The 288,358-nt window shown below is 39.0% G+C and overlaps 1 protein-coding gene and 1 long non-coding RNA gene across 9 annotated transcripts; both read left to right on the forward strand.

Annotated features, from left to right (window-relative positions):
* Nucleotides 1-7,560: 7,560 nt before the first annotated feature.
* On the forward strand, nt 7,561-206,578 carry NTRK2 (neurotrophic receptor tyrosine kinase 2). 8 transcript variants are annotated; one of them, XM_063181050.1, is made up of 18 exons: nt 7,561-7,810; nt 26,645-26,719; nt 26,938-27,009; nt 32,940-33,008; nt 35,986-36,140; nt 49,944-50,080; nt 53,046-53,178; nt 54,701-55,000; nt 59,864-59,896; nt 64,088-64,188; nt 65,456-65,555; nt 87,457-87,528; nt 122,759-122,947; nt 154,582-154,712; nt 160,238-160,410; nt 163,839-164,073; nt 200,353-200,511; nt 201,230-206,578. In XM_063181050.1, the coding sequence occupies exons 1-18, from the start codon at nt 7,602-7,604 to the stop codon at nt 201,413-201,415; spliced, it is 2,529 nt and encodes an 842-aa protein (XP_063037120.1). In that variant the 5' UTR covers nt 7,561-7,601; the 3' UTR covers nt 201,416-206,578. The 8 variants fall into 8 exon arrangements, with proteins under 8 accessions (XP_063037120.1, XP_063037121.1, XP_063037123.1 ...); XM_063181051.1 differs by lacking the exon at nt 87,457-87,528 and having other exon boundaries at nt 7,562-7,810; XM_063181053.1 differs by lacking the exons at nt 154,582-154,712; nt 160,238-160,410; nt 163,839-164,073; nt 200,353-200,511; nt 201,230-206,578 and adding an exon at nt 140,169-144,721 and having other exon boundaries at nt 7,562-7,810.
* Nucleotides 206,579-212,809: 6,231 nt separating this feature from the next.
* On the forward strand, nt 212,810-236,503 carry LOC134432192 (uncharacterized). Its single transcript, XR_010031253.1, has 5 exons — nt 212,810-212,881; nt 223,481-223,634; nt 229,124-229,326; nt 230,401-230,523; nt 233,264-236,503. It is a non-coding gene; the product is annotated as an uncharacterized LOC134432192 (long non-coding RNA).
* Nucleotides 236,504-288,358: the final 51,855 nt, after the last annotated feature.

Genomic DNA, 288,358 nt, shown 5'->3' on the forward strand with positions numbered 1-288,358 from the left:
AGCTGGACCCTGCCTTACCTAGACATTTGACTAAGGTACCAAACCCACAGAGACTGATTTAAGATAATACTTTCAAAACCCAAATATTTCCAGACTTTAAACTTTTCTTGCATTTCTTGTTACCAGAATGATGACTATCAGCTCTTTCTTTGACTCAGAGGCACAGGACAATATTGCTGAACTTAGAAAACTAACACCAAATGGTGCTTCTTAGCTGGACATGACCATGTGAAAAAACAGTGTTATCTAAATCTTGTGAGAAGGATTTATAACTGATGATGGTACATCTTAAAATGTCTCCTGCTCTGTATGGTTGCTGTTGGAAACTGAGTGGAAGTACCATAGAAACCTGCAGAACATTATGTAAGAGAGTCCCTCATGCCCTGTGAGCAATTCTAGGTGTTGTGGAGAGGAGAAGACTCTGTAGGAAAGTACAAAAAGATCAGAAAATCTTGGTGGCCGCTAAAGGCTGTGGAAACCACAGAAAATAATCAGCAAGGGCGTGGCTTCATGAGTAGTTGAGGCAGGGAGAGGATGTAGGGAGACAGAAGGCTGAAAAAAGTGTTAAAAGGGCTCTGCACAGCCTCCATGCTAGAGTATACCCTGAAAACAATCTTGAATCTTGAGGAAAGCCTCCAGAAGATAGCAGAGTGACTCTGCAGCAAACTTGTCAATATGTTCTTTTGAGTCAGGCCAGAGAGCGGCTGTCAGCATAAAGATATTATTCCATAAACAGTGGACAAGATGGACATTTTTTGGGAGCAGAATAATTTATTGTACTGCAAAGAAATTACCAGGTCTTTTGTAAAATTTCTCCTGTTTTTGTCTTACTCGCTCTTAAAAATAGTTAATGTAATGTAAATTATTCTATTGTATAAAAGCTGCACAAGCTATGTAAAATGTAACTAGGCACAGGAAGAGTCAAACAGGAAACAGAAACTGTTAACAAGTATTACATTTACGTAGTATTATCTCTAGTACCAATATTCTTAAAAAAGGGAGAGAAAAATTAAGCATTGTCCTGTACACGTGATTTTCAGTTAGATGAAGATTGGATTTACCAAGACATTCACAGTATATTATTCATAAGTGGAATAATTACCTCCATTTACAGCTGCTATACCAACCATCAGGATCTGTCAGTCCTAAACCAATCAGCTGGAAGCAATTGATTTCTGACCTCCTAAGTCTCTCCTGGTTTGACTGCTTATCACTGCTCATGGCTGTTATCTGTGCCATTGTGACAAGAGGCAAGCTCAGACCTCATCAGTAGTTTTGGAACACAATTACTGTGTCCTCTGTATGCTATCAACAATGAACACAACTGTACAAGCAGTATTTCCCCTTGGAGAAACAGGCTTTATAATGAGATTTGCTCTCTGTTAGAATGAAACACTAACTAGCACAACCATGATAAGCATATCTGCATCAAAACCCTAATGATATCTATCTTGAGCAATAAATTACTGAGCTTTCTTTCTTCAGGTCCCTGTATTTCCTACGGCCTAGAAGGACAAGGAGTCAAAAGTCATAACTACAAGCAATGCACAATGTTATATAGTCTGTGTGAATGTAAATGATAAGAGCAGCTGTAACTCAGTAACTTGTGCTAAATTAAGCCAGCTTGCAATGTTCCAGTAACTAAATTTTCAGATGACTGATGATTTTGGATGTTTTAAATTAGCGTCCTAGAGACTGGTTTTTGGGAGTCTTTCTTTGTCTTTTTTTTCCTTTATCTTATTTTACATTGACTACTCTAAAGGAAGATTCAGAATATCATTGGCTGAACATGGCCAAAAAATCCTTACAGTTTGGACACCTTTTAAATGGGGAGAAAACTGACAACTGGCTGTCAGATTTTTATTATGTTGCCATTTGCCACTTGTGTAATCCTTGTAACTGGAAAGAAGCATGATTTGTACAACAAAATACATATGTGCAAACAGACCTGTAGAGAGTCAGCTGAGTTATCTGAGGAAGAAATTACTTCTATGAACGGAGGAAATCCATGCAATTGATACAAACGTAACCTGAACAAACACTGTTTGGAAATAACCCAGCAAAATAGAACATTGGTGCTGATCAGTTGCTTTGGTCTGTTGCTGAAGTCTTACAGATAGGCACACCATTTATGTTTGGTACTAGGTATCCAATGTGGTGAGTGGATAGCTGCAGAATCAACAAGCTGCACTGTTTGTCTGGCTACACAGAGACTCACAAGAGTGATAGATGAGACAGGCTGATGCTGAGGTAGGAGCCCACAATGACAATGTGCAGGGAAGGGAGGGGCAGGGATACAGGACAAGGCAGGCGTGAGGAGAAGGAGAAGCCAAATTGGCCATGTGGTGGAGGAAGATGCCTTTCCAAGTCTGTTTCAGTTCTACCACCTTCAGGATGATGTTTGCATTCACACATTACCAGAAAGGTACTGGTGGAATCCTGTCAGACAGAAAAAAAGAATGTTGACTTGTACTTCAGCAGAAAAAGGACATCCATTTCTCCTTACAAGAAATACTTTTACCACCCCCTCAAAAATACTCCTTTTTTTTTTTTTTTTTTTTTTTTTTTTTTAATAAAGGAGAAGGCTCCTTCCATCCAGTCTTTGATGTGATTTCTTATTGATGGAAAGAAAGTAATGCTAGTCTCATAGCAAATGAGACCAAGCACGACCAGAACACTATGATTAATACCTTGAGCCATCAAACAGGTTATGGGATGAGAGGCTGGATAAATGTCTTATCTGTGTCAGGTCCTGGGGGAGGCCACAGCTTCAACACCCTGTGGAGATTTGAAAAGTGGCTGTTCATGGTATGAACAGTGTCTCTAGGAGAGTGATTGTCCTTTTGAGAAGATCTCAGGTAGACATCTCAGGCAATATCAAACTGGACCCAACCAATTAAATCTTCAGATCCTCAATGGATTCCTTGTTTAATAGAAACATGGTAGTTAATAAGCTTTTCCTTCCCTTTTCCTCTTTTTTCTCTCCTTCCCAAAATAAAGAGATGTGCTGATTTTCTTGAGCACAAGGTGGCAGGATTCAGCTTCACTTTAAAGCCAATGAAGGCTGAGCAGTGCTTCAAAATGATAAGGTAAACACACTATTAGGAATGCAAAATGGGCCAGGATGAAGTAGTTAGATAAATCTGCAAATAGGTGGAACACTGGAAAGTTTAAAATGTAGGCTAAAACACTTGGAGAGTGCCTCATGTTTGGAGGAAATTCAGAAAAGTGTTATGTGGAAGCTAAATTTTGTCATTTAGGGAAAAGATGTGGGATTTAAAATAAGAGAAGCAGGTACACCTCAGTGTAGTTGTCAGCACAAAAGATGTTGTCAACTGGAGTTCACAGGCTTGCTCTGAGTCATGGTACAGACGTCTGTCTCAGACCACAGTTCTAGCTTGAACACAAGAACACCTTCCAGTGAAAAGTTTCATGGGAATTGGGGTATTTCGCTGGAAAACAAAATGTTTCTGAAAAGATCACGAGGTCCCATGAACTCTCCAACCTCTCCCTCTTGTAAGAGCTATAAATTCTCAAATTGTAAGTAAAGTTTAAGCAGTTTATTTCTGCACAGTTTTGGTAAGACTGGTCTTTGAGTACACATTCCTTTGGATGGGATAGGATACCATAACACACACACACACACAAATTATGTGGCCTTTACCTGTTCCCAGACTCTGTGGTAATAATAATTCCTTATTCCTCCACCTAAATAACAGTACTTTCACAAGGAGTCTTTGAGTTTTCAGCTCCTAACTCTTTTCCAGAAATACATGTTTAAATCTTTACAGATAGTTACTATAATTTCTATGCTGTGACATATTCTTTATGTATGGTGTACAAGTTAAAGTTTCAAAACTTTTGAACTAATCAAACACTCAACTTTAGAACAGCGATTTCAAGCAAACAGTGAGTTTTCCAGTATCTTCAGGTTTTCCTTGTAGTATATTCAGATGAATGTTCTCCCATAACTTGATCTATGTCAGTAAAATAAAAATGGGCAAAGAAACATGTATTGCAAAGGAACAGAATTTCTGGGAAGTCATTGATTTGTTTTCACCTGCCTAAGGCAAATCTCTTTACCAGCTCCAAAGAGGTTTACCTCACCTGCTCTGAGAAGGCTCTATTACTCAAGATTGAGTGTTCTCTGAAGTGATCTATTTGCTGTGCTTAACTGTCCTTTTCAAAAGTTTTCATGATGTCAAACATGAATCTGCCTTGTTGTAAATCAAGTGTATTAATCCTTGTCCTATCCTAGAGTCAAAAAATATTACCTGTCCTTGTTATATATTTCAGGGGTGTTATTGAACTTCTTGTCAGTTCTTTCATGAACTGAAGAAAGTGAGTTCTTTCAATCTTGACTCAATTCATATTTTTGAGTCCTCTGATCACACTCTATAGCTTTGTAATATTTTAAAGTATTTGCTATAATTTTACCACCTTCAGGATGATGTTTGTTCTTGCAGCATTACCACAAAGCTGCTTGTCTTTATTGGTTTAGTTGGTTCTCCCTTAAATACTGATTCATATTGTGGCTCTTCCTTAAGTACTGATTAATAGGAAGTATTTGAGTATTTTAAGTTCTTTTGTACTTTCTTGAATCTGTGAGAAAAATATGCATAGTTAACATAGAAATGAAACTTGTCTATGTAGAGATGAAGTCATGATTTACCACCAAATTTCTTTGTACAGCTACCCTTTAGTAATTTTAGAATTTAAAGACTCACAGCAGGTGAGTCTTTAGAAAGGGCTGCTGTGCCTGTAGAAAGGGCTGCTGCTTCCCCCACTAAGGCAGCAATGTATTTCTTGATGGAGCATTCCATAGCTTTCATTTTGACAAGTTTGGTGGCCAGAAAATATTACACTTTCAGTTTGTTTCTTCCCACATTCTTCTCCGAGTCAATTTTGGTAAAATACTAATTATAGGGAGAAAATAGATTTTTAACAGTATTTGGCAATTTTACCATCATATTTTCAAGCCTGGTAATTTTGGCATTGTCATATAGAAATCTCTGCATCTCAAACCTTTTAAGACAAGATTCCTGTACAGTTCAGCAACATTCCTATGAGAAATATTTTGAATTGCAGCAAACATAAACTGATGTTTACCACAACAGGTGATATAACCCTTTTCCAAGTGTTGCCTCAAGCTTTATTTAACACTGGTCTGCAGCCTTACGAATATATGATCTGGCCTACAGAACTTTACTCTTTCAACACTATTGAATTATCTAATTAGCCAATTTGATCCAACTGCATGGTTTTATCTAAAACTTTTTTGACAACTCCTCAATTTCACTGATTCCTGTGAAAGAATAATGTTCAGTAGATGCTAATTAGTATATATGCTGATTCAGTATATATGATTAGACTGATGTGAGCTTGTCGCCATAGAATCACTAGGATGGTTAAAATGGGTATTTATTGCCCTAAAGAGGTGATGTCTTTGTGTTCCTCCCGGAGAGAGAGGGGGAATAAAACACATTTTCCAAAGCTGTAAGGAGACTTGGCTGGAGAACAGTAATGTGGGTGTTGCAGCAACTTACCGGTTTTAAAATTTTACTTCTATCTTGCATTAAGGCTCTTTCTCAAGGTCTTTTCTAATTTGAATCATATTGCAGTTTATGCTATTAATTTTTCTTTCTCTTTCCTCCAAATTCTTTAAAAATCACCATTTTTTCCTCTAGAAAATTGCTGCATGACATTTTAATTTTACTTGTTACCCTTCCATAAATATTTTATTCAGAGAAACACTTTATTTCAAAGTGCTGAACTTCACAGAGAGGCAGTATATTCGGATTATCTATACAACAATTTTACTTAAACTTCAAAACTTTGGTTTAAAAGTATCATGACTGACAATACTTTTGATTATGTCTTTTTGTACAGTCTGCATTTGTTGCTTTATGGGGAGGTGTATTACTTCAGTATAGTGTGTTTCAGCTAGGTATATGGCTATAACTTTCTTAGTAGGATGTTCTTTGAAAGCAAAACCAACTCATGCCTTGCCTGCAAATCCACCTGGTAAGATGTGGATTTTCCTGTTAGCTGGAGAAAATGCAAATGGAACGGAGTGTGTTTCCAATTAGTGTCATGTCAAATTGATTCCCAAGCACCTTCTAACACTGTATTAACTGTTTGTTCTGTACCTTTGTAGTAGGAATTCTGTAACTTTTTTTCTTGAATTCGCCCTGATTTAGTGACTTCAAAATACTCAGCCTGGATAACTAGGTAAGAAAAGGACCACCAACATCTCTATACTTAATGGTGAAGTGGCAAGTGAAGAACCCGTCGTCACAGATGACATGTGCCAGGACAGAAGCACAGAATCTCAGAAAGGGCAAGGGAAGAGCATCTCAGATCAGCTGCTCTTGGCACCTGCGAATACGTGACTTATGTCATTCAGACTTGCCTCAGCCTCGATGCACGGAAGCGAGAACTACTTGTGGCGGCGCGTCGTGTCCGTCCCGCCGGCGCTGGGGCTCGGTGGGGCGGGCCGCGGTGCACGGCGGCGGCGGGACGCGCGGTGGCGCCTGCGGAGCGCTCAGCGCGGGGCACTGCGGCGGGATCCGGTGCGCCGGCCGCGCTGCGGAAACCCGCAACCGGGGGTGGGGGCAGAGAAACGAAAAGCAGCCCCGACCGCGGAGCTGTCAAGAGGAAAACAAGGCGTTTTAGGGTCGCTCCCGGAGTTCTCGCACATCCCCGTTTATCACCCGATGGCGAGCTCCCGCCCTGGCGGGCATGCCAGGTGCCTCTCGGCACGGTGCCTCCGTCCGCCCGGCAGGACACACAGTCCGCACAGGCGGCGCCGCGCTGCCCATCCCGCGGGGTGCTTGTACGCCTGTATGAGAGTGTGTGTGTGTGTGTGTGTGTACATGTACGTGCGAGGCTGAAAGCTCAAGTGCAGGCTGCCTATTGGTATCTGCTCTTCGGCACCCTCCCTTTCCCCCGCTCCCCCCTCCTCCTTCTCTTGTCTTTTTTTTTCATTTTTATTTCAGGCTCATTTTGTGGAGTTTCTGCCCCTCTCTGCGTCAGCCCCACGTCACTTCGCCGGCAGCTCCCCGTCTTGGGCTGGAGCAGGAGCCGGAGCTGCTTTATTATCAGCTGGAGGGAGGGAGGAGGAGACGGTGCATAAAGGGGCGAGCGCGGAGCTCTGAGCCCCGCCGCCGCCGCTCGCTGCGCCTCCCTCGCCGCCCGCTCGCCGTCCCTCCGGCGGGCAGCGGCCGCCCGAGCCCCCGCAGAAAGGAGCGCAGCCTCCGCCACCTGCCCCCGCCGCCCCGCGCGTTTTGCAGCATCATCGGCAGCAGCCGCGGGGGCAGGCGCTGCCGCTGTCCGCCCGCGGGGCTAGGGGCAGGTGCCGCGCCGCCGGAGGCCCCGCTCGCCCCTGTGGCCGCGGCGCCCGGCTCGGGCCCCCCCCGCCCCGCGCAGCGCCCGGGGCGCTCCGAGCCGCGGGGCGCCGGTGGCTGCGGCGCGCCCATGTGAGCCCCGGCCCGGGTGCCCGCCCGCGGCGCGGAAGGCTGCGCACCCTCCGGCCGTGCGCCCCGGCTGCGGCGGCGGCGGCGGGAGCAGGCGGAGGCCGTCGGGGCAGTGCTGGGGTGAGCATGGTGTCCTGGCGGCGGAGGCCGGGGCCCGGCCTGGCGCGGCTGTGGGGCTTGTGCTGCCTGGTGCTGGGCTGCTGGCCGAGCGCGCTGGGCTGCCCCGCGTCCTGCGGGTGCAGCTCCTGGCGGATCTGGTGCACGGGATCGTCGCCGGGCATCGCCTCTTTCCCCGTGCCGCAGAGGAGCGCCGAGGGCGACAATGTTACCGAGATGTGAGTGCGGCCCGGGGCCGGGCGCGGGGGCGACGGGCCGGAGCAGGCGGGGGAAGCTGCGGGCGGGGGCGGCGGGCACTGACCCACGCCAGAGGCTTTTGCTCCGCGGGCAGATGCGGCGCTGGAAGCCTGAAAGCCCCGTGTGATTTTATTTGGACGCGGCTTGCCGGAGCTGCCGCTGCCAGCCCGTTTAGGTGATGAATCCCAATCGATGCGGGTCGCGGGTCGCGGGGCGGGGGTCGGCGCCGGCTGCGGCGGGACCGCGGGGCCGCCGGAGAGCGGGACGGGGCCGGGGCTTCGCCTCCGACCACTGCCCCAGCTGCTGCCGCGGGGTGCGCACCGCTCAGCCCGCGCCTCTGCGGCGGCAGCAGGTACGAAACGGAGGGTTTTTTCTATTTCTTTCTTTTTTTTTTTTTTTTCTTTTTTTTTCTTTTTTAACTTTCGTTCCCTCAGCTTATCGGTGCGAACCGAGAGTATTGGTGCGTGGCTTGCCCTTCGCCCCAGATTTCTCCTGTTTTATATTTTTAAAAATGAAAAAAAAAAGAAAAAAAAAAGAAAAAAAAAAGTGAAGGAAGAGATGCGCCAGAAAGTGACAGCAAACTGTTTTTCATAGCCTAACCATAGGAATGCAAACCTGCTCTGACCTTCTCAGTGGAGGTGGCTGGAAGGAAAAAATACAAAACCTGCAGAGGAATGAACATAGTGCTGCTTGTCAGCAATTGGGAGGGAATTAGAGAGCACTAATTAAGCGTGAAGAAAAAGTTTTTTTTCCTCTCCTTCCCGTGTGGTGCTTCCATCCTCGTTTGCCTCGAAGACAGTATTTGATGAGGGAGTTCTGCAGCTTTTTGTGTTAAATCCGGCATAGTTTCACAGTTCAGAGCACCATGGCATTCATGTCCATTGTCTAAGAAAACCTCTTGCAGAGCAAAAAATTTTGGATACTGGATGTGTAGATTATAGATCTCGGTAAAAACCTTCTCAAGCTGTTTTGTTTGTATTTCCCTACCCCTGTTTATGAATTGTTTTTTGTGCCTTTTAATGTAAAAGGTACCAGTATATTTGCCCCAACTCTATACAGATTTCTCACTATTTGTATTCTCCATCCTTCTTCTGTTTTTCAGTGTCTTTTAAAAGAAATAAAAAAGTACTGTGAAATACGGTGTGAGTTTAGATTAAATTCTAGCCTTTGGGCTACATTCCTGCAGTTCGTTTAAGTCAATTTGCTGCATTTCCCTGCATTTGCTCAGGGAAAAGCTGGAGGCATTAATTTCTACTACTCACGTATGGCCTACCTTTGGGAGATTTTTTAGGACCTGTGACAAAGAAATGGTCTTTCTGAGTTATAACTGTTATTGATTCAGATGCTTACGTAGATTGCTTAAATAGAAAAAAAAATTACTTTGAGCTATGCATCTGTGATCATTTTTATAGGCTTTGGTAGCCTTTTTATCCAGTGCATTCTGTTTAGAAGTAACAGAGCAATTTTCGTCTCAAATTTAATCTCTGGTTTGAAAGGCCAGAACAGAAGACACATACTGTAAATATGTTTTCTTCCATGATGAGCTTAAAACATGTCTAGTCATTTTACATTAATACTTTTGGCTTTAATTTTTCTGGATTTTTTTTTTAAGCATCATTTTATTCACAGTTCTTTTTTCGTTTTTACTGTATCATTCTGTGACATTGCACATTGTTTTGTTTGGTGATCTAAAAATAATTTTGAGTCATGGATTTCTCAGGAGATGCTGTTGCATGTATTTAAGATGGTATTTTCATGTGTGTTTTAACATAAAATGCAGGGACCCTTTAATTAGTTTATAGACAAATTAAAAATTGAACTGCAGTAGCTGTCATATTATTTCATTGTGTGAGCTCACTAAACAATAAATACATACAGAAGCAGTTCTAATACAGTAGGTACAGATTGTCAAACTGTTTAAAACACCATAGATCTTGCTTAATTCTAGCTAAAAACAGGTCTAAGAGACTGGAGTGTTGCATTTCACTTAGCTTCAGTGTAGATTCAGGCCTGGTTCTTCTTTTATGTGCTCTGCAGATACATTCCATTGGTCTCTAGTGGAATTACTCCTGGCATAAATAACATGTAAAAAATATAAGACAATTAATTTGAAGAACTTATTTGCTTGTATTTAATGAGTATCTATTGAAATAACTCCTGCACTTGTTGGTTACGTGCTGGTCTTGACAGGAGTGCATCCTGCAGTGCTAGGCAAAGCACCCACAGGCACCCAGGCCACGGGTCCTGAGCGCAGTTCGTTAGCCCAGCCACAGGCACTGGAGCGCTGGGATGGCTGCATGGTCAGGCTGTGTATGTGAAACCCATGGTGGTGCAGAGGATTGGCTGTGGGCCAGGTGGATGGCACTGAGCAGGCAGGATGTGAGTGGGCAGCCAGGGTTTTCCACTTGGCTTTAAGAAATGGAAAAAGATGGAATGGTGCAGCAGGAATAACAGAGATGAGGTACCATGTATCTGGCAGCCTCCACCACTTAACACTCAGGTGCTTCACTGTTTTGGTCCACAAGTGGATCATACTTTAGAGTTTATAAGCAGTCTCATCCCAGTCCAGCTATTTCTTGATTCCTGCTCAGATCCAGCATCCAAATCTATGGAGAGGTACCTCTGCATCAGCCCTATGAAGGCCAGCTGCTGAAACTTGGTGTGGGAGGGCATAAGAGTATTTATGCCTGGTGCTTTCTTAGTCATCTCTCTCACTCTTTCCCTTCCTGGCTGTTTTTGTATAGTGTTCTACTACAGAAAATGAGACAGATTTTAGATATGCCTGGCTGGTTAAGATGATGGTGTGGACTGGTCTTTATCTGGAAAACAAGTATTGGTGCTTATCATAACAGACTGTACTTGTAATAATTGTTTGGTCACTTTGATATTATTAGAGACAAATTGAACTCCAGAGTGAGGCTCTGCGTTAGGATAAATGGTATCAGTCATTGATACATTAAAAACCAAGGACCAAGAGTGACAAAAGCAAAATCACTTTATCAGTTTTGTAAAATCCATGCATTGTAGACACAATGGCAAATAAGTAGGCCTTGTCGAGATCACTTGTGCAAAAATATTACTAGGATAGTAAGGGAGAAATTTTTAGAGTGGTCAGGACTTCTTTTAAAAGGACTAGTATAATATTTTCTCATTAAGGAAAATGTATTGCTGTTGTATCTCAGTGTACATGACTCTTCAAATGGGTTTGATTTAAAAGCGACATCTTGCAGTACAAGTATATTCCTGGCCTAGCTTCACAGTTCTGCTATCAAGTCATTAATAGGTTTACTTATGATTATTCAGGTGAATGAGGTTTGAAATTAATTGGTGTTTTTCAGGAAGAACTGCTTGCCAACAAAATAGTAGGTGACTTTTAAGCTCTTGCCTATTAAAAGAGAGGTGATTGTGTATTGCGTACATTTCAAAACCACAAAATAAATTTCTAATGCAGTTATATAAAGCACTCTAGAATTGTTAATAAGTAAGACAGGATAAGTAATTTATAGAGTAAATTATTTAACAAGTCATGTGAGCTTGTGCTAAAAAAAAAGCATGTTTAAATTCATTGAAGCTCAGAGCTGTTGGTATTTTTAGTCTTTTTTATTCTCGATTTTGAGACTGTTGTAGATTTAATGTCATATAAAACTGTCTGCAAGGCTCCTCAGCCTCTAGCCCCTTCCTCCTCAAAGCAACTTCTGGCTGTGCATCATTGCATGACTTGGCTGGATTGAGAAGTTATTTCTGGTGACTTGGAATTGTATAATAAAACATGAGACACCAGGCTACAAATTATTAAAGGCGTTTTGGACAGTGGTGATGTAATAGCTTCATTTAGGAATTTGTCCTTTTTTAAAAAAAAAAAATCTTCCTTTAAAAATCTGGGTAATTGGTTAAGGTGAATTAAAAGTAAGCACTGTGAAAATCAGTTTTGTAATTTTTAGGCTCTAAAAATACTTTGGGATCACAAAGCACTGAATTTTGTTCTTTTTTTTTTGCTCCCAGGGAACCTTTTGTATGTCTTGTTCTAGACATTGCCCTTCTGGTTTCTGAGGACTGATGGGGCTCCTGAGGGTTTCCACTGAAGCTGTCTCAATCAGGCAGAGACAAAACAGCTCATGAGGCTGGAATAGAGCGTCATCCTTCAGAAGGCAGTCAGTGTTGGGCAGGGTGGCAGGAACACTGTCTCTCCCTCAATATCTTTGGTCACTCAAGAGTTCAGAAAAAGGTTTGGGATGTGTATACTGAAATAAAAGATTTGGTCTTGAACATGTTCTTTTCAAGAAACTTCCATTTTTTTCCATACTAATGGCAAAATATGGCTTGGCAGTGCAGCCTGTGATATCTTTAGGATGGCATTTTCCAGATTTCTCAGGTTCTATTTTTTCTCCATTATTTTTATGCTGACAAGTGTAACAGAGAAAGTAGCTTAGCAATATTCTGGATCTCTAATCACTGTAGAGCAAAAAAATTTTACGTAACTGAACATGGACCTGATTTCTCCATTTTGGTTTTCATTTTTAAATAAAGAAGGATCCCTTATCTCCCCTTTTTTTTTTTCGGATTGCAATTCTTTCTCCCATGTTTGTCATCTCTCTCTACACAAACGTCTAAGAGTATGGCCTTTAAGGTGGTCATCCAGATATCCTTGCCTAAGCAGGAGAAAGGTAGCAGGTAATGGAGCAAAGAATTCTAAAACTGCTTCAGTATGTTGTTGATATCAGATGTATATTTAGCTTGTTACCTCTGAAAAAATGCTCTTTAAAAACTGCCCTTTAAAAAGCAAAGCAGATTGTATAAATTGACTAATTTGCATGCATTTTGAATGGAGAGATAAATCCATAGAGGTCTGAAATCTTCTACTGCTTGGGTTGTGAATATGCTTTTTTACAGGATGCTGTTATGTTTGTGAAGATCTCTTCATCCAGATGTATGTAGTACATCATTGCTGTTAAATTATATATGATCATATATAATTGGGATGCACCTTAATTCCTGGTTGATTGTGGATCTATATTTCAGAAACTGCAAAAGGCAAAACAAACTACTGCCTGCCTGAAATGCACATATGGAGTTTCTGTGTTTTTGCATAGCTACTAATAGCTATTAATCGTAGTATTACAGTATCTCAGGATCACTGAATAGGTCAGTTTGAAAGGGAGCACTGGTGGGATCATCTGGTCCAACTTCCCTGCTCAAGAAGGGCCTACAAGAGCACGTGGCACAGGGCTGTATCCAGATGGTTCTTGAATAGCTCCAATGAGGGAGGCTCCACAACCTCTCCTGGCAATCTGTTCCAATGCCTGGTCACCTGCACAGTAAAGAAGTTCTTCCTCATATTGGGATGAAACTTGCTGTGCATCAGTTTCTGCTCACTACCTTTGTCCTATTGCTCAGCATCACCAAGGAGAGCCTGGTTCTGTCCTGTTGACATTGTTCTTTCAGATACTTCCATCCATTGACAAGATCACCTCTGAGTGATCTCTTCTCAAGGAAGAACAGGCCCAACTTCTTCCACCTTTCCATGTATGGGAGATGCTCCAGGCTCTTAATCATCTTCATAGCCCTCAGCTGCTCTCTCCCAGGAAGTCCACTCTTGTCCTGAGGAGCCCAGAACTGGACACAGATGTGCCTCACCAGGGCTGAGTAGAGGGGCAGGATCACCCCCCTCACCCTGCTGGCACTGCTCTTCCCAATGCACCCCAGGACACCATTGCCCTTCCTGGCCACCAGGACACACTGCTGGCTCACGGACAGCTTGCTGTCCACCAGGAACCCCAGGCCCTTCTCCTCAGAGCTGCTTCCCAGCAGATCAGCTCCCAGCCTGTGCTGGTGCCTGGGGTTATTCCTCCCAAGGTGCAGGACCCTGCTTTTGCTTTGGTTGAATTTCAGACAGTTCTTCTCTGCACCACCCTGTCAAGGCTGCACTCTGGGGTATTGGCCACTGCTCCCAGCTTTGTGCTGTTAGTGACCTGCTGAGGAGGCCTCTGTCTCTTTCTCCAAATCACTGCTGAACAAATTAAACAATGCTGGGCCCAGTGTCCCCCCAGTGGGGGACACCACGTGTGAGGAGCCTCCAACTAGACCTTGTGCCACTGATTGCAGGTGTTTGGGATCTGCCATTCAGCCAGTTCTCAATCCAGCTCACTATCCACTCATTTAGTTCATGCTTCCTAGACTTGCCTATGAGGATATCATGTAAGACAGGATCTAAAGCCTTGTTGGAGTTGAGGTAGACAATAGCCCTCATCCATCCAGGTAGTTGTACCATTATGGAAGGCAATCAGGTTGGTCAAGCATGATTCCCCTTTGCTGAATCCATGGTGACTAATTCTGATCACCCTCTTGGCATCCATATGGATAAAGATGGCCTCCAGAATGAGGCACTTTCCAAGGATCAAGGTGGAGCTGGCTGGCCAGTTGTTCTCTGGGTCCTCCTTCTTGCCCATTTTGAAGACTGGCATGACTTTATTTTCTTCCAGTCCTCAGACACCTCTCTTGATCACCATGACTGTTCCAAGACAACTGCAAGCAGCCCCGCTAGTGTGTCTGCCAGCTCCTCCTCAGCTCCTTGTGAATGCATCCCTCGAGGACAGCATCTTTTTATTTGTTCCAAGTGTCCTGTTGCTGCTTTCACTTCCTGTGTATCTCCTGCTTGTGCTTTGCTTTTGACAGGAGTTTTTTGCTCATCCATGCAGGTGTCTTGCCCTCTTTGCTCCATTTCTTACTCATCAGGATGTACTAGTCTTGAACCTGGAGAAGGTGATGCTTGAATATTTATTGATAAGCTCTCTTGGACCCCTGTTCTCTGCTGGGCCTGTTCCCATGGGATTCTTCCAAGAAGATCCTTGAAGAAGCTAAAGTTATCTCTCCTGAAATCCAAGATTTCAATCTCACTTGTGGCCCTGCTTCCTCCTTGCAAGGTGCTGAACTCTATAATCATGTCATGATCACATTGCACAATTGTGGTGGACTTACTGGAAAGGAACCACACCATGGAAATTCAGCATTTATTTTTGTTATTACTTTCTTCTAAGAATATTACCTGCATTGGTAAGAGGCTACAGCTGAAATGTAAATATTTTTAATACCAATTCAGCTATATATGTTTCTGTGTTGTGTTTTCATTGTTAGGATAAATTCTTGGAGCTCAGGTTTCAGGTCAATATTCTTTTTTTCCTAGACAAGGCTGAAGTAATGAGATTTTTTTTTTCTTCAGAAATAAGATAAAATGGAAGGAAGCAGGCCAAAGGTGTCCAAGGTATTTTCAGAGGCACTTTGAGAGATTGTAATCTTTGAGTGGTGTAACTTGAACTTTACTTTGCTAAAGCAAACTAGTCCTGATCTTGCAAGGTAGTTAGATGCTTTTTATTTCAGGGGGAAGCTGAGGCTGGGATTCTGGCCTATGTGAAGTCAGTGACAAAAATGAATGGAGTTAGTGTTTCACCAGCATAGTTTAGAGTATGTACGAGAAGGATGAAAGGAACCTTGATTCAGGCATTTTCCTGCCTTTTTAAGGTTTGGAAGAGATGGCGGTTGTTGCTCGATTACTTGATGTGTTTTTGACTTGCGGGTTTTTTTGCCTTTCGTGTGTTTTTGTTCTGTATGAATATAAAATATGTTGAGGTAAGTGGAAGCTATGGTTGAGTATTTCAGGTAGCAGTCTTTTCCAACATTTTAGATAATTTTGCTTTGGAATGAAGCTCCTCATGCAAAAAAAAAGTTACAGCTCCTGCTATGTACTCGTCGAGGATATATGGTTCATTGTATAGCTGTCTGATGTATAAATAAAAGGAAGGCAAATAATTAATCAAACTCAATCTATTGCTGAAACAGACAACAGTGAAAAGGTAACACTTCTGAGCTTCTTATGAAAGGATCTGCCCACAGAGCTGTAGTTGAGGCTGGGAAAGTTACCTGTTTTTCCTGTTGGTTTGACAGGTGAACCAAAAGAAATCTTCCCATTTTAGATGTAAATGAAATTAGTTTTACCGTTCTAATTTCCTAACCATGCCTGTAAAACTAAGTAAGGCTGTGTTCAGCAGGTATCTTGTGGAGCATGGCTACCCCACATTGTGCAGCAAGATTCATGTGAAGAGTGCATAGGGTGTGACTTCCCATTCTTTTGCAATGACCGCCTGGTTTTCTGAATGCCAGACAGCATGGCAAGCATATGCGGATAAATCATGTGCACGTCCTGGGCATGTCAGACTTACTGGGCATGGACTGGAAGACCTTCCCACAGCATGTGCTCTGGGTGTCATGTGCTGGACCTACTAATCATGTCTGGGACTGTCTCAGGCCTCAGCATTTAAAATCTGGCAACTCCCTACTAGCTCTGTAGCTAAGGCACTTAACTCAACTGGCTACTGTCCACAATGGAAGTAGGCTACTCTCCAACTCTTCCAGGAAGTGATTCAGGAGGCTAAATTAGATTTGCACTGCAAATTACCCCATGCAATTATCCCCTTCCATCCCCACTGACTATTAAGAAAACATTGGGGACTTAGCTCACTGGGGTGGGGGACAAAAGCAAGACCTTCCTTTTAGCAAGCAGGGTCATAGTGTGGGGCAAACTGATTTTGTGGTCCTAGGTGTACCATTTCAGCATGCATGTGAAGAACTGCTCTGCTAGAAGCAGAGCATAGGTCTGAACCAAGGTCTTGCATGTGAGCATCTTAACTGCTGTTCCTGTATGGCGTACAGATGTGGGAATGCCTTGGTTCTTCCTGTCTGAGTTGCCTTCTTTGGCATAGAACATTCAAATGTGCTTTTGGGTCAGAGAGCTGGACTGTCTGTTTAGCTAAGAAGCTGTGATGTATTTGTGTAGTGAGACAGTTGAGTCCTGCTCCTGCTTCACTGAGTGTTAAATTACAGCCAAAATGAGAACAGCACAAACAGGTAAGGCGGAGATTGCCCTCTTTCAGATGGCTTGTAAATATGGTATCTTCTGAGAGGCTGGAATCATGTTTCCTTAGGGAATCAAAGAAATTGAATCTGGTGCCCCAGATGCTGCTGGAGCATTATTTACAGCATTTCCTCCAAATTTGTGGTCTTCAACTTCATAGAAACATGTATTTTTTTTTCCCCCTCACTCACTAGGTGGGTGAATGGTCTACTGCCTATTCATCGCTTATTCTCCCCTCCAGTCTTGCCTCTTCTAATTTTTAGAAACAGATTTTGGAACACATTATGCATACAGTGATCTTCACCTGGTAGATGTATATACTTTACCCTCCATCTGGGAGCAGTTTTATTGACTCTGTGGGTCTAACTATGTAATGTGCATAAGCATATGTTTTAAGAGTTTTAAGTTTAGGATGGTAGTTAGTAAGCATCTTTCTAAGACTCTATTGTGCACATATAATAGAGTCTCAGAATATGCTGAGTTGGAAGGGATCCTCAAGGATCACTGAGTCCAGCTCCTGGCCCTGAGAGAGCACCATCCCCAAGAGTCACACCATGTGTTGAGAGCATTGTCCAAATGCTTCTTGAACTCTGTCAGAATGGTGCTGTGACCATTTCACTGGGGAGCAGTTCCAGTGCCCAACCACGCTCTGGGTGAAAAATCCTTTCTTAATATCCAACCTAACCCTCGCCTGACACAGCTTCAGGCCGTTCCCTCAGGCCCTGTCACTGGTCACCACAGAGGAAAGATCAGTGTCTGCCCCTCCTCTTCCCCCCATGAGGAAATTGTACCTGCAGTGAGGTCTGTCCTTAGTTTCCAGGCTGAACACACCAAGTGGCCTCAGCTGCTACTCATATGGCTTCCCTTCAAGACCCTTCACCATCCTTGTTGCTGTCCTCTGGATGGTCTCCAATAGTTTAATATCGTTCTTATCATGGGCCCAAAACTGCAGACAATATTGAAGGTGTGCAGGCCAGTGCAGAGTAGAGCAGAGCAATCCCCTCCCTTGACTGTCTGGTGATGGTTTTGCCATTATTACAGATATAACAAAATTACAAAATTACAAACATTTTGAATTGACACAAATCCATGCAGCATCAAGCCACCTAAGTAGAAAATACAAATGCTGGATACTACTTCTGCTATAGACATCTGCAAGTGTCTGGATCGTTTGTGTGCTATGACTATCTTGTCTGGGGCTTAGGGGATATGAAGGTAGCACAGGTGCAGAAATAGACACTGCTTGGCCTTAGAGGTTGGTGTGGGTGGAAGAAAGACTCCCAGCATTTCTCCCAACTCTTCGTAACATTCCTGTCTGCATTGGCACAGGGCAGTTGTGCCTTCTGTTGCATGGTTTGGTTACATGCAGAGTTTTTGCCTGCTTTAGAGCTCTTCTGCATGTTCTCATGAGTTCTAATGAACACTTTAACTTATAGCAGTGTTGCCCTTCACACTGAGTGTCTAAAATTAAAGTTTTAGGAGGCGAGCATCCCAGCAGTTGGAGTAATCATCATAACACCAGTCTATCAATTATTTGCAGGTGAACACTTCACTATCACCACCTATGTCTTGGGCCAGGGGCACTGCTGCAGAGGATGTGTAGGGTGGAGGAATGCTGAAAGGTGTGTCTGGTACTGGAGTGCAGTCATGGGAATCGTAAGCAGAAACAGGCTGGAGGATGAGAGAAGTACTACTCCACTCATAAGCAGTGGCAGGGACAAAAGCTGTAAAAGTAAATGAAGAATGCTGTGAAAGTAGTGGTGGTGAGGAGAAGGCAGCTTTTCATAGGTAGTAAAGAAGGTTGGAGACTAACTAAAGATGTCATCTTGTGAAAGAGGTACATGCAGGGTAAGTGTTTCATTTGAAGGCACAATGGTAGAGAAGCTGATCAAAGGTTTGAAACTCTAATGTGTAATACGTACTAAGTCATACATAATATGTAATATATAACTAAAATAAATGCTTACAAAATAGCGTATTTTCCTTACTTCAAAAGTATAGCAACAAATACAGCCATGAGCAGGCTTTATGAGTACAAGCTGATTGCAGTCTAGAAGGAGCATTGCATATGTCACCTAGCAGAACAAACAGAAATACAAAGAGAAAACTCAAAGACACAGGATGGTTGTCTGGGAGTATCACTGTGACAGAGAATTTGCTCAAAATCAAACTGGCCTGGTACAGGAATGTGTAAAGGAAACAGTAGCAGCAATGTGGCAGTCAGCACAAGTATTAGAAATATTCTGGATTCTGACAATTGCGCAGAAAGTGTAATAAACACATCATTATGCTAATATATGCAATGCAAATAAGAAACTACTTCTATTAAATGAAGAACAGGATTCAAGTGGAATAATGCTAATAGAAGAAGCTATGAATTCAAAATCTTGGCCAGCTACAATGAAAAGTGGACTATACTATAATGTAAATAAATGTGATAAAGTGAAATAAGAAACTGTGAAAAGCGCATAAATGTGAAGTTGTGAAGAATGCATCTGAAAGGTACATCTGAAGAATGCATCAACAAATGATGTTGAAACGTTCTCTGAAAAATGCAAAGGCTAAATTTAAGTCGTAGGATTGGTGTCATCATACAGAAAGTGGCAACCCATTCTGATGCTAGACGGGGTGACGTAAACGTGAAAAGGACAACCCAAAACCCTTTTGCAATGTTTCAGTGACATAATGTGAAGTTCTATTCATGTATGTTTTTCATTAAAAGACAAGAATGTCTTGGAGAAGACACAGATCTGTGATTAGGGCTGCAGAAGATGTTTCACAGGTCTTGGAAGGGAGTCTAGGAAACCAATTGTGAACCATGGCAGCAGATGGCATCATATGCAGAATGGAAAAAGATCTACTTGTTGGGTTCTCTATGTAATAATTGCACAGAAAAGGGGTAGAGGTTATGACCATATGAAGGCTCTCAGGACTTAAACGAAAACAGAAGAAAGAAACTCTTTGTTGGCTAATGGAAAGGCGACTATGTTTTGAGATGTCAGGAGTCAAATTGTTCAGTAAATGTAATGAATGAACAGGATATAGATGGATTTTCCTGCGTAGAGGGCTTTAAATTTTGCATCTTCACTCCAATCTTTGGAAGTACTGCCTTTTGATCTGTATCTGGCATGAAATGCACTGCATGCAGTTAATGAGACATTAAATGGGGTAGCAGGTGCAGATATATGTCTTGGTGATCCAATGATCCAGAGCAGATTGATTAGAGTATTTGATATTCTAATAGCCAGTAATTTTAAACTGAATAAAACCAAATATTATTGTCAAACAGTGGGAATTGTATATGTGGGAGAAGACTGACTTCAGAGGAGATTTCAGAAGGAATGTCTTATGTTGACTGAAAGAGTCAAAGAATACTGAATATGTCAGAACCCAGAGACAGGAAAAGACCATTGTGGGGGATACTGATATATGTCAGAAGGGCTATCTAATTCCAAAGGATGTGCAGCTACCTAAGACATCTTTTCCAGAAAGTCACTGTCTGAGTACAGGCACCTGAAAGGAAGAGAATTCCAAGGTTTTGACAGCAACCAAGCAGCTTTAATGTTTTTATTCACTGAGGGACTTAGAAAGATGCATATAAGGGATGGCTGTTTGAAATCTTACTGTGCTCTTGTGCAATGGATGTTTTTCCATTCTCATTTGCATCAAGGCCAGTGACAGCCATAGAGATTATGTATGCAAGTGCTGAAAAGAGAGTATTTGCATTACTACTATTATTTTTGAAGACTAGGTGGTTCTGCAGGAGAAAGAACTGTCACTTATTTATTCGTTCCTTTGAGATGTTCTTTCATCCTTGCAAGGAAATAATATCATCATCAACAACAACAATAATAAAGCTTAGTCTTATGGCTGCTTTCTGTTGAGAAATAATGGAAAGCCGCCTTCACTACTCTCCTTTTGTATGTTAATTTACTGTGTGATTTTTAGCATATATTTTATAAAGGGTTTGTGTGGCAGTTTAAGCCTCATCCTAGCAATCTGCATAGATTATTTCATACACAGGGGATAAAAATGTGTTTTGAAGCTAAGTATAAGTCAGAGATTAAGATATGTCTTTCAGAATAATAGGTCATTGTTTGGCCTTCTGACATTAAAAAGGAATATCAACATTTCCAAAATACCTTTGCTAAGGAAAAACGTGTCTGTAGCTGTCACGTATTCCTGGAAAAACATCAAAAATTCATGTCTTGATGCAATATCAACTGTACAGACTTGGGGATCTCAAAGGGGAGGACAGGTCTCTAAATGGAGAAAATACTTAAATAAGCTCTGCGTGCATTTGGGGGAAAGTAATTCTGAAGATGGAGCTCATCAAGAGCATAAATCTTAAATCTAGAAAGCTGCATGAAATGTCTTGAGAGTTTGCTTGATTTGGTAGTCTGCTCTCTGAAGAGAATCCAGGCATGGACTTCCCATTTTCTGGGCAGCTGTATTTATAAGCAACAGCACAGATCTGCTCCTGGAGTGCCAAAACAAGATTGGTATCTCCACTGAATTCCTGTTTTCTTCTGCTTTAAACTGGTGGGTTGGCACTAATTGTTCAAGATGATGGCTTTGAAGAATCAATTTGCAGTGGCAGCTATGTGCTGCTAATTGGATAATAGTATACTGTTGTGGCACAGAATGTCGGGGCCCTGTTGCCTCCTGGCAGTTGACACAGCCACACATCAAGAACAGGGAATTCTTGAAATTAACTGATCTCTGACATTGCCTGTGAGATGTTGAGTTCCAGATTGTCCCGAACAATGCATTACCTGAGTTTGGGATGCGTGTAGTGCAGGAGTTGCTGAAAAAATGGGCATGCCTGTGTCTCTGAGGAAAGATCCCAGAGCTAATTATGTTGTCTCCAGAGCTGCTGTACTGGCACGTGGAGAGCTATTTCCTGAACTCTTCTGTGACTTGTGGTTAAATACTCTAAATGTGAGGAAAAAGCCCTTAGGGAACCTATGATAGTGGCAACCAGTTTTTCACTCTTTGTGAAACGCAGGGTGATTCACGGTTTAAAAACAAACAAACAAAAAAAAACCCAAAAAACCACTGCAGCATTTGTCAGGAGACACTGGGCAGCCAAAGGAGAAGTCAAGCACTGGTAAAATTTCTGAGTGTTGGGTAGGTCCACCGTGGATGGTCGTGACACACTGCATCTTTCCTGAGTTATGGCATGCTCCTCTAGCAGTAGAGTTTCTGTTTCCTGAAGTCATCCTCACTAAATCTCATACTTATGTTACCAGATGAAGGAAGCAAAATAGAATAAAATAGTTGGAGTAAGCTTGTGTATTGGTAGAATATTTGCTGTATTTGGGTGTCTGTATCACACTCATTGCTTGTTAGGCATTTCCTTCCTAGAGGAAGCTTGGTCCTATGCAGGAGGATTTCTTGATTGAGCAGAGATTATAGCATTGATGCCTACACCTGTCTGAAACTTGACATTCTTGATATGCAACTTGTGTAGCTCTGGGCTTCATTTTCCAACTGTGAGTCCGTGCCACTTCAGCATTATTTTAAACTTGGTTTCAGAGGGGCTACAAATGTAACCCAGTTCAATATGCCAGGTTTCATTAAGTATTGTATCAAGTTTACAAATTTTACATGATCTTAATGCATAATAATGAATCAGTCTGCATTTTTTGAAAATACCTCTAAGTTTTAGCTCACCTTTTAAAGAACTTGGTATCACATTTGAGTTTGTAAGAAGATATGGCACCAGGGAAGATTGCAATGTTTAATTCTCAATATTAACATACAGCTCTCACAGTAGTCTAGACTAGGGACATACGTGACCTGTCATTAAATAGTAATTATTCTACTGACAGTTCAATGTCTGAAGTGTGCTGCCTTTGTCCTCTAAAGACTTAGTGAAAAAACAACTTGGAATAAAAAGTTTTTCAAGAGCTCAGAGTTCAGTTCATTTCACCAATGAGTGTTTATTAATTTTAAATTCTTTTTTTTGTACAACCTAGAGCTAGACATATAATTGATTTATTTTTTGGAGTGTTAAGAAAATAAATTTCCCATAAAGGAAGTTTTTTGGCAACAAAAATACTTCTGGAGCTGCACTACAGTTATTTGCTTGCATCCATGTTGTTAAGACTAGCATGTGCTAGTTTTTTTCCAACATGTCCTTAAAGCTCCAGATGGAGTAGTATACCTTAACATACATTAAGGAGGAGGAAATAGAGTAAGTAAGTTAAGAAGGCATATTTCTGCTGGCCTTTTATATTCAGGTTTTTAAATTACTAAGGAACATTAAATAACCTAGATGGCTTTAAAGAGATCAGAACCCACTTTTTCTTCATGCTTTTGCAGTTCAGAAGTTGCTTCACTGATGTTAAACATAATCTGTATCCTTTCATTTTTATAATGAGCATAAGTGAAGACTACCCTCCCAAAGGAGATCTTGGAGGAGCTGACTTATAGATAAGGATTTAAAACTATTGTTTCCAAAATGTGACGGTGGTGAAGTGTGTGTGACATTGTTCAGTAGCTGCTGAAGTGTGGCAAGATGAACATGTTGTTGTAGGCTGCAACGTGCAACCTAGGTGTGTGATTCTGAATCCCTTTTTTAGAATTATTCAGTAGTTTACAATGGAGAGATTAAATTAAGGGTCCGAAGACAATTATTGTTTACTGACTATTCATTGAAGGAGATGCAGAATGCTATAGTATAATCAAGCAAATAGCTTTGCAGGCAGCTAAGGGCTTGATTTCGAGGTGGCAGCCAGTATTTGTGAACTGATATGTGTGGTCTGTCTGGTGCTATCCAGCCAGGTTCTGGCAGTGCAACTGTGCTGTGGTGCGCAGTGGGAGCTTCCAAGCTCTTCACGTGACTTCAGCCAGCTGTGAGTCAGTATGTTTTTCTTCTGTGCTACAGTAAAAATGTTCCGTTAAAGAATAGGGTTGATATTCTTAAGGGCAGGCAGGCAAATTACATTTCTCAGTGTCGCCCACTGCAAGTCAAAGCTTTTAGAGTATTAATGTTTGATGATAAGTAACATTAAGGTAAAGTAGTTGTGAAGAAGGTAAAAATAGGCTTCAGTTAGGGAGAGGTTTTATTTCAGATCTCCCTCTAAATTAAACAGAAGAGCAACTTCCCCTTATAGGGTACAGCTACATCATTCTACTCTTTTCTTTCTCACTGCTATGACATGGCTGCAAAGGCTTAACTTGAAACAGACTTGTTAAGCGAGTAAGAGGATGTGACCTGCTTATGGTAAATTATGTTTCTCCACTCTTTCTTCAAGGATTTCCAAGTGCGTGAACTTCGCTTTACTGTTGTGTTCTGAGAGTGCATTTAGTGTACTGAGTGCATAAAATGTATTGCAGAGCAGTTACTGAATTAGTTGCTTAGACAAAAATTCTTCTGGGTCCCAACCAGTATGGTTGTGGAAAAGCAATGGTTTCTTTTGGTTCTTTCAGCTCAAACCAGCTCCAAGAAAAGAATGCCCTGCTCTTCCCCACCTAGGGCTTCTTCTAAGGCATGCAATAAGAGAAGGAAAGAAGATACCACAAATTTATACTACTGTTTCCCAAATATAATTTGTTTGGACTCTTCCCTGATGCACCAGTACAAATCTCTTTATGTAGATTGTGTGCTCATACTAAGATTTTTGTCTGATGTAAATTGTGAAGCTTCATTGGCTTCAGCAGAGCTGAACTATTTTATACTGAGGCTTAACACAGAATGTAATACACTAACAAATTTTTATTAGTGTATTACAGTTTTAGTTAGTTATCTTACAGTTTTGTGCAACACTGTAAGATATGTCAAGTTCTGGAGTTACTTGTAGTGAGTGGTTCTGGTTAAATATTTATGTGATTAAAATTGCAGTCTAGCATTTGGACTGGTGATATGTGTGTTTAAGTGATGGGTCTGCATTTTGGCATTGTTTGTTAGGTTTTGTGTTTTGTTTTTTTTGCTTTTATTTTTTTGGGGGGGTTTTTTACTTGTTGGTTTTGTTGTTTTTTGGGGTTTTTTGACGGCCTAATTCTTAGCTAGTGCAACTGGTTATTCTGTTTCTTTTCTTTAAATCTGAGTCTCTTCACACTTTGTGTTTCACTATCCATTTTCCTCAATTCCTGCTTTTATGTGATTTCCCTATCTCTGTTTGGCCTTGACTGGATTACTGTTGTTTGATAACTGAGGACAGGATGAGGTAGATACCTTTGAAACCACTTGCATAACTTTATTTTAGCATTTATGAGGTCCAAGTGGCAGAGAAGATTAATGATATTTAACTCAAAAATGAGTTCTTCAGGGCATCTTTAAAGGAAGTATGTTCATTGACTTGCAGGACTCTTAGATGAAGGAATTAGTAGATATTTATATACTATTTCATCACTATTACTTGGCAAAATATGTGAACTTACCAACCCACAAAAAAACCCCAACCAAACAAAATAGATTCATGTATATTGAGATATAAAATTACTCTGTCTTAAAAATTCAGGAAAGGAAACATGAAAAACATGTTCTTATCTTCTAATGGATACACTTTGTTAATCTTATTCTGAAAAGTCTTGCAGAAGAGTCAATGTCATATGATGCTGTAGTAATGTGTTCCATCTAGCATCATGCATTCTTTTTATTGCCCTTCTTTTTCCCAAGGGACAATGGATGCCATCAGGGGAAACTTTTTACTTTTCATGGTACATGGTGAGAGCATAGCCCAAGTCAGCACGGCAGCTTTGGAGGAGAGCCCAACCCAACTTATGGGATTCTCAGGCTTCTGTTGGGATTTAGAAACACAATGAATTTCTCTTAACAAGGCAATCCATGCACCAGCTCAGGTGCATGAATTGCCTTTGGAAGAGCAATTTACCTTCTTACTAATTCACTGGAATTCCCTTTAAATAAATTCTAAAAAATGCTTTGAATGAAGAAAAGTTTTCTTCTAACAAAGGAAGACTAATTCATTTTAGGAGAACCTGCATCGTTGGTTAGTTTGTGATGCATGTGACAGCACATGTATTCTCTCTTTAAGTTTTTCTGGGACTGGGCTAATATTTTGAAATGTGTAGACTCTTTAGCAAGGCATGCCTTAAGTCAGGCATACTTTTCTGCCCATAATGTCAGAAAAATTGCAGTTTCCACTGATTTATTCTTCCTGGATTGTGTGATTTCTACTGTGAAACTTTTTCTTCCTGTAGAAGAAGTAATGATACATTTGCTGTGAGCATTTTAATTTCCAGTCTGTGGGGTGTCACTGGCTATTCATAGATCTCACACAGTCATCATACAAAGGACTGGCTTGCATGCCCACATCCTTTTAGGCAGATATAAAGGATATGTGAGTGGACTCAATACTTTATTCTGATACAGCAGTTTCTTGTTTCTTAATTTCTGCTTGTGTGTATAAGTATAACATGAAGTACAACCTTTCCTTTCTCAATTTTCCTGTTGCCACACCTCATAAAAAGAACTGAAATTACTTTGTGTCAGGGAAAAAATAAGTGTAAAGAACTCATTAAGTTAACAACATGAGGGAAAAGACTAGGGAAGTACAATTGTCTTTCATAAGTGGGGATAACTCCAGTACTACCTTTAAACTTGCCCTGTTTGTTGTTGTTAAATCCATGAGGTAAGGACATGTGTCTTGGAGAATGGTGACATTGCAGTGCAGCTTTATTTGGCCCTCAGGTTGACTTGCTTTCTTCATTTCCCCTGTGTAACAATGAGCTGCTCCCTTGTCCCACAAAGTACCATTTAAACGACAAGGAAGATTTTAAGGAGCACTTTTGCTTTGCAGCGGGTCTAATTAGGACTTAGAACTAATTACAGTAGGTCAGCAATCATAACTGACTTCCATACATCAGTACATGATTTCTGAATAGTCAGAAAGTCAAGGAAGGATTCACTTATATACTTCTTTCTGTTTTGCTTTTTCAACAGTTACATCGCAAACCAGCCAAATTTAGAAAGTATCAATGACAATGAGGTTGGATTTTATGTTGGACTTAAAAATCTGTGAGTATGAGATACATTTTATACAACTATTTCTTCTGTATTTCTTTTATAGAAACATGTATGTCTAACTTTGTGCGTTACTGAGGAAAGCTGTAAATCTTGCAGCTCAGCCTTGTACAGATTTAATCCAAACTCTTATTTTAATATTTTAATATTTTCATTACACTTTTCATCATATTTTAAATTAAACATTTTAATAGTTTTATTTATTTTCCTAGGACTGTGGTGGATTCAGGCCTAAGATTCGTGTCCCGTCATGCATTTGTGAAAAATGTGAACCTACAATACATGTGAGTAAGAATAGTGTCTGCATTCTAAGTCATTACCACCCAACTCATGTTAATTTTTTTATTGTTAATTTATTTCTATCTCTTACCGCTTGCTTAATTTAAAAACATTTCAACAAGACAGACTTAGAATGGTCTTCTATTGTTAATTGCCCTTAAATAAGACATATGTAGTAAGGAAGAAGCAGATCATGAAAACATAATGTTTTTATGGAAAAGACCATCCACTTCATTATTCCATCTCTAGATGTGTACTGTGTCTTTTGTGATAAGTAATGTAGCCCAAAGACTGTGTCTCTTGAGGGTATGATGTCCACACTGTGCATCACACTCAGTGACATAGTTTTGACTAGCTCCAGTCTGATTTGATGAGCTGAACATATTTTAGCAGCTGCAGTGCAGGAGATGCATGCGTGGAGCACATCTAATATTTTAATGCTTGTATGTGCCCAGAGAGACTGTGATAGAACTGGGAACTGAAGTCCTAGGTGTGATTCACTTAGAAAACTCACTCAAGATCAGAACTAATGCACCCAGAGCAGAATGTAGGAATGATGTTTCTTTCACACCCAAATGTGATTTGTAGTTCATGACCTACAGGATGCAGAATTTGTACCTGTATAGCTTTTTGACTGTGTTTTCCTAGATTTGTTATGCTTTAGATTTAGCGCAGGATGAACTGATCAAAGTTCTCTTTCTACAACTTTTGTGCCTGCTGTTTGCGACAGACATAGAGTAGCTCACTTTTCTACTTACATGGGAAACTGGATCTAGTCCAGTAAAACACTGAGATCATGTGAGCGACTCAGTTTCTCACAAGTACCTTGTTTTAGCTAGATATTCCAAGTGCCTGCTTTAGTCCATACATCTTCAATAGGTGAACACTAACCTGTATTGACATTTAACCAAATGCTTTGCTCTTATCCTAGTGAGATTGGGAAGTCATAGTGCCAAACCTTGGCCTTGTAAGATACTTCCTTGAAAAGGAAAGAACTGTGGAAAAGAACACAGGGTTTTGTTTGATTGCTTTGCTCATGAGATGGAATCACTTTCTGACCGGTGTTTTCTAAACAACAGCAATTAATTTGTGTAAGGAAGTGGACGTGAATGTCCGTTTCTGTCTAGACAGTAATTGCTATCCTTAATAGGGAACAGTCACCAGAGGAGTGTGAACCAGGCCTTGTGAGCCTGTGAAATTTATATCACTTCATATAATCATTAATAAAGAGCTTTTACTGTAATCACTTGGTAATATAAAGGAAGTATGTTCCAGAGTAAATTCAAGTGTTTGCCCGTGTAACAGTTGCTCAGTGAATTATGACTGTAAACTATGAAACTCCATAAAGCCAAGTGGATGTGCACTGGCTGTGGAAATATGCAATAAGAACATGCTGTCTGAGGGGCATATTTGCAGAGGAAGATTTAGTGACTCTGCTGGAGAAGAAGTGGGATTCTCTCTCTGTGCAATGAGGCAGAACAAAGCAAATTCAAGTCTGGGATGAAAGGAATATTGTGTTACATTTTTACATCTTTTCCCCATTGCATTAGCCACTCTGAGGGAATCTATTGGAATACTGTATATAGATTAGGACACCGAATCTACTCATCTTGAAAGATGCTACAGAGAAGAGCAGTGGAGCCAGAAGAAGCTTGTAAAGCAAGTAATATAAGGAGGCTCAGAGTCTGGGTATGTTCAGTGCAATAAAGAGAAAATTGAAAAGGAACATACATCATTGCAACAGGGCAAAAAATAACGGTCTGAAAATCAAAGAGGTTGATTTAGATTAGATATAAAGAAGAAGTTTTTTGCAGTAAGGGTGATGAAATGCTGACACAGGTTGCCCAGAGACATGCTGGATGCCTCAATCCTGGAAGCATTCAGGGTTACATTGGATGGGGCTCTGAGCAAGCTGGTGTAGTTGAAGATGTTGGAGAATTGGAACTAGATCACAGTTAAAGGTCCCTGAAACTATTCTATGATTCTATGCTTCTATGCTTCTATGCTTGTCTTATCTTTAAAAGAAGAGCAGTTATGATGAGGAAAGGAATCAGTTCTCTCCATGAACATGAGTACAGTGTGAGAAATAATGAATTTAGTTTGGAGAAAGATCAACAGAATTTTGGAAGACCTTTCCAGCTGTCTGGGCAGGTAGACTACACAGAAAGTGTGATAACTGGTATCCTCTTGAGAGGCTTTTTTCCCTGTTGCCTTAGGGAAATGAGTTTCATGCAGTCACAGAGAGCATCTGTCTCCAGTGTTTGCTTTTAACCAAAACTTATGCAGGTAAACAAGTTTTCAGAAAACTGACTGTTGAGTAGAACAGAGACACCCTCTCAAAGTCACCACTTGAGGGAAAAGTATCACTGTACATATGTGAGCTGCTAGACTTTACAGAATCCAGTTGGATAAGATGCCTTTAAAGTGTTTCAGCCATAAGAGAAGCTTCATTTGAGCATGCAGTCAAACTGGGAATATGTGTCTGTTGGTAAGCAGACTTTGGTAGAACTGTAACTCATGAAGCTCCTTGTTAGAAACAAATTAGACTGACTTGACATCTGTTCGGTTGATATAGATGAGTTCTTGATGCAGAATAGTTACATTATGAACCAAGAGATTATCCAGTCTGTACTGTGTTTTCTTTTGGTGGGGATTTAGTAATGTGGGCAGACACAGGATAAACCCAGATAAGACAGAAAATATTAAGTGGCACCAGCTGCTCTAGATGCACAGGACAAAGCAATAAGTACAGAGGTATTTTTTACCGAGGCTGATCTGTTATCCCTGCAAAATGCCTTTGTTTGTTTTCTTTGGCAAGTCATTATGCACTAAAATGTTTCTGAAAGCCCCAGTGAATCATGGCTTGTTGTCATCAGCAATAAAAATCCTGTTGACTGCCTATGAAGGTAGTATAGCTTCTGTTGTGGTTGGGACAGTGAAAACTATTAAGCACTAAAGGAATTTCCTTTTGCAAGGGTAATGTACACTACAGGTCTTTGAGAAGTCTTAGATTTTATTTGGAAACAATTTTTTTACTATCCCATAAAGAAAACAAAAGACATTTTTCTGAAGATTGAGGTAACTTTATAAGCATTATTTTTGCTGTGATACTGTTACAGCTTTCTTTTTTGTTCTATGAAAAGTCTGTTGATGTAGTTAAGGAGCTATATTATATAAAAATAGTATTTATTTATGAATCATACAAGAGTACCAGTTTAAAAGATACTTATTAACATGCATTTTCTCAAGCCCTTTTTTGTGATTTCCTTATTTTCTTGGGAAAGCTTATGTAGTCCAGGTATCTTTCTAAAATTTTCTATCATAAGAAGAATTGAGTAATAACATAAACAACAGGAAAATAAATGTCATAATAGATGCTATTAAATTGTAATTAGTAGCCTTGCTCATCTAAATTTTAGTGTTTTCACTGCCTGTTAGCCAACAGTCTCATTTTAGTAGTGCTGTAGTTTATAAGCTTATTTGCTGCAAACTGTAATGGACCTGTGTTATACACATGCATGGTATATTGTCAGTGCCTTTAAATGTGAAAACATTTCACAGCAAGTGCCTATTTATAAAAACTTTTAAAAATAGTCATTGTTATGTGCTAGTCTGTGTCTAAGTGCATCACCGAAGCATAGATTGCAAATGTAGTGTATGTGTACAGCTCCAGGTATCAAAATGCATTTGTATCTCTAATGCCTTACTTTAGGTAAGGCAGCCAAAGGAAACCATTTGAGATCAACCTTGCAGCAGATTTCCCCTTGCTTGCGCAGAGGGCTGGTTCCAGCCATAGGCAGAGCAGGGTGTTGCCTGTGGAGGGAGACTGAGTGTAGCAAAATGGCCATTTCTTCACCTCTTTCTCCCAGTTCTCCTTAGGTCTGTTCCCTCCTTTCTTGCCTCCCTTTTTCAGAAGCACTATCAGTGACAGAACTCTGCTCATGGTGCTAGCTCTGTAAATCTTTATGTGGTTTCTCAGTCTGGTTTTGTTCTACTCATATTGCCACTGGTTTGCTTTTAGCTGAATTAGGGCTAGCAAGTTTAAAGTGAGCTTGATATTTTCATGTAAAATACAGTCATACTTTTGACTGAATCTGAGTCCTCTCCTTAGGTTCATCTTTGGGGCTAAACTACTCCGGCTCTCTACTCTTGACATTTTTTTCCTATAATAAAAAAAAACCTTTAGAACTTCAGATGAATTTTCTTTGGGCTGCTTGCTGTGGTCTTTTTGTGTACAGTTGAATTGGGAAATTAATTCATATTCTCTTTCTATGGAAGTGGAAGTGGGATCATTAACTACTTCAAAATAACCCTGACAGTGATTTTTTTCACTTAACATGAATTAAAAAGATGACAGTAGGCATCTCTGTAGTCAATAATAAGGGATCACCTTATGAAAAATATATATATAAAATTAAATTTACTGTTGAAGTATTGCTTAAGGTGATACATCTGCAGGTAAAACTCTCTGTATATCTGGTTGTCTTTTGGGAAAAGTAGGATTTATTTGATCTGCAGGTAAGAGAGGCATGCCTTGTCTGGCAATACCACAGGGGCCTCCATACATGCCACTGCTCAGTGTGGGAACAGGAGTGATCTTCCTGTGTGGTGAGTGAAGAGTTTTCCATGGACAGATGGGGTTTGATGTGGCTCCATGTTGGAGGCAAAAGCCCAAGTCTGTATGAGGATCCTGCTTCTTTTATTCAAACTCCCAACACAAAGCATGTGCATACTAGGAAAAAAATGGATAGTGACAGTTTTTGCTTAAACATAACTTCTGTTCTATATGCAAACTGCTCCTTAATGTCAATTTATCTGGTCAGGGTCCATGAGTTTAGCTGACTAATGAAATAGTAGCTCTTGTGTTTTGCTCTCACATGTAAGGACCAGTCAGTTTGTAAACTTCAGGCTCTTCTTTGCCAGAAAAAATCAGTGATGAAATATAATCTCTTTGATTCTGCTCTAAACATTTTTAGAATATCCAGCTTGTAATTTCTGTGAAAATTATCTTGTACTCAAAGATCACATCTGAAAGTTTGGAAGTAAACACTGTGTTCTTTAATCAGATTAAAAAAAAAAATAGATATTTAAACCCGGAGTTTAGATGCAATACAACAGTAAGTGTGGAGCCCCTATGGCACCTTTATAATACCACATAAAACTCATGGTATTTTGGTTCATAACACTGATCTGTGCTTTACTGCTGGCAGTTAAACAGTTTACTGCTCTCACTATCTTCAATTCATAGACTGATAAGACTGTACAAAACAAGCATTATTTTGCTTTGGGGTGGAGAAAGCAGTTTTGTAAGCTGTGAGGGGAGGAGTATTTCTGGTTCCAATCAACATTTCTTTGCTCTGCATATTGGGAGAAGACCTTTCACTTAATTACCACTGGAAACCGTAAATGCTTAATTGACATAAAAAAGCCCAATACAGGCATTTTACAGTTTTCCTTTTGATCTTCCATGTGGGTGCATATTGCACATGCAATTTGAAAAGAACAACTAAAAAGCTCTGATGTGGATGTGTGCTAGCATGTGAGGAGGGCTTATATGAGTACAGAGTTCGGTGCAGCATCAAAGAAAGGGATACACCCATTTCACATGAATAAATTGAGCATATAATTAACACCTGGACTTTACAAAATACTTTTGAAACACAGTTAAATCTGCTGCTTTTTTGAAATTGACAAAGTGCTAAAAGTGAAAATATTGATCCCTGTTGAGTTTGATTTTGTAGGTACTTGACATTACATGCTGACAGTACTCCAGCCCTTGAAACCATCAAGACTGAGCACCACCCTTTTACAATTGAAGTCGAAGGGCTTTTAGAGCTGGTTCTAGTTCTTTATTGCTTTTTCAAGAGAGACAAACTGTATTTTTAATGTAAGAAGAAGCAATCCTAATTAATGCAATCTTTCTCTTTTGCCATAGCAATTTATCCAGAAACAAGCTCTCGAGTTTGTCCAAGAAGCCTTTTCGCCATCTGGGTTTGTCTGATCTGTAAGTTGTCATTTCTTAAAATATAAGTTTATTTTTGGCTGGAAAGGAAGAATAACACTTCAAAGTTTGTTCTCTTGAAGGTAGAGGAATTAGAAGTGCAGTTCTGGTCCAAAGAAAGCATCAATTCTGAACACTTAAATGCAGAGAAATTTTCATTCCAGGGCTTCAAGAAGGTTAGGTATATATTTTAAAGTAAAGTAGAGGTCAAAATAGCCTCTTCCTTCAGCTTTAAGATATGTTATTGTGAGATTACTTCACACAAAACTGCTGGTGTTTATTTAAGTATTTGAACTAGTGAAAATACAGTCTTTTGCACATATTCATATAAGACTGTTTCTCATATTCTTATAGTGGTGTGGCTGGCTATTTAAGAGTATTTTTATTTTCTCAAATTCTTGAGTTGCATTTTATGTGCTTTATGTAATTGTTTAGCAATGAAAACACTAGTAAACATTTCTTTATTGATTTTTTTCAATACTAACATTTTTATTCTCTGTTACATCTGCCATATTTTCTTATTGATGCATGATCCAAAATTTTGGTAATCCTGTGCATTCTCTGCTAATATGCAGAGAGCCTGCAGGAGTTCTGGAGATCTGGTGGCTGCAGAGGAGAGGGAGGTTGCTCTCCCGGATCTCAGATAGAGTCAGAATTTGTCCAAATTGACAATCCAAATATGAACTACCTGCCATGCAATCCTAGTACTCTTCAGCTGAACTTCAGCATGTGAATCTGAAGTGCCAAATCTCAGTGGCACAAAAAGAAGTTATGCCCCTTAGGTATATTTTGTTGATAATTAAGTTGGTATAATTATTTTCTTTATGGCCCTGGGAACACTGCTCACTGGAATATTTTTTAATAACTTGAGTTGAGCTCTCCAATGAGGAGACCAGCTAGTTGCAAAGCCCTCCCATTGCTCCATGTCCTTTGTTGTTCTGTTGCTTCTGCATGAAGAAGCAGGGCAAATGTAGTGGGAGTGAACAAGATATGGGGAAAATGGATAGTGTGAAGGTTAAAGAGAGTACTATTTGAGGTACGGAGACAATGCATGACGATGTACAAGTTGAGGAAAAGAGGGGATACAAAATTGAGGTAGAGTGTTGTGGACTTGGGAGAAGGAGTGTAGGACTAGACAAACTGAAGTTATGCAAACAAATGTTACGATAAAGTGAGATAAACAGATGGGGGGGAAATGAGGGAAAGGAAGTGGAGGGATAAAAGCAGAGCCAGAAAGGAGAACAAGCAGTGGTAAAATCAGTATAGTTGAACAATTCTGTTAATAAGATCAGAAACAGAAGAGCAGGAAGTGTGTTGGTAGGTAAATCTGAGATATGAATGTTGCCATAAATAGCTTCTGAAGAACTTACCCTCAATCTGACAAACAACTATGTTTGTCCTGTCAGTACCTTTGCATATCAAAATGTAAAGGGATGAGAAGTTTAGAATAAAGTGAAGTGAAGTATAGTCACCAGATATTACAGAGAAGGAGATGCCACTTTGGAAGGTTTCTTCTAGAACAAATGAACTGTAGCCATAAAATTAGAGCAAACAAGATAAAGACTCAGAATTTGCTTTCTGTAGGTCAGAATTTTTCTTTCACACAAGTGTCTGTAGAGGGGCATTATGCATCCAGCATCCTGCCAATGATGTGCCTAACTCCTTAGATGGGGTTAGCACAAAATAAAACACTAGAAGAAGACTGCTCAGCCATTGGTCAAGAGAAATTTCTCTTTTCAGGATAGGATGAAACAGAAGGTAGAAAATGTCCCTGTTTTGAAAATGCATGAGATAGGTTTTAATCCAAGGAGTTATCATGTTCATACTATATCTTGTGCAAACAATTTGTGTTCATGCTGCATGTTCAAGTCCAGAGGATGACTTCTGTGACTACAGATTGGTCCTTCAGACACTTTTGAGGATCCCTGCAGTTGTTTCTTCTCAAAGGACTTGAGATGGCTTTTGGGGGAACTGCTCTAATAAGACCTTTTTTTTCATGATTTGCACACTTCCTGTCTTCAGGAGGCATTTGTGAGCATAGATTCTGCAAGAAACTTGAGTTTCTGTGCATCAAAATTACCTCTGAAACTTTGTTAAGAATGACTGTTCTCCTGACAATGAAATGCCTCAAACAGACACTTGCTCACTCACTTTATTGGATCTCATGTATGCCAGTAGAAGGAAAAATAGTACTGGTCACTCTTTATGTAGATATGTTTGTGTTCATATTTAATATGCATGTAATTGCATTACACTGTTTTATAGTTTTATTAAATTTTAAAACTGCAGTTTGTTACCTCTGCTAACCTGTAGTTTAAATTCCAGGCAGGGTACTGTATCAATTTCTATTTCAGGACCATTTTTTCATTTAGTATTTCTTCATGACATTGCCTATGCTTTTACTGTGAGGTTTTTCTAGAGTGTTGTAGCAGATGAATTTTAAAGATTAGGCGAAGTGCTTTTTTGTGATTAAAGTTGGAAGAGTGTGTGTATAATCCAAGACTGTTTGACTTTATAAAGAATTTACCACTCCACAGCAGTAAACCATTTCTGAGGTAACTGAGTGGTGGCTCAGGTGTAGAAGAGATGAATTCTAATCACTTCCTGATTTATTAAATAAAATGGATGTTCTTGAGCGGCTGTTCTCCATGGGCTCTTGACTTACACTGATGAATTTGAAATAGTAGCCAAATCCCTTGTGTGGTCTCTCCTTCCTATGATATTCTGGGCCCTCAGTGGGTGCAGCCCTTAATTCCCTGCAGGGAAACTGTTACCAGCTTGGCAGCTTTCTCTGTACTGAGCTTACCAAGGGTGCATGTGTTATGCCACTTAAAGGGTTCATCCTGCCTTCCTTAACCTAAATAACTAACTTGCGTTTTCACCCAGCTGAATGCTTGGAGCCCCCCCGCCCCTCAATTTTTTTTTCCCTATATGCGTGGCACATTTAACCTTCTAAAAAAATTGGTGTTTTTTCCTGTAGGATATTGGTGGATAATCCATTCAAATGTTCCTGTGAAATCATGTGGATCAAGAAATTTCAAGAGACCAAGTTTTACACAGAAACTCAGGACTTATATTGCATAGATGATAACAACAAGAAGACAGCCTTGCTGGATATGAAGGTCCCGAACTGCGGTAATATTCTTTTAACATAAAACTACTGCTAAGTTATTGTGAGCCAGGCAAAAACGAACATGTTTTTCTACAAAGTACTTCTCAGGATGTCAACAGTGCTCTAAAGGAAAGGCTGACAGTCTGTCAGTGTTTTTTTGTTCCACATGGAATGGTTCTTGGAACTTCATAGAATTACAGGATCACAGAATATCCTGAGTTGGAAGGGACCCATCAGGATCATGGAGTCCAGCTCCTGGCCCTGCATGGGACACTCCAAGAGTAACACCACGTACCAAGAGCATTGTCCAAATGCTTTTTAAGTCAGACAGGGTTGGTGCTGGGACCAGTTCCATGGGGAGCCTGTTCCAATGCCCAGCCACACTCCTGATATCCCCTAAATTCCCCCGACTCATCTTCATACAATTTCCTCGAGTCCTGCAATGGTTACAAGTGTGAAGAGATTGGTGCCTGCCCCTCCTCTTCCCCTTAAAGGAAGTTGAAGACACCAGTGAGGTCTTCCATCAGTCTCTTCCTGGTTAAGTGACCTCAGCCACACCCCATATGGCTTGTCTCAAGGCCCTTCACCAGTTCATGTAAACCTGTTTATTTTTCTCTTGATCCTTTAAGAATGTACCATTATTCAAGGGCAGGGAAATAGAATACTGATTATAGATATCAAACAAGTATTATATAGAATGAATGTGCCTCTGTTGAACTAAATATTAGTGTTTCCAAACTCAATAGACATTCACAGCTCAATTTTACCTACTTGTTTTTTTTCAGGTATCTATAGTTAATGAAGTTTCTATTTTCCTTAAAAATACTAGTATTAGGGCCACAGAAGAAAATTCAGAACTACATGCCACTTGAGACAAATTAGCAAGAGCTCTGTTCTCCATGCTAGTGAAACAAATTTAAAGGTTGTACAAAAGACTTATATCAAACTTAGGTCTGTGGCATATTGCAACATATTGTTTTCAGATACACGGATCTAGAAGAATTTGAAAAATTATATAACAATAATGGCGATCTCCTTCCCTTTTTCATATACAGTTTTGCTGCTTGTGTATGGTCCTGGGACAGCTGGGGAAAGGTTTCACTCACTAGCTGCAGATTTCTCCTCCTCTGTACATGAGGGGGAGAAATGGGGTCTTTTTATCATGATGTCACATCTTCTGGACTCTAGAAGCAGAGTGGGAAACTGGGGTCCCCAGCAGCAGGCAGGTAGGAAGGAAAGAGGGCAAGAAGATCTTAATGGAGGGCTGATTTGGATAGGAAAAGCTATAAGTGAATGTGACCTGTAGGAGAAATTGCACTTTTTCTCCTTCCATCATTGTCCATTGAGCATCATTTTCTCCACTGCCTGTGTGGAGGGTGTGACATCCTCTGGTAGCAGCTGGCCAAAGAACAGCCATGGTGGGGATCACTGCAGGCTCAGCAAGTGCAGCATTTACTGTCAATAATGTATTTTGTGGCCTCATATTGATCTTGTGCCCAGCTTCTTTCTGGGGCCAGGCATGGTGGCAGAAATGATGTTAGTGTCTCATGCAGTCAAATAACCTCCACATGTTCCGGGAGTCTTGTGAGCTGTAGAGTTGGTCTTGTGTGCTCCAGGATCTTATTTGCCTGAAATGAGAGATATAATACCTAGCTGAGCTAAATGGACCCAACCTTCTGCTCCAGCTGGATGGACTAGAAGGTAGAATAATGTGCTGAGTGTAGAGAGGTCAGCTGTTGGACTGAGATCAATTACTGCAAGAAAGAAATTTCCAGCACATTTTGTAACATTTTTAGCTGGTGCATCTAGAAGCTACCAGGTTGCTAGGGTTTTCCTTTGAACACTTTTGGTGTTAAATACCCAGAATTAAACCTGTGAGAGATTAGTTCTTTCCCCTGATCTCTTAACCATCTGCAGCCAAAACAGGCTTGTCCCTGGGCCCTGGATGCTCTTTAGGTGCATATATGTGCACAGATGCATGCATCCTGTGGGCATATCTTGACTTGTCATGACAAGGAAAGGTGGTACTTCCAAATAGAAGAGGAAAAGGAGGAGGAAAAGTGAGTATATACCACATTTAGGTTGGAATTTGCAATATGTGTAATTTGCATATGGAAAGCATGTATTGTATTGAAGATCTGAGTGGATGCCAGCAACATGCCTACAAATAATTTATGTTAGTTTACAGGGTCCAAATATCACCAAATTTTACATCACTTTTCCTCTCCCTTTATTTCTTTTGTTTTAGCAGCTGTTTCCTCTTAATTTATCTTTTCAAAATTAACCAATGTAGGACACAGATTTTTAATAAAGATGACAGCACATCCTTTTCGTAGACATAGAGTAGAGAATGCCTGGTGAAGAGTAATGACCCCCATATTTGTGGGCCGTATTCTGGAAGATATCTGAAAAATTGAATGCATGGCTCTTGGTTTGAATATCTTCACAGGTATTTTTCTGTATTTTAAATGACAAGACTTAGTTTCAAAATAAAACCATGGGTGAAGCTGGTATATTTCATTTTCAGAATCTTTTGGGAGGCTAATATGTAGAACTGAAACAGAAGAGAAATTAAATTTTTGACATATTGATTTTTTTTCCTGTGAACTCTGGGATGTTTTTTAGCTCCCTTTGATGTAAAGAGAAATATTTGGGTGTGAAGGCTTCTGCATTTTTTTAGTGAAACATTTTCTCTGCTTTTCTAATTTTCTCTGCTAATGAAATGATTCCCTCATCTTCTTGGTGAATTTGTTTTCTCTTTTTTTTTTTTTTAATTTGTAAACTAAGCAAAAGTGCCGTCTTCTTTGTGTTACTAAGGTGTTACTTCATAGTCTTATAGTAGGAGGCCTATGTGATCACACTATGTGATAAATGTTTTGATAATAGGTTGTCTTTCTGCTGTGTGCTGTAAATAAATCTTTTGCTGGGAAGTAGGTTGAGCCCACAGTGGTTTATTGATCATAGGACTTTGGTTTGTAGGTAATTGATGAGAAAATTAGGAAATTTCTGTGGTCCTTTGCTAACTGTTTGTACGGTGGGAGTGTTCAATAATGTGCTCATTAAAGATTGCCATTTAGATGTCATCGACTTCGTGATTTAATTTCTTGAGGTTTAAAGTCAAGTATGCTCACTCTCCAGAAGATCCTCTCCGACTGCAATATTAAAAGTGTCAATCAATAATTATTTTTCCAACTGCATTTGAAATGTATGTAGATATGATGAAAATAGTCAAATTCTTCTAGGTTTTAGGATCATGTGTAATTACTGTGTCAAAGATTTTCAAGTTGCATCTACCACAGTAGCAGAGACTTTTGTGTATAGAGATGGTCATGTTCAGTTTTGCCATTTCCAGAGCATTTGCCAGTTATCTGTACAGCGTGAACAGCACCACCACCTGGGACATCTCCTTTTGTTTCCATCTGGTAAATCGCTCTAGTAAATCAATGAAGAGAACTAAATGAGTAAACACTTTTATTCTTATTAATGCTTCTAAGCTCTCTTTGTTATTACCACCAGTGTCTTAAGTCCTTGGAAGTGGGGCATGTTCTGTGCCTTGGGTAAGGTTACTTAAAAGACTGTCAGTCTGCAGATCACCTGGAGCTTGCTGAATGCCAGGGAGGCAGGAGCACGTCCTTGGGACTGATTGTTGATATGTTGCTTGCCCCTCTGGCAGACACTTACTGAGCCATTACCATTGATTTCAGTGATACAGAAAGAAGTCTTTTTATCTTCTGGTGTTTTGGGAAAAGGCGTGGCTTCTACAGCTGTCTCTGCAGTCCTGTACAGAATTTGTATTGCTTTGCATCTCAGCATGATTAATGGCATTTTGCCTTATCTGGCCAATTTAGTTTTGTATATGGAGACGTCATGCTGAATCTGTCTTTCAGTTTTGCTTACTGTGCCAGCCTTGGATGCTTTTTTTATCATACATTGTTTCTTTAGGTGCCTTCTTTCTTATCACTGGTCACATATGCTAGCTGCAATCTACTGAACAATGTTGCAGATTAGTTCCCTGTGTTAATATGCTTTACATGTCAATAAGGTATATTCAGAATGGCTGGCTGTTTACATCTGCAGCCTGTCAGCGGAACTGTTGTCTTGTCTAAGACCTATGTGATTTAATGAATGTTCACATTCTTTACCTGTCTTTTCTCCTGCACACAAACTACCATGGTGTTGCTCTTAGTGCATACTAGGATACTTGTGTATGTATGACTGAAAAAATTTTAGAAGTTTTTATAATGCAGAATTTCAAGCTAAAATAACTGCTTACTCATTTCTTACTTGTTGGGGAAACCCATGATTTTAACAGGCAATTGCTCAGATGACTGAAAATGGACTGGAACTGGGTCTAGCTTCATTTAAGCCTGTTTCTGGTGATTTTGTTTTTTGTGCTAGAGGTAAATAAGTTCATGGCAAAATGAGACTGGAGGCAGGTGGTCATAAATCCAAGGAAGGAATAAAGGCAAACTGAAAGATTGACACATTTATTTCTTCAAATTTACAGAAAAGATTTGTACTACTACTGAGCCAATAAAATAAGCATTAGATGTTAAGCAATTGCAGTACAATGCAGTCTAAAACCACAAGCAAAGGCATAATCCAGTGGGTGTTGACATTCTTTTCCACTATCAGCTAGATTTCACTGATAAGCATATTAGAAGGAAAATATTACAGGCAGAATTGAGTTTTAAAAAATACTTAAATGTTCCCAGTGTTTATGTTTCAGAATATTCATGGATTCTCTAGCCTGTGTTGTTTATTTTGGCACAAGAACTAGATGTGGTGCATGATGTGTAAAGGCAAACTCTTCTAATTTTCTCTGTAAGAGTTTTAATTCATACCTGTGATCGTGGGCTATGTGAAAAACTTCATTTTTTTGAGAGACTTTGACAGTAATGGAATTTCACTGTTGGTCTCAAGTTGAGTTAAAACTTTCCAAACTTAATTAGAAGAATTTTCTAGCTTGTAATTGGAAATAACCAAAATTTTATAGAATTTGAAAGACAACAGGAATCCCAAAGATACATATATAACTTTCCTCTGAACATGCACCATTTACCTATTTGTGAATCAAACATCAACTTTCATACAGATGTCTATACATTACAATCTATGTAAATCAGAGATTGTGAATGATGATAGCTGAGCTACATGTGGTATATATGAATGTCTCATGTTTAAAAAAGCCAATTTTTGTTTGATAATACTGATTCAAGTTCTGCTTTAGTCAACAAAGGAGATTTGTAATCAAAAGTAGATTAGAAATAGAAAGAAGTAAAGCATTAACCAAGAGAAAGAATCTCTGAACTCATGATATTGTGCAGATTTACAGAGGTACTCTCTGTGCCTGACTTGACACATCTGTGTAAGAGTGGAGTGCTGACCTGCTAAGGAGAATCACTCTCTTTGATTCTTTGGTGGTCATAGTCTTACTTTGCTCTGTCTAGGTGAAGACTGATGACTAGGTAACTCCACCTGAAATCTAAAGAAAGTACTGTTTTCTTTAAAAGGGGAATCCTTTTTTCAAGGCATCCCTTCAATAATATACTTGGCATATGGTATACTTGATACCAAAAGTGAAACCCATCGTTTTACTTTTTTTATGTTGTTCTCTGAAAATGTTCCTGTTTCAGGATCACAACAACAGTTGCAACATTAGGCAGGTCAGCATTATTTTGAGTATTTTCTGGACGCACATGAAATTTTGCAGATAACAATACTGAAACTGCATTACATACTCTTGGTGAATTAGATGCCATTTGTTAGAGGTTTGCTTAAGCTGGTTTGGGCCTCATTAACTTACACTTCAAAGGCTGTTTAACTCTCAGTTCATCTGTTAAGCTTGTGGCTGACATATTCAGCCCAATGACCTGTTTTTGGTTTTCCTTTGAAAGCTGTTGTGGCTCATCTGTAGCTTAAATGCCATGTTAGAACAATTATACCAGGTGTAATTTAATTTCCTTAGCCATTCATGAAGGCAGAATACCTTCATGATACTACTAGCAAGAGAACTGTTGGTAAGGTTGATAGCTTCTGTAAAAACACTTCTCTCAAAATTCTTGCAGACAACGTGCTTATATTATTACTGGCCACCAGGTAATAATATGCAAGATCCTATTTTATTCAGCACCTTCCTATTAGAATTCAGAGTACACCTAAGGGTCTTAAAAGAAAAGTTCTGGGAATAAGTTAAGGAGCTGATGTAAATCTTGGACATGTAAGCCCTTCATCTGATTTGAAATATCAGCAGCATCCTTTGGAGCTTCTGTAGAGGTTGACTGCAGATGAGAACTTGGTGTCCAAATGAATTTGTATGGGTGCACATCTCTTGCTGGTTTTTGGCTGCACTGTATTCATGATGGTTTTGAAGCCCTGGATGGTGATGGTGTCACAGTTCTGTGGAGACAGTGCTTGTTGCTGTGGTCGTGACGAGGAGATAGCAAGTGTTGTAGTCTTTGCTGTGGCATGTGCTGGCTCTATGTAAAGAAGTTTGCTTCTAGTGAAAGCTTTAGTTACATATGGAGTGATGGAGTGTTTAAAGGCAAAGTAAGAGTGCATTTGATCTGGGAAAGCAATGCTTTAAATTAGACTCATCATCTTCTAGTATAGACTGTACTTGTTTAATTGTTTTCTGTAAAGGTTCCTGATTGAGAATGGCATTCCGGCATGCCATGAGAGGAGGGAGATTTCATTTAGTATTTTAAAATATTTGGGAGGGTCAATGAGCTGCCATAACTTTCATTCTGCCTCCCTGCAGAAATACATTCTGCCCAACCTATGCAAAGTACCGTTGGTACATTTGGTCATTGTGGAAAATACCCATCAATATTTACTCTGCCACATGGCAAGCATATGTCTATTCAGTGGTGATTCAGTGCTTTATTCAGTGTCTGTGTATTCTCTTGAAGATTTGAAGTAATTTTTATTCAGGTTTTTTAAATTTACATTCAAACACTGTGGGCAGAGTATGGAAATCTGGGGAAATGGGTCATAATCCCAGATTCATTTTCATCTTTTCTTCTTATACCTCTAAGATTAACACCTTTACTTTCCATTTTAACCTGTTGGAAATGTAAAGTTTTGTTGTTGGCAAAATCTTAGTGGAGTGATTGTAATGCATGGTGGTTAATATCATGAAATGAAGACTGGAGAGGAAAGGGATCTTAGATCTTCAGAAAAAAAACGGAGATGGAAATCTTTGGGATCTGGAAGATAAATGAAAGACTAAATTTCATTTTAAATGTTCTTTATTTCTGCTAATTCTGTATATTATTTGCCTAACATATTTTTTTTCATCTTCATTGAATTTATTTGTGCTTGTCATCTTGTTACAACTTCCCTGAGATTTCTGCAATTTTCTGTGTACTGAGGATTTTGATTCTGTGATTGTGATACAACAGGAAATGGAGCAATTCCAAAACAGGAACCACAACAATTGTTTGTGGTTCTTTCATTCATGCTTTGCTGGTAAATTTTTGGGGTATAGTTTTTTAGTCTTTGAAGATGCAGCTAGGCTGGAAATCTGGCTCAGGGCTTATTGGCTACAGGCTTTTGTTAAGTGAAACCCAAGAGGTGAATCACATATCCAACAGTTCTTATCTTTATAGCTAGAATTACTAGAATGTTTCTCCTATTTGTGTTTGTTTGTTTGTTTGTTTGTTTGTTTTTTTGTTTTGTTTTTTTAAACCCATGAAAGCACATAGGAAAAGACCTCTGGAATTAGTAAACATTACTGCCTTTTCAAACAAGGCACAATTTCAATAGAATGATACAAGGAACATGGAATCATTGTATCCTGCTTTCCATAACAGCCAGCTTTGAGCAAGTAAGACCTTTGAAATTTGCAGATTCACGTGACACTGGGGATGATTGCATTGTCAACCATCCTGTTTTCGGGCTCCAGACAAGTAGTGGCTGTTACCAGGTTGTACTGTAGTGAGGTAATTATTTGCATGCTTTGTCCCTAGAGTGAAAAACCCAAACCAGGAGAAACAAAAATCCTGGACTTTATTGGAATCTTATGTGAGGAAAGTAGACTGATTTTAATCACTGGGTCCTAAGAATTGCAGTGGATGTTTTAGAAATTAGTGGTTCTGGTAGGCTGCCTTGCAAGGTTCAGTTTGATAGATGGTTGCTGCCTCAGTATTATTTTAATAATTCTGTGTCTGATATATTTACTAAAAAGATGGGTTAAGGATTTCAGGTGAGGATTAAAATTACCTGGTTAAAAATCAGATGCAGAAAAAATTGTCATTTTTTCACGGTATCTTCCTGTTCTTGTTACACATCAAATTGACCTTCAAAAACATGCCAAGCAAACAGGAGATGATATGGGCCGCATTGAAAACTATTTAGTGATTCAATAGCAATATTGAATTTGCAGTATTATCTCAGGTACTAATTTTTTCATCATGTAATTTCTTAGGTGTTAGTGAGGCTAATTGAGCATATTGAGATAATCTTTAAAGGTTTTTTAGCAACTGGAAAAAATCCTAGAACTGAGCAAGTGAAAGTTGAAGCAGAAAAAGTGCCTGGTATTAATTTTGTAAAAATTTTTATTATTTTTTATTTTTATTGCAGATAGTGAAACAGTATCGTTGGTTCAAGGATGGATTTGCTTCTTCCGGCTTAAGACCACCTTCTTTTAAATGTTCCTTTAGCATACTGGCTAAGGTTCTTGGTGCTAAGAGTTGAGTTACAGACTAGAGTTTTTATTTCTCTATTAGATCATATCCTTCCTTTGACATATAGTGACAGTCTGGTTCTAGGAAGGCCAGTCTAAGTTTTCTGTAGAAAGTAATAAGTAGCAGCATGAAGACTTGGAAAGCCCTGTAGGAATACAGGCACATTCATTTTCTTAATTTCCATTGACAGTTGTGTAGCCAAATGTAGTAGTAACCTTTGAAAATGGCATCCAAAGTGTTGGTTTTGTGGTTGCTGAAGTCCCTGCTGTGCACAGGGAAGATGTGACTCATTCCCTAGTGATGCTTGACAGTTTCACTGTCTGATGGCTTTAGGCCATCCTTTTGCACTAATGATGGTCTGTGAAGGTAAATGCCCTCCCTCCCCAAACCCTACTTCAAGGAGTGTTTGTTTCTCCTAAAGCATGAGATGGTATTTGGAGAGACTCAGCTGACATAAATGAGCTCCTCCTGCTTGTCTCTAGTTCTGTCTAGTTGTGCTGGAGTGAGGGAAGTAACTGCTTATTCTAATCCAGAGCTGCCTATTCCTGAGAATAAAGTTTAATCATGCTGAATATGAGAAAATACATTCCGTATGTGGTGAAAGCACATAGCTATTATGCACTAGTGCATAATGGAAACACATGGATTTTAGTGTATGATTTCATCTCTCAAACTGTGTTACTCTCTACATTACAGTTTAAAGCTCTCAGTAGCGGGTTCTGTCCTCCCATTTTTGTAGAGACTGAAAAGATTTGAATAGATTATTAAAAAGAAAGAGGTCTTGAAAAACAAAATAAAAGAAAGTGGTCTTAAAATGATCATTCAGAAAGTCTCTTTACCCTGTTCCACCAGAACAGGAAAGTACTCAATAAATTTCAATGTCTGAGAGAAATTCCAGAACTTGTAAAAGGAAGAGGCTCTTGTATGTAACCTGTATACAACACATTTTTGCAGAAGGTTAAGGCCAAGGATTTAGCAAACTTCAATTACATAGCAAAAATCAATCAGATATAAGAAAGATTATTGCTGATATCCAGAGTTATAATAATTAGTTCTATCAAAGTTTGGAACAGAGACTGTGGTTTGAGTTTTGAGGCATGGATTAATCTGTCTGACAGATACCAAGACGAAACTTGTGGAAGGATGATGTCATGTCTACCTTGTAGAGGCCCTTATGCTACAGTCTAATCTTACTATGCTGGCAGTATACAAAAATATTTGATTGTGCTATCTGCTAACTTTGTATCAACTGCTGTTTACAAAGTCCTTTAAAATGTACATCCCTGTCAACAAAAGTGGTAACTATCTAAACCACTGTATTTAACCAAATTAGCTCAGGAATAAAGGCAGGGTGGTTGGTGTCAGGGTCCGTCTTAGTGGACAGATGACGTGATGGTTCGTAGGAGTGATCTCAGAGTGCAAAAACCAACACGGTACAAGGGAGTTTGCAGTGATAATCAAATCAAATGCAGTTTTATTGAAATAATCACAGCAAAAATGCAATAGAGGGATTAAGAGAAAGAAAAAGAGAGAAAAAGAGAAAGAGTGAGAGAGAGAGAGAGAGAGAGAGAGAATGAGAGGGGATATAGCTACCAACGCAGAGACAAAGTCCTTTGGTCCAGTCCAGCCGAGCATCCGCCTGCTACGCTGGGGAGATCTTAAAGGCTCTAGCTAACTCAGAGGGTTTTATTACTGAAAATTGTGAGGGGGGGGAAACAGATACAATAGGGAATAGATGTAACAGGTAGTCCATGTTCTCAGCAGTAAATGAGCTTGATAGATGTAACAGGTAGTCTATGTTTTCAGCAGTAAATGAGAGCCATTGTTTTCTTGGTTCAGTGGTCACAATCTGCAGGCAAACATCTCGCTTTGGTCAGCTTGCCTCCCCCACACCTCCCCCGGGCTGGGGGTTTCAGTCCCAGTCCTTGGAAGGAGCAGAGGGGCCTTTCAGGAGTTTCATGTCTCAGTCCTTGGTGGAGAAGCTTCTTACATCTCAGTCTGTCTGTCACGGTGGTTGTAAAACAGGTGAGGATCTTCTGTGGGAGACCACCTGAGACTCAGGAGACGTCCTGCCAGGCCGAGAGCTGGGACAGCTTCCAGAGCTGCTGTTGTTGCAAACGGGGCATGGTGCCCCTTCTTAGCATACAGCAAACACACTTGTGAAAACAATAGCTCAGCACTGAGCTTTCAAGTCTCAGGGCCGTGGTGTGTGACTTTTCTCCTTCAGAGCCAGATATAGACGGGGGGGGTCTTCTCTTCAGTGGTCTCCCAAGGACGATCGTGAGGCAGATGAGGGAAAATTCTGACAGACTCTCACAGTTGGCTATTTATGTAGTTCTATAGGAGTTAAAGTGTTACTGGCCAATATGGATGGTCTCACACTACACTGGGCATACAAACTGAGCATTTCTGTATGTTAAGGTCCATTGTGTTCTTTTAGCATGCAGTTATTTTTCAGTACAGATTTTGCTGCTTAATGTCATTGCTTTGCTGGTAAAGGCAATGTATCACATGTCTAGATGAGGCCTTATGTGACTGTCTTGCTTTTCCCAAATAGAGCCACATCTCAACTAGGTGGATTCTACTGTGGAGCAGTCTTGGTGCCACTGGAAAGCAAAGCAAAATCAGCCTGCAGTTAAAGCACACTATCTCAATATATCCAACCAGAAAAAATGAATCCTGAGACAATTCTTGGGTTTTCCACCCATCTTGTGACTGGGAAGAAGAGTAAAAGAAAACACACACAATAATATGATTTCTAATCTATTCTAATTCCATTCCATTCCATTCCATTCCATTCCATTCCATTCCATTCCATTCCATTCCATTCCATTCCATTCCATTCCATTCCATTCCATTTGTACCTTTTTAGATGCAGGGGCCTTGCAATTGGTTTTTAGAACTTCATGAACATACACCATAAAAGCACTATTATCTTATAGCCTTCTAGCAGGATGCAGCATGTTGTAGTTGTTTCCATTAGAGATATAACACCAACACGACATGTGCAGACTTCTGCAAATAAAAATAACTAGATCTAGTTCTCGGTGGGAACCAGAGCCAGTACCAGAGGAATTAAACTTCAGTTGCTTATACTATGAATAAACACATTGCAGGAAGAAGTTGTCTCAAAACTTAACAGCTATTTAAAGGAGAGCTCTAAGGGACAAAAGTTATTTTTATTTTTGCTTGCATGAGAGGTTTCACATGAAGTGATGTGTTAGTAGGAGCTGTGCCAGTTTGCACAATGTAATTCTAATCTATCATGTAGACCTCCTCCCAAGTGGTGGGGTTAAGAAGAGTGGGGATCTTTATTCTCCTTGCATGTTCAGGTCTGGCAAGAGTAATTGGAATAGTATTTAGAGGTGTTGTGGAAGTGTAACTTTATAAAGCAAATTATCTCATTACTTCTCCCCTTGTTCTCTAACTAGCATAATTAATATCCAAATGTTCCCTAAGATTAGTTTTGTTTCCTGCTCAGCTAGTTGACAGACACTGGTGAGATCTGAATTCACAGCAGGCTAGAGCAGATGGCTACTTTCGCTAACAGATTACTGCATCAAGGCATACAAACTCCCCAGCTCTGTCTCAATAAACTTCAACACATGATTTATAAAGTGAACATAATAGAAGAAATCCATGATGCCTATAATGGGAATCATATTACCACACTGCTTAAAACACTGAGCAGTTATCGTGTACTTGTGCTGATCTTCAAATCTTATTAGGCAGGAAAGCATTGTCTGGAAAATTATTCATCTTCTTTTCTGTATTGCTTCCACTCAGTTATATTTTATTGAACTAATTTAAGGGAGGTTTCCAATACATCTAACTTCTGTGGAACCTCCAGCAATCATATGCATATGTTCACAGTGATTTGATGGTTATTTATTTGTTTTGGACGTTTTTCATAAAGAAAAATTTCTCTGCTAAACTTCTATACCACCAAGTCCATGCTGAAACTGCTGTAATCTCAACTAAAAAACACAACCAGAGAGAGCTGCTGTTTCAGAAAAAGAAAAGTAATTGCAAAATAATGCATAAATGTCCTGCACAGCAGATTATTGAGATGATAAATTGCAAGTAAAATTTGCCTGGAACAGTTGATGTGAAATGCCTCATATAGGAGACCAAGACTCTTTGCAGAGTGTAGCAGCTTCAAATGATGACCCGGTATCTTTTAAGAACGATGTTATTTCTAGAGTGATGCATAATTATTTGTTACATAAATAAATACAAAATGTGAATCCCTCTGTGCCTGAAATCTACTGATATTGCTAGTATTATTTTGGAGAGGGCAATTGTGTATTTCTTTATGGTTTTGTAAACATTCCGCAAAAATTTACACTCTGGGAAGTTCCCATTGCTTTGGATGCCTTAAAACAAAGCACAGAGTGATTTATAACTCTGTAAGATGGAGGGGGAGTTCCAATTCTTGTAACACCGGGTCTTGTTTCTCTTAAGTGTATCTCACTGCTTTTCTGCTTTCCTGAGGACAATAGAAAAATCAGTTGATGTGCCTTGAGTAAAGCCCTGTGCAAATGTTAACCCTCTCTTCTGTCCTTTCCCTTCTCTAGTTCAATCCATTAAGTACTCTGTTCTCCTCTCTTTGAGCTTAAGTTCTAGGTTTTGCCCTGCTGTCTCTGAGCTATGTCTCTGTATGAGAGGAGGGCTTCAGTCTCTTGCGGGATACTGGGAGCTAATTGGATTTTCGTGTTAGTGTTGTGAAGAACAGTGGAAATACCACAACATCAGTGAAACCCAGAGGTTGCTTTGTAGATGTTATAAAGCAACAGATACAATATCCAGTTTTAAAGAGTAAAGGAAGAGGGTTTTTTTCATTTTGAAGTTAAGATAATTTCTGTTTGTGCACCTGACATATATTCCTGTATAATTAACTAGTTAATGTATTTCCATATGCAGTAATGTTTTCTTAGGATGTGAAGTAGAGGAAGTGCAGAAAATACATAGCAGCAAAAGATTATAGTTTTTTATTTCCAAAGATGCTCTTTGTACTGTCTGACTAAGTAGTACCGACTACAATGAATATTTGAGGTATTGTTTGCTTAGATTTGCATGGTGTCTATTCTGTCAAATACAAATACATGTTGGGTTTTTGTGCCGTTGTTTCTATCACAGACTTGCCCTCAGCAAACTTAAGCAATTACAACATCACCGTGGTGGAAGGAAAGAGCATCACGCTGTACTGTGATACTACTGGCGGGCCACCCCCAAATGTGTCCTGGGTGGTAACTAATCTTGTTTCCAACCATGAGGTAAGGTTTATATTCAAACATGTGACAATTCAGCAGACACCTGCTGAAGGATGGAATGAAGTTTCATGTCCAGCTCTAGTTAACTTTCTATTAAAAGTTCAAATAGAAAGTTAATGTTGGGATGACATTTATTTTCCAGTTACTTTCAATCAAGGGTGGCTATGGCAGGGCTTTTAGGGAATGCAGACATTTGTTTCTCAAGATTCTCATTTGCACTCTGGTTTTTTGGATGTTCACTTGTAAATGAGAGTAATGTAAAATTTTGGAAGTAATGTGAATTGGAATACTGAAATGCAAGCATTTTTTTATTATGATTGATACCTGCCTACAGTGACTAAATCCAATCTATACTGATTGTGAAAAAAACTTTGGATCTGTAATTATATTGTATTTTAATTTCATAATTTAGTGTGTTGGAATTTGGTTGTAAATATTTTGTGGCTTGTTTAATTTTTCTTTAACACACTTAGCAGCATCAGAAAGCCTTGAAATTGAAGAATGTACTTAAAATATGGTCAGGTTGGTTTTGTTTTGGTTTTGTTTTTTTTAATGATATATGAATATCTTTCCTCATTAAAACCATCTAGGTGGGGAAATTTTATTTACTAGGCTCTTTATATTTTTATTTTTTGTTTCTGTAGACTGTGTGCTGCTTAAGTCCTTTCTGATGGAAATATTGAAAAAGGAGGAGCATATAAGCAGCTGCAGACTTCATAAACTGCTATTATTTCACAATAGGAAAAACTTATGTTTATTATAATTTTATGGCATTTGCTTTCCTATAGTCATGATGGTGCACACTGTGTTAAGCTTCTTGGTCTGTACAAGGTGTGGGAAGTCTACTTTCAAAACTCTTCCTGCAGTGAGGAGGAGACAGGACCTCTTGAGTTTCATAGTTTTAATATTTTCTTACCAAAGTTCATTATATCAGGCTTATACAGAATTTAAGTAGTCTGTCTTTCATTCCAGCTTTCATAAGTAAGAGTTCTGCAAAGCTCTGGTTGTATTTTTCAATTTTCTCTGATCTGTAAAACTCCCCAAAGGCATCAAGGCATCTGTCGTCATTGAGAACAAGAAATTAAAACACTGTGGGGAACCTCTGCCAAGTTCCACTCGTTTTCAAAATTTTTTAAAAGTTTTAATTTTAGGAGCCAAAAGAAATGTGGGACTCTGTTCAAAAAGTGAGATCACCTAATTTTTTTAACTCTCCTATCTTTGAAGTGCCATGGTCAGTTTGCTTCAAGTTTTCCATGAGTATTCTGGCATAACTTGATCATGCTGTTGTAGAGGGGCTTATAATACAGGCTGACTACAAACTTAGCCATGGAGCACAGCAGTCTTTTCAGTAGCAGAAGAGCATGAGCCTTTTAGACCTTATTGTGATTCTCAACTATCCTTTTCTGTAAGTGTTGCTTTTTGTTTCTTTTCTTTCACTCCTGTATCTCAGTTTCTGCCTTCGTGTTCTTCATCTTGTATGCTTCTTTTAACTGTTTCCTCTCATCTCTTTTAAAAGAGGGACGTTAGCTCTTTTAAGAGTTAAAACTAGGTTTTAGTTCTGCAAATCTAATGTTTGTGTTCTGAGTTTCTGTGTTGATGGATATTTTGACTGATGTTGTTTAGATTTTTCTTTCTGTAGGCTTCAGCCCTGAACCTGTGTTTCAGCCTCTCTGCTGTCAGTCCAGCTTTGAGCACTGTTCAGCTCTGAGAATTGCAAACTAGGAAAATGTGTGAAGGGGTGTTTGCTTTTCCACCTGCCTCCCCTACTGCCACACTGAGGCTGAAGGGACATTGAACTTGTGTGGAGTTAGGCTATCATCTCAAGCTTCAAAATTCTGTTTGCACAGGACTGTATGCAGGAGCGTTCCCACATATTCCTGTTGACTGCCACCTAAAGTTGCTGTGGTTTTACGATTATAGTGAGTTACTTGTTTGTGCTGTCTGTAGCACTGGCAGCGTACAATACAAAAAGTACCTCAAAAGTAGTTTTAAAAATGATCATAACTGGGGTTTTTTTGGGGGGTGTTTTGGTTCCTTTCCAGTTTAACAAAGTAGCTTAGCTCTTTATGAAAAATTCAAATATAGAAATAATAATTATTTGGTGATCGTATGAAGGGCCTGATTTATTAACATCAGACAAACAACTAGCTTTACTAGTGCTTTTTGTGTGAGGGGGTAATTCAGTCATATTCTTTTAGCCAGTGTGACATAGCTGCAAAGTCAGTATGTTTTTTAAGATTGTAGATAGACACTCAGATTTCTAAAGATCATAAGAATCAAGATTTTTAAGAACCATCATTCTTACCTTAATTAGCTTGTTCTTAAACACATAAAAACGCCACTTAGGCAATAGTTTAGGTAGTAGAAGATACACAGTTTCTTGTCGAAGGTTTCTTGAGAAAAGGAAGCTTTTGAAAGAAATTTGCTTAAGAAGAAGATAGAAAACATGTCAAGATACAATAGGGCTCAGAAGGCAGCAGTGGAAGAGATGTCAAGCATAAATTTAAAGGAAAGAGAGAAAAGGATGAGTAAAGCAAGGATTGGACAGAATATAGGCAGAAAGAAAACATTCTAGAGAACAGGCAGAGATAGACCAGTCATGAAGTAGGAGAGAGGGATGAGAAAGGGTATATGATTAGAGGGGAAAAAACATTTGTGTAGAGGGGATAAAGTGGTAAAAAAAGGGCACAGACTGGAAGTGACAGGGCAGAAACATGGTTGAGTGCAATATTTGTAGCAGGACTTTGCAGCTTTGAATCTACTGCCACTGACTGCTAGAATTGGTTCTGTGTGTGTTTTATGTCTGTTTGGATAAGACATTAAAATTAGACTTTGATTAATTATGGACAGATAGAGCTAAAAGGAAGGGAAAACGAAAATGCCATTCAGCTGTGGCCAGTAATTCCCTCCCTCTCCTTTGTTCTTAATGCTGTGGTTGACGCATACATGTTTTTCTGATAATTTTCAGAGTGACACAAATAAGAACCCTGCCTCTCTCACCATCAAGAATGTCTCATCAATGGATAGTGGACTGGAGATTTCCTGTGTAGCAGAGAACATTGTGGGAGAGGACCAAGCCTCCGCTGAGCTTACAGTATTCTGTACGTATGTGGGCCTCCATACAGACCTGGAGGCTAAACTGTCTTGGCAGGAGCTCTTCTAAGTATTTTTTGGACCTTCAGTCTGTTGAAATGAAAACCCTTAAGGTGTGTGACCTGTCTACTGCAGTTAATGTAGGAGTAGTCCAGTCAGCCATTGTTGCATTTATCTTTTTCAGCTCTGTGTTCTGCAAAAAGTGTATTTCTGACTGCTTTGTCTTCCAGTTAAAAGAGTCTGTAAGTAAAGGTCTAAAATGCTGACTACTGAACGGCACTGTCCGTGTGGGAAGGTTTGTAACGGTGTGTATGTACATGCACACTGTCTTAGCAATTGCAAAGTGTGAATTGCAAAGACTAGTAGAATTATACAAGACTACACGTTTGTGTTCTTACTACCTAAAACAACAACTAATTTGTTCAATGTTTGTATGGCCAGATGTAAATTTATTTGTTGTAGCTTTGAATAGTTATTTCTCAGGGCCAAGGAAGGGAGAAGGGGTATATAGTGCAGAGAAGCACTTGTTTCTTAAGTCTGAGGTCCAGGCTGAATTCATTTGACATGAGCTACAGAGCATGTTTTCACAAGTTGCAACCCTCTGTTTAATTGAAGATGGGAATGGAACATTTTGGAGATTTCAAATTTTGCTCATCATGTCCTTATAATGGAGTAAACTAGAAAAAAAAAAAACAACACTATAGATGTGGGTTTGTAGGTTGAAATTGGATATCTAATAACTATGGGAACGAACATAAACTAGAAATGTTTAAAGAGTGTAAATGAGATTCTGAGCTTGGCACTGTTATGGGTGATAAAAGGAAGTATAACTAAAAGAAATTCGATTTAGTTAAGAATTAATATAAAGGAAAACAATGGATAAGGTGTTGGAATAATCTCTTGAGGGAAACAGCAGAGGTCTGTAAACTTGAGGCATTTAGCAGATTTGATCAAGGAATATGGATAGTAAAGAATTTTTTTTCCCTGACAGAATAATCTAGAGAATTAAGTAATCTGTTTTGTCATTGATTCTGTTAAGAAAATAATCTGTAAATCTGGATTCTTAGCTGAGTGTCTTTCCAGTAGTACTTGCTTTGGCCAATTTTAAATATTTTCAATACTGCTTAATACTGCTGTTCTTCCTTCATCACTCTTGTGCAGTCTTTTGAGAAAAGTAAAACTAAAATGTCTTTCTCCTCCTTCTAAGGGGTCCAGTAACTGAAGTTCTCACACCTTACACATTTGAAACGATTTAACACATTTTCAGTCTTTGAAACTAGTTTGTTTTATTTCTTTCTAAAGAGTGGCTTCAGTTCAGTTCAGCATAATACTCTAGACAGAGCAGGTATGTTCCTGTGTATGGGTATCCTTCCAATAGGTTCCATTCCATCTAGTAACATAATTTTGTACTGGTGAATGAAAAGTGCTTCAGGAGAACTTGGGAGGGAGGAAGGAAGGAAGGGAGGGAAGGAAGGGAGGAAGGACACATTCAGAATATTCTGATGTTCTTCACTCTTTTTTCCAATATAGTTGCACCAAATATCACATTTATTGAGTCTCCGACTCCGGACCACCACTGGTGTATTCCATTCACTGTGAAAGGGAACCCTAAGCCCACATTGCAGTGGTTCTATGAAGGAGCTGTACTGAATGAGTCTGAATACATCTGTACTAAAATACACGTTATCAATCAAAGTGAATACCATGGCTGCCTTCAGCTGGACAATCCTACACACCTGAATAATGGTGCTTACACCTTACTGGCAAAGAACGATTATGGAGAGGATGAAAAACGGGTTGATGCTCATTTCATGTCAGTGCCTGGAGATGGTGAGTGTGGGTATTTTTTTGTTTTAATGCTAGCAATTGCAAATTGATGAAAGTGGTGAAATAGTGCTTTTGGCCAGTTTAATTATTTTGGTGGAAGGTTTTTATAGAACTTTCTTTTCTCTGAATGAATGTCTTCAATATTACTTGCAAAATAATGCTTTTCTTGAGCATTTTCTTCTTGTTTATTGCTTCTGAAGGGCAGTCATGCCAGTACTCTGTAAATCTTCTCTTTGAGTAACCATCCTCCCTGCCAGCCAAGGCTAATGGAAAGTTGCTGTTTCTGAAGTTTTCCCGAGTCCCAGTTCTTACCCTGAAAAGCACTGAGTTCCAGTTCAGCCCCTCTTTAATTTGCTGTACTGCATATGAATGGAACTAAGTAGTGTGCTCAAGGATGTAGAGGATGTTTGTGTGGGATCTAGTGCCTTGCTGGAAAATTGATAGTGCAGATATGTGAGTTCATGATAATATGTTGTTTTGGGACCAGAGGGAACTGGAGAAAAAACAAGTAACCCAGGAGGAGGATGGATAAGGTCTCAGATCTTAAAAGCCATTTTTGGTGTCCAATTGCCAGGCACCTACATTGCTAGTAGTATCAACATTCAAGGTGGTTGCTGCTTCAGTCGCTCTAAAGATTCCTCCTCTCCATTTCTAAATACTATGTGGGCAGGCTCAAGGTGGACTAGCTCACTGAATTGCAGGGACTACTGCAAGTGATTGATGTGCACTGTGGTTTGATCTTTTCCCACATCTTCAAAGCCATTCATGAAGTGGCTGCAATAACAGTCACTGTACGTGTAAGGCTATTGGAGCATATGGAAAAAAACTCTGAGTGGACCTTGTACATTTGGAATAGAAATAAAAGTGTCATCTTGTGCAGATAATTGCACAGTCATACCTCAAATATGAGACTGTATGTATCTTTGGCTTTTTGACCACGTGATATAAAGAGTTGCCTTTATTATTTTATAAAACAGCAGTGCTCTGTAATGTTATCTGATGGAAAAGAAAAAATTGTGAATATTTAAATTCTCTTCCTACATCTCAGGCCACAGGCCACAAAAATATGGTCAGTATTTCATTTTTACCCTTTCAGCTCAGTTTGCTGAAATGGAGAGAGAGATGGTAGGTCTTTTGCTTTCCCATCCTTAAGAGATGATGAAGAGCTGATAAAACCGGGCTTGATTTACTCCCACTGTGCTCACTGCTCCTCTCCTCTGTTTTCTCTGAAGTTCTTTCTTAAAGTGACTCATTACAGAAAAATGCCATGGTTTCAGCTACTGGTGTCCCCTAATACTGCATTTTCATTATTCAAAAAACCAGTTCACCTCATGGTGTTCTGTGTACAGTGGAAGTTCTCTTACAGCCTAATTATTTAATATAAACCTGGCTTCATTTTCTAACAGAGCATCAGCTTCCTGTAATACATTAGGTGATTTTATAATTTTTTTTGGGTCTGTGATCCAAATCCCCTTCCTATCCTGTTTTTTTCTTTATGCTTCTGTCCACAGTAAATAGAACTGTAGCTATTCTCTAATTTAGAAAGGAAACATGATTTATTTTTTCCATCCCTTTTATATTCATATAGAATGTAAGTCTACCAATATAAACTGTGTTGTATTATTTAATAATTTCCCAAGATCTGTGGTGGAGTAATCTTCACAAGAAGAGTAAAGAGGAAAAGGGACTATGTATAGACAGGATGTAGCTGCATCAGAAATTAGTTCATGCATAGTGGATGGCACCAAACCAGTCTTAAAAATTAACAACAGGGGAAATGGCTTAGCTACTTAGCCTCCTCAATACTGTTTTTAGTTTTCTCCTGCAAGAATCATAGAACTGAGCTTCAGAAAACATCACAGCATTGTTGTCTCCTCCACTGAAGCTCGCATAAAAGCAAATGCATCATATTACAATTTTTGTTCTATACTATTTCTATTTAAAGTACTGTCAGCTTTTTCAAATCCTTAAAAGGCTTTTTCAGTGCTGTCATTACTGTGCAGTTTCTTCTTTTGGCCCACATATTGTACACTGAAGCATAAAGATTAAGGCCCACACCCTGGCATTATGTTCATTTTCATGTCTTCATGACTGAATTAAATACCAGTCCTGATGTTTCATGGGGTGGGGTATACTCACTGAGCTTTAAACTGATTCTCTGGTTATTGCATCACTTGAGGAAATTCTCTGAAGATAAAAAAAAAAAAAATAAAAAGAAAATCTAAAATTCCCTCACCTATAATCCACTTGCCTACCCGAAGTAAATGTATATGTCTGAAGCATGTTCTACATCAATAGTGTAATAGTCCACTTCCAGAGTTGGATCAAACATGGTGATGATGTAATTTGTGCTAAGATGATCCTAACTTTCAGCATCCTTCTTGAAAGACTATTTTCACTGGTCTGAGATTGCAGGCATGAAAGAGAGGAACCCATGTACCATAGCGGGATTATGGTTGTGCTAATGATACCCAAGTTAATGTTGCAAATTAAGAATTTGTTTTAAGTGTGAAGATGTGGAAGAATTAATGTTTTACAAGCTGGGGTTTTAACTATATTTAGTCTGCAAAAGTTCTTGGTTTCCAATTCTTGCTGAGAGTGACTTGATTATTTGAGGCTAACTGCTGTGAACAGTAAGCACAAAATGGTCATGGTTTATTCTGGGGGCTGTTCTCATGGAACATGATCCAAAATGGCTAGTGAATGAGGGAGACATTTTTACCAATAATAGATATTTTTAATTAAGTTTATTCATCTACTAACTCTCTACATTAAAATTCAGCTGAATGAGTCCAAGTCACGTATATCTGGTCGAAGCAAAAGAATATGCTAAATATGCCTTAGAAGTAGGATCTTGCTTGTGCAGCATAAAATGTTTTTTGCAGAAGTATGTTTTTGGATTGAGTCTCTTGCTGCTGCTTTATTTCGGAAATGCCAAATTTATAAAGAAAGAAGCAAACAATCCAAGTGTAGTTGATTTAGTTTGTAAAGATGAGTGAATAGGACAAGCCTCTTGGTAGCTCATTTATTCAACAACCTCTTCTAATGGGTGCCAAAACAAAGGTGTCATTCTGTTCTTGGCCTTGAAAATAATTGTGTGTAAATGTACAAAAGGACTGTGGTGAAGTTTAATGTTAAAATAACTTCAACTGATGATTAAGTTGGTATGTTTCTATGTGCTAAATAGAAAAAGTAATACTAAACTGAAATTTGGGGGTTGTCCACCATCTTGATTGTTGTAGCTTTATTTGAAGTGTTAATTAGATAAAAGATATTCTAATGGAATTGATGACTTCATATTTTATATGTCTGGAAGGAGTTAAGGGAATTAAGGAGTTAACTAACTTTCTTAGTTTATCCTAATTCCAGTGAATAGAAACAAAAATGTAGACATTTAACTCATAAATGACTAGGAGTTTAACTCATAAAGGACTAGGAGTTTTTTGGTTGCTTGGGGTTTTTGTTCCACTTCAGATTACAGAAGGTGAGTTAGAAATACTGTTTTCTGCTGCTGGATGTACTACACTATAAAACTGATTCCATGAACTTTTGTGGACAAAAATCCCTGGTCAAATTACTTGAGGATAGATAGTCAGGCTTTCTTCACTGGTTATTTATTTCTGCAAAAATTGACATGACAGTTCTCATGGGATCTATTGACATATATCCCTAGAGACTGGGATATCTTCAAGTGCATTTAAAAATAAGCCTAATATTCTGTTTTCATTCTACAGATGGGTTGCTACTGGTATTTTCAGCAGGTTCTTGTGCTGTTAGCAATGGTGTTCTGCATTCACTGTGGCATTATGCCTGTGTGATACTACTGCTATGGATTTACTACATAGTAGTATAAACAGAATTGTGTTTATTGAAGTTGCATTAAACCTTAGAGATTTTAATTATTTGTTAATTTTATTTCCAAGCCTGCAAAAGTAGAGAGAAAAAATATGGAAGAGATAACTATAAGCCTACTACATAAACTATGCTAGAGGTACATTATAGATCAGAATGAATGGGTATGTTCAAACACAACACAGGTGTCTTGCAGAACTTTAATAACAATTCGCTGATTTCTGTGGCTGTTCTATGCATTTTACTCACTTATGTGCTAAACCTTATGCACATGCAGTAAGTAATTAGAAAAAATTCAAAGAGGAACCAGTAAAGTTTAGAGAAGTGTAGACTAGACAGGTATCCATTTGCTAGGGTAAAGTCTGGTTTCTTAGACATCTGACTATTTCAGTAAGAGTTCTGTCTGTGTGTCAGCTGTGCATCTGGCTTCTTGGAAGCATCCTTTTACAGAGTGAATAAAATGTTGCTTCTTAGGCCATTTCTAAGCCTTTGTCTTGCCAGCTCACAGCTTAAAATGGTTTGCTAACACAATGATACAGTAGCATAATTTTTTAAATCAGGTACAAATCAGTGTTTGTTAAAACTCTGTGAAATCTGCTTCCACTTGAATTCAGGGAAAGTTTTACCTTTGATTTTTCAGCAGGAATAGTTATTGTTACACTCATTCCATATATATATATATGTGTATTTGTATTGATAGTGGAAATTAGAAGTAGTATTTTGCCCCGTTGTGAAATAACACTTGCCCCTGCCAGAATTAGTGTTGTGTACACACATGACATGAAGCAAAATATTAATCTTTGGAAAAACTCTAAGGTGCTTGTAAACGTAATTAACAGACTGCAGTTATTGATGCTGATTTGCGTTTACGTAGATACTTATGATCTCTATGGCAAATAAAGTCAACTCTTAAAACTACTCATAAAGAAATTTTTATTCTTCCAGAATTTGCAATTTATTTACAAACCTTTTCTTTCTTTCTTTTTTTTTTTTTTTTCTCTTTTCCATGTACAGGTAATGGCCCAATTTTGGATCCAGACGTTTATGGTATATATTTGATTTTCTTTTATTTTTGTAATAGAAATGAAGGAACTGAAACATTAAAAGTTCAAATGTTAGGCTCATTAAATTGAAATGTCACATAGAATGATACAGCTCTAAAAGGTACTTTGTGGTTTTGGTTCTCCAGCCTTATAGTTAGCATATGTGATGACAATACGATGTTTTACTTGCTATGCTGCTTTTGATTCACATTAGGAGAAGCATAAATCCACTGCTACAAATGGGTTGATCCTGTAGGATGACAGCTGTGTGATGTAGTTCATAGACATGAGATTTTGTGAACCTTTTGGAGGCATTTCTTGGAGGGAAGAGAGTTTTTGATTTCTCTTTATACAACTTAATTTATTTTTTCAGGGATGATTCCATACTTGTTTTGCCTCCAAAAATGTACCCCTAAATCCCACTTAGAAATGAAGTTGGCGCAAGTAAGTTTTCCTGTAGGCAATTTATTTTGCTCTGTCCGCTCATTTGTACCTTCCCTTAATCTCTCTTGCATAAGCAGACCATCAATTCAGTGGTAGCTGAGTGTGTGCCAGGAGATTTTGATGACACAGTGTTCACATTAGTTTTTTAGTTAGGCAAAATGTACCAAGTGAAAGCCAGTGTGCACTGAAATAGAAGCTGCAGAATGAAAAGCAACTGTCTGGTTTTCAAAAATATTTCTGGTATACTTCTGATGAGTAGAAAAATCCTTACACAAACAGCTTGAAGCTGGATCCTGTTTGGAGTACTTTTTATTTGGATGAAATAGCCCATGACTCAGGTTACCTAAAGCTGATCTAAATGTTATTGCTTTGATTCCATTCCACGTCATTAAACTTTAGCAAATGTGCAATTGAAGCATCAATTTGACTTCAAATGCTTAGAAACTCCAAAGGATAGCTTCCCCTCCCTCTCTTTCCAAAATCTTTTTTTTTTTGAGGAGAAGGAGAAGGGAGGCCTGGGGATGGGAAAGTGGTGATGGTTTGCACAGTTTCTTCATGTGTTGTATTATATAAGCTGTATGCATGAAGATTTTGATTCTGAGCTTTTATCAAGGTCCTGATGCCTGTGTATGGCTTTAGCCATGTAAGTCCTGTGCTTTGACTGACTTGGCTGGGTTTCTGCTGAGGGGTGTGTGCTTTGAGTTTTGCTAGCAGATCACAGCCTGCAAGACCTAGTCGTGGTGAAGGTGGCCTTCCTCTTTATTTCTGGGTGTTCTTTCTGCTGTTTGAAACTGCTGTCCTTGTGTGTGAGGCGATTTCCAAATGTTTTTGTTAAGTATTTTGAACACACAACAGAAATCAGAAGATCTGATGAGGTGACATCAGGCTGCATGACTTTGAGCTTGCTGAGGGGAGTCCTGCCTGCATGGGGCACTGCTTGCTGCAAGCGTGGAGCAGTCACTTGTGCCTCTAGCTCACCTCTGCGGCACCTCTTGGAAAAGACAAAGCAAGAATGCTGTCCTGACACCATCTGGAAATTAACTGAGAGAAATAAACCGACTCACATGGGTCTGAGCAGGACATTGACTGCAAAGCCAGCTTCTTTGGCTCTGAGTTCTTATTTTCATGCCATGATGCCACTTCTCATGTGGTTGTGACCATGAGGGAGACAACCTGCCCCATATCTGCCAAACCCCAGAATGACTGTGCAGAGTGACCCCCTGGTGCTGATGTGACTGTGATGTTGTGTCTATCCCAGCTGCCATGCACCTTGTTTGTGAGATGGCTGTAAAATACTGGCCAGCGTCAGCTGCAAATCACTGCAGCTGTTATTAGTCACTGGTGGCTGCATGAGGTACAGAGCACCAGAGAACCTGGCCCTAGAGCAATATGAGCCTTATGTAGCATGAGTCAAAAGGCGTTATCCTGTCTGTAGGAATGCTCAGTGTCTATGTCAGAATTTCATAGTGAAATGAACAAGAATTTGTTCAACTCAAATCGTCTGGCTTGTGCTGGGTAGCTGTCACGTGTGTTTTCCTTACCGGATTCACCCATTTCAAGAGGCTTTGAAGATCTGGCAATACCTCAAATGCAAATGATTCACAGTTAGACAGCAAGAAATGTCAGCGTGCCAGCAGTATACCAATGTAACCTACCTTAGCTCTTGCCCATTTTAATATAGAAGGCACCCAGAGGATTCACAGACCAGACCTGTGATTCTCATTAGGGTGTGATTTCCAGTAGTTTGCAGAAGGCTTGAGCATAAACAGAACTACAAATAGCATCAGCTGTTATTTACAAGTGAAATTGGGAGCAAAAAATTCCTTCTCCAAAGTTTGTTTTACAAAGTCAGAGTAGCAAAGGCTCTAAATATTTGTTTTATATGTTAGTCTTATAAAACAATAATAAATAGATGGTTGGCCAAAGCCATCTTTGTGAAAATTTTCCAAGCTAGTTGTGAAGGAAGCCTAAATTTTTTGACTGAAGTTCTTGTTATAAAGCAGGCTTTGCCTGCAGATAATGAATTCGAAGTCTCCTCCTCTTCTCTAGCAAAGGATGTACTCACAGTGACAGATGGTCAGCACAGAGCCTGGTCCGAAAGTCCAGGCTGCTTGTGCAGGTGAGCCATTCAGGCAGCTATTGTGCTAACTGGACGAGCAAGGAATGCTGTTCATTCTCCTGTTGCTGGTGCTCTAACCTTGCTGCATGGTAAGCTACACACACAGAGATGCAGTGCAAAGCTGGAGAGTTCAAGTGGTAAAAGATCAAGGAATTAATTTTTTTTCTCTTGAAAGCTCTGTGAATTTAATACGTATTTTGTCTTGAAAGAATCCTGTCCCTTGGCATGCATAGTTTAGAGCCAAAATAGACTATGTGAGTTGTTTAGACATCCTGACTGTGCTGACTGTAGCACTGGTGCCAGAGGTAGCTGACAGCTTCCTGTACCAAAAAAAAAAAATTCTGCAGCCTGCAAGTGCTTTGCAGAAAGCAAATGTGTCCTTGCATGCCTGAAGATCAAAAGCCCAGTGCAAGTTCTTACTAACACTGCCAGCTGAGCTCTCCAAATTGGCCTTGGGAGCTAAAGGAGAATAGTGCTTAGGTGCAAGCCCTCCCTGTTCTTGCTCAGCTGGAGCTCTATGCTCAGAAATGCTTGTGCCACTGTAATTATCAGGAGCTTTTTCAAATTCCCATTTAAGATTTCATCTGCAGGTTTATGACACTGATTTTAATCAAAACGTGTAAAGAAACACCTATTTAATTGCAAATTTAAATTATGATGCTGGAGGTGTTTTTTATAATAGGTGCAGTTATTGTCCTTTGTTTCTTTCATCTGCATACATTACAGTCATGAAATTAAAATGTTTTGTGCACATTTATTACAGATGTAGCAATTAAATAAATGCATTTTAAAATTTTATTTTAATGCATGTTTATCTTAACTTCATATATATAACATTTTACTATTTTTTTATCTCATTTGAATAACTTTTTCAGGAGATCATGGACTCTGTGTTTTATTTTGAATATCTGTGTTTTATTTTGAAGTTCTTATAAATAATTGAGCCATGATCAGTCTTTGCATGGAATAGTTCTGATTTTGTCCCTGCAGCCATGTTAGTGCAATTATTTTGATAAATCAATCAAATTTCTTCATACATCTCAGGCACTTTAAGTTTTAATGGTTTAACAGTATGATAGCAATGTTAAACTATAACCTCTTTGCATATAATATTTTTTTAAATTGTTTATCAAACAAATGAAAACAGCTATTTCACATTTTATATTAGTAAGATGGTTTGAGACCCATCTGCCAAGTTCTTTTCAGCAAAACAAAAGCGCTCAAGCTATTTTCTAAGACTGTCCTATATTTGACTGAATACAAGGCTGGTGAAGTTCAGTGTAGAGGGCAGTCTTTCATTTTTAATGGGAAGTCAGAAGCACATAAAAATAGCTCTATGGATGAAGTTCGCATTTAACTCTTGTGTTTCCAGTAGGGATACACATTATGATGTAGATTGCTTTTTTTTTTTTTTCATGTTTGTCAGTCTCACCACATTTGTTCAATTACATGCCACAGTGATTCTTTCCAAAACATTTCGGCTTCTTTAGGAATTATGAGTTGTGTCTAAAGAGCTTAAATTCCTAAAGCTGATAGTGGCCTTACCATCTAACAGAGCAGAAATAATATAGAAAAACCATTTCCCCATCAAAGTTATGAAGTTATAAAAGCAACACTTTTTCCTTTCTTAAGAGTATGAAACCACACCTAATGATCTTGGAGATGCCACAAATAACAGTAATCAAATCACTTCAACGGATGTTTCCAACAAAGAGAATGAAGATAGCATCACTGTAAGTATATGCATTGTTTCCTGATCTGTGATATTGTGGACTTTTTGGCTATACAGCTTACAAAATTGCAGACACTATAACAAGACTCTGGCCTATAAGAAAACTATAGCTATTGCTATGTTGTGATCAAAACTCAGGAAAAAAAGGATGAAAAATAAAATCAGTGCTCCCCACTCTTGTCCTTCCCCTATTTTTTTTTAATGAGTGAATCACTTTTCAGTTCAAGTAAGACTGCTATTTTGTGCCTTGCTTTTCTGAAACATGAAACTTTCATTTTTTTAGCCTAAGAATTTGCATCTAATTTTTAGTCAAGGAGAAAAAATCTTCATTTACAAAACAAAGACCTCCAAGAGTTTTTGGAGATTGCTGGTTGAATTTACATCCTGGAGTCACCTCCATGTTAGAAAGATGATATGCTGCAATGATTTTCAAAATGTGTTGTTTTAAGGCAGGACTTCATGTAAGTTTTTGATTAAATGGCTTAATGTGATAGATTTTGGTACAAGTGGCTGTACTGATAGGCTTCCTAGTTTGCTGCCTTGCCTCTCATGCTGTCCTGAACTGAAATGTTGGAAACTGATAGTGGGTTACCAGCCTGGTTGACATTGCAGCCTCCCTCCATCAGGGACTCTGTAAAACAGCAAGCGGAGGAGAGTGTGCATTCAGGAGCCTGAGAGCAGACTGTGGTTGGGACAATGTGCTAAAAACTGGGAGGATCCAAGACAGTTTTGTCTCGTCTGGTAGCAGAGTCATTGAATGGCCAAGGTGGTAAAGGTGGGACCTGTGGAGGCTCCCCAAGCTCTGGTCCAAGCTCCCCTTAATAAAGCAGGGCCAATATGGTTCTTTATGGTTTTGTCCTCTCTGGTTTTGGTTCTTCCAGTGATGGAACCTTCACAGCCATTCCAGGTAATTCATACAAGTATTCAAACATCCCCACAATTAGTTCTTTTTTCCTATGTGCTGCTCTTATTTGTTTTCTTGTGACACGCCACTCTGCTGGAAGGGAAAAGGGTGATTACGCTCCCTCCCACCTGCCTTGAATGTGTAGGATGTTAAAAAAGTTCTCATAAGTGTCTGAATCTGTATTCTCTGTAGAATAGAAGAAACCTCATCAAGTCTCTGTTTTCTGTACTCTTGATCTCAGTTAAATGTTTCCCAGTTGAAATGAATCTCTTTTCATAACTGGATTAATAAGAATGTATGCTGGATGACTTTGAAGACACAAAACCAAAACAAACAGGTCTGTTTGTGTCCTCTCTTTTTTTAGGTGTACGTTGTGGTGGGAATTGCAGCACTGGTTTGCACCGGCTTAGTAATAACCCTCATTATTCTGAAGTTTGGAAGACATTCTAAGTTTGGTATGAAAGGTAAGCAGGGTTGGTTTTACACCTTCCAGAGTTGTTGTGGATTGTATGAACTGAGACTGTAATCTGCTGAACCAGGAACAGACAAAATAGCAACATGAAATGCCACCACATTTAATATTTTGATTATTCATCAGGTAAGTAAAGGAAGAGGTAGATGCAGACAGTGTAGGATTTTGGATCAAACACTTCTACTTCTGTTTTCTTCTTAGAATAAATATAATTTCTTTGCCTGCTGCAGCAAAATCCCCTGAGGTAATTCCTGGAGTAAAATATTTCTCAAGTCAGTGTAGGTAGGAAGAAGATAAGAAATGAAATTTATTCTCAAGTTTAAACTCAAGTTTGATTGATGAGAACCTATGCTGTATGTAAAAGGTAGTTTAAACAGTACTACACTGTTCCATTAAGGTGATGGGGAAGCACTGACAAGAGCAGAAGGTGGATTTGCAGTGGATCCTGTCATAGTGGTGCTTCCTGATAAATGCATTTTCATGTGCTTCTTGGGGAGTAGCATCTGGAGAGAGTCGCAAGTGCCCATGTCCCTGTGGAAGGGGGAAATCTCAGCCTTTCATTTATTCATTTATTTATTTTACAGCCAGATGGAGGTATATGTAACCTGCAACAACTCTGTTACTGTGTTCTTTTACTAGTATCATCAGTCTGTGTCTGATGATGTGGGTGAATTTGTCTTTAAAAAGAAAAAGAGAAAGAATTTTAAAAAAATTTAAAAATCAACTTGATGTGTGTGTGTGTGTGTGTGTCTTGCTGAGAGACCTAGAAGATGCTTTGCTGTGTGCTAAAGGACATGAGCGTTTTTTTCTTAAGATATGTAGATGAGGGTCTGTGGAGAACATGGTAAGTAATCTTTTGGTAGACTCCTGTTAATCCCATGTCCTTCTTCTAAACTGTGCTTATGACACAGTACCACTTGGATGTATATTTTGGTAATGCTTACATGCTCTTGGTAAGTGCTCCTTTCAGAGATATCTACTCTAAATTTTGTGTTCCTGTATTCTGTTTAGAGTAGATTTCCTGGAACAAATGTGATTTGAGCAGAACAGAAACGTAGTCAGTGAAGATCAACTGCTGGGATGGTAATCTTGTCTCTCACCTCCTTCCAATATGTCTCTGCTGTTTGGGGTAGCATTAGAAAAGAACAGTCATTGTGAAATATCCTGAATAGTAACATGAAGTCAGCAGGATTGAGCTGCAGAGTTTTGGCAGAAGGCTAGTCTGTGACTGCACAGTTCAGCCTAAATTTTTTGTTCAAGGCTTTCTGAACTGCATTTAGAGAGCTGAAGTAGGTGGAAGCTGATTGAGAGAACCAGTGAGAATTGTTTGATGTTAGCTCTCTAAAGCTGAATATTTGTTAGGTTTTTAAAAATATGCATTAAACATTTCAACCACCATTATTAAAGAAACTAGGAAATAAACCCTACCCTGACGGAGAATGCACAAAGTTCTATTTTGTGTTGTAGTGTTTAAGTTAGTACCTACCAGGAAGCTACTTGTTTTTCGGTATCTTCAGATACAGCTCTTCTCACAAAAATAGTATTCTTGCCTAATCAATAAGTTTGACCTGAGTAGTTCTTTGTTGCAAAATTATCCATGTGGGTCATATTTTAATAAGAATATTATTTCATGGAAATTAACTATATGAAATTTTAAAAAAGGCCTCGTACATATTGCTTATTTTATTTTTAATGTTGAAATGTCCCTGTGAGTTAGAAATAACTCTTGAGTCTTTCATGAAAAAGGAATGACTGTCATCTGTCCCTTAAGTGGACCTCAAACCTCTCCAAAGCAGGCATTCACACCTCAGATTCACCATCTGGATCTATCCATAGTCCAAAGTCCCAGAAACACTCTCTCCCTTCATCATTATCTGTATTACTGAGCTTGTATTAAAACAATATCTTAAGACTTGAGATTAGATATAAATAGATACATAATGCCCAGGCTAATAAGAAAATATTGCCTGCTCTGAAAAGTCTGAAGTGTAAGTACATGTTGAGAACTGAAATATGAAAATAAATAACTTGGTGTATTTGAACATGAGGAAAACAAGCTGAGCGTGATGAGAAGATTTTTTTTTTCCATCATTATTGACCAATACATTTAAATGTGTATCTTGCAATTTGTGAATAGAAGGGTAAGTCAGCTACCTGAGAATTCTGAGGCATTTGTGATTTAATTCAGTCACAGCAAAATTAATCCAAACTTCATGTGCAAAGAGTGTGCTATAGTGGTAGTTTAATAAACAGCTTCAGTAGGGAAATGGGAAGGAGCTAAATATCTGCATTTCCATGGAAGATATTTATAAAACAAGATTTTAAAATCCTCTAAAAAATTAATGATGATTTTTGTATTCATAAGAAGTAACTTCCTGAGTTACGTCAGGCAGAAATGCACAAAAAGCTATGTTTCTTTTTTCTGTTACGTTCTGAGAATACAACATGGTCACTCAGATATCCTATCATTAAATGTCTACACACCCTTCTTCAGCAAGCAATTTGGGAAAAACAAAGTAACCATTCAGTAATTGCAGCAGTCAAACTGTCACTAATGCTATTTTTCATGTAACCATGTATTTGGAAAAATCGTCCATTGAAAATCAAAAAAAAAGTGTATATAGGCTAAGATAACTGCATGTCCTGTAGGAAATATCTTTATGTAAGGGATGACATTTTCATCTCATTTGGGATCAGAGCAGACATCTGCAGCTTCTGTAGACATTGTTTTATGCCTCCTTCTTTTAAATGTCAGTTTATCCCATCTTTTACATGGGCATCATCTGCCTACTTCTTAGACTTGTGTCTTTGCTGAGTTCCTCTGTACTTGCAGAGCTTGGGCACGGGTGGGGTGTGGGACTGACAGTTCCCGAGTGCCCAGAGAGAGGTGTGGATCAGGCACACAGTCTGAGCTGTGGCTGTGTCAGAGCTGCCCACACCTGCAAGCACTGCATGTGCTGAGGCTGACACAGAGCTCACCTTGAGGTCTTCTTTCCAGAACTGTATGGAGCAGAATAGCTTCCAGTCTATGTGTTAGAGAGCACCAGGTCCTCTGGGAGCTTCCAGTTCTTTGGCAGGACTGATCAATATGTCATCAAAGTCTGTTGAGGAGTTCTATAGCAATAAATTATCCCTATTTTCTTACTTTTCTCTATTAATTTGGTATATCTAAGGTAAGAGAATAACCTGGGGTATGTTCATTTTAATCAGTTACCTTTCCAAACTGTAGTAATAGAGTGTTTTTAGAAGTGAGGAGGACAAACAAAGCACTCGGAAGCATTTTGTTTAAGATGTTCTGTATTCTGATTGAAGTTGAATTGCACTGTATGAACCAGTTGTTTTAATTCTTGCCTTAATTCTTTTTATTCTGTCTTTCACAGCTAGAGGAGATAGCAGTTTCTAATGATTGACTTTGGGAACACTATTAGTACAGAACAGATCTGTGGTCCGTGCTAGAGGAGTCTTAAAATAGAGTTAGTACAAAAAGCTCTCATGTTGTGCTAGACTTCAGACTTCCATAGCAAAATTCACCAGAATAATTGGTGGAACATAATTCTCTTTTTCACTGCATTTGTATATTTTAAACACCTTCTTATACAGGACCTAGTGACAACAGCTTTGTATGAAAAGCTGCTTTTTGTTCCTCAGATCTGGAGGTGAGGTTTTTAGACCGTTGCAAGATGCTGTAGCATAAATGGTGAAAGCTTCATTTAATTTCCTAAATGCATTTGTTAAGACTTGTGGGTTGCTCTTACGAAACACCTTGGCTTGCTTTTTTGCTTGCTTGCTGTGGGATGTGAAAATGCTTATGGTGGGAATTCACTGGAGGCTGCCAAGACAGCTCTTACCGTTTTGTGTTTATTTCTGACTCCATCTAACCAGCTTATGAAACTGAAAACTAAGAAGGGAACTGGAGTAGAGAGGACAAAGGAGCATTTGCGAATTCCCTGAGAGGATTTGTGGAAGAGTAATTCTAATCCTGTTTTATTCTGCTTTGCATGTTGAATACTGATGGAAGTAACCAAATGGTTCACAGCATAACCAGCCCAATACACAGTTTGCAGATGTTAGTTGTGCCATTAAGCGTGAAGAGAAGTATGAAGAAAACTGGTGGAAGATAAATTAGTGGATAAACTTCAAAATAGCATTATTCAGTCAAAAGGATTATTTTTGATTATATCAACTGTTCCTATTCCAGTGACAAGACAATCCCTAGTACTCCCTGCTTCCTGGGAATCTGGAGGTGGATAGTCATGGAAAGGAATATTATCACGGCAGCTTTACTGATAGAGATAAATGGAGTTTGTGTAGGTTTTACCAAAGTCAGAAAGGAAAGAGAAGCCACTCTTACCCAAAGACAGTGTCTTCTGTCTTTTAAGTTAAGAGATAGAAACTGACAGAAGCAGAGGGAAACATGTGTGTACTTGTTCCATGTAGGGTGAGAGGGATTTTTTTATGTGTGCATTGGAAGTTTCTGTCAATGCCTTGAGCTGAGTGCAAAGGGATAAAAGAGTCTGAAATTCACATTGTATTCTGACAATGCCAGCTACCTTCTTGTGTCTGTGGGCTTGCATGACATGCTTTGAAAGGTGCTTCACCTTCCTCAAGTGCTCTCTGAACTACCTCCTGTGTCTATATATATGTCCTGACTATGAATTCTTCCCCCCGTTCAAAGCCTTGCAAGTCTGTGCTGATCAGGGTACAGAAGTTTACCTTTCTGTGATTAGGTAATGAGATTGTGTGGTTGATCTGGGGGAGAAAACTGTGTCTCTTTTAGGACAAACACCCCCAAATACTACCTTTCATTAAAGTTCTTGCTGGCTGCTTGTCGACTTTTTTGAGTGTAAGTTTAAAATTTGGACTATCAATAAGAGTGCTGTACTCTTTCATCAAGTTGATTAAAAATTAGGGACCCATCCATAGATTTTTCCTTCTCAAATCCAAACAGGGTATTTTCTCCTGCTTCTTGATAGCTCTTTTTCTCAAATGATTTGTGTAATATATGTGTTAGGCCATGAACATCCTTGAAAACCTTTTAAATAAAAGCATTGGTTATTCAATAGAAGCACACTGATAGCTCTGGAATACTTCTTCTCAGTGCATCACAGTTCACTATATTTTATTTGCTCCTAACTTCTTGTAACTTTTTGAGCTTTGGTCCAAAAGACAGTACAGGGAAAGGCAGCTTGGAATTCATTTCAGTTGCATCATCTTTCTCAGTTGTCTTACCATATTTCAGTTTGAGTAAGAAACACTGTACAAAAGCATGGTAAGAGTCTCCTTACAAAGCAGAATTGTCCTTTTGACACAATGACATGACATAATTACTGACTTTAACTCTCATTTACCCAAACAAACATTTACCTGACTCAATACAATCCAGGTGAAAGTAGAATGCCTTACCATTCTGTCTGAGAATTTTGCATAATTTGGCTGTGTTGGATTGTGTGACTTAAGGGCTGTCAGGAAAGATCTTTAGTGTCTTACTTGTCTGTAAGCATATAGCAAATGGTCATTGGTTTTTCTGCTTTAATTTTCCATGACTTCACCTTGTTGTTGGAGAGGGGCTGATTGCAAGGGACTTAAAAAACTCCTCTTTTTCATTCACAGTAGTGATTGAAGAATTAGGATTCTGGAGTGTTTAGGTATCTCTGAGTAGTTTGAAGTATTGATCTGGAAAAAGGGAGGGGTTTTGTGTTTATTATTAACTCATGCATCACATGTCTTGCTTAAGCAATTGGGTTGCTGCTTATAGAGTAGGAGAATAATGAAATTCAGTTAAAATAGAGATACTTCTTTGACTTTTAATTCTAAAACAATTACAAAAGAAAAGCTTTGCATATTCAGCAAGGATTTGCAGTTTGACAAGTATGACCTAATATTCAAATTGGTATGCACTAAGCTTGTAGTAGTAATGGCTACAATTTTGCCTTTTCAGAAAAATCATTAAAAAGATAAAGTTTGTAGTTGGGACCACATCTTCTGCTTGACTTTCAGCAAGTCACTGAAATACTGAACTTTTTGAGTTTCCACTTTTACCTATAGAAGTGATTTTGTGATGTGTTGTACCTACCCAAATGCCAATTCTGTGGGTGTCAATCCTTTAATATCTTTAGAACATTCCATTACTTAGTCAATGAGAAGAATGTAAAAGAGGGATAAATTCATGTGAGTCAGCACTGTAAGATCAGATGTAGAGAAAAATGAATGTGCTCAAATCTGCAGTATTTTTAGTGAGTAGACAATGTAAGGGCAATGATGATATTGCTCATCTGAACCACACACAAGCTTTTTTTATTGTTTGACACTGACATTCCAGTCCCTGTAGTTGTGGACCAATCATATGAATTGTCTGTTTCAGGTGCATCACTTGTTAATGGGGGCTGTAATATTGCTTTATCACATGAGCATTTGGAAGATCAGAGTTGTTAATGCTTCTAAGTACCTTACTTTGAAGGAGTATATTGCTATAAGTGTATCAAAGAATAAGAGTTTGTATTAACTGATCCATAAACGTGATTTCATGTGAAGGATTTTACAAAGATCTTAAAATATTTAAGTTACCATTCTCTTGTGTTTCTGTAAAAAAAAAAAAGACCACTATTTATTGCATTGGTTTGGGTCTGTGTCACCCTATCAGAGCATACTGTTAGACATTTTTAGAGTTCGATTGTTCTTATCCATATAAAATTTGACCTCTAGGTCTCAGGTGTCTGTTTTGGTCTGCTATTACATTTTCTGAGTCCAATCCTAAAGTGCAAGATACCATAGAAGAATGTAGCTCTTTCTGTAATAGGAACAAGCAAGTAGAGGATGCCTCATATTTAAGACAAGATTTATGAAGCTAGCTCAGATCTGAACTGGGGAATTTTTAATAATGCAGTGGTGCATTAGACTCTGATTGCAAAATGTAAACTCAGTTGCAATGATTGAGGGAGAAAAGGAGTTACTAGCTTGCTTAGAACTTTACATGATTCAGACTAACATGGTGGTATTATTAACAATGATGGTATGAACAAAGGAAAATTTTCTGAGGCCTCGTGGCCATTGCAAGTGAAAAATGAGGAAAGCAACTCTAAACAAGTAAGTACCTGTTGTATCTCATTCCCCCTCCCCCTAAAAGACTATACATGCAGGTGATGGGATGAAGGAATGTGCGTGTATGTGGTGTGCATGAAATGAAATGGAGAACTGGGGAGATGCTGAGTAGAGGACAGCTTAGAGATGAAATGCAAAGAGATTGAAGAGAAAACATGGATACAGTAGAATTGAGAACAGCTGAAAATGATGCCTTCTAAGGCTCTACCTTGATATGGACTGAGCCACACAGAAACAGCAGAGCTCCTAGTTCATGGTAGTGGAAGAATAAGACAGTCCTAGAAGTTTAATCTGCAGAGTCCCAAGTCCATGTTCAGTCTACATTCACATTTGCTTCACAGGTCTTTATTTTACAGTTTCTCCTCTGGTTTTTTTTTTTTTTTTATGTACAAAGGGTGAATTTTCACCTGCTTGTATATTAACTTTTTGCCCATATGCAGGTCATGCTATTTTGGGAATGTGTTACTTTGTGAGGGCAAAATATGGTTTACCTAAGGAGAATTTTAGAAAGAAATTAGTTGGGATATAGGAGGAAATGAGGATGAGAGGAATGGAAGGTGGAGAGAAAGTAGACCATGATAATAGTAAGTTTACCTGTGATCAAACTGAAGAATCAGAGTTTCATCAGATGAAAGAAAAATCAGTGAATCAGAAAAAAAGAAAATTACTAAAGAACAGCAAAGCTGGTCTATGTTTTTCTCTTTCTTTCTTTCTTTCTTTCTTTCTTTCTTTCTTTCTTTCTTTCTTTCTTTCTTTCTTTCTTTCTTTCTTTCTTTCTTTCTTTCTTTCTTTCTTTCTTTCTTTCTTTCTTTCTTTCTTTCTTTCTTTCTTTCTTTCTTTCTTTCTTTCTTTCTTTCTTTCTTTCTTTCTTTCTTTCTTTCTTTCTTTCTTTCTTTCTTTCTTTCTTTCTTTCTTTCTTTCTTTCTCTTTCTTTCTTTCTTTCTTTCTTTCTTTGCTTTCTTGCTTTCTTTCTTGCTTTCCTGCTTGCTTGCTTGCTTGCTTTCCTGCTTTCTTTCATCATTTTTGAGTTGTCTCACTTCTCCAATGGTCTAAGCATCATTTACTATAAAGTTCATATGTGCTGGGTTTTGATCTCCCTTTGAGGAAGTGTCAAGGTCCAATGCTAGAAAACTTAATGCTAAAAACCAAGCAGTTCTTGAACACTCTAGTTTGGAACATGAATAGTAGATAAATAGAAGGCGTTCTTGGTAGAATTGAGGCCCACTGTATGATCTCCAGGAAAAAGGCTGATGTGGGAATAACTGGCAGCAGAGGCTTCTCCTGAAGGCTGGGCCAGTTTGAACTGACTTTCCACAGAACAGCTGAGGCTCACAGGCACTCTGCAAGTGTCTAGTCTTACACTCAGCACAAAGCAGGCTGAGCTTGTGATGTTTATGGTGTTTCTTTCAGAAAAACAGGAATTGCTGTAAAGCCATTACTACAGCAGTGCTGTTGCATCTTAGGAAGCAATGAAGAAGTACAAAAATTTAGAAGAATTAAGAAAAATCAAGACAAAAGGTAGCCAAGCTTCTTGAATATCTAGTAAAAGAAACACTTTAGGTTTTACTTCAATTCTGGGAAAAAGTTCAAGTAGCATTTTATAGCTTGAATGAATAGGTCCTTTTTCTATCTCATTTTCACACACACACCCTGATGCATGTTCAGCATCTTCCAGAATGTCTATAACCTGGGATCAGCATTGTACATTAGGTATTAATTCATTGCAGCCAGTGAAACCCCCAAAGTATTCTCTTTGTGGGTAGCCAAACACATCTTTTCCAAGTGACTCACAGCTCTTCTCAATTGCTCTTTTTCAGGAGATAATGTACCTCCCAATGCTTCCTCGTTGGTGCAATATGAGTATGTCTCTCTACCTCACAGTGGCCAGTGTTACAGCCTTTCACATTTTTGTACTTTAAATGCTAGGTTTACATTCAGTCCTCAGGTTGGGTGATAATCCAGTGTAAGGATCAGAATAGTGTGTTATATATAATGACTTTTTTCCTCCACATATGGATCATGAGTGACATAGGAATGGTTGTCCTAATGGAGCAACTTTTTGTGCTGCCCTCAAAGTCCATCTTGTCTTGACACCTCTTTGGTATTCTGCACAAAAATCAGAATTGCATTGTTGAAGAAGAGTCTGTAATACTTTCTGTTTTGTACTCTGCCATATTTTGTCCCATTTAGTGCTGTTTGCTTTGCCAGTAGCAGAAACCAGGAAGACTTGATGGCACACCTAGTGTGGAAATGAGAAACCAGATTTAGGAAAATTAGATCTATCTTTGAAATTAAAAAAACAAATAGGGCACGACTGAGAATCTTTCTAATTTGCTCTGTTTGATTTTTGAAGCTCCTTAAAAAAGACTTCAGAGAGGGAGCAATGTAACAGGGTCCTTTATATTGAAGTAAAATGGGCAAACTATCTAGTAACTATTATTTAGGCTACATCAGTTTTATTCATGGTGTCAAAGGCTAATGCACTGTTCCTTCAGCTGTCTGGAATGGCTGAAAACCCCGGAGCACAAGGTGGAGTAATGCAAACATATAAGAAGTATTTATAAAGGTCCTTCACCTTTTCCTGACAGATGACAAAATATGTGAACTAACTGAAAGAGTGTAAGTTTAGTTTAGATATTAGGAAGAAACCTTTTACTTTGAGGGTGGTGAGGCAACAGAACAGGTTGCCCAGAGATGTTGTGCATGCTTCATCCTTGGAAGTGTTTAAGGCCAGGTTGGATGGGGCTTTGAGCAGTGTGGGACAGTGGAAGGTTGCCCATGGCAAACAGGTTGAGAACAGGTGATATTTAAGGCCCCTTCCAGCCCAAACTGTTCTATGATTTTCTTTGTCACGAAGCTTCACTTCTTCTTGGCACTTTGGCCAGCCACTCATGACTGGTCCTCCTCCCTCTATTAGCCCCGTTGCCTCTTGCCTGCTCTGAGCATTGATGGTGTGGTACTACTGAGCTGGTGTGTCTGGGAACTCAGGCCTCATAGAAATTTTGGATTTTAAAGGCATTATTTTCATAAAAAAGAAAAGGACAGCCTACAGTTGTTGCACAATTTCTGTACTGCCACAACTCTTCTGCAGAGCATATGTGAAAGCATCTGCAGCTGGAAGGTGTCCATTTTTAACCCTTGTGAGGAGTGTGATCACAGATTTGCCTCCACATTTGACAGGGCCAGCCCCAACATGGAGACATGTCATGTACGGCCTTTAAAGTAAGAGAAATTTTAACTTTAGTTGTGGTCAGTAGATTTAAACTGGGAGAAAAACATTCCTTAAAAAGCAGTAAATTGAGTTACTAGAACCCTTTATTTCACGTGGGAGCTCTCAGGCATAGGAGCCGGCGGCCACAGCTGAAATTTTTGGTAACAAAAGTCTTCCATGATAGGTTTGTGCCTTTCAAAAGGATGCATCTGTGACTTGTAGCAACAGGCAGCAACAGAAATGTAACTTGTAATAACATTCCTTTTTGCACAAGAGTCTGAACCAGAATCTCTTGACATCCCTTGCTTTTATTGGAGAGGGCCCTTGCAGTGTTTTGTCACACAGCTTCTGAAGCTGCACTGTTATTTCTTCTCCTGTGGCACGTGGGGATGTGCACTATGAGCTGTCCATGTTTTTTCTGTCTTCAGCTAGCTGTGATGTAGTTGTGCATTTGTTGAATGTCTCTCTAGTAGTTTGAAGGTGAAATTAAAACCTTTGAATTAGAAGGTCAAGTTGTGTTTTTGTGCCTACCACAAGCAAAACATTTCTGCCTATGACCATCTTGGAGGCCTATAAGCTCTCACTGCTGTCAGTCATTTTGGAGAATAGTAGAGAGTCTCCCCTGCTGAATTCCTCTTTCTGTGCTTTTGAATGCTGGCTTGCCAGCTAGGCAGGTGTTGTAGCAGCTTTTCATGGTGCCTGGAGCTTGTGCATTGCATCTGCTTTTGCAGTGGCCTCTCCCAGCATGCTCCAGGCAAATATTAATGCAGACTATTCTGCTGACATTGCAAGAAATCATGCAACCTGCCAGTGGCTTAGTAAAGCCCAGGTGCCTTAAGAGCACAGGTTGTGAGTCAGGTGGATGGCACAGGGCCTGTTCCTGCTCAGCAGCTGTGAGTTTCAGCAATACAGCTGTTAAGCACAAAGGTATCACCTCTGGCACATGCAATCTTTGTGATGTGGTGTGGCAAAGGTGTTCTGGTATGCACTTGTTCTGTGCTAACACAATCCCTCAGGCAGATGCTTTTGGCTCATGTCAGAGGCAGGGGAGATAGATGTTTGTCTTAGTTTGAAAAGACAGGTGTCTGTTAAAGAAGGCAAGAGCCTTCCTTGAAGTATAAAAATGTAAACCCCCTCCCTCTGAATTATTATAATTTTGAAATAAAGGGGCTCTCAGGCAAAGATATGGGAGTAGGAATAGCAGTTCTTTACTAGGAGAATTTTAAAAAATACGAATGCAATAGTACAAGAAAAACAGAAAATAAACCACAGACAGAGTTAGAATACAATCTGACACCCTGCTGGTCAGGGTGTTGGTTGCAATCCAATTCAATGGTAGCTGCAGTCCTCCTACAATGACTGTGGTTCTGTTGAAGCAGTGAGCCTGTAGAAGGGTGTAGTCTTCCTCTGAAGGTCCAGTGGTGATGTAGATGGGCTTGGTCTTCCTCTGGGAATCCAGTGGAGAAGACAGCTGCTCCTTTGGGAATCCAGTGGGAAAAGCCTGTCTCTGTTGTTCCAAGTCTCAGATTATATCCAAGTAGGAATGCTTGGCTCCTCCCCCTGGGCAGAGCATCTCATCAGATGTAATCAGCATCTCATCAGATGTAATTTTTATTAGTCATGCAGTGAGACTCAATGGCCCATTAACAGAAGATATCTCCCCAGAGAGAGGATTGGTTGTGGAAGAGATAAAGAAAACTGCCCCATTAACAGAAGGGAACTGCCCCACCTGTGACAGATGGCAATTACCATACACACATATCTTAACAACCCAGGACAATGTTTTATTTGGTTGGACCAACATGGCTGTTCCTGTATTCTGTGCTGCACAGAGGAAGGCTCATGAGAGAGGAAAACTTTCCTTTCTCTTTATTAAGCACCATGTTGTTTTGGTAAAGAAAAGTATAAAATATATAAAACTATACTAAGAAAAGTATAAAAATATAAAACTATTCTATTGCTTTTCTAAAAATAACTACACTTTTAGAAAAGCAATAGAATAGTTTTGAATGACTTAAGGTTGACTTACAGTGCAGTTCAGCAGATAATCTATCATGAAGGCAGAGGAATCAGAGGAAATATTCTTGCTTTCATTCCATGACAAAGGAGGCCATACCTGACTCTTGGACATGGCATACTCTACAGGTTCTGTGGCAAGTGCAAGAGCAGCATGATAGCAAACCAACTAAGAAGCTGAGGTATGTTTTTGCTTTCAGACTGTTGAGCCACTGTGTCATAAGGACATGGAGAAATTTGAATAATTTTCTTTTCCTTTTGGTGTATTCAAACAGTTCCTCAGGTCAGAGTCTGCATGTTCCTGCAGGGACTGGAAATGTCTGTCCAGTTGTACAGATCAGGCCCAAGGGTGTCAAATTCGAATAGTGAGAAGTTGATAATCCTGAGAGAAGAATGAGACCGTCTTTTTCTGCCAGCCTGCTGATGTTGCCTGTGGCAGCTCTGAGCTGACAGCGTGTACTCTCCTGGTGCTAAAGGAAGAGGGATTCCATGTGTTTCCAGTCTTTATGCAATTGGCTATTACCCTCATCCATGTTCTCTGAAAACTGTTCATGCTGCAGTAGGCATTCAGTATTAATCACAGTCCCCTAACACTTTTGTGATTAGGTTTTGAGGCCATGGTAATTTTCACAAACTTCAATTTGTTCCCAGCAGTCAGGGCAATGTTTTTACTTAGTAAAACCTAAGATTCTAACGGCAGGTTCTTTGACTGGATGAAGTGTAAAGCTAGGCACTGTTCTCACTGACCACCACTGGTAAAAAGGATGTTCACTGTGCATTGTTATGTACACCAGCTGGCCTTGGAGCAGTGATCCTTGCCATTGAGCTCCCACATTCTATGCACACCAAATAGTTCCTGTCATTTTTTACTTGCTTTTTAAGAACAAGGCATGGAGCTTCTGAGGGTTTTCTAGTGCCTCTTTCAGCTCCCCTAGTTTCAAGATTACTTAAATTTAAATTAGGTACTTCAGAGTTAGCTAGTTCTTTTCCTGTCTTTTTCCAACTACATTCCATTGTGTGTGACTACTGATAACTTTTCTCCTCCATTCCAATCCTGAAAATGCAATCAGGATTGTGAGCAATATTATGAAAATGCCTTGAGATGTGTTCTTACAGTTCAACAACTTGGTCACAAATTTGTTTGCTTCAATGTGAAGAGGAAAATTATAAAAAAAAAAAAACAAACAAACCCTCAGCTACAGTGGCAGCTTCAGAATTCAGTGTCTGTTACCTACTCAAAGAGATATCTTGATGTTTTAAACTGAAGTAGTAGCCTTGCTAAGTGGGGGTATTTTTGAAGGGGGTGAGGAACTAGGCTGCATAGAATGCATCATTGGTATCTAAATATGTTGATGTGGTTGTATCATCCTTCATAAATTACAAAAAATGGTCAGTGAGCCAGAATGGTTTTTTACACTATGGCGCCTTTAACTGCTCTGCCAGTAAATGAGTGTAGATGGGAATCAGGCTCATTTAGGTTGATGGGGGTCAGCATTTCTTTGGGAAGAGAAGAGCTGCAGGCAGAGGTCCTGTGGTTGGCTGTGTCAGCTTCCATGTACATCTGGGAAAGTAACATTGGAAACTAAATCCTCCCAGAGAACAGGTGGAACTTAATCTTGACCTTTAGCTCCTCAATTAACCTTGGCACTGTAACACTGGATTCTGGATGAATGGACATCTTAGAGTGATTCTTAAGTAGCTTTTTAGATAGGGAATGAAATATGAGTGGTTTGTGGTATTACTGCTTCCAAACACGGCAGGAGATAAAAAAGGGTAGCAGTGAAGAACCCCAGGTAGTAAGGTCTCTTCTGAGCCTGCTCTGGACAAGCAATTCTTCTCTGTCTTAGCTACAAAAATCTTATGGAAGAGGGAGTTTAAGGAACTGAAATATCAGAGGGTGCCCTTAGCTGCACTTCAGATGCAGCTGACTCCATTGGCTGGTGTGTGTGTAAAACACAAGAGGTGCTGCAAAAGCTATTTTGCTGGTTCCAGTAAGAAAACTGCACGAGCCTAGTAGTAGACACAATACAGGTTGTAGACTGAACTGATGAATCCTTTTTACACAGCCTGGAGGGTCCATGTACATTCATATTTGTGTCACATATGCTAGTGCATTCTTATTTTGGTGTATAGCCAGTCTGCTACAGGTAGATGAATATTTTCCTAAATGTAACTCAAAATAATTTGTTGCTTCATTTAGCAGAATTTCATGGTTTTAATTTGTCCAGTATAGTCATAGTTTAGTCTTAAAAACCAAATGCATCAATTGTTAAAATACTACATGGCTTCACTGCTTATGATGCACATTTTTTGGAATATGATTGCTATTTTGGCACATTTATCTTGTTCAATTTCACTAAAAGGGATTGCTAATAATGCAGAAAAGGTCTAAAAGATGATCAATCTAGGATGTAAAAATATGGAAAACGAACTTCTCTGGATTTTGCATGATTATTGCAAGCAGAGCAAACAGATTCAGTTTTCCTTTTCTGCACTATAATGTTTTCTAGTTCTTTGTGTAGAGCTTCATCTGTCTTACACAACAGTACCTGTGGTTGGAGATTCCACATGCTAGTACCATCTTGACTACTACTGCATGAAGAAAATTGTATTTTCTCCTTTCTGAGAAAGACTGTAAGGAATTCAATAATTGTAAGCAAGTGTAGTGTGTGGGCAGTTTTGATTGAACAAATAGTTCTGTAAATCACGCAAAACTCTAGGCGCAGAAGCTGAATGATATGTTAAAGTAGCAGGAAATAACTGTCATGCGTCAAGAGTAAGAGTCATGGGTCAGCTGTCATGGGCTGAGTAAGGTTTTGGGTACACACAAAGGTGACTGTAGTCAGAAGAAGAACAGTCCAAGAATAGCAAACCAACTAGCAACAGGAGGTGAACCTCCTGCAAATCAGTCATTGAGCACAATGAAAAACACAGTTAAAAGTTTCAGAAATAGATGAGATTACTTTTTTCCAGAATAAAAACCAAAAAAGCTCAAGCTTGGTCTTATACATGACCTGAGAAGTGATGAAGAGAGTGAGAAAGAAGTGAAAATAGAGGCAAGGAAGTACAGAAGAGGAGGACTTCAGGTCCAAGGAAGAAGACTAGAGATTCCCTACTAGCAGGTAGGGAATTTCTGAAGTTATGATGAGGAAAGAAGAAAAGGGTGTGGTGTAACTAAGAGAAAACAAGCCAAAGAAGGTAAAAATCACACCCTTTTCCAATTTTTTTACTGGAAGGATTGATTATATTCTGGATACAAAAAGAAGAGCGTGAATGGACTAAGATAGGAGCCCAGAGCTGTGTAGGAGTTGCTGGGATTGAAGATGCAATGGTTGTGATGAGGAAGGTGGGATTCACTTCAGTTCTGTTGAAAGCATGACAAAAGCAGGCATAGTGTGATTTCTTGTCTATCTGGGGAAAGTCCCAACCAGGCTTTGTAATGGTCGATGATGTCATGAGGAGAAGCCAGAAAGAAAAAAAAAAACAGGGAGAAAGTTAGTGAAGAAAGAAATGAAAGCAAAAGAAAACCCTGAGGGGAGAGGATTGAGAGCTGTGGAGAGTATCATCTCTGATGACATGAGAGAGAGGCCTGATAATGTATTGCAGAACAACAATGTAAGAGCTTTTTCTAAGTGCAGATGGTATTGGAAATGCATATTTTACAAGTATTTTGCAAACACTTACAGATTTTGTCCAGGCACCATGACTGGGCCCAGGACCTGCTCTGAGCTCAGTTACAGCAGAGTGGAAGTTTGGGAAGCTAGCTTTTTTCTTGTCTCTAAAGGCTGCCAAACTGAAATGAAGCTCTTGCAGTCACTGGAACTGTATAGTTGTGAGGCTGGTTTGTTAGTGTGGAATTTGATACCAGAAGCTGTCTGTGTTTCAAAATAATATCATGGGACCAGAGGAAGACATCTGTGTTTATGTTGTAAGTGAGCTCTTACTGCTTAGTTATTAACAGTGTCCTGCAGTCACCTGTTTTACATGATGCCCCTCATTGAATCTGCATAGTCTTGAATTCCAATGCACCTTTTTTAAGAAAACCAAACAAAAAAAGTGAAGGAAAAATTAAAATATTGAACCTTCAACTTGGGATGCACCAAGGCCAGATCAATGTCACTAAAGATGCAGGGCCAAGAAATGTGCTTCTTTTGCCACAGCTACTATGGGATCAAAAAGGTAGGAAGCTGAGATAGTAAAGCTCTGTGCAGTAGCACTCAGCCACAAGATTGGATGTGAACATATCCAAGAATACAGTAACAAATGTAATCAGCAGCCAGAGTTTTCTCTATTTCAATGAATACAGTGAATTTCAGTGTGTACAATATGTACAATTAAAATAATGAATGCAAAAAAATGAGGTTTCTCCCACCCACCATGTGCATCATTGTTCATGCAGAAGCAGCTGATTAGAGGTGTGGATCAGCTGTGTAAAATTAGAAGGATGGCTTGTTCTGGCATGATGTTGGGTGCTATAGGGTTCAACCAGCAGTGAGACTAATCTCTTTGCCCTAGTCTGTCTTATTGCTTTTTCAGCACCACAAACACCACTGATGGAAATAGGAGCCACCTGTCAGTGCAGAATCAGCACTGTGATAGACTCCACAGATAGCAGATTTGTAACATGCATAGAAGGGGAAAATTTTGTCCTTGATCTTTATACATAGGACTGTATGGAGATCATTATTTGCAAACCATTACAGGTCCTCGCTGACCTGTAGTTAGGTGGCTGTAGGAGTTATAGCCAAGATTGCAAAATTTTTTTACGGAGATATGTTCCACTGCCTTTTCCTCCTTGATTTTTGTATAAAAACAACCATGGGGTTGAACACAGACATGTGACCAAAGTGGGAAGGTTTTTAATTTGAAATGTAATGGGAACAAGATATTTAATAATGGTCTTTTAATTTTGAATATTCTTTTTCTGGTTTTATGAGAAAGAATTAATTCATAGGTGTTATAGACCCTTGGGTATGGCATTTAGGTGTTGCCAGTTCATGGCATTGTAACACCTCATCATTCATTGCTTGAGTCTTATGGAACAGACAGAGCCAGTGCACAAATGTAAGCTGAACAGAAACATTGTGAATGGTTCTTCTCTTTCTGTGTAGCACCATGTAATTCGTCTTGTGAAGCTCTTGCCGAATTTACTGTGTGATCATACAGGAGTTTTGTGCTGGCACTGGAGGGGCATTTATTTCTGGCTTTGCTATAGAGTAGGTTTGTACCTTGTCCTTCACATGTTGTAGTCATCTCTTTCTCTATTACTTAATGAGTGTCTGTATCATTGTATAGCTCACTGTTTCTTACCTCTGCTCTTTTAGTCTTTTTTGGACTTTTTTTGCTAGCATACAAAAATATGTATTTCCATGGTGTGAGCAGAAGTTTTGTATTTCAGAGTTGCGGGCTAGAGGGATAATCTCCTTCTGAATGCAATTATTCCAGTATAGAAATTTTAATCCCCTATGTACTTGGTGTTAGATAATGTTTGGCATATTATCTCATGACATTATTTCTGTAATTATTAAGTAAAGAAACTGTAGTGTTACTTTGGTGAGATTTTATATCCTATTAGTGTAGAGGGCAACTGAATCTATTTCCACTAGTAGCAAATAAATTCCTACCTTTGTCAATGTTACCATATTATCCTTGGTAAAGATGGCATTTCTAATCTGTAGACAGTGAAAGTAATTAAATAGGCAATTAAAAGGAAACTAATCACATGGTTGTTTTGAAAGTAACCAGTTTCTCTCACACATGAACACACTGTCTTAGACAACACTGTGCACTCCTTTGTGCTGACACAGCCTGTATACTTCTGCTAATGCACTGCTGTGTGACAGTGAGGACAGGAGTCATTATTCCTTCTTGTAGTGGATGGTAAACAAAAAAAATCATTTAGTATTCCCACCTTGCTGGATTTTGTTGGACTGTGTCTCTTTAAGATGAAATTCCTATAGTCAGTGATCTTTTGGCTGGTAGTTGTTTTTCTTCAAGTTCACTTGGTTTGATCATGTTTAAAAAAAAAATCTTGTCTTCATAGTTTCCCATTTTTAACATGGTTGATTTGTTTAAAAAAAGTATCAGAAAAGTAGTTTTACGAACTAAACTATGACTTCTGTTCAGAAGTACATTAATAGGGATTATTCTCTTTAGGACTGCTAGATGAGCCAAGAGCAAAGGAGGGTGCTTTGTGTTACAGTAAATAGCAGCATGGCTGGACCTACTGAAGAAAAGCTGTTAGAGACAATCTGTAGGAAAGCAGGCCATAGAAGAAAAACTAAGGAATATGTTGAGGAGGGAAAACTCAGTAAGAAGGAGAATGAGTAAAATTTAAGATAAATAAGGAGAAAATAATCACACACTTTCCTATGTTTTATCTAATGGTAGGCTTTTTGCTCCCTGTTTACTTCTCTATCACCTTAGTGCTAATCAATACAAAACAACAGTTATTTGAATTTTTCCTGCTGCACGAATTATAACTTTTCATATAGTTTTATTTTGTTTTATTCTATAAAGAGCTTTTCTTTAAAAATCAACAACCTAAACATCTCCTTTTTTAGGGCCAAATTCTTCATAGAAAATATGCTCAAAGTTCTTTCAGTCCTAAGAATTGTCAAAAGACTGGAAAGTCACATTCTGCCTCAATGGTACAAACAGAAACATAGTAGTAGCACAGGCAATTAATAGCAGCTTTTATTCATTTACCGTAATTAACATAACATGAGTAAACACACAGAGCATATATATGTGTGTGTGTGTGTATTTAAAAGTATATGTAACATTAATGTTGTTCAGGGTTACACAGTCTGACATACACAAACTTTGAGTGGCAGTCTACAAGTTGTCTTCATGTTGTCTTGAATGAATTTATAGTTTCTTTTCATGTATAGCTTGCATATGAGCTAATTTTGTGGAAGCCAAAAGAAAAATGCACATGGATATGTAAAAAACGAGTTGGGACCATGCTGTGGGAGCTCATTAATGATTCAGAATGGTTGGTTTCAGTTTTCCCTCCTTCCTTTCACAAGGCAAAATCCAATCAATAGTTTTTTTTCAAGGTCAGAACTGCTACTTGGTGTCTGTCCTTCTCACAAGCCTTGCCCAGTCATAGGAGTGTTTTGGAAGATTTAATTACTATTTTATTCGAGATTGTCATCAAAAACTATTAGCATAGCTGGACTCTGACAGAAAGTCACATTATTACTGGGGAGGGCTCTGCTCTGATCCAGCTACAAGGGTGCTGCTTTTGTGAACAGCATCATGCCAGGCGTGAAAGGGGCTTTTTCCCTGCCATCCTATCTCCAGTAATACTGTGGTTGCATTATGGACAGGAAAGATGTTAAGCAACGTTATGTATCAATTATTTGATTTTGCAAGATTTGTAAAATAGTGTTGAATTTGAGAAAATTTTCTATCTTTGCAAGGCAAAGTTTGTTTCCATTGCATGGGCAATGATACATCTTAATGTGTTTTGGTATTTCGTTTTCTAAAGCTGCAAGTGAAATATATATTTTAAAAAATATTAATATGGTTTTTGTCTGCCTTTTTTTCTAGATTTTTCATAAATTTTTTTCCCTTATTTAGAACTAAGTTCAGTGTAGGCTAAGTAAATGTGTTACATGCTCATTAACTAACCTCACTTCCTGAAGTTATATTGTAAATCCTAAGGGAAGTACCAGATCCAGTATTTTAGTTGCAGTAAAGGAAACAATGCTCCTTTAATGGCAATGGAAATATTTGTCCCTGTAAAGTATCTTTCCTGTCTTGAGAAATATCATAAACAGTCAGAAATACAGAAAAATATTTTAATATCTTTTGTTTAGAATTCTGTTGGAGTATTCTCTCAGCCAAGCATTTTCTTTCTGAATAAGCTGCCAAAATAGAGTTTTGATGCTTTGTCTAGAAGCAAGCAAGACTGTGAATCTTTCCTTAAATGCTTCAGTTTTCACAAAGACATCATACAGCTTTACAGTGTCTGCTTTTTGAAAATTAAATTCTGTGACTTTAAAGTCATGTTTAAGATCTTGAGTAGAATGAGCTGAATGTATTTGCAGGAGCTAAAAATTTTTGTCTAGTATAATTTTTGTGTCGGCTAAAAAATAATAAATAACATTCAGGCCATCACCTCTTCCTTTTCCTGCTTTTTAGGAAAATCTGGACAAGATAAAGGTCAAAAGTCATTACAGAGTTCAGAGTTATCATAATAATTCCGGAAGCAAGCTTCTGGAGCTCAGCTTTATCATAGAATATTATGAATTTAATCACACTTGTTGAACATGATGGATCCAGATTTGCTGTTGATCATAATCCCGAATCAGTCAAAGAATGTCCACAGTTCACTTTGCTCTTTCCACTGACACAATATTTAATATGGCCCAAGTGAATTCTTTATATATTCTATTGATTTTATGGTGCTCATAAAATACTAGTAATAGAAAATCTGTTTCTATTGCTGTTTTTTTTTTAATGTTAACGCAATTTCCAAGGAAAAAGCTCTTCAGTGACTCATATGAAATATGTTGGAGGGAGTTTGTATGTACATATATATATAAATGTGCAGTTACACAAATTTTCAAGTGGTATAATTTAAATAGATTATTTAAATTGAGCCTTGCCATTTGGCTGGGATTTGCTTTTTTGTATTTTTTTATTTTTAGATGTTTGTCCCTACATTGAATTTATAACCTATGTCCAGATCTGCTGGCTGCAGATCTGCTGCCTTTGCATGCGAAGTTAATCTTTTTTCACGTTGCAAAGAATATTCAGCGCTGAATTTGCAAAAAATTCTTCTGTCCACATTTGTGTGATCTCAGCCACTTGCTGAGTACCTTGGAGTAGAACAGAGGGAGATTTGGATTCCTGCTGTTTGGCTGCATGGGTACCTCCTGCCTTCAGCAAGGGAGCAGCAGGTTCTCTGGCACAACACGGGGCACTTGCAGAAGCTTTGGGCAACACAAGTTGGTTGTAGGTTACTCTCAATTCTGGGTGTGAGAAGTAGCACCAGGTGCTGAACAAGCTGTTTCAATGTTAGGTAGTAGGGGGTTTGCCTCTATGTGATACCCATCAAAAGCAAAAGTCCTGGACAAAACCATAAGCACCAAGTAAAAAAAAAATGCTTCATGCACTATGACCAAGCCTTGACTCTGACTTTTGTGCAGATTATTAGTACCACAAGTTTGTCTTTGCAGGCCAAGAATATACACAAGAAGAATTTAGCCAGTGACTGAAGAGTATCTCATTGCTGCTTATCGTAAAGATGATGCAATTTTTAATAAATATTTTTAAGTGATGTGTGCTTCTATAGCTCTAAAACACATGCACAGTTTATGTCTGGTAGAATCCGGTCCAAAAAATACCAATAATCTCATGTTATAGATGGTTATGGGTTATACATGTGAAATGAGAACAATCTAAAAATATCACAATGGATGTTTTCTCTTCTGCAGTGTAGAAGGAAAAATAAAGCAATTGATGTAGAAATAAAAACTTAAAAACTAATAGCATTGGCAATTGCAAACCAAACTCTTGGCATTAATTGCATTAATGGTAATGCATTCCATTCCAGTTCATGGTGAAGTAAAAGGAGTTGGTCTGGTAGATCAAATATGGCTTTCATTGCAAGACTGCGACAATGAAGGTGAGATAATAAAGCTATTCAGACTAACCTGTAAAGAATGTTATTAAATAGACCTGATTAATTACTTATTCTTAGAACAGATGTCACTATAAAATACTACATATGTTTCAGTCATTTTTTCAGGATGCATGTATCCTGTTATGTATAGTTGTGTATACATGGATACATACATTTTTGTTCGAAAAAATATACATGCAGTCAAAATTGTGAATAATGAATGATGCATATAATGTTCCCTTATGAATCTGGGAAATTAATGTCAGGGCTTCGAACAGAACTTGAAAGCGATTTCTTTTCTATTGAAATATTTGAAAAATTGGAATGGTGTAAATAAGCATGTGAAAACATAAGTTGCTGTCCTGGTTTGCTCATTACATATACATTGTGAAGCAACTGTTACGAATCCATTGGTGCAAGCAAACCTAGCTGTGTATCCAGGGAAATGTTGCAAATCTTGTGTTTTGACTTAGGCTTGTGTGTGGTTTGGGTGGGGTTTTTTAAAGTTTTTTGCCATTTTTTCAATCAACATCTTATTTTCCAGTCCAGGCAAGAGTAAAATCACAAAAGCTCTCAAGTACCTTTAGTGCATTTTTCTGACAGAATGTCAAAAAATTGCTTTGTGTTCCATCAATAGTAATTCATGGCAACACGCCTAAATAATTACCATTGGCCAAGTGCCACACTTCTGGGCCCTACGCTAACAAATACTGGTACAATCATTTTGAAAATTATATATTCAGTAGCAATAATAGCATGCATCTCACATAACTGACTTACCTCTTCCAATTAACTTCATGTAATCAGAAATAACTTAGTCCTGCATTATCCCTTAAGTGGTCTCTCTGGACTGTAGTCACAGTGTGTGGTTTGCATATAATGTATAATTTGACTTGATTCTGGGGCAATGCACAGCACTCTTTGAGGTTACCTGTAATGGCATTAAAGCCACTGGGATTAGGCTATGTTCTCTGGCCCACAGGGAAAGGCATAGATTGTACCCACAGATTTAAAACAAGCTTTTCCCTCATTCCTCAAGTAGGATGGCCCTATAAGTACTTGAAAAAAATTTTTGAGACCTTCTCTCCTTTGAAATGTGCTGGAGCATTTTATAGGAGAATGCCGTTTGTCTTAGGTCAAAATAGTAACTTACTTTAATATAGATTAAATAATCGTGAATAAGAGAAAAGAAGATACACCCCTGCATATTTTTATTTACTGGCAAATATGTGCCCTGAACCTTTTGTCTTTGAAGTCTTTACCTTAGCACATGGGCCTGGAAGCAAGTAGTCTTGCACATACCATTTACACCAGAGAAATTTTGGCATGTTAACTACTGTTTGGATTTTCTTGTATGTCTGTTCTACGTCATCTTGTGTGTCTGAATTCACATGATTAGTCAGGTATGAAAGGATCACTCAAGCTATAGTTTGCAGTAGCCTTGCTCCATGTAAGTCTCGAGTTTATTTTTTGGGGGGAGGCTGGGGACATGGGAATGAGATGGAAACCCTGTCTTATGAAAGGAAAAAAGGCAGGTGTTAGCACTGTTGCTGGTTCTTTGTGCAGTGGCTGTAGCAGAAGTGCAGAAAACCACCTTGGCCGATACCAGCAGCATCATGGCCAAAGCATTGCCGGTTCCATGTTCTCCTGACCTGCAGTTGCTGCAGGCTGGAACCTGTTTAGTTTTTGGACCCAAAAAGTAGGCCTTCTGTTCGCCTGACCAAAGAAGAGTCAGGTGTATTGGTATGCCTACTTATTGATTGAAAAGTCAGTTTGACTGTGAAGACTGAGTACTCTGCCTTTCTTGGCGCCTTTAGGGAAAGCATCAATCCTAAGGAAAAGCATCAATCTCTCTTCTTTCAGATGAAATATTGTTTATTTCAAATGCATTTCAAGCATTTTGTTAGCCTTAATACATGTACAAGAATATTCTTTGCGTAGAAAGAGGGAAGTTCGGGAGGCTCACCTCAGCAATGTTACAGTGATAATTGAGCAATAGAAATACCCCTTTCCTGGTTCTGTCTCTACAAAGTTATATGACAGTAATATGCTGGAGGGTGGTTTTACTTGACCTGGTAACAGGACAGGAGTTAGGGTTTCACTTGCACAGAAAGGGAAAGGATGTTTCTATTTCTGTTTAAACACCTTGGAAATTTCTATTCCTAGTGTGTCAGTGGTAGCCAGCACTCTTTGTCTGACAAAGAGTATTCAGAGAGAAATTCAAATTTATATAACATATATGACATCCTCTGTGCCAGATGTGGGTGTAAACCCATGCACTCCACTTGCAGGAATACAGTTTCAAATAAGAGAACAGTCTTATTCACTGATTTGCTAATAGCCTGCTCTGGCAGCTATGGCAATTACACATGGTATCTATTATAGATTCACATCTCATTTCTTTGATGTTAACTAAATTTATAATTACATAGTATCACTTAGTAAAATTGTTTGCTTTTACTATTGTTTGCTTTTACAGGTGGTAGTAATATAGGCAGAATTAGCACATTAAATGCACGTGATTTGTTGCATTAAAAGGGTGCTGTAAGAGGTAGAACTCATAAATAAAATGAGTGGAAACTTCCCTTTTCCCAAGACCACTTTCTTTCTCCTTTTCTTCGTATATCCTGCGAAGAGTGCTTCTTTGAATGGAGAACCATTTTGTGTCCATGCAAAACTGAGAACAGAGTAAAGCAAACCAAGGCTAGACTGGAGTATGTGCACATGGTTTTCACAATGGCTCCAAGTAGATGGGATTTGGAAGATTCAAAATGCTTCAATTAGTACAGTTTTGCGCAGTATTTTTCCTTACAAATGTTCTCCATCTTCTGTATTGGGGAAGGATTCCAATATACTGTAATATCCAGGGAGAAAGAAAAGATAATGGAGCCTTGAAGTAGGTGCAGCACCTGAATGCACATTCTTCAAACTGCCTACAAGTGTATACAAAACTTCAAGATGACTTTTCAGGAATGCAAAACCAGGCCTCGAAGTTCAGGAGGAAACATACTGTGCCTCATCCTTCACCACCCTCAAAGGCCATGTGTTACTGCAGAGGACTATTTTAGCTAAGCTTCAGTGGACAGCAACTTGAAGGTTGTCTCTTTCCCATTCTGTGGCATTGGATTTGTGGTAAGAGATAACTAGTGAAATTCTTTTGCTCTTTTGTCTTTTTCCCTTGTGAAAGCCAGGGGTGACTGGTCACCAGCTGAGTGTAACTCCATTCACCAACACTCTGTGGGCCCAGCTATCCAGATGGTTTTTAACCCTGAGAACAGTGCACTCATCCAAGCCATGAGCAGCCAGTTTCTCCAGAGAGTGCTGTGGGTGGGAAATGTTTTTAAAGGCTTGACTAAAGTACAGGCAGACAACATCCATAGCCCTTCCCTCATCCATCAAGTGCATTGCCTTGTCATAGATGTAGACCAGGTTTGTCAATCAGAACCAACATCTCATAAACACATGCTGTGTGGGCCTGATCACCCATGGTACCTACATCTTAAGTTTTCAATCAAGAGAGAACTTGTGGGGTGAAATATTTGAGCCATTATTGTAACAAAATGGGGCAGTGATCTCTGGTTCTGGACTCAGAAGCCTGCAGAAGATGGAGGAAGAAGAGATGCACAGAAATCACATACTTTATCTTCATGTAGCATAATATTAATGGGACTAGCCTGAATTTGGCTCTTGGTTGTTTGCTGTCAGTCCATAATCTTGATCATTGATCACAATCAGGATAACGATGAGGTTTTTTAAAGAAAAAATTTTAATTGCTGTGTGGAAGTACTTGATTAGTAGTGACTGTAAAAGAAGGCAGTTGAAATTAATGAAGTAAAGAAACCCCATTTTGTTTTGCTAGAAGCACTGAGTGATTATGAGATGCACCTTTTAAGAGCTGTTCAGATTTCACAGACACAAGGTAAAATGTCATAGCAAGGAAGATGAAGAATTGCTCAATAACAGCTGTGAGGACAGTAATAGATCAAAGGTGCTAATATTGTGGTAAGGGAACAGTAAGCAAAATAATCCCATTATAAATGAACATATGTGATACAGTTCCATAACTCCTATTGCACTGTAACAAGTACTGCTATTTCCCTAATTTGTATATAAAAACTCTCCAGCTCTTATTAAAAGGTCATATATTGAAAATGCAGAATATTTGGAATTACTCAAGATAACTGGATGGTAGGGTTGTCTTCAACATTTGGGTAGAGACAGAATGGTTTCAAAATTGACAGTGATTCTCTTTTTCAAAGGGGCAAGACATAATTACACTGTGTCTTTCAAGTTGTCTGATCTTCCTTGTGGCTGTAAACTGACACTTGTCAAAATTGTAGCTGTGTAGTAGCATTTCTGCATTTTACATGCATACCAATGAGTGCATTTAAGCACAAATTCTAGGGATGTCATAAGGTAAAGGACCTTCTTTCCTAAGAGCTTTGACTTTTGAAGTACTTGCAGGAAGCTTTGAGAAAGCATCCCTTGATTTATTGATTGATCTCTCAGGCATACGGAGTTTCATGCAAATGAACTGTAAAATAACCCGCAGATATCCATTTTTTAAAATGTGTATGCAAATAGTAATTGCTACACTCTTTCCTGTGAGTTGGGTTTCTACTAATGCACATATTCTGTAGTTCTGTGGGGAGCTGTTGTTTATGCCGGGTTCTGTTTCAGTGTCTGAGCAGTTGCTTATTCACACTCTCTCTTTTTTCCTTTAACCGTCCCTGAATTAGAAGCTCTGTAAAATATATGTACTGGCTGTCTCTGAGTAATGGTGGTTTGAGCTTCAGTTCTTAATGTCCTTGACTGACTAATCAATAGAAAGCAAAACAACTGCAGCACGAGCAGCAGTACTGGAAAAGGAAACTTCTGTTGGATATTGCCCTGGAAGTCATGAGGGTTATGACTCTCATTGAGAAAGATAAAATATTTTCTCCTTCAAGAGTGCAGAGCACAAATGTTTTCTTTTCTGCTGCCTGCTTGGAAAATTAGCATCATATCCAATGCATCATACTGGGAAATAAAATCAAAAGTCAAGATCAAACTAAAGAAAAACAGATTAAGATATTAAATGATCCTTATTAACAGTGTAGAGGACTGTTAACACAAAATATTTTTGGTTTCTAAAATGTTGAGTAAAAAGGTCCAGTTTTATCTTCTCTTATTTCTAAGTTCTTTTACACTGAGAACAGCTTTATGAGATTCTATACCTAAGTATGTTCTGTTTGACCTCCATTCTTATTTCATAAACTTCTAGATTAATGAAACAAACAATTAAATAGTTTGAATACTGGCTGCAATACTGACACAGATGACTACACTTTTATTATGCTTATTTGGAAATCTAATACAGGTGGAAGCATCCATAAAATTACAAGCCATGTATCCTTATCTGTGGAGCATAAATTTAGACATTAGACAAAGAGACAGTTATAGTAGAAAAGAAATCTTTATAAGATACTGTATATTTTGAAGAAAGTTTTTAGCTTTGGGTTACTGTAAATAGTCTTGAGTTTAATATGATTGTGTGCTACCGTCCTGTTATAAGTAATTGGAGCATATAGAGGGTCAAATTTCTTTATCTTGATGTAACTTCATGGGTCAGACTATTAAGTCTCTTCTGGTCCTAGTTTTCCCATTTACTAAGTAAATTTGGTTACAGGAAAACTGGATCAGTAAATAGAGACTAATGTTGAATTCAGCTACAGAATTTTCTGTGAATTCCTAGCCCCCAATAGTCGATTTTTTTGTCTTCTATACATGGTTTTATCATTAGGTTAAAAAAGTAATATTTATGCTTGTCATTAGAGCTCTTAATTATATGAATTAAAATTAAAAATATGGTCTTAGTATTTCATCAGGTAAAAACTATTTTTAGATGAAAGAAAAAAATTGTAGTGAATGTTTATATTTTTGTGCTCTGAAACAAAAGGCAGTATTGAGACTGGTGTGTGTAAAATCTGCAATATCCTATGAAATGCTAGGTATTTCTTCAGAGAATTTTATCTTCTGCTGTTGTGTAGGCATTGCTCTAAGACATTATTCTTCCTTGTGCAACAAAAATTCAGCAAAAGCTATGCAGAAGTCTCTTCTCACTTTCCAACAAAAGTTAGGTGACATTTTGTTCTGATTTTGCCACAGCATTAGCCAGCACTGCTCTTTGAAGCAATGGCTCAGATCCAAGAAGCAAATAGAACTAGGAATAAATGGTTTCATTTTCTTTCCTTCTTGAAACAAGAAATCGACAAATTTTGTAAGACTCCTTTTTCAATAATACAGCTGCATCTTACCTTAGCCTTCCTCCCTTCCAGTCATCAGCTTGAACTTTCTCCATAGGAATCACAGTTCATGTAAAAAGAATGAAGAGATACATGCCATGTATGCTCATTTAGTCCACATTAGAAAAAGTAAAATGTGCATTGATTTTTGATTCAAATGCTTTGTTTAGATCAATGCCACAAACGATATTCTGAATAAACCTTATGCAAACCTTATGCAATATTTTACACTTGATGAAGAGAGAATATGGGATGAGACTTAATGTCATAGAAAGTTTCAGTTGTTCAGCACTTCTTTTCCTTGTACTTTCCCTTCAATGATTTGGTTTACATACATGGTGTCCAAATTTATGTAACTCATATGTAATGACATGATTGGCAAGTGGGATGTGAGTATATATAAAAAATTTTATATTCAGTTAAGTCATAATTATGGGAAACATTTATTTAGACAGTGTAGGTCAGGTTGTTAATGACTAAGAAAGACTGACTTCAGAGCTCCAGTTTGTTACAACTCATTGAAATATAGTATTTCAAGGCCTGTTGGAGCAAGAAGGATTTTAGGCAACTAAAATTTAGCTTCTTGCTGTGTGAAGAAAGTTCAGAAGATTACCATCATGTAACATTTTCCTTCCTGAATGACTTAGGTGGTGGCTTGTAGGGAACATAACCAGTGAGAAGAAGTGTGATTGATATTTTTGGGATAGGTAAAAATTGAGTCCATGAATGTGCAACTATGTCACGAACAGACATTTTCCCAAATACGTGAATTAGATGTTATGATGCATATGATGATACAATGCCATTGACTGCTCAGTTTTTTGTTGTGTGCTGGTTGAAGAAGAGATGGGGAAAAAAATGGTTTCTTTATATTTAAAAATGGTCATATTTAAAGGCTCCTCTTTCAAAATCACTACAGTAGGTATAAAGGTAGGGGGTTTCCTGTTATACTTTTCCTTTCATGCTTTCCTCTCTAATGATTCGAAAAGCTGGGAACAATTAGTTGGTGGCATTTCATCCAGCTCCCAATCACAGTAAACTCTCAGAACAGTACAGATCATCCAGTATCTGAGATACAGGTCTGCAAAGCTCATGAGATGGTCAACTGTGGTACTTCTAGAAAGTAGGATTAGGATTAAAAAAAAGTCCTCACTGGTAGCTCAACCAGATCCTTATTAATAATATAATTCAAACTTCTCTTTCTATTAAGCAGTTAGGCTTAAATTTGATGTTCCCAAAATAGTGTACTCCAGATTCTTTATGATGTTTGTTTAAAGACTAGTAATTAATTCAGTGCTGATTTCAAAGCTTTTTGAATGAAGAACTGCTATTGGAAGTAAAGTTATCACATTTTAAACTACTTATTATTTTCTTTACTGTCTTGGACAAATTTGCATTTCAGAGAGACAGATACATAATGTTCCTTTAAAGGATGAATGAAATTCTGTCATTCCTTGTACAGGGAAGATGAATAGGTTTTTTCCTGTCTTCCACTTTCATTTTGACGTTCTTTTATTTTTATTCTTTAGTGTACTTTCCTCTGCAAGTCTGAGTGGCAGCTTATATAACAGCAGTGTACTTTTAAAACTAATATTAAACTCAGAATCTAGCACCTCAGCAGCAATTCAACCCAAAGTGAAGCTTTCCCTCAACCTGCCTAACTGACTCAATTTGAACTCTGAGAAGTCTAATGGGAAGTTGGCATCCCATTTAGGAATCATCTTCTAAATATCTACTGTCCATAATATTTTGCCTTTGTTAGCTCAATGTCTCCAAATAGTCAGAGATCCAGTATACAAATGAAGTTTTGTTTTTTAAAGCACTTCTGTTCAGTTTCTGCATCTTCATATTTGTCCTGTTTCCTTGCTGCATTGTCCCACTCCACCCCACTCCCCACAATTATTTTGTATTTATATATCCTTTTCTATGTACTGCAGCTGGTTTCTTTCCTTGTTTTAGTGATTAAACACTAAAAAAAAGACTCTCATCTTATTTTCACTTTTCTCTTTCTTTTACCTTTTCCCTTTCTTTCTTTCTTTTTTTTTACTCCTTTCTGTTACTTAGTTTTTTCCTTAAAATAAATTTTTATTGTGATTAATTTTTCTGCCTTCAATAGGAATTGCAGGACTTCCTTCCCCTTGTGAAGTTCTTTACTCCTGTAGACTGCTCAGTCATAGGTCTGAGGATTCTCCCATAATGGTTGTTTTAGGTGCCACTGTTGGTTAGCAGGATTACTAAAATACACACAAATGCAACTAAGAATATAGAATAATAGAATCACTTTAGTTGAAAAATATCTTTAAGATCATCAAGTCCAATCATTAACTTAACACTACCAAGCCCACCATTAAACTATCTCCCTAAGCATCTCTGGTGGTTTACAAGAACACATCAGCTTGCCTTCCTTAAAATAGTTGTACCACCTTCCCCACACCCCTAGCCCTCTATCGTGACTTATAGTGTGAAGTTTGCAGTAGTTGTAAGAGATCTGGTTTGTAGCTCTATTTTACCTGTGTACTGTACACTAAATATTAGTTCACTAGTTGGCAACTTCACAAATTAAAATTCAGAGGTGTCTTAAAACATAGCAATATGATTTCACTCTGACTGCAGCAGACCAGGTAGGAATAATCTAAAAGACAAAAAACCTTTCCCTTGCAAGGATTTGCTCTTGTGTTAAAAGTGTGGTATAAATGTGTGTTTTTATGTAAATACATATACATGTCCTTTGTCTTAAGTTGCAAGAACATATGCAATCTCCCATAGTTAAGAAAGCAAAATTCCAGGAGAGGTCTGAACGACTTAGGAAATTCATGAGAAAAGTAGCACCCATCCAGTAGACTTAATTGTAGACTACTAAAAACCCCTATGATATTACTCCTTTTCTAACCTATAGCTTCTAAATATCCTTCAGATAATTGCTTACTTTTCTGAAATGAGGCTTTCTTCAACTGATACTCTATTTTTGTCTGTGAATTAGCAGGTTCCTTTGGGGTTTTTTGGCACCTTACATGAGACATTAATAACTGTTACAAAGAAAAGGCATTTTGCCACACACTTTTGGAAATGTGGGATTGTACAAAGCTAGCAAGCTCATCATCTATATGTGCGGTTACCTACTTCCAGGGTAGAAACAAACAAGAAAATGCAATGCACATGAATTAGTCATTGCTACTGACATTGAAATTTAACTTTTCTTGAAGCTGATAGTGTAAGTCCCATTCATTGAAAGCAAATAAAGATTTGGCTCTGAATTGTTTAGATTTCTGTGGAATATCGGTAAGCTTTCAGTCTTCACAAACACTTGTTATTAAAACAAGATTAAAAAGCCCAAAAAACAGACAAAAACTACTATTGAAGTTTACATTTGCTGACTAATAGTAAAACTCTCACATGTGTTTTTTTCAAATGTTATTAGAACAAGTAATGGTGGCTGTCAACAGTGATGTACATAATAACTCAACTGCATCAGATAACAACAGACTAGGTAAGGCAATGCTGTTCTAGGAAGTTTTTGTGCCATTAAGTCAGCTAGCTGAATTCCACGCAGGACCCTATGTAGCTTTTAAAAAAAATTCTTGTCCTTAGCCAGTTAGGTAAGTTTTGGGGGGTAGATTTGTCCTTCATCTCAGACCAGAACATGTCCTGGGGATTTTTATGTATTTCAATGTGCCATCATATTTAGTTGTTGATTCTTAAGTTCCTCTGGATATTTAAATACAGTTAATTTTAAGATAATTGACTAATATTTCTCCCAGCTCCACATTTTTCTGCCATTACAGAGGCAGTTAATGTCACTAAGGGCAGCAGCCTGTTCAGAGCAGGCAGAAAGAATGATGTGCACAAAGCTAAGCTGTGAAACAAAAGTTAGAGAGGATCCTGGTACTTAGAATAAGTCTGTGGCATAGTGGGGTACCATGCAAGTAATTGGTGTACCAAACTAAAGGCAGAGAACTTGATTGTGCACATTGGGCTGTTCACCATCAGCCTTGGCACAAGGCAGAGCACCTGGCTGAGGTTTTTCTAACACATACATAGCACAGTCCCTGGTTGGAGAATTCTAGACTTACTGCATTACAGATCAATCTGAGTTTGTTGATATGTTAAAGACAAAGAAATAGCACATGTTATACATTTTTATTGAACAAATAAAATCTTTAGCCACAAGATAGAGGTGATGTCATCATTTTCATAAATTCATGCACAGTTTTAATCTAATTTATGTATGCTTTAAATGCTTCTTATGTGTATGTGTTTGATTGTCAAGTATTCATTTGTGTTTGGTCTTTTGTATTGATTTTTCTTTGACTTTTTTTCTTTTTTTAAGCATGATTTCTCACACTTTATTTTGTTTTTTTTAGGTTTTGTTTTATTTCATAAGATCCCACTGGATGGGTAAATGAAATAAGGAAAAAGATGAGAGAGGGGCTGTTGAGCTTGGAATCTGTGTGCTGCACTGTAGGGAGTGGACAGTGTTCTTGCCCAGTGAAGTGCCACCTCCCTTGGATTTCTCTTTTAAACATTGGTTATGTTTGGAGAACTATAGTACATTCAAATCAGTAGCTGTTTTTCCAAGAGCAGGGAAAGGTGAAGCCCTGAGGCAGCTAAAAAAACTCAAGAAATTCCAGAAATAAGCTACCAGACTCTTTCCTATTGCCTTTTCCTCACTGTGTCTTCCAAAATGACATTGAAATGAAATTATATTGTTTCCTCTGTCAATTTTTTTTCTGTTCGAACTTAACTGGAAAGATGATGTTTTTATAAATAATATTTATCAAAGGTGAACTGCAAAGCTGCTTTTATTTTAATGAATTAACGCCTCTGCAAAATTTCTACAATGCTTAGTTTGAGTATGTGTGCAAGCTCACTGATTTCTGTGGAAATGCTCACATCCTTAAAGTTAAGTTCTTGTGTATTTGCAGAATATGGTCTTAACTCCTGAAGCAGTAAATTGCAGAGCTGGCCCTGCAAATCTTATAATGTATGTGGTTCCACTGACTTTACCAGGAAGATGAGGAGTCTAAGTTATATACAGAAAGGTGGCAATACAGTTTGGTGTGTTTGGGTATTGAACGAGTTCCATCACTTAGACATTCAGTTAGGTTGTACTTACTCAAGATAGTCCCTAAGTTTGAAAAAGCACACAAATCTGCAGTAGGCCAGAATGCTGATTCTGAGCCAAGAGCAAGAAGAACAATGGTATGTGGCTGGTCCTTCAGATGTAGACTTAGAGGCTTGTTTAACTGTTTGCATTTAACTATGAAGTATGCTTCAGAATGTGCTTCACTATACTGCAGAGAAGAGTCTACTGTAACAAGTAAAGCTAAATGAAGGCATGAGCACATTTCAAGAGTAGGGCTGCATTTAGTTGTCTACTGTAACAAGTAAAGCTAAATGAAGGCATGAGCACATTTTAAGAGTAGGGCTGCATTTAGATATAGTACTAGAAATTAATTTTCATTTGATTTATGTATCAAATCCTGAGGGTCTACTTTGATCTTTTCCATTTAGGGAGTTTTAAGAAGTATGAAGTTTCAGGGTTTTTTAAACTGAGTTTTAGCTACAAAGAGTGAAAGACTAGTAGTGAAAGACTGAGGTAGATGCTTATGTTTCCGTGTATTCTGGTTAAATTTTTGAGATTTGTTTTGAATTTATCTCCTTACAACTATGTTTAATGAAATAGACGGTATTATTTTGTCCCTAATATATTTGCTTTTCATTGTCACCTGTTTGTAATTTCAGCCATTTTCACTCTTCCATTGTAATGCCTTTTCTTTTACTGCAGTCTTTTAAAGCCATACATCATTCCTCTCTTTCTACAGTACTGTATTGACTCTATAATTCTATTTCTGTGTGTTTACTTTTTGCCTTCTAAGACTCTTAATCCTTCAACTTTTTTCTTGTGTTCTCTTGAGTCTGTTGCATTCAAGTTCTTTATCCCTGCTGTGCTCAAGTTTCAGAAATATCCTTATTAGTCAAGACATGCATCCACATTTGCATACTTCTAGCCCTATGTAGGGGAATACTTCCTTTCCCTTTCCACTAGTTAGAGAAGGGGAGATGCAGTTGCTAAAAATCTGTCCCAAAGCTGTATTCTGCTCCCCACATTAAAGAGGAGGACAGAGCTGGAAGTCTACTGATGACCTAGGAATCGTGTCGTCTTTGTCGCCCTGCACATACTGTGGTGATCTGGGGAGGGATGGCAGCAATTAAGGATATCCATCATAGTTCCTGTTTGAAGTTAGATGTCATCAAGTGCTCTGCTGTTCCTGAGAAAGAGTATTAGGAATGTCTGCCTTTTTTCGTCCCTAAGTCGGTGTCTTATAAGACATGGTGTTATTTTCCAGAGATCCTAACTTTCTCTTCTGCTTACTGACTCATTTTACCTTCCTTTTAATTATTTTTTTCTTGGACTTCTTGCTTATCCATGAATCTGTCCTCCTGTTGAAATAATATCTCATGTCTTAATGGTGGTTCTAAATCAGTAGACAATCATCTAGTGGCAACATTTGAACTAAAGTCAGTGGACTTACATCAAATGCATATTGGATCATGAGCAGACCTTGACCCAGTAGCCCAAATTCCAGTTTGAAGTTTGCTGGGACAAAGTTAGCGTATTTCATTTATGTGTTCACAATTTATTGCTGAATTAATGAGGTGAGAATCTGAACCCTTTTCTTGTGGCAGGGAAAAAGCAAACTTGCAAAGCTGGAATTTGGCAGCTGACTTTTGAAATATTTAATTTTAAAAAGTAGTTCTTTCTGATTCATAATATTTATATGCATAAATATGCACAGTTATTGATTGGGGATTTTACATAATTTTTTGTAATTTATTTTGTTGCACTTTGCAGTTCATCTTTATTGGATAGGAGTAGGTTTGACCTTCAAATGTTTCAGAATGTACTAACACAGTATTTTGGATTTTATGTAATCATGGAGGTACTTTAATAAACAACTGATCTATGCACCACTGAAATATATATATATATATTTTTATATCTGTATTGTAGAATATCCTTCTTACATATTTTGTACTACATTTTGTTAGACAGTACATTATTACCTGATGCAGATATTCACAGAACATTATGGATTACAGCACGTGATTTTTTACTAATAATGTCTTCACACAGATGTTTAATGCTTGATGGAAAAAGACTACATGTTCCTAAAATGGTTTTTTTTCAGTATGTGGACAGAGCCTCTTAAAGCTAAGGGAGCTAAACTTTTTAACATGGAAATTATGATACCCACTAGCTTCTGACTTTCAGCTTGATTGTAAGTGACATTGCTTGTAACTGTAGAGATTCTGATCTGCCCAAATGGTGTTGGTTTACAAAGGGCTCACTTAATTACAAATTCTTGACCTCCTTAAAATAAAATGAGACTGAAACTAAAAATCATACAGGAACCATTAACATGGTAAAATTTGATGAACATCCAGGATTTGACATTAAAAAGCTTTTATATTGTTTTACTGAGCAATAAAAAAGACTATGAAATGTCTAAAGGCAGAGTTGCTATTTTTTTCCGCTGTGCCAGACATGAAACTAAAATAAAAGCATATTTCTAAGGTTCTGCTAGAAGGGGTTTATTTGTACTAGAATTTATTTTAGATAGACATTTAATATGCTCAGAGACATGTTGAGATAAGCTGTTGAGCAGTTTGATGGGCAGATTAGTTTGGGGCCCGGAGAGGAAGCACTGCTGGGAGTGTTTTGGTGTGAGGCAAGTCATGTCATCCAGTCTGTTAAATAAACCTGTTTCTGTTGAATGTGATGGAAGTTTGACCAGTGGCCAGGTCTGTGTTGCAAAGAAGTGCATTGTTCCCAGGCAGAGGTCAGAGCTGTGCTCGCTGCAGCTGCCTGTCATGAAAAGTGAGGTGGGAGCAGTTGCAAAATGTCTGTTCCTGGAGAAAGCTGTCTAGAGATCATCACTTTTTTAGTGGGAGTCCTGGAAGCTCACAGCCAGGGCAGACTGAGGCTGCTATGAGACATTTTCATGGCAATACGTGTCTTGACTATCGTAACCTGTGAAAGGCAGTCTTCATCCTTTCCACTGCCTTTGTCTACCAGCTGGACCTCTCCCAGGCAGCAGTGAGGCAAAACATGCATTTCAGTGCGAGTAACATCAAGATCCTTGGAAACAGCAGACAATGCCAAGAAAACCTGTGGACAGCTAGTGGAATACAATTTTACTTCAATAGTTCTTGTAGGGATTGCTTTTTCTTTTTTGACTGCTGGCAGAAGCACTGAAAATCCATTTTTTCCTAAGAAAGTAAGTTCCTAAGCCTGATTTTTTAAAAACTATAAAACACATGAAATTTTGCCATATGAAAATGACCCATATACTTCCAAGTGGCTCTTTAAACAGAAGCCTTCACACAAAGTTTGTCAATCCCTTTACCCAGTTGTCCATGTTGACAGCTAATCATCACCATGAAGGACATCACTTCATTTGCATCTATTTTAATGCTTAAAAACTTGCAAATGGTTTGTAAAGTTGAAAGTTATATTCAAAGCTCTTTTCAATTCAGCCATTTTTTCCAGTTACAGTAATTATTATTGTTAACAATATGTTATTATTTGAAATAATTCAAGTTATTAGTAGACTGAGCAGCAAAGTATTTTGTTCATGTTTATTTCAAAAGGAAACCCCAAAAGCTTACGTAACAGTTTTTAGTATTTTCTTCTTCTCCATCATTCTCTCTGGCTTCTTCTCTTCCTCCCAATTGTTGGTGGTTCTGTTTTCTGTTCTTCAGAGAGCTCAATGTCCTACTTTTTGAGTTGTAGTAAGCTCTCTTCTTCTTAGGGCACAAATGTATAGCGTCTTTGAAGGACTTTTCCACCATTATGTGGTGGTGTAAAGTATTCCACATTATAATGTAGGTCCATGTTGTGTGAGATTTTCATAATCTGATCTCCAGAACATGTGTTTGTGGGTGGTTGGAAGCATTGAGCATGAATGCAGCGTCATAGAGTGCACAGAGAATGCTGGTGCTGTGTATTTCACGTGTCACAGCCCATTTCATTGTCCCACTTCCATAGGAATGTGTATGCCCAAACTTCTGAAGCTGGCTTGCATTTGCTCTGTTTTTCTTTTGTTCATACAAATTAAACCTGCTCTGAAGATAGCAAATGATGCAGTGATTGGAAATAAATATAGCTGTTCAGTTCCACAAGCATGTGTGTGACTGAACTTGGAGAACATGGTATTCTCTTTTAATCAGCCTCGAGATTACCTGGCTGACTTATTTTCATCCAAAAAAAGGCAATAGATTGGAAGAGCCCACGAGAGAGTGTGTATTGTTTTAGTATGGACATGCTATATCCTTCTAATTTTAATAGCAACCTTCCATGACTAGCTATATTTTTTCAGCTGCAAGGAGTGTGTTGGATAAGCACGTGTTCTGGCCTGCAGCAGAGTTGTAGGCAGCATAGAGCCAAACTGCTTTCATTTTGAAGAGGGCCATTCTCCCGTGATCTCTAGAGGCAGCAAGTCACAGCAGGGTTACTAAGCAGATTACCTCTTAATATAGCAGGAAACATATTTTCACTGTTACTTTGTTCCTCAGCTGGAATGACAAGAATAACCATATAAAATTGCAGAGAACTATCTGATATTTGAGGAAGTAAAGGGTAAAGGCATGGCTTTCTTATGATAGCTTTGTTTATTCTTTGATGTAAGCAGAGTAGGGCTCCCTTTTCAGGTATGTCCATCAAACAGAAAAGTAATCCTGATTTTTTCCAAAGTATTTTAGTATTATTTTAGAGTGTTTTTTTAAACACAGCTATTTCATAGGTATCACTGACTTTACTAGTGTGCAAGCATAATTGGACTGCCACATCACTGCACAAACCCAAGACCAGAGTCTTAAACAAATACACTTCAAATCTTTCACTGCCTTCAGAGCTCTCTGTTCCTGAGTAATTTTTTATATTTCAGGCTCAGTTTAAAAACAGGAAGAGTCATTAAGTTGATTTAAAATATAGAATGTTAACGTTTTTTAAAGTATTTTTTCACATATGGAAAGTATTTTTTTCACACATGGAATAAAGTAATATTCTAAATTCTAGCACAAAGTTGCCTTCCACCATAGCATCTCATTATGAAAGCCGAAGAGCGGGACAAAGGCAGTGAGCACAAACTGATGCACAGGAAGTTCCACCTGAACATGAGGAAGAACTTCTTAACTGTGCAGGTGACCAGGCACTGGCACAGATCACCCAGAGAAGTTGTGGAGTCTCCTTCAGTGGAGATATTCAAGAACCATCTGGACACAATTCTGTGCCATGTGCTCTGGGATGACCTCGCTTGAGCAGGGAGGTTGGACCAGAGGATCCACTGTGGTCTCTTTCAAGCTGATCCATTCTGTGATTCTGTGGTTTAAAAATTATTTGCCGTTATCCATCAGCAAGCTGTGAGTCTTTTCTCCCCCTCTTCCCTCTAATTCTTCATGTTGAAAATCTTTCATGTTTCTTGTAACAGACAGTCATTGTTTTTATTCCCAAATAAAACAAAACATTGTTTTTATTCCCAATTGCCATAACACTTTGCACAATCTATAAAAAATGTATTACATGAAAATACTTTTAACAGGCCAATAAAATTCTATAATTTCATATCATTGTGTCTTTCACTACCTGTAATCACATTTTGTATTTCTTTAGTAATAGTGCAGTGCATTGAAAAATATGTCAATTTTTGAGTTCCTTGCCTGTTACCTGTTGCTATAAAAATGCTATTGTTGTCATTGTGTTCCAATAAGAAGTGAGATTCAACTCCTTAATTATATCTTATAGCATCATTAATGGTTATTCTATTGATAAAGCACCCAACCCCTCCCCAACCCCCCCCCCCCACAACTGTTTGCAGTAGTTTTATTTCTATTTAACATACTTTATTTTAAGTGTATCTGTCATTACCATGTACATTCAAACAAATGTATGTGTATTCATGTCAAATAACTACATGTTCAGCTGTTGCCTGTAAGACACAAAGTTTTACGTATCGGGCCATGCTTCATCTACTCAACTTTACAACAAAAAAGTTGTTTGGTTAAATACTCAAGTATGATTATGGTGATTTTTCCAAATTATTTTGAGGAAACATCAGTGCTGTGATTTGAAGGCCATGTTTTGCTAGCTGTTTGTTAGCCTGAGCTATCTGGATTTCTTGACACATTTAATGAAACAGAATACAAAAGAATGTTGAAGTGGTTGTATCACAGGTCATGTCCAGATTTTTTATCTTTTTTGCTTTTCACATGGGCATGTCATATATTCCCATTAATGTGATTGCTGTGTTTGGACTACAGCTGATTAAATGTTCACTTTCTTGCTTCTGAAATGTTTTGTCATGTTTTTCTCCTCTGGGGTCTTACCAGATCTCTGAGTATTGTACCAAGTCAGCTTTCTATACCCATAGGCAATTTTGAAATTTTTCACCTATTTGAAAAATTGTGATGTCCTGCAGTGTATTTTACAGACATGCTTTTTTATCATCATCCATGTAAAATATACTTTTGGAACTAGTTTGATGTATCCTCAGTGTCTAGGAGAAATAGCCTCAATATTAAGGTCCATTCTTTTTCTAGGAGGAGCTTTCAATAAGATAACTACTAGAGGTAAATTCTGATGTTGATTAAGTGATAGATACAATTATTTTGCAGAAAGTATGCAAACACTATAAATTGTTAGATTCTCTAACATGCCAAGTAGAAGAACATGCTGAGATTGTGACATGTTCGATATTTTTTGGTGTAGTAACAAACTTGGCATTCAAATACTGTTATAGAAGGTTTTCAGACTCAGTAGACCAAGTTATTACCTAGTGAGAAGAATCAAAAATAAAGCTGAATAAAGGCAAAAGTGAAAATAGTCTATTACACTGCCTGGGAAATGAGGAAATCTGTAAAGGAATTAGGAACACTGTAAGAAATAAAAAAGTCTTAATATTCTTGATAATGCAAATTAGTGTAAAGCTGCAAATAAGGGTTTATTTTTAATGAACATGAATTGCAACTTGAAAGTATTGTTGTGGAATTCTTGATTTTATTTTTTTAAATGAGAAAAAAAGATAAAACACGTATTGGACATTTGTATCTTGAGATACTGTAACTTCCATCTACTTTTACCATTAAAATACTTCAAGAATAAAGAGTTAATTTCATAGGTTAATTTGTAATTCTGTTACTATTTTACAACTAAAACAAATTCAAAGATCACTTTTGAGTAATTGATGTTTCTTCCTTTATTATTTTAGTAACCAGGCTCTAAGGCAAAAATATAGAGCACATAATGAGCAGTTCTTTGTGTATTGCAGTTCATGAGAAAGTTGCAAAAAGTCACAAAATACTGCTTGATGATGCATATATATTGTCTTTCAATTACACTGAAAGAACTTTTGGCAATGTGTTTTTACCTGTTAAAAGAAAATACACTCTACAGTTTCCTAAAATAAGTGAATAAGTGTGAGTAAAGAAAATAGGAAGGTACATTTGAAAGACAAATGAAAAATTATTTGAAGCTCTTGCTCTGGTAATTTAAAATTTTAATTTAAAGACTACCTGTTTGTTTTATTTATGCTTTTCTACTGTAGTTTTCAAATTAATATTTTATTCATATTAAGCCATTTTCTGATGCCATTATTACATCTTCTGTTGTTGTTGCAGCAAACTTCAGATCTATTTCCTTAATACATTGTGACTGTAATTAGTAAAATCCCAAATAGTATCTCATGATAAGTTAGAATAGGAATGTGACAGTGCCTTTTATACCTGCCACTTAAAAGTGCTGTGCTATTTACATGTTCAGAAGGAGGAAAGTATTTTAACTGGCTATTCTAGCCACATCACCTTCCCAAGATAGCTGATATGCAGAACAAAATTATGCAAGTGTGTGTTGGGAACCACACATCAGTGATAGTGTGGCCTAGGGGAGGGAGGGAAGCACCACCCCAACCACCAACTGCAGTTCCTTAACAACTCCTTATAGCTCATGTTGCATACTAGAAGTTAGAGTGCAGAAGGTGATGAAAGTCCAGATGGACAATTGGCTGTGAAGTTTCTTGATGGCTATTGTGTTCTACTGAAGAGTGACCATGTTTTCCCCTTGAAGGGTTTTAGCAAAATTTCAGTGCCGACATCATTGAAGTATATGATGCCTCAGGAGTGGATGCGTCATCCCTGCCTCAGGGAACAAGATCCAAGAACACAGTTAGGTTTATATAAACTTTTGTCTGAAGGCTGGGTAAGGTTTCTTTCATTTTTTCTCAACCTGTGCTGAGTATTTATGATGTCTTTATTCCAGGAGACATACCAGCATGGACCCCACTGCCTAAACCAGAATCTCCCTTTCTTTTTCTAAAGATGCATGCCATACAATCAATTTTAATGTTTCCTTATGACAGCTAGCATGATACTGAGGTCAGAGCTTATAAATTAGCTCACACTTTTCATCCCCAAATGTCTTAGAGAGAAGGTCAATAGGGCTAGGCATATCAGAGATTCCTGGTACATTTTGTAATCATTGCATAGTCATAAAAAACTGCTTCACTGATATTAGATGTCTTAAAAATCCTAGGAAAAAGTGGAGGACTCCATGTACCTGTAGAGATTAACTATCAGAATTAGAACAAAATGCGAAATCTTGATAAGTTTATTCTTTTTAAAAGATAATGTTTATGTAATATTCCCATTTTCATTCAGATTCAAAACTCTGTGTCTTGCTGTAAATATGAGACAGAAGTCAAAATTATGAAAGAATATCAGTGTTGACTTCCTCCTGGAAAGACCGGCTCATTGAGTTTTCCCATTAATGTCAGGGGACTAAATAATCTAGGAAGTCAGTTTCTTTCTTAGTTTTATCTTCTAGGAGCCAAAAGTAATTTTTTTGTTATCTGAGACACTACTTGTATGCTGTAATGTAACTGTCTGCCTGGTTTGGTGAAATCTGTCTTCTGGGTACCAAGTAGCCCATTGATAGATATCTCAGTCTCTAATACCATTTGTGAAGGTTTCTGCACACAACTGTGTTATTACTAGTTGCTCCGGTGTATAATTTTTAAATACATTGAATGTTTTTAAAATACAGCCCAAATAATCAACCCTGCATTTGTTTCCTTATGGGAGTATGAATCAAAATCAGGTAAGTTACCTTGATTTGCCTGAGCATTTCCTTTCTCCAGGCATTTGAAATACAGTTTTTGAAGCAGAACGTGCTAAGACAAGCCTTCTGCTTTCTGTGTGGTAAAACAAGTTACCTTTTCCCATATGTCGGCATTGTTTTTCCCTTGGGATTTGGCAAAATCTATTTCCAGGTAATGAAACACATTTTATCATGTTTTATCAATGTCTCAAAAAAAGTGTGAAGAGCTGCATGCCTTTTCAAGAGAAAGGCAAAGATTTATCATCATGCTTTTTCTTTCTAATGAAGACGCCAAGTTTCCATTGCTTGCTGCAACTTCACACTTTGATGAAATCCAAGTGTATATGTATATATATCCTGTTGCTGTTGAACTCAACTATCCTGGTGCCCAGGTGAAGTTGTTACCTGTCATTAGGAGGTGGTGGTATAGCCTCTGGAATCAGTGGTTCCAACTACGAGGCTCTAACATTTTCTGCTCCTGCCTTCTGGTCTGAACACGGTGAGAGCTGAAACCACTAGTGATAGGTAGATGCCCACATGATAGCAATTGGTCAGTGATTGCCAGGGGACAGCTACTTTTGCCAGGAAAGGGCAACCTTTGGCAGAAGAAAAAGAAAGGTTGAAGATAGGTGGCAGAGAGACTGAGCCACCCTGTGATCAACCAAATCAAAGAGTTTCATTGTCTCAAAGAGGGAGTGGAAATTTTGAAAACCTTTTTTCTCCGTTGTGGAAACATGCAGATTTTGCTTCAGGCGCCATTAATCAGGCCACTATGAGATTTAATTTTTTAATACAGAGTATAAATATAAGTCTAACTCTGCATTCATGAGGTTTTCCACCTAGATGTTACAGGACATAAAGAGTCTGTGGTTTCACTTTTGGTTTCACTAGAACTCTGGTTCTGACGCTGGGTAGATCACAAAACTATATTTCACTATAAAACACATCAGGGATGTTTATTCAACTGAGATTTTTGTCATCACTGCAGTTATGGATTATTACTTGTTGTAATCATGGTCTTAAAAATGAGATTCCATTAAAAAAATTGATCTATAATGACATGGGGGGTTTTTTTTCACATAAAAATTGAAATGAGTGAGTAGCCCAGGACTTACTTTTTCCTTCATTTTTGCAGATTGGTTAGATAACTTAGCTGTTTCACGTTGTCATATCTTTGTTCCTTGGGCACTGCTGCTGCATCATGAAAATATGGAGAAATTGGTTGGTAAATGAAGAAAAGCTGTAGGTCTTTTAACATATCAGATTTTAATGCCTCTGGAAACTACTGACAAACAGAACCACCCCCAATGTTCAGTTGACTAAACATGTACTTTTTACAAAAGAGCTTCTGTATCCATTTAAGTTAGGATGACCCAGTGGAGGCCAGTAAAACCTGAGAACCCCCAATAAAGCAGCATCCCCTCCCTGCAGAGCCAGGAACCCAGCCAGAGGGCAGCAGGTTCCTCGGGTTGCTGGTGTGGTCCCCCTGCCCTGGCAGGAGCACAGTGGAGCTGTTATGTCTTGACTACTTCCTGCCATCTACCTTTAGAGTTGTTTTATCTCTGTGGCACAGGGCCCAGCTTAAAGCCTCCCAAAGGGTCATATGCCCAGGCATGCTTCAGGTGCTGGAATGGCATGAATTTTGTGGATGGCTCCAGTATTTTTTTGTAATGATGAGCTTGCTGCACTCCATCCAGCTAGTGCTGTTTGCTAGGGATCCAGGCTTGCTGCCTTGCTATTTCCTGCCTCTTTTCGGGCCTTGTAGAAGAGAAGGGAAAGGATCCTGCACTGCAGGAGGGATTAGCTTCTGGCTTCCAGCCTGCCATTAAGCACCCTCCAGCAAGATGGCTTGTTTGCCTTACGTTTTTCCCTTCCCTGCAAGCACACATGACTGCCTGACTGAAAGGTGAAAGACCTGTATCTTCCTAATTTTAATAGTCCCAGAAGCATCATAAATAAAATCTAGCTCTGTAGCTTATACATGTTTGGTAGCATGCAGCAAATCTCACTGTCTTTAATCCTCTCCCTGGCAGTACTCCCACTGGTTTCAGTGGGAGTTTTGTCTGAGCATGACCGGAGTTGGAATTTCAGGTTTTGGTCCTACATTAATTTTTCAGCAAGGAACAGAAATGGATATTATAGATTTTCAGTTAAACATTAGGAAGACATAAAACTGACATTCCCTATAATGTAGTAGTACAAATATGGGCAATTACCTTTTTGGCATTGTCTTGTGGGAATAATACAGATGAATTACTTTAACCCATTCCTAACATAATTCATGTGCAGCCATATATTATAGACGCTACCTTTCAGTGACATAACTAAGTGCCACAACTAAGTGCCACAGCAGGAGAAGACTGCATTTGCCAAAAAGGTTGTCATCATTCTTAATAAAAAGACAGCAGTCCTAATTTCACTGTCATTCATAGGAATGTTAAACCATTATCAATATAATAACTTACTCCTGGCTGATATTAAGAGGAAGGGAATTAGACTCTTGGTATTGCTATTCCACTTTATCTGTTCAAAGGATCTGATGCTTTGTGTTTGGTTTGACTCTTTCACCCTATCTCTGAATTTGCTTTTCTTTACATTTATGATGAACTAGCTAGTTGCAGTTTAGCATATTATATTGGATTTTAAAAGGAAAAAAAAGGAAAACCTCATCTGGCAAAGAGAAGTAAGGTGTAGAAAAATCTTTGGGGGAAAATGAATTCTTTCTAAAGAATTATGGTATAAATGTGGTGGATAGATAGATAGATAGATAGATAGATAGATAGATAGATAGATAGATAGATAGATAGATAGATAGATGGTGACTCTAGAGAATGAAATACCAATTATGCTCCTGCACTGAAGTCCAATTATGGGTTACCTACTACTGCTGTGGTTGAATTGATTGTGGGCATTTTTCACACACATGTCTGCCTTTTGCAGCTTGGTCCATTGAGACCATTTTGTGTGTGACCATTGCAGATGTCAATTTTTAATCTAGTCCAGTGCAATAGAGGATTGTGGCTGTGCATGGTTTGTGCTTCTGGTTTTGTTTTTTTTTTTTTCTATTGATCTCTGAAGGAGAGAAGATGATTTTTGCAGATCATTTCAGAGATACATTAGTTAGAAAAGTTTATAAGGTCATCTACTTCAATTGGTGCCAATATCATACATGTGCTCATTAGATTTTGTGTGAAATTACAAAACCATTTTCTTCTGCTTTATAGTATGTGCTTTTAATTGTGGTCAGGAATAAGGCTGTTCTTTAGCAGTTTCTTTTTGAGACTATTTGATTTTTATGCAAATCTGTTCTGATAAATCTGTTGCTAAGAAACAGCCATGACTGAATTTTTGATAAAAGAGGGAACTAGACTGAAAAAAAAAAGAATGTCATTCTAGAATACTTGAATTTCACAAGTACTAATGCTGTTTAATCCTAACATAAAAAAGACAGCACCACAAGATGCCATGTTGTGTTGGAAAAAGTGAGGATAGATGAGACAGGTGGTCAAGAGAGACCCAGTTAAGTGTGATAAGTGAAACTTTTTACAAAGAAGGAAGTGAGTAAATAAGCAGAGGAGACCCATCAGAAAAATGCTAATGGGTATATGAAAAATACTCAGAAGAAGAAGAAGCAGAATTAATTTATAAAAATTAATTTATAAAAATCCTAGATGAAAATAAACTCTGCCTTGTTCAGAGCCTTGGAGAATGGAAGTAGAGATGCTCCCAGTATTTTAGTAATACCTCATTGTTATGTCCTGACCAATTTCAGAATTAATGCATCCTTTTCCAAATCCGCTGTAGCAAAACTGCCAGAGTTTATGGTGTGGCCACTTTTGGGATGGCTGATCTAGCTGGTATGTTGCAAATAGATTTGAGTATGTGGCATTTTCCTGCTTCCCATAGCAGCAATTTCAAGGAAAGCTGGCAGGAGAGAGGTAACAGGAGGAATCTCCAGCAGATGAGGCGTCATGTGGCAGGGAGGAGGAGGAGGTGTCTGTAAATGGCAGTAGAGGTTTATCATGTAGAGGCAAGACAGTCAATTTGTGCAGCTAAGCCTATAGCTTGTGAGTGATGCTGCTGGAACAGAAGTTTGACATGTTTCCTTTCTATATATGAGTGTCATTTGCTCCACTGTAGTAATTTTTAGATCTGCATTAGAAAAGGATTTTTGAGAATGTAAAGCTTCACTGCCTTAGAAATTGTGCTTTGGGAAAGAAGGGTGTTGTTGGAAGGCAATTCTGCGTCTTTGATCTGAAGATGTTTTGGCTGGAATATTCCTCCAAAGAGACTGTTACGTTTCCTACCTTCTCCAAAGGTGAACTGCAGTGTCCAAAAGATCTAATCGAGCATAATCCAGAAAGCTATGAAAACAATGGAAATGGCTGGTTTTCTTCTCCTTAGGATTTCTTAGAGGTGCACAGAAGAGGCGCTAGAGTGGGTCTGCTGGTAAGACTGTTTCAAATACTTCACCTGGATATCATGAGTATTTTTTGTGACACATGATATCTGAGCACCAAAAAACTTCACAGAAGAAGATTCTGGCCAGTCTCTTTGTGACCATCAAGGTTTTCTGAGCATGCCTTCTGATCTGTTTAAAGGCCTAGGATGTGTATATTGCTGAGTGCTTTGAGGACAGGTTCTGTAAAGAAATGGCTTGCTGTTGCACAGACCAAAAGGAATCAGTTTCACTGGCGCTAAGTAATCTCATATAAATTGGAATAAAATGTCAGGTGTTAATGTTTAGGAAGGAAAGTTAGCTCAGTCTTCCTCTGTGCTCACTGAGGGCTAGTTTTGGACAGCTTGTATTCTGTGCCAAAGTCCTCTGCCCTCCCTGCAGCCCTCTTCCAAAGGCCAGCTACTACCTTTGAAATACATGTGAAACTGGGGCCATCAGTACCCCAAGCCTGTTCACCTAAGGTGAAAGCAAATTTCTTGACAGGGAATATATGGGAGAGTGTTAGTTCACCATGTTCCCATGCCCTTCTCTTCATGAGCATGTAGGCCTTTGTATTTCGTTTTTAAAACCTGTTTTCCAGGATGAGAAGAGTTTGGAGATGAAGAGGAGGCAGTCCACGTCAGTGCAGGTTCAAAATAGCTCGAGATGGGCTGTAAGATCATCTTAGTGAGAACTTAGTGAGCAGAAATACCAGATTCCTGCAGATGTTGTTTACAATTTGAACATGATGTCCGGATTGATTTAGTTTTGCTTCTTTGTAGCTTGTCAGGTTTAAGGTTAGCTAGTTGGGTGGTAAATCAAAAAATATTTGGAAGCTGTTATTCTGGAATGTTGTTGGGAACAAATTCAGAGGTATATTTCACTATAGTGTTGATTTTATAACCCATGCAAATGTTGGGGGCCTGTAATAGTCTTGCACTGACAGAAAGAAATTATACAAGACTTTGTGTTATTATATCATGTAATTAACACTTCCACTGATTAACGTTTTTGAAGAAATAAAGGGAAATTTCCCACTGAAATGAATTTTATGTAAAAAATGCTATTAAACAATGTGTATTCTGGTAGAATAACCCACTGTGTAGTAGAGCACCAGTGTTCTTCTCAACCAGCTAAACCTATCTTTATTCTGTGGGCTGGAAAAGGGAACTTCTAATGTATGGAAATACACATATTTCATTGAGCTATGATGTGTACTTGTTGAGCTCTGGGCTTCCTTCAGTTTTGAATAGACATAAATCTACATTTGAAGACTTAAGGTGTTTCCTATCAGATCACTCATGATCTATCTTTTTATCATTATGGAATTTAGGGAGGAAGGAATACCTGGGAGAACCTTCCCTATCCTAAATCTGCGTCAACTATACCTGCATCTTTCCCAAAAGACATTTTTCCTCATGCAGCTTCAAGAACTCCAAAAGTGGAGATTTCTGAGTCTTCTATGAGCAATTCCACCACTCATGGAAGCAAGATATGTTCCAAAGTTCCTGAGGATCTGTTCCTGGGGACCTATTCTAAAGTTTTTACCATAGTCTTTTTTAATGCACTTTTGTCATGGAACTTTTAGTTCCTGTTTGTCAAAGACACACAATAAAAATTGTAACCATGCATTGGAAGGCTATCCTTGTGTACCTCCTCAGATGATAAATCCCAATTCTTCAGTTTTTCATCAAGTCTCTGAGTATTTCTAGATTTTTCCGTATTGTTTTTTCATTTGATATGCTTGAATGGAAGAGGCCTGTGGAGATTATCTCTGTGCTTCAAGGAAATAATCATTGAGGCTTAAAAACATTTAGATAGTGTCAGCTTTTTTTTTTTTTTTTTTCCTTAAAAAACCCCACACAATCAAATACAATTCAAAATCAGGAAGCTTTTCTCCTCAATCTATCTTATCTGCCTTATCATCTAACTCTGTTGAACTGAACAGAATTCGGAAAATTATTCAAGTTAATTACTCCAAATATCTTTGTTCTTCCCTGACAGCAAAAGCAGCATGGGGAAAATTTTGTTGCTTCTGTACACTTTGTATTTGTCCTCTAGACAACAGAGGACCTCTTACCCAGTCTTAGGAGTGGGAACACTCACACTTAGATTATTCATGAGAAGTCTGTAAGGAAGCAGTTTTTAATTAAATATTCTTGAATTAAATGAAAGGATTTAATTTCAGGTGAATTATTATTTTTTTGCTTGATGCCAGCAAGTACATTCCAGTTGATCTTTTTTATTATTGTGGTGATTTTTCACTGTAGCATTTTTGAAGGATAGTAATTTTACCCATGCTTCCAAGATATCCAAGCCTGCAGGTGACTATAATGAATAGTGCTGATGATCTATATTAAAAAATGATAAATCATTTTTTCTTAAATTCTTTCACATTTTCTGCTTTGTTTCTTTAATTCTCTGGCTCATGTGTTAATATTGATTAATATCCCACATCCCAGGTAGGTTTTTTTCTTAGGTCTGTGTTTCATTTGACTACCAATAATGAGAGGCCATAAATTCCTTGTTCTTCATGAGAGGACACATCAGCTGAGCTGCAGATACTGCAAATGTGTCCACAAAGAAGTGAACAGCTGTACAGCCACCATTCATCCTATATCCGAGGAGGGCTATGAGTCCCAAAGGGCTCCATGGTTTGACAGCTGGAGCTGCCTATTCCTCCCAGGTCTTAGTCGTGACTTTGACAGAGATCCCACCTTCAGTGCTGGGTAATTCAGTGTCAAAGTTCTCTTCCTGTTGCCTCCAAATCAAAAATAATAGTAGTGCATACCTCATCGTGGATGATCTACATGGATTTATTGGTTATGGTGAATAAGAATGTGACAATGCATGCCAGATTGCAGTTGTTAGGTCTGTTTCACAAATGCCTTTCTTTCTGGCTGAAAGGGAAAGAGAAATCAGCAATCTTTGTGATGCAGGTTGAGGTTTTGCTGATAGCATCCCTGGGGAGAGCTGGCCCTAGACTGAAACCAGGGCAGAGGGGTTAGGAGCCTTTCATCCTCTCCAGACAAAGTATGTATTAGACACCTCATTCTTTTTCTTACAGGGCTTTGCAGTGCTGCAAAGGAGGTTTCTTGGGTGAACTGTCTTGCCAGCCTGCCCCAGACCAAGACACCAGTGTCTTTATCCCTGCACCCTGTAGGTTGCTTGACTTTTGGGAGTCGCTTGCATTATGAAGGGGTCCCCTAGGCTATCCTTGGGAGTCGTCCCTTGCAGAAACAATTGCTCTAAGCTTGTGTGTGAGGGGATGCAGGAATGCATGGATACAGGGAAGTATAGAGGAGGTTGTGAGGAGAAAGGCAGCTGAAAGGAACTGACTGGGATTCTTTCACAGTCACGCACCAGAATAAAACCCAAGCAAACAAATATGCAGCTGTGGCTCTTAGATTCAAAGCCAGAACAAAGAGCCCTGATGAAATATTGAGTGGCTAAAATCTGTGCATAGTCATGTCAATGGAAATTACCCAGATTGTGTGTTTGTTCCTCTGTAGAGGAGCTAGGCATTGAAATAAGTTTTCCTGCAAGATGAACATGTGTTTTAGGGAAAAGGCATCTTGACACTTAGCAACACTGGAAATTTGGTACCGTAAAGCTAAATAACATACCTGTTATTTCATTAGACTCAAAGGTATGCATTACTTAAATTATTCCATGTGAGAATGAAGATAATCCAACAATGTAGATAATTTGCTCTGTGTGAAAGTGGTCCAGTGTAAACAAAACAATTTAGGCTTCTTCTGAAGCTGCAACAAATGAGAAAAAGTTAAACATTGATTTTTCACATGAAAACAAAGGCAAAATACCTTTTGTCCTTGATCATCCAAACAAAACAATTCATCATTGAATTGGTCTAATTTCATCATGATTTTCAAACTGATTTCTCCAATTTGTTTTGCAGTAGTTGTAAGTGAGCAGATTCCTAGGTATTGCTTCTGGAGCTTAAACCCTGATTTTCCACTCTCCTTTGGGAGACCTTCTAGAAGCCTACTTACTTTTTTTATTCAGAGAATGTTGGAAGCGCATGCTGGTGGGGAACAGAGGTATTTGTCTGCTGGATGTGAGGATGTTCTCCAGTGCTCTGTTTGGGTTCTCCTGACTTCCTGGGAGCATCATCTTGGATGGGAACTGAACTTCTTGGGCAGTGTCAAAAGGTTTTTCTCATCTCATATGTCAAGAAGCAACAGAGTACAAGCTTAAACAAGCAGTGGTGGGTGTAAATCAGTTAAATAGATTGATGATACCTGTCAGAAGATGTGAAATTGTTTATCCTTTAAACACTAAAGCCTGGCAAGTCTCAGTTTTCTGAGTCACAGACTTAATGTGTAACAGTGTGGGTTCTGGCTCAGTGTACTGTTCCAGGGTAGAAGGACATGCACTCTTTGATCTGTGAAGAGCAATATGATTTAGCAGGATGAACTTGGGTGTAATGCTTTTTAGGGTGATCTTCTCACTTTCCTTCACCACAACAAAGGAGGATTAACCCCCTAACACTCATTTTGCAACTGCATATGACAGTGACCTTAGAGATGGCTACACAAAGACTAAGACTAATGGCTGCTGTCTGGGTAGCTGGCAGGGACGGGGATATGAGATAGGGAAGGTCAATTAGAAGGTGGGTAGAGGCAAGATGTGCTATTGCTCCACACAGCTGAACTGCTGACAAATCATGGGAGTGCCTTGCCTTGAGCTTTCCCTCATTACAAGCATTGGCAACTGCAAAGCAAAGACCATAGTTTTGGTAAGTCCACTCTAGATTGGCAGAACAGTCTGACTTAGCTTTGAACATCTCCACCAAGCAAAGCAAGACTTAACTTGTTACTCTTTGGAAGCATATTCATCTTCTTTTGGTTGGTTGGTTGGTTGGTTTGTTGGTTGGTTGGTTTGTTGGTTGGTTGGTTTGGTTTGGGGTTTATTCCTTGAGTTCTATTTACATCTTTTAATCCAATTCCTCCTATATAACATACTGCAGTTTACGAGACCAATAGTATAAAATATTTCTTCTATAATTGCGTTTCTTTCTATTGTGCTGGCTTTCTTGTCCACTCTAACAGTGTTGGTACTACGTTTGGTACCACAGTTTCTGAACATGGGAATACAAAGGAATATTTGAAGTAAAACTTAACACCTTAGTCAGAAAAAAAGTGTGCCAAGCTGTGATTGATTACTTGTCTTCCAGAGGGAGTGAAAGATAAGATCACAATTTTTAGAGTAAAGCTGAAAAGGTGTCTCTTCTGCTGAGAAGGCTGGCTCTTGCTTTGATAAGATGAAAAATTGAATATCTGCTCTTGCTGAAGCCTAATACATTCATTTCAATCAGGCAGAAAATATAAAAATCTACAGCAAACATGGGAATCTCACAGGACATGAAATCTTGTGTAATTGCTTTTCAGAACATTGTATTTAACTACTAAAAAAATACATCCCTCCCAAAAGGAGAAAAAAGGAGGAGATTCAGTATAGCCTTGGAATTTAGCAGAGGTGCTGACTCATGTGACATGCATTCACTGTTGTGCTTTTAACTTGGCAGTGTGCTGTTACCATGTCTTGGCACAGACTGATTCCTGTTCCCAGGGAAGCCAAGAGCCAATGCTAGTGCAAGGTCCACTGAGAAACCATCCTAAGAATCAACATAATTTTTCATGGAAGGAACAATTTTTATTAAGGCGACACAGCACAAAATTGTCCCTATAAATGCTGCTTTTCCATGACCTGCTTCCTAACAGTTGAGTAAGTATATCCATCCTTGCAAATGCACAGCTCCAACCACAAAGCTAAAATCAAGGCAGGTTTGTGGTATTTTATTACTCCTATTGTCTTACAGTGTGCCTGAGCCATTAGCAGTGACTTCAGGGACAATTGGAATGATGTGTGTTGCACAAAAATGTGTCGTGCAAAAGCAGCTCCAACAAATAGCAGTGTAGCATGCACGTTAAAACTGCATTAACTCTGATGGTGATAGGAGTATAATGAACCATAGAATAGAGTCACAGAATGGCTCTGGGCAACCTTTTGCAGTGCCTCACCACCCTCACAGCAGAGAATTTCTTCCTAATGTCTAATTTTATCCTACTGTCTTTCAGTTTGAAGCCATTGCCCCTTGTCCTGTCACTGCATGCTCTTGTAAATAGTTTTGATTCATCTTTCCTATAGGCTCCCTTCTGGAGCTGGAAGGATGCAATGAAGTCACCCTGAAGCCTTCTCTTTTGCAGGCTGCACAATCCCAATTTTCTTAGCCTTTCCTGTCATGAAAGGCTGTATGTATTAATAATGAATCTCCTTTGTCTGTTCAAAAATAGGAGTACACATTGAAAATAATAGAATTAAATGTTATTTCTTAACCTAGGGAAATTCAATTGTTTTGTCACCACCAAGGTAAAGTACAGTGCAGACATACACTGTTTGAAGGATAGTGCAGCTCTCCTTGGGATGTGCAGTAAGTGAAGTTTGCTGTTCTGCCTGTCCCTGTATTATGTGTTGATTTTCCCCTCCCAGCTGTTGGAGGCATTTTGGTTGAGTAAAGCTGAAAAGGTGTCTCTTCTGCTTTAGCTCATCAGTTTCAATTAGAATTGGTCTTCTTACATGTCACAACTTTTTTACAGAGCTGCTGGGCTTTTTTGTACACAAAAGGGATTCTACTTGAGCCTAGGTGATGCGGAATGGATAAGTCCTTAGCTTAATATCAAACAGAAGACAAATTAATCTCCGTGGTGCATAGCCCACATCTTCCCCAAAGCAGAGTACCGATTCTTGTCTGGCTCCAACTTGTCTTCTTAAGAAATTGCCTAAAAGTGATATCAAGGGAAGATTCTGGGCAGCATACTGGTAGAAGGTCTCTGGAGTCTTCTTAAAAGCTTAAGCCAACTGTGAATCACCTCTTGGCAATAGCTAGTGACTACTGATAACCCATGACTTTCACTTCAACCTACTACATTTTGTCAAAAATTTTCATATTTCAGGTGTAAAACCAAGAGCAGATTTTATGAAAACCAGAGGCAGTAGTAGGTGACTGAGTGCAATTACCATACTTGTTCTACCTTTGGCAAGTAATTCAGTGACTGCATTTCATGTGGATGAAACCACACTCCAAGGTGCTTCAAGAAATTATCCTTCATTTTGAGCACAGAGCCCATTCAGAAAAGGGCAGCTCTCATTTCTTGTCAGCACAGGTGATAGTCTCATCTTGCATCCTAGAAATGCTTTTACATTACTTGAATATCATAGCCAGCTGCAGAGCTGGCTGGTCTTTAGCTGTAATGTGGCTTAGTGCTCTCAGACAATTAAATGCAGCTTTGTGATGAGTAGATAGTCTAACAAATAAACAAGTATGGAAATGGTCTATGTAAAATCTTGCTCACATTGATACAAAAAGGTCAGGAAAAGGGAAGTTTGAAAGGATGTGAACTCATCTGCCTCTGATACACAAAAAATTTCATCTGAGGTGTTCTAATTATCTTAATTAGAGAACAAATAGACAGGGAATAGGATTTTGAATGCAAAAAAACTATTCACAAAAACCATTGCATGAGATGTTGCTAATAAGAGGGATCGCAGAGTGATGTAGCAACAAGGTTCCTAGAATTGAATTTTTCTTAAATGGTTTTGTACTGCCAGGAATTGACATGAAAGTGACCTCATTTTCCAGGTTTCCCTCACCTACTTCAGAGAGCTGTATATACTTGGAACCTGCTTCATAGCACACAGAAGACTAGCTTTTACCAGTAAACCTAATTGAGTAGATTTACAGAACAATTGTCTATTTTCACCTGCGGCACTTTGCAGTTTATACTGGTTGAAAACAGTAGTTCACCATACAAAATTTGATCTTGAAGTACTGTAGAAATTATTCAATGACTAGACTGAGTTCCTTAGCCATTATCCCAGTTTAACACCTAGAAATGTGCAATGGTGACTTTTCCTTGCCATCACGGCATGTATGTTGGAAGTAAACAATGACAAAAGAGCCTCCTCCTGTGCAGCAGAGAACAGCAGGACTGAAAAGGACTTAAAGACGTGCATCTATTAAGTTTCAGAGTGGAGAGAATTCCCTGTTTGTTATGAGAGAAGAGATTTGATGCTCATTCTAAAGTATATTAATGTAAAAGTATTTTGTTTTCCCAAGAAAGTATCAAACAGCCTGCTTTTTTTGAGCAACAAGTAGAGATTCAGAAAGTTTAGAGATGTACGGATGGTATCTATGAAAAACCTGAATGCAGTTTGAAATGTGTTGCACTCCAAATGTTTGTGCAAAAAACTCTTATGCATCTGAAAAATGTGTTGTGACTTAACACAAGTATTGGCTGTGCCATCTGAGTGGCCCATTCTCACAATTTGTTAGGCTCTGCCCTTCATTACAGAAATTTTTACCAGAAATTCTTTATCCTGGCATCTTTCCCAGTAGAGTCAATCATGTGGGATCTGAGTGATCAGTAATGACAAAACCAGCCTTAGTATGAGTATTTCATTTGATAAATTGCAGAGATCTAGGCTTTACTTACATTTGTCAACAGTGACATTCCTGTGAAGTGCCAGGTATTTGAAAAATTACTTCTAGTGTTTCAGGCGGGGGGGGGGGGGGGGGGAAGTACTTTTTCAAACTATGAAAACATTTCCCTCATGCCCCATTAAACCAACTGGGGAGAAAGAAAAGCTAGACAGGGGTGTGAATATACTTGTGTTTCAAAATATAGAGTTGAATAGCCACATGCCAGTATATTTAAGTTTTATGGCGGTGAGCCCTGATGCCTAATGATGAAGTAATTTTGTTAATGATACAGTGAGCCACAGAAGAGCAGGAGTTTCTTTAATGCTGCCCTTTCTTTGTTGTGTTTGGGACTGTCCTTTTTCTCATCTGGTTCTTCAGCTGTGTGTCTGCTGCCATGCATCTTGCTTGTCTTCTCTCATGTCCTCAGTAATGTGCATACAGAACCTGCTGGTGATCCTGCTGGTCCCTCCTCTGCACTCCCTATCCCTCCTGCAGACACAGCTGCCATCTATGTGGCAGGTTATTCAGCTCTGTCTTGCCTCTACAGTGTTCCTTCTGTCCAGTTTAAAACTCAGTCTGGGAGTCCAACATGCAATTTGGTGACTTGGAGTAAACACAGCTTTTTATTGTCCTCAAAATCTTCACTTCTGCCCCCTTCTTCTCAAGCTGTTGCTGCTGCCCAAAAGCTAAATGCAGTTGGCTAAAGATGCTATTTCAGAATAGGCACTTCCAGAGGGTGATTTTTTCCATCTGTTTCTAGCATTGTCTTTTGATTGTTACAATTAAAAGACGTGAATGTCGTCCCAAAAAACTATAGTTAATGTGGATGGAGAATGAAGTGAAATATGTGTATTCTCTGCTGTCTCTTCAGTCAGGACATTAGGCAAAATGTCTTTGCTGCTAAATGGTGCTTCTGGTTTTCTAAAACTGGAAGAAGTAATGTGGAATTTAAGTGACAGGGTTAGATGTCAAGAGTTCAAATGTTGTCTGTGCTGATTTGCTCTTAGTTCAAAGGCTCCTGCAGTTCACAGAAGTGGGACACTGTGCTAAGAAGGATATTTTTTTAAAATCTATTTACAAGATTTTATCTGTGTGGCACTTTCATTAAAAATACAAAGCATGGAGTGAAAACAAAACAAAATCTGTCACTGAATTACCATTCACAATAGACTTTTTTCTGGAAGTTGACTAGATTTATATACAGACAGGAGAGCCAGTAGGATGTGTCCCTGGACAGGATGAGCCTCTCTACAGTAGCTCCACGTTTTACTCCTCTACTCCTCTCAGCATCTTCTCTGCACCTCTGGAACTATGCAAATTGTCCCCTGGATTTTGGCCCTGAACCCATCTTTCTTTCAGAAATTAGCAGCTTCCCACATCAGGATGAGCCCATTTGCTGTGTCTTTTGTCCTCTTGTAATGCCAGGTAGGGCATGCATTCCCTGGGTTTGTGCTGTTACTGCTGTGTGCTTCAAGTAGGGCATAAGGTAAAAAAGTTAATGTGCATATTCCATAGCTTATTTCTGAGAATGACTAAATTAGTTCAACAAGTTTTGAGATATTGCACAGTGACAGACTGTGCTGGACAATGGCATTTACTCCAGGTAATGCACCAGTAAAAAACTTGTTTTGATTCCAGTTCCTAATGGACAAAAAACACTGTTCTCCATCTACACCAAGAGATACAAAATTTTTCAGGTAAGCTCAACAAGGCACACAAAGAGAGCTTTTGACTGTAGGAGTGAAGGACAAATGACCAAAACTTAAAAAAAAAAAAAAAAAAAAAAAGATAAATATTACTCATCTGAGGGAAGAGTACCATACACTAGGTTACAAGAAAATCTTTGTTTCTAACTCTAGGTCCATCTTCAGTCATCAGCAATGACGACGATTCAGCCAGTCCCCTCCACCACATCTCAAATGGCAGTAACACTCCTTCTTCTTCTGAGGGGGGTCCTGATGCAGTCATCATTGGGATGACAAAGATTCCTGTCATTGAAAATCCACAGTACTTTGGAATTACCAACAGCCAGCTCAAGCCAGATACCTGTAAGTACAGACAACTCTATGTGTTTCAATCATTCATTTTACCTGTGCAAGTGTAGCAGCTCCTTAACAGAACTAGCATAACAAAATACTCTAAATTCCTGGGAGTGGAATGGTGGGGTTAAAATGTGTGCTATTTACTAAAGGTACATGGGATGAACTGCTTTACCTCTGTCTTAAGCCAAATTCAGCCTTTGTGACAAGGCAATGAAGTGAGCAATGTTATGCTCAAACGCCCACCCTATTTCATCAAAATCACTGGTAGCCTTTCCATTGATTTCAGTGGTCTTTGGCCAGTCCTATGCTCTGAATGTATTCTTGGGAGAAAATAGATCTTGGGTCAGAAGCAAAAGTCAGTATTGTTACATATGCACTATTTTTAAATTGATCACATCAACATCACCAGATCATATAATGATGTAATATTATTATAACCTAACTTTCAAATCTGAGTATTTGTAAAGTTGTAAAAATCATAAGGGTTAAAACTTCAGTTCTTGTAAATTTCTTGTACAACTCAACCTCCACAGACAGAAATTGTTTTAAATGTTTAAAAGTAGAGCAGAAGAAAAGAAGGTTGCATGCTGGACAATATGTATCATATACAAATTCTTTCATGTTCAATTAATAGCAAGTGGAATGTGAAAAAATATGAAAAGCTAAACATATTGAACTATGAAGAGTTAAAAAAAGTATCACTTACTTTAGATGCTATTTTTCAAACACAGTAATAATTTCAGAATTGAAATATTAAATTCTGGGGTTTGAACCAGTGACTAGCATTAATGTACGTAACTGAAAAAATATGTAAAGGATATTGCGATGAATAGTAACTGCACAGATTACTATTTTTCATCAGGACACTAAGTTCTCTAAGTGTTTACTTTCCAGCACAAACTGTAGCATAGGGGCTTACTGTCAAGGTTTGAAGCCTTTGCCTCCAACTTTGCAAAATTTAAATGCTGTAACAAATATATTTTTTGACCTGTGCATGACAGCATGCATGCATGACATGAACGCATAACTTCTGACACTACAAAAAAAGACTGATGCTGAACTACCCACTTACCTTGTGAATCTTAATGCTTATTTAGATCCAGATTGTTTCACTAAACATAGTCCTGAAGAATGGTCCTGCAACAAGAAGTCTTTTTCTGTCTTTTTATAGTACATCCCTGATGTTCACTACTACTATAGCTTTTTTGTGTGGCACTATCTTGTGGCTAGAAATACTGTATTACCTCTTCTACCAGCAGATAATAACAATCTGAATATGCTGACCCAGCATATGCAGTGGGATCACAAGGAAATCACCGGTGACACATGATCAGCATGAGAAAAACATTATACAGATGCATTCTGATTAGAACATTAATTTTTGTAAAAAATAGAAGCTGCTAAAGAATTATAAATGGGCAGCATCCCTAGTAGTTCTCTCTATGCTTTTAAATATGAGGCTACTGTACCTCTGTTCCCAGCCGCACTAGACAACTTTTTAATTCTTTAAATAAACACCAGTAACTGCAGAGTGTTTAACGTCAGCGTCAATGTTGAAACAATATACGTGCTGTTCTGGGGAAAAACACAAACTGAACTAAAATACTAGAATTCTCTCACATTCAGTAAACTGCACATTAAGTACAGACATATTAAATCATGGCTGACTTGTGTTAAGTAGGTCCTGATCCTAAAAATACATAAGTCTGTATTCAGTTTTCTGTGCTGCAATGAAACCCACATGGTGTCAGGGAAATTAATCACAGTACATGAAGTTTGGTTGGTGTGTAAATGCTTGCATGATATGCTTCAGGACTTTGCTGTGGTGCTCTGGGGAGGTTTGAGGGGCTGATTCTCTGCATTCTGCAACATTGCCACTGTGGTCCCAGACTTTGTGTTTTGGTGGGTGTTTGGTGGTGGTGGTGGTGGTTTTGCTTTAGCAGAGAGAATCAGGTAAACTATGGCAGTGTATAAACCAAGGCAGATTTCTTATACCACACTGAACATCTATCCAATAAAAAAAGTGTAATTAAATTGTCTTGGGCAAAAATGGGCTTCCCAGATATAATGTCACATATTTCCTTCTTTCTCAGTTGTTTATTATTACAGAGCTGTGCTTGTCCTTTCTTAACCTGCCAACCTCCTCCTGATGTGTATATCTGGTATTTATAAACATCTAACCTAAGTACTTTTGTACCTTGTTCCTGTATAGAATATTGCCAGCTTCAAATGTCATATAGTTTCTCATCTCCAGCAAGATAGTTAACAATTTTGTTTATTTCCTATCTGATCTGAGTTCCATTGTTCACCAGCATTAAACCCAACAATCACTGACAGTCATGCTGGAAAAGGCACTTTTGTATTTAGTGTATGGTGGTCTGTGGAAGAAGGTGAGACATCAAGCTAGATGAAACTGTACACAGATTGTATTGTAATTTTCACAGAAATGAATACTTTTGCTCTTAGTAGTAAGTGAAGCTTCTTTTTTATTACCTAATTAGGCCATATTTTGACTTATCTACAGAAAATAATTTCTGAATACACTGTATCAAGCTTCATTGCAAAGAATTAGCAGTGCATGTGTTTAAAAGGAAATTAAAAAGTTGATTACAATCAGTGTCATTTAACATCCCATCACTGTATCTTGTAATTTGGTCCTTTCACTACTGAATAACTAAATCAAAAGACTGATGACTTCTAAAGACTCTGTCTCAGGTTAAAAGTTACAGCACTTTCCTCCTCTTAAGATGCCGCCTTCAGGGTGAGAAAAGCAAACTGGTGAAGACCAAAGACCCATCAGCTTCAGTGGTCACACAGTTCCAGTGCTCACTCAGGAGGACTGCATTTCTGTCATTTCAGCACAACACTCATCTCTACCTTTAATTGATGTAACAGTAGAAGATTCCATCTTCCAGTTGGGATTGGCTGATATATACTGCTTAACTACCAGTATTTCTCATTAGCTTGCTCAGCATATGTCTGTCTGACATGCTATCCCAGAGCTCCTTTCCATTCCATGTTCTGTTGCTTGGTGCTGGCTAGTGGCTTCATCTGCCACTCCAATATCTTGAATATTTTCACCTTGAAATGATACAGTCTGAGGTACACAGACACGTTTCACACACCTACCAGACTTCGTGGCTCCTCTTTGTGTGAAAGCAGAAGGTATTTCTCATTTGTCAATTCTTGTCAGATAGTGAAAATTCTGATTTCATGTAGGTGAGAAAGAGCCAGAAGTTTGGACACGCTATGGTGCTCTTTGCAGTTAAGCCATTATAAAGCACGTGCTGGTCTATCCACCTGCAAACCTCTTGCCTGGCAATTACCAACAAGGTTCAGTTGTTGCTTTTGAAAATTGAGGCATAACTTCGTAGGAAAGTAACATCACCAGGTCCATGAACCTTGCATGGATGGCAAATCTTACAGGATTTTTGTCTCCTGAAAGCAGCTGGACAATGTCATGTCTTGGGAGCATAAATCCTAACCTTTACTAGATTCACTAATCTTGTAAGTTTTCACAGACCCTAAGATTTTTGAGATTTTAGTTAATATTACAGCATTTTAAAAACTAGTCCTCTACACCTCTGTGCAGAAACTGTAGCTGCTGAAGTTATCAGCCAAGACTGCCACATCAGTTGAAAGAGGACAGAAGAAACAAATCCATTTTTCTCACAGAGCAACTATGGGCTTTCTTCATCACTTAACTTGCAGCCCAGCACTTGGAATGTTTCTGTCCATTACTGCTAGATTTCCATGATTAATGGTAGACATGCAGTCTGACATGGTTGTGTTGGTGGAAATGTGTAAAGCCAAACCTCAGGAGAGGTCACAAAATGTCAGTGGAAGTGCCCAGGCTGAGATTCTTAGGGCAGAACTTGGATAAGAAATTTTGAGAATCAAACTGGTCTTTGAGCCTTATCCCAGTAACTCCCAGCCCTGCCCCACAAAGTCACCGTGGTTGTTTGGGTGCTACTGAAAGGAAGGTTAGAATTTTGCCCTTTGATGAAAAAGTTTGCAAGCTCACGGTTTCAGACCTCCTGTAGTGAAGAAATAGCTGCACTGACATCAGTTTGCACTTCCCAGCTAATCTGTTCTTGCAACTCACTGAATTTTGTCAATTTCATTGATTTCAGTGTTGGAAAAGAGTGTTCTGTACTGGGCAGGCTTATTGATTAGTCAATGGATGGTTTAGTGGCAAGATGTTTTCAGTGACTGGCCTTATAAATAGCTACTGCATTTCAGATGGCGTGGTGTGGATTGTGACTTTCATATGGGAAATTTGGGTATGTTCTGTATTTCTGCATTTTCAGATTCTCTTCTTTCAAGTGTAGGAGTCTGAATACGCAGTTTAGATAATAACTATTTGCTTCTAGTTGGCTTCCATTAAGGAAAGTCTGAAGCTGATTATGAATTGGCAGAAATAATTTTTCTAAAACAATTTTTATTTATTTTGCTGATCTGAAAAAATGAATTTAGCCTATAGTTCCAGTTCCAGAGTAAATTGCTAATTGCATGTGCAGTGCTAATTTTAAAGGCAGAAGTTTTCAGAGCACCCCTCTTTTATCCCCTTCTGAGTACTGAACTTTGCAATTTATGCTTAGGGATTTTTTCATTTTAGGGATTGTTACACCGTTTAGTTAAGAGTAGCCTCAATCTTTTTTGACTTTACTTGTTCTTTAACTATATAGTTCTTTTTAACATATGCATAGCCAGATTTTGTGTGCTAGTGCTCTGCTTCAGTCCACCTTCTTTAATGAATCTTGAGGGAGAGAAGAAATAGGACAGTTATTCTTATTATTTTATCATGACACCCGTAGTACTTTTGCTTTTAAAACCATAGGCCTTGGATACTGGTGATGATGCCAGATTCCATTTTTGGATGAAAAAAAATCGGAAGAAAAATTTCAGAATATTAGGCAGAGCCCAGAAACCTGAGGAAGCAACAAAAAAAAAAAAAAAAAAAAAAAAAAAAAGGATTTTTTTTTGCTCTTTTGTATATTATATTATTTTTTGTTTTATTAATTACATTCTTTTTAAAATTCACCTTTGATTGTTTAGGAGCATTTGAACAGAGCAGAAGTGTATGAGTGTGCAAAGCTGGCCCTTCTCTGTTACTGTGGGGACTCAGCCCTGTCACAGCCACCAGAGAGAACAGAGGGGAGCAGCTAGACATGAGGGCCCACTGAGCTGCAGTTCCTCTACCAGGCTGCTTGCAGAAGGGTGCAGCTAGTTGTAGTTCAAGACCCTGTTTTTTTGACAGCTCTGACCACTGACACCTTACAAGGCAGTCTGGTTTCTCTTAATTTTGGAGCATGTTGACAACCTTCTTCCCAACCCTTTGATCTATATCAGTGAGTCATTCAGTATGAAAAAAGACGTAGTTGTCTGTATTTCCAGGGTAGATGCAACAAAAGGAGGAGCTGTGATCACCTGGTCTGTATTTTTAAGGCATCCTTGTCCCAGGAGTCCCACAACAGAGCCTGCCACCAGCACATGTTTCTTTGCTGGGTGCTCAAGATTCTCTGCCAGGCAGGGACATGATACGCTCTCATGAAATGAAAGGCACTAGCAAAAATAAAATTCACTGAGAGAGTTTCAGGCTGCAGGGACTTGACAGGCCTCTGATGCAGAGTAGCATATTTGTCTGTTTCTGGGTGTGGCTCACCGTGTGCCGGTAGTGTCCTTTGGAAAGTAGCAATGCGCAAAATACAGACTGTCTGCTGTGGGTAGTCTCCATTTGACTTTATTCCAGACTGCATCTGTCACCCTGCACTTTCCTACAGTCCTGAGGAATACGGGTAATTTTTGCCTAACATTATAAGGTAAAAATTAATCAAGTTGGTCCCTGTGCACAGAAGAAGGATTGCCCAAGACAAGCACTCTGTGGGCATTTCCATCTCTTTTGAAAGGCTTTTATATTTGAGTGACTACAGAAAAAGGGCTGCTGTAGTGTTTTCTCAGCCAGCTAAGCCCTGAGGCTGGGGATTTTCCATCAACTCCCAAAGCTTGCAGAGCTGAAAATTTATAAGCAGCTCATTTTCCTATAAAAGACACTATGACCTCCGCAGCTAGAATGTAGAGAAGCAAAACTGATAAATCTTAGGGAAATCCAGACTGGGAAGAAAAACATTTCTGTCCAAGTTGAACTTGTTATTCCTGAAATTCATTGTTAATTGTGATTGTGAGGTTTAACAAGGCACTCACTTTGGAATCTTCCGATGCTGAAAACTACAAAAACTTTGTATGCTGAAAGACAAGCATGGATGAGGTTGAGATTATGAGGAGGTATATAAAATATACTTACTTCTTGTCCTGATTCTACTATTTGTTTTATTCTGGAGATATTTTATTGACAGAATGAGGATATAAAGATATATGAAGTTAAATGTTATTATTTGACTAAATACATTTGTAGTTTGACTGCATTTTAATCCCTGATTGCAATCACTATTTAAATTGTGTGTCTTTACAGTTGTTCGTCAAGTCACAGGTATGTCAGAAATGGCTGTTGTATATATCAGTGGTGTAATTCCATTAGTTGTCTTTGACTATTTTTTTTTTGACTGGGCAAGGGATTTTTCTCCCAGACCATACCTTTTAAGTCTCAAATATTTTTCCCAAGAACATGGTCACTTATTTCCTTTGTCCAACTAATAAAATGTAATGAGGAATAAATGCATTTTAGGGAAATTAGATACTTTTACTCCTGATGCTCATTCTGAGACTTAATACACCTGCATTTTTTTGTTTCCCAGTCAGATGGACAGCATTCTCCCAAAGGCAGAAGGCTTCAACTTGAAAAGTGTGGGATTTGACCTCACTAAATTTCAGAATTTGAAAGAAAAACTTATACGTTTCCTCATTTAGTGTGGAGGTGAACCCACAGAATCACTTTTTTCTCCAAGATATAATATTTGTTGCAGTCTTGATCTGTCCTTTTGATTTATGTCTAATCAAAAAAGGAAGATATCATTCTCTCTGCAAAATATTTGCATTTTATTACACAGAATGTTGTTCTGTCACCCAGATTATTCAGTAAAATATTTTCACTGAAGTCCAAATGCTGGAAATGCAACTGCAAGAAAGAGCAGCTTTGATTCTGATCTCTGTTTTGTGGATAGCACAAGAGTTTTACCACCTGGAAATAACAGCCCATGAAACATACTTCAGGGTAAATAGCAGATGTTACAAGGACATCTGAGCAAAGAAGATCCAATGTATACATTTCAACAACATAATATGAGCCAAAATTAAGGTGAAGCCTTAATTAAGGCTTTAAATTGCTTAGATTTGTCAGGTAGACTTCAGATAAGAAACCTGCTCTTCCTCAGCAGAGCACTGAAGTACACTGTCTCCATCAAGCCCAACTATGGGCTTCAGTCACAGTCTTGTCCCTGTCTAGGAAAGATAAGTGAAATTAGACACAAGTTCAAACATTCGTTGCAATTAGAGAGAATTATTACTCAAGATGAAAAAACCCAGTGTCGTGCTTTTACTGGAGTGTAGTCTGCATGGCATTGCCACATTCAGTTTGTCGTTTGATAGTACATCTGTATCAGAAATACATACAATGTTTTGTCACCAGAGCGCCTATCTAAGTAAATGACAAATAGTAATTTATATTCTAATTATTGAGTTATGCTTTTAAGACTCTGCAAACTAGGTTCTATGGGTGTTGATTTTATATACAGAAACCTGCATGGGTAGTACTTAAACTGAATGGGAAAAAAAAAGTTAATCCATTCTGAAAATATCCCTGTCATGAACCTATGCATGGGAGTGCGATTTGGCCTTGGATTTATTTCTTTGTGTTAGTGAAAGTTCTGGCTAAATGACAAACACACATCTCAGGAAAGTAAGAATAACATGAGAAGTTTTAAATCTGAGAAATACTTAAGTGTGAGAAATTTAGAAATAAATAACTTTTTAGCCAAAAGTATTTCATAAACCCTGCTTCTAATTTTCTTGTATTCATCACCAAGCAAGTTGCATCATTATTCAGGAACATGTTTGTGTAAAAGTGCAGTTCACCCTGAGCACGAACTCAACTAAGGATGAATTTTGGGAGAAGATTATCAGGAATACAGATACCCACACTAAGCATTGGTTAAGACAGAGTAGTATTTATTGCAGTTACAGTGTGATGAACCATGTTGTTTTTCAGCTGTGTGTGACACCTTCACTGCTCTCGCCAGCGGCTGTCTCTCAGCTGTTGGTTAATTAAGGCTGTTGGTGCTTTTAGACTGACAAGAGAGAGAAGTTTAGCAGTTTGTGTCCTGCAGGACCATGTGGTTGGCTTTGCAAGCCTGCAGTTCTGCCACAGGCAGGAGATCTGGATGGCCTGTTATGCCTGGAGCCATCAGAACTCTGAATATATGCATTGCCCTCGTGAATCTGAGTGTGATTGGGGCAGTATTGACTTGCATGGCAGCTCACACACAGCAGGAGTTCACCTGCTCACTGTTGTCCCTCCCTTTCCAACATCATTTATACTCTGGCTATTAAATTCTACCAGGGACCTGCTTTCCCCCTGCATCCCACTGGAGATGAATATGAGGGCTGGTTGTGAGAAGCCTTTCCCAGCAAAAATGCCACTGAGGTTCATAAAGTTTAAGTATTCTACTTTTGGTTTTGACAGGTTTTTGGTGAGGAGCTCCTCAATGTCTCAGACTATCTGTTTTACAAATACAGGGTAGATCAGCAAGAAGTTGAGCCTAACAGACAGTTAAAATTTTATCAGAGATAAAATAATAATTATTTATAATAAAAACTCAGTTGGTAATATTATTAAGTACTCTATAATGTTCTTAAAATATTTTTGTCAACATTATCTTCTTAATAAACTTTAAATAGGTTTCTCATGTTCTACGAGATCAGCTGGAGAAAAAAATATAAGATTTTTTTTTCTCAGTGGAAGATGTTTAATTAATATGCCCATTTTAATTTAGGTATATATTCTGTATAGTAAACTACCCGAGTTCAACATTTTTGAGTCATATAAAAACTAGCATTATGTGAGTAGACAATCCCAGGAATATATTTCCATCATTAATCAACAGCTGAAATGTATTTTATGATAATTTTTTAGAGCTCTTCCTTTCTCACTTGCCCTTAAGCTAGTTTTATTTGATTTGTTGAACAGAAGTGAGAACACCTTTCATTACTGTTTTCTTGGTTAAGGATGCTGAAGAGACCTCTGCTTACTGGGATACATCTGAGGGACAAAAGGAGAGACAGGCAATCCTTGAGCTCAGTAGCAAGTGGCAGTGAGGGTTGTCGTGGCTTTCTCAGCCTGTGATTGAGCAGAACATTCCACAGAGAATGGGCTACTGATCTTCAAAGGTCAGAATGTGGAGTGAATTATGAGGCATACCAATCTGGTATGAGGTGAACACTGGATTGGTCTTCTCTCCGTGCCCATACTAATTGGAGACTATTATTTGCAGATTGAGAGGGACTTACTGGGACTGAAGTACAAAATTCCTGAAGGGGAAAATACGTGTCAAATAAGCTAAGTCAAAATGCTGCAATGAGGTCTGAAATTCTTAAAAGTTCTCCAGATGAAACATTGTGCTGTGCCTATGGCTAGCAACTTGCCTGTTAGCTTTGGGGGACAATTAAACAATTAATTGGAAAACATATGGCATGGGGGCATTTTTTTGCATTTATAAAAATATATATGTTCTATGCATATCAATTATTTCCTGTTTCTCTATAGTGCAACATATCTCTCTATATCTAATATTATATATAATAATACTCTAATATAAATACTTTCTCTAGGGATTTTTTTTTTATATGTATAAGCAACTGGTTTTATAAGGAGCCCTCAAAAGCTTCAAAGTGTAAAGTCTGGTCAATAGAATTCAGAGGTTTAGTCAGCTTAGTGCTTTGGGAAATTCCAGTAAATTATTGCTTCACCTTTAGCTACCTAAATGCCTTTGAAAACTGGTTATTGGAAACTGCTGAAAGTCAGTAGTTGCACAGGCTGCAGGAAAAAGCTGCAAGAGGATGCCTTGAGCAGCTCTGAGTTGTATTGGATGGTTGGAATCAGAATTAAGAAGATGGGAAGCAAAGCTGTTTTCAGAGAGGCTTTCCTTCTTTCCTCCTCCCACCGTGGTTTATTTTCCATTGAACTGGAAAGAAGGAATGGAAAATGGGATGGCTGTCTCTATAATGTTATTTATTCCCAAGACTGGATAGAAACTAAATCTTACTTCAAACAATCTCCACTTTATATAATTTTGAAGGAAAGACAGATTTGACAGAATTTTCAACTGCCATTAGGAATACTTCCTTGAGCCAGAGTTTCAGCTAGAAACTTTCTGAAATGAAGCCATTCCCACATTGCAACTCTTATTTCTGAGTGTTGCGTACAAATTCTTTAGATTATTTGGTTTTGATTTCTTAGGCTTTCTTTCAAGAATGTAGGTTTTTTGGTGCCCACAGCTTGGAAGGCCTGTGGCTGCCTTAACAAAAAGCCCCCAAGAAATATCTGGAAACAATACCCATCAAGTGCAACATGTTCCATACAAAGTAGGAACAGAAAAAGGGAGAAACAAATGGAAAAGAAACAAGAATCTCAGCTTCAGCTTTTGGCAAAGAAAACACAATAATTACATGTCTGATTTGTTCCAACCACTTTGCAGGAGGACATGATTTATCTTGTCCCTGTTTTACTCTCGTCAGAAGAAAAGCAACAGTTTTGCAGTATTTGCAGACTCCACTCAAGGGAGTTGAGATTGAAATAGCAAAGGGATTGCCTTCGGACAGAAATGCATTGACCTGCCCTGTGTAGGAAAGCTTGGAAAGCTCCTTCTTGGGTGGTAAAGAGCAAGAGAAATGCTTGTAGGCTAATTCTCCAGCCTCTGGTTTGGAAGTACCCTGTTACACATGTTGTGTTTAATGGCTTTGTGATGCTTTGGTCCATGAAGTTCATTTGTGCAATGGCAGGTGTGCGAAGGTGCTGTATAATCGGGTGAGAATTAAATTATTTGTGTTATCATTGTCCAGCAATGCCATTCCTGCTTATGTTGATGGTAAATTCTCGCTTCCTTTTGCATATTTTATCTGCTCAGTTCAGGCATGGCTAAATAACTACAGTCGATCATGGTAGTAACTCTTCTAGTACCTGAAAATGGCAGTACCTATTAGGAACCTTTTTTCAAAATAAGCATCCAATAAACCTTAAGTTGAGTATTTCTTTCAAGTCTTCTAACGCCTAAAGATTGGCTTGTGCTCGGTGACACATTGATGTCCTTTTGTAAATACTCTAACCCTGTCTAGTAAACAAGCAGATATTCCCTGAATGTAACACCTTCCCTGACACTAACAGCAACATATTTATATCCTTCTATGGCTGAAATACTCAGGTGCAGGAGAGCAGAAGAGCAGAGAGACCAGAAGCAGCTGTAAGGCCACAGTCGCACATCACCCACAGCCATTGTAACAGTGAGCCGATGCTCATCTGTCCTGGCAGGTGATGATGTGTTAGGAAGATCAGGGATGATAAGTGTCCTGCACTCAGTGCAATCACAGGGTCGAGCCTTTAGCTCTGCCCCGAGGTCTCTGAACCCCCACAGCACTCACAAAGTGCTGGAGAAGGACACCCCATCTGCAGCAGGACAAGCAGAGGCAAGTTTGCAGTCCCTCAACTTTAGCAGCCCAGGGCTGACTGCAGGTGTGAGCTGGGACAAAGAAGCATCAGTTCTGAGCCACTGCTGGGCAGGGTGAGTTAGTGGGCTGGACTCCTTCAGATGCCATAGCCAGCCCCAGCAGGCATCAGACATGGAGCTCAAAAGCTCTGTGCTCAACTCAGCCTGGCAGGAAAGGGACTTTCAGCCTTGTGCCCACCCCTGAGAGGAGACAACAGTGCTTTTTTACAGTGAGGTGTAGTTTCAGACACAGTAAATCTCCCTTCTCATCCGGAAGATATGGTAGGAGCAGACTTAAGACTCAAATTCACAGAGAACTTCTGGGAGCACACATTTCCTTTTTGTCTTAACTTTTTTACTTGAAGAGGAAGATGACTATTTCCCAACTTGCTAAAGGCTTTTGCATTATGCATTCTAATGTAGCACATATCCTTGCTGGAAATGGTTTCCCACATTTACCATGAGGTTGAATTGCACTTTAAAGTTACAGTTTTTGCCTCTTTTCATGGCAGAATTATAGAGAACCCTGGCATTGTACCACACTGAGGAATAAACACAGTGCAAAACAGAGTATATCTTTCAGGAATCATAGAATCATTAAGATTGGAAAAAACATCCAAGGTCGTGAAGTCCAACTTCTGACTGAATGAGGAAGATGAGAAGATTCAACTTTTTTTTGCAGTGATAGCTTTCCTCTAGAGGCCCCATCCAGAATTGATTTCCCATTTTAACCAACATGAGTCTTTCCTGCCTATTGATCTCTGTGTGTTTTAAAATTGGCCTGAACATCTGAAACAGGGCTGTGGTAAATGGCAACATTAAACAAACTGGTAAGAGATTTATTCTGGACTGGTAGGTTTCTTTTTTTGACTTCAAGACAGAGTCTTTTCAAGACAGAGCAAGAGCAAAGCACACAGGTATTCACTGCTCCTGCAGAAGACAGCTTTGCCATCTCAACTTTGCAGCTTGTGTTCATTGACATAATATGTACACAGAAATACATACAGCACTTACACAGAAAAGCATTGTGTGTTTTTATAACAATGGAGAGAAAGTGTACAGAGAAATGCTTGGTTTTTTTGTCTCATCTTGGGATGGAGTTCCTGTGTCTGTGTGACATAGTTATTTTTCATCATATAAAAAGGACTGTGCCCACCCACAGCGAGCTCTTGGCCTCATCAGAGCAGTCATACATCCCATCTAGATGTCTGCAAAAGCTTTTAAGAAACATTGTTATGCTTTCTGTGGTGTTTCTCTATGATTATACTATATACAATCATGCATGTTAAAATCCACACTGTTCATTAGCTAAAGTATCTCAAGAGATGAGTTTTCATTTTTAAGAAAGAAGAACAATTATTTGAATGGAAATGTGGTCTCAGGAAAGATATCAATCCCGAGTTTAAATATTTCCAAGATCTTGATGCTCTAGCAATAAGGAAAGGAAATCCTGGTTCACAAGCTAGGATATAAACCCTCCATGGTCAACAGCTGCCCATTATTCCCTACTCTGCTTTCTGGTTGAATTTCAGAGAGGCTGTGCCTGTGCAGACCTGGAGTTTTGCATGGCATATTAGCTCTCTGGATAGTTAGTCTAAGGCAGGTATAGATCAAAGCCCATTTGAACATATTCAAACCAAACCCAGATACTACTGTTCTTTGTATTTGGAATTAGCTTTGGGGTTGCTGCTTTTAAGTAAATTAATGAGCCATTTAATACTGTGCAAGCTAAGCATTTCTTCATTCAGATACACTTGAGTTACTGAGTGTATTCTTTGTGTGTGTTGTTAAGTTGTTAAGTTGTGCAAGCTATAGGAGGACTGCAAGTAAAGTTACACTTTTGAACAGTTTACTGTGGTCTAGAGAAGGTTGATAGCTTTATTCACATGACACAATCGTTTCTTCTCCCTGCCTCTTCAATCCAGTGAAAGGTGGGGGAGCAAAGCATCAGGGAAAAATAATGTAAAGAAAAGACTTATGAAATGAATCCTGTACATGAATGCAAAAATATGAAGTATACTATTCCATTTTATAGCAAAATTATGGAACAAAGGAAAGTCAACGAGAACTCTAACATTTTGCTTGTTACCTTTAACAGGCAGCTGCTCCTTGTGGGCAGAACACAGTATACGTCCTTAGGCTTTGCTACGGGGAATAATGCCCACGTTGCAAATATGGAGAAAAATTCTTATCTTTAGGTGTTTAGGCTAGCAAACACATTAAGGTTGACCCTGGTGTCATAAATATAAACTGCAAGAAACAATTACTGAGAAAACTAATTTGACTGGACAAAACTGAACCAATGTCACAAAGATGCAGCAGATATAAATCATGCTCAGAAAATAGGGGAAGGAAAATACAAAATCCTATGACTCACACCCAAGCAATGACCAGAGAGGGCTCTGGTAAGAAGTGGCACTCTGGGAGACAGCAAAGTGTACAGATCTCCCATTCCCCAACAAAAAGAAGAAGCAGAGAATGGGGGAGGGAAAAGGAAATAAAAGATAAGCAAGACAAAGGGTAGGCCTGTTGTCAATTTACTCTGATGAAGCCAATGTTTTCCAGCTGTACTTCTCCAAACTTGACACAATTACAATCACTACTTCCCTTGTTCTCCACCGTTTCAGGAATAGGATTAAGAAGGCAAAAGGATTTAGGCAAGTAGTCTTTGCTTTTGATACAGTACCTGACTTGTTAAGCACACAGTGTTTGATTAAGGATTTTCTAATTGCCTTTCACCAGGCCAGTGCGTTCATGAAGTTTTCCAATTTTGCTATGTTTTATCCTATCAGCTGACTAGGCTGGTCAGGTTGAGAAGGGAATTTACCCACATTCCTCTGTACGCCAAGTGAAGAGAACTGAAGGTTGGTGTGGCAAGGCCTTGTAACTGTGGCTTTAACAGTTGGTTAACTTGGTTTTATAGCTTTTAAACTGATGTTTATCTCTTCTCTATATGTTCAGTAGAGAAGTCTTCTTGAATCCCTGATGGCATTGCATTATGGTCATAATTATAAACACCTCAGATCTTTGGGGATTGTGAAAGGATCAATAGAATACAGGATGAAAAAGAAAAACCTCTTCTAGGTCACTCTTTATTTCTGTATCAGTCTGTGCCCCCCACCTCTAGGCCCCAGCTTCTACTTATGCTGCTGGAGAAACAAGGAGGAAGATTACTAGGATGCTGGGAGAAGGGAAATGTAAGAGCAGTGTTTGTGATTATCAAAGGGTCTGAGTATTTAAGAGGTGTTCTAATTTACGCTGGCTGTTGAAAAGCTGAGGAACTATTCTTCAGATTTTCTTATATTAGGAATATTGATATAACAGCACCATCCTTACTGAAGATGAGATGGCCCATCATAATCCAAATGCTGAGTTCTAACACAAAAATACTGTTGCATGCAGAACTTTTGCTATTCCAAAGGATTGGTACCTATACAAAGTCTTTGCAGTAACATAGGAATTAAAATGCAGAATCCCTCTTTCATTATTATCATTTTGCTTAGTCTAGGAGAGATTTTCAGAGAAATTTCTAAGTCACAGAATTCAGATCAGAATGTAAAGTTTGTCAACTGGGAGTCCACATTGGTAGAGTGAGGAAAACAATCAGTGGAGCAATGTGCTCCACTGTATGCCCAGATCCTGCACAGCTTCTGTGTGAGACTGGCAACCAGTTCTACGTCTGCTGGCAGCCTTGAAAGTGTGGTTCCTCCATCATAATGCAAAGTGAGATAGGTCCTGCAGCCTTTACCAACAACCTTGTACAGCCAGAATAATACAGCCTTTGCTGAATTATTCCATCTTCAGTAAAAGTCCTTCCCCTCCAGAGCTCCAGTAGTAGCTGAGATTTTAAATGCACAGAAGTAAAGCTGTTCAAAAATAGAATTTTCCTCCCATGGGAGATTTCAGCATTTCAAGATTATTTGCTGCTTTAAAATAGAGAAAGCAGAGGGAACTTGGTTCAATTTTGTCTAAAGTTTCAACTTGAACTGTTAAAACAGAAAAAAAAATACCTTCAATAAAATTTAAACAAGTTGGTATTTTAAAATTAATTTTTTATGTAAAATATTTTAATTTAAATGAAAATAATTCAAAATATGGGTAAGAGTGTTTATGTGTGTGCTTGTCTGGGAAATGATTTTCCCACTTTGGAATGTTAAATTTTTTCTTTGTTTTAGAAAGCAGAAAAGTAACTGAAAATCACCAAATATTTGAAATTTATTTTACATCATTAATATTTTTCAGTGAATTTTTTTTTAGATTTATGCTGGAATTAATGCTATAGAAATCAAAATTTTGAATGTCCTGACTAATATTTAATTAATATTAGTATATTTTCTTTCATTCCTACACCTGTTTCCATTATTTTTCTTGTTGAAATTATCTGATAAGGGACTCTAAAAGACAAAAAGTTGTATGTTACTGCAAGTGATATCCAACAAGTCCAAACCTTCATAGATTAAAGGGTGAAACTCCACTGAAGTCAATGGAGCTTTAAATGTTGGCACCACCAGAAAAGTTGTCCTGTGGAATGCACTTGCACTGTCATATTTTGAATGCTCTTCATTCTCATGACAGACATTACTAAAGGAGTCTCTTTTCAAACACTTATGCATTTATTATTTTAAAAACCCATTCGGTCAGAGAGGTCAAAAGCTCTTCTCACCACCATAGGGAGTCCATGGAAATTTCGACATTCTGAAGTACCACAGGTATCCAACAGCATTAAAACATTAATGATTTGTTTAGTTTTTCTTTTTAACCATATTTTGTTTTTGTCATGAGTCTAAAGTGGTGGAATCTAATTATTTTTTGATTGGAAGGGCAAGCACTCCAGCAGGAAAAATGTCACATTAAAATCAGATTACTTCCAACTAGTCCATAAAAAAAATTCCCATAGTGGAATGGCCCGATCCCTGATTGCTTTCTATCACTAATGTCATGCTATAATACCATTTTTATGCTGTGTTTCTGGCAATTTTCAGTATTATCTACACGGAAAATAGATTGCAGATCTCCTCCAAAAGCCCAGTGTTTTTCCTATTTGGCTGTACAGTAAAGCTGGAGTTTTCCCTCCTTGCCTATGTTGATATTTGTCCTTAAAAATAGAAAATAATGAAATCACTCAGTATTATTTCCATGCATTACTTTAGAGCCCCATGGTCCAAACAAGACCTCACTGTGCAAAGCACTGGGGACTCTGTAGGTGCGCATAACCCTTGCCTGAAGAGCTTTTGGGCTATGGGCCCACTTCTGTAACCTGGAGCTACTTGTTTGTGGAGTGGGCAGGTTACAGACCCGGGGCTCCACGCACAGGGTGAGGAACGGGGAAAGGATGCTTGGTTGTCCTGCCTGTATGAGCAGGGAGCCCCAGTGACTAAATCCTTTGCCCTCAGATTACACAGGAAATCTGTGTCTGACCCTGAGGTGGAAGCCAGATATCCTGTGTGGCACCCTCATCCCCTGACCTATCCGTTCTTGCTCCCCACTGTCATGTTGGCCTCCAGCGCAGAAACTTCTAACCAAGGAATTTTCCATTGAGTTCTGCTGCTGATGAGTTTCTTTCTCACCAATAGGTGGAAACTGACAGCCCGGTTTCTCAGGTGACACAAGGAACGGTTCTGCCATCCCAAATGAGGCAGGAAAAACATCACGCAGAACAAGGAATTTTCCATAAGAAACTGTACCATAGCAACTGAAAAAGACGTTGAAGCACATTACACTTTCTCAGCTTGTTGCAACCTGTGCTTTGATGCAACAGGACATCAGAAAAGTGAAGACTTGGGTTTTTTGTTTTTCTCTTCCTCACTTATTTCTTTGGCCAGGAGAGTGATTGTTTTAACTGGTGCTGCTTGATCATAATGAATTTATTGCAAAATTATGTAACCTTTCCACATCCGTCTCCAAAGTCTCTGCCAGAGCTTGTGTTCTGGCATGCATTGTCATACTATAGCTGGGGAGGGAGAGGGAACTACATCTGCAAACTTCCATAAGAGATCACAAGCTTCTGAAATTGTAGGACAACTAACAAATTAGGATGCAGAAATATTTCCAACAGGCACAGCTGTGCAATATGTGGCATTAAAATAAAGTTGAGTCATTAAGAAGTAGTGATATAGAAGCTAGCAAAAGTTTCTGTCTTTTTTTAATTAAACATATCCCAAATATAATTGTCTAGTGTAACAGAAAAAAAAAAATCACTGTGCAGAAAAAAGTGACTTGTGTTGGTTTGGATATGGACAAATTCTTTCTGTACTAGGCATAGTATTTACATAAAATGTTGCATAAAATCTTAAAGGGAATTCTTTGCAGGACAGATGTATCTTCCTGAGCAGGTATAAAACACTGTTAAGAATGAAGAAACATGAATTAACAGGACCTAAAATGCTTAAGTGAGAAAACAGGGGGATACCTGTCAAGCACTACTAATCACCTGAGGTCTAGAGATCCCCTTTCTTTTCAACAGGAGTGGTTTAGTCATCTTCCTTTTCTTTCTATTTTTTAGAGTTCATGCTGCTCCCTGCCCGTATTTTATCTCTCCCCTGCGTTCCTTCTCACTAAACTCCACAATGGGGATCATCCTCCTCTCCTGTACATCTGCAGATATTAATTACTGAGTGGAGAACTGCAGCACATAGAACCCTTTCTATGTGTGTACTCTCTTCTTATTCAGACTCACAGCTTGTTCAGTTTCAGAGGTATTTCTGTGCTAAGACATCCCTTGTTTCTGAGAGAATGTCTGTTTCAGGTTCCCCTCAATGTCAGTGACAAGTCTGTCACTGATTTGGGAATGTTGTGTTAGAATCCTGCTGGACTGGACTTGGACTGGACTTGAACTAAAAATGCTGGAGCAGGATTTGTCACAGCTCTGCTTACCTAGGACTTCCAGCAAGGTCTTTGTGTGAAAGCACAGTTCTTTTAGGACAGTAGCAAGGACAATGCAGATTTTTCAAGCTGCTTCTTCATAGCTACTGTCCTAGCTTTCAATGTGGTATATTATGGAGGAAAATACCTTTTAAAACAGCATTGAGAAGAGATTTTTCCCAATGATGTTGTCCCAATGCTTAGTTAGAATAGCCCTCATTAGGATGCAATTTACCATTTTCCCCAGTTTCCACAACAACTGGCATTTCAAAAGCCTGCTTGGCACAGTATGAAGGCAAATGATACCCGTAGCCCCTGTTCAGAAATCTTCATTTGTTTACATCTATGAAGGTGTGGAAAGAGAGCTATTGCGAGTAGTTTTGAAGTGCTGGTTGTGGCATGTTAATCTCCAAGGACCTGTTTATTTTTATGTAGGTTAGTACATAAAATAGTGTAAACTAACAGCATAAAGACTGGAATAAGCAAAGAATTAGGGCACAGCTAGCAGCAGACCTCACATTTTCCTTTGTTCATAGCAAGTTTTTTCTTTTTTTTTTTTTTAATAATGTGTCTTAAATTAAGGGATGCTGTGAGTTTCTTAATTGCTTTCTTCAGCAGTTTCTCTTTGTGATAGTTAATCTGGAAGAGCCCCACTTGTTTTCCCAGCTCCCATTTTGTGAGTGAGGATTACTTTCATGGCATACAAGACGATTCTGAATGCAATGCAAGAGTAGTAGTGTTGTTTTAAAAGCTTTTTTTCTGAATGTATTACCAATTTATTTTATTTTAGAGTGCATTTTAATGAACTTTAAGGAGGTCAGAATTACAAGTAAAATTACAAAGAAGTATTTATTGCAGTCATACTCATATCTGAAGACTTCCCAGTGGAGATTTTGAACCTCAGATGGCAGTGAGAAGTTTGTGCCATTGTTTTCAAAACATACCAAGTAAGAATCTTCATGAACACGTAACTTATGCTTTATAGCTTTGAGACATTATTCAAGTAGAAAATAACTAATATTTTAAAAAAACCAAAACCACTACTATTATGAAACAGCTAGGCATGCATTTCTGGCCTTATTTTCAAGGTGGGGAAAACAGTCACATAGGGACTCACTCAGCAGAAGCCTCATAAGAGTTGTTTGCCAAAATGCTTATGATAAATACCTTTTAATCTCTTTCTCTCTCTCTCTCTCTCTGTGTGTGTGTGTGTGTGTGTCTAGTCTTCAGAAGCAAACAATGTTGTCTCTGTGTAGTTGCTCTGTAAGGAAAAATGAAAATCAGTAATAGTTATTTTTGCAGTTAGAGCCTGTTGTATTCTTGGAACATATAGCTGAATTACCATTCTCTTACTGAAGAAAATGTTACAAGAAGGGAGAAAAAATACGACAAGCAATGATGAAAGGAATGCACTAGTCTATAAGTTGTTTTAGAGTTGTACATTGGAAAACATTAGAAAGACTACCCAACAAATCTTAACATTGGTTTATAAATAATTATTTTAGCTTCTGACCCTTCCTCCTCATTAAAATTCTGAATGACAGGCTAGAAACACAGAGCCCTGGAAATTGCCTAAGGGCCATTCTGTGGATGTTAGACTACCAAAAGGCCAAGTATCCCTCAGGTTTGACAACAGATTTCAGACACGTCCCTCCTAAAAGCAAGTCTGTACTTGCCCTCCTGCTGGTGGTGGTCTTGCAGGAGGCAGCAGTTAGCAAACACTGCCTGTGAAGTGCTCTGTTAGGCCACCCTGGTGATGGCTTCAGTGCTTCAGCTAAGCACAGGCCAGGGGCATGTCAAGGGACAACACCCATTTCCTTGGCTGCAACTGTCAGTTCAAGCAGCTTGAGAAAAGAATTCAGCCTTTTCACTGGTAACAGTAAAAATCGTGGCAATTTTTACTGTTACCTTTACCGGTAAGCAGGTGGGGTACCCTGCCATTACAGTGCAACAAATGCAGCAGCTGTTTGTATAGGTTACTGCTGCTTAAAATATTTCCCGAGTAGGTGAGTGAGTACATAGGCAAACTGGCAGTTGTTGCTCTGGGAGATAACTTGAACTTCAGGAGGAAGGGGAAAAAACCCCTACATTTTGCCTATCTTAGTTCTGTGCAGGCTAAAGTGGCTGTAAATATCATGGTGCACAGTAATTGGAACAAAACAGTTTTGTTTTTTAAGAGCAGTAGTCATATAGATGCTGGGTGAGAAAAGAACCTTTCTGGTCCATGTGTTTCTGGTGTCTTGCAGAGACTGCCAGAATTACATTTGCATTAATTTCAGTCTACAACTAGTATTAAAGAAGATTCAACTGAAAGTACTTTCCAAATATAAAGAGCACAGGGGATAAAAAGGACTATGATTTATGGCGACATCTATTAAGCTTTTACAGAACATCATATGTGTATACTAGTTATCAACATAAAATGAACTGGTACTAATTGGGCAAAGCTGCCAACTCAGTCTTGTTAAAAGTGTAACAGTCTTCTTTAGGTCACATTCATTTTACTGACATTGTATGTCAGACCCTGAATAAAGTTCATTCAGCCGTTTCTGCCGTTCTTCTTGTTTGCCCTGCTATGTATGTGTGCTGCTATCAGTGAAAGTTTGTGTTTCAGCAAAGACTGGGTCTGTGTGCTTTGGGAAATATATGTCTCGGGTGTCTGCCCACTGGTCACTTCTCCAGCAACAGCATGACTGTGGGAGGGCATCCTTTGATTAAATCACGCCTGGTGTTTTCCTCATTCATGAAAACTGACTGGAACAAAATGTTCAAAGCTCTTTCTTTCTCCCTTTCCTCTCCTTTTTTCCCCTCTATCTCCTACTGTCTTTCAGTTCCATGCCTCAAAAGGCTGTAACTGGGTTCATTATTGTGTGACAAATCAGCAGCAAACATCCATGCATTTTGCTTCATTTGGGCAGCTCCTTTTCCTTAGTGACAGCTGGTTGGCTCAACACACTATAATTATCAAGTCAAAACCAAGATGCTTTTAGGTAGTGAAAACATATTGGCAGAGACTGAATTTGTCCTCAACCTCGACATGGGCCACAGCTTTAAAAGATCCATTTGGTGGTGGATTTTTGGCACTGCTGGTTCTGGGGCTCTGACAGTTTGTTATCACACTGGACTCTGTGGGAAGCTGTTGTTATCCTAAAGGAGTATATATCTTTGTTTTTCATTAGCTCCTGACATGCTGTATAGTTAACTTTTGATCAATGTATTTGTGTTCATTCTCGTTCTCTAAAATAAAATTTTATTGACTTGCGGGAGGGGATTTACATGTGTTAGTGAGAATTTACAAAGGCCTTACTTAAACAGAGTCTGAAGGAACCCTTATTGATACCAAACAGACCTGTGGGTTTGTTGTCTGCAGTGGAACCAAGACATCTCTGATGCTACTTTAAACACACCTCCATTTGACAGACTGGCCCTGGGCTGACTGAGTGACTGGTGCCTGGCTGTCCCCAGCCATGGGGGCATACAGAGCGAGGCATTGCCTATGATCCACTAAATGACAAGTGGCCCTGGGCTCTATATTGTGCAGATCAGTTGCAAGGAGCTGAATGTAATGGAGACTTTTCCTCCCTCATCAAATTTATTTTATCAAAGGTGTAGAATATCTCCTTATTTGTCTGAAATATAGAAAAACAATTTCTGCTGGCAGATAATGCAATCCAGAGCTAAACTGAATGAAAGGAGATTTCTTGTATTCTTTGCCACCTGGTTAGCTAGATGTATCTGTTTTCATGGTGCATGAAAATAACACGCTGAACCAAGACAGAAGAGAAAACATGTGACCTTTTTCTGCAAAAGAAACTATCTGAGAAAGTCCTGTTCCCACTGACAAGTCACAGTTTTCTTTTCTCACTTTATCATGCAGCAGGCTAGGTTTTCTATTAGGACAATTAGAATAGGTTCTCATCTCATTGTTATTTAAAAAAAAACCCACAAAAACCTTGAGTGTTCTCAAATCTGGCTGGACTATAGTTTAGTCTAGTTTACAAATAATGCCCAAGTAGGAGTACCACTGTTTGCTTGCAAAGGTCAATGCAAGGAGCATAGTCCAGTGTAATTTGCATCCTTCGCTAGGACTTGGGAAGGTTGTCAGACCCTGAAGAATGATAAATCACCCAGACTAGAAACTTCATGGCCTTTACACAGGAAATAATTTGTTTTGTATAAACATATACTTTATTATATTAGTCCTTTGAAGGATGCAGGAGAGAAGAATCGGATCAGCAGAGGAGGTGATGTGTGGTCTGCAATAAGCAATAAGGTCTTTTCAAACTTGAAAAATTAAGCATGTGGTATGCTTGTGTAGAAACATAGAAATTTTTTTCCCAAGTGCATTTATAACAAGACAAAAGAAAAGTCATCTTTTCTTTGCAATTGTTAGGGCTTTGATCCTGAAAAACCCCCAGCATGTTCAGTCTTGCAAACCCTTTGTGAATCCATTTTGTTGACCTAAAAGGGAAGTCTTGAAGGTCTTTTTGTTTGAAGGTAGTACAATGTAATAATCTTCTGACTGCACTGTGGCTGCTGTAGAGGTATCTGTCACAGCCCAGTGGTGAAGATGAATTTTCTGGGTGTGCCTTGCCCATGTGCTGTCAATTACATCATAAGCATTGGAATTCTGAAACAGTAGCAGGGCCAAGGGGAAAATGCCCTATGGGGATACAAACCTTTGTGTATGGCATATTGCAAAACAAAAAGGTGTGCCAGTCCGGCATTGAAACAAAAGCAGAGCAAGTACCTCACCGTGGAAGAAGGCAGAAATGCTGAAGGACAGCAAGTCTGTTAAAGGGAATAGCTGCTTGTCCAGGTTTGTTCCCCTTTTATGAATGTTTTGGTCTTCTCTCCTGTCACATGAGGCTCAGGCAGTATAATGCTAACCCCTTTTTGTCCCCATAGGACAGAGGGTGAACTGATGTTCCTGCCATCTCAATCTGTAGGAAGACTCGAGATGTAATTTCTTCTTTCTGATGAGCTTGTTTTTTAGTAAATAATGCAGGATGAGGAAGATTTTATAATTTGGTTGTTTGCAGCGTCCAGTATCTTTATCTGTCATTTGGGGATCCTCCTCAGAAATGGCTAAACCCTTAACTTTTAATTGTGTTTAAAGACCACTTACGGCAAAATCCAGGAGAGAAAGAGGTACGCACAGAATCATAAGAACAAACAACCATGTAGCAGCAAAGCCTTAGCTGTGTACAGTTAAGGAAGCAGGCAGAAACTGAGCCTTGTGCTTAGGGGAAGGGTTTATTTCAATTGGCTAAAAGAAAGCAAAGCATAAGGTAAAAATGTGTAAGATTCGGGTTTCCTTATAGAAAGCCACACAGTGTCTTGCAGCCTGGTAGAACTGTAAAAGGAATTGGGAAAAAAAACCTAAGAAAAGGGTAAATAATTTGCTCAAACGTGATCTATAAGACTGGGATCTGTCATGCTGCTATGATTTTTTCATTAATATTCTCTTTTCAGTTAGCTGCAAAAGGGCAGACCTACCCATTTAACACTGTTGATCAGATGTTATGCTGTCTTTCAGATAGCTCAGTAAAAGGTAAAGATTGAATATGTGCTTAACTTTTAAAAAAGGGAATAGAACTTCCACTGTGAGACAAGCATTTGGTTAATTCTTTCAGAAGCTTGAAAGCTCCATTTTCTTTTCATATTTAGTTTTGAAAGGCCATCAGTAAAACCCTTCTGTACTCCCTCACGTAGAGCTGTTACCGATAGGTAAGGCTTTATAAAGCCTTACCTAGCAGTAACAATAAAGACCACTCCTTTGCACCTGCCTGGGGTCCCTACATCGCTCATTATTGCAACATAGAGCCACAAAATTATTTCCTTTTCCTTTTAAAATGAGAAGAGAAAAAGCAAAGCAGAGAAATGTAGATCAAAACCACTGCAATCTCCTTTGAATGTCACCTTTATACCCATTTACTCTAAGCTTGGATATGGCTCATCTCTGGAGGTAGTTTCTTTCAGGTCCTACTTCTCAGGCCTGCATCCTGGGATGCCATTCAGCCTATGTCTGTTTCTGAAAATAGAGATTGAAAAGAGTTAATGTTTAGAAGACAGTGTGTTCATTGGCCCTTCTCCCTCTGCAAGTATCTATTATATGAGATATGCTACATGGTACTCTCCCATCCTTTGCCAAGTACTCCTATTTCTGTAATACAGAAGATTCCTAGAGATTAGCATCGTGTGGAGGGAATGGATTTCCAAGTCTGAACAGGAAGGATGTTCATGTTGAGATCATTGTCTCCAGTTAAATATGAAAGACCAGATTTGCCCCCATAAAATAATACTAACAGGTTTTACACAGCACTCACACACAACAACCTCTAAGTTATATGATGATTAACCTCTTGGAAGAAGTGCATTGATATTGGCATTTATAAATTAAGTGTATTCATATCTGCAAAGGCAGCTCTTGTCAACATTCCAGGTCAGTTTTTTGCTTAAAGCTGATTTACTATACTGTGCTGGAAAGCTTTTAGGAGGTTGGAAACATCATAGAAAGAGAAATGCAGGATGATTAATATATGGTACTGTTTCTGAAAGCAGCCAAATTAAGCTTTCAGCTATTCTGATATGTCCCAATTGTTTTAGCATGCAAAAGATCAGTTTTAGCTTGCTTGAGGGTCTTGTTCACCTCAGTTTTAATATGTACGGGCAAGTTTCTGTATAGATAAACTGTTTACTTTATTTTTTTTTTCTATGAAGAGTGAATTAAGCTCATCAGACTCATGCATTTAAGACAATGATAGCATTTTTGTTGGTATTTATCCTTAAGTAATTTGAATATAGGGGTGTAATAAATTATGGCATCATGGCTATCTATAGCCAAGCTGACAGGATCTTGGTCAACTAAACCAAATAAACTACGTGAAAAAAAAGAATACAGTAAAATGGCTCACCAGGAATCAAGTAGTAACCCCAAAAGACAGTAAACACTTGAGTTCCAGACAGAGAAGAGCCATGCCAGCTACAGCAAAATGAGTTTACAGTGGACAAGATCTGTGGTGCCCTTGCTGCTCCGGGCAGGTGAGAACTGGGCACCCTCCAAGATGCTGCAGAGCTCTGTTACAAAAGAAAGTCTAATTCTAAACCAGGAAAGTAAAAATTCTGGGGTTTAAATATATATCCTGGGAGGATTTAAGCTGTAAACAAAGCAACCGAAAGGTTAAGCTGCAGCAATCACAGATTTATTTGATTTACCAGATGTAACTCCAGACAAGTAGGAAGTAAGTGCCTGGGAATTATGCCATTCCCCTGACGGTCACTTGTTTGTCTTTCATAAATGCCTCCAGTTCATCCAGGAAGATCACTTCTTGTTCAGCCTGGCATTAGATCCTAAGTGGGCCATCCCTTCCTTAAAGCCCATTTACGATCTAATGCTTGTGAGAAACCTGACAAATCACTGATGGCTGCCCAAGAGATAACTGGTTTACAGCTCTTGAATGATTCTGGGTTTTTTCAAAGACACAAAACAAGACTCAAAGTGCTTCAGAAGATGGACTTGCGCAGGTGATGTGACAAGGCCCAAGTGCCTTTCTGGCCTTATTGTTCTGTGAATCCTCCCTACTCAGTTTTCTATAGCTGGTACCATCCAGCACCTTTCATTTAGAGCAGAGTACCAAGGTACTGAGAGGAGATTTTCTGTCAGCTTATTTTATTTCAGTTGAAAAAGTGTGAGTTGGTTCTCAGTTGTGGACTATCATATATATGTATACATAATGATGTGTGTATATGAACATTTACACACACACACACACATATATATAAACAAAAATGTATATATATTTAGACATGAAAACATTGTTCATTTGTACCTACAACAGCTGGGCATGAGCCTTACATGAGCAGCTGTTGCTGCTACATTGTAAAAATTAACAATAGCACTACACAAAAATCCATATAGGATAATAACAAATGAATGCTGTATGGGACAAATGCATTAAATAATCAGAAATATACAACTGAGCTAACCTATTTCTGCATCCAGGGAAGGCTGACAGGTCAAAAGGTTGAAAAAAAATAAAGGCATTGTTATTGGCTTTTCTTGCCATGTCAGAGACTAGATATCTCAATAAGCCAAAATTTCTATTCTGGCAATATCTTGTAGAAACTGCAGACATGCTGCTATTGCATAATCTGATAGCTACCAGTCTAGACTTGCTGCATGCTCTTTGTAGTAAATTTGTATCCTTCTTCTATAGGATTCCAGCAGAAACTTCTTTGTGAGTGGCTAATGCTGTAAAAATTTGATACACTATCTAAACAAACAGTTGGTCATTTACATCCGTATTTTTCTAGCAAGGTCTTAGAAATAGTTCAGTCCACAATTGCAATAGAAATAGTGGGAAAAGAAATAAAGAAATTTGCAAACCTTTTTCTGTGGGACCTTGTGTCACATTGCAGGCTGAGTCTTTTCTATGACTGCTTTTTATTTATGCAGCTGTGGTTATGTTTATAATATCACCTTGCCAGGTTTCTTGGCATCTTGAAGGTTCTCATTCTCGTTGCTGAGCCCTGGTATGACAAATTTCATCAGGACTGTCCCACATGCACACCACTAGCAGAATTTAGAACAGTATCCTCAGAAGCAGACTCAGCAGATAATTTAAGTAGGTGTGCAACACAAAAGGGTCTTACAGTGTTGGTAGTTCAGTGAGCAGTAATGCCTGACAGCTGTTGTCTCTTTATTGTCCATCAGTGAGTCCGTGTTTCGGTCTCTTCATGAATCTCATTGCTCTTCTCATGAGGTCGATGGGAACACATTTGAAACCTACAACATTTGTGATATTGTGATTGGGTGAGGTCTACAAGATGAGACACTCACATGAATACCGCATAAGTATTTCATTTTTGTGCTCCTTAGGAAGTCCAGCCTTGAAAGGACTAGTGTAATCTATGGATGTGAAGAGATATAGGGAGCTTATTTTATGTTTTTATCACAACCTTGTGGAGAGTGGCTTCCAGTTGGAAAAAAATCTATTGGAAACAACTTCTTTTAAAGGGATATTTAAAAATTTTCCAGAGAAAAGTCAAGACAATAACTGGTGAACTGAAGCAAATGCTTTCCTGGGGGAAGGAACTTCTGTCTCTTTGCCTCACCAAGAAGGGCAAGAAGGATATTGATTACATGTGTTTAATACCAGACCTGAAAAGGCTACTAAAACTATCAGAGAAAGTCCCCTAAAGACAAAAGGAGGCATATGCAAGCCAGACAAGTTAATGATTAAGAGACAAAAAAAAGGCATGCATTTTTATAAGCAATGAAATGATTATGTATGAAAACAAAGGGATAGTCCAGACTTTCAAAACAAGACTGGCACAGTCTCTTTCTGGAGACAGTCTTCTGCCACATACAAGTCATTCAGCTCAATATTATGCTCCATGTAGTTTAGAAGGTCAGCTTAGATGGTATAATGGTCACATGTGGTGGTAAAATGTTAAGACCTATTGTTTGTGACCAAGGGGAAACACTTTCACTCTGTCACATTTCATTTTTTAAATATGGGCAAAAAAATGTTAATAATTCATACTGTATCTTGCTGTCTCTGGCTGGATTCATTCATATCCAACTCAGGGAATTCAATGTGATGAGGAGATCTTGAGTTGCCTGTTCTGCTGGAGCTAATTCCAGAATGTAGTGTGACCCTGTCTGTTCAGCCTCACCATCAAAGGTAGGTCACCTAAGGAGTTGAGTCCCATACCTGGAAATATATATTGCATCATTTCCAGTGCGACATATTGTCTGCTAGTGAGTAAAATACCTAAACATCCAACACTTTTGGTGAGATGCTTCTGAGAACATGAGATGAAAAGAGAGACTTTTTCTGTAGTTGTACTCCCTCTTGTCTCTGGTTCCCTGTTATCCATGGGAGCCCCCTGCTTTTAAGGATTTAGCTGTGTGGGTATTATTTTAACTTAGCCTCTTTTCAGCATTTACCCTTCTTTAATTTGTTTTGTCTTGCTTCATATTTTATATGAAGCAAGGTTCAACTTGCTTGGCTTTCAACTTAATGAAACCTATTTTTTTTACAGTTATCAGTTAAGATTTAAAACCAGAGATTATATGCTCTTAAAAGTACAAATAGCAGGTCAAATGCAATTGCCATTTAGGATCAAAGAAGGGAGATACATAGATGTCATTTGAATGTTTGTGTACCTTTTCTTGTGAGACAGTGTTATGAGATGACTTTTTTGTTTATGTCCTCTTTGGCCAAATTCTGCATTGTTTCTTCAATGTAAATCCAGGATAATCTCTTGGACTTTAACAGAGATAATTTGCTTTATCCTGATAGTAACTGAAAGCAGATTTTGACCTGAATTTTCTAGTGTATCTCCTGCTCAAGTATCCTCCCACTTAAGACAGTGTCATTATGGCTGTGGCCCTGAATGTGCTAAATGGATTTTTTCCTTAGCTTATATATCCATCACATCATATGTGTTTGATTTAGTTACATTGTTCTTATGTTTAAGCTCGGCCCATTTAGTCATACTGTAGTTTTTTATTGTTTGGTAACTCAGCACAGTTCAAAAAGCTAACAGTAATGGATAGAACATAACAAGTTACAAATACATTCTGTGCAGATCTCTTCTGCACCTTGCTGTGTTTCAGATTTTACAGTTTGGTTTACAGGATGGATTGTTTATTTGAATGCCTGGTTTATATGAGTGTTTAACAGCAGCTGTAAGTGTACTACCAAGAAGTATTGAGTGTGGTTTTTATTTATTTTTACTCTATTGTTTGTAAAGTCCTCCAGGAGCTTCACAAAAAAACTTCTTTGTACTTCTGGGCCAAAAATTAGCAGTATAATGGGCTCAAAATGGAGAGGACCCACACAAAATTCAGACTGTCTTCATCACCAAGTCTTTGGCAGCTGTGGGCAGGAAAAAATTAAAAATGGCCTTTGCTGCCTTTCCCCTCTGGGAAAGGAACAGAGGCATCCTCCTGGCAATACTAGTAAAGCACAGGGAAAGAGAACTCCCCAAGAGGAAGGGTAGGATGACAAGTTTTTTAGGGGACAGGGGGTAGCACTCATTTGTTACCAATCATCATTAAAGCTCAGGTGATGAGATGTGCCACACTCTGGAGCTCAGGTGCCATGCCAGGGCAGCAATCTTTCAGCTCTTCTGGTCTACCTTGTGGCTAGTATTAGCAGAGGCCAGCGATGCTGGTTAACTTGTGTCCATGGGGAAAACGAGTGTTTTGGTTCAGGCCTATCTTGTGCTGACTACATTTTGAGCCTTTCTTGCAAAGCCAGTGCTGAGGAGGAAATGAAAATAAAAGCAACCTCATACTGACTGCAGGGGACCTCCCAAGGTAGTTGGCCAAATAAAGCATCACCATGACAAAACTTAATTTTATGCTACACCAGTATGTGACAAGAGTAAAAAATGTAACTACTGCGCAGTCTCATTTCATATGTACCTAATGGGATGCACAGCCTCTCCTAGAAGACTTGCCACTGGAAAAAGGAGGCTATGAAAATCCCCCCTGCAGCCACCATCTGTGGGGAAAGCAGCAAAGCCTGGTGAGTCTGGTGGGCTGTGGGGAGAATGCAGTCTTCCCCCTCCATGCACAGGGCACGGGGAGCCTGCCTGCCCACTGGCCAAGGGCCTTCTGGCAGGTGCCAGCAGATCTGGTGGAGATCTGTCCCTCAGGTGTGTGCCCACCTCAAGATGGCACATGTGTGCTGGATTGCTCACTCTGGAGCCCTGCTCCAGCACCAGATTTCCCTCATGTCCACAAACAGGGAAATGAAGTGTTTTTACATGCAGGATGCTCAGGTTAGGTTGATGTAGGCTTTGGGTGTGGGACACACATTTTCCTCTCATGTAAGCTGTGGTCCTTTTCTCCAAATGCTGGTGATAGGAATAGGGACAGGCTGTGCCGTTTCTCCCTACTAATGTTATCATCAGCACTCCTCCTTTAGTTATGGAGGGAAGGTGGTTTTTTTGCAAGTGGTCACGCAGTCTGGAGTAGGCCTGTGACCAAGTATGCAGGCAGGTGTCGGTCTGCGTCTGGTTAGATCCTAAATTATCAGCAGGGTTCGGTCCTGGTCCCTGCAGCTGAGCAGCCAAGGTGTGATTTTCACCCTTGCAAAGACACCCCGATGCCTGTGCACTGCTATTTAATTTGCTGTGTTTAGAATTTAAGTTGCAAATGGGCTTCTTCCAGGCAGGGTTAAATTTCAGCATTTGCAAAGACAGCTAAGTGCACTGAGGTTAAAATCATCAGCAGATGCTGCCTGGATTGTACAGTTTCAGCAACACAAGCTGTCTACCCTATTGGCAGCTAAACTGCCCTTAGAACTGCTTTATTTAGCTTGAACATTGTAAATTGATAATGTAGTCTACAGAATTTAGTACAGTATTTTAAATATTAAAGATTTTAATGGAAGCTTTTGCTGAAAGGAGAATGTAAAATAAGTCAAAAAAATGTTCCTGGGCTTCAGGGTTTGAATCAATTGATTCTGGGCAGCAGTTGAACTAAGGTTCTGTCCACTATGTGGACTAAAACCTTTGTCCATCTTTTGTTTCTTTTACTTCAGATCAATACTGTAAATCATGTTTGTGAGAAACATGGGAAAGCAGTGGTTTGCTTACAAGTAGTAAGTAAACCAGACTGTTAAGTTGCATTTAGTTGAAAGGGGACACATTGGGTTTTCTTAGAGGACACCTTGGGTTTAAGTTAATTTTAAAACTTTTTGGATTTGAATAGGAGAGTTCTGCTATTGTTAAAGGTACAAAAGTAGAAAAGGAGTGAGAAAGGCTTTGTTTGTTTTCTGATTCACTGTCCTAATATTTTTTAAAAAGTAGCATTAGATATTATGTATGCCTTGCAACAGTCATCCTAAAATCCATGATGATAAATGGCCTGTTCCCAAGTGACTCTTAATTCCATGCCTTCTCATCCAAAAAATGCACTACCCTCCAAATACAAATATATAAACTCAGTCTGTTTTGCAGAAAATGGTAAAAACTGACATGTGGGCTCTTTTATTCCTTCCCTACTTTACAGGCAATCCTATCTCCATGTGGCTGTAAGCATGGGCTCCATCCCATCCTGAACTTGCAGCTCCCTTCTGACCTCTATTTTGTCTTCTTTTACAGTTGTGCATCATATCAAGCGCCACAATATTGTTCTTAAAAGAGAACTGGGAGAAGGAGCCTTTGGGAAAGTCTTTCTGGCGGAATGCTATAACCTGTGTCCTGAGCAGGGCAAGATCTTGGTGGCAGTGAAGGTAAAAGAGTCTAGGGTTGCCATTATTAATTCATGGTTGCATCTAATGCTGTTTTATTTGTAAATGATCATGTTTGCCTATTCCATAATCCAGTGTAACTGTTCTGAACATGTAGAAGAGTTCACAAGGCTAATGGAGTGTTAAGAGAATTTGGTATTTGATCTTGCTGTGGATTATAAAAGGAGACCTGAATCATATAAGGAAAGGGAGGAAACAAATTGCATCACGAGGGGGCAAAATCTTTCATGGTCTGTCTGAAGAACAGTTAGTGAAAAATAATGCCTAGGTTATTAAAAATGCATGTGATATATATGCGTGTCTAAAAAATGATCTGTTACTAGCTAAGTGAATAGGTTATGTGTATAATTGCTAGGCAAAGATCAGCTTTCTGTTTCAGGACTGTGCCATTCTTTTAGTCAGCAACTGAAATTGTCTGTGGGTAGTTTTCATTAGTATAGCTTGGAGACCAAGCCTTCTTCTCTGCACAAAGCCCTATTTTTCTCCCAAAATTCAAGAACTGAGGTTAGCTGTTGGCCTTAGCTGTGGATGTAGCTAGAAAACAGTATTGGTGAAACTGCACTCTCAGAGTTTGAAAACTTTCCCTGAAAACACTCTTTTATGTCCATCTGTAGCGTTCTGCCAAAACCAAACGAGGTGTCCAGCACTTGAAATATCTCATTAAGTTCAGGGGGAATAGATGTCCAGAATTTGGGATATGCCAAGTGACCAGAAAATAATTTTATCTGACAGGTCACAATTAGGCAACCATGTGTGCATTTTGGAGGAAACCACAAAGTAAAAGAAATCATGTAGATCACCTTTTTGAATTTGGTAACAAGAAATAGAGTCTTGAATCTGACAATGGAAGAACATGAAGGGAGAATAGTCTTGTAGAGTGCTCCATCAAATATAGGTTTTTGGGTTTGCCAAGGTTATAAGCTTTTCAATACTTGGAGTAGTTCAGTCATGTTGACTGATGAGAAAAAAAATTAAGCCATGAAGGGATATAGCATAGACAGAAAAAAGCAAGAGATAGGAGGTGACAAAACTAGATCTGCATTAATTTTTTGTTGTATTTTAGTGGTTTCAATGGAAATGGTCTTTCCTCTATCACTTTAGGGAACTGCTTGATTAAAGCAAAACTAAAGTATTTCCATTTACTTGTTCCTTTTGAAAGTCCTGTCTAAATGGAGCCTAGCACTTTTGTTGTTAAATGGTGTGCTGCACTTTCTGTCTGCTGCTCATTCTCAGTGTAAATCAAATGGAAGAGTATTCAGCCTTTAAAGGTACATATGTCTCCATATGTAGACCTAGATGACAAATCTATGCATTTTCTGGGCAATTTCTCATATGATTTTGGTTTTTTATATATTTTTCTTATCAAATCCTCTCTTTACAGTGTCCTTAATAAGAATCTTGCAGGCAGCTGTGGGAAGAATTACCTCTGGGAACAGGTTATTCCCATTTTATGTTTCTGTCATTGGCTCTTAAAGATGTGACTCTAGCTGTGGTCACAGAGGAAATTTCTTGGTGAACTGAGCCAGTCAATACTGTCCTCACATAACTGAGGGGTTAATATCCTGATGCTTGTCTCTTTCACCGTGGTTACCAACTTCAGATAACAGGTATCCCTCAGCCAGAGAGGAGGTCGAGGGATGGAGCCTCCACTGGAGTACGGCTATCCTGCACTTCAGTGGAGGATGGTGTCTGGACTCCATTGCTGAGTCAGTAGTAGAGGAGCAGACCTGGGTTCCAGCAGCAATGAGCAGCTCCTCCTGACACACAACAACAGCTTTAGGGAGCTTCAGCACCATGGGTAAAACCAGAACACACCAATCACTATAAAATATATTTGGTGAGCCCCTGGGCATAGGTGCTTGCTGAATACTAAGGTGGTGCCAGGGAGATTTCAGCAGCAAGGAGGCACAGCCTCAACTGTGCAATGGGTGTCAGGTTGGCTAGTGGTCCCTGTCAGCTCCCTGTGCCTGCCAGTTGCTGGAAATCATCCGTGGCCCTGAGCATCCCTCCTTTGAACTCAACATGTTCCCTACTTATCAGTCAGCTGGTATCCAAAATGCTGAGGTTGCTGCAGCAAATTATTTAGGAGCTAAGAGGCCCAGAAAAATCTGCAAAGATAAAAAAGATCAGCCCTATCATAAAATACCAAAGAGTATGAGCTTTTGCTCCTTTCAAGAGGAGAAAGGCAATTTGTTTAAATTGGTTTTGATTAGTGTGAGGTTTTTGGAGATAACACAGAGTGCTTGGAAATACTTTCCGTAGGACAAAACCTGGGTTTTAGACTAGCATTGACCCCACAGCACATCATATCAGGCACTTTTAGAGAGCAGAGGGAGGAGGAAGGAAAAATTACTGTTTTCTTGAGGGCATTTGCTATGTTTGTTCAGGCCTGGCTCACTACTGTCTCCTCATAGGACTGAATCCCAGGCATAATCTCATGCTAGTGTGGCCTATCCAGAGCGGGAGGTGAGGTTGACAAGGCACAGGTTAGCAGCTGCCTCTGTCTCCCCCGGGAGGTTTTGCTCAGCTAGCAGACTGCTGTGTGTGTGAGATCAAAAACATTTCCAAGGCACCTGCACAGGAAAACCAAAGATTTCCAATTCTCTTCAGACCTTCAGTTCTGAGAAGACTCAAAACCACCCCTTCATTTCTTGAGGAGACATACCAGTCAGGTCTCGTATGTTGATGGGAAGCAGTAGCAATTATTTTGTAGGGGAAGGCTGAAACAGTAGAAAGTAATAGTAGTAGTCATGTAGCTGCCTTGAGAGTTTGGCTACCAAGTCCTGCTGATGTTGGTGACAGCCCCATGCTCCTGCTGCTGCTCTGATTGCCCATGAAGGCAGCTCTGCGGTGTCAGAGTGGCACAGGTGGTGTCAGACAGAGTGGTGTCGGAGCCCACACTCACTGCAGAGCACAGGGCTGCACAGACCACGTGGAGTGGCTGGAAAGCACATGTGATTGAATCTCAGATCTTACTTGGGAAAACCTCCTGTCAACTGGTGAAAGTGCTTTGTATGCAGAGCTTTGGCATTCTTGTCAGTAATGATAATAATAATTAATATGTCTTTCCTCTCTTTGTGCTCTTAGGGTTTTATTTTGGTTTTTTCTTTTTTTCTTGTACTGAGAACAAGCTAAATGCATTAGTCAATGTCATTTCTATGTAAATTCTACATACTTATTAATTTTTTTACCTTCCAGTCTCCTCCTTGCCTGACTGTGCCAGCTCTCTCTCATGCATTGTGTCTATTCTGTGCAATGCATGAAATAATGAAAAGGAGATTTTGCAATGGTGGGTGACAGAAATTCTAGTCAGCCCATGGTAGTAGAAACCCTGCATGAGTTTCACCTGAGTTTTAGACTTTTCTGCATTTTGCTGTTTGACAGAAAATGTGGAATTGCCATGGCAACTGCTCTGTCATATGATAATTTTGCTGTTTCTGTGAGATAAAAAGCATCCTCTCAAATATACAATATGCCATCCTCACAGGACAGAGCTGTCAGCATTTTTACTGTCTTTCCAGGGAAAGAGCCTGCTGGAAAGAGGATCAGCCTCTGCTTCTCCCTGGCAGTTTTTTTCCAGATTGCTATAATTTTAAAATGCATTTTGTATTAATTGTTTTTCTAATTCTGTTATTGAGAATAATTACAGTCCAATTTCTTCATATATGAAACTACCAGAGGAAACGCAAGGGACAACAGAATTATTACAAGTGATTTCAGTATATGTAAGATACACTGGACTGTGGGTTGTTGCCTGCATCATGTTAAAGCATCATCCCAGAGCCTGAAAGTATTGGAAAACACTTCAATTCCAGCCCTCGCTCAGTTCAGATGTGATTGTGTGCAGCCCATAGTGGGAAGCAAATTTGATGTCCAGTGGGAAGCTGTGTATACTAATATATTGTGGCTAGTGAAGCCTTGATGAAGCAATATCCTTGTTGGATCATTGGCAAAGCTTGTGGAAAAAAGGATTCTGAGCCTGAAGGTATGTTAAGATTCAGAAGTACATTCCTCAGAGAAGGGACATGTAAAGCATGAGTGCCTTCTCTTGCTTCTAGGTTCCACAGAGGCTGAAATCGACAGATAAAAGTCCCTGAACTTGGAAGACAGCAATCCATGCTGCCCTAGTCCTTGTCCCCCCATCTGAATTTTAGTATGGTAGCTATTCAGTTTTCAGGACCCAGGACTGGCGTATCACAAGTAAAAGATGTGTTTTTTCCAACAGTCACCTTCTAGCCTCTTCTTCACACATGCACACATATAATACTAGAAAAGTGGACAGAATTGTCCCTGTTGAACAAAAGCTTGAACAAACCATGACAACTGCTGCTAAATCTCAGTTTGTTGGCAGAACAATTGGACAGTATCAGCTTACTCTGTTTCTGTTCTGGTGAGTGTAGCTGGTCTCATGCTCTACATATTAATTCAGGTTAGAAAGTAAAGGGACTAGATGGCCAGAAAAAAGGCATCTTTAGTTAAAACATCACCACTACTTTTGTGTCTTATCTTCCATTGTATTAAACCTAGATATTGTTAAAATCCAGAGGTACAGAGCCCAGACAGCAGTTTCTGTGAAGAATAAATTGTGAATGTTAGTAACTTGCCATCTTTCTCTTGTGGTTTTAGAAAGATTTTTTGAATTAGTATAGCGAAGCACGGTACCTCTTGACTACAGAGACTATTAGTGGTTTATTGTCAATTATAATTATTCCTCATTTAATTGGGGTCAGAAGTTGCTTTTTTTTTTTTTTTTTTTTTTTAAATCAGAAGCTGCCTATGTGTGACAGTTAAATTAGTATTATTTCATTATACGACATTTAAGCTTCCTATTTGATTCAGTGACGTCCCAGAATTTCTCTGTGCACCCGCTTTCCTCCATGTCTATCACTTTTGGATTTGACCTCCAGTTACTTACACATATGCCTGATCTTAGTCATGTGAGTAGATTTACAGAATTTCAAAGAAGTTTTTGGCTGAAATCTTAGGTTATTCTGGTCCAGGGACATTTGTATAAATCTACCTAAGGGACTAACATCAGCAGTACATGAAGAATGCATCCACAATAACACCATGTATTTTAAACAAGCAGAGTTTTATTTTAAAGAAAAAACAAGAAAGGTAAATACCAGCAGGATACTAGGGGTTGCTTGAGTTAAATGCTCAAGGATACAAACCAGCTGTGTACTAGTATATTTCTGGGATGAGATCAGTTTATTTGTTCTGTGTTTGGAAAACACTTGTCACAGCAAGAGCATGAGTATTCATACATTCTCTTACAAGAAAACTGTTTGTTTGGAACAACATGTGGCAGGAGAATTAAAATTGTACTGCCATTATTTAATTGCACTTCAGATCACATCTGCATTTCTAAAATACTTATTTAGAAAGTACTTCCTCCATCCACCATGCTGTACTGTGTCCTTATCTTACCCTTACAGGGCTATCCCACATATTTCCTACCTTCTGTGAACATCTGTCCTTCCTTATATTTTCATTTTCTTCACCAGACACTGAAAGATGCCAGTGATAATGCCCGCAAGGACTTCCACCGTGAGGCAGAACTGCTGACTAACCTGCAACATGAGCACATTGTCAAATTCTATGGTGTCTGTGTTGAGGGTGATCCACTCATCATGGTCTTTGAGTATATGAAGCATGGAGATCTTAACAAATTCCTCAGGTAAATCCATGAACATGTGTTGTGATCCTGAGCCAAAAGTGGGCAGAAAAGGTAGCTGTTACTGGTACTTAGTGTGAAATTAATAGCTACCACTGGAAAAAGCAGACACCTAGGAAAACAAATTGTAAGACTCTTGGTTTTTGTACCAGGATGTGGGGCTCTGTTTCTTTGACTGTTTGTAAGTACCATTAAATCAAGCCTTGTACCAAAGAAATATTGTTTCCAGTATATTTCCATGTATTCTGAAATGTTTGGTTATAAATCCTACAGTAGGAATGATTTTCTTACAGGCTTTCTGGTAGCACTTGAAAAATCCCACTCAACACCTATTGCTATCTGTAGGTGTCAGAGCTTCTGAAGACTAACCCCTTTTCTCTTCCCTCTTCTCAGTGTTTTGAAAAGGCCGCTATAAATCTGCAGCAAGAAAACTGTGAGCTATGGAAATTTCTGTGAATTGGAAAATGCTACACTTTGGGGTCCAGATTAGGGCTCTATCTCATAAAGCTGTTCAGGAATGTGCATAGGAAATTGAAATTTGTCGGTAGAGCAATTATAAATAAATAGATGATACATAAGGTTCGCAATAATAGGTAACCCATGATCCAGGAAGTTATGAACAGAGGCCTCATGTATGTGCCATTTCTACCTGCACTTTTTGACATAAAAATAAACAGTTAAGAGATGTCATTTGCTCTATGTTAAAAACATAAGAAATGTTCTTTCAATGTCTACTGTGTAATTTTATCAATAAATATCACAAAGATATTTCAACATACAGAGGTCTTTCCTGCTAAAGAGAGCAAGGGGTACCACCATTTTGGAATATATCTCTAACAAAGCTGTAAAATAATCAAAATAGATGTCTCATTAAATGGATTAATATTTTCTATACAACTGAAATGACTATGATTGCTAATGCTGCTATTTATGCATTTTCTGATAGCTTATGTGAAATGAGTTTGCTGTCTTTTTACCACCTCTTGAAAGAGTAGCCACACCATAAAACAAATGACATCAACTAGCATCCCCCCTTATTGGCAGGGCTAATAGGTTTGACAGAGAAACTTGTATCTGAACTAGAGCTGCAGAACAAACACTACTATTCTTCCCAGAATGGTTGTCTCTCTGGCAAAGGACTTAAGTATATTTTAGAATTAAGGGCATTTATGTTTGTCTGCTTGGTTTTCTGCTGTGAATCAGGAGAGAACTACTGTTTCCCTAGCTGCCATCCTAGTACATTTTCAGAACACTGAATTTCCATTAGAAGAAGCCAGATTCTCAGTTGATGAGAAATAATTTCTTACTCCATAAGAATTGCTTATTATGCCTGATTCTTTTTGATTGGCTTTTTCTTACATTGTAACTCTGATTTTGAATTATTGTACAGAAAAGTATTTTAGCAGACAATATATTTCCTACTGTAAGGCCTTCACTTTTAAAAAAGCTATTAATCAGCCCTTGTCCTTGGAACATAAAATGATTATGCTGGGACAAGCTATTAAACCTAAGCTCCAATTTGTCATTCCTCTCACATTTTCTGCAGCTTGTGCTGCAGACCAGAGGTTCACAGCAAAGTGGTCTGTTCCATATTTCTTACCCTGCAGCGCCACCAAAGGCTGCTGGGGAAAAATTGATCTGAAAATTTAACCAAAATGAGCCGGGCTGCCTGCATGCAGCTGAAGCCTGTTCAAATCTAGGACTAAAGCTGTAAACTCGTGCCTGCCCAGGGCTTGGTCTGTGGACCAGTGGATGATGTGGCTGCAGAGAATACCTGTCGATATCCCTGGCTATTGCAGACACTGAAAATCACCTCATTTTTGGCCGGCATCGAGCGGACAAGCTGGAATGTTAGGAATAATCTGCAAATTCCTTTAGATACAGACCATGTCCTCAGGGAAACTAGCAGAAGATAGATGAAAAGTTCTTTAATTTAGCAGCTCAGAGATTTGTGTCTGAGAACACTTATTAACAAAATCCGTGCATGGATAAAGGTACAGAAGTTTTCAATAGGAATTTGCTAGTGAGTTTTGGGTGGATATTTCATGTCCTCCCATTTATTCCTGCCCCCAATCAACCTAGATCAGATAAATGGCTGCCTGTGCATACCCTGTGGCAGAAAGTTGCTTTGCCTGGTACCAGATAGAGTCCCATCAATGCTACACACCCTCCTTCATTTCTTCCTCACATCTGTCACTTTGCTCATGAAATTCTTCCCTTGGGGCAATTTTAATATCATATTTCTAATTGGTAGTGTCAGATTTGATCTCACAGATTTTGATTAATTTGAAAATCTTTCCCAAACTCCTGTGCCCTTACCCTAGAGAAAAATTAAGGCCTCACCTCTATTGAGGAGAGAAGAGAAGAGGTGGTCTCTTTGAAAGAATAGTTTTCAGGATTGGAATAAAAAAAAAGGGCTTCTGAAAATACAGAAAAATAGAATGGATGGAAAAGCATATTTAGAACATTATAAAATCTATCAGATAAGTAGTGATTGCCAGATTACCTCATTGATTGGATAGGATTAGCTAGTAATTCTTCCTGCAAACATTGTTCATATGAATGTTTATATCTGTATCTTCAAGGTTCTAGGATGTACCGGCATACCAGGGCTCACATAGTTAAGATGGTAAAGCTCATGTGACTCAGTATTTCGCTGGGCTTTCCTAATGCAACATATCTCTGGTTTTGATGAAGTGCATCCAAATATTCTCATTAATCAGTTGATTGTTGCTTCTTAGGGACTTGCTAGGTTTTGAAAACCTCATATTTCTGAAGACTTTTGTTTTTCCAAATAGCGTACCTTTTGTGTCTTCTTCCTATTGTCAAGGGTTCCTGTCTCAGGCAGGACTCACCCTTGGTGATGAAATATGCAAAAGTTCTTTCCTGCTGTGCATTTGGATAGGAAATTAGAAGTATAAGTTTAAAATTGCTGCCCTTGTTTCTCAAATGGAGAAGGAAGTTAGCTCTTTCTTGTTTAAGAAAAGATGGAAGTGTCAATGGCCTGTATCCCTGCAGAAATCAAGGAATGCCAGTCACAGGAAAAGTGATGCTATGCATGCCACTTCATTGACTTTCCCTCAACTGTTTTTCAGTCTTACAGAGTGATAAGATTTTCCCTTGGTTCCCAAGCAGGTTCATTTGTCAGCCTTTCTCCAGAAAAGATTACTAGAATGGAACAGGAGAAAGGCGATGCTTTCTGACAGATGGGCGCTATTGTGAACACATGTGCCTTATTTCCTTGAGTAATATATACCCTGTTTGTAGTGCTCTTCAGATCACCTATCCTTCATCAATAAATGAAAACAGTAAATGAGAAAAGCCAAGACAAAAAATTTTCACTATTTTTATAGGGCTGACACTCACTAATGCCTTTCACTTCACCACCTCACAAGTGGCCTATCAGTTTATCAGATTGTGTTTTGGTGCAGGGCGCATGGACCAGATGCAGGACTGATGGCAGAAGGCAACCGTCCTGCTGAGCTGACCCAATCCCAGATGCTTCACATTGCCCAGCAGATTGCTTCTGGTATGGTTTACCTGGCATCACAGCACTTTGTGCATCGGGATCTTGCTACCCGGAATTGTCTGGTCGGTGAAAACCTACTGGTGAAGATTGGGGATTTTGGGATGTCTAGAGATGTGTACAGCACAGACTACTATCGGGTAAGTGAACTGCTGTAACAAGTAATAAGCTAGGTCTTGTTTAATCCTCTTACCACATTGGTGTGACTGACCTGCTTTTATACTTAACCATCTGTCTGTCAGGTAATTTAGAGCCTGGCATATGGAGAACCTAGTTCTGAATTTAAAGGTTTTGGTAAACTTGGACAGTTAATCAGAGTAGTCTGTCATGTTTTGTTGTTTATATATGTTGGGTTTAGATTCTAAATCACAGAAAGGTCTTTTTCTCTGGGCAAAAATTTTGTACATTTGTTTGGCATAAGTGAAAAAGAAACAACAGATAAAAAGGGTAATCAAATTTGGCCCAACACTTTGAAGCTATTAAAATATGTTCTTATATACTGCTAAGAAAAATGGAAATGGTAACTTTGGGAAGCAGTTGTATAATGAACCAGTTAAATAGAGGAAAAATAAGTACTAGGCAGCAGCAGTGACTAGTTACTTTACTCAGTAAGAGATTAGGTAAGAAGTTTGTTATACTGAGCACCCAAAAGCTTTTCCTGCGTTGAACCAGGGCTTTAGTCCTACTTCTTAATGTTGAAGAGCTGTTTTGCAGAGGACAAGAGTAGCCCATTGCTCTTTTCATTCTGACTGTTTTTCCTGAGCTTGGCTGCCATAAGGCGCGATCTGAATTTTGCAAAGGCTTTCTAAGATTGCTGGGCTAAACAAACTGAGTGCATTAATGCTGTTGTTGATGCAGTCTTTGTACTATGTGGTAAGTCATGTAGTTGACACCATTTGCTGTTTGCTATCACATTTGTAGTTTCATGATTGGAACTGAACCTGCTTGTGGCTTGGGGAAGGCAATCCATGACCAAGCTGATAATTTACAAACCCTAGAGTTAGTCCTGTAAGGTAATCTCATCCTCCTTAAGCACATGTTTTGTATCTGCCTCTCTACTCCATATTTCTTATTCCTTTTTCATTATTACTTTCTTAGCCAGTCAATTTGGATTGTGTTATTAAAAGTAAGTGTCACCTCACCATCAGTATTGGTGGGATGCCTGGGAAGAGATTGTCTCCATATCTGGCTAAGGCTGGACAGGGTAGATGATGCTACACTTTTGAAAATTATTGTTGAATGCTGATTCACTTAAAAGCTCATAAGGTACTATTAATTTACAGTTTACTTAACTGTAAATATTCACTGTTAATTTTCTTTCCTTTCAAAGACAAACCTAGTATTTAGTAAACATATCCACATTCCTCTTATATATTGTTATTTTGGAAACTGGCACTCTGAATTATCTGATCAACGAAAAACAAGCACTGACTGCACTTCAGACCTTAAAAAAATATACAGGATGGTAATGACTTTCTTTGTGTTTTAAAGGACACCCATGAGCAGAGGCTAAGTTTTCTTGATTTTGCACCTGATTTTGCATATTGCAGTTTTGCACCACGTGTTGGGACTGAAGTTGTGTCTCTGTTCCGTACTTCAGTGTTTACCATGTTAGTCGTTACATTTAAGAATGAATATATATGCAAGACAGTACATGTTTCCAAAGGTTGTTACAGTCAGAGACAACATTTTGGAACATATACTTTGCTTGTTTCTGGGAAAAAAAAGTAACTCCCCCTGCTGCATAAAAGCTACCTGCAAAAGGGGATAGAAGCTCAGTAGTCATATGGCCTTCCTGGAGACAGCTGAGGCTTGGCTCATGCACGTGATGGTGCACGGACTCTGGCATCAGTGTACCTGATCACGCACATCTGGGTTTAATCCTCGAGTCTTGCACATGAGTACTCAAGCAAAGCTTCTACCCACTGAAACACAAATTTAGAAAAACTCCCATGACCCAGACAAAGCAGGAGTTCAGGACATCCTGGGTAACCTGGATAGTCTTTGGGCTGAAGGATCTCTGAAAGGATCTCATTTAAGAGGTACATTGTATTTCCCTCTGTCCCTCATAATAGAATCATTCTCTTCTTTCCTCCTTCTCTCCCTTATCTTCACTTATTTTCGAGGTGAAGGAGGGCAGTCTGGGAGGCCCAGGGAGTAACAAAGCAGGAGGTAGTAGTGTGAAGAGGGTACAATCATTGATGTGAGAGAGGGAACAAATAAGGTGGGAAAGATAATTGTGAGAGGTGTTAGTGAAAGACAGAAATGCAAATGAAGAGAGAAAGAGGTAAACAAGTGTCAAAGGGGATGGTGTAAAATAACATAGCCCCATCCAAACTGGTAGTGTAAACTTGCAGAGGGATGGGTGGATATGAAACTTCAAGTTGGGAAGTTGCTTGTTCTACACAGTAAGAAGAACGAGAAGGATAGCTTCTCGGGCGCCTCATGTTCCAGTTGGTTTCTAATTAGTGCAGAGGAGGGATAGAGCCACAGCCTACCATGTCACCATATTTTGCAGCTGATAAATTTTGAAGTTCCAGTTGAGCCTGTGAAGTTTTGGCCTGCCATTTCTGAGACATATGTGGGCCAATCAGAAGATGGTCATGAAAAAATCAAGGCAATGATGAATTCCCAGAGGGTTGCCTGGAGAATTGCATCCTTGGCAGGCCTAAGTCAATGATAACACTGGAATAGCACTGACGTACCATAGCTAATTGCTTATAGCAGGCTAAGTTTTTTAACTGGTCAAGCTTAAACACTCACAGAGAAGCAAATCATCCCCAACCCTGACAGCTTTATCTGATGCTCATTGGAGGGATTTACACAATTCCAAAAAGTTCTGCAAGAAACAGTTCGTCATTTGTGGGTTTTAATACACTGGAATTGGTTTTTTTTGTTTGTTTTTTGGAGCCTGCCACTCAGTCATGATGTTAGATTTGCCCAAGATGATTATTTATAGCTTGCTTCTGTAAGATAAGGATGATCCCAAGTCATTGTGCACTGTTAGATTTTTAATGACATTCTGCATTGAATCAGCTCAGCTGTTAAGAGATGCTTCAGGGAAGAGTGGGAGAGAAGTAACCCTTGGACTAGGAATACATATGATGTGTGGCCCTGATTGCACAAGCTTTCCTTTTTTCTCCCCCTTTCTTTTTCCTGTCTTTTTCATCATGCAGGGATCTTGAAAGTAGGGGAAGTCCTGATGTACATGCTAGCATCCAGTGTAACAGCAGTAGGGTTTGATAGTCAGACCCCAGGGACATGAAAAAACTGGGATGATTTTTCTTACCCCTAAGTGCTCTACACCCCAGGCCAAAGTTAAACAACTCTCAAGTAATTGGTTTGGTTTGTCAGCCAAACAGCTCTAGCAACACTGCTGAACTGCAATCCTTATAGCACAAAAGACTCTTTCACAAAGTTATTTACTTGGAGAGCTTAGGTCTCAAGTTTATTAGGGGCTTTTATTTGTTCTGTTGATAGCTGGGATTTGCTGTTTGATTTCCTGCCCCACAGGTCAGAGTTTCCTATCTTACTCTAAGATACCCAGGTAATTCTTTAATGTAGCTTTCAGTGTTTTTAAGTGCTGACACTGAAGCCTGGGAAGAACCACTTTGTTGTTCTTGCATTCAGGGATAATATATCAGGGCCTTTTTAGGTTTCCAGTTCATGTTTGCAAGTGATTGCTCAGTACTTGATCTTAAAATAATTTCAGCATTTCTTAATTATAAGCAAGAAGCTTGAAAAAAAGTAGAAGTCATCTTATCCCAGTACTTGGAAAAATTTAACATGGATATGCTTTAAATATCCAGCCTGGTCAGCCAACTACAGGCTTGAGCCAAGGTTTGGGATGAAACTGTGATCTCACCAGACTAAGCAAGAGCTTTGCCATTACCTTCATTAGGATCAGAGTTTCACCCTTCCCTACTTCTATGTTTGTCCAGTGCAGGACAGACATTCTGTTTCTTATTTAGATTTATGGAGCTCAGTTTTGTAATTCCTATTTAGCTATTGTATAACCTCCTTGCCTTTATGTAACAGCACAAGAACAGTGGAGAAAATGTGGACTCCTTTTTTCAGCTTGCACAAACCACTAAAAACTCTTTTGTCCTGGTGTGGTTTCCATCTTTCTTTAAGGCCCAATTTGCCCTAAAACTACAGAGAGGTTCACAAATTAGTTTCTTTCACTTCTGGCACATATCGGGCAGAAGACTAAGAGGATGTGTTTCATTATAAATTTCATTGACTCCATTTGTCTTTAAAATCTTCATATTTTGCACCATTTTGCTATTTAAAGAGAGCATAGGATATCAGATTGGAAGAAGAGACAGAGGTTACTGAGTCTAAGTCTTTCTTGAGGGAAGCCACAGAGTAGGTGTTAAGGGTAGGAGCAACAAGAACCTGATACCTCATCATGCTGCAGGGAAAACACCAACACTCACTAGTACTTTAGCCCCTTCTATATAAGACACCAAGCCCCATAAAAATTCTAGTCTGCCCGGGAAAAGGAGAATTTTTCAACAATGTCCTAAGCACCCAAAGAGAAGCTATGCTTGGCAAAATTTCCTGAGAGATCTTAAGAACTCAGTCTCACCTAAGACACAGCAAGATGTGAGAGCAATCCCCACCAGACATTTCTGTGAAAATTGCCTTCTGAACTGGCAAGCTGTAGAAAGCTATATGGGCCCAAGCCAGCTGCACCAGCGTGTGGCATACCTTGCTTTTGGTGATGCTCCTCAGAGCACATCTGGCCATGTTTCCTGTCCTCAGCACCTTAGAGCAGTGTGGGAACTGAAGATGATCCAGATTCAAATCAAACAACAAGAGGGAAAACAAAAAGGCAAGTCCTGAAGAATGACTTTAGTTGAACGAGTTAATAAGGTGCAGCCTGTAAAATGCTGACAGGCTTTTTCTCAAATACTTCTCAGGTGTAGAACTGGATAGCAGCAATCTTGTGTTTCTGAAGCCTGGATTTCTGACTCCTGAATCAGTCCTGTCCTGTCACACAGTCCCTTCCCTCAAAGTGGATGTTGCAAATAAGTAGGATACTGTGTTGCCAGTGCTTTTTCCAAAAGGCTGCACAACAGCTTGTCTGTCTTAACAGCTGCATTTTTTTTTAATTCAGCAACCTGAATTAACTCATGAGCAATAGACACCTATTTGATCACATTATTCTACTCTCTTTCCAGTCTTTAAATCTCAATTGTATTTAGAGAAACTATTCCTGTCCCCTACCAGACTGTCAGAAAGAAGGCCCACTGTCAGGAAAAAAGTGTCTTCATTTTTTTTCCTTTTCACACTAGCCTTTTCCAATGACTTTCAGTGTGTGAAAAAGCAATTCTTGTATCTCTTTCTGATACAGACATTGCTAGAACTGTGAATGGTCTTTTCCAAATCTGATATTTACCTTTCTTCGATTAGAAGTACCTCCCAGCCTCTAATGAAAATATGCTGGATGGTACATCCCAACCCACATAGCCTGTGTTATTGTCACATGTTAACCGTATTGTCAGACAATGCCCTGGGCCAGTCTCATCTTCTACTTCTTCCAAATGAAGAACATCCCTTTTATTCCCCTAAGCTTTTGGTTTCAGTCCCTCAGTGAATGACTTTGCAATTCATACTGGCACATTTTGTACCTCTAGTGCTTGAGAAAGACTGTTGTTTCTCTTTTATTTTTTTTGTTTCTTTGGGGGCTGGGTTGTTTTGTTTTGTCTTGGTTTTCTTTGGGTTTTATTATGGTGGTTTTTTTTTTTTTTTGTTTTTTTTTTTTTTAATTAGAATTCAGATCTCGTCTGAATTGGTGTAAAGAACTAAAGAAACAGAATCAGGCTACCAAAAAGTAAACAGCTGATGGAGGGAGAAAGGTTTGTTGGGAAGTTTGCTAGATTTTTGTAGCTTTTTTTCCTAATGTTTCTTTGATAATTTCTATTTAACGCTAACATTAAGTATTCTGGGATGTTTGTCTTCATGGGAAAACAGATTTCCCATGAGCTTTCAGTTCAGACAGAAAAAGCTATTAAACCTCTTAACCTCCCAGATTTCCAGAAAAACTAATGGTTACACAATTTGCCATTCCAGGCCTATTTTAAAAGTACATAGATTTTGAACCTTCTTGCTACATAAAAAAGATGAACAACTCTTTTGAGAAAACATTTTGACACTTGTGAGTGTTAAAGTCGTCAACAAACAGTTCTTATTCTGATTTTTGCTGTTCCTTAGCAAAGCCAAAGTAGCAGTTTGAAAAACAGTGAAATAACATTAGAATTAAAGGAATGAAAGAGCATCCTGCCCACTAGCCATACCCTCCTCCCTTCATGTATGAATCTAATGTTGTAGAGTGCTGTATTTCTGGAAACTCCATGATATACTTTTCTGGTGACACTCTATGAAATGTTTTCCAAAAGATAAGGCTAGTAAGATAATCACCAGAGAGTGATCTCGTTTAAGCTATTTCCAGTACCTAATGCCTATTTGCAAAAGAATTAATGCATGACAGCAAGGGGCTAAAAAAAGAAAAGGCTGGTTTATCATTATTTGGGCTGTAACTAGCCAGGCAAACACCATGATACAAATGTTTACAGTGAGGAACAAGTGTCTGTCTATTCTGAAAGGGCAATAGCAGCAAACACCTGCAGGTCTCAGCTGTCATTACAGAGATGAATACCTGTGTGTGGGAGTTTGGAGGAGGCTGCACTAAAGAAAACAAGAAAGAGTTACTGGGAAGTCAAGCAGCTTGTCAAGGCATTCTCGTAGGTGTGTGTATTGAATTGTCACAGTTTGAAGGCACAGTTTGAAGGCTTTTTATTAGCTGCTATTTTTGCATCCATTGCTCAAAAGGAAATTATCTGCTTCCCTACATGGACTTCTCGGCTTTCCTCCTCCGTCAGAGTCTCATTGCATCATGTGTAGTGCTGGGGAGAACAGAGGGTTCCAGCAGCCCTGGAAGACGTGCACAGATGATTTCATGCAACTGGAAACAATACAAGAAATAATAGGCCAGCTTGAGAGATGTACATCCAAAGTAGCTGCCTTGAAGTCAGTGCAGTAGCTCTGAACCTAAAGTAACATAATCACAAGCAGAATTAGGCCTAATGATTTTAAAGGGCTTTCTAAAAGTCACTGTAGCATCAGTATTTAAAAACTGGTATGCACCAGGACATGGTGTTTTCCTGATGACTAAGGGTAAGCACCACGGCTTGATACCTGTCACTACTTGCACATGGTAGAATATATTCTGTGCTGTGCAGGAGGCATGGTCTGTCCCCAGCTTTTACTTACACAACTATTGGTTGGATTCCTGGTTTTGTTTGGAATTACAGCTGTTTAACTTCTTCAGTTCTTCACTGAAAACCTTATTTCAGCTTTGTCTGTGAGATCAAAGAGTGCAAAGACGGCAGAAACAAAAACCCATAATAACTAGGTTGAAAAATTAAGCTGATTAAAAGACAGACTAAAGTAAAGTAACCTTGTTGCTGTGACTAGTTACTTGATTACCTATTGAATTTCAGTGCCCAATATTTCCTTGTAAATCCACCAGCACTAGATTTATACCAACACGGTTCTCATGCAGCATGTCAAGAAACAGGTTCATCTTGAGAAAAAAAGTTCAAGACAGGAGGCAGTACCTAGAAACATATGCAGAAATCCTGTTGAGCTATGCTATAGCTTAAAGTGTTGAATGTGTGTCAATCAAAATATTAAAGTGTTTGGAAATTTTCAAATGGATTTTTTCCCTCTGTTTGCTTCTGTTAAAAGCTTTAAGAATTTAGTATTTGGTTCCATACTGGCTATGGAACAGATATTACAGTTTTCAAGGGTCTGGAAGCTTTGGATTTCCCACCTTATTGTTAAAGCATTTTAATGGAGTGGTTTTCAGCTGGTTACTCCTGCAGTATGCAGTTGGTGAGAGCCATAGGATCCACATGCACGCCTATAGGATAAGAGGAAGTCTACACAGTCATCGTCACCAGTGGCTGACACAAGCTTTTCTGTTGAGGGGCTCTTAGCACAGATGTTCATTAACTTAAAAAGTCCTTTTAAAATTATACATACAAAACTGAATCATTCTCAAAAATAACCACACATATGGATATAAATTGCAGGAAAGCAATGATTCACACATTGAAATTAGCCTTAGGAACTGCAATTTGGAGAGCTTTGCAGAACTGTGATCGTAATCGCCTCATTCCATTAAGTAGCAGCAGAGCTGTACAGAGCTATTTTTTTGCAGGTGCTGAAACGATTTAACTGTTATTTAGATGATTAGCACATAAGAGAGCCATGTCCTCAATCCCATCCCTGTTCACAATTTGCTGGATTGTACTTGGAATATTGGTGGAGGCTATTTCCATTGACTTTACTGGAGCCAATGTTTTGCCCAGGGCTTTAGAAAGTGCAAAGCTTATGGTCAACCTTTTCTAGGCATGAAATGGCAAGAAAATTTTTAAAGTAATTTCTGTTGTTTTTCTTCCTGCGCCACGCATTTGTGCAGACTAACAAAGCCTTTTTGTATGGGGAGGAACCATGTGTAAATATCTGGAGATACTGTACTGCAGTGCTACAGATTGTCACTTTTGGCAGGCAATCTGCAAAGCAATTTACAGAATTCCAAAGGTTAGCAGCTGAAACTGTTGACTTTTTGATGTGTGATGTGCACAGTGTGAGGAAAAGATGGTGTGAGAACAAAATCAGTAAAAGATCTCCGGGAGCACAGTCGGATACTGGAATGGCATCTCCTGGGTGCTGCAGAGCACTGGTGCGATCTGGGCGGCCGCCACTGCCGCCGCTGATGGTGGGACAGCACAGAAAGGCCACCCAGAGGGAGCAGCCCTTAAACGGGAACTCTCCTTTGATGTCTGGTCACAGAATCAACTCCCAGCAGTCTTTGCAGGCTTCCAGCTGGAAGGTTTTCTTATGCAAATGGCCTCTCTCCTTGCTCTAAAGAAAGCAGTTGCTAGGCAGTTTTCCGAAATATGCATTTTTTACCCTGGGCTTGACGAACAATCGGCACTCTTTTGGCCCACAGAACTCAGGAAGCAGGGGAAGGAAGAACTAGACAATTAGACGATGAAGTGGTATGTGTAACAGGATGGATGGAGAGGATGAGAGGACAGCACCAGCTAGTAATAAAGCCGAGGCTACAAATCTGGCTCTTCGTGTGTGCATAGCAAAGAACTACTGGTGGTGGTGCAAAAGGGGAAGAACTGTCTGACACTTCAGATCATTTCCATCTTCAGCGCTCTCTGGGTCCTTCTTCTGTCCAATGGAGCTAGTGTCCCCTCCAACCTGATGTGGAAGGGAAGTCAGTAGCGAAGATATAATCAGAAGCTGTTGGCATCAGTGACAGAGAAAACGCAGTCAGAATCTGTGGTTACCTATGTAGCTGTAACATGGGTGCCATCGTGAAATGTTTTCAATACCAGATGTCATGAACAGTGGTGAAGTTTTTGATGCCTTGTCAGGAGCTGCTCTCCAAGCTTCCCAGAAAGTGAGGACTCCAGAAATAGACTGATACTGCATCTTACAGTCTCAGGAACTTTGCAATTAGACTTCAGAGATAATTTGGCTTTGAATGATAATCTTACAGGTATAAAAACAGGTATAAAATGCTGTCAAGCTTCTAGCTGCGTCCTAACTTCAGGAAAAGATGAAGGCCTGGTTTAAGGTGTGCTGCTGCTCATTTGAGGTCCCAGGGGGCCCCTAAGCTGCGTGTTCGCTGCAGCAGCAGCAGGCAGGCAAGGAGCCTCCCCACGGCCTCTGAGGGTGCTGCCGGGTGCGGGTTTGTTGTGGGCCCCACCCCGGGAGCAGCATGGCTTCTGAGGGAGAAGGGGAAAGGGACAGGGAGGCGGTGAGAGGGAGAGCCTGGTCTACCTGGCACAGCTTAACAGGGAAAAAGGCTTGGGCCAACGGGATTACAGATCCATGGTACTGCAGGGGAGGATCGCAGGCTTAGAATAAACCCGCATTTTCGGGGGGGAGACAGAGCATACCTTTTAACTAAAATGTAACACCACAAAGGTGCGTGACAGAATATGCACCTTCCATCAAGGACAGATACAAAAGAATTAGAAAATATTGTTGTGACTCAAATACTTCTATCTCCATCAGGTGGGTTAACAAACATCCAAAAGAAAAGCCATATGGGTGGGAAGTAACTTGATTTACTTTACAGCGCACTGAAATGCTTTTAAGGAAAAAAAAAAAACAACAAACAAAAAACAACAAACAACTAGCTTAATACCCTTGAATTTGCTTTCAAAAGTTACTGTTTATTTGCCCTTAAAAATATTCTTGCAACACTGCTGTCCACTCCATGAGGATTTGAAGAGCTTACATTAGATTTGATGTACAATCGGTTCCTATTTCTCTTCCACAGTTCATTTCATCCAGGGCTTGATATTGCCATAGTGGTGTCTCAGATGTTTGGGCTCAGAGCAGAGTCAGACCCATTGAAATGATCAGATAGCACTACAAACACTGAGAGGTGATGCAAATGAAATTTCAAAACTACTTACTTATTTAGTCTTATGCTTGTTTTGATCTCCAGAGAGGTATAACATTTATATTTTCTGTCTTCAAGTCATTTCCCAATGCTTTGGAAGAAGTTTAAATGATAAAAATCCATGATTTTTGAGTCTCATCAAACTGTATTTCAGTCCTCTGTTCCTTGCAGTTCAAGCTTTTTTCACATGTTCAAGCTTTTTTTCATGAATATGAGTCCTGGAAGTAAACATTGTAAAATGAATGTCACTCCAGTTATTCACATCATACACTTAGAAGCCAGGATTTTAAAGAAAGTGCTATAGTGTGAGACTTTTGATAATAAGCGTGTAAGACTGTAGATCTACGTCTTACATCAAAAATATTGATCCTGTGTAATAAAGGAGTAGACAATGAAAATGAAACAGAATTAAAGCCATTTAGAGATAAAACAATCTTGAGACTACAATACTGTAAAGCACAAAATATTGGGTCTTTTCTGTTACTATTGAAAATTACTATGACCTAAGCAGTTAGTGTTACAGCCTGTACAATTTCTCTAGGAGACAGAAAGATGTTGGTACATATTCAAAGAATGAAAACTTGTCTACCTCCCAGACTAATGAGCAAACTGGCATTGACATTACTGGGGACAGAAATTTTACTTTTATTCTTATTACTTGCAAATTTGTAATGGCTTTCTATCTGATTTCACGTTCATGTTCACTGCTGAATCTACAGGCTCAAAAGAAATCACATCCCCTGTGATCCAATTCTTGCATACCACACCATGAAGCAAATCAAAATATTTTGCTGGAAATAAAAGCGGGGGTTTTGTCAACTAATATGTAAAATATGATGCAGTCTGAGCCTCATTTAAGGAACTCTTTTATAACACCATTTCAGGGTGTGTGTGAAGAGAGGCCTTCAGATTATTTTATGGCCTGCAAGATTATGTCTCTGTAAAGCTGGATGTAATGGTGTACACAGAGAGGGAGAAATCTTAACAGAGCAAATACATTTTTCTCCTTTTCTTTCTCTTCTTCTTCATTTTTTTTTCCTGGAGGAGAATTTTAAGAACTGTTCATAAAATGTATTGCCAGATATTCTTTGATAACACATCAACATTGCAATTATTCCACAGCCAGTATAAATATAAAGGGGGGAAAAAAGAAGCAACATACATGACTGTCATTATGATCACGAATTATTTGTCCTAATGTTTTTGTCATCTAAGTTCCTCATACTGCCTCAGCTCAGGCCCACAAAATAAAACTGTGATGCTATCAGGAGAATATGGATTCTTTCCAGATTGATTTACCAGATGCCTGTCACCACGAAGTCGCTTTGGAAGGCTAACTGATAGGCTGGGCTCTTTGCAAATTACTGCTCTGCATGCAGTCCTTTTGCAGCTGATTATGCTGCCAATGTTATTTTCTGATGATGAGATTTAGTGCAGCACACTGCCTGGCACTATCCTTGTAAAAGATTTTTCTTGCTTGTGAGCTAAGCAAAGGGCAGGGTCCTGCATTCTTGGCAGCCTGTCATATGCATGAGCTGTTTGTTTTTTGGATTCAGCAAGCAGAGTTTTAAATCATCTTTAGCAAAACAAGACGCAGAGAAAAAAGAGAGATCAAAATAGAGCTGAATATTTCATGCCATAATTTTGGCAGCACATCTCGTCTTGTCTTCTAGATTGAAAGCACCAATGAAAAAGGGAATTTTGCAGTTTTCAATTGCGTGACTTTTCCTTGCTCCTTGAGTATCCTCAAATATTCTAGGACTTGTCTCTCATGCCATATCAGCCATTTTTAGAGAAAAGAATCTAGTGTTGAATAGTTGTGTGGGAAAAGCATAATTTTGTTAAAATAAAGGTCAATGCCTATACACAGTGAGTGGAATGTGCCTCTCAACAGACAACCAATAGATACTATTTGAATCTGCAAAACAGAGATTGTATATTGTTTAAAATATATCGGTCCAATATTGCCATATTCTGCAAAGGGAAATCTGTTGAAAGTAATTAAAAATCCTAGCACAACTTCAACCTGTTCACATAGACACACAGAGTTATGATTCTTACACCAGTCATGCTTGGAGGAACATTTCTGCGTGATAAGTATTTCCATCGCAATTTGGAAATGGGCTAATTGGTGGGTTTGGAGCTTGTATATGCACACATATTATTATTCAGTATTAACCTGGTTTTCCATTTCGATCAACTTTAGTTCCTAGAATAAAATGCTAAATAGAAAATGAGGAAACTGAAGGTTATGCTGTACTGCACACAGTAAAAAGCCCTTCAAATACATATTTAAATACAGCTAAAATGGCATAAATTAGAAAATGCGAACAAGTTTCATGGAGAGGTTTATACAGTTCCACAGTACAGTGTGAGACTGAAGGTACGTCTAATCTGCAGACACTGCTAGCTCAAAAATTGTGACACGAGCTTAATGCAGACTGCAAAGCTATTCAGAAGCAGGATGAATGTTCCTTTTCTGAAGGCATATACTTCTTCCTCTGCGCTACTCACAATGTCCAAGCTCGTTGCTTGAAACGTAGCTTGTGTTTTTATGTTTTCAACTGTGTCATCAGGGATATGGAAAACAGCATTATGCTAATTAACATGATCAGAAAAAAAAGAAGATATGTAAATAAAGCTTTCTTCCTTAGTTATTCCTTTTAATCTATTACATCTTAATACATCTGTTTAAGATGGAAGACAGGAAAAATGAAAAAAAAAAAGGAATAGATCTGATCTATTTAGCCTTCAGATTACATAAAATAAGCAATTAATCTGCACCTATAGTTGAATAACTTTCTATTGTAAGTAAAGTTCAAAGGGGTATTTATGGATTTAAAAACTGCCTGAGAATCTGAGAATTCCTCGCTTTAAAATAGTTGTGATCCCAGAATTCTTGGAGTACCTGTTTTCTTGCTGTCCTCCTGCTGCTGTTCAAGTCAGCTTTGAAAACTAGAAAGAACTAATTGTTGTGTTCTGCTTAAGAATTGTAGAAATGTACATTTTCTTTAAATAGCTGCAGATAGGAGATGGAAATTGTGTCCCTAAATCACATGTAAAAGTGGAGAGCAATAAGTTGCAGAATTATTGGTGATTTCCTCTCATAAAGGACTAAGAAAGTAAGCAAAAATACAAAAGAAGGAAAGGCTAATGGACAAACAGGGATACAGTGAAAAGGGCCAACAAGCATTTGATATTAGCTTTGAAAAGAATACCAAAATAGACAAGAGGAGTCTCTTGACTGTTTAAATGTCAAGAGTATGAGGAGGAAAGTGTTGCCACTGCAGACAGGATGATGTGGGAAGGAGAGTTAGTTTGGCCTGAAAGCAAAATTAATCTCTAACATCAGGTCTTGAAAGGATAGTGATAAATATGAAGATACAGGCAAAGCAGCCATTGGGATATGTAAGTTAGACCTGGAACACACACAGAGAAGAGATCCTCAAGCAATGATGGACATTGTCAGCCAGTTTTATGATTGGAAACAAAGAGGTCAGCAAACTTTTAAAGCAACATAAACCAGCCCTGCTCCCCAAAGCAGAGGTCCTGACCTCCTTTTGTCTCAACAGCTAATTCCTGCAACATCTGCTTTTCTGCACCAGCATCAATGTTTCTACAGCAACTGAACAAACTTTGTTAATAAAACATTCCAGCTGAAAAACAAGCTTTCTTTTTTTTTTCTTGGTTGGAGAGAGGACAGAATACTTCTCCAAACCAAAGTACAGTACAAGGGCATTCCTGATTAAAATCTTTGTTGAAGGAGAGTCTAAAAGAACCGTACTATATGAGTGCTTTAAAAGACTAAAATAAACATTAGGGATGAAAGAATACTATTGAAACTAAAGAACAATGCTCGCATAAGAACAAATTTATGCAATCTTGTTATCAAAGCATTTAAGCAAGAGACAAGGCAAAGTTTTCTAAAAATTAAAGCATGAGGTTCTTTGACAACCTGTGAACTTAGAATAATCTCATTTTAAGGTGGCACTGTGCAATTTATGAAGGAAATTATTCAATGCAGACAAACTATGCCTTAGGATACAAGAGGATCAGAGGACTTGGTGTGCTCCGCATAATTCTTCGCTTAGGCACCTTGAAGCATATAAAGAACCCAAACTCCTGCTGGTGTCAGAATTACTTGGTTAAGCAGAGTGCCAGCATGAGTAGCAATCTGAAGGACAAATACTTTTGTCTTGATCAGTTTACCCCATCATTAGTTTGCACAGAATATACAAAGTAAAGATGTTAGTATTTATGAAAGACATTTCCAAGTGGCTGGATTTTCAGGGCAAGGAAGATGTTTTTAAAATATTTATTAGTTATGAAAATACTTGTCACTAATTCTGCAACTCTTATTTGGAACTTCTTCTGTTGCTGTGTATGAAACACTGCAGAAAATCAGGTTTGACTATGTCTTCTCCATGACTGTGACAGGAAAAGCCCATCTTTTAGTTTGGCATGCAGTCTCTTTGCTCTTGACTTTGATAAGATACAATTAAACTTTAACCTTCAGCATTCTAGGAAGGTTGAGTTCTAGTTTTACAGATGCTTCTGTTTTACTACAGCAGGAGAAAATACTGCTTTACTTTGTTTCCCATGTCCTGCATTACTTATTAGTGAAAGTCAAGATTTTAGAGGATGAAAACATGTAATGGTTCTGCTTCTGCTCCAGCTGTATCTCCTTTCTGTTTTCTTCACACTTTTTTTTTAAAGAAGTGTGACAATTTGAAGTTACCTTTTCAGCTCATGACCATTTCAGAACATGAGTGGCTTCTATTTGTATCAAGGTTTTTACAACCCTTTCTGGTTCAGTGAGGTAGAAGCTCATTTTAGGTCAAAACATCGCAGCTTTGTTGCAAAGTGAAGTATTGGAGCTTCCACTGGACTGTGCTGGGTTTTCTCTGTCGTTTCAATGTAAAGCAAATTCATCACATTCATTATTGCATATTATATGCAATACTCCAAGCTTCTTTCACAGAAAGTACAAAGTCATCACAGCCTCAGTCACTCTAGAGCATTCAAGTTTTGAAAGTCTGTTCATGTTCTGGAGATTCCAAATATGATCAGAAAGTCCAAGAGCAGCAGTCCAACACTGATGTGAGAACCAGGACGCTCTGTCAGTCTTCCTGAATCTTGCATAGTGGGGATAGGGAAATGGACAGACTCATTTTTCTCTTGGATGTAACAGAAGAAGATGTAATAAAGCAAACCAATACCTGTTATTCTCAAAGGTGAATGGTATTTTTCTCTCAATCAACCTTTCTAACATCTTCCACAAGTTCTAGAAAAAGCATAATATTCTGTTAGAAGGGGACCAGTGGAAGTTGCCTGGAAGTTAATTGAATGGTTAATCCTTTCTTCTATTGCTGAGTTTGGGACCCTGTTGAATAACATCAAGATGAGCTGTTTGATTTCTAACGGGTGTCTGGGTGCATTTTTCTGATCTTGGTCGTCACTGCAAGCATTGGGAGCCTCGAATTGAAGGAAACATGAGCCCCAGGGTGGCTATGGAAGTTTTTCTCCACACTGAAATCGCAGAGACTAAAACTCTGCAACTGTAATTTCAATTATATAGGATGATTCTGTGCCTTTTAAAGAGCAACTATTCAGAATTTAAAAGGTGCCTGGAGACTTCTGAGGACAGGTGAGTTGAATTACAGTTATTACCAGACAGCTATTTCAAGATTGCTATCCTTTGAATAACAAATCCACCATCTCCATGAAACACCATCAAAATGTGGCATTTATTTGTCCTTCCATGATTCTTCTGGCACTCAACACATAATGTGAAATTCCCTGTCCTTCACCTCAACAAGGTTCTTTATAGAAAGCTTTCTTCTTGCTTTAAAGAAAAAAACACTGACCATTAAAGTTTCTAGTGTATCAGACTAAAGTAATGAAATTAAAAGACTTAGATACTAATTTGATTTCGATAGTTTTTGATGTGTAAATGCTAAAACTGGTTGTCTCATGTGCATGAAAGAGCAGGGGGAAAGGCATACCCAAATCTGTATTGTTGTTGTTGTTGTTCTCCACTTCTGTGAGACCCCATCTAGAGTGCTGCATCCAGCTCTGGGGCCCCCAAAATAAGAAGGAGGTGGACCTTGGAGGGAGTTCAGAGGAGGGCCACTAAGAAGCTGAAAGAGCAGGAGTTCTTCAGCCTTGTGTTTAAGAAGAAATATTTAACAGCTCCCTCTTTTCTGAGCACAGTCTAGCAAATGTGCAGTATTCAAAAGAGGTTGTATAGAAAAACATTATAAGATCCTGTAATTCAAAATGTTTTCCATAATGCATATTTAGATTGCTAATGGCACTGGAATCTTTTGCTCCAGAGGGAAAAAACCCATATGTATCATACATGTGATACAAAAATATTTATATAGAAATTATACTGTTGTAAACATGTGAGCAGTTGCCCTGATGAAGTACATTCAGAAATGTTTCTGCCTTCATCCGCTACACATAAACATGGTTACCCAAGGACTTGTTGTAAATGCCAAAGATCTTCAGACATTTCATTATGTTTTCATTCAATATGCAAAGGTGATTTTTCATTTTCCTACCAAATGAAAGGTTTAATCCATTCCTGCTGATGTGAAATGCACCTGGTACATAAAAATAAGAAACAAAGTGTGGTGGAAACTCAGCCCATCTTCAAAATCAGACATCTCACAGATACATGGGGCTCTTCATTCTGGCCTAATCTTCTCTGACTAGACGGATAGTCTCCTGACCTTCCTATCCTGCCCAAACAAGTTCAATATGGAGACTCTCTCGCCTTTCCAAAAAATGACTGAGCCTGTTCTTAGATATGAATCACATTTCCTTATAAGTTACCTGCCCTATCTCTTGTCAGTTTTTGTGGGCATTTTCCTTATATTGTGAGACTATAAGATTAGGATGTGGGATGTTAGAGGTCACTTCTGACAGTTCCCATTATTTCTTGTGTGTGAACCAGTCCATAGATTTAGTCTTATCCTTGCTTGCACCTACCAGTACTGTCCATTTCTGTGGACACAGCTCCAGAATTTTAGTACCCATTTTGTATAAAAATACTTTAATCTGTTCTTAATTTGTCTCCTGGTAATTTTATTGAGTATTCTCTTGTTACAGTTCGTCAGACTTTGTCAATGACTATTCTGCAGTAGTTGCTGACTGACCTCACTTTACTCATCATTTTAGTAAATTTATAAGCAACTGCACACTGACATGTGAGGGGGTCGTGCCTTTGTAAAGTGGCAGAATTATACCCTGTGCCATGTTGTTGGTACCTATGTTGGTGATGCTCACTGTCTTTAGTTTTTGTGGCAGTGGGTGCTTATTGAGCTGTTTATTGTGCATTTCATTAACTGCATTAACTAGTCAGCCCTCCAGGTTCACTATGGCAATGTCCTTCTGTCTCTAGGCTATTGAAGATGTTGAATGTAGCTGGTTGGCCTCTGAGGACTTCACTACTGCATCCTCTCTGACTGAGAGGTGACCTTGAAGTCCTACTTACTGCTTCTTGTACTTTAACCAGTTTTCACTCCCTAAAAAGGCCTTTTGTAAACCTTCTAGCTGCCTTTTTTTTCTTTTTCTTTTAATAGCCTCTGATGTAGAGCCTTATCAAAGGTGTTTGTTTTGAAAATCCACATATGCTTTGTCTGCTGTATCATCTTTGTTCACACTCATCCTGTGGATCACCTTTGGGCTGATAGAGTGAGATCTCTTCCAGCAGAATTTTTTTTCCCACTCTGTTCAGAAAGATACAGAGAGTTGTTTTTTTCCACCCATCAGCTCCCTATTTCTTTTAATGAGAAACCTGAAGTTTCCTACCTGCATGCCTTCTGACTCAGGTGAATCCCTGGTAATGTTAAGCAGTTTCTCTATTTGCTTGGGGAAAAAAAAAACTTTATCTTTTTTTTCTTCCTGTAAATCCTTTAACTTTTTTGTTTCAAACATTATTTCCTATTCAATAAAATGAATCCCAATTGCATGAAACTAGGGCCTTACACAAATGCTGCAAACCGTGTAAAACAGTTTTCATTCTCAGTTGAGGCATTCTTATATCTTGCAAACAGTTTTTCTGCACTTATTCATCTTTTATGCACCAATTTGTGTAGCAGCAGCTCACATGTAACAGAGCTAGGGTACTGAAATTTATAATGATCAGTCCTTTTCCCTTTTGAAATCAATGGCAAGATCAGGTGCAAGGCAACATGGATGTCCCTGAAAGAAACAATCCAAGCAGAAGTCTCCTTTGGTGGTCTCAGCTAAGGAGGAAGTGTCCCCTTGGGAAGCTAGATGGGCTGCGTGTCCTTTGTTGTCACGCCTGAGAGCTGCTCCCCAGCCGGCGCTGCAGTAGGTGCCCCTGTTTCACAGGAATACCAAGCGGCGCTTTTGTTGCGTGTGTTGGGTACTTCAGCTCCAAAACCCTGTGACACTTTATGGCACAGCAAGTTCTCACTTGTATCTGAAGTAAATTTTCACTACTAAGCTGGTTGCCCAAGAGGTTGGAACAGAGAAAGATACTTGAAACATTTGTTATGTCCCTTGCATAAGTGAGTCTGCCTGGGACATAAACAGCTTCATCTTGTCTTCAGAAAAGTGCTGACCCAGTGGGGTTTTCTTCTTCTCTCTGTTTTGTTTGTGTATTTTGGGGAGCACGCCAGTTTTATTGACCTTCTGAGGGCTCCCTTCATGAATAAATCATATCATAGGGAGCTGTGCTTAGAAAAAAGACACACAAGGAGATTCACTACTGCTGGCCTGAAAGCTTACAAGGAGACTGGGTAGAGAGACAGCGTCCCTTGCAGGTTGAAATTTGAGTGCTAAGGTTGAAGAAAACATTCATTTTACCTTTATTATATATGCCCATAAATCCTCAGGAGACAGAACTGAGGACAAAAGTGCAATTCCCACAGCCACACAGCCTGAAGCAGAGACCAGAATTCTTTTGGACACAGAGCTGGTGTTGAACTAGGTGCCTGCCCAGAAAAGGCATCAGCGCATACAGACTGTGCCACAAATGCTGCATTTTCATGCGACTCCAGTCCAGCAGTTAGCCTGGGAAAGGGAGGCAGGACTGAAAAGCTGGGCAGAGGATCACAGCCTTATTTTCTAGGCAGGGGTTTATCCTCTGCCAGCTTGTGCCTGAGGCCCCCTCAAACCATTTGCTTGCTGTAATCAGCCGTTTTTCTGGCTAAAAACAGTCCTTAAGATCCAGATTTGGGATTGTCATAACCCCTTTCACGATATGGCATGTGCATACACTAGGGGTGTTTCATCCAGACAGTAAATGGATAGGACAAAGGGGGCAGAAAGAAATTTGAATCATTGTGAGGAAAAAAGCCGGTAATCTCGTTTTTCTCCTAAATGTCTGATTCCTTATGCTGTGTATATACTCCTCTTGGGCAGTCCCTTTGCAGAACAGCCCAGACCCATTCCTGACACGGCTAGCCTTGCACCTTCCCACTCCTCCACTTCTATTCCCCCTCCAGCATTTTCTTCTTTGAGCTTCAACACTGGAATCCTCTCCCAAGGCTGATGGGGCAGGTTCAGGGTGTTTGACGGCTCAGTTTCCATGGCAGCCAGGCTCCCCAGCTCCCAGACAGCAGCTTAGGAGGAGAAGGGAAGGACAGCAAGGGAAAGTCATTAAATGTGCCAATTAGTATGCAGGGCCAGGCAGTGGAGGCAGCAGTAGGGGTTCCTGGGCTGTGGACCAGCAGAAGAGGGCTGCAGCAGGCAAGAGCTGAAGGGCCCTGGCCAGGCAGCACACAGGGTCCTACACAGGACACACATCCTCTCTCTTACATATGAGCTCTCCAGCATCATTCCCACCCCACGGGAAAAATGGGATGTGAAAATAGAGAAAGCCCCTAAAGGGACAAAAATTATACATTCTGAAATGTCCAGCTGGAGAACTGCAGAGAGGGGAAGGAGTAGGGGAACTTAACTTTAAGACTTGATATTTTCTCTGCTGTCTCTTAGCTTGTAGCCCATGGCAGAATGGGATTACAGAAAAGATGCAGCTTGAAGACCAGGGTGTATTTTTATAGGAGCAGAGGACAGGGATCTGCTAGACTGCACTTATCATGCCAAGCAATATGCTGCCCCCTCCTGTAGAGCAGCTACTTTCTCTTTACATTAGTCTTTTTATTCATTTCTTGGCCTAGTCCAGTGGGTTTTTTAAAAAAATTCTCAGTTCTGTTAAATGGTTGCAACATTTTGTACTGGGTTGACAATACTTCAGTAAAGCTGCCTCTTACTGAAATTTTATGCAGCTGCGCAGGATCTGTAAATGTTCTGTGGTGTTTCTGAATAAACAGGGCAATGTAACAGTCTGTCATGGTTTAATCCCAGAGAGAACTAATTACTGCACAGCCCCTTGCTGACTCCCCACCTCTGCTGGAATGGAAGGGAGAATCAGAAAAAGTATGACTTGTGGGTTGAGATAGGAACAGCTTAAAAAATGACAAAAATTAAAATATTATAATAATTATTATTTAAGCATTTATATTTTAATAATAGTATTATTAATGGAAAGGGGAGGGGCAAAGGAATAAAACCCAAGAAAAGAGTGACGCAAGATACAGCTGCTCAGCACCTGCCAAACAGTGCCCAGCCCCTCCACCCTCAGCAGTGATTGGTGGCTCCCAATCAGCTCCCCCTGGTTTATACAGTGGGCATGATGTTCTGTGGCATGGAACATCCCTTTGGCCACTTTGGGTCAGCTGCCCTGGTGGTGCTCCCTCCTGGCCTCTTGTGCTCCTGCTGGCTGGCAGAGCATGGGAAACAGGAAAGTCCATGACTTAGTGTGAGCGCTATTCAGCAGCAATTGAAACCTCAGTGTTTTATCAACATTATTCTCTTAAAAAGTCCAAAACACGGCACCAGCTATTAAGAAGAAAATTAACTCTATCACATGTGAAACCAAGACACAGGGAGAGATTATTAGATGGTTTTATTTTGTTGTGTTACAATATTTTATATCTGAAGGGAGAGCATTCTAAGTATCTTAATGGGACATAGATTGGTAGTATTTCAGATTTTTATTCTTTTAACAGCTCATGATCACTTTCTACCATCATTTCACTTTCCATGGAGTCTGCCTAGAGAAACATTAGAAGGGTTTGCTTATTAATTAATTATTTTGTTGTTGCTTGTTTTTGTTTAGTCTGTAAGATAATCCATTCTCTTCTCAATGTAGTTTTGTTCCCTATAGAATGTTTTAGTGCTTTATCTGGGATCCACTTGTTTTAAGACATGTTTTATTGATCTCATGTAAATTTTTGTTAATTTTTTTTTTTCTGTGAATATCTGTAAAATGTACCTTCTCTCAGTGTAAATCTTGAGTATCTGAGTTGCATATGGAGCAGTTTCAAGTGGGGGAAGAATTCTTTCTGGAAGTGATAATGAAAATAATTTAGAGACTAGTGATATTGCATGAAGCCACTAATCATGTCTCTGTCAGCCTTTCACTGTGCCAAGCTACTCAGGGCTTGAAACACACTGGGAATCCCCTGAATGTTGCACACCCACATATTCAAAGAAGTGGCATTGTGTGCAGGAAGCTGCCCAAAAGCATAATGGTCCCTTCCACCTCCCAGCCCTCCAGCAGCAACCTCTGCTGAGATTCTTCTTAGCAGACATATGTAAATCTTTGCTTCATTTCTGCACCCATTTAGTAGATGCACAGTATCAAAAAGTATGCTGCAGAGTGTGTGACATAAATTGAGCATCAGTCACATTTTATTTTAAATTATCTGAGTAATTTTTGGTTTACATTTTCATTCAAATCTTTTGGGAGCCTCTGGCTGCTGTGTTTTGCTGAGAAACACCAGCATTTTTAATTTAAAAATTTTTTGTTGTGCTCAAAATTTGGAGAAAATATTCAATACTTTTGCCTGATACAGAATCAAATGTCAGTATTTCAAACATCAGTAATTCTCACAGAGACAAGAACATATTTTTATGACCACCATAGTATTGTTCAGTAGAATAGTAAGAGTACCATAAGTAGCTAGGTAAAAGTTCATTTAATCAATCAGTTTGAATGTGTTGTGAAAGAGATTTTTAAGGGGAGACTTTCTCAAATCAAAAGTACAGGGGGAACTTTTCTGTTGCCTTGTTGACTTCTTATTCTGCTTATCCCCTATCCTCTGCTGCTTATGATTCTTCTGAATCATAAGGTATTAACATAATAGTCAAAACTTATGGTGATTCTTCTGTCAGTTAGTCCTTAGACTAAATACAATAATCTCTTCCTTTACAGAGCTTAATTCCACTCTCTTCTTCTTTGTATCAGCAAAACAAAACAGAAAGATCTAGGGCTTGGTTGCACATAGGCTGTTTCTGGATACCATTGCACAATAGAAAAAGATTTTTCATTTTTTCAGAATAGTAAAAGATTATTGAATTCTAGAACTAGCATCCTAACTCATGCTTATAGATGCAGTTTTAGCTTTCATTTAAGTTACGGTATCTTTCTCTTCCTCTGCATGAACAGTGCCTAAAACTATAATAATTAATATTAACAAAGATAATATTGTGTTAACATAAAATATTATTTTTAAAATACATTTGAATCTTCCAAATCATAATGATAACATTTTTTATTACTATATAGTATTACAGATAATTATTCTGCAGATGACCTTTTGGCAAATACTCTGTAATGACTGGTACGTATCTCAGTGTTAAAAGTCAGCAGAAGATGAATAGTATTTCATCCTTTGCTCTCCGTCTAAGAGCATCATGAGCAACTTGCATGGCATAGCCCTCAGTTGCTATCCCATGGAGATATAATTTCACCCGTGGTGCTAAGGCATGATAATAGAATGCAAGCCTTTGACACAAATAATAAAGATATTTACAGGTGCTTAACTTGCTGGTTGTGTATTTCAACTCAGGCTCCTAAAGGAACTAGGACATAGACAGTAATGGAAAAGGCTTTTTGGCCCAGTGTTGGGCATTGCAGAAGAAATTCCTGGTTCAAATGCAAAATAACTAAAGTTTATACTTCTCCTGCAAGACAAAATGCAAATGTACTTACAGTTTTGGAGAAAGCAATTATGTCTGTTCCTATGATGGCAGACATAACCTCAGAAGCTGTAGAAATTTGTGGCTAGTCTTCATGCTGTGATTCTTTCCCCAAAGCTCTGCCTGAGTTTCACCTAGAGAGCCCACCTGGCTCTTGGTGACAGCTGAAAAGCTTTTTGCATGACTGCTCACAACCCATGAAATCCATCAGGAGCCAGTGGAAATTGCCTTGTCTCTGCTCACCCTCTGTGCTCTTCCCATTCCCACATCCTCTTTTCTGTTCTACTGATACTCCTCTTGATTCCTTTCCCTATTCCCCAGAGCTAGGGTGCCACGTTGTTTCTTCATTTTGTAGCTGCTTCTTCATTAAAGTGCTCCTGCTGAGCATAAAGAGGCCCTTATTTGAGCAGGTACATCAAGGGGAGTAACCTATATCAGGTTCATTTAACAGGGAACATTCTCTCCTACTTTTGCTATAGTTAAGACAGTTGTGTAGGCAATGATTTCCTTTTGCCATTATTGTGTTCTCCTGTCACAGGAGGACATGGAATCTGGGAAGTTGTCTGACCTTAAAGAGCAAGAAGTGGAATTGTATTTTGTCCAGGAATTGTAATGCTTAATTCCTGTCTGATTCGAGTAGGCTCACATATGATATTCATTGCTATCTCTTCAAAATAGGCAAGGAGAGTACATATAACCTAATTTCTGCCTTTCAAATGTCTAACTTCCACCTGACTATTTCTACAGCTCAAGAATTCTCACAGAAAATTGGAAGCATCTCTTGCTTTCCACCAGTGACTTACTGACCATAACAGTGAGACAGTGAGGTGCTTTACCAAATACCAATGCCCTATAATGTCATGTATACACATATATACATACATATATATATATATATATATATATATATATATATATATATACACACAGTGATGTATCAAAATTAAGTGGCATACATTATACATTTTGGGATTGAGTCTCCATGATCTTGCATTAATCCAGTTCTTTGACTACCTAGTGCAAGGTTCTCAGCATCAGAGCACCCAGCCACTCATACAGCAATGAGTATGTAAATATAATATATAAATATAATGAGCATGTAAAGTGTTCAAAAGAATTGAAAAGCAACTTAAAACAGATAAATGCACACTTCAGCAACTTGGAGGACATTAATTTAAAATGTCAGTGCTCACACCTATTTGCCATACTAGCAAGGCAGTCTGCTTTGTCAGTATTAACTACTCAGCATAAGCTCACTGATAAAATTAACAAGTCTTAAAATTAACACTCTGTTCTGGAGGGCTGGAGTAATCATGCAGAATGGGTTTTCACAATACAGTGGGTTTTCAAACTAAAAATTATCATGGTAGGAAGAATATTCTTTTAGAAGAAGATTCAATTAGAACTTAAGTGTTGCATCTGCTTTTCATTAACAAATATCTCTTAGCTCAGTGACTGAAGAGTCTTGAAAGAGAACTGCTATCTGGCAGAGGGGAAAAGAAAATAAAATGGAGCGGCAGCCTAAGTGTGGGGTCAAGGCTAATGGGAATACCAGAACCACCCCTGATGGATACAAGATCCAGGGACATTTTTGATGGAAATAACCACAGAGGTTATTTAGTGAATGTGATGGCTTAATACACAGAAAGAATAAATAGATTTGTCTGGCAAGAAAACAAAGAAAATTATATAGTAAGGGCTGAAACACATAACATTTTAATAAGAACATCATTGAGTGCATGGAATAATATTCTGTGGGGATCGTCCTAAACATGTCCAAGGAGTAATAAAGTAGCATGACTTTAAAAGGAAATGCAGGCTTTATGGAACAATATTTCAGAAGTTTTGATCCAAAACAGATAAAAAATATTCTGAAGTACAAAGACTCACAAACAGGATTAGAGCTGTATTAACCCACTGTGACATGAAAAAGTAACACTGCAGGTGCTATGGCAAACCCATTTGTAATTTTTTACAAGTGACTAGAAAAATTGTTGTTGCTGTTGTTGCTATTATTATTATAACACTGCAAGCCTGTGTAGGAGCCTCATGTAGATCAGGACGCCATTGATCTAGGTATTTTACAAGCAGAGGTCCAAATACTAGTTCCAGCCTAATGGCAATATTACGTGGTATAGTAATAGATTTTCACAGAGTTTGATTTGGAAGTCCTAGTCTGAAATATTCCTGACTGTCTAAAAAACTGGGTATGTAGACAATCTCAGAAAACCCCTCAAAAATTGAAATATGTTGTCCTGACAACATAATGCCGTCATTTCCCACTTGGGTTATTTTGAATGTCTCCAGGACTTCATTAATCTTGGCAACTCTGGAGTCTGGGAAATCTGTACGTAAAATTTATATTGAATATTATAAAGTTGACCTTCAGTTCTAATAGTAGAGATCTAAAAAATTTCATTACTTCTCCTAACTACTTTGGTGTAAAATTGCAGCCTTTTTTTTTAAAAAAAAAATTAGATCTAACCTTTGAGCTCTCCATTTTACTGCAGATCCTACTTTTATTGGAGCAGGTGAACTAAAATTATGTTTCCATATTTATTTTGAAGCAATTATTGAAGTGCAGCAAATAGAGGATTCCGTGTGTAATAGGATTCTTATTTACCTGGAGAGGAAGATAAGCATATATGAGCATGGAAACACCTCAGAGCTGCATGGTTACAGTAAGGAGTAGCATCAATCAGAGGAAAAGGTGGAAGGAGTGCTCCCTTGGGGCACCACAAAATATGAGGGAAAAGCAAGGAAAATAAGTGTAGTTGTGTGCTTCTTTTCCACCCATCTCTTCTTTGGTCACACACTACTGACATTTGGTGAAGGATGTGAGGAGTACAGAGTACGTTGCACAATCTGTAGCGTGGAGATCTATATGTCAGATCTTCAGAGAGTTCCAAAATGCAGCAGTGCTGGTGCAGAATCCTAAATTCTTTCTAAGTTTACTCTGATCTTCCTTAGTTCCCCAGGATCACCTGGTAATAAGCAAGTTAAGGAGGCTTTATATCAGAAAGCCAAACCTCTGCCCTGATGGCACACCATCGGTGAATGGATACACCCAGGGAAGTTTCAGGGGGAATTTCTTACTAGATTACACCCTCTGCCAATTCTGGCTTCTCAGGAGGTTCTCCAGCTTTGTTTTACAGGCAGAAGGTAAGATGCTTCAGCCTCACAGGCAGAATTTAAAGCTCAGTGTTGGTGTTAAACAAATCCAGCCATGTGAATTCCAAGAACTATTGTATACACAATGCAGGATATTGTTTCCCAAATGGAAAATTACAGTAGAGGGTAGAGATGAACACTGACAAGAAAAATGAAAAAAACAAAACAAAACCCAAATTAATATGAAACCAAACCCTAAATTTATGCTTCCAAGCCCTCTGCTTGTGCAAATTTTCCCTTTACACCAGTATAGGAATTTGTCCAAGAGCTATAAAATGAGTTCATCACTCCTTGGACTACACTTTGGCTCTTGTATCCAAGAACAATATTTTAAGCATGGCTTGAGGAACAATTCAACATATGAATTTGATGAGAACAATTCAGGATTTTGCAAGCTCCATAGGAATGAGGGTGGTTTTTTCCTCCAGTAATAGCAGTTACTTGTATTTTTAATGATTGTGTTGCATGGTGTTTGATGGATGCCTCATTTCAGAGGAAATGCTTGTTTCAAATCATAGAATGATGTTGTGGCACAAGTAAGGAGAGAAAAACTAGAATTCATGGAGGGAAAACAACAGAGAATTTTTTCTGTTCTACTTTAGTGAAACTTTTATCCTGTGTTTTCCAGTTTATGTAAACAAATTATGGCCCAGAGAAAGTGTGAAGCAGAAAACATCATCAAGACTGCAGAAGGGCAGGAATATGAGTACAAGGATCTTGTCATTGCCTTGTTTATTAGCGTCTGGGCGAAGGGGGAAGAGGCTGTCTTACAAAATTCAAAGAACTGGCACATCTGAGACATTTCAGCTAGAAATTGTGATGCTCCCATGCAGTGTACTTTATAAAATATGTGACTCACAAGGGAGAAGTAGTGCTACAAACCAAGCTCTGTTGCTCCCCTTTTCTCCTGTGATGTAATTTGACAAGACCGAGAGAGCCAGACATGCTATGTTAACTTTCAGTAAATTTGAAGAAAAATGTGGTGTTCGGTAAAATATGGGAAAAAGTTGCAATCTTTAGTAACTAAGATATAGCTTTCAGACTTGACAAAAGCAGTAAGAGATTTCCCAGTGAACACAGACTGTCTTATCTGTTGTGTTATTTGGCTTTCAGAGGTCTGTGCTCAAGTTCCTGCAAATTGTTCATATTGACTGTGCTGTTCATCTGGCATCTCATCACATTACACCTCCAACCCTCACCTGCAAAAGCAAAAGAGTTCTGAATTTGACACAGATTTGTAGAAGCCAGCTTTCCAGTGCATATTAAAGATTATTTTAAAAACCTCCTTAGCCCCGGTAGCCCAAACTACTTAGGATTAATATAAAAGTGGAATTTGATATATTATAAATCACTTTGAAAATCAGAAAGACAGTAGCTGCAATTCATTAATATTGCATTGCAAAATTGTTTTGCTGTTGACTTGGACAGACTAGATGATCATCCTGGAGCCTGTGAGGACTTTAACATGAGTCATTCCAGCTGCTTGTCTGCTGGTACTTAATATCTCTCTTCATCTGCTGGTACAACCAGCAGACATTCAGATGTGGAAACAGTGGTAAGGTAAGAGATATAGTGGCAAGTTTTTGTAAGGACTTCAGTATCAAAGAACCTCACATGAGCTCTACATTCTGAGCTGAAAGTCATGCCACTGGAGTGAACAGTAACTATTCTGTGGCATAACTTGGTACAGAAAATTAGGAAAATGCAGAGTGTTTTAGTAAGGAGGGGTCATCTGATTCAACAGATCTTCTCTGGCTTTTCCAATCTCCTTGCTTTTTCACTAAGATCCTGAATTCGTCTCTTCAGAAATAAATTTAGATCTATACTGAATTTACTGAAATACACTGTTTAAGTGTCATTCCTTCCAATTTTCCACAGCCTGTCTCCCTTTCTCTTAGCTTAAGTGTTTGTTTGTTGCTTAATACTAAAATACATTATCATTTTGAATCAAAAGACATTATATTTTCAAGGAATAGACTTTTTCTTGTTCATACACACTTCATCTGTGAAACCAAAAAGCTGTTATCCATTCATTTTAAGTGCTGCAGAATTCTACTCAAGTTAACTTCACTTCTGTTTTTCTGATAAGAGATCTTTCTTTTAATCAGAGATGTGAATCACATCACCTTCTTTACAGCACTCATCTGATGTTACATCCAGTGCACTTCATCTTCTTTTCTTAGAAGTGTAAATGGCCTGTAGTGCAATAACTACTACAGTTTATTAATTATCCTATTTGTCTGGCCCAAATTGAAATTGTGTTGTGTAAAACACAATAATAGGCACCATTTCTGTATCTGTTCAACTTAACATTTTAAGATATTTGGATGATGCTGAATTGCAAGATGCTCTAGATCATTGACCTATTTTAATTTCATGTGGTATCTCCCTGTCATTCCATCTTTATGCCAGAATTATTTCTAGCCCTGCATAAGCATTGCTGAGAGGTTTAGTAAGGACTGCATATTGCAATATGTGGCCCGTCTATACAGAAACATAGGAATAACTTCTCCAAAAGCCCTTCTAGTCCAGGATCCTGTCACTGTGAGAAACTGGTAACTGTGGAATAGTATAGAAACATGTTAATATTAATTATTAACATGTTAATCTCATATTAATATTTTCCTCAAGTACTCTCAGCCTCCAGCATCTACAGTTCCAGAGCTCCCTCGGCCAGAGACAGTATCTTCATATTTGATAACCCTTGTCAGATTTTATCCTTCATCTGTTTGTTTAATCACTTTTTGATCCCAAATAAACCTTCCACATTGGCAGTATCCCATGTCAGTGAGTTCCACAAGCAAATGTACATTAGGTGACAGGGTGCCTCTTTTTGTTCATTATGAACCTGCCATTTACACATTTTTTGGTACCTTCTGGTTGTTTTGTTACGTGAACATCAGAGTAACTGGTCTTTCTTCATCTTCTCCATACTGCTCGTGGTTTTATAGAGGTTAATGAGAAGAATTTTGTCTCCATGACACAAAATTGCTACACAATAATGAACTGATATTGAGCAGTTGAAGAGAGAATTTACAGTGTAATAAATGTTGTAGACCACGTTTCACTTTTCTGACAAAACCACTGATAGAGTTAATAAATAAGGGTTAAAAGTGAAAATGAAAGGACACATTTTTAGCTATTGTCTAATAATATGCCTTATTTTATAAATCAGTAACCTCTTGTATTGGAATGGTATGGCTTACTATGACTATGAAAATAATATATTGCTTTTCTGCAAGTAGACATGCAGGACTGATATTTCAAGAGAAGACATTGACTTCATCTGCAAGGCCAGGGCATGAAAGAAATTAAAATAACAATTATTGATTTTTTTCCCTATGCTAAGAGAAACATTTACCAGCTTTACGAGGGGGAAAGAGCAGATGTTCAGCAAGAGAGGAGAGGTTTTCAATTTTAGCAATAAGACATGATAATTTTTGCAAAGAACATTTCTTTACAGTTATATCATCCTGAGATGGGAAAACAAGTCAGAAGACCAAAATATAAATAGTGAAAAATACCCAAAAATGGGTATTTTTATCTTGCGAGTATACTGGATTTTTTTTTTTTTTTTAGGAGAGGGTGAACAAACGATTCAAAAGATTCAGCTTCTTTCTAGTTTGACAGACTAAGGTGCGGTTGTGTTAAAGAGATTGAATATATACTTGTCACATGACTTTTAATTTGGACATATGCTGAACTATATTGCTGCACTCAAGTCTACCACCCTCAATTTCAAAAGGCCTGAAAACAGCAGGACTGTGGAAAGATGCACCAGACAAGCCAGACAGGACATTGGGACAGGATCAGGGCTGAACCCCTGACAGTCATTCAGCTTCATTGGGCTAACAAAGTGAAGAGATTACTTTTATTCTCTTGGCAGAAAAAGCATCACTAGTCTTTACAGAATATACAAACTGCTATGACACATTACTGAAATGTCACTCTGCAGGAATCGTGGGAACATAGGAACGTGAAATGTTAATGAGGAAGTCTGTTTTCCAAGGCTATGCAATTGGTTGCTGTGCTTTTTAGTGCATGAATTCAGAGTAATCTACTACTTAAAGCCAGAAATTAGGGGGAAAAAAGATAATCAGAAAAGGGTTATGTAACAGAATGCCTGCAAATGCTGGGATCTCCATTTGATGTCCTCTCCAAGGGTGCTGGAGCCTCTTCAAACACGGTCACTGGCATTTAGGAGGAAGACTTTTCTGACTGGTCTTGTCCTGTCCCTTGTAAGCTGCTGCAGCAACTTGCAGCTGGGTCGTGGAGCCCCAAAGCAATCCATCACCCGCAGCACCACAGCCCCCAGTGAACTCACAGTTAGACTGGGCTGCAGCAGCCATGCATTGCAAAGGAGAAGCCAATCCCTCTTCATGGTACTCAGATGAATAAGCCATAAACCTGGTGTGAATTGATGAAATGGGCATCTTAGCAACAGTACTGGTTGATTTGTCTGAGGGTCAGAAGGTTCTGCAAGACAGATCTTGATGGAGTGGCTTAAGGTTGAGCTGCATGAGGTTCAACAAGGCAAAGTGCTGGGTTCTGTGCTTGGTTCACAACAACCCCATGCAGTGCCACAGGCTGGGGGAGGAGTGCTTTAAGAGGTGTTCCGTAGAAAAAGACTTAGGGGTACTGGTCAGCAGCAGCTGAACATGAGCCAGCACACGCCCAGGTAGCCAAGAAGGCCAATGACATCCAGGCCTGCATCAGAAATAGTGTGTCCACCAGGAGGAGGACAGTGATTGTCCCACTGTACTCCACACTGGTAAAGCTACACCCCAAATCCTGTGTCCAGCTCTGGGCCCCTTGCTCTGAGCTACTGAAGTGTGTCCAGAGCAGGGCAACAGGGCTGGTGAAGGGTCTGGAGCACAGGCCTTACAAGGAGCAGCTGAAGGAGCTGGGGTGTTTTTGTCTAGAGAGGAAGAAGCTGAAGGGAGAATTTATTGCTCTCTATAACTGCCTGAAAGGAAGTTGTCGTGAGGTGACAGTTGTTCTTTTCTACCATGTCTCAAGAGAAAGGATGAGAGGAAATGTCCTTAAATTACACCAGGGAAGGTTCAGATTAGAGAATAATTTTTCTCTGAAAGAGTGGTTAGGCACTGGAAAAAGTTGTCCAGAAAAATGGTGGAGTCACAGTCTCTGGAAGTGTTCAACGGGCATCTGGATGTGGCACTTGGGGACATGGTTTAGGGGTGATTATGGTGATGCTAGATGATCTAGAAGTAGATGATTAACTAGATTATGAAATAGACGATCTTTCAGGTCTCTGACAACCTTGGAAAGTCTGTGTGATGATTCCACACCTGTGGAATAATCTGTGATTATTTCTTATGCCTTTCCTGGCCTGTGGCTTGTGTCTTATCTGTGCAGCCCCACATACCCCTTGTGCCTTCCATATCTCTGTGGGTTGGCTTCCCCAGCTACACCCACTGTCATCTGTTTCCAGCAGGAATACAAGGCTTCATTTGGTTTTCTCTGTAAGAAAAACCATTCTGTCTTCTCTGTAAGAAAACCATTTTCTCACAATCATCAGACACAAGGTCTTGGATTACTATGGCAGCTGGGCCATGAGGTTGGAATAGTGAACATTTCAGGGTATAGACTGATATATTTTTAATTGGAAGAACTTAAACTCTAAAATTAGAGGCCCTGCTTCAAGACTAAGACATGATCCTTCTATAGAAGGCCTAGAAGATTAATGTTTGCAAATAGATTAAAACAATGTTCAAGGCCAGCTTCTCTGGCACCTTCCAAAGTGCTAAATTCATTGAAAAGATGGCTGCTTAAAGTGGTGAGAAGTGTTACTAACATTGTGTAGTGGAAAGTGCAACATTTCATACATGGGACATTGTGGTAGTTTTTCCTTAGAAGAGCTGCTTTGGAGAACACAAGAGCTCACTGATTGGGCATAGCAGTCTCCTCCCTGTGGACTGTTTGCACTTTGCAGAGGCTAATTCACCAGGTTTTCCAGCCCAGTATTGCTAGTAAAAGCAGCTAGTGAAAGCTAGCTAGAATATAGTGAAAGGCTGTAGCTGGGCAAGGGTGTAATTTCATAAATTGGCATTTGGAAGTAAGTTCTTAGGTCTGTATTTCTCTGGCAGTACAATTCTAAATAAAACAGAATTGTGATGTTGTATGGTATTATGGTGATTATGCAGCTGCTTTCAGGTAAGTATCAAGAAAACCTACTCTAATTTGTGTACATAAAATAGTCATACAGCTACATTGTGAATTTTAAAGTGGTAGCATATTAAGTTAAAACTCTAATGCTTTTAATCCTGTCATAACTTTAGCTAGACTGAATATAAAGGCTTTATTTAGGTATAACTGTAGCCTGTACAGCACAAAACCATTTGAAATGTATGTGTATCAAGCAGCATTGAAGTTACAGTGTGCATGGCAGGGGCTTTACACTGCAGAATACTGGTGATACCTGAGAGCTTTGTAATAACCTGCATTTCTTATTAAAGGATATGCTGAAGGCATCTCTTTGAAGCACTCAGAACCTTTAAACTTTGGTCAGTGAAGTAATGTTCTCATTCACCGGTTCCTCTTGGAAAAAACCTCCTAACCTTGTTGAGAGTATGGCAACAACAGCAAAAAGGCACCCCACCTCTCTTCACTGCTGCTATGGCACAACCCTTGGGCACTTGGACTCTTAAGATAAAAATCAAAAGAAGCTCTCAACAGACACAATTTGTTTCAGGCACCCTGCAAACAGTTGTGTCAAGTCCTAGGCTTCAGTTGAAAAAGCTCTGAAGTATGTGCTTCACTTTAGGCATCCAACTAGCAGAGCCCTTAATGCTTTTCTGAGCTGAGTGAGTGTTGACTCAGTAACCACTGACTTTTAATAGAGAAGGAAACATGCATTTTGAAGAAATGCCTTTGGCCCGTACTTGTGATTTTGGTGGAACTGACCTAAAGTGCAAGGTGCTCTAAGACCATGGGTAGATGCACAGTGTGCCATAGATGGTCAGTGTCGTCAAGGTTATCTTGTCTTCATTGCAGTGCCATCTGCCAAGAAGACCACCCTGTATATACTTTTGTTGATACCTTGAAAGGCAATAAATTCTATCTTCATAAAGATGTTGAGGTGTTTGAAGTAACATGAATGATAAGAGATGGATAGACCTCAGGACTTCTCAGTACTGGTCAAGTCCTCTGTCCAGCGAACTTTTGTGCCTTCAGGGACATAAATGGATACAGCTCCAGGCAAGATGGTCTGGGAAGAGCACCAATGAGCCCTGTGCCTCATGCTTACCTGTAAACTGAATTCTTGCTGTCAATACTAACAAGTCAGTCTTGCTACAACTGCCAAGAGAGACAGCTAGGTGTGTGATGTTACAGATCAGAGGTGATGTTCCTCTAGAGGAGATTGTCGTACATTTTCTTGAGTGGCATTAAAAAGTCAGCATAGAATCCTACCAAAAATAGACTGGATCTGTAGTGAAAAAACATAAGAAGATTTGAAGAGTGGCTGGGGATTTTTTAAATTGCTTTTTCAAAATCTCTTGATTTAAGATGTGACAAAAAAAAAAAAGTTAGTCACGTATTTTATTGTCTACGGCTTTCATTAATTTTTAAGGGAATGAGTCAAAGAAATTGCTGAACAAAACCAGTAGCAGAGGTTATATGATGAGCAGATGTAAGAGCCATTTTAATATTTAATGAGACCAAAACGTTCTCATCACTAACCATCTTTCATGGCACTTGCCTTTTGAATGGGTGTATGTGGCTGCATGTTTCTAAAGGACTAACGTTTTTGTCTTTCTAATTAAAATACCTCTCAAGACTGGCTTAAAATTGGTGGTGTTTTGGAAGTGTTTGGTTGTCATGTCAGTTTAGGTTATGATAAGGTGGGAAACTGAGTGTTTGGTTGCATCTCAGCATATTGGTGTGTTCAAACTCCCCACATAATTGAGGGGCCTCTCAATCAAAGTTGATGAGAAATACCAAAGCACAGAGCCTTACAATCAGTCTGTCTGACAGAGAGATAAACTGTTAACATAGAGACAAATGGGCCAAATTGGAAAAAACACTTAAAAATGTGTATTCATTCTCTATCAGTGCAGTGCACAGGAACTGGGTCCCTTTTTAAATGGCTTGGATACCTGTGCATAGTGACCTGCATGGAGTCAGAAGCACATCCAGTGTAGCCAGGAACTGAAACTGGGAGACCTGCCTGTCATTCAACAACCTTTAAAGTAATATTTCTCCATCACTCACAAACATCTCATGTGGAGAGAGAAGAAAAAGGGCCTCATAATAAACTAAGTCTATGAACATTTTAGCATTACTTTCTGTTTCTATGAAATCAGTAGTGAACATGGATATCACTGCTGATGAACGTGTAGCGATGCACAGGACTGAGCTCTCATAGCCATTGCTGTGTCTGGTATGCTGCACTAATACTGAATTGTTGACAATTCAGTGTTATTGCAGCATTACCATAACTGGTAATGGATATCCTGTGTGATTTAGAGATAATGTTAACCCTGACTGTTGGGTTTTTCTTCCATTTGCTGTTTGAACATGAGAACAAGAAGACCATTATTTGTAACAAATGTTACATGGAAAAGGAGAAATTATATTTTGAATTGACAGAATCTTGAAAGGGTAAATGTGGTTTCATAACTACATATATATCAGAAAGGAAAATGAGTTAATCAAGAATAAGATGTCCTTGAAAAAGCTTTCTTTTTTTTTTTTTTCAATCTTACTTGGAAATGTTCTCACCTTTCATGGTATAAAAGTAACTAGCATATCTGTGTATCCGTATCACAGTATCTCAGCAGTTACACTGCTTAAAAATTACTTAAATAGATTTCTTTATTGATGCGATCCAACCAGAATAGGACATGCCAGGAACAATAAATTGTTTAGAACCTGGAAATCAAAAACTTCAAAAAATTTAGATTAAGGTTAGGAAATCTAAGTCTAAGGAAGTTTAATTTTCTGGGGAAATTTAAAAATGTTCTGCAAACTCTCATAAGTGACCTTCTCAGTGAAGGTCCCATTCAAAAGGAGTTGATTTGAGGTAGGAACCTGTTATCTTACAAGTTGTTTATTATCAAGGGAATATATCCAAAGGACTGGTGTGTTTTTTTGTTTTTTTTTAATGGACAGGGAAGTTAACATGGAATAAAATAATTTGATATATTAACTGTGGAACTTAACAAGAGAAAATAGCATTTATTCAAAAAATAGCTTTAATTCAGTCAAAATTAGGATATTCAACCATACAGATCCAATCCTACCATTTCATACAGTCATACCACGTTGTCTTCAAGTATTTCAGTTGATGTTGCATAGTTTCTAAGAGAATCATCTTTCCAGATTTCATTTAATGAATCTTTTTAGTTTCTTGAGTGTTAAAATAGAGAGTGAAACTGGCCTAATGCAAAGTTGGCTGGTAGTGTAATATAGACTTTCCTGTTCCTTAGGTAGGGTGTGCCAAGTAAACATTAAAGATTAGTTCAGACTTCAGAAACAACATCTTTTGAGATTTTTGTTGAGGAACATATTGTGTGGTAGTGATTGTTGCTGAGGGAGAGGAGTTGGGACCATGAATCCCCATTCTTCAAAGGTCCTCAAAGTGAATATTACCACATTGAAAAAAAAAAAAGAAACCACAGATTCTCCATGTTTATTGTCATCAGACTGTCTTGTGAGGGTCTGAAGAAACTATTTCTAATCTTTTTTTTTTTTTTTTTCTCAGGTTGGGGGTCACACCATGCTGCCCATTCGTTGGATGCCTCCAGAGAGTATAATGTACAGGAAGTTCACCACAGAAAGTGATGTCTGGAGCCTGGGAGTTGTATTATGGGAAATCTTTACTTATGGCAAACAGCCATGGTATCAGCTCTCAAACAATGAGGTTTGTGTATTATATTCTCAAATTGAATTGGGAAAGCTGTTATGCTAATTATTGGTGTAGCTTCTCTGGAAAAAAGACAGCAACAAATTTATTTCTTAAAGAGCAGTTGGAATTTAATTTTTTCCTTTGCATAGCATAAAGTCTGCTCTGGGAAGACCATGAAACAATGAAAAGGACCTTAGCTATCTCCTGAACAGATGTATCATACACGGTATTGTTTCAGAGTGGTTGTCCTGAACCACAGACAGATTAGATTGAAGTAATCAAGATATCTCAAGATATCTCTTGATTTCTAGGCAGTCACAAGTATCCCCCTTCCAGAGATTAGCCACAGTGATACTCAGATGTTTGCAGAAGGTAGAGAGAAGGAGAGGCATTGATGCTCTATGAGCAGGTTGAAAATTTACCCTCCCTCTGAGGTGGTAGCTGGGTAGAGAGAGAAGCTATGGGATTAATTCCCAGCTCCAATTTCCTTATGTGTGGAGTGGTAAATGTGGTAAACTTAACACGAGTGAAGTGATTGCTCTTTGACCACTTACATTACAGTGAATTTTCCAGATTGTATACTGCTGCTCATACATCTGCCTAGAAAAGCAGTCCTTTTCAGAGACGGCTGCATGGCAGCCACCAGTGAGGCTGCTGTGGTTAAAGTTAACTCTTCCATGGGTGAACTCTACGTAGCTGGCACAGCTGATCCTTTGCTTGTGATTTCTCATAGGTGATTGAGTGCATCACTCAGGGCCGAGTCCTGCAGCGACCTCGCACATGCCCAAAGGAAGTGTATGACTTGATGCTGGGCTGTTGGCAACGGGAGCCTCACATGAGGCTTAACATCAAAGAAATCCACTCCCTCCTTCAGAACTTGGCCAAGGCATCTCCAGTCTACTTGGATATTTTAGGCTAAAGTCTCCTAGCATTTCTTCTTCTGGGCTGCGGGAATGAAGGTGTTCAACTGCCGCTGAACTACATTAAAATGTGTTCTTAACTTTGACAGTATTAATGACAAAGTTACGGAGAAGCTTTCAAAGGGCAAGCAATGTGTGCTTCTCCATCTGTAGACACAGTATTGACTTTTTAGACATTACCAAGATGTATCTTCTCTCTTTCTCTCAGTTTCTATCTTTTTTTTTCCTTCTCTCCTGTCTTTCTAATCAATTTGGCTTCTGCATTATTGTAACTCTGCATAGACAAAGGCCTTAAAAATCCAATCTGTTATATCAGCAGACTCTTCAGTTTGCCCACCACAACTAACAATGCCTTGTTGTATTCATGCCTTTGATGTGGATGAAAAAAAGGGAAAAATATATTTGACTAAAACTTTGTGATTTCTGCTGTATAGCTACTGGGAGTTTCTATGGATTCACCTCATTTTTTTTTTGCTTCAGCCTGTGGGTGGAAAAAGAAGACTGGTGTTCTGTACATGAAGAATGTTCTTTGCAGAGACAAAGCCAGATAGAAAGAAGACACTCTTGTGTGACACACTATCTGGAGGACCTTGGGAAATCAGGTGGCATCCAATCCTACATGAAAACACTGAAGTTATTTGATTGAAGACAAGAAAGGGTCTAGCCATTTCGCTGAAGAGTCTTTCTGAGGACTTAAGGAATTGTTTAAGGAGGTGCTTTGCCAGCACCATTCATTGCCAGAATCAAGTGAAACAAAATAAGATGCTGCCTGCACCGCACGCAATTGTGTTACAACATGATAAAGTAAACACATGCCCTTTTTTTGTCTTCTAGTAGGATATTGTCATGCCACTGGTGTAAAAATGTTCTCCAGCTAGTCATTTTTAGTAAAGGCTGAAGCTAGATTTAGTTACATACAATATTAATTTCAAGATTACATGTTGGAACTAAGGATTTTGATAGGACAAACTACAAATGCTGAGGCAGGTGTATCTTATGCTGTGCTTGTCCAGCAGCATATTCCTTCCTTCCTTGATCCTTTCTTTTTTCTTTTTTTAACCGTGCAAGCAAAACTGTGCATGGTCTTTGTCGATTAATGCCCTTTGTGCAGAAACAATCACTCATCTCGTAGTACACCCTAGTAGACATAGCAAACTCATAATGATATAACCTATATTTCATTAGAAGGGGCTAATGGAGGACATTAGCCATGTTAAAATGCCTTTACAATGTTATAGATATTATAGGCTGATATAACATGAATAATCTAAAGCACGGAGATCACTGGTTATGTTTGAGACATAGCAGGGGATAAAGATCTCTAGAAAAAAAAAAAATTTACTCTGTGGTTATGGCTTGCTATTCAGAGTGCAAAGATTCTGACCTCAGCGTCATTTTTGTATTGGTACTATTGCTGTCATAACCAACATAAACACTTTATTAAATAATTTATTTTTGGTTGGATTGGCATTGTATGTGTACAACATTTGCATGGCCACTGTGTTGATGATCGCTGCATGAGCATACATGTTGTTTTTCAAACTAGAAGTTGACAATTTGAAATTTAGAGCTAGGATTATTTTTAATATGAATTCTTACAAATGAAACCTACCTTACCTATTCCTCAAGACTTCTGCCTCCCTCTGTGAGGGGGCGTTATTGCAAAAAAGTGATCTTTCTTTCCATTTTCTCTTTTTATTATTTCTTATTGATATGAGCCAGATCAAAATAGTCCATCTTCGTGTTGGGGATATTTTATTTAATAAATTAAGCATTTTATTTTTGTAAGTGTTCCCATAGCACATTTAATATATAATTTGCTCGCATGTATTATTTATTGAGGCACTTTAAGTTTTTCCTTCAGAAGCTTTTAGAGCTAGCTTTTAAAAATTCTGAAGATTTTCAGAATAAAACAGTTCACTGGACACTGATGAAGTTTTACCCTTCTCAATGTCATTGAAAAGGCAGCATTACAAATAAACATGACAGTGTAACTATAAAGCCATACTCAGTATTTCTTTAATAAACTAGATATAATTTCTTAACTGCTACTGAACTGGAAACACATAAAAAGCCAGAGGAAGATTCCTACAAAATGGGCCTTAAGATTTTATCTAGACTGTCTTGGAAGTTCTCACAGAAAACTAGAAAAAGACTGAGCATCCAGTGAAACCCATTCTCTTGAGAATATGAATGTTATATTTTAAAGGAATTTGAAATTGATCTTCAAAATAACAGTGGTGGAAAAGAAAGATATCAGAGTCCTCTTACTGTGCAGTGGGAAGAGGGTGCAGTTGGTGGAGGGGGCTGCTAAGTTTCTACCTGCATATTCTGTCTTAGTTTCTTCTGAGAAAAAGGCATCTAAGATGATGCTTTTACTGTAAAAGAGTCTCCAGCCCAAAAGCAAGCAGGTGTGTTTTACAAGCACTGAAAGAATGTATACCAAAAAACCACAAGACCCTGAAAATGTACTTAGTGGCGTCTTCTTTTTGGTTTACTAGTGAGACTTTTAGAGTCATTTCAGAGAATAAATAGTATTAAAATGCATTGTGCAATAACATAGCAGTTTGTTAAATTTCTAAAGGACCAAATGTTCTACAGAGCCACCACCTATAACCTTGACCTATAACATTAATGTTCTTGGTAGTGCATAAAATGTATAATCACAGTAGAAAAGCTGTAAACTGTAGCTATACATAGTTTGCGTTTGTTCATGAAATGATGGGTAAGTGTAGCAGAGTGAGCAGAGAAGAGGAAGAAATATGTTCAAATCACAATGAAGGGTGAGTATATGTGCATATTCATCATGCTTGCACTGTCAGGTAAATTGTGTACACTAAGTAATTATGACAATCAGGCTCATTTAAAAAGTCTTTCTGGACATAGGACTTTCTGTGCTATGAACTGACCATATATATATATATAATATGTGTGTTTGCATATGGCATATATATATATACACACACATAGCATATACATGTATGCCTATGTCTGTTGTATTTTACTTATATATGTGCAGACATGCATGCACATTATGTATGGACTGTGCGTATATGTATAAATTTACATACACCTTTGTTATTACAAATTATGATTAGAGTGCTATTAATAAATTGATAACGTCTGCTGAGTAACCAAATTTTTTTTCTTTTGATATTTCTTTTTCTATATTTGTAAGATTCAACTTTCTAACTGGTGTGCAGCAGAGGCAATGCTAGAATGCCAGAGATTTAACAACGAGCACTTTTCTTCCCCAGATGATTGCAGAAAAGCATTTCTTCCATTCCCATCTCACTTGTTGATTTTCACAATGAAATTAACAGATAAGCTTCCAAGCTCCAAAAACAGAGTTTGTTTTACTGTCTTTTCTGGGTTTGTGCTCCTGTTGTTTTATTGTTCTAGTACAATAGTGCAGCTCCATTAGCATTTTGCACTTGCCTGCAGTAACTAAATAATTCCAAGAACGAGCTGGACTATTCCCACTGCAACATGACTTGGAGAACAAGAACACTGACATTCAGGAGGAATAATAGTAGCATTCTTCGCACTCTGTCCTTCACTCTCAATAGATCTGAAAAACTCAGAACTGACCGTGGAGAAAGACACTTGTAAAGCAACCGCATCCCATGATGCCTGATGGAGTGTACACTTTCTAAAGGACTGCATTCATTTTGACCTGTAAAGCAAAATATCTATATGTTGTCTACAGGTTAATAAGTAACTGCTTATTTTTGATCTTGTTTTTTTTTTTTTCTTGCTATTTTTTATCATTTTCTTTCCTTCTTTCTCTTTTCTTGTCTTTCCTCCTTCTTTCCTTCTCTTTTATTTCTTTCTTTCCCTCTCTTTTTCTTTCTGTCTGTACCCTCCTCACCTTTAAAAGAGATTGTGGTCAACGTAGACTTTTACAAAACACTTTGAAAAGAAATTAAATAACCCAAATGACTAAGGTATAATGTATATGTGCTAGAACTAGTCCGCATTTGGGTTGTTGCGGCCTGTAACTGAATTTCCAATACTGCTATAAAATGTGGGGGAGGGGAGAAGGGAGGGACTGGAGAGGAAGTTGGGTTGGGATTGCTAAAGAGAGATGAAGGTTTTGATAGCACAGGAAGTTGTATCTTCTTTTTGTGAGGGCTGGAATAAACCACTGCTTCTTTGAATTAAAGGTCCTTTAGAGCCTTAGTTAAAACACCTTTGTTTGGGCAGGGTGGGGGGAAGTGTTGTTCATCACAAATATGAAGCAAAAAAAAGAAAAAAGTCTAAATGTTGCAGGGAAAACACTGTGAAATTCACAACAGCAACCAAGTGACTATTTTGCCATCTTTTAAACATATGTCTCAGGAGAAGAAATGGGAAATGATGGGTGTGTTATTTTTCCGTCTATGCATTCTGCACAAGATCTGTGGGGATTTTTTGTTTGCTTGTAGAAGGTTCTGAGTGATGACTGGCTGATGTTTTATAAACACTGAATATTTGAGCAAAGATTATGGAAGCTGCTAGTAAGTGAGGCCATTGATTGAAATATGTGAGAAAACAGAACAAATCAAATCTATCCAGAGGCCTAATTCTTGCAGCTTATGTGTATCTTTCTGTAACTTGTAGAAAAGCACCTAAGAATGTTTTATATACAAATAATTTAATTTAACATTTATGTTTAATTGAATCACCAATAGAGACAGAATCAATTAATTATGAAATATTTGTCCCAGCCCTTCTCTCCACCTATAATTTATGTGTATATATTCTAGATATCACTCCGTTTGTCACTTTAGGTAAAGAGGAAGATATCTACATACAAATATAAATCTCTATATTGTCACCAAATTGTGACCTGGTGTGTAGAGCTATCTTTCTCCTTTCTTTTTTTTCCTTTTTTTAAAAAATTTATTTAATGTGATGTCTCTGTGGAAATATTTAGTGGTTCTTGTTTTGCAGTTTGTTACAAGTAGTCATTGCTTTAAAACTTTCATTGCATCTTGGCTGATTTCAAAGTGATGCCTAGGTATCAGTGTTAAAAGTTTTGTTTGTGAATCATGTGACCAGCTTCTCTCAACATGACATGGAAAGTCTCTTGTACTACAGTGTATTTAATAAAAATGATGTCTTACAATAAACAATGTCATCCAAAAGAAAGATAAAATTATTACTTTAAAACACTAAAATTTTTATGTGGTGTTGTGTGTTGTTTTCTGTTGTTTGAATGCCTTTATTTACATCTATTCTTTTTAGGATGAAATGAAGGAAACGTTTGGTATGCTTAGAAGCATGGCAAGTTTGCACTCTAAAACTGCAAAGCAAAAGCAGCTTGCTGAACTCGTAGTTCATGGAAGAGTTGACCAAAATTAATAGGACTAAAGAATGGCCACCCTAATGGCAGACACATTTTTTTGGTCTTCAGTATCCAAAGGAAGGTCCTATTTGAATTCTTGTTCATTTGAGCAACTGGCATCAAACACCTGCTTATCTTCTAGCAGAAGCAGGCCTTCAGGTATTTTCTGGCACTTTCCTAAAAGTGTCCTTCAAACTGCAGCCCTGTTAAAAATGTAGTTTTTTTTCTTTTTAACTCATGTTAGTCTACTATGAATAGATTGTGAACAAATATATCATTAAATCCAAGTACTTGGTTAAGATTCAGAACATAGACAATCAAAGGAAGGTTCAGCAACTTTATTAGTGATCCCTCCATAATCTGGCTTCATCTCAATCAAGCCCTTCAAGGCCAGAGTAAAACAATACAAGACCCACTTTGTGAATATATGTGCTTCCTTCTGCCAAGAGACCTCTTCAAGATAGGTGAGCTGGCTATAAGCATTCAAAAGGTCAAAGGAAAATAATCTACTGAGAAGAAGCCTCAGGATGAAATCTGTCCAAAACTGAAAATATCATTAAAACACACTAAAAATTTTTGTTGACAGTTCATGTAGCAGCTTAGAAATGCCTTACCGGCTTTCATGGTAAAATCCTGATGCCTTCTGGATTTGTTGGGTTTTTGCTATCCCAAAAATAAACACCTCTCTGCAGGCAACAGGTTGTGATGAAGTCTGTTTGGGACCAGTGAGAGCTCCAGAAACCCCCAGCATATAGCATCGTCCTGCAGTCACATCAGCATGGGTGCAATAGCCTGCACACACTCCACCCCCATTCCCTTTCTCCAGGGATTTTTAAGGCTAGGGGGATGTAGCTGCAGCAGGGACAGGACATTACCACTCCTCGTGGTGGTTTTGCACCGAAGACACAGATGAGCCAGCAGGGCCCATGGAGTGCCTCAGCAGTACACTCAGAATTTTTGCAGCATTACCGCAAGTACCTCTCCTGTGCAGCCCAGCCTACTCAAGACTCCACTTTTAAGTTTATGCTCCCCAGCAACCATCCTGTACCCACAGAGTCCCATTGCTCTTTTTAGCTCAATCCCAGATGGGCCCTTGGGCAGGCAAGAAGTGTTGAAGCACTTGCTCATCACTTGGTCACTCAAAGGAGAAGAGTTTTGTATCTTCTGCTTTTCTCACCTGGGTACGTACGGCCCTGCAGCATGCAGTGTGTAACAGAGCAGAGGTTCAGTTTAAAAGCAGTGACTGGTGCCATTTCTGTTGCCTTCTGTTCACTGCAACTGTAAGGGTAAAGGTGTTAGTTCAGGTTGCACAACAGGCTTGTTAAAGACTAATGAGCTCCTGAAGCTCCCAAAACATGTCAGACGTGATAGTCTGTTTAGGATCACTCATGCACAGCTCAGCAATATCCTTCCATCACAGCATCTGAAGATCTCTCAGCTTATCAATGCCTACTTCTCTACTTCACAGAATCACAGAATCACAGAATTTTCAAGACTGGAAAAGACCTATAAGATCATCTAGTCCAGCCGATGTTCTAACTGTTCAACTAGATCATGGCAGCAAGTGCCACATCCAGTCTTTTTTTGAATTCTTCAAGGGATGATGCCTCTACCACCTCACTGGGTAAATGATTCCAGTTTCTGACCACTCTTTCTGTGAAGTATTTCCTTCTTACTTCTAACTTACATCTAGCTTGACGCAACTTGAGACTGTGTCCTCTTGTTCTATCCGTTGTCGCCCGGAGAAAGAGGCCGACCCCCAGCTCACCACAGCCACCCTTCAGGAAGTTGTAGAGAGTGATGAGGTCACCCCTGAGTCTCCTTTTCTCCAGGCTGAACAACGCCAGCTCCCTCAGTCGTTCTTCATATGGCTTGTGCTCCAAGCCCCTTATTAGTCTTGTTGCTCTCCTTTGGACACGCTCAAGTAACTCAACGTCCCTCCTAAAGTGAGGGGCCCAGAACTGGATGCAATACTCCAAGTGAGGCCTCACCAGTGCCAGTACAGGGGAAGAATGACCTCCCTGCTCCTGCTGGCCACACCGTTCCTGATACTGGCCAGGATGGCATTGGCCCTCTTGGCCACCTGGGCACACTGCTGGCTCATATTCAATCGACTGTCAACCAGCACCCCCAGGTCCCTTTCCACCTGGGCACTGTCCAGCCACACCGTCCCCAGCTTGTATCGGTACAGGGGGTTATTATGGCCGAAGTGCAGGACTCGGCACTTGGACTTATTGAAGTTCATCCCGTTTGATTCTGTCCATACGTCCAGCCGTTCCAAGTCTCTCTGAAGAGCCCTACACCCCTCTAGTTGATCTACACTCATTCCCAATTTAGTATCGTCAGCGAAACTACTAATAAAAGACTCTAAGCCCTCATCCATATCGTCAATAAAAATATTGAACAAAACTGGTCCCAACACAGACCCCTGAGGGACACCACTGGTGACTGGTCGCCAGCTAGATGTGACACCATTCACCAGCACTCTCTGGGCCCGGCCATCCAGCCAGTTCTGAACCCAGCAAAGGGTATTCCTATCCAGACCACGGCCAGCTAGCTTGTGTAGGAGTATGCTATGGGAAACAGTGTCGAAGGCCTTGCTGAAATCCAGAAAAGCAACATCTACAGCCTTCCCTGCATCCACTAGCCGGGTTACCTGGTCATAAAAAGTGATCAGGTTAGTTAGACATGATCTACCCCTCCTAAATCCGTGCTGGCTGGGTCTGATACCCTGGCCATCCTGCAAATTTTGCATGATGGCACGTAATATAAACTGTTCCATTATTTTGCCAGGTATAGAGGTCAGACTGACTGGTCTATAATTGCCAGGATCATCCTTTGCACCCTTTTTGTGAATAGGTATCACATTGGCCAGCTTCCAGTCATCCGGAACCTCACCAGTAATCCATGACTGTTGGTAAATGATAGAGAGTGGCTTTGCAATCTCATTTGCCAGCTCTCTCATCACCCTGGGGTGGATCCCGTCTGGTCCCATAGATTTGTGAATGTCCAAGCATTTCAATAGTTCTATAACTGCCTCCTCCTGGATAATGTGGGGACCATTCTGTTCCCTAAAACCATCAACCAGTCCAAACGGACGGGAGTCTTGAGGGCAAGTCATCTTCTCATTAAAAACCGAGGTAAAAAAGGCATTAAACCCTTCTGCCTTCTCCTCGTCTGTAAATACTAAATTCCCACCTTTGTCCAGTAAGGAACAAAGGCTGGTCCTACCTTTTTTCCTACTATTAATATATTTATAAAAACATTTTTTGTTATCCTTAACAGCGGTCGCTATCCTGAGTTCAAACTGGGCTTTGGCCTCCCTAATTTTTTTCCTGCATACTCTAGCAGCCCTCTTGAATACATCCTTGGAGACCTGACCCTTTTTCCAACTCTGATACGTCCTCTTTTTATTCCTAAGCTCTTCCAAGATCTCCTTACCCAGCCAGGCTGGACGTTTGCCCGTTGACTGATCTTTCAGGATACAGGAATGGTTTGTTCCTGCGCCTTCAACATCTCTGCCTTGAAGTAAGCCCACCCTTCCTGAACTCCTTTATTTTTAAGGGCGGCTTCCCAAGGGACACTCTGAATTAATCTCTTAAACAGGCCAAAGTCCGCCCTCTGGAAGTCCAGTATACGAGTTTTACTCGTGCTCCTCCTAATATCGCCAAGTATTGAAAACTCTATTATTTCATGATCACTCTGCCCTAAACGACCTCCAACCATCACATCCCCCACCAGCCCATCCCTGTTTGTAAATAACAAATCTAATGTAGTCCCTCCCCTGGTGGGTTCATCTACCAGCTGTAACAAAAAGTTATCTTCCATAGTTTCTAAGAATTTTCTGGATTGCCTCTTTACTGCTGTGTTAAATTCCCAGCAGATATCTGGTAGATTAAAGTCACCAACAAGAACAAGGGTTGATGATCTTGAAACATTGCACAACTGCTTATTGAATAAATCGTCTACTTCGTCTTCTTGATCAGGTCGACGATAACAGACTCCCAATATGATGTCGGCGTAGTTGGCCTTCCCCTTGATTCTTATCCATAAACATTCGACACCTTCTTCCTTTGTTTCAATTTCAATGGCATCGAAGGTTTGCTTAACATAAAGGGCTACGCCACCTCCTCTTCTTCCTTTTCTATCTCTCCTGAAGAGTCTGTATCCAGCCAATGTAGTACTCCAGTTATATGAGTCATCCCACCACGTTTCCGTGATGGCAACTACATCATAGCTTTGCAGTTGTACCATGGCCTCCAGCTCTTCTTGTTTTGTATACATGCACTTCATCTGGGCAACTGAGTTCACCCCTATCTTACGTTTACAATTCTTGGGCCTGCTTCCAGTTAGCTCAGCTGGTTCCCATTCCCCCTTCAAGCTTAGTTTAAAGCTCGCTCAATGAGGTCTGCCAGTTCATGAGCTAAAATCCTTTTGCCCTTAACGGAGAGGTGTACCCCATCTGATTCCAGCAAAGAAGATGCTGTAAAAGTTTCGCCATGGTCATAAAATCCAAAATTATGTCGATGACACCAATGCTTAAGCCACTTCTTAATGATACGAATTTTCCTATTTCTTTCATCTTTATCCTCCGCCACCAAAGGGACTGAGCACATCACTACCTGTGCTCCTGCCTTGTCAATTACCTGACCCAGTACCCTGAAGTCCTTCCTGATTTCCTTAATGCTCCTCTTCTCGATCTCATCACTGCCAGCCTGAACTATCAGCAGTGGATAATATTCAGAGGGCTGAATCAGTCCAGGAAGTCTCTCAGTAATATTTTGTACCCGGGCCCCAGGGAGGCAACAGACTTCCCTATGGGATGGGTCTGGTCGACATATAGGACCTTCAGTTCCTTTCAGGAGGGAATCACCTACGACGATTACCCTTCTTTTCTTCTTGGTACTAGAGGTAATAACTCGTGTTGCAGGTGAAACATAATTAGGAGGTTCACTAGGCAGACAATTCTCTCCTAAACCATCTAGTTGTATCTCTGGATCCAATATCTCATACCTGTTCTGTAGTGGTACTTGGCTGGATGATGGAGGGGGGCAGATTTTTCCATTTTTACCACCCCTCACAGGGACCCATTCCCATTCCTCTTCATCCACCAAGTGCCCTTCTAGCGTCTGAGAGTGGGAGGCATATAAATCCTCAGTCTCTTGATTAGTAACCTCCCTTAAAGATGATAGGGCTGAACTCCACCAATCTATTTCCCTTTCACTTTCCCTAATACTCCTTAATCTTTCTACTTCCTCCCTAAGCTCAGCCACCATTAAAAGGAGGTCATTCACTTGTTCGCAGCGTAAACAGTTTTCCTCCACAGCACTCCCTGATGCCACCAATAAACTCAAACATTCTGGGCAGGGGTGCGTCTGTACACTCACGTCCTTTTTGGAGGGCCCAACTTGATCACTTATACCAGCCACAGCTTTTGATCTTGTAGAAACCATTATTAACAAACACCCCAGAAACAACCAGACGGCAGGGGATTCAAAATCTGGAGGTTCAGGAATCCGGGGATTCAGGAAATCCGAGAGTTTAGGAATCCAAGGATTCTAAAGTCCGAGGTTACAGGAGTCTAGGGGTTTAAAAATACAGAGATTTGGAAATTAAGAATTTAAAAATCCGGGGTTTCAGAGTTCCAGGAATTCTCCAGCAGCAAGTTGGCACCACAGAGCTGCTAAGGTAGTAACAAAGACTCTTCAAGGGATGCAGAATGCAGGGAAGGGAGCAAAGCACAGCTCCACAGAACAGCTCCACGACACAACTCCGCGGTACAGCTCCGAAGCTCACCTCCGCAGCACAACTCCGCGGCACACCCCCACGGCACAGCTACACAGCCTAGCTCCGCGGCCTAGTTCCGCGGCACAACTCCGAGGCCCGGCTCCGCGGCACAGCTCCGAGGCCCGGCTCCGCGGCACAGCTCCGAGGCCCGGCTCCGCGGCACGGCTCCGCGGCAGAGCTCCACAGCACAACTCCGCGGCACAGCTCTGAGGCCCGGCTCCGCGGCAGAGCTCCACAGCACAACTCCGCGGCCCAGCTCCGAGGCCCGGCTCCGCGGCTTAGCTCCGCAGCACAACTCACTTCACAGAGAATTGTGAAACACTGAACAGGTCAGCAAGGAATATGCAATGTAAGTCCTGGACCTGCTACTGCTAAGTCTCAACAAATTTCCACACCTGATTTCATAGCGAAGAAGTCTTTGTGTTAAACGATTCATATAACTTGAACAGCATCTTGATCACTGTATTGCTTCCAGGGGGTTCACAGTGTTTCTTGATTGTTCCCATTGGTATTTTTAATTGCTATAATAATTTCTTTTTTAAATGGTGAGAAAGCTCATGTTTAAAAAAAAAAAAAACAAACAAACCATGGCCTTATAAAGGACAAAAAGAAAAAAAATCATGAATCTACTCAGAACAGGGTAGGCAGAGTCTACTTAACCAGCTCCCAGGTTTGCTTACCAAAGCAGCTTATTAATATTTGTCATAAACCATTGGTTCTGGCAGGAAAAATTTCATGCAAGAAAGAAAAATACTTGCAGTAAACACCTGAAGAACTACCTAATTAATTTTTATGCTAAGAGCCCCATACTTCAACTTCTAGAGCATAGATTGACATGCACAACAGACACAGAGTTTCTTCAGCAACCCATGGCTTTTGAGAGTTGGAAGATTTTAGGGCTTGGGCCCATTTTTATCAGTGATTGAGTAAAGAATACCAGTTAAAAAGACCATAAGAAAAACAATGGAGAGTAAAACAAATGTTTTACTTTTTTTAACTGATAATCACATCATGCAAATAAATGCATTTTAACAAGGAATAACAATTTGAACTAAAGAGCATGTGCTCTTTACGGCTGTGATCTGTATTAAATGAAATGCAAGGGAAGAAGAAATTAATAAGAAAAATCAGGGAGTAAGAGTATAAAATATGCTGTAAAAATTAGACATGTAGCTTTGCTGTCCTCCTGTCTGACCTTAAAGACAAAACTGATACTTGGAAAATTGTTTACACATATTTTGAGCACTTCCAACATAGAAGAAGGCGTTTCTTGGCCTAGCAGTTCTTTGTTATGATACAATGACTGTTAATGTCATGGAAAGTCCAGGTCCATCACTATTATCCTGATTTTTGTCTTTGCATTTCTTTTCTGAAACAGTTAATTTAAATACATAAAAAGTGATATACTGCTATTCAGTGTGTTGCAACATGGGCTGACTGCTGGTTCATTAATCTGAGTTCTCCAGTTAGCCCAGTTAGGAACTGTTGGGAATGGTTAAGTAATTATTACTCAATGGCTGAGTAATTTATTGATGATTAGCAGGAGTGCGAGTAATAATTTATACCTGTAACTCCCAGGGTAGTCTCCTGTTCAGGGTAACCCAGCTCCTTCTTTGGAAAGCTGAGGCTGCACAAGTAATAACAAGGCATTCATCACCTTCTGCTTCACAATCTGAAAGCAATTTACAAATGGTCAATGATAGCTGATCAAAGGGGGAAAATAATTTCCTCTCCTGGCCACTTTTCTGTTGCCCTTCTACCCAGTACTACTAGCCCTGGACCGGTGTAATATTTAAACTGAAGCTCTTTTCTTCCCCAGCTTGATTTGGCAGGTCAGAACCTCCCAATCTGGCAGAGGCGATCAACTTCACCCTTGAAGCAGACAGCTCTTTGCCAATTGGTTTTTGCACATGTAAGTGTCCTCTAATTTCTGAGCCCTGCAGAGACAGCAGATGCTCTCAATATGTGTGAGAGCAGGTGAACAGTATGCTTTGTCCATGTAAGAGAGAGGAGAAAAAACATGGAAATGGGAGCCAGCACAGCCTACAAAGCTGATGGAAGCTGAACTTGTTGTCTTTGGGCCCCAAGTAGGGCTGAAAGGCCTGGGGTATCCACTGAGAAGCAACATGGGAACATCTCTTCTCAGCACGCTTGTGTCTTATGGCCCAATGCAGATGTTTCCCTCCCTCATCATGCCCCACCGTATGCCAGGGACAGACCAGCTTCAACACAGCTGCCCCCACAGAGGAGAGCATTTGCCTTGGCCCTCAGCCTCATGTGACTGTTGGGCACAGTCCTGGCAAACAAGATGTCCCTGTCCTCAATTGTCTGAACTGATTTGGCTCATTCATGTTCACATCCTGATAGAAGTGACGAACATAACTCCTTTTCACTGGCAAATGCTGGGTGAACTGCTAACAATAGGCCTCCTTTTGTTCTGTGGTGAACTGGGACAGTCCCATGGTATGCTTGCAGAGGTGATCTATCTCCAGCATGTGCCATGGTCTTGGTCTGCGGTGAGTGGGAAAATATGTTAATCACTGTGATGGCAGGCTCCTGTCCTTCTGTTCATCAAAAACGGCACAAGCTGCCCACATTCCCATATTCCTGTGCTGCCATGAATTCAAAGCACCCAGTCACCAATGAGAGACCTGCAGCACTGCCTGTCTTGGCATGCACAGACTAGTGCTTGTGATAAGGGGTGCATGACCTCAGGAGCACACCCTCAGTATTGGGGGAACATGCTGGCTGGGAGGTGCCACTCATTGCCACTCAGGCAATTTGATGTTGTTTGCAGTGCAGTGAGCTGATGACTGCCTTTGTCCCTGTATCTAAGTCTTTGCCATTTTTTTGGATGTTCTGTGCAGCTGCTTGAGGTCAGCTAGCAGTGAGGTGGATGACTTCCAGATGAACCAGAAATGGACATCTTGTCTCTGCAAGACATTGTCTAACTTCAACCTGGCATGGCAACCGATAAATCCTTCAGTAGCATAATGTAATATCTGTCCTGGTTTTATTGCATCTATTAAATCTATGGCTTGTCCTAGAGATGAATCATTCTTTGGAGACACCTCATGTTTGACTCAATTTCTCATCCTGGTGACCAGCTGGATGGCAGTAGCAGTATTTGCACCTATGTGCCTCACCACTGCGGGGGGAGATGCCTGCTCAGCCAGGTGCGTTCTCATAGCTCTTGCTGAGGTTGGTTTTGACAGCCAGACATCAGCATAAGGAGAAATATACTGACACTGTGGTGCCAAATGGGCAGAGGAGCAGTCCTGCACTCCTCATGCAAGCCATGCTTTTGCTGCAGCTGCTCACTATTTCTAACAGTGTCTCTTTATTCATTAAGGGTTTTTTTTTTAAGCTGTGTTGAATTAGTCTATTAAGAGCATCACTGACATGCCCATCACCTACAACTAACATTTCAAGAAACATCACAGCCAGGAACAGTAAGCATTAGGAGACAAAGTAAAATGAACATGTGGATCTCATACCCCCTGCTCCCCTCTCCCACTTCAAACCAAAGTGCAGGGAGTCTGGCACAGAATTTGTCTTCCACGTCCTCAAAGCAGTTACACATATAAGTCTCTGCAAATGATCCACTATAAGCTCAGGTCATCTCTTTCTGTTTTGAATTTTCTTTTTTACTGCTTTGTGATTTGGGAAATTATGTGTGCAAATGTCACTAGCACCAAGGGATTTTAGCAACCCAAAATCTAAAGAGTCCTGGATAAGAGAAAGCAGATGGAGACTAAACATGGTGCCTTCAATTCTGCAGAGGCCACGGAATAAATATGCACTTCGCTTGGTTAAAATAATAGCTATTGGCAGTAATTGTTGTTGGGTTGTTTGACAGTGGGAGTCTAATCACTCTGGCAAGAGCTAGGTGATCCACAAGCTGTTACAGTGTGCTTTTGGCTCATCTTGTGTTGTACAACCTCACAGATTTTCATACTAGAAAATTATGAAGGGATCAGTAATGTTTGCAATATGAAAGAGATATCAGCTTTCCCAAACTATGCACCTTTCCCAAACTATGCAAAATTCTATTGCACCATCATACAAATTGCTTAGTAGTTACTTTTAGAATAGATTTGCTGTTAAACACCTATGTGATTATGACTTGGGGCAGGGTCCAAAAATGGCTTTCCAAGTCAGAATGGCACGTAAGGCAAATTTGGCTGCCAGCTCTTTTTACAAAGTTAACATTTTTCTTAGTAAGACAGAAATACAGCCAATGGACATGAACATTCTTGATCTCAAGTCAGTGGCACCAACAAACTAGCCTAGCCTCCACACAACTAGCAGCATACAACTGCCGAACTGGAGTTGTTGAGGACTGTAGAATCCAAACCAGGAGAGTGGGGGCTGTGATGTGAGCAATGGGAATGTCTTTTGAGACCCTGCCCAGGCATCAAACCCTGCTGCTGTTTTGCCTTTTGAGGTCAAAATCCAGGAATCTCAGTGGAACAGGTTGAATGTTAAAATATTTGGGAGAGGATTAGATAATCTCATGCCAGACTAAGAAACTGAGCCAGAGCCAGCCTGATAATCCCTGAAATTGACAGTCTCTATCAGTACTTTGAAATGCTTGCAAAGCTGTTGCATATAAACTGAAAACAGCAGTCCTAGTGAAAGGCAGAAAAGTGCACCTGCTATTATATTGATCCTTCTGGCTGTATGGTTACCTGCTCTATCACTGACAGCATTAAGTAACACTGCCACATTGAGGTAACCCTTCCATTCTGTTATCTTCTTTTCAAAACATACCAGTGATTAAATCTATGTGGGCAGCCAGCATCTTGGAAAATAATGCAGCACAGATTTATTGTTTTACTCTAAAAAGACTGCCAACTGCCACCTGGCCTCCATTCTCACCCTGCATCTGGCAATTCCCTGGTGAGCAAGACATACACATCAGCTTGTTTTCTAGTGGTGCTTAGGTGAGGTTAATGCTGGCCACCTCCCTCTTACTGGTTACCCAAAGTTAAGTTTCTGCATCTTCCACTTCTTCTCTGACATAAAGACTTTGTCAAGAGAGATGATTTACCATGAAAGTGCCTTTTAAATAGGCCAAATTCAACACATATCAGTATCTATACAATAAATACAATAGAGTACTACTTATAATGCATTATTCTGCATTCATTGGGTGATAATTTGTGCAGAGGGCTGCAACTAACTCTTATTCATTCAACTATTGGAAAGTGATTATTCAAATGAGAAATGCTCTGGGCTTGGGAAGGAACACAACTGACAAGGGATTAAAAAGGTAGAGCTCCAGTTGCTAACATAGAGCCACTGATGAGGTAGCCATTCTCAAAGAGGCTGACACACCCATGTTGGGTGCTGGATCAAGCCTATAACTCTCAGAAAAGTGCAGACTTTTTGTATGTTGTAAAAAGGCTGTGTTTTATTTTGTAGCAGATCATTATTGGTATACCCAGTTGCTGCCAGACCTCAGAAAGAGAGGATACACAGCCATAAGCCAGGCAGAGGGAGTTCAGCCAGGTTCCCTTCCCTGAGATGGGAGGCATCAAAATACAACTAGAAAACCAGTGATATTTACTTAGTTGTGAGACTGAAGACAAGATATTATGTGTTTCACACCAAGGCAAGGATCTTCTGAGTTTGGATTGGGCAGGTCACAGTTGAGCCAGGCCACCAGGAACACCTCAAAGCAAATGTACATTTTTGTATATTTCCCAGATCAAACAAACGGACAACTGTTCTGCCTCAGACTGGAGTACATGACACAGTGCAGATTTTTCCAACCTGTTGCTCTGCACTGGTAAGCCCTTGCATCTCATTCAGTTGTCTCTGACACAGCGGGACTTTCAATACAGAAGTGTGCAGACCAAGCTGTTCTATTGTTTTGTTTAGTTGAACATTATGTTGGGTTTTTTTTTTTTTTTATTTTAAAGAATACTGTGTATCATGCTTTGACACTTGTACAGATTGTGATAAACTGATTTTCTGGTTCAGTGGTTCACTGCTCTATTTCACTGTGAGCCGGGGAAGGAAGATCTGTAATGAATATCTATAATGAATATCTTTCACCTCTCTCCAGAAATAAGTGGTAAAAATTTCTTTGATGCAATTGGTGAGACTTGCAAGAGATTAATTATGTTCAGGTGCTCCAATGCCAGTCTGAATGATTTGATTGAATGAGCATGGGTGCTGTTGAACAAATTTTCCATTCATTTCCTCCTTCCTCAGTTAAATAATTGTTGTGATGCGCTAACACACCCATATAAATGACACCCTGAAGACAGGATAATTTACCTGGCAGTTCTTCCAAACCCAATTCTACTTGTTATCTGCACAGTGATTAGTATTTACTGTTGCTTGTGGTGCCACTGAATGAGCTCAGTGAGCCACTACCACAAGGACCTCTGCCCCTTGCCGCTTCACTGATGCCTGTCACAGCAGTATGCTCAGGAAAAGATTGCCTTCTCACATGCTTATTCATCCCTTTATCACAACTGTTCATACAGTTACCACTGGAGTTCTATTTCAATTTTTAAAATTCTAAAAAAACCCTAAATAACACAGAATGTAAAAAAAAAAAAAAAGTTATCAGTGATGCAGTTTAATACTGTCTTTTACTTGCTGTTGTTAAAAATGCATTATTTCCGTGAAGAACTAGGTCGTTTCTATGCAGTTGTACAATAAAGCAAAAAAAATTACAGCTATAGGAAGTATAGCAAAATACAGTCATACTCTGGGAACAAACAATACAAGGTTCAACAAAACAGAAGCATTTCACCTGCATGCAGAGTAGAAGTGGAGACAAAAGAATTCATGCTGCCTTTATTAAATTTCATAACATGAAAATTGATAGTGTGTGCTTAGTCTTCAAGAGAAGTGCACTATCGACTGGTGTTCCCTCACTGTCAGACAGTTCCTTAAGCCTTCCTTTAAGTCAGTGGAAATCCTGCTGTGGCTTTCAGATGGCTCTTAATCGGACTGCTGTGCATAGAGAGCATTCACACACCCGAGGCTTGCCAAAATCTCCCAAGAGATATAAGGTTTCCACCAGAAAGAAACCTCAGACACTCTAGACACAAATGTATGTCTTTTCCTACGTCTGAGATAACGGCTACTTTACTGCTGAGTTGCTCATCAAGCTCATCAGCTTTGCCAGCACCAACAGAGGCAGGAATAGAGAAGAAACAAAATATCATTGAGTCCCTCAGCAAATCCTTACTCCTTAAATGTTGCATTTATCCCAAGCAGTACTGCAGAACAGGACTCATTTCAAAGAAAGGCCAAAAAAGCCCTGGTTATTGCAGCAGCTATCATGAAAGAAATGCCTCAGTAGCATCCTAAATACAGTCCTAAGTTTTCAGACCTCAGGAGGATAAAATGAAAAACTGACAAATCCCAAGTGGTATGATGAAGGTGAATATTGCATGATTACATTTTTCAGGATGTAGGTGCTGAGAGCAACAGGAAACAGGAAGCAACAAAATAAGATAACCCTCTTCAGTTTAGCTGTGTAACATTACCAAAGCTTCTTGTGGGCAGTAGGAATGAAAATGGATTGAAGAATTGCTGGACATTATATTGGAAAAAAAACTGCTGAAAAAATTTTAAAAGTAAGACACCATTAGACTGGGGAGGTACTCTAACAACTGGTTTACATCCCACATGAGGGTGGAAAAAGACAGTTTATTGTGTGCTCCTCCTGTCCTTGTCCTTCTCCAGACACCTGCTACAAATGGGTCCTGGAGCTGGCATACCTTTGATCAGTCAGGGTACAACCACTCACCTAGTTACACTTGATTTTCAGCAGTACAATTGCTGACAATGAGACTTTCTCATGTATTGTGACATATTAATTGCAATGCTAACAATGATTTTTAACATTAGTATCTACAAAATATTGCTTCTGAAGGGAAACTAGTCATTGTTTTTTTAAAAATACATACTTTTGTTGATGAACAAAAAAGACCTGACAATGAAATTCCAGGTATTTCATGCAAACTCAATCTTAAATAAAAGTCTCATTAAAATGGAGATTAAAGGGATTTAAATAGCTCATGTTCTTCCTTCTTTGAGTCTTCTTTGAAATTTTTAATGGTTTTGGCATAACTGTTTTTCTATTTGTTACTTTCTGTCTCATATAAAATTTGCTTAGGATTTACTGGAATCTCTGGTGAAAAGGACTGTAGCAATATGTAATGCACAAAGTACACAAAGTGATGGAAGAGAAATATTTGTGCTCACACACTTTCAGTTATCATCGAGCCATTTTCTTTGAAATTACCCAGATGCTCAAGTCCTATCCCCAAAGTGACTTAAAAAAAAATCTCAATTAGGTGTTTGTTATAGTAATGACAGGTTAAAGTCCTCAAGTTTTTTCAGGCAACTCAAAAATTATGGAACTACATTGAAGATATAAATGGATCTCTACTGTATAGTTCCCCTATTAAAAGTCAGATGGAAAAAAAAAATGCAGATTGTACAATCTCTGTTCAGGTCCCTTTGTTGCTTTGCAGTGGTCCCCAAAGTCTCCCAGGGTGAAGGTCTTTGCTTCAGGTGGTACTGTTACAATCTAGCAGGCTTCTTATACAGAAAGATGATCATGTCCCAAAGCTTTCAAACCTGTAGATTATATGTGAGAAACAGGTTGCTAATGTGTTGTATATGCATTTATAAATCCTGTCTCCATAGTAAGTCAAATGAGAAAATGCTCCCTCTGCATGGATGGGCAGGACAGCTCAACACTGTCTTCACTTTTGGAATTTTAAATACAACTGCAGCTCCTTTTAAGCTCCAACATGTTTATTCATATATGTTCGGAGTATGTTCTTATTTAAACAAAAACAAACAAAATACTGACTTTCCCAGAAGCTTCTTAAGCCTGGGATAGAAAAAAATATATATGCCAATAGCCAGTTGTCATGCAAATTATTACATAATTTATTTAGACAAATAAGAAAGAAAGAAAGATAACAACCCTAAAAAAAAAACCCAACAAAGCTTGCTGCTGTTTGTTACCATCATGCTGCACAAGCCACAGTGCATAAACAAAATATTCATAATTATCCTTAAAAACAAAAGCAAGTTTAAAAAAAAAACAACCTAAGTAATAGAGAACAGCCACTTCACTGGTGTTTCTGAAGATATTTTTTGGGTGAGAGTTGTAAACAGAGGCTTACACTGAGAATAGCTACTTAACTGGCGGGCTTGATGTTATCTCAATGCACCAGATAGACATAAATACTATAGATAAATGAACAAAGATTTTAGTCGGTAGTGGATGCCAGACTGATTTCTGGGGATAATATAATCAATAAATAGCAGGAAAGAGTGAGGACAAGTGCATCTTATGCCACAGGAAAACATTTTAAAATCACCTGTTTATCAGAAATCATTTAAGGGATTGGATTGAGACAAATGAATAGTAAATCCCACAAATCTTTCTGCAAAAGAACTACTCTCATTCAAAGTAAGATGGAGTCTTCATGTTTATGTAGCCTGAGTTTTTTGTCTTCAGAAACACTGTTGAACAAGAGCATTGCTTATTCTTGATGCTTTTGTGGTGTCCTCCACTTGTCTTTTTCTTTGTTCACTTGTCTTAAGCTCTGAGTTTGGGAAGATAAATAAACAACAACAAAAAAAACCAAAACTACATGTAGAGTACATGAGTTAGGTGAACTGGAGGATGCAGATGCAGAATATTGCAGATGTGACAATCCATCTCAGCAGGACATGTGTAATGACTCAGGCAGAAGAGGTGAAAAACCTTAGCAACCTGAGATAAACCTGACCTGTAACGACAAAAAATCAGGTTTCTGTGAAGAAACATTTGATTGTCTTAAGTAACTGGGAAGCTGCAGGATGTTTCACACTGTGCAGGTCACTTGTGCTCGAGCCAGCAAGGGATCAGAAGCATCTGTAGATAAGACTAACAGAGTCAATCTGACACAGGCATAAGGCAGCCAGTTTATATGTTGCCTGTTTTAGAAAGCTACCATTCATCTTGTCAAGCTATTTATACAGTGATAATATTCTGAATATAGAGATATTTGTACTAGGAGTTTCCTTATCTTATGCACTAAATAAACATTGCGTGCCACCTTAATTGTATTTACCAGACAGCTAATTTATTCCCATCTGATCTTGGGAAGCTATAATTCATCTCAGATATGTGAGCAATTGCCTCCTCTTTCTGTAAGGAGAATATCATGTAGAAATGCTGCAGGATACTGGGATATTTGCCATAATAATCACTGTCGAGTAATGAGCCCCATCCCAGGAAGGTTTGACATAAACATTGTGCTCTTTCAGTACAGTGACATAGTACCTACAGCTCAGGAGTGTGTTGTCATTATAAACTGAATCATAAATAGATTATTTTGCTATTCATACTGATTAATAACCCTGTATACTGTAGAGCAAAGGGACTAGAGCAAAATTATTAATAATTGGAATTAAAAGTTTTTCTTAATTCCGGTACCCACAATACCAAAACAACAAAAAAAAAATATTATTACATATCTCCCAAACTACGAGCAGGGCAACTCACCATTACATTTGCATTTGACACACTAGTTTAAGCCAATGCTTCCTTTAAACTCATATATTTATTCCTGTGGTTTTTATAGTATCATGTGGTCTGCTGATCATGTAGTTCCACCTCTCATAACTATCACCAGAAAATGAGGGCAGATATCTATAGAGGCAGAGTAACACCAGTAGAACCAGGGAGACGGGGATGTCATGCATGGTTGCACAGCCATTCCTAAAAAGCAATACAATGCAAACATCTGGAGCCAGCTGGCGCATCAACACTCAAATTATACAACATCTTTTGGAGCATCTTTTGTCAAAGTAATCACAAAGCTGCTTACAACTTTTTTTGCTACACCCCAGAAGTTGTGCAGGATTCTGTTGAGAGTTATGTGTCTTTCCTTTTGTTCCTTTTTACTTACAGAATTTTTTCCCATAAGTTGCTAGGAAACACTAACAACTGGGTACTTAAGAAAGCAAAAGAAGTGGCCAAGCTCGGAGGAGGACAGCATCTGGTTGCACTTCTCTTTTCTGGGAGCTTCTCTCCGAGGGTCAGAGATACCGCAGGAATTGGGCAGGTAAGGGATGAGGCTGGGGCAGCTGCTCTGTCTGTCTGTCTGTCTGTCTGTCTCTCTCTCTCTCTCTCCCTCGGCATGAGGTGAGCCTCTGCTCGTGAGAGCAGCCACTGAACTGAGCCCTTATTATCACTTCCCTCACTAATAGAGGGACCCATCCCCGACTGTTGGGGTGCCCGGGATCCTGAGCTCGCCTCTCCCTGCGCTGCTGGGAGCCTCTGCCCTGCCCCTGCCGCTTCTTCAGCACCGCTCCGAGTTTTCGCTGCTCTGCAGCCCCGCTCCCCCTGCCCGCCGAGACCCTGCCGTCCCGGCTTGGTGCTCCTCAGAGCCCTGCTGGGGCACCGGGATCGGCTGCCCCAGGGCCGTGAGGCGAAGCCGCTCCTCCCTCCCTCCCTGCCTGCCTGCCGAGACCCTGCCGTCCCGGCTTGGTGCTCCTCAGAGCCCTGCTGGGGCACCGGGATCGGCTGCGCCAGGGCCGTGAGGCGAAGCCGCTCCTCCCTCCCTTCCCGGCCGGGCCGAGCCGCCATCACCGCGCGCTGCCCGGCCCGCGCCACAGCGCCCCCTGCAGGCGCGGGGAATCCCCGCCCCCGCCCCGCCCCGGGAGCAGCAGCGCCCCTGCCGGCCGTGCCCGGAACTGCAGCGCAGGGAAAGGGCCCGCGGCCGAGCCGGCCGGGACTGGGCCCGGGGCCTGTTCGGTGTCGGTGCCGCAGCCGTGGGTGCTTGTTTGCTTTATCATACACACCAGTAAAGAAATGTTATTCCTATCCTCATCTCTTCGCCTAAGACCCCCTTAATTTCAAAATTCTAATAATTTAGTGGGAGGGAGTTTACATTTTCTATTCCAAGGGAGACTCCTGCCTTCCTTAGCAGACACTTGGCTTTCAGAGAGGTTCCAAAACCAACAGGTTCCAAACACTGCTTTGCCCAAGTAAATGGGGAAAACAGAGGCAAAAGGCTTCCTTTAAATAAAAACCCAATGCAATTTAAAATTACATGGTGCTATCTAATTTTTCTCAGTTGTTATGAGAATGATAGTTTTGAACATTATTAGAAATACTATAGAAGGAAATTATATTAGAGCTGAAATTGAGAGAAAATGTTCATTGTGTCTGCAGCAAGTGAAAATTGCCTACCAAAAAATTTGGTACACCAATAAAGTCTTGTACTTTCCATATTAGTAAATGCATTTTATCTTTATCTATTAGCTCCCTCTAATTAGTGCCAAAGCTGTAATGATGGGTGAAATGAGCTTGAAGAGGAGAGGTGGCCATCATTGCAATCTCCATGTATTGTTCACAGAACCTGAAAATCTCACCAGAAAGACAAAGGTTCATAGTAGATTAACAAAAGTAGTGAGGTTTGGTTGACAATCTTAAAACTGCTAGATATATTACACAAATTCTTGCCAAGAGCTTCATTTTGTTTTACGGCAGTTTGAAATATTTTTTTCTCTGTTTTGGCCTTTTATTTTCATTTCCTCCTAAGGGCGTAGGAACAGGCTGCTGAGTTCATCTGCTTTATGTCAGTCAGAAATGTCTCTGTACAGAAAAGAGGGAAAGAAATATTGCTAATCGAAAATACTGATTTAAGGAAAAGAGCAAAATTATTATGAGCATATGATAATTTCTTCTCAGTATTTGAAAACTAGTAAAACCACTGAAAACAAACTATTTAAAAGAGTAATTAAATCCATAAAACAGAGTTGATTGAATTTTCATTTCCTTATGTAAAATTCACAAGAAAAATTGCTTAATAACAAATTTTATGGAGATGTATAATTTTTCCAGAATTTTAATTCACAACAGATTTTCTTCCTTCCTTAAATTTTCCCAAAGTACTTCATCTTCACTGAATGAAGAAGGACTAGTAATGGACCTAGTAATAATAGATTTTATAATGTTTATCAAAGCATATGACTATAATTTTCAGAAGGATTTCATCATTAGTTAAATCAGTGGCGGTTTCTGAAATTTGGTGCATTTTTCTGATAAGATTTTTTTTAATTACACTTTTTTGATGGCAAAGGATACATTTAAGATTCTCTTTCTTGTAATTAAAATTTTGCTGACATTTTAGGGTACAATTCAATTGTTACTGCATATTTGATGTGCCTCAAAAAACTTTAAGGACCTCTAAAAAAGATTGTTTTACTTTCCTTCACAGATGCCTTTGTAGTGTAGAGGAAAGAAAGCAGAGCAAAACTAGACTGAATTCTGTTGTCTCACTCTGGCATGGCTCAGAGTGTGTGCCAAAGCCCAGGACCTTTCATTTTTGTATGTAAAATGTGTTAATTTGTCCCAAGCAAGCCCACAGAAGTATTTGCAATGAGGTGACTACCTGAAGTCAAGTCTCAAATCAAATGGGGCATTAGTAATCAAAAAGGTGTTTAAGGATCCATCACAGGCCATTACATTTCATCTAGTTTTTGCTGTTACATTTTATACCTATAAGTATTTTGGAACTGTGGTATGTCGCATAATTTTATAACTAAATATTTTTCAGTAATTTATTTTAAAAAATAATTATTATTTCACTATTTATTAATTTTAATTATTTTAAATTTTAATTGCAATAGATATTTGCAATTGTAAAAATACCCCATGCATTTTACACCAGCACGGAAAATCACATATACACATAAGCAGATGCACAAGTACCATTTAAATTTCTGTGCTTTTTGGTATAATCAGCATGTTCTTAGTATAATGGTACATTAGAGTAAAGTATCCAGAAAATTTTTGTAAATCAATTATCGTTTATCAGCTATGCAATAAGACCAAATGTGTCTGTATGCATGTGTTTCTACACAAATAAATAGAAAAAACCAGCAGTGATTTTTCTAGTCAGCAAATTGTATCAGCCTATGATTTTGTGTATAACTAAGTAAACTGCTCACTCTTATGGAGGGCAAGAAGGGATAATTGTGTTAAATAATTAATTAACGGGATGATAGTGTAACAATGATATCTGAAAAATACGGCAGAATTTCAAGGTCTCATCTGGAAATAAACTGTACCAGTGCTTTTGCTGATTGCATTTAGATATAATTTCCAATACATTAGAGAATTTACTATGCCCTTCAGGAGCTAGGAACGCATCAACTCAAGGCATTTAGTTTTGAAAGTATTTTAAATATTACCAAGGAGACAATTTTCTTCCTGTCTGATGATGTCCTTTTGGCTCCAGTATCAAAATCATTACATGTGTTTTGTAACCATAAAACCATATCTGAATGCCTCATCCTTCACAAATGCAAGTTAAACTTCACTTGTGATTAAATTTGAATGAAAGGATATTGCTAATTTCTAACAGACTTGATGGACATCTATCTTTGTTGTGATGCCTACAGAAATTGAATCCCTCAACAAGTACACCACTCTGCACAAAAATGCTAATAAATGGGAGAGCTTTATGGGATGGAGAAGAAAAGCATGTTCCCCATTGTACAAAGCACCTGCAGCAAGGTGCAGCCAGCTGATGTAGTAAACAATGAGACTGTTTTTCAAATGAGAAAATCAGCCTTCAGGCCTCCATCTACCTAAAATAACTGGTTTTAGGTATTGCTCCATAGAGGTTCTGCAGGGACTTGTGGCCTGGAGCAGTGCTATGCCTAGGTACATGTACAGCCCCACAGATATGAGTACCAGCTCACAGGCTTCCTAACAATCAGTTTGGAAAATCAGATTCTTTGAAACATGCACCTTTCTGGGGACAAGCTAGCCAGGACAATGAAACCACGAAGACTCCAGAAACAAAAATCCTGAAAAGCAAGTGCCATGCATCACTACATTGTGCCACTCCTGACATGCATGGGACACCAGGTACAAACCATTTCTCAGACACCTGCAGTGCTTCTGGCCCTGAAATTGTCCTGGATGCTGCGATTGCAATGAAATTGGTGTCGAAAACTCATAGCCAACTCAAGTCTAAACTGGCAACTAGATCATTAGGGCAGCTGTGAGAAACAATTTATGAAGTTTAAGGCCAGAATTAGATCATCTAGTTTGACCTTGTGTACATCACAGGCCATTGCATTTCATCTAGTTATGACTATATCTTGCTCCATTAACTCTGTTTTATTTATGTGTGCTCTTCTGTCAGGCAGCTAGACCTAAAGTCAACACAGGGAGAGGCAAATACTTGTCACTCCCCTTAGAACAGTGTCTAATCATTGATCTTGGATCAAGTAAGGAAAGATGTGTTTTTATCTAAATACATTGGACCTTTTCCCACATGCTGGCTTGTCCACTGTATCAAAGAACACTGTATCAAAGATTATGTACTGTATTTTCTGATTATTTTTGAGAGATTTTTTGTTTGGATTTTTTTCTTCTGAGCATTCCAAAATTTTCTGAGAAGATAAGGAAAATTTATTCTGGTTTTGTCTGGAAGATGCTCTACTTGTTTCAGTCCTAATATGACTTTTGAGTTTCTTTGGGATTTTTCAGTGATATTTTACAGCTGTGAAGAATTCTCCTAGTAGTCAATTTTGCACTGTACAGAGAGATAAAATTACCTTAATCTCCTCTCCTAATCACTTCTTCCTTGTTTATACACTCATTGCTCTTATTAACTTTGTTATCACATCAGTGTAATTTCTCATGTCGAATTGCTTTTTGCATTGTGACCTCTAATGCTCATTGAGAGCCATTGAGCCCAAGTATATGTTTTCATGTACTCTCCTGCCTACTTTGCTCTTAAGCATACAATCTAGCTTATGTACATCCAGGGCTCTGTTGTATGGATTTTTTTTTAATCACTGTACTCATTTCTCTGGTGAGCAAAGGATCAAACTGCTTAGTATGCTCCCATAAATGGTTTGTTTCAGCCTCAGGCTGAAAATGATCACATTAGAATTGAAAGTGCTAATGTACCACAAAGTAACCCTGGGGTCCCAGAATTAAAGACATATTTAGTACTTGGTCCTGGGACCTTAAAGCATTTGCAGTTCAAAAGTTTAAAAGTGGTCAAAAAAAAATAGGGTCTTGCATGTTGTTGCCATTCTTAATTTTGAATCCTCCAGATCTGTGAGATGATATTTTCTGTACTATTGCCATGAAGCCTGAAAACATGAAAAGAAGAAAAAGACAGTTGCTTATTCTAATTAAAATGTAATATATTAAAAATGGAGCTCCTACCCCATTGAATTGGATATCCTGATGGACTTGCAGGAGCAGCAGAACTGCAGAGAATTATGGAAATGCTTTCTTTCAAAATCTACTATTTTCTCAAGTAAACATACAAGGCTAACTTTGTAAACAAACAGTTAATGGGAGATAGGCATCATGGGATTTCTTTGCTCATGTCAGTTTGTTCATCCTGAACATAAGGTCAGTGATCCTCCTTCTCTAAGACTACATCGCATCTCCAAGAGATATTATGTTTTGCATTTATATTGGCCACAAAGTGGAATTACCAAACAAAGTGAACATTATGACCCTTGATATCAGCATATTTCATTTAATCCTCTTATCCTGCTCTTTGTTTCACAGAGGTGTACTTCAGCTTTCGAATGCATCGTTTGAAAACAAGAGATGGCATGCACTGAAGCTGGGAAAATACCTTGCTTCATAAATTGAGGGGAAAATTTGGCCTTCATAATGGAAAATTCAGAGTGAAGTCCAGACTCTACTAGAGTCAGTGGAAAAACTCCCATTGACCTTACAGGGGTCATGGGTCTGCTTTACTTTCTAAGGTGAGTGTTGGAGAGATTCTAGTCTGTGTCTCTCATGTTTTCCTAGGTTATAAGCTCATCAGCCTCCAGTCTGCAAAGCAAAAAATTGAGACAAATCCAAATAATTATCTTCTCTTAATCTCCAGCATCTCTCTTAGATACAAGCTACACTGCCATACTTGATAATAAATCCTGATATTCAGCTAACAGACCACAGAGCAGAACTTTTAACCTCTATTTTTCAAAATAAGTGTATTTTTCCCACTCACACCAACCTTCTCTTTCTCCTCTCTAAATGATAGGCCTGGAATTGAGGTTGCAGATCCAGGGGCAGCCTGGTTTCAGCTCTGACATGAAAGTTCTTGGTGAAGCAACTATGGGCAAAATAGCTGTAGTCTTTGATGGATGGATGCTTTCCTCCCTGTATTGCTCCCAAGGCACATTGCCAGAGAAAATCATGATTCCAGGTGAAGGGATGCAGTAAGAGTGACTGATGAATGTACTGTCTGTTGAGTAGATGTGCTCTCTTTGAGTTACAAGAGAGTTACAACCAATGCCTGTTTCCCTGAACATCCCATGGTTATGTACACTACTGCACATAGGCTATTATCTCAAAGTTCTTTCAACCAAAAAAACAGCAAAAGTCTTGAGGTGAGCAAGAAGTAAACTTCTGTTCCCCAAGCATATCAAAGGTATGTTTGGTGAAGAACTTAAGAGTGCTGTGACACAGAACTACATCTGGATAGGACACGCGAGGGCTGATACCGTCTGATTTCTGGCCACAGAGGAGTACTGCAGGAGCAGAGTGCAAGGGAGAAATTCTGCCCTTGGACCTGCTTCTGGTTCCCTGCAGCCTTTCTCCATGTTTGCTGCTAGGTGGCTCATTGTCACACCTCCCGATGCCTCCCTATAGGAACCTGCTTAAGTGAAATGATATTTTAAAAATTAATTTCCTTCTGGATCATCTTGTTTGGGTGATCTTTTTTGATTTATCAAGGAGAAAAAAACAAACCCAAACCCAACCCAAAACATAAAATGGCACAAGACACAACTCTTGTCAACTGACATAAAATAACATTTCTCTTGTGTTTTCAGCTGCCACTCAGAGAGATGGTGAGGAGAAAGCACTCTTAGTCTGTCCATCCTGAGCCAGGAATTAAAGAGAATTCTTGGATGCAGAAGCTCTGGCTTGAAATTCCATCTGAACAACATTCAGAGGTTGGATTAGAGACAAATGCAAAGCTTGTAGAATTCTTACTTGCATGAAGATTCTGCATGTTCTTGTGATTTCAAAGTCCAAACTCTAAACAAAGCATTTTTATGTTCCAAGAAATGTTTCTTCATTTTCTTTTTCTTCTGTCAGCAGTTATATCTAACAAAATAGATATAACTTTAGAAGTCACTTTGGTTGATCCAGAAGAGCAGAAGTGCTACACAAAGCAGACCAGTGGCCAAATCTCCAGCTGGTACCAATCACTGATCCTCCGTATAAGTCAGCAGCCAATGGGGGTAGCTGTTAGCTTTATAATCTGTTTGATGCTGTTTCCCTGGTCTGCTTTGCACAAGACAAGTGGGTACTATCAGAATAGAAAAAACACAAAGCCAGACTTTATTTTTTGTGGGTACTGACTCTGTGCAGGAAAATTTAAGGGCACGCCAGGCACAGACTTTCACTTGTGTTGTCCAAAAGTGGAATATGAGTGCTTTTTCCTCACTATACTTAAAACTTAAGAGAGGACAAAGACTAATTCTAAATTGATTCAGACTCTGCTTACTGCATCTGTCAGGGTCTCCTGGGATTCTCTAGCAGTCCTAGTCTACACAAGTTCTGGGACCACTGCTGTCCACAGAAGTTTTATTTAAGCTTACAAACTGTTGCTCTAAATTCAGCCTTTTCTTAATATTTGGATAAGGGATACACATAATGATTCTGCTTATGATGACTGGGAGTAGTTAATTCTGTGTTGTTATGAATGCTGGCTGCCCACGGGGACCCCTCCTTGAACACCATGAGTATTAGTGGTGCTCTCTGCAGGGCTGCTTCGTACAGGGCTGGAGAGCATAAAAGGTGAGGAAGCAAGCAGGCTGGTGGAAGGATATGGGGTGGCCATGGCTTGTGCATGTATGTGTGTATGTGCATGCAAGCAGAGGGACACAGGCAGCTCAGGGATGGGAGTTGCCTCCCTAGTTACCCTCTCCTCTCTCTGTCATCTCTAGATTGAGCATGTGGGTGTGAGAAAAGCTGTCCTTGAGAGCCCTTGTGGATATTGAGTTACTACCAGGAGGCCATTAGCAGTAACACTATTAATCTTCTCACAGACATTTAGAGAATAAACCACAAACCATGCAAGAGCAGCCAGTAGGGAGGGATGAAGCATTGAAAGGTGGCCTATCTTTCAGAGGCCAGAGGAAAACCACAACTGCAGGGCTCTACCAAGTAGCAAGTGAGCTGTGATCCTGCATGACACTGGCTTACCATCAGGGCCAAGGTTAAAAAGTGAAATGTGACCTGCAGGAAGACCTGGTCTTGCAAATGTCCCAGTTCATTTGGCTCAGGCAAACTCAAGGAGCCAGGCTTGGACAGAGAACCATTGGAAAGATGGAGTGGTGAGCACAAGGTCACATAAGCCTTGATTAGACTTCTGAGGGTTTGCTCCTGATGCATTAATTTTTTTTGTCTTTGATATGAAATGCATCAAGGAAGAAGAATTTTGCAGGGAAAGGTTGTTTATAAAGAGCATATGAAGACTGTCCAGGAATTGTGCCATTAACTGGTGCTCTTATCTACCACCTGCACATTATTTGTCTCTTCAGTGTCCTTTAAATATTATTCACTAATGCTGTTGAAGCATCATGTGATTATTTAGCAGCTACTTAGGATATCAGGAATTAACATGTATATAACATCATTAAGATGGGCATGTCTCTGTCCTTGAGTGGCTTGACTTCTACTTCACTTATCATCATCTCCAGCAGAGAAAACCTATTGCTTCTAGTCTGACCTCTAAGGCAGAAAAGAAATTCCAAATACTGTAAAGGAGGAAAAATCTCACTATCCATCATATTGAAAATATTGGTGACATCCTCTAGGTTCACCAGAACAGTCAAAACCTGAGCTTTTAGTCTTTCTTGGTATTGTGGGACATCTTCTCCATGTTTCTTTGGCAGTGGGAGAGGTTACACAGGTTCGTATTGTCTAAGAGGAGGGATATTTTCACAGTGACAAAACGGAAGTCAGAAGTCAGTGCTTTTCACCTCCCTCACTGTCTCTGGTGGTGTTTATTTCAGTTCCATGTAGAGAAGGATGGGCTCCTGCTTGGTGAATCTAAATTCCCTTGTAAAGCAAAGATTAGGTCTTCAGGGTCATGGTACATGGGACATGCACGCCTTAGTCAAAATATAGCTGCACATTGAAATGCACAAGGGAAGTGCTTTGGACAGGTAAGCTAGAGGTGCCCTGACTAACAGGGACATCAGAATCTGTCCTAAAAGGCAAACATTTAAAGATGGCCTGTACTCATCTCCGTCTTAGTCTTACCACAAGCACTTCTGTACAACCCAAGCAGGAGATGTGAGTTTCCTGTTGTACTATTGTGGGTTTAGACCTAATAATAGAAGCACTATTTGAAATGAATAAAAGTTGACCCTAAAAGCATACTGAAGGTATCATCAATGTGAAGACAGCAATCATCTCCTGTTTGTTTAAACTGTGGTGTGTACTCAAGCCCATATGTACAGCACAGATGATTAGACTACTATCCTTCTTGCTGAATATGAAAAGACTACACATAAAAAGAGGATAGCAAACTAATTGTCTAGAACACTGGTTTCCAAGATACAGTATATGAAGATTAATGTTTGCATTTTCCCTTAGAACGGGAGATAGTGACCTTAAAAAATTGCTCTGAATTGCAGTAATGAACAGTGAGAATAAATCAGTTTCCTCTTTCATTTCCAGCCCTACTACATAATCTCCAGCTATTTAAGAAGATTTCCACAGCTGGCATCTCTATGTCTATTATTATTTCTACATATTGAAGTTGGTCCTCGAATCAATACAGCAATAAAAAACTACAGCTGTGCCTGTGGCTTCTCCTCTCCAACCATAAGTTCTCCCCTTCTCCAACACCAGCATTCTTGGGAGCTGAAGCAGCAGGGATTGAAAACATCCATAGACATTCCCCATGTTGTTTTTTGACTCCTGGAGGCAATGGAGTGGGCAGTGAGAGCTGCAAGAGGGGCAGTAGGTCAGTGAGTAATGAGAGCTGCAAGTGGGGCAGTGAGCCAGTGGACAATGGGCTGGAGAGACAGTTTCCTTGAGAACCTGGCCCATATGTAGGCTGCCTCATGCTCACTAATTTTCACCTGCCCTAGCCTAGCAGGTCAGATTCATACAGTCTGACATGAGCATGAGGGTGACAAAACCACCATGTACTTGATGGTCAATCATCAAGAATGAAATTCCTCAGTGTTTGCCCCCCATTAGTGATGGTCACTGCCTATTAGCTGTCTTTTCTGTGTATGAAGTTGCTATTCAGGCAAATAACTGAAGGTAATAAAGCCTCAAACCAGCAGAGAGGTAAGGAAAAATAAAACTGGGAAAAAAAATTAAGGCTGGCCTTGCTGTGACAAATAGTCACAAGAATAAGTGAGCTTTATTTTTGAAATGTCTCTATAAACAAAGACCCCCACACTCAAGCATTTTTATGACTTGCAGTTTGTTTTTGCTGTTGTGCACACTAATAAGATATGACTGTACCTGAACTGCCCTAATGTTATAAATTTCCTGGCTGCTGGAAAGCTGGTAAACACAGCTGTTATAATAACAGTGTCCTCAGCAGGCAGGACAGTGAGCCTAAGCTGAGCAGCAGTTTCTCTATCATCCCTACCTGGAGAATATCTGGGAACAGCATGGATTACACGCATGAGCAACCTGATCCTGGGCCAGGGAATTCAAAAGATATGAGTCATGTCATCACACAATTCAGCAGTGGGCAAGGTCAAAGATATCAGGATGCACTAAAATCAGGTGCCAAACATGCGTAAGACGATGTCAGTATATAATTTCAAATACAGAGTGCAGCCTGAAATAAATTTATTTTTATTATATGTTCCTTTTGGAAAAGTGCTCCTACAGTGGAGCTTTCAAATTGGAAATTGCATCTAGCACATTATCTATAGTTATTTGGCCACCCTAGTGTTGCCCCAGAGATTACCTGAATGAATAGGAGTGGAAGAATTGATGCTAACAATAATTTATAGCTACATTTTTGTCAGTATGAAGAGAGAAAAATAGCACAAGTAGCACATTGCCCATGAAATTAGCCATTTTGCAGTAATGCTTTAGTTTAAATGGTTTGGGAATGGATCTGTGAGGTTTTTGCCTTGGTGATGTATTGGGTTTTGGGGGTATTTTGGTTTGATTAATCTTACAAACTGAAAGGTGTTCGTTTATTACTCTTTATTGGTTCTTGACTTAAGTGTTTTGGGTGCCATGACCTTTTCACAAAAAATTACAAGTGAGTGAAGCAACACCCTTTGTACTGACCCTTATCAGACCTTGAAATGTGAGGTTTCAAGAAGCTGCAGAGGTGGCCAGTGTATGAAATGTATTTAGATTATTTTTCACAAAGCATATATCAACAAGTCTTTCATACAGTATTATCCTTCAGAATTTTGATTTAGGAAACATCAGGTAAGCTTTAAGTTTTTATTATTCTCTCTTTTTTTTTCTGCTTCCTTGTTATGAAGACACAGTTAAATAATATTCAGGATAAATAAAATAAAATCATTGTTTCTTCTCTTTTTCTAACTCCTACCAAATGTCCAAGCTTTTAACCATAAACTAACTTGTGAGCTCCTACTGCAAAACTGTGAGTGCCTGAAATCAACCTCTTAGCTGATAAGTTGGTGTATAAACATCTCATGGGTTGATAGGACAAAAGAGCTTTTATTTGTGTGTGCTTTGTCTAGCCTGGGTGAGCAAACAAGGTTTTCTAATGCTGGGTAGAGCACACTTAACAGTTCATGATCAACTTCTTAGAAATGTTCCAAATAGTTTATTAAATACTTAATGTGTGGTAAAATTCAATTATACACTGTTTCACTGGTAACTACCCTTGCTGGTAAAAACTGTGACTTATTTTTCCAATTTTTTCCCCCGACTTCAAGTTCCACAACGGGATTTTTGTCTGCTTGTTTCTTATCAGTACATTTATGAGTACTATTTTAAATTCGTGTTTCAGACACAGTGGTGTATTGAATAAAAGAAGCAGAAAACACCAATACTGGTACATATTTCCTCTTTGGGTTACTTTATCCCCCATATGAAGTAATCACATAATTTCATACAATTAATTCATTTACATCTTCTCAGTTTCCAAAAATAGGTGTCCTCCACTTCTCACTTTAAATGGTAGTTCTTATTACAGCAAGAAGCTTGCTCTGATCTTTCACTGCTTGAGCATAGATGAGTCCAGAAAATTTTCTGACTAACTTGTCCAATTTCCAAATGGTGAAAGAAGGTACAAGCTAGTTGTTTTTAAAAATAAACAGACCAATATTTAAAAAGCACTAAGAGTCTTTCCATTCAATATGTTCCCGGAACATCGTACTATTTCCAATTATCCTGCTTTTCTTCAAGCCTAGAAACAACAAATGAAAAACAGATGTCACGTTCTATTGAAGGCTACTGATGGAATGGTAGCTGCTCTTGCTTATTGGAAACTGTTTTAGAGTTATTTCCCTCTCTTTTAGTTACCATGACAATATTTGGCCTAATCCCATGGGGTTTTTTCACATCTAAGAACACTGTGTAGGCAAGTGGAATTATCGTTAAAATTAATCCTGTTCAGAACTGATAAGGTCTTAACAGTGCTCTTGTTTTAAATGTTGCATTCTTACTATCATTCCTTCAGGAAAAGTTACATGGAAAATACAAAACTGTAACTGTCTTTGATTATAGTAAATTGTTCTCTGAATATACTAGGTTGTGCCTCATGTTGCTATGAAATATCCTTTTTGTGTTGATAATATTCCACTGTCCTACAAAAGGACGAAGTTACTCTGCCAGACTTACCTATGAATGTGTAAAGACCAGCTCCCAAATTTATCTGGATAATAAAAAATTTATTCAACGTATCTTGTATTTAAAAAACTCAAAAACATTCTAGATTTGGCTTCTTTAAAAAAAAACACCTCTAATCTGAAAGCATTAATTTGTACATAAAAATACTATCACACAGACACCTGGCTATCCTACTTATAAGCCCCCTTCAGTCTCCTTACCAAGTTCCAGTGGGCTGAATTGTGGGCTGTTTAAAAACATGCTTCTTAAAACCTCATGCAAGAGAGTTACTAAATGAGGGGAAAAGGTACATGCACTGAGTGGAAGGACACCTGTGGGAAATACATTCATCTCAACTTTCCTTTTGTGTGCTAGCAAACAAAAATCTTTTACGATGTTCAGGGTCATTTATACATGTGGAAATCAGAGTAGTGGCCTGTAGTACAATTTGCATAAGCTTACTATAAAAATACCTGTAAACTAACATGACATGCTTTCTACTGGGGTTTATTGATGAATGAAAAAATTATTTGGGTTGGAAGCAACCTTAAAGATCATGTAGTTCCAACCCCCTCCCTCTGCCCATATTGCAGAGACATTTTCCACTAGACAAGGTTGCTCAAAGATCCATCCAGCTTGGCCTTAAACACTTGCAGGGATGGAGCATCCACAACTTCTCTGGGAAACCTGTTCCTGTGCCTCACCACCTTCAGAAAAGAGATTTTTTTCCAATATCTAATCAAAACTATCTATCTGTTTCAGTTAAATCAATTCCCCCTTTTCTTGTCACTACATGTTCTTGTAAAACATCTCTCTCCATCTTTCTTGTACTCCCTTCAGGTACTGAAATGTCACAATAGCATCAACCCAAAGCCTTCTCTAGGCTGGAAAGAAACAACTGTCCCAGCCTTTTCTCACAAAAGTGTTTCTCCACCCCTCCAATTATCTTAGTGGCTCTTCTCTGGACTCATTCTGGCAGATTGATGTCCTCCCTGTGCTGGGAGCCCAGAGCTGGATGCAGGTTCCAGGTGGGCTCTCCCCAGAGCAGAGCAGAGCAGAGGGGCAGAATCCCCTCCCTCCCCTGCTGCCCACGCTGCTCTGGATGCAGCCCAGGACACGTTTGGCTCTCTGGGCTGGGAGTGCCCATGGCTGGGTCATGTCCAGCCTCTCACCCACCAGCACCCCCAAGTCCTTCTGGGCAGGGCTGCTCTGCATCTGCTCATCCCCAGCCTGTGCTGGTACTGGGGATTGCCCCGACCCATGTGCAGCACCTTGGTCTTTGTCTAGTTAAACCTCATGAGGTACCCACGGGCCCAGTTCTTGAGCTTGTCCAGGTCCCTCTGCATGGCATCCTGTCCTTCAGGTGTGTCATCAGCACCACTCAGCTCAGTGTCAACTGCAAATTTGCTGAAGGTGCACTTGATCCCTTTGTCTACGTCATTAATAAAAAAATTTATTAACAGTGGTCCCACTATTGACCCTGAGGGATCCCACTTGTCACTGATGTCCATCAGAGGTCTGAGCCATTGATCACTACCCTCTGAATGCCCTTGCTGAAGCCGTGGTGCCCTGAATCCCCTCCCTCTCCTTCATCTGCCTTAGCACAGCTTCTAGAAGGAACTTAGTCACAGACCTAAAACTCATCCCATGCCTACAGGTGGGAACAGATCAGAGGAAGACTGTGAATCTGGAAAGTTTTCAACAACTGCAGCAGATAAATGTTTCACTGTTTGTGTCTGAGTTCCATAAAATCACTCATTTATACTATGCAGGAATACCATGTCCTGCTTTGGAAAGGATCAGAGATGAGTTAATGGTGTGATCAAAGGCCGGAGAAACACGGTTTGGAAAAAAAGCTCAGGGATTGCCATCTATTTACTGGACTAACAAGAAGATTAAGGATTGATGTGCTATGAAATCTCTGACTACCTACGTGAGGAATTGCCACTTGATGTGTTTGGTCTGTTGGAGAAAAGCACAGATGTCAGTGCCTGTAAGCTAGAAGTGACCAAGGCAACTTTAAAAATTAAAAGCAAAATTAGACCATTGTATGTAATTGACAGTATTAAAAGAGTTTGTGAAATGCCACAGTAGATTCTTGATTGCTGATAAATTGAAGTAGCATTGAGAATTATTTTTAGAAGTTACACAGAAGTTCAAACAAGATCTAAAATAGGCGAGTGCTCTCATCCACACAACACAAGGAATAATAATTAAAGATTGCAGTTTTGGCTGCTTGGAGCTTGTATAACCAAATGTCTGAAATTTTGCTCCATAACAAGCAATTTCAAAAATCAAAAACAAATTTTTCTAAATAGTAACTTGGATCGTGACCTGAACTGGTATGTAAGGCAGAATCCAATAAATTGTTTCTATCTTGTGATTCCTAGAGATTCCAGCTCCTCTCTGTACCCCAAAGATTGTGTATAAATATATAAGGTACAATAGATCTCCATCCATCAGGGATGGGAACTGGAGGCCAAAAGGTTTCTCACAGGCATTCCAGATGGCATTTAGTGAATATACTTAGGCACCTAAATGCCTCTTAAAAGGTTAAATTTGAGGCCTTCCTTCCAGATGAAGGACTTTGGAGCAGAGGAGACAGATTAGTAGAGTTTGTTGGCAGACATTGCATCTACTTCCTCCTCTTTTTCATGTGCCCCCTGATATATAGTTGAGGCACTCACTGCTAAGTCCTTTCCAGTTTCCATGAAAAAATAATGTATGGGATACATTCAGATCACTCAGGTTTGCTAACTACAATTCCCACTTCTTTTAATAGAAGCAGATATATTGTACCGAATTGAGAATTTCCACATTTCAAAGAATATTTCAGATGGTGTATTAATAGTTTGTTAATTATTTTAGTTTAAAAAGTATTGCAAGGAATTTCCACATTTATATATGTTTGTGTCTTCTGAAGACAGTTTCGTGCTATGTGGGAGGTACTTTTCATTTCAATTGCTTGCAGTACAGCACCTCTTATACCTCATATGTCAGTAGATATTCTCACTATTTTATGCATATATATATATTCACACATGTTTAGACTCATATAAGTCTGTGTGTGTATGTACATACAATGTTTGTATATATAATCCACTGTATAATCCACACATATATAATCCACTAAAACGTATTATGAGTTTCTGACAATTCTTAAACTGGTGCAAATACATCCTTTTTTCCTCCCCTCACATTGACCAGCAATTTAAAAACAGATTTTCTACCAGAAATTTCCAGGAAAACAAATGGGCTTCACGTTATAGCCTGAATATAAAAGTGAATGTTGATGTTCTGAGGGTACCCTGATGCTGTGGCACACCTGATCACAGTCACAATGAGCATAGTCAGCTAGCATTTGTCTCTCCTACTATAGTTCTAAAGCAATGTTATATAATGTGCATGGGACAAAGATTGTCTCTCTAAAAAGGTGAACAAGTGATCAGTAAATAAGATTCCTAAATAAAACATCATGCAGGAGACCTTCCCACTTTAGGTGAAAAATACTCCATGTAATAACCGGAAGGTGTGCATTATGGGTTCAAAAAATTGGTTGTTTCAAACAAGTTGATGGACCAGAATGGAAGTAGGTGATACAAATTAATTTCAGTCTGGATTTTATCTTCTCTAGTCACCTGTATAGCTAAGATTTGAGGCACATAGTATTTTGAAGAAGGAAAGAAACCCATCACTGTTTTCTTCCAAAATACAACTTTTAATAGGAGCTTGAAAACAGATTTTGAAACCTGAATATTATAGGGTTTTCTTGAAGCTGGCAGCTTTCCTATCCTGACATGAGACCTATCTTTCAGAAAAGTTTAGTACCACACTTTGTTAGGGTGGTACATTGCTTCATTCAGTTGCCTGACACAATGTTCTTGCAGTGGTCCAAGGCACTGCACTGAGTTATGAGCCCACCTGTGGTGAGATATCAGTGACTTCAGAGTGTTTACTCATGTTCAAAGTCTGACCTGGCATTGGCTGCATTTCTTGCCTCTGGATGCCCCATGCCATCTAAAAGGGGTTGCTTATAAGGTCTGAAGCTATGGAAAATGTGATTTTTATGTTTTCTGGTAACAGATGGACAAAGATATGCCAGGATCAAAGAAAATGTCTATCATAAACGACAGTTTAGGTGACTATTTTTTGGTTGTTCTTGAGTTACACGAGTGGCTAACATCTGAAAATTCATCCTTGCACTAACAAAGAATATAACATTTATAACCATCTCACTTTTACTTCCCTCTGTGTATATGATATATCTAAAGTATCCAAGCCTTTCCTACACACATAATGAGGGGAGGGCAAAGGAAGATACAGTAATGAGACGAATGATAGAAAAAAATTCACTATTGGCTGCTTTGTGATTTAAACAAAATTATGTTGCATCTGTTCTAATCAAAACCATAACTTCTCAATGAGTACATATGCTTATATATGAGCCCGCATACATTCTGAAAATGCAGGCAACAACTGGCTTATTGCTCAATGAAAGCAACAAGTAGATGAAGCAGATGAGTTTCATCTAGCATCAGTCCATCTAGCATAAAAACTCATTGCTTAGGAACAAACCAGCTGACTTCATGGAGTTAAATAAAGTTTTTGTTAACCCCAGCTAGAAGGGGAGGTGTAGGCTAGACGCATGCTAGAAATATAACTCTGTCTAACTCTTTGCCACCCCAGCAAACTGCAATGATTTTCCCCAGCTGCTGCCCAAGGGCATGTCAAAGTCCTAACAATCTTTAAGGGTTCAAAACAATGCACTTCAGAAGATAACAAATATCACTGCAATGGCCCATAGTTTTTGAAATTAGTTTTAATGCCCACAATCACTGTGAAATAGTGAGAAAAAAAGAAGTAATGAGTATTTGCTGAAAGAGGATAAATTTAGGTTAAATATTAGGAAGAAATTTTTTACTGTGGGGATGGTGAGACACTGGAACAGGTTGTCCAGGGAGGTTGTGGATGCCCAAACCCTGGCAGTGTTCAAGGCCAGGTAGAATAAGACCTTGAGAAACCTGTTATAGTGGAAGGAGTCTCTGTCCATGGCAGGAGGATTTGGGACTAGATGATCTTCAAGGTGCATTCCAACACCTTAACATTCTCTGATTCTATGATCCTATGATTTGGACTTTTTTCCTGGAAGGATTCAAGCAGGTGCATTAGACTTTGTAGAATCTGTGCTGTATCTTCTGCCTATCATGCTCCCACAGGGAGGTGATTGGGTTGTGCTGTGGAGGTATCCTGAGGAAACTGACAGTTATGTGAGCAAGAGTGGGAGATTCCTGCTGCCCACACCAGCATCAGACCTGCCAGTTACCTGCTGTGTCCGAAGATATTGACAGGAAATTGCCTGTTTGAGACTTTTTCATGGTGGGTTTGGTTCCTCCTCAGAGACATACAAGTATGCTTGGTTAAGGAAAACAAATGATCAAGGCTGAGAACTTTTACTTCCAGCAGTTTTCACTGAGCCGTATTTAGAATAAGAGAGCTCCACCCTCATAGGGCTGACAACAGCTATTTAATCTAATTGTTGAAGACATAAACCAATTTCCTGCCTGAGTACATTAACTGACATTCAAATTACATTACCATGCATTCTTTCACTCATACTCTGAGGAAAATAAGAAGAAAAAGAAAATTTAAATTTGTCTGTTGACATCAAAAAAGCTGACCCCAAAATCTGAGGGGGACTCAGAAGAGCTTACAGAGTGTAAACTTCAATGTTGCTGCACTTATACTGCTGATTTTGGTTGTGTGAAATATTAGGGTTGGAATTAGGTCTGCCAAAAAGTAAAGGTTTGGAATGTCCAAAACAATTCTTGAATTTGTATGTAATTTGTTAACCAGCTCAAGCTGAAGGCAAAGAGATGCTTTCTGGAACACAATTTTAATATTTTCAAAGTGAGGTGTTTCAATTTTTCACTCTAAAACAATTTTTTGTTTCACGATTTAGTTAGCAATGATAACTAAATAACATTGAAGTGTCCAGAATTGATCTAAACATTTTGTTTCAGATCAAGGAAAACTGTTTGTTCAATTCATGATCCTTTTCCTTAAAATATCTGTTATTTTATTATTACTCTTGCAGTCAGTTTGTTGCTAGCATGCCACTTGACAATCACAGAAGTATGCACCTTGGGAAATTGCCTTAACAAAACGCTGGAAGAAAACCTGTGCATTTTCTGCAATGGCAGCACAAGGGATGGGGAGGGCAGAGGCAGGAGGAGAAAACTGCAGGAACTTTCATGCCAAATCCCTGGTGTTACAATTTTAAACAGGGATGATCCAATGCCTCTCAATAAAAAGAGTGATGACGCTTTCAAATGAAGACCTTCTTCTGCAAACCTGGACTAAGAAACAAAAATATCTTCAAGCATGATTTTTTAACCTCATTTCTTCTGTGAGAACCTTTATACCCACAAAGGAAAAAATGACCCAACTTTTCCTTTTTAGCTTCCATATATTGTTAGTGTTATGTCACCATAAACTGAACTACTTAAACAACATAAATTAGCTAAAGTGAAGCAAAAGAAAATAATTTTAAAATGAAGTTTGAACTCTTGAAATTGCCTGTTTCAGGTTAAATGAACCTTTCAGATCAACAATCTGTTCTGGACTTTATTTAAAGCAGGCTGGTTTCTTAAGCTCAAGTTCTTATATTTCACATGATGGTTACCAAAACACTAAAGAACATTGTAAGACAATAGAAATGCAAAATACCTCCTGTTTAATATGATCAAGGACTTCCAAAAAAACCAAATTAAGTTTATCCTTTACCTTATGTTCAAGGGAAATATAGGACATGTTTTTAGACTAAATTAATACATTGTTATTCAAAAATTCACTTACTCTGTGACTGTAGTCTGTCATTTATGGTTATTCCATAACTGTGTTAATTTATATTATTTGTAGAAAGAGCATGTTTGAAAGAGGGATTGGTTTCTGTTAACAAACATCCCTACTCTGCTATCTGGCCACATTTGAAGGAATGTGACCCTAAGCCCAGGAGCAGTATGGCAATTACAAAGATTGTTCTTCTGTCTGAAAAAAGCCTCTGCCTTCACCAAAGATCAAACATGGGCAGGAAAAAATGATGAGGTAAAGTTGGACATGCATAGTAGAGCTCCCTCTCATCTTTCATTGTAGACTAGTTGGCCCAGTGATAAGTTTACATGAGAATTTCCTTCACACCGGCTTTGTATTTACAACCATCCTTTGGAATGGGATCTTGCTGTGCCAAGAACTTTGCAAAGCTGTGGGAAACAAATGCTGTGGCAAGAGGGAGGGAAGGTTCCAATCCACTGTGTACAGACATTTTCTGCTTCTTGGTAGGTGTGCAGAATCTTCAGTTTTGCAAACTGTCAGCAGTGTCCTTCCCTCATTGGTGGGTCTCCCCACTGATGTAGGTAGGGGGTGCGGAGAGCCGTGAAGGAGGTGGGCTCCTTCATGATGCTGAGTGACACCCTCAGTGCTGGAGTAGCATTGGATGGAGTCTCTGGTGCAGACAGCACTCCCGGTTCTTCAGGTGACAAAGTAGGGTTGTCAGGTCTGGGGTAGAAAAGGATTTGGGTAGAGACAAGACTTCACAGGAGAAAAGAACAGAGTCATGAAGGGCTTTGGAGAGGAGGAAACCTGCTGAGAAGGATGCCCATCTTGTTTTAATTTCCTGCATTATCAGTAAAGGGTGTATGCTGCCTTAAAGATATTTTTAACCCTCCTTGAGTTAAATTGAAGATTCACTTCTGATTGTACAATTCACGTTTGAAGTACTTATTGCTCTCAGGTAAATCCAAAAACAAAGACTCAAAACGAAGCTTTAATTTCCCCCTTGCCAAAGCAGAGATCTGACCTGGGATAATCCATACTTTATGCAAAAAATTAGGACATCTGCAAGAGATTGAATAAGTTCCCCAGGAAAGTGGAAGTGAAAAACATGAAAGAGTGGAGCCACTGTATACTATTTTTTCTGATGACATAACCCCCCCCCCAAACAAAAACATATAAAAAAAGAAGCCCAAAAACTTACAAACAAAACCATGTGAAGGCATATATTTTTTTTTTCAGTCATTGAATTCTTATTGTGCAACAACACAGAGGTGTCCTTCTGCTTCAGATAACTTCAGTACTTGCTACATAGAAAATATGTATCTCCAAGGAAAAAGGCACATTTCCAGATGAAACATTGACATAACAGAAATTCATTCACATCCATTATTCCAGGAAGGTTTGATGAAAAACCCTGGTTGTCCCTGAGGGAACTGACTTTTACAAATCTGAGGTGAAGCCATCCCATTGAGTATTTGAAAGTATTTAATTGATAATCCATAGCATCTCTTTCTCTGTGTATATCTGGTACACAACAGATGTTAATGGTGCATTATAGCACATGTTGCACTTAATTATGATATGTCATTATTATAGGCAATATTTCATTGTCAAAAATACCTTATTAAAGGTCTGAGATGCTTTTCATGTCACTTCCTGACTTTATTAAAGGAAGACATTTTTTGTTAAGTCTTAAAAATGTTTGCATAATATATAAGAATCAGCACCTCCCCCAATTTATTTGTCTGCGTATACAGATGGAGATCTCTCTTTCAAACTGAAATCTGAATTATGCAGCTACTCTAAAACCTTGAGTTAGCAGAAACTGATGACCTTTTATTTTTGTAAAGGATAGTGTTATCAAAACAGGAAGAATTTGACTGAAAGAACACTGTGTCTCTTATATTCCTTGCTTCTCATTGAACTGATAAAATGTTCCAGGAACTTCATCTCTCTGGGTGGGCATGAAAATATGCTGGCAAGATTTCTTTAAAGAATACTACAAAGTGCCTTAAGAGCAACAGTTTGATTTTGTTTTAGAAAGAGGCCATGTGAGAAAAATTGCTATGAATATGAATTCCCTCTCTTGTTCTCTTCTTTCAAGAGATGATCAATAAAGTGTTGGGTTAAAAAAATAAAATGTAATTGTGTTTGTTTATATGATCTACAGTATTCTATGAAAATTATACTTTCTCAGAACTGGGGAAAAAATTACCCCATAGATGATGTCTACTCATTAATTACAACAAATACCAATAAATTAGATGGGGATGGTGAAGCTCAGATTCATTCAGGTGGAATAGCAGAGCAGATTACCCAATAAACAGCATGCAGAAATATTGACTGATTAATTCGAAATCACTACAATCATTTCAGTGCTTTTTCAGTGAAATTTTGTGAACACTCACACAGAAGAACTTGTCACTCACTGGTAAGAAAATATGTCAATGCCACCTTTGGAAACAATCTGTGATATCTGCTTATCATAAATGACAGACTGCAAGTACATTCTCTTGTTACTTATTTTAACATTTTTAAAAAAGAAATAATCCTATTACCTGCTAGTCTAACCTCAATGCCTGCAAAGTATGTAGAAGATTACTTTAAAAATAGTACAATCATCAGACACAGTCAAAAAATTTGTGGAGTTACAATTGGAAAGCCCTTTTTAAGTGTAAGGTTACATGTTTAGTGAATGAACAGAAGGTAGTGGACATAGTTTTTCTTGATATTAATAAGGCTTTTCATGCTGTTCACAGCATCTGGGTAAGCTGTTCAGCTGAACAGGTACACAGTGCTGAGTGAAGGACTTGCTGAAGGGCAGAGTTCAAAAGTCTGTTGTGCATGGGGGTACATGTGGGTTCTGACCAGTCACCGGTGGTGTTCCTCAAGATTCAATTGTAGGGCAATTTCCATTCAGTGTGTCTATCCATGGTCAGGATGCAGGAGTTTAATGCACCATTGGCATATTTGCTGATGATACCAAATTGGAGGTACTTTTGACTCTCTCAAGTCACAAGAGCCTTGCAGAGGGATCTGAAATAGATTGGAGCACTGGGTAATTATCAGTGGCATGAAATTAAACAAGAACAAATCCAGATTCTGCCCCTGGCATGCAGTAAGGCTGGGCACGAGTATAAGCTGGGAGAGGAGTGTGTGTGGAGCAGCCTGCCAAAGGGCTCTGGGGGTGCTGGTGGGCAGCAGCTCAGGGTGAGCCAGCAGCGTGTGCCCGGGCAGCCAGGAGGGCAAACCCCATCCCGGGGGGCAGCAGACACAGCATCACCAGCTGGGATTGGGATCATCCTGCTGGATTCAGCCCTGCTGCCCTCACCCTGAGTCCTGTGTGCAGGGCTGGGCCCCACGCTCTGACAAGGGTGGGAAGGAGGTCCTGGAATGGTCCGGAGGAGGACAGCAGAGCTGGTGGAAGGCTGGAAGGCACATGCTGTGAGGAGGGGCTGCGGGCTCTGGGTCTGTCTGGGCTGGAGAGAAGGAGGCTCAGGGGTGACCTCACTGCTCTGTACAGCTCCCTGGGCAGGGGACATGGAGAGGGAGGCACTGATCTCTTCTCCCTGGGATCCAGTGACCAGAAGACATGGGAATGTGTGCCAGGGGAGGTTCCGACAAGATGTTAGGGAATGTTAGGGAACATTTCTTTACCCATGCAGTGGCTAAACACTGAAACAGATTTCTTTAAGGGGTGGTAAATGCCTCAAGGCTGTTAGTATTTAGCAGACTCTTGGACAGTGTACATAGTAATGTGCTTTAACTTTTGTTTGGCCCTTAATTGGTCAGGCACTTGGAGTAGATCACTGCTGTAGGTCTCTCCTAACTGAATCTCTTCTATTCTCTTCTCTTCTATACTAAAGAGGAGCTGAGATTCTAGGAAATACTTGCCTAACACACTAATTCTTATCCTCATTTGATCCCATACTTTGACAACTCCTGAATTTCAGCCCAAAATACTTAGACTGACTTGGAAAATTACTCTATTTCAACTGTACCATATGGTTTAGTGAAATCAATTTTCCCTGGCTTGCTTGTATTTCATTCAGAGCCAGTCAAAAGAATGAAGTGGCTTTTCTGTTTCTGGCATAAAAAGGAAAATTCCAGTTAAAATTGAAGTAGAAAACAAGTATCTATAAATAATCTAAATCAAATAGTTGTCATTTTGTCTATGTTGTGATTTTTAAAATATATGCTGATTTATATTATAAAAGCAATTATAACTCCATTACGTTTTTCATTAACAAAGTGTATAAACCAAATACTTAATCACCAAAACCTGCTGCATATTGAGGGGCAGATTAAAAAAACCCAAAACCATATGTAGAAAAAACCCCAAGTATTTGAATAACTATTACTTATTCTAGTGCAGATCAAATTTTTTCTGAATCAATCATTAATATATAACACATACATAATTACAATATAGGGAGTGATCTAAAAATATGTTATATTCCACTTTCCAAAATGAGTAATCCCTCAACAGTGACTGAGAGCAAGATTCATCAGTCTCTATGCGTTTCAGTAGTCTCAACCCATTTCTTGCATCTCCACTAGAAGAAGCAAAGGATTATTTACCTTGTTACTTCACTCCCCTGTTCTCAGATACCTTTTTAAATTGTGGTGTGATCATTAGGCAATGTGCACGACAATAACAAAATTTTTTATATAAAGTGAGTCCACTGAACTCCTAATGTGCACTGTGCAGGTAAGCAATGACGCCTCTGTCTTCTCCCAAAGCACTGCATTAAGAGCACCACTGAATTGCTTTCTCATCCAAAATCCATATTCTAGATCATAAATGCCTTTTTCACGCACAGAGATGTGTGAATCCTGTTCACATATAAATGCTTACATTCACTTTGCCAAAAAGAGAATGTTTATCTTGACAATGGACAAATCTTCCTGAGGAACTGAGTCGTTCCCATGGGTCATTTAGTCTCATACTCTTTCTTTGCTAAACCACAAAATTTTCCTCCCTACTTTCAAGGTATGTTTTTTCTTTCCTCATCTCCTCTTGAGGCTGCCTAGAAATCAGGGAACTACAGAAAAAAACAGCTAGGAAAATGTTGGAACAAGCTGTAGGAACACCAGTATTGGACTGTTTTAAGTAAAATGTTTATTTAAGGTTTATTTAAGGTGTTACTAGAACAAATTACTGTGTGTGAAGCAACTATGGGGGCAAGAGATTATGACATCTTGCCTTTAGGATTCTGATCTGTTTATATATTTAAGTTCTATGCCAAGATAACTGCAACTTTTATTTTCTGCTATGGCTTAAGGGATTTTTTTTTTCCCTTCTGTAACCACTGCTACATGTCCATGAGGTGTGAAACGCCATGGGCCTAAGTTTGGAGAGGTGGTTATGAGGGATCCTTGTAGTGAAGAATCTCAAACTGTAAAATCCAGATCTATTTCCTCCAAAAAGATATGAGCAGGGAGAGCGGAAATTACCTTTCCTGTGACTATGAAATATTCATGAAGTGACAACCAAGAAGTATGACAGCTTTTTGCCTCATATTTTCTCAGAGTGTATCCAGATAAGCTTTGGAAATTGAGCAGAGGCAATTCAAGATGCTGTACTCCACGTGCTCACAGTTACCAAACTGCAGCTAAGCAAGCAAAGACATAGTAACCACAGGTTTCTCAGCACTGAAGTTCACAGCCTGTTGTATTAATTTCAGGTGTCCTGTGTTTTGTTTTCCATATGTGACTCCAGATGAGTGCATTGAGAGGCCAACCCATGTCCTTTCAGGAAGGTTAATGCAACCAAGTGAATAGCAGATAGGAAACACAGATCCCATTTCAATCTCCCCTTACTGACAAACAGATTTGCCTCTTGGAAATACTTGAAAGTTTTGGACACCTTTTCTTCCCCTTTTCGTGTTACTCTTATGCATCTTATTGGACAAAGAACACACCCTCTTTTATTTTTTAACTTTAACTTTGAACTGCATTCTTGGCCAGCAGGGCAGCGAGTAGTAATTGATTCCAGTCTAATTATGTTTTAAAAGGATAATTTTTCCTTTTATCAGTTCTGAATTTGCCACTTCTTGATTTCTTTGAATGCTTCATTGCCACTTTGTTATGAGACAGGGAGGAGAGAGGTTTCTGCTCTGCTTTCTCTTTAAAAATTAGCTATTTTGTATGCTCTATCATGTCTCCTCTTATTCACAGCCTTTGACAAATAAACAATCCCAGCCTTTTAAATCTATTTCCCTAACCAGATTTCTCATGTGCTTAAATATTTTCAGTGCCCTGCTCCGACCTCTGTCTAATGCTGCAATATCCTTTGTGGGAGGGAATGCTGGGTGAAGTAGTTGAATACTAAATAAGGCTCTGTCATCTATGTGTATTCCCCACTGTAACACAAAGAGCAGAAGATGTTGTGTTTCAGAAATTTCATAAAAGGCCTAATGTCTCATAATAGCCTAGGCAGGAATAATATAGGGCTTATGGTCTGTTTATTAGAAAACTCTCCAATATGCCTGTATTTTGTGCAGCATCTGTATCTGGAAATGCTTTGTGGGATAAATATGAGAACAAAAGGTTTCCGTGGTAAATAATGGCAGTGAGATATAGCAACTAAGGATAGATCTGAAAGAGTATTTAGACCCACAAATACATATAGTCCAAGAAAACTTTTGTTGCTTGTTACAATTTGCTATGTCATAGTTGGCTTTTCCTATTATGTATTTGCTTTTACAATTATTATAAATTGTAACCACTTCTGTAGCTATAGTGCAAATTGTAATTGCTTTTATGGACAGTATAACTAAAATTGTGCATGAAACAAAGCTATCACAAGATGTAAGCATGCTTGCAAAAGGTGTATCACAAGATATGACTGCTCTTGCAAAATGCCTAACCAAGATAGCACAGGCAGAGAGCAAGATACCATAAAAGGAGAATACCAAGTCTAAAGTGGCACCAGAAGACCAGCCTGGACTGCCTCCCTGATGGACCCTCAGAGACAGTAGCTGTGGACTTCTGCAATGCTGTGGCAACCTGAGGTGGAGCTGTGGTAAATGGGCTCCGAGAAATGTGCAAAGGCAGTTGTGTAAGCAATGCAACTGCAGCAGTATAAAAAACCCCTTACTAAAGAATTGAGTGTGCCTCTGGCTGTTGCCACACGCCCAGTGCTATCAATTTTGCTTTATTGATCCGTCCCCTGTTATCCCGTATTAAACTCTTAAAATTTTGAGGAGTTGGCTTTGTTTCTCACATTTTTGTAGTTCTCTAAATGAATCTGTAATCTCAAAATATTTCAGCTGGGATGTGTATTTGAAGCAAATTTCCTGTTTGCCCTTGTTTATTGCAATTTGGTTCTCAAGGCAGGGCACTGTCATCATGCAGATGAGCAAAAAGACAAGACAGTCAGTAATAAGTGTCCAGCCTAGAGGTTCAGCCCAGGCAATACAAAAAGAAGCTCCTTCAATGTGCATAATGCAGGCTTCAGGTCCCCTGCATCCCATGTATTGCAATGCAGACACTGGTCTGTTTTATTCTGCACCACTAGCTGGCTAATGCATTTAGGCAGCTGAGCCAAAGGCCTAAAACATCTTATAATTATGGTCAAATTTTCTTCCATAAGTCTCCCAGCACTGCCTCCACTAAGAGGTCGAAGAAATGTATTGTTGAGACAGCACTTGTGAGGAGACTTTTCAGTGCTTAGTGGCTGTGTGCTGAAGGAGAACAGATACCTAGGATGTGGTTTAATCTGAGCTTGCTTAGCAAAAAACTGGATTTCTGATGGAAAGGCCTCCTAGCATACAAGCAGAATAGTGGTAATAACTTTGGGGAGCACAAGGAGGGACAGCGACTTTTGGAAACAGAGAACACTTGACCTCCAAACACTGCCAGCAGGGAGAGCAGAGCCATGTTATGACTGCATGTGTATCTGCAAGAAGTTGTCCTTGTATTCACCTCCAAAAGCTGTGTCACACCCTCTCCCCACCCACACATCCTCAGCACAGAGATCTGGCTGTGCCCATTCGACACCTGTGGTTTATCTTCGAGGTACTGCCCAGAGCCTTCCTGCAGCAGTGTGCATTGATAGGAGGCAGTGACAAAAAATGGGGGGGAAAAACAGCAAAGTGGAATCATGCCTTTCATGAACTTTTCAAGTTCTTGTTACTTCAGACTGAGAAGCTGAAAGGAAATCCCAGAGGAAATTAAGATTAGACCAGGGGAGAGGAGACAAAGAACAAAGGTCAAGGGAAAATACCTGGGAATAATAGTAATGGTGAAAATGTCGGAAAGGGATCAGCCCAATTGCCTACAAACCCCATTGATTAGCAACACAGAAAAACTCCTTAGTGCCGTATCTTTTTCTCCAGACACAGAGGGCAATGGAAATACAATCATCTGTTTGCAAAGCAAAAACATCAGAGGATAAAGATAGGGCACATATGGGAACATCTGCTCTTCCTGAAAGATAAGCATGTAATAGAATGGGACCTAAGACAGAATCACAGGCATCAGTTTATCAGTTGTGCAGTAGAGAGGAACTAGAATTAAAGGCAGCAAAATGAAGGGAAAGAGTATGCAGTTAAAAATAACTATGAAATTGAAGGTGCTGCTTGTCTGAATAATCCAGAGGAAATATTTCTGCTTCTTCCTTTCTTGTGTCAAATACTAGAGCCAAATAGTTTTTAAAATTTCAATAATTCTCACTACCAGTGGTGAAAACTGGGAGCTATACTAAGTGTTTACAAAGTGAGGATGAGATGAAAGAAAAATCTCGTGTGTAAAAAAAGTGTATTTAGGAAAAAAACATAAAGTAGAAATAAATGTGAACATGTCGAATAAATACGTTGGATAAACAGAAATAGTTATGGTACATAAATGTATAGTTAAAGTACGCCATAGATATGACTGCTATAGCTACAAATGTATTGCTATTTCTAGTTCCAACCTGTCAGACTCTCATGCCTCTATTCAGGAAAGGAGGGTCCCTAGTCTGTTATTTTCTGGAAGTTTTCTATAACTGCATCCCTTGGAGAGCCTACTCCAAACCATTCTCTGTGGAGAATATGTTGAACAGAGGAAAAACCAGAAAAACCAGGTGAGATTGTAAAAATAGGCAAGCAACTACATATCAAAGTATAAACCTTGTTAGCACAAGGGTGGTAGGTAATTAAACCAACATGGTAGGGAAGAAAGCATTTGTTTCTGTCACAGCAAACAGAGGCATATTCCAAAACAAGGCTTTTTGAGAGAATTATTAATATAGTCTAATTTTCATTATGTACACAGCAAGATCTTGAGGCACTCTTCCTCTGCGTGTCCTTTATATGTCGTGGCTATGTACACAAGTCCCCATGCAAAATAGACACTGGCTTTTATATTTGAAAAGTTATTCTGATCCTCTGAATGAAAAGACATAGGCTTGCACAAAGTAGTATTATTAGTGGAAGAGCCCTTTTGGTTTAAATTTGGGTTACTTTTTGTTTTGCATCAGTAAGCATTGTGCAAAATGATTTGCTTTCTAAATGGGATAGCGCTGGGCTGACATCTTCCATTTTAGGTCTGACAGACACATGCAAAAATAAGCACAAATGAACATGCTCACAGACACACACAGACACACATACTCTGCACGTGTGCAACAGTTTGCAGGACTAGACCCAAAAAATGGAGTGAAAGTGTTGGTGCAAAGAGAAGCTGAAGCATGCTGTTTGCCATGCACAAGCTGCTAGGTCTCACAAAATCCCAGAATGATGTCAACTTTCATTAAAGTGACATGTCTTGATAACTTCCTTATTTGCATATATATAAATAGGGCACCTGCTTTTAATGGTTCACTTGCACAATTGAGATATAAAAGACATTGACAAAGGGCTTTCAAAATGTTCTTTTTTTCTTTTTCTTATACTGTTACTGTTTTGAGATGGTTGTACACCAAATAACAGCTCTGTCTTCAAAATGAACTAAGTTTGATTATACTAAAATGATACTCACATCCTTATTTAATAAGCAGTAATATTTTTTCAATTTAAAATTTTCCATTTGATCAGAAAAAGGGTCTCAAAATTGCTCCCCTGATGATAATGTAACCATAAGAAATCTATACTGATGACATTAGAACAGAGTTATCAGCCTCTTGTTCATCCCCAAAAGTAATCAAACCATTTGTAGTGATTTATCCTCAGATATTCTTTATTGGTCAGAAATGCTATTCTCTGTACAGAATATAATGAGAGGACTTCTCACATATAATTGTAATTTCAAGACTTCACACAACCAAGTGCGATGAAATTAAACTTATGTAATTGCATGCTCTAGGCTAGAGAGATCTCTCAGTCATAATCTTGCTTAAGAGTAATCAACTGCCTGGGTTCTACTGCAGGCAAGACATGGTTTGACTGCCTGAATGATCTTCTCCCTCAGCAGAACGGATCACATGCAGTTTGTGGGAGCCATGGGTTTGGTTTGTTGGGGGTTTTTTAATTTCCTAAAATGTATGTCTCTGAAAATAAAACTATATTAAAATTAAAATATTTGCTCTCTCACATGCACTCAGGCAGAACATAGTATCTGCTGCATAAGGCTGACTTGGGGAGTCTATCCAAGAGATGAGAAGTATTGGCTTTCAGAATAGAATTACAGAAAGGCTTGGATTGGAAGGGACCTAAAAATCACCCAGTTCCAACCCCTCTGTCATGGGCAGGGACACCTCCCAGTAAACCAGGTTGCTCAGGGACAAATCCAACCTGGCCTTGAACACTTCCAGGGATGAGGCACCTGCAACTTCTCTGTTCAACCTGTTGCTGTGCTTTACCACCCTCACAGTATTATTTATTAGTAGTATTTTATCATTTATTTTTAATCTAAATGTCTTTTCATTTAAAACTTACTCCTTGTCTATCACTATTTGCCTGTGCGTTCAGTTTTAGGAGTTCCCTTTAAGTTCCACAGTAGCTGGCAGGCTGCTGTGAGGTCTCTCTGGAGCCTTCTCTTGCCCAGAATGAACAATCTTTTCTCTCTCATCCTAAGTCAAGGGGTTAAGCTAGGAGTGCAAGTAGGATAGTGAAAAATATATATCTTTTAATTAAGAACTTAAATGAATTAAGGGGTTAAGTTAGAAATGTAGTTAGCAAAGATCATATACTGTGATTAGATCTTAACAAGGAAACGAAAAAAACCAGGTGGAGATAACTGAAACAAGTTTGGGAATGACAGGTGATATGTGAAGTGTTGTAAGAGTGCAGGAACCATAAATACCACTGGCTTCTAAGAATGAGAGGAGGTTTGGACTGTGACCAGCAGGCCAAGGAGACCTGCCAGCTTGATACGGGAGAAGAGTTTACCATGAGGAAGATGTCTTACTTCCTCCACAGAAGCCCACTGACCCAGTTAAAGAGGACAATTGCACAGCTGTAATAGACATTCAGGTAATTATAATACGAGGCAAGAGCTAATGCTTATGTAATAAGTGTTGTAGAAACAGTCCTGGAAACCACCTGAATATGTAAATCTTTTGGATAAATAGAGAGCAGGAGTTTGTGACTTTTTGCACATATCTTTGGGAGGTTACTCTCCATGTGTCCAGCCGCTGTAATAAACACACTCTCTTTTCAACTTTAATTAGTTGAAGAGTCTTCTGTCCAAGCTTCAATCCTGTATTCACAAAAGTGGTGTTCCAGCCCTCTGATCATCTTTGTGGGCCTACTTTTTACCACTCGAATAGACCTATGTCTTCCTTCTGCTGCAGACTCCAGAACTGGATATATGGGATCTCACAGCAATAAATTATTTATGTTACTAATTTCCAGGATTCATTTTTATAATTCACTTTTTTAGATTTAACTTTGAAGATAGAGTGTAAAGAGTTCCACATTTAAGCTGTCACTGTCATGTCCTCATGACTTTCATAAAAATTCAGAAACAACATCTGAAATTGCTCAGAAACAGACTATCATTATTCTTGCATAGTTGGTAATTTTCTTGCACTGTTATTAAATTATATTTATATTAATGTGGTTGAACCAAAGGTACTGCAGTTGAATTTCCTAACATGTTAACACTTTGCTGTACTGATCTCAAAAAACTTAGCTTTCTGCTAAGCCATATGACAGTGTTAAAAATAGATAAAGTTCTACCCAGAACAGTAAAAGCTTTTAAAAGTGTTGATGCACTTGTCTCTACTCCTTCCAACTACCAGATAAGCAGCTAGTAGTATAATTTAAAGAAAAAACAGCTAATTTTCTCTCTGTCTCTTACCCCTTGCTCCACAAATTACTTTGCAAAGTTGTAAACAGCATTAGAAAAGCCTGAAAAATATGAAACTGTAGGCTTCAAATCCAAATCATATTATCTCCCATGTATTCTGAGCATATTTTCAGGGTCTTGGTTTGGTTATGGAGGTTTCTAGAAGTCTTCTTCAAGGTTTGAGACCTTTTCAATATACATGGATTCATTTCAATCTGTGGTTTTCACTTGAGATGGGATTAGCTTTTCTTCATAAACAGGTTTATGAAATGTTTACATTTGGAGCAAAAGATCCCCTATGTATGTTTCATGAGGGCTTCAGCATGATGCTGAAGCCCTCATGAAATGATTCAGTTCAATGAAGGAAAAGCTTCTAATGTATTAACTTGAGATGTAAGGAAGTAGGGAAAACTCATCCAACTCCTTAGGAAGAACAGACTTGTTGCAGACAATGATAACAAAAGATAGAATTATTGATTATGTTTATGTTTACTTCTGTACAGTCATATCCCTGATTCACCTTGGTAGGATATACAGCAAAAAAACAATAAGGCCCATACTTTCCAATACATGTCCAAATCTGAATTTCAAATTTTCAAGAATAAGGATAAAAAAATAAAAATCTTGGGTCTCCTACTGTCCTGGTCTATCTGGACTAATAGCAGGCTTCAAGATGAGCTTTGCAGGGTGTTCCCAGCTGTGCAGACATCTATGGGGCTGCCTAGAAGGCACAGGGTGACTTCTACAGCCAGTGGCGCGGTGTCTGAAGCAGTGAGTGTGGTCAGAAGAAAGGCTGTCAATTACATTATTTTCACAGATCCACTGGGAGACTGAATTCCCACAGAGGCATTTTCTTCCTTTTTGTTATCTTTACATCTGACAAAGACTGCGTCTGTGCTAAAGCCAAATTGCTCTGGTTATCCCCCCATTTATTTTTTCCCTTTTGGCTCAGTAGGACATTTAATCCATTTCTAGACACAGCACAACACACAGAGAGGGAAGTCTGCATTAACATCAGAGGCATTTCATTTAAGTTGTCACAAAATGCTTTAATGATCTTAATCTATGCACATACCTTAAAGTCTAAAATAGATTCCCTCTTCCTTGGAATCCAAGCCACAGAGTGATTTTGTCTCATGGCTGTCCAGTGGATGGGCGACAGCCCTGACAGAGCTGCCCAAGGAGCCAGACCTCTCAGGAGGAGTCTGAGCATTCTGGCAATGCAAGGCAGGTGGCTCAGATGAGCTAAGAGTAAAAGAAGAGAGTAAAGTAATATTCCTTGCATGTTCTTATCTCTGTATAGACCCATGTCATGAAAGTCTAAAATTCAGTCTTACCTCTGAGGTTTCAAAGTAATTAAGAGTGCATACATATGTGTAGTACAACAGATTCAGTCTGTCCTTCTTGGTGCATCAGATCATCTCAATTTATGTAAAACTTGGAAAGAAATAAATGAGGATTTGGCTAATGTTTCACACCAGATGAATTTCACTTCACTCACATAAATCCTAAATAGTAGGCTTTTATGAGATGGAGTGTAAGTGCCAAAGTATGAAGCTGTAGGGCTGTCCTGTCTAGGGCAGATGCCTCTTGCCCAATGCTTGACAGGCAAGAGCAAGAGACAGAGTCTCCATTCATGGGCATCCTCATCCTTCCCCAGGACTGCCACTCAGGGCTTTGGGTGGAATGGGCAGTAAGGGTTCCATCTGGCCTTGAAGATGCACTGGAGATGGTTTGTCTTTCTTCACTCTAAGAGCTGACAGACTGAACACAAAATTGTTTGCCCTGTTAAAGTAGAAGCGACTGATTTAAAACTTCACCTGCTTCCACCTTTGTTTAAGGATTTTGGACAGTCTGCAGACACCTGCTCCCTACAGGGTTTTATTCCAAAAGGGAATAAACCTGTGTCACTGGCTATGATCTGGCCTTTTCCACCCAGAACAGCACATTGAGCTTATAGATTCTATAATCATATAATGTGTATTACATATATTTTCTGATCTGACAAAAGACTTAAGTAAAACCAGAACTCCTGAACTTTTTGGGGTACAGGTGTCTGTATCATTGTTGGTTTTGGTGCCTGATATATTGCTGAGCTAAAGCTCTGAGCCAAACTGAACATAAATCTGAGTTCTGGAGTAGCAGAGTAATGTGTGTGTTCCCTTATTCATGTATTTAGTCTTTGAAAGAAGGAATTTTTACAGGATTTTTGTTTGCAAACACAAACTTCACACTACACTAACCTTCTCCTTTCCATCTTTGTCTACTGCTTCTATGTACACATAGATCTACATAGAAATTAAAGAAGTCCCATTATACATTCATTAAAATTCTTTAATTAAGCTGCAATCTCATTTAGGGACATCACACAAAAAATTTAGTGCTGGGAAACAACAACTCCAGAGCTAAGTTATGAAGAGTCCTTGAGAACTAAGACAGCTGGAGTCTGCCCACTGCAGTCCCAAGAGCACTCTTTGAATGGCAGCATTAATTCCTGTGGTTACCAAGCACTGACAGTGAAGGAAAGGAATGGAAATCAATGCCCTACCTTTGAGAGTGTAGCACCAGTTGCAGATGCTGCCTCAATTAGCACTTACCTTACCTGTGTATGCAGGCTGTGGTGGATAGGTGCTGTGAGGGGTCACAGCTAGCAAAGACCCTTTCTAAAGCACAAAGCAGGGAAAACCACAGGTGAAAAACATGTCCCCTCTGGACAAGTGATGAATCAGGGAAAGGAAATCTGTAAGAATGGGGATGTTTTCATGAGTTCTTGGTGGTTTAGGTATGTGCTTGAGGAATGGTCAGTTAATTACTCACGTAAGTAAAGGCAGAATTACTGTGGTTTTGGAGGGGAGTCATGCTCCACACCACTGTGGAGAGCAAGCTGATGAGCAGCTTCCTGACTACCACACATTCCCCTTGTAGCCTTGACATATGTTTGCCCTGTGATTCAAGAGTAGCTTTGCAGCGCTCAGACAAACACAGGAAAATCTACCAGCTACCCTGAAGCTACATTTTGGGGTTGTTTTTCAACAAGAGATGTCCCCTAGTGCCCTAATATCATGGTTGAATTTGTTTGTTTTTCATAGGAAAACTTGAAAACATCTGGAATACAGGTAAATGAGGGTTCCTCTAGAACCTGCTGAGGAGCTTTGTTTGGAGATAGGTAATCAGCAGGAATCGAATTAGAAGGCTAGTGTATAGAACTTCCTGGGGAAATTTATTGAGAGATACAATTTCAGCTGACGGAGATTTGCATTTGCATGAGATTGTTTGCATTTAGCCCAAAGAATTGCACAGTTCAGCACAGTTTGTGGGCCTTGATAGCTCCCGGTGAGGACTCCACTATGACAGCAAAGCAAAGCCAGTGAATTACATTAGGTTACCAGTATAGGTATATGTCACTACATTTGTGCAAAATTTTCTACACCGACCTCCTTGTCTCAGTCTTCTTTAGAAACACAATCTTCTGATTATTCTTCTTATGCTAGGAATGTCTTTTGCTATTTTTTTTGTCAGCACAGTCAGCACCAGAGGGGCAGAGTGACCAGACATGATGTCTTCCCTTCTGTTCTTGCCTTGAGTTAATTTCTCCCACAGCTTCCATTGTACCAGGGCCAGAGCTCTCCCTGCTCCCACATGAGAGATTTATCCCTGTGGTTTGGGATGCACCTTGTACATCCACTCTGGGCTGAAGACCTCACTAAATACTGAAGTACAGAGGCAGCGCTGAACTCCAGTGGAACACTGAGTTTCTTTACTGACACCTTCACGTTTTTAGTGCAATGAATCCAGCACAAAACTCATGATTTTGCATGAAAAAGAAATATTTATTTGGAAACAGTTGACAAGAGCAATGAAAGATAATGAACAATGATCACAACTTTTGCTAGTGGAAACATATACACACCCATAAATTACTACAGGTATTTCTAACCTAGTGCTAGGAAGAATAATATTAATAGAAATAGCAACATAATGAATGGGGTCCCAATACTCATCCTTCGTTGGAAATGATAACGGCATGTTTTATTCTATTTACAGGGCGGAAAATTGATTTGCCTGTGGTTTTCTCTGAGATACCAGGTATCTAAAGCTCTTGTCACAGAAATGAAAGCAAAGATGTCTGTCAAGTTTCACTAAGGATATTTTTCATATCTTACCTTCAGCCAAAAATTACATCAAAAAAACATCCTTTAGATAACTCTTCCATGATCTTACTGAGGTAACTTGAGTGGATAATCTGAAAATATGTCTCATTTTCATTAAATCATGCAGTTTTAACAAAAATACATCCAAGATACACAAAGTGGTCTGGGTTGATAATTCTAGGAAGCAGAGGCTCCAAAAGCCCCAAGTGAGTGCTAAGGTGTTATGCAAACAGAAGTCTTAATTCATTACAGATATTATTCTAGAGCTGTTCTTACATGGCATGAGCCCTGGCTTCATCAATAGCTATTTAAAAGGAAAATGGACCTTGAAAATGTTTCAGTCTTTTCCAGGGGAAAAGAATGGGGCAGGATACATGCTGCAAAAATATTTAGCTTTACTATATGGCTCTGGGGTTTGAGAGCTGTCTTTTCCCTTTTGGTGTTCTTACTACCCTAAAGAGGTTAGCAGAAACATAAATAAGTTATTTCATCCCTGTTCTATGGTCATGGACACCAAGCTCTTGACAATTCTCCGACCTGAAAAGAAACAAACCATAGATGTAGCAGGCTCTGGAAAGAGGAAGAGCTGGAACATTTCTTAACCTCCGCTCTTCGCTTCTTTTAGCAAGACTTGCCAAGCTCATGTGCCTAAAGGGAATTCTAAAGTGACTGGGGTATGAAAAGAGCCTGCTGAGAGGGAGCAAGAAAAACAACAGCTAAAGGACAGGACTTTGTGACCAAAGTGACATGGTACACGTCTACCTACTATCTCTAAAGAAACACAGAATTACATCCCAGAAAAAAACTTTAATCTCTCTAAATAAATAGCACATCTGTATCTCTCAGTGTCATGTGACAGGAGTTTACAGTAAATGCACACATCTAATCATTGTAGCTTGCCTTTGTAAATCTGTATCTGTATTTATGATTTTCATTTGTAACTGCTTACACAGAAATAGCACAAATAACTCTATCACAAAATACTCTTCTATTTATAAAAGTTCAAACAATTATTTTCCTCTTCTCTTTAAGTCCTTTATTTTCTAGGATCAGTATTTTTTAATCTAACAATTCTAAGAACACTCAGCAGAAGCTTAATATGTACTTACACTATACTGCTCCAAATTCCTATGCTGGTAATTTATAAACATTCTCTTTTACAGAAGAGTGAAAGTTTTCTAAGACCTACACTGTATTTTCCCCGTATTTCAGTCCACCAGTTTTAGTGAGGATATAAAAATAAGTTTTTTCATGCCTAACAGTAACTCAGATCATCAAAACAAGGAGGCTGGAATGTGAAAGGAATCCAAAAGAACTGTACATCCAGCTCCCAAGTGCTAGGAAGAAAAATGCATAACTTCTCTCCCTTTCCATGAGATCACAGCTTCATATTCCAAACTGTCTGTGTGTGTTAAAAAATAGACCTGAAGAAGCTCTCAAGAAGACATCTTCTACATGCACTTGACCCAAAGCAGGATCAGCACCCATTCTTATCTAATCTTAAAAACTCATGGCTGCACAAAGACTGTGCAACCTTTTCAAAGGGTTGAGGCCACTGTGTCACTGTCCTCAAGACAGAGAAAAGCAGAAAGCTTTGCTGGACCCTTTAGTATTTTTTAAGACTTATCATGGCCCTGCATTCACCCTAACTCTTTTGAAACTAAAAATCTCAATTTCTTTCATGTTCTCACATTTAAAATTTTTTGAAAGCTCTGTACATTTTTGTTTTCCTCTTATTGCCTCATTTTAATTACTCCACAGCTTTCTGGAATGTCATGTGCAAATGAGGCACAGTACCCTGATTAAAGCTGTGTGGAGTAGAAGAATTATTACATATGTTTTGTCTTAAGTCTACAAAAACTCTTCTTTATGGTGTGTGCCTTGCTCACAACAGCACAGCTTTACTGGCTCACATTTAGCTTTCCATCCACCCTAATGCCTATACCATCTCTGCTGTACTACCTAGCTGTTCCATCTCCCTCCTGTTTCTGTGATGTTGCCTTGCATTCTTCTATACTCCAGCCTCTCTTTTTATAGAAATAATTTCTTCAAATTATACAGGTTTGGGGGGGGAGTTGAGTTGTTTTTATCCTCCTGCTTTCATTTCCATCCTATCCCCACCCTCTCTTTGGTGCCTCCCAGCTGGATGTTGCAAGTTTGCTGACATGTTTTCTCTTCCAGTACGTTGATCATTAATTGCAAATCTATCATGTAAGGCAAATCCTCCGCGGTACTTCACGAAATGCAACCTTACAGTCTGGTAATAAGTCCTTGATAACAGCTTTCTTTCTCTTAATACGTAGCTTGGGCTCATCATAGAGAAATTTTATTGTTTACTTATTTGAATGGGTGGTAAGTTTGGAATTAAAAAAAAAAAAGGAAATATGCAATCATAACTCAGACATTAGTTAAGATCCAAACAAATCAAAATAAGAGGCTGTTTTCTTTGTCTTGTCAGTACTTGCAATAACTCATGGCTTCAAGTCCTCTCAATATTTGTCTTCTCCAATTAGACAGTGTAACACATCTTCACCTAAATATTTTTAGATTATGACAGTGAAAACTCACCTAGAGTTTCTATAGCTCTCTAAGGAGTTGCTTCTTCTGTAATAGAGGTGCAAATACTAATGTTCAGCATCTGCTGTCGGCAAGCACCCATTTAAAATATCTGCCTTGGGACACAGAAAAACCTCTGATCTGTCTTAAATCTTTGACTTAGCAATGTGAATGATGTTAAGTGCCCGGTTTCCTCAGGCAGAAAACAAGCTTTGTCCCCACACAAGGAGAATAAAATGGGAATGTGAAGTTCAGTCTTGTACTACTCCCATGGCTCCAGGGCCCACAGTGGCCAGTCTTCATTCATAGATGGGCTCCTTAGTCACATTTCCTTGAGTTTTGCTTGCCTTGCTGCTAATAATGTCATTATTTAGATACATTTTTTCAATGAAGCTCTAAGTGGCAGTTTCAGACTCATAAAGTAGCTGTCTAAGCTCAAAAGGTATAATTTAACAAGAAGTAACTGCATATTCTTGCTCCAATTCAGTCAGGATGAACCATGATGAATCAGTGTTTATTATTTTAACTTTCATTGTATTTGTGACTCTTGTGAGCAATTTAGTACATAAGTGCAAGGAGTAAACACTTACAGCTGGCACAATAGCACAGATGCAGGCTCGTGCTGCACCTTCCAATCAATTCTTTGTAGGTTCTGAACATGCAAATTATAGTCTCAGCAATTTTCTGTCACAAGGGAGTCAGTGATGTTGCACTCAGAGACACAAAATCATAGCCCAGACCTGTTACAAGAGGCTTCTTTCTGCACATCCACTCTCAGACTGTGGCTGTAAGCCAGTAGGATAACATCTACACATTTGCCAGGAGCCCCATTTTTGTCCCTCAGAGCTTCCCCTCCACATCCACTATCAAGCTACGTCACTGGTGCATGTCCCATGGGGAAGGTGCAAGCACCTATTTAAGTCCTCACATTTTTCTTCTGTGAAGAGAGGAAGAATTGTGTTAAAACACTCGTGAAACTGCCAGTATTTTCCCCATGCTTTCTGGGGGACAGCATCATTGTCATTGAGACATAACCACTAGATAAACCATTTCTGAAATAATGACATCAAATTTAAATTGAGGAAAAGCTCTGCTATGGAAATATTTTATTACTGCTCCCTGAAAACAGAAACACAAAGTTGTCTTTTGATGGTCTGTTATGTAATATTCTTTAAAAATCTTTGAATTAGAATCGGTAATTTTCATTTTTAAGTCTGCATATTCTCTAAAGACCACACAGGAAGCACCATACTACCAAAAAAATCTGTATGTTTGCTAATAAAACTTTTTAGAAACTGCACTTTGGAGACTCACACTGTCTCATGTCAGCCTGGCAGGAAATTAGAAAGAAATCTGCAATCACTCCAAACCATGCCAACATTTCAAGATTGATTTCATTAAGTAATCCCCTGTGATTTTTGACTAACCATTTTGGCCCTCTTGTAATTTAGGCTGTCACCAGAGAGGTCTATCCTGCTGTGGTCAGCATTATAGAAAGACCTGGGACATATCTTAACCCACAGTCATTTCCACTGCATTGACTTCTTTGAAAATGTTTTTGAGGTTACTCATTAGGTATTTTATTTGTGATTTGTCTTAACTCAAACTCTACATGGCAGATGCTGTGTGCTCTGTTTAGGCTTTTCTCCATTTTGTGCACATCTTACACACTTGAAAATATAAATGTGAAAGGATGGTGGCTTCTTTCTGGGCAAGAAAACTCTGTGCATTTTAAGACAACCCAGAATCTGGATAATGAAATTTGTTTTGGCTCTTCAAAGCACCCCTCTCAGGCATCTTGAAGGACATAAAGTGGCTCTATGCTCTTCAATCCTTCCAGTCTCTGGAGGCCACAGGCTCTTCAATGAGCCATGCCAACAGAAGAGACTGGTGCACACTGCCTGATTTCGGAAACGGCCCTTCCATGGAAAGGTGAAACACAAAGCGACACAAATCTATCATGTTTTCTGTCTGCTGCCAGGAAAGATGACTGCATAAGCTGCTTTTTTTATGACAGGTTTGTGCACCACTGCTATTGTGTAGTGTAGAACTATAGAAGGGCAGCCAAGGATGTGCCCTTGCTTTTGAGAAAAAAGCCAAGTAGTTAAAAAAAACCAGCCTCTGTGACATATTGCATTTCAGTCCCATTCCACTGAATTGAACAGTTGCAAGACTGTTTGTATTGAAGACTTGATTACAAGTGATAACATTGTCCAAAGCATGCCATTGCCACCTATAGACAGCAAAGAAAAAGCAGCCTTAGGCTGAACAGCTTCACAGAACTTTAAAATTATTTTGAGGGGCATATCAGAAATCAGAGAGACAGGAGATTTAAAGGGTCTGGCATGTCTTCCTGTACTGGAAGTCATGTTTTCTCCCTTAGGTATAAGGGTCTGAGTCTTTCCAAGGAACATTTGTTGAATCATAATTTTTAAAAATATGTTTTCATTGTCCTCTCCACAGCACCTTTTACACCACATCAGCCAGAACAGATTGCATGCCAGTTTGGAAAAGCTTTAGCTGTTCACATGTTTTAAAAATTACAGCAATAACTTGCAGACAAGCTAGTATCTGAAAGCTGTGGATAGAAAAATGTAAGGATAAAGTTTGGACAACCCTTATTTAACTTTGTCAGAAATTACCCATATCTTTCAGATAGACAGAGTGGAAGAAGTTGGAGATATTTAGGACCTAGATGCTACAGAAAGCCTATTCCAATCCAATCTTTCTGATCAGTCACAGCAGATCTAGCGTCTCTCTTCCTGTCTGCTTAGCACTTCAGGATTACTTGTATAAAAAATAAATAACCTGGACCCATCACTTCAGTGAAGCATGGCTAACCCTATCTGAAACAGAGTGCCTAGTTGTAAATATGGTTTGCAAAGATAGCACATCTTCAAGAACATCTCAAAAAATACAAAATCAAGAGACTGAGGTTCCGAGTTGCGTTTTTCATGCACTGCTCCTCAGAGAGTAGAACTCACTGTGTTGTCTTTCACCGTGTTCAGAAGGGTCAAGTGGCTGCAGATCTTTAAGCAAGTATATCTACATTTAAGCACCTCTTTGAAAGCAATCTGATGACATTTCAACTAGGAAGTCTTCCACATTTGAAGTTGCATGTTTAGCATGGCTAACAAAATGGCTGACAATTAAGAACCTTCTTTGGTTCTTAAGGTATCCATAATCAATTTCAAAACTTTTCTCCCCTCTTTAGAAATGTGGGTTTAAATTCCTCATAAAGCATAATTCTTGTCTGCTAGCTGAAGTCCCACTAAAAGATCTGTAAGCCATGGCAGGTTCTTAGGGACATTTTCAAAATAGAGAAAGATGCCCTGTTTTTGACAGGATGATATAATTCACACTCTAATTTTATTTAGGTTTGAGAATCTCTTAAATAACCAACAGTGGGTAAAGTCTGTGAAACCAAGTTTGAAAGCAATATAATTTTGTTTTCTTGTATTTATGCCAATAAAAATCAATAAAACAAATCACTAGAAAAGTTTAGCAGTTCTGTAGTGTTCACCAGACAGAAGCTACTTCTTTAATGTGTTTTTAATACTGACTCACTACACTCAGGGAGCACTCTGCAGCCCTGAGGATGATGGATTTGACCTTCATACATTTAATGTATAACATGCTCCTTGAGCCCTCTCATTTCACTCTCTACATGAAAACACATTATCATGAGGGTAAACCACTCACTTAGGCAAATTGCCTAAGTAATTCAAGTACTTCCAGACAGAAAACTGTCTGGATCTGCTCTGTTGCTCATTGAAGTCAGGGTCCTTCGATAAGAAGAGGGAAGAGAGGGAGATCAGACAGAGCAAGAAGATTGTCTGAGAACTTATTTGATCTTTGAAGTGTTGTCTAGAAGAATTTATGAGACCCAGGTAATCTACAAAGCTTCAGAAGAACTGAGCTGAACAATTTACCACGTCCTGAAAAAACAAATTCTTGCTGACTGTGTAAATTTTTTTAACTTTTCATGTCGTAACCATTCACTTAGTAAAGTACAAATGTAGAGGGGGAAAAAGCCCCCACAAATTACATTTAATGACACAATTAAAAGGTATTGAAAAATATGCTTTTATAATAGGCATTCTTTGTAATAAGCATATAACATATAATACATTATTTGAGGTCATTAATACTGAAGTACAAAGTATTAAATAGTGGACAGATTTTAGGACGATTTGCCTCCTTACACACAATGCATTACGGCTTTTGTTACATCTGTGTAGAGATTATGTATCCCAAGTTCCAAAGCACAGGGAGGAATAGGACTCTCTAGCCAATCCAAACGCCTTGCACACAGAGTGTTAAGAAGCAAGAAAACGAACAAACAAACACTTATTTGATTTATTGGGATCTTTCAGATAAGACGTTCTCATGAAGAATTGTAGCTCTTGAACTGTCAGTGGCTGAATGATGACAGGAGTCTCTCCTCAAAGGTCCTGGATTAGGCTGTGAATTCTTGTACTTGAAGCGAGCACCAGTCACACCTAAGCACATGGGACCAGTACTGTCGATTATCTTGGATTACACAGAAGGGATATCCCAGTTCTCTTAACTATGATCAAAGATCATCCTAAACTGTTTTTTTCTGCATCTGCAGGACCAGGTTCTACAGACTACTTAAAGTCATGTGCCTTCTGGTGAGTCCTGCAGGAAATGCTTGGAGTATCACTGGCCGGCCAGGCTCTCTGCCCAGGATGCCAACCATGTGTACGTGCAGATGGTCTCTACCCACCGGCTTCACACAGCAGGGCTCTCTGAAATCCCTGCCTGGAGACTCCTGCAATGGTACACAAAGCTTCTTGGGCAGTACAGCACCTCACCTGCACTCAGCCTTTAGGCAGAGGCAAGCTGGGGAGTTTCAGAAAGAAAAAAAATTTGCTATGAATCTGCATTTAATTAAATTAATTCAGTTAAGTTGTGTTCCCCTAGCTGAGTGCAGTCATGGAAATTCCAATGGAAAATAAATAATATTTGCCAGCCTTCAGCTCAGAATACAAATGTTAAGGTCAAGGACTTTTTAACTGACTTGGTAACAGCCAACTGTACATTTTACCATAACCTGGGTGCTTCTCAGACTTATGTGTCCCACAAGGGCTATTCCTTAACTGTTAAGTGCACAGTGTATACGCTGACCTGTTGCAGTATCTGTTTCCAAAACTGAAATAAAATCACCACTAGTAACCACAAATTTTCCATTATAGCTTCTTAACACAGAATCACAAATGGGTCAGATTAGAAGGGACCACAGTGGGTCATCTGTTCCAACCTCCCTTCTCCAGCAGGGCTATCCCAGAGCACGTGACACAGCATTGTGCCCATTCAATTCTTGAATACATCCAGTGAAGACTTCACAAACTCTCTGGACAGTCTGTCCCAGTGCTCATTGACTCACATAGTGAAGAGGTTCTTCCTCATATTCAGGTGGAATTTTCTTTGCATCAGTTTCTGTCCATTGCTTTGTGTCCTATTGCTCAGGACCACCGAGCAGAGCTTGGCTCCATCCTCTTGACACCCTCCCTTCAGATACTCACAGACATTGATGAGGTCCCCTCTCAGTCATCTCTGCTTGAGACAGAACAGGCCCAGCTCCTTTTCCTTGTAAGAGACATGCTCCAGTCCCTTAATCATCTTTGTTGTCCTCCACTGCTCCGGGAGCTCCAGGAGCTCCATGTCTCTCTTGCCTGAGGAGCTCAGAACTGGACACAGCACTCCAGATGAGCCTCACCAGGGCTGAGGAGAGGACATGATCAGAGCATAAGACAGCTGTGGGTTGACTTTAATTATAAATTGAAAGGGACAACACCCAAGCTAGAATGAAGAAATAAAATTAAGGAGCACAGACATCTAAATTAATAATATGAAGAAGTCTAGCAACTCAAATTAATAATGAGGAAGATCCAGAACACTCCAAATATTAAGAGATTTGTTTAAGATCTGTGAGATTTTAAAAATAAAGATTGGGTCATTCTGTACACCCTGGCTGGCCCTCATAAGGACTTGTGAAGCAGAGACCCTGCTGTTGCTATAATTTTCTAGACCTCTGAGCACCAAGAAGGAAAGTATTATGTAATTCACAGTAAAACAAGAACTGGCAGAACTAAAAAATAAGAAAAATTTTGGTCATCCACAACCACCATTTCAATCCTCACAGAGGTAGATGACTGTATTTGGAAATATGCATGTGTACAATTCAGGTAGCTGGTAGCCACTATTAAAACCTGTATTTCCTCCTCAGTCCTGAGAAAATTGCAAGAACTGCTACAGCTCTCCAGATTTGAATCAGATATTTTCCTTTTTGGTTTTATTCTTACCTGTGAAAAAGGAAACAAATGTTATTGCTCCTTGAGCTGCTGTGCATATATCAGATTGTTTGTGTCTTTCTACCAGTAGGACAAACTATCTTTGAAATGCTGAGCACTTTTTAAAGTGAGCAAATCATAAAAATTGTCCGGTAATATGTTACAGACAAATAACCTCTGATAATAAGCACATGTGGAGAATCTCAAATTTGACAAGGATGCTCCAGAACACCTGTATTTACAATTTTGAACATTGTGACACTAGATAGATTTTTATGAGCCCATTGGAGGTTTTTTCCCTTTACAATCATTACCAACCATTACAGTGTACGTTGTATGAATAGTTGGCAGGACTTCCAGGACAAAATTTTATCCCTTATTGGTAAAGTTAGATTTCATTTGGTGTAGAGGAAAACAGAGAAAGGAAATAGGCCTTACATGTCTTCTTTCAGGAGCAAAAACATTTACATTTATACTTGTGATGCAGTCTGTTTAACACTATTCCAAACCAACTTAATAAATGGTCAGCAGCAGTTTTGTTAGCGTTCAGAAACACATAATCACAAAAATTATTATATGCAGGTGCTTTTATTGAAGAGCTCTGGGTGTCAGGGGTACCAACCCAAATGTGACTCCGACATAGGTTTGGGATGAACATGTTTTTATATTCTATCATTATATAACTTTCATGTTATTATTAAACTTATATTGTTCTATTGTATACATAGATTTCAGCCAACCCTAACCCTAACCCCCCCTCAAACTTCTAACATAGTTTCTCATGATTCTTCTTATGATTATACAATAATTATATTTAATTACTAAACAATCATCACATCTAACAATTATATCATCTATCATACTGCTTACGCAGGTGCAATTTCACATGATCTGGCAAAACACAAAGCCTAACATTTTCAGAGTCTATCTTTAACATTTTTCCAGAGCCCCGCTATCATTCTCAGAGTGGGAGCAGCCCCTGAAGCCATGAGAGGTGAAGCACTTGTGGGGAAGAGTGAGAAGGACACAGGAGCATATCCCTTCAGTCAGCCCCAAGGGCAGTTTTGGGTAACAACTGAGTGCCAGTGCCAAAAAGAAAAAAAAAACCAAAAAAAAAAAACAGGAATAAAACAAGACACAAGTGAACAAGAAAGAAGGAAAGTAAATGGCTAGAGAGAGAACAATTTACTTCCCTGCAGATCCATTTCAAACCCTTTTTTTGGATGAAAAGCGTTACCGTGAACTCTTCACTTATTTATGGCACCAATTTAAACAACCTTAACAGAAGGTCAAGAGTACATCAGATTGCTGTGGGCCTTTTGTTTCCAGTCTGGTATCTCATTTCCCTCAAAGATCACTCACCTAAAGCCTACACAGTAATGAAGCTGAAAGGAGAACTAGGTGAAATGAGAAACAGAAAGATTGGTGAAGAATCAGGATTTTTTGTGATCCCACAAAAATTCACACACTGTTCAACAGAGATCTCCACTGGGGCTTAAAATCTTAAAATCTCCTCTATAGGAACAACAGGTCTTTTACAAACCATTCCCTGTTGCATTTGCTTTGCATTTACACATTTTTCATAACAACACTAGTGTCTAATGGCCATTAATGAAGTAGAGTTGACCTGTGGCATTAGTCCCATGCTCTACTGACAGTCTTTCCTTTTACCCTCCCAGGGCAAGACTCATGGTTTACAGTATGAGACAGCTATTGACAAGGTTGTTTCAAGAGTTCACTACTATGCAGGCCAAACATTTAAAACAATATTTTGAACAGTTTTTGCTAAGATGCTTTTGCTAAGCTTTTGAAAAGATAAGGAAACAATTGCTTACTGAATACTCATGACAGCAAAAGTAATTCCATCTGACCTCTGTTTGAATAACTCAAAGTTGTTTTGTAATAGTACAAATTATTTAAAATGAATACCAAAATAACTTGTAATATAGCCAGGAAAAGTTTATTTGAAAATGGCTTCCAAGTGTCCTGAGACTTGCATCTCTAAATGGCTACAGCTTTCCAAAGTGTTTCTTCAGTAGGTGAAGCCTTTCTGACTCCAGACTTAAGACTGACTACTTTTCAGTGTGTGGTCTAGCTCACTCTGGCTTTGGTGGGATTGTTGTGTTCAGTGTAAGGCACATCCTGAACTGCTGCAGTAAATCAGGCCACAAAGAGGAGGTCACTCCACTGGGCACTTGCTAAAGAAGAAGGCCTTTCACAATCTAACTTTTCTGCCATATTTTTACTAAAAGCTTATTGACATTGGCAAAATAATATAAAATGTTATTCATATAAAAATACTACATTTATTTACAAAAGTGTTCCCCAAACTTCGTGTAACATCGCAAGCCTACTTTCAGATGTCTCATCATAGCACGGTGACACTCACTTTCAAGTAGGATTATTCAAATCTAATGTGCAAAAATGTATATAGCCATTTACAAAAGATTTTCAACTTTATGGAGAAACAAGAATTTGTCTAACAGAAAACACAAACACAAGTCTGAAAATAATGTTCCTATTTAAATCTCAGTACAGATTTTATTTTGTATTTGATTTAAACACATTTACTCTGAAGTCTCCATTAGGTAAATTTCAGTTTTCTAAGATGCCCCACTAGCTAAACAAGTGTGTTGTTCTGAAATGTCAGTAAACTTTTCTGAATATTGTCTTACTTAGCACAGCTTCTCAAATATCACTCCAGTGAAGCAATTTGTACATGTTATTAAAACAAGGAAGATTCTATATTGCACAGTGTTTTATTAGTCTTATAAGTCAATAAAACTTTAAGTGTGTGATTAATCACACAATAGCTAGAACTATTTGCACATTTCATGTTGCTGTAGTACACAATGAAGTGACACCAATGTCTTTCTGTGTTGACTTAGACATATTTACATAAAATACCTCTTTTACCTGTAGTCCTTCTTAGTGTTTCTATTCTGAATGAAAAAAGCGCTTCGAGTTTTCAGGTTTTTGAAAGGTTTTTTAATTCTATAGTTTTCTCCACCTTTCTTGCCTGATACAGAATTTCTCCTGGGGACTTTACAAAATGTGCAACACTTTGCCCCATTTCAGCAATTTAGACAGAGCTTCTATCCCAAATGTATCCACAAAAAATTAGTTTTAAGAAGACTATAAAATGTGGTAACTGTGCACTGAAAATGCCCTCAGTTGATTCATTTCAATCTGTTATTTGTTTGCATTTTGTAGCAGATATAAGCAGCATTGAAAACAGATGTCTGTTTTAGTTCAGACTAGAAAGGGGCTACAACAGGTCTGCAAATACAATTCACCCCACAGATGTAGGACACTCATCTGTTTTCTCTAGCTACTGCTAAGGTCATTCCCATCAAGTGTGAATGACAAGACAATAAAAAAAACTGTCTGCTAAAGAGCTAAAAGCTTAAAAGCTACAAAACATACAAGACACCCTAGGAATATTTCAGGAGGTACCAACGCCTTCTCAGTACTGTTGACAGAAATAGCAAGGCTGTGCTCACTCAGGATGTACAGCTGGAAGTCTGTGCATATGGAAGACTAAACTAGTACAAATCCTTTTGTGTATATATATTATATATATGTATATAATTATATATATATGTGAATGTATATGTCAGTCACAGAGGCGAAGGGCAACAGCAGTGACAGCAGTGACAGCAGCAACAACTGAGGTGGCTACTGTAATTTCTGGGGGCTGCACATTAGAGTGAGCTGAGCAGGGGGTTCCCAGAGTCAGGAAAACATGAGCAAGAGCTGAGAGACACTCCAGGAACTGTCAGCTCTTGCAAGCTGCATTTCATTAGAGGCAATTTATTTCCATTTAGGTTTACTTCTTGAAAAGAAATGTGTTGAAATTAAATGAGCTGCTTTTGAGCTGAAATCACAGAATCAGAGAACCTCAGAATGGTTTGGATTGAAAGGGACCTTAAAGATGATCCAGTTCTAATTTGTGACACCATGGGCAGGAACATGTCCCACTGGCTCAGGTTGCTTGGAGTCCCATCCAATCTGGCATTGAACAACTCCAGGGACGGGGCATCCACAACTTCTCTGGGCAACCTGTGCCAGGGCCTTACTACCCTCACAGTAAAGGATTTAATCCTATTTTTTTCTTATTTAGATTAGATTTCTTCTGATCTAAACCTACTTTCTTTCAGTTTGAGGGCCATTCCCCCTTGTTCTGTCTCTAGATGCCCTTGCCAAAGGTCCCTTTCAAGCTTTTTTGCCTCCCCCTTTAAGTACTGGAAGGCTGCTCTAAGGTCACCTCGGAGCCTTCTCTTTTCCAGGCTTTTTCCAACCCAAACTGTCCCAATCCGCCTTCACAAGAGAATTGCTCCAGTCTTCTGATCATCTTTGTGAGCCTCCTCTGGACTCATTCCAGCAGGTCCACAACCTTATGTTGGGGATTTGGAGCTGGACACAGTAGTCAAATGAACTATCACAAGAGCAGAGTAGAAAAAGGAAAAAAAAAAAAAAGTAAAAGAAAGAAAATGTCCTAACTGACATATCATAGTTCTTGTAATTGAATAGTCAAATCCTAACGATTTACATGTGTTTTGGTGATTGAGTAAGTATGTTAATTCATGCAACAGGGGCAGAATAGAGGTCACTGCAGCAGCTCTCCCACACACTGGCTGTCAGAGTAATTAAAATGACAAGTTAACAAGTTCAGAAGGTCCTGCACTGAAAAGTGTAACTTTACCTGAACTCTTCACTGCAGCAATGTAGGGAAAAAATATGATAAGTGAGGACTCTGGACCTACAAGGGAACACAGCTCAACAGTTAAACTTGTCAGGTCCTAAACTGAAAACAGCCTTCTGCATAGTTTGTTTTTTGCTTCTGCTGTTGAACAAAGTCTATGATTAGGTAGGAGTGCTCCTCTGCCCACATTTCCTCTGTGCAGGGTAAGAGACACTGTGGGTGTGGCAAGAAGTGTAGGGTCTTCACTGTGAGCCTTGCCCCAGCTGCCGACACTCTGCTGCATCCTTGAGAGAATGTTTCTAACTGGAGGTTGCAAATCTAATTTAGATAAGCAATAGTCAGAGGCAAAATGGAGCAGATGGGCCTGGACACCAGATTTGGGTTCTCATTTACATTTTCTACGACAAGAGTTTAGAGACAAGGGGAACACATCTGCCTACCGCATAAGCAGAGAGCCAGATTTAGTACTGCCTGAGGATTCTGGCTGAAATGTAAGCTCCCACACGGATTTTGTTAATTTGGTCATGTTCGTTTAAGGTAAAGAAAGAAGGAAAAAATAAAGGGTTTATGTGAAACACAATCCAGGGGCTTACATAAATTACTTTTGCTCCAAAGCCATGTTGTAGACCTGCCCTGATCTTCTTTGTTGAGAATAAAGAAGTGCAGACAACACCTGTATTTTCTGTTGTGTGTCCTACCTTTCTCAAGACTGGCACTAACATAAACCACCTCATTGGCACTAAAACACAGATATATCTCCCAGAAAGATTTTTATAGGGACTACCAGAATATAACACATTCATGCAAATGTCAGAATCACATCTACCTAAAGTCTTATGGGGAGTCAGATATACAGTTTTACTCCATACACACAGGACCTGGTCTGCCTTTAGGTCAACATGTCCCCAAATGCAGGATAGAATTTTACTGACAAACATGAAGGCAGGCATTTGCTTAGAAAATGGTATGTCCAGAAAAGCAGCTTTCACCTCCATGGTGGGTTGTTGGACTTAAAGCTGGAGTAAATAATATCATATGTTTTCAGAAATAATGTGTGATTTTTAAAGTAGTGTGGGAAGATTGATTCAGGGCACTGATCTGTTGATCCTTCCAGAGTCAGTTTGTTTCCTAAATAAATTAGTATCTTTTCTAAATGGAATGTATCCCTTTTTTGCCAAGGTTTCCTGCTCACAGGAAATTCATCAACTTTAATTGACAGATACTTTTTTCCAAAGGAATGGTTTTTATTTCAAAACAACGAGGTAGTTATATCTTCCTCAAAATAGTGTAGTGTTCCCTGTTGGTTTCTCCATGAGATTTCTCAAGAAGATATTAGTGTAAAAAAATCAGCCTTCCTGAAGCGAGATGAAGAACTAGTAGTTTATTTGGTATTACAAAATGTGGGGTGACACCTGAGCACTCAAACCAAGATCATTGAAGACCTCAGAGTTTGGACAGACAGGTAGAGAGGAGCAGCTGACCTTGCAGCAAAGTCTAACAGGGTAACTGTGAAAATAATGTATGATTTTTTCGCCTGAATTTCAAGCATCTGGCTTTTTTTTTTTCCTTATCATTGATGTTCCCTCTATGCGTCGACAGCTTTTTTTACAAAAGGTATTTTACCTTGATGTGCCTTAACTTTATGTATTTCTGTGTCCATGTGCATACATACGTGTACATACAAAAGACACAACCCGTGTATATGGACACACCTTGATCATCTGTCCTGTCTCATTACTTAAGAGAAAATTCCTCTACTGATGCCAATTGACATACACTTCTTATTGTCTGCCATTTTCCAGGTGCAAATATATTTAAAGATGAATGGTACAAATTAGGGTAATGGAAGCAAACTAACTTACTGCACCTTCTGAAAAGGAAGGTGAAGTTACAAGAAAGATGCTGGTTAAATGCCATATATCAACACATACAATATGTTACATATGTATATGCTACATTCACATATGTTAAATCTTATAGAAGGAAATGGTTTTGGCTATTTGACAGAAAATAACTCTGATTTCAAAACTGATTTATACACGGTAGGACTGCAGTAAATCTCAAAGCATTTCAGTCCTTGCGTTTATTAAAAAACTTAGGCCTAATGAAATGAATAAATGAAAAGAATCATGGGCTAAAAATACTTTTTCTGTTGGAATCAGTAGCAAAACTTCCATCCAATTTCAGACATTGAGTAAATTATTTTACACAGCTACACAAAAAAAAAATAATTTACATATCTCTTATATAGTGTTGTGGTTTACAGAAGAGTGTATACAGAAATTTCTATTCACAGCTTGAAGCAAGATTATCTTCAGGTAGAAGATGTCCCCACTTTTTTATATCCAAATAAATGAAATTTCTACTACAACAGATAAGGAATTAGAACAGTGCCTTCAGAAAAATTCAGAAATTTTTTTTCTTTCTCTCAGCTAGTCATTTTTGGCAGAAAATGTTAAGAGTTCAATTTTGATTTTTAAAAATTTAGGTTGCATAAGGAAAAGGGGTGCAATTATACCTGTATACATAAACTGATAGATTGCACCCATACACAAATTTTCACACCAAAAGAATTAAAACTCACTATCGATTTTCAAGTCGCCTTCCCTTGACTTCTTTTCTGTTTCCTTCTCTTCCAGTCTGCTTTTGCACACAAGCTGGTGCACTATATATAGCTCTGAAATTGAGTGATGTCTTTAAAAATGCTTCTCCTACCTAGTTTTGCTGCAAGCAGCTCCAAGTGTAGGGCTTGCTTAGTCAAGGGCTTAGAGGGGCTTTGAGGGCAGGTAGGGATCACAGCCTGAGGCTCAGGTGAACATGGGGAAAGGAGTCATGGAGTCATAGGATGGTTTGGGTTGGATAGCACCTTAAAGATCAGGTAGTTCCAACCCCCCTGCCATGGACAGGGATACCTCCCACTAGATCAGGTGCCTTAGAGCCTCGGTCCAGACTGGTCTTGAACATTTCCAGGGGTGGGAAGTCTCCAGCCTCTATGGGTAATCTGTTCCAGTGCCTCACCACCCTCACAGTACTTAGAGCTACTTCCTAATATCTAATCCAAACATCAGCTTAAGGTCATTTCCCCATGTCATATGACTACATGCCCATGTGAGAGGTCCCTCCCCAACCTTCTTGCAAGTCCTCCTTACATATTGAAAGCCCCTCTAAGGTCTCCCCAGAGCCTCCTCCAGTTGGAACAGTCCCAACTCTCTCAGCCTGTCTTCATAGAAGAGGTGCTCCAGTCCTCTGATAAAACTCAGAGGCCTCCTTTAGACTAGCACCAACAGGTCTGTGTATTACTTATGTTGGGGACCCCAGAGCTGGATTAAGTGTTTCAAGTGGGGTCTCAGCAGAGCAGACCAGAGTGCAGAATCCCTCCCTCATCCTCCTGCCACACTACTTTGGATGCAGTCCAGGGCAGAATTGGCTTTCTGGGATGCAAGTGTGCATTGCTGGGTCATATTGAGCTTTTCATCCTCAAACAGTTCTCTTCAAGGCTAGTCTTGATCCATTCTCTCCCCAGCCTGTGCTTGGGATTTCCCTAAGCCTGCTGCAGGATCCTGCACTTGGCCTTGCTGAACTTCATGAGGTTTGCACAGACCCAACTCTCAAGCCTGTCAAGGCCCCACTGGATGGCATCCCTTCCCTCCAATCTGTCAACCACACCACACATCAAACTCGCTGAAGGTGCAGTGAATCCCACTGTCTGTGTCATTGGCAAAGATATAAAATGACAGCTGTTGGCATGGACTTCCCTTAGCATTTCTACAAGTGCTCACATGACTCTCCCCATGTGCTTTGGATTTTTCTCAACTCTCTTCCCACTGCAACAGTCTTCAGCATGAAAATCTAGATATTGGTGGGACTTCTCTATGCTACTAGTTTATTTTCCTCTGATATACAAATGGGGGGACATAACAATTTCTTCTTTTTTTTCCCCCAAAACTTTGCCAGGATCATTTCAGTGGTGTGTCTAAATAAATGGCCATAAGCCCCATTGACCCCTGGACTGGCAGGGACAATCCCTGGCCTGTATTTCGTCACCTACTTGGTGTCAGTGGAAGGTGAACAATCATGGCTGGAAATTTTGTAGGAGGAGAGCATCCCAGAGCCTGAGGGGTTCATTATGCAGGCTCCCACACCAGAGGTATTTGAATCTGTTGCACATGTATGAAGGAAAACAGAGACACATCCCAGAGGCTGAGTCTAATATATAAGCAACGTGCTCCCATCTGCCCCAAATTATCTCATTCTCACCTCTCCTGATACAAGCGCTGAAATCTTTCAAACCTCGCCTTTCTGGAGGATATGTGAATTTCAGCCAGAAGTTAATGAAATAGGTTTCAACTGCATCACTGAGGTTTGAGTCTCTTCATAGTGATGTGGTTCAATTTTATTAATCCCTAGTCCCTATTAATATATTATATCTGAATTCATTTCCCCCTTTCCGTGTCTCCTCAGATATTATTATGCCTTATTGCAGTTACATAAATCCACTGCTCTAATCCCATCTTCTTGTTTATTAGGTAAGGTGGTATGCTCAAAGGTGACTGGGTGATGAAATTGTATTATTTGTTTCATTTAATATCCTGAAATAGATCTTAACATTTCAGCTGTTGTGGAATATAAGAGAAACACAAAAAGACCAAACAATGTCGGCATGGAGACATTTTTATACTTACCATGATCACTCCAGTTTCCCACAGGCAATAAGGAGACCAGCAGTGGTGACCCCCTCACTGCAGTCAGCCATTAGAATGGCTGTGAATTGTTTCTTTAAACTGTTTCCAAACAGTGCATGAGTCTACAGCTGACGTGGAAAGCAAGGAAAGACCCAAATATCATGTCACACTTATTTGCCTCTCAAAATAACTGATTTTTTTCAATGCTCTTCTGCTGCGGCAGGTATATACAATCGAACGAGACGGGGCACTCCAAACCAGTGTCATGAGCTATTTATTCAGCACATCAGTCTCTGTACATTGTTAGGACAATGGAGACAGGATGTTAACAGCTCTCTGATCTAAAGGGAATGCCAAGGGGGTGTTACATTATAGCATAGCATAAAACCATCTCGGCCTAGGTTTCAGCCAATCACACCTAGAGCAACACATATTGACAAGAATTCTATCTAATCATATGAAACACACATAATGGTAGTTAAAACAAAGACTTGTTCATGAGAGACAAAGCATAGAGATCCATTCATACTAACCTTCTAAAGATATACATTAAATAACCTTGTTGCTATCTATAAGACCAGTCTTACAGAAGTTTATTGTGCTATTTGTCACGTCAGCTCTACTACTTAGAAAACTTTTCGCTGTATTTGCAATGTTAACAAAACTTCCGCTTGAGGCCTGCCCTTTTTAACCATTTTCTCAAAACCCTCTAACTTTATAAAACCCAGCACTCTTTCATTAAAGGAGGGAAGAGGGAACCTTTAGACTTGTAATGTCACTAAAAAAAGTAGCTGGTTTAAATCACTTAAGTTGCTCAAAACTTTGCTTGTTAGTCCCAGCAAACAGTCCACAGCCCTTTGATGAACAAGACAGATCATCCTCCCAACTCAAGAAACATCATAATTGTGGAGGTGCTGGAGAAGACTCCACTGTAAGAGTTCTACTGCAGACTGCAGTCTTGCATGGCCCTCAAAGCCGGTGTGTGCTGGGAGTCCAGCGTGGGCTGATGGCTCAAAGCAGCATGACAGAGGGGAGCTTGGGAAAAATGCATCCTGAGAGACACAAATGTGTCTCTCTGTGCCTGAGAGGCACAGAGTAGGAGGCATTGCCAATTTTATGCTCCCAGGGCTGGATTTCAACCATAGTACTTCCCCTTAAGGTAGGATGTCATAGCACCCCTTTGGTCTTTCACAGATCTGTTGTTCTGGTTGCTTTGGATTCAGTTAGGTTCATCTTTTAAAATGAAATTTTATTGCAGTTCTCCAATGACCTGAGACAAAACAAAGGACCCTTGGCACTTATTCTCCTTCTGCTCTTTGGAGTCTTACCAAGATGCAATAAATCACAGCACACCTGGTGTCAGAGCTGGAAAAATAAGCATAGCAGCAGAAACTTCCTATTCTTCTACTAAAATCTGGAACTGATTTTTACAAAGCCGATAACTCCAATAACCATGTTGTGGACTGCTAGGCATAATTACCTTGGCTAGTGTATCAGATCTTTGGGATTTGTGGCCTCTACTGAACAAAGGGGTTGTTCCTTAGTTTTATATTCTTATATTCTTAGAAATTCAGTCTCAGTGTGAAATAGGTCAGTGTTTATCAACCAGTTTCATCAGTTCAGGGTACAGAAAGTGAAAATCACTGACAAAACATTTTAAAGCCAGGCTACAATCTACAAATGGCAGAATACAGCAGACACTTGATCGGCTATCAAGGATCATTATTGGTTTAATTTGTGTGAAATGAAAGAAGTTGTGAATATAATCTCTTAAAACAGCACTCAGCTAAATGGGTTATTTTTCCATTGGTAGCATTATTAACATGCATCTTTACTTTACTCCAGGAGGAAATGGCAAAAATTATCACAGTCATCTTCATTTTAATGCTGGAGAAACATGATGAGTAATGAATGATTCTTAATATCATAACTGTCTATACAAAAGGAGATGAAACTGTAACTGGAGAGCATTGTTCAGTTTCATTAGTTCTGAGATGCATCATTCTAGCATGCTCTTTTCTCTTGCCTTCTTAATACCTTCACATTTGATGCGTGAAACACAGAGAAACTAATCTTCAAATATTTCTCTCATGCAAATAGCTATTCCTTTAAATGTCTTGAAAAATCAAAGAAAATATTGTGGGCAATTTCAATTAAAAAACTTAATAAGTTAAAATGAATTGAGATGTATTTTTTACTTCCTCTCCTGTATGGTATAAGCAGGTGTGCAATTAACTGAAGAAGTGCACCCTACAAGAGCACAGGGAAAAGTATGTTGTGGGTGGAATGCACGTCTTGCCAGGCAATCACCTAGTATTGAAAAACTGCCACATTTTCTGAGCACACAGGCTTCTTCCATCATTCAGCATTCAGCTGGAAAAGCTGCAGCTGTAGCTAAATTGCTTGGTAAAATCTCCGTTCTCAGCACCATGAGGAGTATACTCTCCCTAGACCACACTATACCCTACTATATAGCATTCAGAATTGCTCCTGCTTCTTCTGATTTGGCCATTGAAATGTATTTATATGACAGATGACAAGAGAGAAGCTGAATACAAATATCAATTTGGTATCCTTTGATATTTTTCATCTTTATTAAAAAAGTTTAAAATTATAAAAACCTTTATAATTTAAATTACAAAAAACTTTATTATTTTTATTTGCTAATTTGATAAGCTTTATCTGGTGGTTAAGGGATGAGTAGGATGGGCATGGCAGGGAGAGGCCGTGCAAAGAGCAAATGTGATTGATGCCAGATCTTGCTGCGTTCAATGTTTTCCCTGCCTGTGGCTGCCTACCACATTCCCAGGAAGCTCTCTGATCTCCCCAGCACTGGCTTCTGCCAGCAGAAGTAGTGGGGCTTCACTAGGCTCCTCAGGAGAGGAGGAGGAATAAGTGACTGACTTCTTGGATTCCATTTTCCCTGGGCTATGGCCTTAGCAGTCACTAAGTATCTTCCACTAAGGCAACTCTGGCTGCTAAGATGCTCTGTGTTTCCCTCTATCTCTTACAGTCTGAATTGCTTCTCAGAAACCATTCTTCAAAACAGCAAAATTCTCTTTGTTTCAAGTAAAACCAATGGGTAGTGAACAAATATTTTTAGCAAACATTCGTATTGTGGAACATCTCTACCAGGTTCTTCTTCAGTTACATTTTGTAAACCCAAGAAAATAACAGTTGCTCCAACTTTTGCACAGTGTTAATGTCTTGCAGGCCTCATCATCTTCTCATTTGTCTCCTCTAATATCTCTTAAATCCTTTCATAAATTTCCAGGAAATTATGCCTTAAATGAAATGTGTTTATCTAGCTGAGATCTACCAGATGATGCACAGAAAACAGTAGCTCCTTCCAACATCTCACACAAGACCTTCTGCCAGTGTATTGTGACTTGCCCTTTTCTCCCAGCAGCATCAAAGTGCTGACTCGGGTTGAGTTTGACATCAGCTGTAACTCATAATCCCTTTCCCGTGGTATTGCAGCTTGCTGCTTAGTCTCTTCATTCTACACTTCCTGCTGATCAAAATACTTCACGCTTTTTTTCCTTTGGTTTACATCTTTAATTTCAGATAATTGGTTCAGTGTATGAAGAATGCTTATCACTGATTCTTCACTATCATTCATCCTGGCTCAGTATAATCCATGAATTCTAGGAGCATTCTTTATTCCAAGCCACTAATGAAAATGGTGAATGAAGCAAGCTCTGCAGAGATGTGTAAGGTTCCCTAGAGAAAGCTGGGAAATGGCTAATATTAATTATTATTATTATTTTATCTTTTTTTATTCATAAGTCTTTTTGTTATAGAGCAAACAGCTGTGCCAAATATGTTGATATCTTCTATACTACAGCCTACTTACTAAAAAGCACATCAGGCCCAAAACCATGTAAAAGTCTTAAAAATATATAATATTATTTTAAAAATATATAAAATTTATAAATAAAATTTCTGCTATTCTTTATTTGTTTGGCTAGTTACCTCCTCAAAGGTTAGTCTGGTAGGATATGTTCTTAACAAATCAATTTTGGAAGTATTTAATCTCATTCTCCTCTAGGTGCTAATGAATTGATTGTGCAATCATGTTTTAGCATCTTCCACGTATTGAAGTTATCCTGATGAATTTCTACTTTCCCAAGTCATACTGTTGAGCTTCTATGAAAAGTAGGTACAACATTTGACCTTCTCTTGTCCTTAGCATAGATATAATCTTATGCTTCACAAATTCTTGAAGTTGATAACAGTTCAGAAAATCTTTTGGCCTCACTTGAAGTTCTTTGGGTTGAATTTTAGAGGCCTCTTTAACTTGAGCATCTTTAAATTACCCAGATTTTCTAGCCTTTCTTTGTCTGCCCTACATTTATCCCTGCATTAAAATTACTTGCAGCGGACAAACACCATTGGCCACATCACTTTTCCATCAGTAAAATGAAAACCGAATTAACTCCACAACATTAAATTTAATAGCGTGCATCTAACCTGGGTGTTTCTCATCCCTTTATATTAATTTTTATTTCAGTACAGCATTCACTTAACAGAACAATTTTTGGCACTCCTGTGTTTCCTCCAGCTGTTTAAATATGTCGTTGCAGTTTCAGCTTCTTTGAACTTTCTCCTGTGCTACAGATTTAAGTGATTGTTTGTAGAATGTTTTTAGGAAGAAACTGCTGTAATTGTTATTAATGAGTTACAGTTCGTGAACTATATTCATAATTATTTCATTAATCATTTTCTATGGTATTTTGTTTGGCCTTCTAATAAAACATCTGCCTACCTCTAATGTTTTGGGAAGAACAAATCTTCAGAGAAAAAGGACCCTGGGACCCGCAATGGTGGTTGTGGTTATTCCCTTAATCTGTCAATATGCGCAGAAAGCAACGTGGCCCAGTGAGAAACTGTGCAGGGTACTTTTTCAGAACAATGCAGATTTGTGATTTTGTGAAATTTGTTTGTCTTTTATTTGTTTATTTGTGTGATTTTAAATGGAGACAGAAAGCAAGATCTGGGACAGAAAGCAAGATCCAGCTGAAAGTTTCCTGGATTTAGATATGTAAATCCCAGCTACATCAGTACAGCAGAAGACTAAATAGTTTCTGCACTGCAAAGAGAGGTCCCAGGATGTTTCAGCTGCATTTGTAGTTTACAATGGGGAAGAAATGCAGCAGTGAGCAACCTGTAAAACATCTCTCCTGGAGGCTGATACAAGGAGAACCAAGTAAAAAGTGGGAATAATTTGACCAGAAAAGTTGCTAAGTCTCCATCCTTGACAAAATCCAAATTAGATTTTGGATTTTGAACTGGAGGTGATTCTGAGCATCCTACTGTAGCTGACTCTGCTTCAGCAGGTATTTGGACCCTACAATCCTCAGAAATCCTTCCCTATCTCTGTGTATGAGTGGCCCTGTGAGATGGCACTTCAGGTTGGCGTTCAGCAGCCCTTCATTTCAGAAATGGAGAGGCCAAAAGAGTTTCCAGAATCATATTCTTTTTTTTCTCTCATACATACTTTCCCCAAACTTTTGCTAGTTCCTGTTGAATTCCACCATTTTGGGCTTCTGGGTCAGAGCTGATTCTTTAATAATTATTATTCTATGTTTTACTTCAGAATGAAGTAATTAACAATACATCAATATGTTCTCGTAACATGTAGTTAAAGGTGTAGGCTTTGTCTTGCTTGCAATAAATACACTTCATTGAGTACACAGCTCAGTATTTTAATTTGTTCTGTTGCCCTGTTGTGAAATTCTCCTTTGAGTGGTTGTTTCAGCAAAATAGCAAGTACTGGAAAATTGCTTTTATCCCCAAACTCTTTTCTTCCAACATGAAAACATCTTTCCTTAATTTTCTATTGCATAATACATACCACAAAATCCAACTAACGTTTCTTTCCTTTGTTCTTTTGGACTAGGGCCACATTGAGCCATGCGAAGGAAATAATGAACCAATTGATCAATTAGTTGGGTCGATAGCTCTGTTTTGACATTCTACATTAAGCAGTAACTAATTGCCCTATCCTAAATGCTTTTAAAAACATATCTAGTAAATCAATAACACAGTAACTGCGTTTTAAACAGAAGACTGTACACAGCTACATACAAGGAAATGGCCAGCAATAACTGGGGCATGTGCCGCATCAGTAGGAATTTCTGCTGTTTTCCTTTTTGCTTCTATGTCTTTATTTACATTCTTTACATTAAGACATTTTTAAATGTCTTTATTTACATTCTTTTCCCGATAGCCTCTTGCATTTGCATAAAATGGGTCACCCAGAGTGTTAGTAATGGATGACCATAGGAACTATGGGCTTTTTTGGCATCCACCAAGGCACAAACATCTTTGTTGCTGAGTCATAGAGCTGGAGATGTATCCAGGCAAGATAGCACTTTCTGACTCAGCTGACTTTCACTTTCTCTGTGTTCAGACTTCCTATTTTCGCTCATTCTTCATATTTTTCTACCCCCAAGCAATAATTTTACCTGCTTCACTTGATCTGTGCAATAGTGAGGTGCTCTAACTACCTGTTCTTCTGAATATTTCCCTTCCAGTGCATTCTTATCTTCAATTTTTAAATTGTTGTGCTCTTTTAAAATATTATTTAATGTGTGATCAGTCATTGAATGGCAACAGTAAAAAATTTAACATTTTCAGAAGTCCTTCAATGAGCAATTATCCCGTTTGGAACACAAAATATTTAGGGAGTTATTACAGTAAATGCTCCTTCATCCTCTAATCTACTCAGGTTTTCTAATTGCTAATTTTATATCAAAATGCTGGAAATATCTTAGGGTAGAAACAGCACGAACAGATATACCCAGAAGTGATTTTGTAAGCACTAATGTTCTCTGACAAATTAAAATCCCTCCTGTGAAATCCTGGCCTCTTCAAGGTTTATGAGAATTTTGCCATTGATTTGAATTACTCCAGGATTTGCTTTTTCTATCATCTCAGGCACAACATCTGATGAGTGTTATTTCATAAGAGATGGTGTAACAAACAGCCTGAGAACTAATCTCCTGACTGTGACTCCTAGCACACTTGACTCTTCACAGAGGTTTGTGATACCATATTTTTGGTGAGTGACAGAAGCATGACACACATAACCACAGATGGCAGCAGGCTATATTTGCCTCCTTCCCTGTAGAAGACTTGCCACAAGATGAAGCTCCCATGGCTGTCTGGGTGCATATGTGCATTTCCTTGTGTGAGACAGATACCTTCAATGAGTGAGCAATCCAAGGCAATTCCACATAATATGTATCATCTTCATTTAATGAGCACATCAAGATGATTTAATGTGATGTGTTGTAATAGAAGGCAAATGATCCTTTTCAAAATCATACACATTAGACAAAATACGTCAGAGGTGGAAATCGTCTATGTAACAGATTTGGACTTGATTGAAGTAATTTAGGAATATTATAAGTTGGATTAGTTATTGAGCTGTTTGATCCATGAATATGTATTCACAAAGTGATTTAATTCAATAACTGGATTGTCAGGGAATGTGACCAGAAAGAGTGAGGATTGAAACACTCCCTAGCAGACATTTCAGGCACACTAAAAGAGCTCTTCAGTTTAGTGCTTTTATTGCAACTCCCTGCTGTGCTCAACAAGTTTAGTTACAAGTCCAAGCATATAAAGACAAAATTTCAGTTTGGTTTAAATTAAGTCCCATAAAGAGAACAAGGAGGCTAACAGTACAGTAAGATGACCCCAGACTTGAAACAACACTTGAAAATTTAGTGCCTAATCAAGCACTCATCAAAGTGACATCTTTTGTAATTTTAAAAATCTCTTTCTAGAATTTTTCCCCCTGCTTAAAATTGAATGTCAATTTTAAGATGACTTCTAGGACAACTATATTACTTGTGACTTCCTGAAGGGAGGAACAAATTACCATGCCACATCACACTTGAGGGTCAAACATGGTTGGGTTTTAAGGACTAGGTCATGTGGCTCTTAAGAGATCATTTAAGTGGAAATTATTCTAATCATCTGCTCTAAGGAATACAAGGCACAGGTCTGAGCTAAAGAACAAAGTCCAGAGATATTATCACAGATACTGCTTTGCCAGGAAAGTCAACTGTCTTGAGACAGATGAGAAATGGTGGATCAAATTATGAAATTATGAGTATTGTGCTGGTTAGATAGGCTATTTTGCTGAATTTGAGCTAAAAAATTTGAGAATTTGAGATAGTGGAAATGGAATGCTGGAAAAAAAAGTATGTAAATACACCTCTAGTGTTTTTCAAACAGACCATGGCAGATGAACTTCCATAAAGACTCTACTCATTGTCACAGGTGTATTAAATCACCAGGCAATCCAAATATCTTTGAATCCACAAAAATTCTCAGATGTAGTTTTCAGGGACAATTTTCAAATCGTATTTTACTAGACCTGGAGATATTTTGCATTTCTGTTTAGTCAGTTGCAACCCTAAGTATGGGCGAATAAGCTTGTATAAACCTGTGATTTTTGCTGAACATTACAGTATCTCTGATGCGCCTTTCACAATGTGATGAGTGTTCACAACATGGAAAAGAATCCTAAGGAGAACCATATAGTAATATGTAGGGGTCTTTACCTGTAGTGTTCGGGAAAATCTTCTCATTGACTGCAGCTGTCAGGCCAGGTGACCTCTGCTGATATTTGAGCACTCTCTGAGTGCGATGGAATGCTGAATGTTGAAACCACACAGGGACTATTTCTCACAATTCCTTTTCCTCCTAGACAACACAATGTACCTTTTTGTGTGTGTTAGCCATGTTATTTACCAGTTCTTTTATAAAGAAAAGAAGTGTTAGAAACATGGATGTGAGTTTGCAATAGAAGGTGCTATATTCACCCTGATGAGATTCCTTCCTACTTTGTCTGTTATCCCTACATTAATTACTATCAGCCTTCTATGTCCTATGCTGCCTCTTCAAGGCCCTTCACAGTCTTAAAGAAGGCGTGACCCACGTGTTTTGAAGACTGCATCCCCAACATTTAATTACAGAATTTTCTTTTTCAGAAGAACATAGACCTGGATTGGACCTGGATCCCAGATGAAGAAGGATGTGCTGTCCATTACCTTTACTCCCAGTCTGAGAGAGAGATGGCTGTTTATTGGTTTGGAAGATAGGACATGAATTTAGAGATAGACACCAGAACAAACAGTTCAAGGGTCATCTTCCACTCATAGTCTTGCCCAACTCCTATAAGTAGCAGATGAAAATATTTCATTTTTTTCACTCCTAAGGCAAAATGATAGAGGGAGAGCCTTTATGCAAGCCACATATCCTGTTAAAGTTCTTATGTAATAGAATAAATAAGAAAATTTCACCTATAATTTCAGGGATGTCAACATAATACAGGATTTCTAACTGACAATTTTTCTAATTCATAACTTAATTCATAAATTAATTCATAAATTCCTTGAGTGTCTTAAATGTTTCTCTTTGTAGTAGTCACCATTCCTATCATCCATTCCCCTCAGTTTAAGAATGTTCCTCTCAAATCAAGCTTGTCTTCAAAAGATTTCTTTAACATGAGAAGTGCATTAAAAATTACCATCAGTGGGAGCAATACAAATACATTGTGATATATTTCAGCCTTGAAACCACGTGTGGTGGGAGATGTTTTACAGTAAACTGTTTTTTCTCTAGGGTTCCTGTGGGCATTTCAAGTCCACACCTTTCTTCAAGGCAAGTATGCAAAATATATCCTACAGAAATAGAAATCTAATTATTTCCAAACAATGCCAGTCTATCCAGAGTAGAGCCAGTATACTGGACCCTGAAAATCTGAAGTTAATACCATTGACATCAAATCCTTTAAAAGAAATAAGTTTTGTGTTTCTTCTAAAATGTGTTTCTTTTGCTGTCTTCCTCTCATGAAAGCAGAAACATTAAAAGAGATTCTTTATTTTACAGTCTTCAAAGCCTTGAAAATAAATGTAATTTAAGATGATTATGGAACAAACAGGTAATTCCAATAAACTTAGAACACCTATGACTAATAAAGGCATTTGATTAATAAAGGCAGCCAGGATAACTTCTTGTGAAGCCAGACATTCCTCAAAATTCTATCCAATGCAAACAGAATGCATTAATGCATAATCTCTTTAATTAATGAGTCACAATTCACAATAAATCTGAGATCTGCCATTAAAGGACCTTGGGAAGAATTTTCTTTTTTTTTGTGTTGTCTGAAAGGCATCGATCCATGGAGATGTGTGAAGAATGAAGATGTTGCAGATAAGTCCATAATGGCTCAGGGTTTGGAGAAATTATAAGTAACAAGAAAGATATTGCTAAAGATACTGCAAATAGAAACAAGTCCACCACCGAAAGACAAATGAAGAATTTATACCCAACAATTAAAAATCCAAGTATGTATTAATGGCCAAAACCTTTATACTGGGAAATTTGGAATTTGTTTTAGATAACCTCACAGCAATCTTTTTTATCAAGATTTGGTATCTGTTTAAAAGTTTTCATTCTACCTTTACCCATTAGGCATAATTGGGCATAATGAAGGAATGACTGAATGA

This window comes from Melospiza melodia, chromosome Z (genome assembly GCF_035770615.1).
Source record: "Melospiza melodia melodia isolate bMelMel2 chromosome Z, bMelMel2.pri, whole genome shotgun sequence".
NCBI lineage: Eukaryota > Metazoa > Chordata > Aves > Passeriformes > Passerellidae > Melospiza > Melospiza melodia.

Excerpts from the sequence above, each read along its gene's own strand:
- NTRK2 (XM_063181050.1), top strand. The coding sequence starts at position 7,602 with ATGGTGTCCTGGCGGCGGAGGCCGGGGCCCGGCCTGGCGCGGCTGTGG. Across the intron at positions 33,009-35,985 it reads CATCTGGGTTTGTCTGATCT|GATATTGGTGGATAATCCAT; the intron begins GTAAGTTGTCAT and ends TTTTTCCTGTAG. Across the intron at positions 59,897-64,087 it reads TTTGGATCCAGACGTTTATG|AGTATGAAACCACACCTAAT; the intron begins GTATATATTTGA and ends TCCTTTCTTAAG.